Here is a 214,211-nt window from a genome sequence, read left to right on the forward strand (position 1 = left end):
CGCTCATGTGACCTAGTCCTTGCTTTTCGAATTACAAACCTACAAAAACTCAGTCTCATATCATATGATAAAATTATAGACATAACAAACATACCATTATTACAGTACCAGTAGGGTCTAACAATAAAGCTTACAACTTGATGCTTTATGGTACAGTGTACTAAAAGTATCATTTTTGTTATACATGCACAAAACAAAGCACAAAGTATGTAATTATATTATGCACAGAATCATGTTCGTACAAAACGTGTACATCAAACTTGTATAAACTGAACCCTTGATAAAAAAATGTTTATGCTAGGACTACTTCTAAGTTCTAGAAACTAGAAGTATGCTAGGACCTACACCAGAACCTTGTCGTACTTGTCATGTCATGATCTACGGTATAACCATGGAGGTAGAAATAGATTTATATTAATAAATATAAACATAAACCACAATTACTTAGTCACTTTTGGTCACTTTAATTTTGAACCATATCAGTGGTAGACCTAAAAAGTTGATGGTGTGAGAAATAAGGAAAAAGTATCATCTGCCACATAAAGTTTTAAAAATGTACAACTACCATGATTGAAAGCTATTCTATTTACGTCCACGTCATTGCTGATTAGTGGCATACAATTACAGATACAATCGAATCAAGACAATGTCACCATTGATGGGCTTTATCCATAGAGCTATATCTAGACCAGGAATAAGAAATGTTTTTATTTTTTGTAAAACAGTCATGACAGTCCTCGATCATCATGACCTTGGCAATGTTTCTCTGTTTTGTAACAGAAAACAATGTCTTACTTTTGTCATGGAGGTCGTCCATGCTTATGTCGAAGTATTTATCAGCACAAATCGGAGTCACTGGTGGGAAGTTTTGGTTGTTATTTCCGATCCTTCGAGGGTGACTGATGGTTGCGGGAGGGTCACTGATCCGTGTTGCAACTTCTCGCCATTGACCTTGTCAAAATAAATGTCAGTCTTCCGACGCCCTACCTACAGACGTAGACGGGCAAACCTAAAAACAGTAATTTTATCGCGAAAAAATGTCGCCTTTGGAGTTTGTCTTTAACTACTGTGTCTTGGCACATTCACTTTAGCTAAAGATTACCTTAGTTCGTCTATGCCAGAACTATTTATTCTATCAGTCAGCTCTTTCTCGGTCACTCCTGCCACATCCATTTTGCAAACCGATCGATCGTGTACGATCCAAACGTTGAACGTTGTTTACTTTTTTGAGCGAGGTGCCAAATTTTTCCCACAGTCCTTTGCGCGCACATGCGCAGTTGTTCAAAATCGCTATCTGCAATAAGGTCTGTGATTGTGGTCGGACAAACTCGGTCATGCGTGCGCGTATACTGGCACGCGTGGCAGAATCGTGCAGAATGTCATTGGGAGTGCTCGTACGCGTGTCTTGCTCACGTGGGCGGTGGGCGGAGCTTAGTGGAAAGCCGGAACGGTCCATTAGTTACCGATTATTCCTGACCTGTTGACACTTTAAGCTTCCGTAGTTAATTGACAGTATTAAAAGCCGTTGTTTCTTATGAAAACGAGTTCTATTTTGATCGTGTATGTTTAGTCATCCAACTACTCCTTGTGTAGTCTAGGTTCCTAGACCATTGGTGTTGCGTGGTCACACACACAACCAACGTTCCGATTATGCACGGCAAAAACTGTACACGCTTTGTAATGAACGAACGCTAGCGGGCGCTCTGTTTCTCTGATTTCCGGATCTCCCCATGTCCTGTGCTCACACCATGACCAAGGTCTAGGACATTTGCAAATTGAAGGCGTGGCCAGACTATGTAAATTACTTTTAATGTTGCAATATTCATATCACGTGACGAATTGAAGATGACTATTCAAACTAGACCGAGTCAAAGGTCAATTTGATCGGCGCTCTATTTTTAATAATCTTTGCTCAAAGAATAATTCCGTGGTCATCATTAGGCCTATTAAAAGGAAAACAGTGAAATTTTAAGTATAGACTATACCTATTCAGATTATGGATACGTGACGATTTGAAATCGTAAATAATGGTCAAAAATCGAACGTAAGATTAGCATTCAGAGAGTCCGTGTAACGGACGCTTGTATGGCCCCACGGCGTGGAGCACTCGGAACGTGAAATAAGCCTTGTGGAATATCACGTACCGCCCATGCCGTGTCTCGTGGGGGTTGGAAGTGTTAAATCCCGGGCGCTATGAACTGAGCTTGCGGGTGTCGACTCCGTTGTTTCTTATGATCGCAACGTTCCAATATGCTCCATTTTGATTCATGGCCCCCTAATTTCTTTTTGTTATGAGTTATGAGTTTTCAGGTAATTTTGATGATGTCAAAACATAGGAATATCGCATCTACCTCCATGGTTATATTGACAGTGTTATTGTGTGAGTAGCTTAAAAATATTATGAGAATTTTTTTATAAAAGGTTGAAATAAAAATAATGCTAAAACAAATATCCCTCAAAGCATAATTTTGCCAAACAAAGTATTTTTTAATTCTGTGAATGAAGAGTTATTTTTGAGGTAATGATTAAACTGGGCAACTAGTGGAATTTATGACCTGACTATTCGCCTCAATTAACTTGGGAGTTGAATAGCAGTAGTCGCCACCCGACAAGCAATCAAAATTCGCAATTTCTCATGAGTTGTTCCAAAAGATATTGTTACGACTACATTCCAAAAAATATTATATGGTTGCGTTCCAAGCTGCGCAGCTACTCGGCTACGTTTACGTTCAAAGATACGCTTAGGTCTACGTTCCTTCAAGTCACACTATAATATAAAAAGGTGTGTATTCAAGCCCGAGTCAAGCTACGCTTACATTCCAAGATACGCAGCTACGTTTACGTTCCAAGATACGCTTAGGTCTACGTTCCTTCAAGTTACACTATAATATCAAAAGGTACGTTTTCAAGCCCGAGTCAAGCTATGCTTACGTTCAAAGATACGCAGCTACGTTTATGTTCCAAGATGCTACGCTTCAGTCCAAGATATGCTTACGTTCCAAAAGATGTCAACGTTCCAAGCTACACAGCTACTCAGCTGCGCTTACAGATCTGCTTATGTTCCTTCAAGTTACGCTATAATATCAAAAGGTACGCTTTCAATCCCATGTCAAGTTACGCTTACGTTCCAAGATACGCTCCAAAAGATACTGTTCGGTTCCAAGCTATGCAGCTACTCAGCTACGCTTATACACTCCAAGATACGTTTAGGTTACGCTACAATATCAAAAAGTACGCTTTCAATCCCAAGTCAAGCTACGCTTACGTTCCAAGATCTGCAGCTACGGTTACGTTTCAAAATACATTCTCACAAAGACGCTTTTGAATCCCTCAAGATTTCCTTCCCCCAAGATTAAAAAACTTTCACTGTGAATAACACTACAGGGCCCACCAGTTAATATCTGTTTGGCAGAAAATACTGTACAAAATTTCTTTACTATCCAAAAATTTAGGTGGGCACTAGGCATAAGTCTACAACATTTCAAATTTAATTAAAAATTGGCTGGTAACCAGTTTCTGCTAAGCAATACTATTTTGTGCTAACTATATAAGCAAATGGTTTAAACAATACAGGCTTCATCAGTGTGGGCCCTGGCACGTCGGGAGCATAACGCCACGATCTCATTTCAAGCTGCATCATGGCAATGCAGTAGTCTGGATCTGGATATTATACATAGTTCAGGTTTGTGGTGATACCGCAAACCTTTCTTTATCGTATTTCCACCATGTGGCAAAGTTTCAAATCCTACTGATCTGGACATTATTATACTCCGATAAAAACATATACCCACACACACATGCAGAGTATAGCAAAATTCATGCAACGCAATTACTGCATGCATTGTACACTGCATGCACAACACTATGAATTAATCATGAGCCAACCGCAACGCAGCCTCTGATTGGCTCCACCGGAAAGTCGGGGGAGATTTGCCGAAAAACTATAAAAAAGTTAAGACCCGTCGCACAGTGGGCCAGAATGGGATGAAAGTGCGCCAAAAATATAAATCATTAAGTTTTGTGCAGGAAGGTTCACCTACTTAGCTTTTCCGACCCGTAGAATCCAATGGTGATAATAAGATCGGAGTATGACGTCAGCAAAATACCGATTTTTGATTGGTCCTGATGTAATGGACTGTTTATCGCGGTAAAATTGTGACTAACTGCTTGCATCTGTGAATAATTCTAAGCAACCACGACAAGAGTTTTCAATGTTTGATGCATCATCAACAGAACTAACAACTTCAAATAATCGCTTTCTAGGTAAAGACGCCATTGTGCACTGTGGTACAGCTGACAGATGCATTTAAAGACAACTAGCGGCAGTATGAGACACCAAGTACATTGAAATTTCAACTGCGCAATCAGACATAAATAGGGGTATCATATTGCACCTTTCCGGCGAGCGCAGCCATGCTCGGGTGTCGTGTTTCTCAGTGGAGCGCGCCATGTAATAATCAGAAAAGGGGCGAAAACGTACAGTGATCGCTTCAGAAAAACTGCTCTAAAATCGTGTATCGCAGGTTGTCGCAGCTAAATTTGGTACCAAAATGATGCAAACAAGTTGCTCTATTAGAAATGAGTAGACTTTAGGCAGCAATCGACGGAAATCTTTAGTTTCCGTATTGCTGAACACAGAAAACGTAAATTTCATGTCATTGTTGACACAATTGTCAGTATTTATTCATAGAAAACTTCAACAAAAATAAAAACTGATTTAATTTCCTTCAAATATGAACCCTAAACTAGAGCCAAGTGAAAGTTTAGCTCCGTAACTCAATGCAAGGTGTCTAATTTTGCTTTATGAAGATTTCTGCAACTATTTTCATTTTATGGCCAATTTCTTTGGATTTGCATACCTTTAAGAGGTCATGACAAGTCAATATAACATGTATATATTTTTTGCTTAATTTCCCCATGAAATGGTCCCATGGGGTATAAGCAACCTCAAAAGTGTTGAAAAAATTAAAACTAGCAGGGTCACGTTTCACCCTTTTTGGCGCACTTTGGTTTCGGCCTGGCCCACGACGCGTCGTTGCAAATGTCCTAGACCTTGGTGAGCACAGGGGTGCGTTCCACTCGCGCAAACGTTGCCAACAGTTGCGCACGTTCGCCAACAATTTCAAGTGGAACGAGTTGTTCGCCGCCACCGTTGGCAAACGTTGGCAACTTTAGGCGAACATACTTCTGAGGTGTTGGCGAGTGGTTTTTAAAATGGCGGACAAGCATACGGTATTATTTCTTTGTCACAAACATAATTACATTGTATTTTCGGTGGATTATAATGCAGATTTGAAATAACAAAGTTAATAAGTTGATGTAATGATGTCAAAAAGAGGACTATTGCAGCAAAAACGAAGTTTAAAAAAAAACTACGTATGGTGCGCGCCATCTTCATTTCAGGGGGCCGCCATATTGACATCGCGATACGCACCAATCGTTGAAAAGATAAAAACCGTTTGCGCAAACAGTTACAAGTCGTTTGCGCGAGTGGAACGCACCCCTGGACATGGGGAGATCCGGAAATCAGAGAAACAGAGCGCCCGCTAGCGTTCGTTCATTACAACGCGTGTACAGTTTTTGCCGTGCATAATCGGAACGTTGGTTGTGTGTACGTGTGACCACGCAACACCAATGGTCTAGGAACCTAGACTACTCCTTGTGGCAGGGTGGCAGCAGTATGGGCGGCCAAAAGGGCCAAAAGCTAAATAAAATAAAAACTAACTATATTTTTGAAAACTAACATTAAAAAAAAAAAAAAATCAAAGAACAATTACAAATATTAAAGATAAAAAATAAAACAAATAATAAATTACAAAATTTATGTGTTGATCGTAAACACAGAGCATCAAAATTTTAAAATGAATAACATAACAAAAAACAGTATACTGTAAATTTAGACGAAAGGGAAAAGCTAAAGAAATAGTCAAAACCAATATTAATCCATTAGAACAAATTACATTAAATGAAAAAAAAAGTTAATAATACAAAAATGTTTATCCCTTAAAATAATCCATTAGAAAGAAAATTACACTAAATTAAAACAAGGTTATAATAACAAAAATTGTTGTCCCTTAAAAATACATACACGAAATGTTTTTAAATTAACAATAAAAAACCCAATAAAAATAAAATCCAATAAAATAATCCATTAGAAAAAAAATACACTAAATAAAAAAATAAAAATAAAAAGAATGTTTGTCCCTTAAATATAATTAAACGAAATGTTTTTAAATTTAACAATTAAAAAAAAAAACATATCAAATAAAATAATCCATTATAAAAAAAATACACTAAATGAAAAAATAAATAAAATAAAAAGGTTTGTCCCTTAAAAATAATTACACGAAATGTTTTAAAATTAACATTAAAAATAAACTATCCTTAAAAACTTACATTAATTTTTTTAAATTAATTCTACCTGAAAACCAACAACGTCAACTAAAATGCACAAGCTACATTAAAAAATTTAAACAAACATTGAGGGCGTCAAACTAAAGACAAATTTTGTAAAGGACAAATTTTGTAAAGGACAAATTTTGTAAAGGACAAATTGTGTAAAGGACAAAATTTCAGAATCAACGAACAAAAGTTTTTACGAACTGACCATAAATGAACATAGAGGGCGCGTATAATGCCGAGTCGCGAACTGATTTCCCAGTGGTTAGGGCCACTGATCTCTATATACTGACATCATAGTTCAGTGGGTAGGGCCAAGATTTCCCATTGGCTGCAAGACTGTTAGACAGCATCTTCATCGTACATCACTTCTCGCCGGGCCAGTGTTCCCCTATTATTAAAGCTATTATCATATAATAAGAATAGCTGTATGGGTTGAAACATGTGATTTCATGGAGCCATAATAATAAAAAAAAACAATTTTATTTCACAGTTGCAGTTGCAGTGCATTGGTCCATGCATGATGGGTTCATGTACATGTACATGTACAGTCCATGCATGGTGGCGATCATTGATAAAAACCTGTGCTTTCATGGCTGATCATGTGTGTGCTATGGACCTGCAAAAAAAAGAAAAGCTCTTGTAGAAATTCGGGAGTTTCCCATGATATAATGGGGGTTTTCATGTACACATCAGAGCACTGGAGCCCGCCCCCAATTCCATGGCTCTGTTTACTGTGCGTATCGACGCTTGCGGAAGCAGGGAATTCTGCGCTATGTCAAGCGTGTTTCACAAGATACCGGGGAATTTCGGCTCTTGCGCATTCGTAATCTACGTTAGCAGCTCCTCACCGTAAGCAAAGAATTAACACTTTGGAAAGCAGGAAATTCTTTGCTTACGTCAACATTTTCACAGGTTAGCGGGGGATTTTGTTGTGCCCGTGCGCACTTCACGAATTCGATCGCGACTACTTTCATAGTACGTAGTCTTAGTCGCACGACTTACCAAGTGGGTTGAATACCAATAGTTGCGACTCGACTAAGTAATCAAAATCCGCAATTTCCCATGAGTTGTTCCAAAAGATATGGTTAAGACTACTTTCCAAAAGATATTTTGTATTATAGTGTTGTGATAATACTTACGAAGGACTTGTACAAGTCTACACTCATGCTTTTAATCTTATGTTAGTAAGCCGATTGTATGTCACACAACCAGATCTGCAGTTGCTCAATAAACCATTGTGTTTCAACTTATAACAAAGTCTCCAACCTTATAACCATGGTTGTTCCTTGGCTACGCAGCTACTCAGATACGCTTACGTTCCAAGATACGCTTACTTTCCTTCAAGTTACGCTATACTATCAAAACAGTATACATTTTCAAGCCCGAGTCAAGCTACGCTTACGTTCCAATTACGCAGCTACGTTTACGTTCCAAGATACCCAGCTACGCTTACGTTCCAAGATATGCTTACGTTCCAAAAGATATGGTTACGTTCCAAGCTACGCAGCTACGCTTTACATTCCAAGACACATTTAGGTTCCAAGTTACGCTATATTGTATCAAAAGGTATGCTTTCAATCCCTAGTCGATAGGTTCACGTTTCAAGATTTGCAGCATCACTTACGTTTCAAAAACCAAGGACGCTTTCGAATCCCTCAAGATTCCCTTCCCCCAAGATTAAAAAATCTTTCACTGTGACTACTAACAGGGCCCACCAGTTTCATTTGTTTAGCAAATCATACTGCTAACAAAATTTCTTCACTATCAAAAAATTTAGTCGGCACCAGCCAAAAGTCCAAAATTGCAACTGGTTTTCAGAGCAGACTGTATCACTGATTTTATTTTATTTTCATGTTATCCCTGATCGTAAGCCACCAGAGTAGGCCTGTTTTCAGCTGCATATGGCAAAATGCTCCATATGGATCCTACCTCCATGGATACACGTACAATAGTTTTTAACTTTTAAGTCGTCTTGCAATTGCATGGCCAGCCTCTGAGACCATAGAGCAAATAATAGCTTTAATAGGGGAACACTGGCCCAGCGAGAAGTGGTACGATGAAGATGCTGTCTTGCAGCCAATGGGAAATCTTGGCCTTACCACCACTGGGAAATAAATTCGCGACTCGCCATTATACGCGCCCTCTATGTTCATTTATGGTCAGTTCGTAAAAACTTTTGTTCGTTGATTCTGAAATTTGTCCTTTACACAATTTGTCCTTTACAAAATTTTTCCTTTACAAAATTATTTTATTGGATAGTTTTTTTTTATTGTTAATTTAGACACATTTCGTGTATGTATTTTTTGGGACAAACATTTTTTATTATAACCTTGTTTTTTTAAATTAGTGGTGTTTTTTTCTAATGGATTATTTTAAGGGATAAACCTTTTTTTTCAATTGTTAATTTTTTTTAATGGATTAATATTTCCAGTTTTGATTAATTCTTCAGCTTTTCCCTTTAGTCTAAATTTACAGTATACTGTTTTTTTTAAAATGATATTCATTATAACTTTTTGGTGCTCTGTGTTTACGATCAACACATATTTCGTTAATTTATTATTCGTTTTATTTTTTGTATATAATTATTTATGGGGCGCCGTTTGTCCATTAATTGTTTGACACTTTTAAGGCATGTTTTTACCATGGTTTACAGCAATTAGATGTAAACCATAGAAACTGTCGCCAAATCCTGTTATTGTTTACATACCAGTAAAGTATTTGTTGTGTATAAGTTTATGGTTTACAAACCATGAACATACAAAAAACATTTACAAATCGTGGTTCATAAACCAAGAAAATTTACGCATCTTAAAAACATGGTTAATAAACCATAAAAACTGAAGCATCAAATTCATGGTTTACATTACAAATCATGGTTTATAAACCATGAAAATTGAGACATCTAAAAAACATGGTTTATAAACAATGAAAATTGAAGAATAAAAATCGTGGTTTACAAATCATGCTGTGATCAATGCACCGTGTGTGTCATCATGCTGCCATAGCAAGCCTCCGACATTTTCTGTGTATTTTGTGGTGTATTCTGTACACGGTGCATTCATAGAGCTATTATTGCATCAGCATTACACACACGGTGCATTGATCACAGCATTGACACACACGGTGCATTGCATAATTGCTGGCTCGCACGTGGCATGGGGGAAATGGGAACCGATCAGAATTGGGAAGGAGGTTTCATATAGGTTTTCATGGTTTATAAACCATGATTTGTGTATGCACCTTTTTTATGGTTTGTAAACCATGATTTGTGAGTGCACGTTTTTTATGGTTTATAAACCATGATTTGTCAGTGCACACTTGTATGGTTTGTAAACCATGATTTCTGAGTGCACATTTTTTATGGTTTGTAAACCATGATTTCTGACTGCACATTTTTTATGGTTTGTAAACCATGATTTGTGAGTGCACGTTTTTATGGTTTATAAACCATGATTTGTGAGTGCACATTTTTTATGGTTTGTAAACCATGATTTGTGAGTGCACGTTTTCATGGTTTATAAACCATGATTTGTGAGTGCACATTTTTTATGGTTTGTAAACCATGATTTCTGAGTGCACGTTTTCATGGTTTATAAACCATGATTTGTGAGTGCACTTTTTTTATGGTTTGTAAACCATGATTTGTGAGTGCACACTTTTTATGGTTTGTAAACCATGATTTGTGAGTGCACATTGTTTATGGTTTGTTAACCATGATTTGTGAGTGCACATTTTTTATGGTTTGTAAACCATGATTTGTGAGTGCACATTTTTATGGTTTGTAAACCATGATTTGTAAGTGCACATTTTTTTATGGTTTACAAACAACGTTTTTGAGATGTGTAAATTTTCATGGTTTATAAACCATGTTTTTTAAGAAGTCTCGATTTTCATGGTTTATAAACCATGTTTTTTAAGAAGTCTTGATTTTCATGGTTTATAAACCATGGTCACAAACCATGATTTTATGGTTAATTTGTTATGGTTTATAAACCATGATTTGTAAACCACGATTTGTATTCTTCAATTTTCGTGGTTTATAAACCATGTTTTTTAAATGTCTCAATTTTCATGGTTTATAAACCATGATTTGTAAACCATGAATTTGATGCTTCAGTTTTTATGGTTTATTAACCATGTTTTTAAGATGCGTAAATTTTCTTGGTTTATGAACCACGATTTGTAAATGTTTTTTGTAGGTTCATGGTTTGTAAACCATAAACTTATACACAACAAATACTTTACTGGTATGTAAACCATAACAGGATTTGGCAACAGTTTCTATGGTTTACATCTAATTGCTGTAAACCATGGTAAAAACATGCCTTAAAAGTGTCAAACAATTAATGGACAAACGGCGCCCCATAATTATTTGTAATTGTTCTTTGATTTTCGTTTTTTATGTTAGTTTTCAAAAATATAGTTAGTTTTTATTTTATTTAGCTTTTGGCCCTTTTGGCCGCCCATACAGCAGTGGGATCCACGCCACTATAGTATGAGGAGTAGTTGGATATTTAAACATACACGATCAAAAAAATAACTTGTTTTCATGAGAAACTACGGCTTTTAATACTGCCAACAGGTTAGGAATAATCGGTAACTAATACAGAGAAGTCATTTTGTTTTTTTAATACAATTAAAATTAAAATAAATCGCAAAAATTTTGCAAAAATATTTGCAAAGATATACGCGACATCGCAAATATTTACAAAGGTATTTGATATCGCATTTTTTATTTATTTGTTTGCAAAGATATTTGTATCTCGTGCGCACAACATCTCATGCACATGATATATTATCTCGTGTGCACATGACATAATTATCTTGTGTGCACGACATATTATCTCGTGCGCACGACATAATTCGGGATTCCTAGAAGCAGCCATTCTCATCGCAGCATCGCCATTATTATCACACGCCGTGAAATAGACTGTTTAAACTGTTGAGTAAATGCATCGATTATAAAAGGCACTGGACAATATTATTTGTAATTACTCAAAAAAATGTGGCACAAAAACTCCTTATAAGGGAATGATGTGCGCATCGCGTGATGTGGCACAACTGTTCTGGCCGTTGGTCTCAAATGAAGAAACTGTCTTATAATCACAGGTGCAAGCTCAAGTGTCACGACCATGTTTCAACACTTTTTACTGGTCATATACAAAGGTTTATACACACCCACGTGACTCGCTCGACTTCACCAATAGGAATAGCGAATAAATAAATACCGCATTGATGAATTTGTTTTAACGCGCGCTGGTGGAATACAAAAAATTTTTTCACACAAGCGCGAGTGGAATACGAACAAATATAGCACCTAATAGACCCTTCCCATGTAATATGTAAATTGCACAAAGCGCATGCGCACTAACGTTTTGGTTGGCAAAATGAGGGAACATCGCGCCGTTTTGTACACGGCTAATGGGTGCGTGACACAGACGCGATGGCGAGTCTGCTTAGTTCACAACTCTATGGCGTTTGCCAACCAACAGGGTCTGTCACATGCGTGAATGTAATTAGCATATTTCATTTTAAGCCAGTGCGCCCTATAACTTTTGGATTCTAAAGTGCTGCTTGGGCTGTGTGTGTGTGCGCGCAGACGTAGACGTGAATGGGAGTTGCAATACAAAGAAAATACAAAGTAGTAATTACTGACAAACTTACAAGTAGAAGCATTTAGTAAAAGCAAAATTCCGTATGAATAAACTTATTATTGTACTGCAAAGTATTAACTTTATAATGCTTTGGAGTAAATACTTCTGATATCAAGCTGTCGTGCATGCCATCCTTCATTATACACAACCCCCATTCACGTCTACGTACGCGCACACACACACAGCTAAAGCTGCATTTGATGAGATTTTTATTCTGACAACATTTTGAATCCCCAGAGTCAAAATGTTTTTGTCAAGCTCTGAAAGATCATATAGTGACCAAAGCAAAATAATTTCCAAAAGTTAAAGCGGAGCAGGAGAGTGCTATATAGAGAAGATGAGAGCCGAATACGAGCATAGCTATTTAATTACACTTAAAGGTCTAAATAATAATGCGCACACCAATCCGTATTGAAATGCATTTAATTGTTTGAAAAAATTACCTCCTCTGATTTTATGAACAACCTTCATGATCGACGCATACATTTCTGAGGGAAAACAAGTGCTTTGTTATATCTTTAAAAAAAAACAATTGTTTTACCTAAACAAACCCAAACGGTTTTATTTTACCCTCATAAAAAAAAAAAAAAAATCAACATAAATATAAACAAATTCGGGTTATCCTCAGCATAATAAAAACTTTTTTTGGGTAGAAGCCGTGTTGGTTTTTGAGTACTGTTTAGAAACTATAGTTTTTGCTTTTACTCGAAAATTTCAAGTGTTTAACTACCATCCATATGAATAAAATGAAGTAAAAGCTTTTCCTTGAAAGTATTTACTAAAATGCTAAAAGTATCTACTATTATAGACCCAGTAACTGGGGCGCTGTACTCCTTTTTGTCAACATTTTGACATTCTCTGTCGTACTAGCAGAGAATGTCAAAATTTCGGGGAAAAAGGAGTACAGCGCCCCAAATACTGGGTCTACTAAATACTACTTTTAATAAAAAGTAAATTCTTTTCTGTTTAACACTTACTTACTTCAATATGAATAAACATTTAGTTTTGTTCGATTGACAGTACCAAATTATTGTGAGAGTAGCACGCCCCGGGTCACATGTGTAGGGCATTGGCAATCGATTTCACCATAGGCCTACCATGAAGGAAGGAAGAGAAGGAGCTCGAACGTAAGGGACTTCAAAAGTCGAACCTGTGGTACTGCGCTCGTTTAACGACACCTCGTAATCACCCCCACATACCTATAGACCTTTCTTTTGTTGATAAACAAACCGCCTTGGTTGGCATGGTCGGCCGAATGTTAGTAAAACATTCAATCGTATTAACAGATGTTTTAAAAAAATTCAACACTTTCTGCAAACTTTCAATTAAACAAAATATCTCTTATAATTAGTTGATTTATTTTAAACAAAAGCAACCAATTGGGTTACATTGTTACCAAAAATAGCGATCTTTTCTTGATTTGCACTTACGGCTTTCCATAGTTTTCCAATTTGGGTTGGCAAAAACTCGGGCTGTGACGTTGCAAAAGAAAGGTCTATACAAACAATGGGCGACCTGGCGTATGGGAGTTTGCGCGTGCGCACTTGGTTCTTCGCTCAACTATGGTGTCGTATGTCGTGTGGATATAATAAAGACTAGCGGGATGCCGCGCTTTGCGCGGCACCCCGCTAGATGAGGAGGATTCTAGTATACAAATGTTGTAAAAGGTAATGTGGGGGCAAGGGAGGTATTCTTACAGGTAATAATAATTCAGTTACACTTGGCAAAATATACATCCTGAGTCCCGCCCAAACTGCTTTCATTATAGTTACGAACTTTGTGAAACATTTGCCTTGTTATTTTGAGGGTCTGTACGTCCAGTTTGGTTAATTTATATGGATATGGGCCAATCGGACAATGTATAACACGCTGAATTCGGAATCAGCAGTGGTACAGTGTATTTGGTTCCCTTAGCAACAAATACCCTCTTTTAAAACAAACTCATAATCACAGCCACTAATAGCCGCAGAGTTTATCTGACTGAAAGGAAGCTTCGAAGAAGTTCTGGTATACAGCAGATATAAAAAAAACGCGCCAGTTGGTATGGACTTTAACGACAAAGTCAATTTCTGCAAAATTGTATTGAAAATAAGTATATTTAATGATTGGTTGCTATAACTGTTGAATGATTTTTGCTTTGTTTCTAATGACGTGTACACGATTTTAGAATCTAAGGCGTACGTCCAACGACGCATACAAAGTTGTCTGAGCACCAAATAAAGCGAGTTTTCGGAACATGCTGTGCAACATCTAATCTACTGTTTTTACAACCGCTTTTGGGAGTAACAGAGCGTCGGCCTCATTAATTTTTAGTTTATTCTCATATCAATTAATTCTCATGTAAACTTTCTGGTCACGATCCGCCGGGGCGCGCGCCCCGCGTGACGAAGTCCCCTGATAAAACATCCAATTTTATATGTTATCATAATTATCTGTGGAACCCTATACAAACTAAAATTATAGAAACGGTAATTTTATTGGTCTTTAATAACTACTCCTACATTCTCTCACTTAATTCACTTTCAGAAAACATTTGCCTAGTTATTTTGAGGGTTTGTATGCCAGCTACCCCTACATCCTCTCACTTAATTCACTTTCAGAAAACATTTGCCTTGTTGTTTTAATGGTTTGTAGGCCAGTTTGGTTAATTTTGTATGGAGAAATTCGTAAAAAGTACCCGATTCAGCTGCACATGAGGGCTCTTTCGATAACAAAACCTGACGGCCGATTGCTTAATACAAAACGGATTTGGCAAAATCTACATCCTGAGTCCGGACCAAACTGCGTTCTTAACAATTTTGTTGCTTCAGAACTTTGAATGGAATGTTCGTTTACAGCTTCAAAACAGCCGTTGATGTTTCACAACTATGAAAGCATACTATTCTTAAACGGTGATTTCATGTACTCTTTTGTAAGTTTAACTGGCAAAACCTGTACAATGTATATGAAAAGAATCAGTAATGTATTTTTTCTTTTCTTTTTGAAAATGTTTCAACTTTTGCTTGCGTGTATACGTTCTGTGTGTGGGGGGTGACATATGGACTGTACGACTAATGGTGCAGAGTTAAATGGAACAAATAAAGTTTCACAACAATGGGTTGCTGTTTGATGCGTTTAAAAAATGCTGGAAAGTTGGGTAGGCCTACATGAGTGACTTAATTGTAATAACCACATATGTAACAGATGCATGTATTAAAGCCTAATGTTTTTAATTTAACACGCGAAATTAAACCCCCCTGTACAAAGTGGTATATACACAATGCCATTTACCCCTCTGCGAAACATCAATGAGTCACTCTGGAATGTTAATGGGAGTCCGAGGTTGCCACCCACTTCAAACCCAAAGAGGTGGCTCTGTGTGTAGCCTACAGCTCCCCCCCATAGACCAACAGGTGGCCCATATCAAAACCAGACAACCACAGAGGTGACTCTGTGTGCAGCCTACGGCTTCCCCCTTCGACCAACAGGTGGCCCATATCAAAACCAGACAACCACACATGTTAGGAGATATCGCTCGTGACTCCAGCCAATCAGACAACTCGTAAGAGGGAGTTCGGTTCAGGGTTTTGTAGACTTGCAACCCGACGTCTGTAACGACACAACCGTGTTGGATTCCACAAGGATGCCATGCCACTGGACCTTCTAATTTTCAATCCAAGATGGCGCGGGTTACGCTTTTAATAGTATAGAAAATCAATATAAACCACAAGGGAAACTGACTGGGTAAATTTTTAAATGATTTTTGGGGTTGAACAAAGAATTGACTAGAGTTTACCCAGTCAGTTTCCCTTGTGGTTTATATTGATTATTTTTGAGACCTGATAAAATTTGAGGACACTTTCGCCCACCAAATCGAAAAACACAATTGAATACCAACCACCCTCGTGTGCTAATACCCAAATTTTGAACCACCACTCGTAACAGGAAAGTTGCAAAAATGTAAAATTGTGCTATGATATTTCCATGTAAACACCACAAAAAGTAAATGAAAACGTGTGTATTCACAACTCTTGTCTCCAATTATTCAACTTTACACGAAGGCAACGGTGCAGAATGGCGGTTTCACAGGTTCTGTACAAAGAGATCTAATCCCGCTAGTTAATTAGCCGCCCAGCTGGAGGTCTTCTATCTTTTTCCACTGGTCAGACAGGGGCATTGTTGGGGTTTTCTTTTGTTACTCTGTGGTTTTGCGGGTCGTTCGAGCTCCTTCTCTTCCTTCCTCCATGGGGCTACTGAGATCAACCAAACCTTTACATGATTCCAAAACTCATTGTTTGAAGAATATATTTAAAACAAAAACTGCTGAAGCGTATAATATGGTAATGAGCTTAAAAAGCAGCAATATTTGACTGAAGGAGGATATTTGATATTTATATATTTTTCATATTATCTACATTAAGAAGCAATTATCAGATTTATGTTTTAAATCGGTATAGGCCTATCCGTGCAATGAGGAGATGTGGCTATTAAGGACAGTTTACACTATTGGTAATTGTCAAAGAGCAGTCTTCTCACTTGGTGTATCTCAACATATGCATAAAATAACAAACCTGTGGAAATTTTTGCTCCATTTGTGGTCGAAGTTGCGAGATAATGATAGAAAAAACACCCTTGTCACATGAAGTTGTGTGCTTTCAGATGCTTGATTTCGAGACCTCAAGTTTAACTTGAGGTCTCGAAATCAAATTCGTGGAAAATTTACTTCTTTCTCCAAAACTAGGTCACTTCAGAGGGAGCTGTTTCTCACAATGTTTTATACCATCAATCTCTCCCCATTACTCGTTTCCAAGTAACGTTTTATGCCAATAACTATTTTGACAATTACCAATAGTGTCCACTGCCTTTCAAGGTTATCATTGTTTTAGCTCGTTCAACTGGAACAAGTGATACATTCTTTGAGTCTAATTTGTTTATGTGAATTTACAAGTTCGAAGCAATATTTGATTTCAGTTTGAAGTCAGTACATCATTGAAATAAGGAGTTTTTCATTGTTTTAGCCAACTCAACTGAAACCATTGATAATTCTTTGAGTTAAATCTTCATGGAAGAAGCAATATTTGACTTTCAAGTTTCAAGTCAGTAAATCATTGCAATCTGGAGTTATGACCGTTTATGTTTTTCCTTTGTTTGATTTTTGTTTTAAAACAAGTTATTTAAAACTTTGAGATTTTAAATTTAGGCTTTTTTTTCTTTCCAGGTGTCAATGTTTGAGCCAGAAAAACTTTAACATTTTGGTAATTTTCTTTCTAGATGTCGATGTTTGAGCCTGAACAAAATTCCACAAATTTCCAATAACTTCAACATTATTTGAAAACATAGCTGAAAACTCTCCCCAAATTACTGGCAATTATATATTACAATCTCACTCGGGCTTGTCCATACCAAAACAACTCAACTCAAAGACTTGTGTTTGGTTCTGAAAAATCCAGATGTCAATGTTTGAGCCTGAAAAAAAACTTACACCTTTTTTTTATTCCAAAAACTTCAACATTCTTGGAAAACAGCTGAAAATTTCAAAAAATGATTGGCAAGTATATATTACATTCTCACTTGGGCTTGTATTGTACATACATGTCCTAAAAACAACTCAACTCAAAGACTGAAACTTAAACCAACTTAATTTCCACTGAGCGCGGACGGCCATATAAAATCGGTATAACATAGGCTCGCATACTGCAAAGCAGCTAGCCAAAAATGAGTAGACGGTTTTCCACTGATAACAAATGAGGCCTGTGCCATACTTCTTTGTCTTCCAGAAGAGGTCTAATGTCCTCAACTTGCTGGAAAGCGGCAGTTGAAACTAGTGGCTTCTTCAGGTAAGATTTGAGTTACGAAGCTTTAAAATGTTCCGTCTCAGAAATGGACCCTGATATCCAGGACGTCACTGTAGTATAGTACGAAAGTAAGGCCACCAGGATGACATGGAGCTTGACATACCATAGTGTATTGTACATGTACAATATGCAGTATTAAACATATGCATAAGTAAAGGCTCCATCACATCTGCTGAATAGTGAATAGGAAGCAAGTTGTTAGCACAGTCATCATGATCTGAATTTTTAACAAGGGAATCAATGTGTGGTAAAGAGGTTTTTTGGTGTCACGCCCATGTTTTTAACACTTTTTAACTGGTCATAAACAAAGGTTTGTACACACCCACGTGACGCGCTCTCCACCAATTTTTTAGGAATAGCGAAACTGTCTGAGGTATTTATGAATGTAAAATGAAAGTGTCTGTTGTGCACTTGCTCATAGGACAGATAATAATGTCCCACATTGACAACACGAAATCAAATTTGACAAATTTTGAGAATATCTATTCTCTGGAAAGTACATACGACAGAAATATTTGTCTGTGGCTGAACACAACAAAGCTTTTAAACAGCCAAAAAAGGATGATCTCAAATATATAGATATTACAGTTTTCTAATAGCTGCAGTCCATAGGAAATATAAAAAACATAACGAGTCTCTTACCTCACGTTAAAACATGGTAAAATTGTTTTTTTTCTCCAAAACGCTCCAAGCCAAATTTCTGAAAAACGCGGGGTCAAACAAACCCGCCCGACGAAGGAATCGTGACGTCTGTGGCGGCTATTTGACGTGGAAAATAGCGCCCTCAGTTTGCCAATGCTGGAGAACTGTGTTCAAACCCAATTAGGGGAAGATCGTCACTGACATCAAAGGGTCATTATAATAGATAAGCCGTTTTTAAATCTCGGCTGAAAAAGCCGCGCGGCCGGGTGCATTTTTGACTCAAATTGTTTATTACTAAATGCAAATTTTGAGAGTAAAATGGTTATTAACCGGTATCTCACTGTTTATTTGGCCTTAAAAAGGTAATAGTTGAAATATTGAGATAATCTTTTATTGGCTCTTTAAAGATGCTATGTCAGATTTTTGGCCGATTTGATCCAAAAATTTTGATTTAAAATTCAATAGGTATTTTGATGGGGGTCGAGAGAGTTACAAGCTTTCATTTGAGCCATTGCTCGAAAAAGTCCGCCAATTATTAGTAGCAGTGAAATAAAGTGCTCAAAATTAGTTTTTGTCGGGATCCCGACAATATATCACGTGACCAATTCTTATGTGTTTTATAAGAAACGTTTTAAATTTTTGTCATGGTTCCTGACCATTAAAAGTAAAAGTTAAACTTTTGTTTGTTAGAGCGGGTGATACTCTTTGAAATACCATTCACTCAAAAAATCAATTTTTTAATGTTTTGGGCAAAAAATCTGACATAGCATCTTTAAGCATCATTTGTTGAGAAAGCTGTTATTAACGATGCAAATAAAATTCTGTAGTCAAATCTTTTAGTCAAATTTGTAAATGTATGTCTAGAGTTCCTCCAAAAACAACTTCCAAATAAATCAATAAAAGTCTATCAAGAAGAAGTCTGTACTTTAACTTCGTTTTAATATCTGAACTTTTTCACAAGAAAATACTACACCAACTACAAGTAATCCATTTAATACATTGGACCTAAACTTACACAACATATTTCAAAGTAATCGTTTTCTAAAGTTCTCCCCACTGTCAATTATTGTCAACATAAGTCGTACAAACCTTCAACATGAAACAATTTCCCCTGTAAGTCTCTACATTATCTGTGAGTACTCTTGGTGTTCAGCCCAAGAATATCAAGCATTTCTTAATGCTTTTGGGTTTTTTATGGTTTATTATCTTCTGGAAAGCATGAGCGTCTTTTATTCTCATACTGTCAATTTAAAAAAAAAGTGCACAAGAACAAAGCTTATTTGGCATGATTCACCAGTCACTTGTTTCTGCTGAATATCTAGATGAATATTGCTATAAACCTTAACCACGTCAATTGAGGCACCTTGAGAAAAATCCAGAAGTGCCAAACAAGACATAATTAAAAGAATAGTGAGCCCTGTTTGCAACAAACTATGCTTGGTACTGCCTTGAACTTGTTACAATGAAACTGAGAGCAATTTTAAGCAAGTTTCTTGGTTGATACACCAGGGAATCAGCGAACCACATAAAATAGTACCAAACTGAATACTGCTTTGCAGACCTGTTATAATATTTGCTGTAACTGGTCCAGTAGACAAAGCGGAAAATTTACAAAAACAAATAAATAATACAACAAAAGTAAGACACCAACTTTGAATAACACATTCATTCCTGTGCAAACTTGTTATGTTTGTATTATTGAACAGAAAAAAGGAAAAAAAGGTGTGTTGTTAATTTTAGGAAAACTAGCTTGTAAATAAAAATGATAGTACAATTTCAAAATTGCAAGAAATGTACAGGAAATTATATGACAATCAGCATCCCATAGCTGTAACTAACTATCTTATAAAATGAAATCCTTCTTGCTATCAATACATTACAATCCAACCCTGATGTTTAATATTTGAGTACGAGTTGAAATTTGTACCAACTTAAACCAATTAAGTTGAACTCTGTAGGGATTTTGGAAAGTCCTTTAGGCTGGATTTATTAAAAAATAGCTCTAAAACAATTTTTAAGTTGCATAATCCGCCTGGGCAATCAAAAATAAGTTTCAATTCAGTCATACTAAAAAAGTTTTGCTGCAAAGACAACATACACATACAAGAACAATAAAAGAAGATCATATTTACATTTATTTGAGGATGAGCTTGATTGAGTTTTTTACCAATGTTGCTTGTTTAGGCATCGGGGATGACATATCTGGCAATTCACCACTTGGTAGACGCTGGAAAGGTAAAAAGCAAAGAAATACCAAAAAGCAGGTACTTGGTTCGTTTATAAAAATAAATCTCAAACTTACTTAAAAAGGTGGGTGCTTATAAAGAAATATATATAGAAAAAAGAGCAAAGGTACCAATGCTGTTTAAAAGCTTTAGTCTACAGTTACTGCTTTTAGGTAACCTGGAAATGTTATCTTTGACTTATAGTGGCTCAGATTGCATGACAAGAGCCTGGCCACCAAAGTCCTTAAGTGGGCTCTGGCTTTATGTTCCATACTCATCAACTGTGTTAAAAAAAAAACATTAACACACCATTGCAAGAATTTATTAGTGTACATCTATGCTATTGTCACATACTGCCAACAGGTCTTTGTTTGCTCTGTAGCCAAACGCAGACAGAAAACAAACCAACTCAAATTATGTTCAATCTAGAACACACTGATTCATTTATTCTTTGAGAACGACAACTTATTCGATGCTCACTCACTGAACTCAGCATTTGGTCTGTCTGCACACCTCAATCATACACGATACATTGCTAGATAAGGGCGCAAAAAAAAACACATCCGGTCAGCGCACCTGGATAATCTCTTATCATTATGTTATACAATGTTATACATCATCAATTGCCCTGACAGTTCGTCCAGTCACTAAACGGGTCACACCAAGTTCAAGCCAGCTGCCTCGGTAGAGTGGTCCACCAAGATCCGGCAGGGTCCACCAAGATCCAGTGGGGCCACTCCAACGCACCGGTGGTGCATACAGTTTCAGTTTGTTACATTGCCCCCTCATTTGAATTAGCCTATTCTCCCGTATAGCTGTAACAGCTTCATTACGTTTAGCACATTCAAATAAAACCAGAGATAGTGATTGTCAACAATCACAAAGCTGTTTCAGAATGTTTTGTAACTAAAAGTTTTCTATGCTACAATAAAACATACGCATTATGACTTTATGACATGTGATCACCTGGTCTTGAATGTGATACTGAACCGAAAGGAGCTTAAAAACCAGAAATAAAGGTCAACATGGCGCAATGGTCATTATTTTGATTAAATTTAACCCAAGTACAAAAATCGGTTGTGTAGTTCTTGAGATATGGTCCCACTTCCCGTTGACCCAGAAGTAAAGGTCAATACTGGGTCACGGTAACGCAAGCTCGATTTTGAATGCCCAAGGAGTCTTTAACTGAAAAAAGTTTGAAAATTGGTTGTGCAGTTCTTGAGATATGGTCCCACTTCCAGTTGACCCGGAAGTAAAGGTTAACATTTAATGCCTAAGGAGTCTATAACTGAAAAAAGTTTGAAAATCGGTTGTGTAGTTCTTGAGAAATGGTCCTTCTTCCGGTTGACCCGGAAGAAGAGGTCAAAATGAGGTCACAGTTTTTCCCCAACAAATTTTAAGACCTAAGGAGTTTATAACTGAAGAAAAATGTTTAATCGGTTGTATAACTCTTGAGATATGGTCCCACTTCCGGTTGACCCGGAAGTAGAGGTCAAATCGGGGTCACGATTACCCAATGCAAATCTCCTATGCCTAAGGAGCCTATTACTGAAAAAAAATTGAAATCGGCCATATACATTACTTCTTGAGATAAAGTGTTGCAAAGAAAAACTCATTAAGGCTTCTAATTAGCGTAATTTGACACCTGATGACGTCACAGTCTCAAAATTGTGTTTTTCGTACTAATAAATTTCATAAGGAACACGATGGTATGTAACTTACCCCAATCCAATGTCTTCAAAAAAAACCATTAGAATGTACGTTCTTTTTAGCGAAAACCCTGAACCACCGTAGGAATCCAATATAGGCCTATTTGTTGTGTACAAATCCAGTGGAGTATGTACAAAGTAATAGGCCCAGAACGCGGGTAGAAAACCAATTAAGTGTTGTCAGTTTCATGACAACGTTATAGACTCCCCTCAAGATGTCCCCAACCCATGAAGAATAATATGGTATTGCATTCACCATGGAGAGAGGGTGCATCAATGTTAAGAAAGCGACTGCATCCACTTATATGAAGTATCACGTTGTACCCATGATGCCAAGATTTTCAATCAATCGTTAATTAAAAACGTACCTTGATTGCTTTTAATGGACTGAAACCACTCTTATTAGAATCAGTTAATTTTTCAACACAGAATATGATTGTTTGAAAACGAACAGACAAACTATTTTGAAGTTATTGTCAGTTATTGTGTTTTTGACTTGTAAAACGTTTCCACTTTTAGCTCCATATGTTTTGTACACAGAAAACAAAAGGCACAAACGTATGACGTCATGATGGCGTGACTGAAATTGTTAGGCTGGAAGTCTTATCTACACTTCAAGACAAGTCCATAACCGAAAAAATTGGATTGGATGTTTAATTCTTGAGATATGATGGGAACAATATTGCCTAATTAAATATTCACACGGCTGTAACTTGAATAATTAATTAAAATTTTTAATCTAAAAATTAAGCTAGGCCATAAACTTTCATATGATATTATTTATGATTTGTCACTTTCTGATAATTATAATTTGACATTTGACAATTTTAAAAGTCAAGTGTTAAGTCAATACGATTTTGAGGAAAGAAACAATAACAATAACAATAACAATAACAATAACAATAACAATAAAAATAACAATAACAATAACAATAACAATAACAATAACAATAATAATAATAATAATAATAATAATAATAATAATAATAATAATAAAAAAAATAAAATAGCTGTTCCGACTGAAGTTCGGAACAGCTAACAAAACGGGGAATGGTGATCTATGACAATTCTAGTCCACAACTTGGGGACACTGTATCACGCAAGGATCCACAATCGACGGGGCTACTTGCAACAACGCATTATTTACAGGTTTATTTGTTATCTACTTTAAAAGCAAAAGCATCAATCAATAGTTTTGTCTAGAAAGCAATGATGGGTGTCCTCATAGGATGTTGATCAATGTTGATTCTGGTCCCCAAACTGGTCACATAGAAATTAAACAAAGATTCAACAGACCAATGACGACGACCCGACTACACAAAACAACTTAATGTTCCACAACAGCTCAGTGTTCCTCGAAGATGTCCCCAAAACAAATCAATGTCCACCCAAGAGAGGACTTCTCTCCAGTCATTGTTCGTCGTAAACTGTTCTAGCTTCGGTGCCTTCAGCAGCGAACTTGGGTAATACAGTCGAACATCTGACACTTTCTGTTTGGATTCCGTGTGTGTTGCCGGCAGGTCCTTCGTCATTGGTGTCGGCGGATCCTCCCCTGTCCATGCCGGCGGATCCTGTGTCCATGCCGGCGGATCCCCTGTCCATGCCGGTGGATCCCCTGTCCGTGCCAGCGGGTCCTCTGTCTGTGGTGCCGGTGGATCCTGTGTGCCAGCGGATATGTCCAGGGTGCCAACTGGTCCCATGTCTGTGACATTCCCGCCAACAGTAGTTGCTCTGTCTGTGGTGCATCCAGCACCAACGGATCCCCTGTCTTCTGTTGTGCTCCCTGCACCTTCGGATACTCATGTTTTCAGCGGCTTTCTTCAGTGGTCCTCCCTTCAACGGCGGATACCCAGCCATGGATACTCCCCGCACCGACAGGTATCCTGTCTTCGGTCCCTGCACTCTCGTCTTGGCCTTGTCTTCTGCGATGCGTCCTGCATCAGTCCGTATCCTTTCTTCTGTAATCTGGGGTCCATCGGTGCCTTTCCTCATTCCAGCGGGGCTGCTTTTGCTGGTGGAAAGTGCCGCTCCAGCTGAGCTGCCGTCACCTGAAGATGACGGTCCAGCAATTGATTGTCCAAAGTCGTAGTCTGTGTCCTGTCAGCTTGTTTGTCAATGATAAGATCAGTGTGCTCCAGCGAGGCAAGTTGCACTGGCGGAGCCGTCCACAACAGCCGAACAGCATGCGATGATGAAGCCTTCCACACTGGTGGAAGTGTAGACGTGGAGTTTAGGGACAAAGCAGCTGGATCATGGCTGGAAAAGCCATCGCATCCACGAACCACAATCCCACTGGCAAGTGCCATGCAGGGCAATATCGAGGGACTCTGCGGACCACCAACTGTAGTATCCACACAACAAAGCCCAACATGAGCGCCAGCTACGGGACCACATGACGGGTTTGCGTGGTGCTTACTTTTTTTCGCTAGAGGGCGCTGTTTGTTTGTGAATGAGATCGTATGGGCGGATTGATATTAGTTTTAGACAGTGTCACTCGGTTCATTCATAAAAATAACCGGATCTAATTTAAAGATGGGGATTTGCTTTTTCTTTTGATCGTGATAACTCTACGTGAAGGAAAACTTTCGTAATCTTTGAACAAATTACATCAGAAATGTCACTGTTTTAACTCTTCACGGAGGTGAGCATAGTTAAATACTTAATTTATGCTGTTTTATGCTGTCTTAATAGAAGTTTCATAAGGATTCAGACAAAACATTCCTATCAGTTGTCGCCCGACGTCCGCGGATATTCGGATATTAAAAGAATATCCGGTTACTTGGTTGTAATTACAGAACTATCCGGTTTATAAATAGCTATTCGCGCCCTATGCGGATATCCGGTTAAGAAAAAAAGGCATTCGCGGTTACGGATAGGAAAACCTTTTCGCCATTAACCGGATATTTGAATAATTCGCCCAGGCCTTATAATCATATTGACCCAAATGTGAAAAATTTCAATTAAACTCACCTGGAAGTGGTATTTTGTTAAAACAAAGCTTTTGTCGCTTTGATATGTGTTTAGATGCATGGAATTTGAATAAACGGTTAACTAAGGTTCTAAAATATTAGTTTTTTAAAATTATTTACAAATTTAAGAGTAGGCCCCGACCCGAGAGGGCGCTGTTTGTTACATCAATCAAGGCGCAACATTTGAAGAAAAAAAGTCTGGCCCCGTACACTACGTCTGGGTACCTAATCGGTATGATGCCAACGTACAGAACTACGGTCACGGTGCAGACTGCACGGTACACTCGGATTACCCTGCACGGTGAATCGCATGCAGTGGCAACACAAAATCATGACCCATTGCGCAAGCTATAACATGCCCGCAAAGTTCAATCTTACCTAAATCTTACCCGAATAACTTTTCTCTTTATGTCAAATTTTCATGTGTAAATTTCATGAACTTTGGTTGTTTTTCAAATACAAAACATTGACATAAATATAGCTGTCATTAAAATCTTTGCGATTGCATGCATCTTTATGAATAAGGATGAACTGTACTCGACTGTGCATGCGGTATAGTCTTTATGCAATAAATTTCTACTTCATTATTGTTAAATATCTTGCAGCGAAATGACATCAGAAAATAGACACGGCATTCTTCAACGCATGCCTCAAATGAGCCGTAGTTTACCAGTGTAAAATGCGGCGACGTTCCTCGCGCACAAAGGGCCATTGATCTCTGTTGTTAGTGTCCGGAAAGTTCAAACTCCTTTCGTGGTCCTTTCTCTATGTACATATGTTTATTTTCAGTATTCTCAGTGGCCGGTCTTTTTTTTTCTCTCTCGTTTTGAATTTCTCTCTCGTTTTGAATTTCGCATTTCGTATTTTGAGTCATGGTTCTCCTGCAGAATGTCTGGCCATTGGTCCACAAATTGCTTCTACTCTTTGGTTCCAACACCTACGCGCGCTTCTGGAATCAGGCAAGACCCACACCAGCCGTCCCTTTCACTGGGCACAGACCACCATTCTTGTCATGGCGAGCCACCGTGGAACTGCCTTGACAGGGCCATTTAATACCGCCAGTACCTCACAATTGCCTAGGGCACAGTAAAGACAATGTTTGCAACAAGTTTGATGACGTTCTTATGGTACATTGTTTTCTCAAAATGGCACCACTAACAGTCTGATAATTTACCGGTTAAAGGGAGACTAAAACAACGTGTTCAATTCTGGCGTGAAATAGGTTCCCCTAACATGACTTTGTCAAAGTTGAGTATGGTTATGTAATCCCTTTCATAGAGGAACCCACTCCTATGTTTCTCTAGAATAAGTAAGTCAGCCTTATGCAATGCCAATTTATATGACACCATCCCCTGCCTCTCAATGTTATTTGGGATTTTTTCTTGGCCAATTAATTGGGTGGACAGTTATTTTGAATCGAAAATCTTGACCTTCGGGCTCACATCTGCCCCTTACATATTAAAGACACTGGACACTATTGGTAATTGTCAAAGACCAGTCTTCTCACATATGCATAAAATAACAAACCTGTGAAAATTTGAGCTCAATCGGTCAGCAAAGTTGGGAGATAATAATGAAAGAAAAAAACACCCTTTCCACACGGTGTTGTGCGCTTTCAGATGCTTGATTTTGAGACCTTAAATTCTAAATCCGAGGTCTCAAAATCAAATCTAATGAAAAATTACTTCTTTCTCAAAAACTATGTCACTTCAGAGGAAGCCATTTCTCACAAAATGTTTTACTATCAAACTCTCCCCATTACTCGTTACCAAGTAATGTTTTGTGCTAATAATTATTTTGAGTGATTACCAATAGTGTCAACTGCCTTTAACCAAAGCTCTGAAACCATTGGTCACCCATTGGAGGTCATTTGGAGTTTTAATAGCTCTCTACTTGGATGTTGGTTTTATTGTCTTCCCTCGTCCCAAGCAATCATCAAAACACAACCAGATTCAATCTGATCTTCCAGAGGCAGGATTTGTTTACAACATTTCTAAGAGTAATAGACTGTGCAAGTCTCACGCATATTTGAACTTCCAGGACCATTATGGTCCGAATCTTATGGAGTTTTTCGTGGGGAGTTTCTGTTTCGCCCATTGTTTAAGTTTAATGTGTAGTTTATGACTATGAAAATTACATAAGTCATTGGAAATGTTATACTAAATAAAAAAACATATAAAAGTAAAATAAATTCAACAGTATAACAAAGAAAAACCGAGAATTAACCTTGACTTCAGCTTCGGGTTCTTTGCAAAAAAAGATAAATTTGTGCAAACCTTCGATCAAGAAACTATGCAAAAGCTTGCTTAACATCCACATTCCATGACATAGAACACGTTACATTTTTGTGTATTACATCACTGGCTCTAAAGCAATTAAATCGTATTTGTATCTCAATCGATTGGAGTGTTGCGATCTCTGAAAATCTGGTGCCGCTCCGAGATGACAGCACATAAACGTTTCAAGAACATTCGTCCTGCTTTAGCGCTGCAAAGAGAGACCACCATGGTTAGACATCAGGACGTACATGTATACAAAGTATATGCGTTGAGCCACATTAATATTTCGGAAACGGAAAAAAATCACAGTTAACGGCATCAGCCCAAACAAATCTGATTTACCCGTGAGATTGTTAGAAACAATCCTTGGGGAAAATACGCAAAGACGGTTGTAAAATAACATATTTTGGAAAATATCGTCTGTGAAAAAAAAGAAGTTTAGAAATGATATTCAGATAAATTCAAAACTCTTAGAGAGTCCACAAAAAAAAAAACACCCAGTGCTTGACAGAGCGGGAATCACCTCAATGCATACCTTCATCAAGCAGAGACACATGCGTTGACTGGGTCATGTCACCCGTATGGAGGACGGCCGTATCCAAAAAGACCTCCTTTATGAAAAACTGGCATCAGGGAAGAGGCCGTTAAGAAGACCAAAGCTGCACTACAAAGACACTTGCAAGAGTGAACTCAAAGTCACTTGCCATCAATACAACCACCTGGGAAGCAGCCACTGCAGACCAATGCGCCTGGAAGCAGGAGTTGCAGAGAGGTCTTTCCAAATTTGAGGAAGACCTGTCGCAATGGGCAGATGAGAGATGGCTCCTGAGGAAGGCTCTCCTGCATTGGACTTTATAGTCACACTAGATGCTGCTCCCAAACTTACGTCCAATGGCACATCTCCATGGTCCTTCAGGATTGTGTACTACTATATATTCTTAACCAAAGTTTAGTGATGTTCATAGATTTGTTTTTACAAGAAAAAAAATCTATACAAAGAAACACAATTTATACAGACATGCTTGTAATTATACAAGTCTCAAGAAATCCATGTTATAACTGATTCAGTGGAATAAAACTATGCAACCCTTCTTCACAATATCATCCACTAAAAACTGGGTTAGGTAAAGGCCAGTATGTCAAGTCAGTAAATAATTTCAGTCATAAACTTTCATTACCTTAGCCAACAATAATCATGTGTCTTATAAAATAATTAAAATGATGCTGAGAGTATCACTACATTTTTTTCTTAATTTATTAAATCCTTCTTTTTTGTAAAATTTAAATAATCACTATTTGGCTCACCTGTTTCATAGCAAGTGTAAGTGGGTTTGGTCCATCGATCTTTTCACTCATTTCGCCATTTTCCTATGAGTTTTCAATAGTAAAAAAGATATAAGAAAAAAGAACAATAATTATAACAATATTATGAGATAATATGATATATTTATATAGCCAATAATGCAGGAGCCTCTATGCACAATACAAAACAATGAAATTGAATTGGTAAAGCATTTTGTTAAACAAATATAAATTCAAAGAAATGAGTTTGTAAAAGTCCCTTGAAAATCAGAAGAGAGTCAGCTTGGAAAAAAAAAACAGGTAAGTCGTTCCATCATGAAGGTGCAATGAAGTGGAAGGCTCTTTGACCATAGAATTTTGTAGACACAGTAGTTTGCCTCAGTAACGATGGCCAGGAGAATGAATAGGACAAACAGGAATATATATATGCAGAAGATCAGATATACAATCTTAAAAGTAAGCAGCAATTCTTACGGTTCAACTACACTTCCGGGAGGGAAACTTCTTGGGCTGTTCGCACAGGACTTAAAATAGTTATTTTACCCAAAATAATTCCAATGCGAATACAGCTTAAGTCAAGACTTAAGCAGCATACAACAACAGAGTTCAGCCTCGCCTAAAAGTGATCACCGCATACTGGTCTTCTCAGAACTACAAGTCATAAAGAGAGAATATTTATGTGGTGCCTCCACTGACCTCACTTTATTGTATTCCCACCAAGTAAACGTTTAAATCCAACTTAAATTATTAAGTTTGAGAAATCTGTCTAATTCAGAAGTTGTAATAATAAAATAATAAAAATCACTTTTGATTGTGTGTAATTTGCAACAAGATCATGTTCTTGTGGTGTTTTAACTTTAAATGAGAAAATAGATTTACATTTAGCAATAACTATTGCATTTAACTGCTTATTAAACAAAAGGACCTATTGTATTAACTAATGTAAGAGGTTGGAACGAAAAGGACAATGTCAATTTATGTGGTCAATGAACACTGGATTACTCAACAGCATTAAAAAAGACATGCAAAAAAACCTGGTACTATAAACATGCTTGAATAAATGGCACTCTAGAGAGTTTGGAAAAATTTAAAGCACACTGTTGCGTGAGTAACAGAAAAAATACCCAAATCGTACAGAAGCTATGTCAGAGACGTCATTTGGAGCAGTCTAAAAGAAGAGAACACATTATCTTAATAATAATAATAATAATAATAATAATAATAATAATAATAATAATAATAATAATAATAATAATGAACCATTTTTGTAGAGCGCATATCACAATCACAGAGAAGTCTCTATGCGCTTTGAGAAGAAAACAAAAAGAAGTAAAAGTTTAAAATAGAGATGTGAAGTAAATACAAAAGCAAAATGTAGTTGACACAGAAAGAAGTACTGAAGGCTATTGCAAAAATAAATGTGTTTTTAGCTTTGTCTTAAATAAATTCACTGTTTGAGCTTGTTTTATGTTGTCCTAAAGACTATTCCATAATTCTGCTGCTGCTGCTGCAAAAGCTTTGGCCCCATAAAATTGAGTAAAAGTCGAGGGACAAACTAAGACTAAGAGAGACCTGGATTTAGAGTGGAGATTACGAACTGGATGATATTTTTGGATGAGTTTCTGGAAATAAGTTGGGCCTAAACCTTGCAAACATAAGAAAGTTAATGAAAGTATCTTATACTGAATACAGTGTTTTATCGGAAGCCAATGTAAACCCTGCAAAATAGGAGAAATGTGTTCACGCTTTTGAGTACGTGTCACCAATCTAGCAGCAGAGTTTTGGATTCTCTGAAGCTTGTTAATATGTACATCAGGAAGACCATACAAAATGCTGTTACAAAAATCAATGCGAGACATTACATGTCGTCAGCAATTTCACGAAGGACCAATTTCACGAAGGGCCAAAAACATCGACACGATTTTATCAACCGCCCCGATATCAACATCAGTATACCTGTGGTGCTTCGGTTAGCAACTGCCCATCACAATGTAGCTGGTTGCCAGTCTTATAACGCATTGTCTTTGTGTAAATGAAGGAAACCAGCCTATTACTTAATATGCCCAAGGCTAGTTTACCGTGAGTGTGATGTGTAACTGGTTTACATCCAAGTCACAGCGAGTGCTTCCTCATATTTTCTAACATGACAACATTAAATCCCGGTGCTAATTATGAGAACTTTTGTTCAAGTCAGAGTTTCATTATGGCAACAATATTATAAGTGAAAATGATTACCGGATTTTCCTGCAGATAAGACACGTCTTATCTGACTTTTTAGACCCCCAAAACATCGGTGCGTCTTATCTTTCGGCGCGTCTTGTCTGCTGACGATTGAAATTTTGTTGATGATCACTGCGTGAAATAAAAAATACCTTCTTGTCCAGTTCAAATCAACGGTCTTTGTGTGAAGAATCCTTACTCAATAATGCGGTCAAACAAAGCTATTCAGACACTGAGACCGTATTTTCGTTCGAACAATGCCGCAATCCCCCAGACGGCCCTTTATTCCAACAATGCCGCAACGTGTTTATTCCCCATGACCGTGCTTTCATTCCAACAATGCCGCAATGCGTCTAGCTTTCGGTCCAACAGACGTCGGCGATGTACAAATGTATTTCTGTGTGGCCGAGTATTCGTTCCCAAAACGATTGACAGTCAACTGCTTCATACAAACGTCATTCACCCAACCGCTAATGTGTGGTAAACTTTGAGGTTTTTATTGTAGATAATAATGATCTCTGAAGTGTGCTTTAGGCTGAACGTATTAAAAGGATGGGGTAATAATTTATTTTTGTATTTACCTCTTTTTAGAGGGTCATTTTGGGGGGTCATTTTAGGGTCCTGCGCCTTGTCCGCCAAGCGTCTTACCTGCAGGAAAATACGGTACTCAAGAACCTCCAAAAATTCTGAGAAACAAAAACTACGGACAATGGCACAAAATTTTGTTCACTATACTGAATGGAAGTGGTTAAATAGAAGGGATTTATGTTAAAACAATGTAACTTTAACTAGATGAGCTAAAACATTATTCATAAATACCTCAGACAGTTTCGCTATTCCTATTGGTTGAGAGCGCGTCACGTGGGGGTGTTTAAACCTTTGATAATGACCAGTGTTTATAATCGGTTGTGAGCGGATACTCCGTGCTAGTCTCGGTTTAAGACGTTTCTTGTTACAGGCGATGCAGGTGCTGTCGGTGAGTTGGCCGCGCTGTGTGTGAAAGGAAAACAAGAACGTGTTGCACCAAGACTATACGTGCATGCGCACGAACGGAGCCGGAAACTGTCGGAAATAGAGGCGTCTCAGTCATAACAACGGAACACACGGAAACAGTTTTGACAGAGTTTCTTACTTTATTACGCCTTTTAACCAAAAAGGCATTTATGAATGGAAATAAAAGAGTAGTGACTCGTTCTTACACGGCCGTTTAAAACCTTGCAGGGTCGTTGCCATGTGATAAAGGCCCTCGCCTTCGGCTCGGGCCTTTATCACGCGGCAAGACCCTGCCGGTTCTTAACAGCCGTGAAAGAGTGAGTCGCTACCCTTTTATTCCCTTATTATTGTTTAATCTACTTTAACCTCATCATCCTCCAAGTCTGCCTTGGCCCTCTTAGGTGGTGTTTGAACAGGAGAAGGTTCAGGAGATGACGGCCTTTTAATTCCATATCCTTCCTCTGGCGTTCCTCTTCCTGAATCAGTGGTGCTCTCTAGGGAATCTAATATTTCCTGTTAAAGTTTAATTGACAAATGAATAAATCAACAACATAGCCATTACAGATGTAGGTCACGGTGTGGTGTTACACATCTCCCTGCTCCTTTGGTCAAGGGAGCAGCACGTAATCCACAAAAACCAAACCTAGGCTGTGAAACTATGGGAGGAGCCTGTAGGCACTATACGCATGATGTGAAGTCCCTTGAGAGTGTTTCCTGTGCTCACCCTTTATGCTTGGTTGGGTGTTGGGTTTACAAGTTCTCTTGCCGGGTGGTCTGTTCACAGACTTTCATTTCACTTTTCATGGTTGAAAGTCTTTTCATTTGAAAACTAAGCAAGTATCTCTCAAAACACTGACATTATAAAAAGCTTTCAAAAAGAGGTAATAACAGGACGGACAAACTGAAAAACCCAGAGTGTTTTGTGAGTGCCGTTTTGTGTTGGGGCTGGCATCCTGAATGTATTGTATTGCACAAAATAACAGTCAAAAGTGGAATTTTTGTCACGCAGTTAGACAATTTCCTCTCTAAAAGCTCTTTAAAATTTGTCTTTTTGGGTAAGTAATTTAGCTCTTCATTTAAAAACATTTCTGGTTTGTTCTTTCTCTCAAACATGCCTGTGTTAGGAGCAGAACACTCATTTTAATTGAGAGACAGTATGTCTTATCAGCGCCCACGCACTCCTCTAGGTTTGCATGATGAACTGTGTTTACAATTTGCACAAATGTTTACAGGTAAGATTTGAATTATGGAGCTCTAAAAATGTTCCGCCCCGAAAACAATGCCTCATATCTAGGACTCTCTCTACAAATGTGTACAGTACAGAACAGAGTAGAGCTAGCAGATTACTTGCTGGGAAATGTAAATGCTCTCTGGACATTAATCAACTGGTTGTTCAATAATGTTTAAACGCCTCATCTGAAACCTGCGGTTTAAAAAAACCTACCAATAAGAATAATAAAAGAACAGTTCTTTAGTCACAGTTTCTGTCATAAATAACACACTCTGAACTCACCGGACTCTTGCATGGATTTACAATTCTCAATGAGGGAGATATTTCCTGTGACAGAGGCTCCTTGAACAAGACGGAGCCCTCTCCCGATAAAACTGTCCCTCCTTCAATTTGTCCTTTTTCCTCTTCTGTTAAAGTTTCCTGAGAGGTTTAAAGATCGATGAGTACTTTTAGTTTTTAAGCCTGGGGTTCCCACTCAAAATAATAATAATATCGAAGTCTTATATGTAGCGCACGTATCTACCAAACAAGGTACTAAAGGTGCTGAGTATACATGTATACAAACTTTCAGAAACTTTCACCGTATAAGGGTTTACAAGGTGCTACTATTATTATTACTATTAATGTGGAGAGTCCCACTCATAATAATTGTTTTCTGTGTTCTCTTGATACATTTTTTTATTTTTAGTATTCAATAATATTAATGTATCTACCAACAAGGTACACTTTTTTTTAAATAGGTTGATTGAAGTTATGAATTCTGAGACCCCAATCATGTACATGTAGCACTTTATAAGGGTTTACAATGTGCTATGGCGCATTCAGCAGCCACAGCCAGGAACACCTGGGCAAACCCCTTCTCTTTTCAAAAAGTCTTCTTTTTCTGGCGTTACACAACACACAGGGCCACACATAAAGAGATCACATGGCCATGTCTAATCGTGCAATATAAACACATTGACAAGTGTTTCGTTATACATGTACATGTGGTGCATAAGCTTATAATGCATGATGCTAAATTACTTGTAATGTGATCAACTCTCTACAGTCATTTATGTTCCCCGACCCATCCTAGTTAGTTTGTTCTTCTTTTGTCCTAGTCTCATGTAAAGCGCTCTGTTCTCAGTAGAGCGCTATATAAATGCTTCGTATTATTATTATTAATAGATACTGATACTTGATGAAAAACATTTGATTATACAGAACTGGGAGGCGAGGAGTCCCAAACTAATCTAACTTTAATAAACACTAGAGAATATTTGAAAAGTTGCCCAACTATTGAGGGTGGGGGAGTAGGTTGGACTAATAATCACACCAGAGCCTGTATAAGTGATCAAGGTAAAGTGGACTAATAATCACACCAGAGCCTGTATAAGTGATCAAGGTCAAGTCAAATAAGTGAAATAAGTGAGACCAATACATGGCCTCTAATGACATCGACGACCATTTTCAAGGATGTTGCATAAACATCTTTCAGGCAGAATCACCAGAGAAAAAAAGTTAAATTCAAAAGTTCCTTTCCCAACCACCCACTAAATTAGGCAGCGATTAACAATGTCCACCCAATCCCTTAATTTCCTGGTCCGGGACATGGCGCAGCAGACAGTGTGGACTGGTAATTATGCTGTGTACAATGTTTTGAGAATGAGTGAGCAGAAGACGGTGCTTGTCTTGCATGTTATTGAACTTCTGGGACCATTGTGGTCCTAACCTTCTTGAGTTTTATGTGGGAGAGATTCTGTTGTCAATTATTTTAGTTTAACTTAGGTTATGGCCAAAAACAATAAAATATGCTGTTGGGAATGTAATACAAAGTGATAACATGAAAGAAAAAATCAATTCAACAAAATAATGAGGAAAAATCTGATAAAAAGATTTGATCCCAGTATCCGGTTACTTGCAGAAAATTTAAAACTTTTGCCCACTCCGATCACAGAACTTGTTTTGATTACGCGATGATAATCACCAGATGTTTTTGCTAGATGCTGAGCCTTTTCATTGCAGTCATGGTCGTTGAGGGTGTCAGCATCCTCTATAAATTCAGCAGGCAATAATTTTATGATCGTACGACCAATGCATGTGTACGCGTTTAAACCAGCTTTAGTGGTTACATATTATTCAGGCGTAGATTCACAAAAGGGTTTTCTGAAAAGTTAAGATCAAACACACATCCTTGTCCCAGAATCCTAATTTTTTTCTAATAATATTTCACAAATTATTTGAGAATTTGTTATAAAAGCTAAACTCATTTAAAAAACCTGTAATGAGTATTTTCGTCGTTCATTTTTTTTCATAGACCAGTTAAAACAAAGATTTCATTTCAGAAAAAAAATATTGTCCTTCGTTTGATGTGTTTACTTGTTTCAAAGACTTGCACAGTCTATACCAGACACAACTATTGTGGACTGGCAGACGAGCATGGCATCAAAATCAGGCCGCGCCACGGGAAAATAGAATGCGCCGAAGATCACCTCAGGCGCCGTAGTTTTAACCATAGCAATCGAAGCAGTCAATATATGTACATGTATATGACAATATTGAAAGAAGTACTCTCTGTACGACCCGCACAATTATTGCAATCATTGAACTGCACCCACCTTCAAACCATGTGAAAACATTTTGTTTTGAGTTTTTGAATTCAACGAATAAAAGTAACACAAATAAATATAATAAACAAATCTGTTATAAGTTTGTACTTTTTTTCCTGACATCAAATTAAGATCTTACCTGAGCTTTGAAAAATACTTTGGTAGGTACAATGACTGGTCTTGAATTTTTGGATGAATCATTTTCCTGACTACTGTTCACACATGTATCGCTGTTACTTGTGACCTGAACTCCTGATATACAGTCTTCAGAAGCATGTTCCAGTGACACAGCTTGACTACTCATGGTCTTTGTTAGCAGAATTCCTCCTTGGTTTTCTGAGATCCTACCATAGAGGAATTCATCTTCTGTCATATGTTGTGGACTGTCAAGGGTTGCAGCGTCAGTACTTTGGCTTGGTGTTATTAAATCCCTTTCTTTGGGTTGGATATCAACTGACAGAGTACCACAAGGTAAGTCAGTGTTCTGAAGAGATTTCTTTTTGAACTTAAGGATGGTGTTAGGCAGATAGTTGGTTAGCTGCTTCCTGTTAAAAAACATCAAATATAAAAGGGAATTAATAATAAGTTTTATGTTTTCTTCTTTTAATGGTTTTCAACATTGGATTTAGCCAGTGGGTATTGGCAAGTTATGCTTGACGACAAGGCCAAGAAGAAATCGGCTTTTATTACCAGGAGCAGACTTTTATCAATGGAATGTGATACCATTCGGGTTATGTAATGCACCAGCGAAAGACTGATGGAGAGGATATTCGCTGGTCTACAGTGGGACATCCTATTACTATACTTGAAATCAGTAGGGGAACAATTACAAAGACTGGAGGAAGTTTTTCGGCGATTACGCATGGCGAACTTGAAACTGAAGCCAAGGAAATGTTTCTTTTTTAAGGAAAAAGTCGCCTACTTGGGACATATCATTTCACATGAGGGAATTGCAACGGACCCAGACAAAGTGAAAGCCGTCAACGATTGGCCAACCCCTGCCAATGTTCGAGATGTGAGTAGTTTTCTGGGACTTGCGTCTTATTATAGGCGGTACATCAAGGGTTTTGCAAACATTGCTCGTCCCTTGCACCAAATGATGGAAAAAGATCACCCGTTCAACTGGACTGTGGAGTGTGAACAAGCATCTTAACAGCTCAAGAGCATCCTAACCAAGGCCCCGGTGCTAGCATATCCGGAGCTGGACGGTGAATTTCTTCTCGATACGGATGCGAGCAACACCGGCATAGGAGCAGTGCTGTCGCAAATGCAAAATGGATCAGAGAAAGTAATTGGGTATGGAAGTCGAGCTTTGAGTAAGCCAGAGAGGAATTACTGCGTGACAAGAAAGAACTATTGGCCGTAGTCAATCGACACTGACACAGAGGAAATGACAATCACCCCGCTATTGACCCTAGAACAGCTGCAAACAGCCCAAAAACAGGACGATACTATGGGGCCCATAATTCGAGCCATGGACATTGCATCCCCAAGGCCAATGTGGGAGGACCTATCTACGGAATCGGCTGCGTTAAAAACATTGGGCGCAGTGGCAACAGTTAAAACTGCGTCAAGGAGTGTTAACGACAAAATGGGAATCAGCGGATGGGAAGGTAACCCGATGGCAAACCATCCTTCCCACAATTTGTTGACAACAAGTGTTGAGAGAACTTCATGATAGTAAAACAGCTCGACATCAGGAAATGAAGAAAACACTTGGTAAACTTAAACAGCGGTACTATTGGACTGGAATGAAAGCAGATGTGCGTGCCAAAGTACGACAATGCCTAACTTGTGAAAAGCACCTCCTAAAACAATTAGAGGCCCATTACGTCAGTACATGGTAGGCGCCCCGATGGAAAGGATTGCCCTAGATGTCATGGGACCCCTCCCAAAGACTTCACAAGGAAATATCTGTGTTAGTTGTGGGCGACCCCTTTACAAAATGGATTGAGGCATTGATGCATTACTGGACCAGAAAACTGACACCATAGTGAGAACTTTGCTAGAGGAATTTATTTATCGATATGGATGTACCAAGGAAATACACAGTGACCAAGGATCAAATTTTCAGTCGAACATCTTCCGAGAAGTGTGTAAACTATTAGGATTTATTGAGCGTTTCAACAAGAGTCTAGCAGATTTAGTCGGTGTTTTGTTGCAACCCGATCAAAGTGATTGGGATGAGCAATTAGCATATTCGATGATGGCTTATCACAGTGCGGCTCTAGATAACGAATAACCCTGTTTTATGATGATGGGCCATGAAATTAATCTACCTTTGGACGCCATGACTACACTTCCTCAGGGTGAATGTGACCCGCTCAGTACTGACTACGTGCAAGACTTGCATAATAAGATTATCGCCTCCCATGATAGAGCTCGTCGGAACATCAAAGTGAGTCTGCAACGTCAAAAGTGCAACTATGATCGCCATGTAACTAGTTATAAGATACAACAAGGACCATATGTGTGGCTGAGAAATACTCTACGAAAGAAGGGGCTTTCCCCGAAACTACAAATGAGATGGACAGGACCATATCGGGTATTGAACAAGCTTTCCGCTGTTACTTTCAGAATACAACGAACACCACATTCTAAACAGAAGGTGATAAACTACGACAAGTTGAAAGTCTATGAGGGGCCCCCCATCGCCAGGTTGAAATGTAAGCGGCCCCCGGATGATACGGATCATAACTTTAACGACCAGCATACCCGAATTGAGCCGGAGTCAATTCCAGTCAAAAGGGGGGAAAGAGATCGTGGTAGTCAAGATAACGATAATTGTGTACAGTCAAAACAAAATTAGAGGTACCCTGGGCGCTGTAGGAGGGAACCAAAGCATCTAGAAGATTACATCCAAGAGTAACTTTCAAATAAACAATGGAAAATAAGGCATGCAAGAGGAATTGCTATCTTAAATTAACAGTGACCCCGACCATGAGAAATGAAGTTGAAGATTCGGCCATACGATTGGACAAGAAGCTGTTTTCTAGTCAAATGATTGGCCGAAGATTACATTAACAATAGCATTGTTGTCAACCTGAATAAAGACAAAACTACAGGAGACAAGGGAACATCTACTACTTCGAGCTACTTTTTTTTTGGGGGGGAGGGGGAACCGACCAACTTGAGTTAAGAGAATTGAGCTGCCTACCGTTTCGTTTGTGAAAAATAATTGGAGCTTCTCAACTACTGATTTAAAGACAATTTGAGCCACCGATTCAATTGAGCCACCAATTTAATTGAGCCACCGATTCACAGAAGGGATGGCCCAATGGGAGGACAACAGGGATGTTTTCTTGCTTTTATTACTGGATTCGCCGACCTACCAAGACCTGGTAGAAGATTTGGACAATGAAATCAGCGAGGCACCGCTGCCAGAAGAAGATGGTTCACCGCTACCCAAGCCGGCCGGACTATCACCGGAGGAACCAACCACATCCACTGCCCTGAGCAGATACGGGGGCAGGCAAGAATATGAATGCCCTCCGTCAGGTGACGGACAAACGACTGCCATCATGGACCCCGTCCACGACGTCCGAATCATCACCAGAACCAACAGCCCCAGCCCCTTCGAAGGAAGAGTCGTCTTCTCATGACACGGAAAGTCCGGCAGCATCGCCAGAGGAGCCCCGACGTCGGGATGGAATTCAGGTGACCACAACGTTGGACCGCTTCTGGGAAGGACGACAACGTCAATGCAGTTCTTCCCTGACGAGTAAGAGACGTTCTTCCCTGACGAGTAAAAGCCTCTTGATGTCTGTAAATACTATAACACTTAATCATTTTATATTCTTTTTGTATTCACATTATGCATATGCCTTATACTATACATGTACATACTCTTACGTTAACCATCTTATACTATACACGTACATACTCTTACGATAACCATCTTATACTATACATGTACATACTCTTACGATAACCATCTTATACTATACATGTACATACTCTTACGATAACCATCTTATACTATACATGTACATACTCTTACGTTAACCATCTTATACTATACATGTACATACTCTTACGATAACCATCTTAAACTATACATGTACATACTCTTACGTTAACCATCTTATACTATACATGTACATACTCTTACGATAACCATCTTATACTATACATGTACATACTCTTACGATAACCATCTTATACTATACATGTACATACTCTTACGTTAACCATCTTATACTATACATGTACATACTCTTACGATAACCATCTTATACTATACATGTACATACTCTTACGATAACCATCTTTAAAAAAAAAAGGGAAAACAAAATGAAAGGTTAGCCTGTTTTCCGTTGTTGCCATATAATCAAAATTCAGTTCGCTTCCTTTTTAAATTTTTCATGTGCAATTGTGGGCTTTACAATAAGTTGCTTTTATAATGATCAAGTGGAGCTGTACATATTTCTATGGCAAAATAACTAAACCAGTCCAGCGCTCTATATATATATATATTTTTTTTTTGTTTTTTTTTGGGGGGAGGGGGTTGCTATGTTCAAATGTACTACATTTCATACACTTTGGTTATTGTTGAGAAAAACTGAACCATAAGCTTATGAAACATTTAAAAATCATTCCGTTTTGGCATTACTTCTAATTTACAAATCAAAGAAATGTGTATTGAAAATCTTTTTATGCTTTTAGTCGTTTTAGCATGTGTGGTAATTTTCAGAAGTAATCGAGAACAATCTCATGTTGATTATGGTACTGATTATAAATGTTTTTTCTTTTTATACTCAGTGATTTTACCTCAGTATTTTCTGATGTGGAACTAATTTTCACTTGTTGAATTTTGCTATACTGTAGGCCTATTACTTAAGTTTGTTGTTGAGTATTTATTGGACGTACATGTATAACCTTTTTCTTAAATAACTACCTACTTAAGCATTGTTTTCTGCGTGTCACTTGAATCCCCTAAATTGTTATTGTTCAGGGGCTTGCGCCCCTTTAACTATTGTTTGTATTAGATTCACCGAGGTGGTAAGCTACACCCTCAGGTATGTGTTAATTAAGAAGCTTAACTTCACATCCAGGGAAGAGTATCATGTTATTTAATTGCACCACCACTTGTAAACTTGGGACCTAGATTTTATGAGTACAGTGTATGTCATAGTTATTTCGGGTTGTGACATAATGGAAAGATACTAAATTATTACACCACCTTTATGATATACATTTGTACATGGGCAATGGGTATTTTTTTTCTATAAAAGGGTTTACATGTAGCTTTGTAACTGGTTGTGATTTTCCATGTAACCCGTACGGAGTAGTTCAGAGATGCCAAGTCCAGAAGCCAGCTATGCATGAGATTTTTAAAAGCTCACCACCCCCCCCCCCTTGGAAAAAAAATTGCCAGTTTAGAAGGCCTTTCGAAATCGCCGCCCAACTTTTTGTTTCTTTTCTTTTTAATAAAATAAAAAAAATTGCAGAAATTTAATTGTGGACAAAAAAGTGCTCCAAAGTGCATCAAAAACCTCTTCAGAATAATTAAAACTCACATGAGGTACACAGGGGGTTGTTCTAAAACCCCCTCGACCCACGACCCCTCGACGTCCGCCCCGTGTTCGAAGAATGTCCCAATTCCGAATTCATAAAATGTCGCTTTACGGCCGAGTAAGAATTAAGTCCCCGATTTAGAATTCAGTGTGTGATCCGCGACGCAACTTCCTTCCACGACTAGGCTTGACTTCAAGTCTGAGAGTGCGGTTATATTTATCTGCATCAGCCACACAGAATTGGGACTCTCCGCTTCCGTGCACACTTGGGGACCCCATACACGTCCGTGTGGCCATTTGGTCGGTCGGGTCTACAACCTTGAGCTCCGCTTAGATGGTAGTACCATGGAGGAATAGTACACAGGACCGGAGCGATCGGCCGGAAATGGGTCTGCCTGATCATCACGTAATGAGTTGGCCGTAATCGTATTCGGGCAGTACACGCAGGTTTCCAGTTGGGATAATAATCTCGGATCGGCCAAGAGATACACACGTGGAAGTGCCGCGTTTTTTTAAATATGTACAGGCCCGATCTCAGCAGCCAATCACGCGAAGTTTGCTTCGTGCATACTATGTGTGTATGGTCCGTCTCGTACGCTGTGTTGTTGTGATGTGCGAGGCATGGTAGTCGATGTCAGCATACAAAATTGTGTGCATGATTGGCTGAGGCTATGAACTGTGGCAATTTCGGTGTACAGAAAAAAAGATCGCACAAAAGTCGATGGTCGAGGGGGTCGCGGGTCATGGGGGTCGAGGGGGTTTTAGAACAACCCGTACACAGGAGATGTTGATGGTTAATGTGAAAGTACGATTGTGTCAGATTATTTCCTTCAAAAAAATCCACTAAAAATGATGTCCAAAATCCTCCGCTCACTTCTTCTGCCTGTTGTGTCTTCGCTAGTGGAGCTAAATGAATCGGGAAAAACTTGTGCGCAATAAGCGTTTTGCGCTCTGCCAAGTTTTAGCTTAACCTGCTGGGAGAGCAAAAGCGTGCGCAATCTGCAAATTTGCCCCCTGTTTGTACAGCAGCTCAAGTTGATGATTCTGATAAACTGCGTGCAATCTGAAGATTGTGCAAACATTGTAGATTGCGTTTTTTGTACACGAGCGCGATTTGGCAATGCATTGTCGTAAAAAAAATTTTTCCCGGTCTGGCCCCAATGCATGAGAAAATAGTTGCTGTGCGTGTGAGCGTGAGACAGAGCCCAAATGCGTGAGTCTCACGCCTAATGCGTGAGACTTGGTAGGTCTGGTAGTTCTCGGCCTCTGTGGTCACCACTGACGATAATATACCTGTACTTGTAATTATTTAAGACATAATAAATGGGGCCTTGACTCTTTGTGACACCAGAACTTAACGTTTTGACAGTTGTTACTACTTATGACTTGTCTTTTACTTAATACCAGACCCTGAAGTTTAGTCCAGTAAGATCTCTTAGATTGTGGAGTACAACCGCAGTACGCGTCGCCAAGGCAAATTGGGAACACTTGCGCTACCTTTAGGTGTTTCCCAGGTCTAGTACATAGCCTAACGAACGCTCGCGTCGCAATACACCACAACTCAACTCTTGACTATCAGGACTGCCTGTTACGGACGACCTGTCCCTTGTCATATTTGGTCCACCATCAGAAGTCTTGTGATTAATGCCAAATCCCGAGCTGGATCACGCAAGACCAAACGCCGATCAACCCATACGATCAATTTACCCCCACCATCTGCTCCTAGTCAGCTTGAAGTATGCTTTTGGAACGTCCGATCAATCCGCAACAAAACTCTTTCATTCTCGGAGTACACGTATGTCCTCTAACATGAGGTTGACATCATGGCAGTGACTGAAACTTGGCTCAACAATGAAAGCTCTATTGTCATTGGTGAGATAACTCCAGCACCGATTCCAACCGGACCAAAAACTATGGTGGGATTGGATTACTTTATAAATCCCCACTTGATATGTTGATTCATAATTTTGACTACATAAGTAACACCTTTGAACATGCGTATTTCATTGATAGAAAGTGAGATAACAATATTGTAGTCATCTACAGACCACCTACCTCGACGACAAACGGATTCACTATGTTACAGTTTCTCAAGGAATTTTACACTTTTATCGGCATATATACATGAATACATACATGATAGCCCTGAATTCTCACAAGATTCTGATCGTCAGTGACTTTAACTTACACATTGATGTGCCGTCATGGTCTGACGTTTCTCAATTTATGTCGTCCATGCAAGCGTTTGGCTTCAAGCAACTTGTGAACAGTCAAAAGCACAAGAGTGGTCACATTTTGGACCTGGGGCCAATTTAACTAACGCTTTGCGATGAGAACACTCATCGCAAAGTTTTAGTAAGCGAAGAAAATCTTGCGAAGACTCGTTAGTGGTCGCAAAGTAAAAGTTCATCGCAAACTTATGATACATTGCGCCATTCTGTGCTTAGTTATAGCGGTGTACGTCTAGACGTATAATTTGTCCGTGATTAAGAGTAAAATGAGTAGCGCTACATTATTTTAGTCTTGCGGTCTTTTGCCTGGGAGATTCAGATTGCCGATGACAACTATCAGCGATGCAAAGAGAGCTTAGTAAAAAGGAGATACTATCTGGGTTCGATTATTTTAACCATCATTTTTACAAAAAATGTGTAATGTATTGGCAAATTGAGCTTAGTATTATTAGACAGATATGTCAGAATTTTCATCAATCCCACCGTTACAACAGATTCACGAAAACTGTTTGTTAAAATCTTAAAATTATAATAGAGGCCATAGGCCTATAAATGCCTTAACCCTTTCTAAATGAATGCCTAAACATCGTCCACAATAGTTCATATGCACCAACATGACAACGATTTACATATAATACGCTATTTCATTTCGAGCGACGACCGACGATTTTGTTGCAGGATGTCAAAGGTCACTACTTTTAGCTTCAGACAAAAACTTTATTTAATTTTTAACGTCATCGCAATTGCGATGGCTTTAGTAAAACGCAGAATCAGCGACATTACAATTGCGATGGATTTGAGGTTTGCGATCTCATCGCAAGTGTTGTGGCGATGATCGCAAACATAGACGTTAGTGAAATCGGCGCCTGGTCCTTAGTCGTGAGATAACAAACTTGTTCAGTCTTGTGTTGTCGATGAGAACTCTCTATCAGACCATCACGTTGTTTGTAGCAATCTCCGAATGTCAAAGCCAAAATATCCTGATATTGTTCGTTCTTTAAGGAACTTTCAGTCTATTGATCTGCCCTTATTATCCAAGGAGTTTGCCACTGCCTCACAACCATGCTTCGACGTATCCAACCCCAGTGACTTTGTCTCCGAATTCAACACGGTTATCACAAAAGTGCTTGATCGGCACGCCCCCTTTCAGACTAGTCGCCAGAGCGTCAGGTTGCGCCAGCTGTGGTACAATGCTGAAATTCACGCCACCGGGATAATACGATGACGGTATGAGAGGAAGTGGCGGGATAATACGATGACGGTATGAGAGGAAGTGGCGGGATAATACGATGACGGTATGAGAGGAAGTGGCGGGATAATACGATGACGGTATGAGAGGAAGTGGCGGGATAATACGATGACGGTATGAGAGGAAGTGGCGGGATAATACGATGACGGTATGAGAGGAAGTGGCGGGATAATACGATGACGGTATGAGAGGAAGTGGCGGGATAATACGATGACGGTATGAGAGGAAGTGGCGGGATAATACGATGACGGTATGAGAGGAAGTGGCGGGATAATACGATGACGGTATGAGAGGAAGTGGCGGGATAATACGATGACGGTATGAGAGGAAGTGGCGGGATAATACGATGACGGTATGAGAGGAAGTGGCGGGATAATACGATGACGGTATGAGAGGAAGTGGCGGGATAATACGATGACGGTATGAGAGGAAGTGGCGGGATAATACGATGACGGTATGAGAGGAAGTGGCGGGATAATACGATGACGGTATGAGAGGAAGTGGCGGGATAATACGATGACGGTATGAGAGGAAGTGGCGGGATAATACGATGACGGTATGAGAGGAAGTGGCGGGATAATACGATGACGGTATGAGAGGAAGTGGCGGGATAATACGATGACGGTATGAGAGGAAGTGGCGGGATAATACGATGACGGTATGAGAGGAAGTGGCGGGATAATACGATGACGGTATGAGAGGAAGTGGCGGGATAATACGATGACGGTATGAGAGGAAGTGGCGGGATAATACGATGACGGTATGAGAGGAAGTGGCGGGATAATACGATGACGGTATGAGAGGAAGTGGCGGGATAATACGATGACGGTATGAGAGGAAGTGGCGGGATAATACGATGACGGTATGAGAGGAAGTGGCGGGATAATACGATGACGGTATGAGAGGAAGTGGCGGGATAATACGATGACGGTATGAGAGGAAGTGGCGAAAAAGTCCCCTAGAATCGCACTTTGTACTTTTTACTTTTTTACGAATCAGCGGAAGTACGTCAATTGCCTCAATTGAAACAACAACGACCTATTTTGCTAATCAAAAAATGCTGACACAAAAAGCATTTTACAGTAAATTTGCAGCAAATTTGAGCATGTGATTGAGCCAATCTTACGCAGTGCCAATTCTGAGGTGATACAAGTTCTTGACTTCTCGAATCATCAGCTCTTCAGCCAACAAAACGTGCAGTCTTGACCCCATTCCAACATGGTTACTAAAGTCTACTGTCAACTCATTTCTCCCGACTATCACCCACATTGTCAGTACATCTAAACTGCTCACAAAAAGTAAGGAAACTTTTTTCAATCCAGTATATTTGTTATTATTTAATACTGTCTTTGTATATGGTATATATCAATGCAAAGCTGAACTGTTCCTCTTTAAAATGGTACCACATTTGCTACTAGCCCAACTTAATTGGCTTCCCGTCCGGAAAAGAATTCAATTTAAGGTGCACTCCTCATCTTCAAATGTCTCCATCACACAGCTCCACAATACCTTGATTGCTGTGTCCAGCTTCTTGTTTCTGGTCGGTCCGGTCTTGGATCCTGCTGTGATGGTATGCTGCTGTCAGAACACAGGTCCAAAAACACTGACGCGGACAAAGCCTTCACAACTGTCGGCCCGAAACTGTGGAACAGTATACCATCTCGCATCAGATCACTGGACACTGTTTCTTCATTCAAAAACAACTTAAAAACCCACCTGCTTCCAGTTGCCCTTTAATTGCTCTTTAATTGTATTTTTCATTGCCTGTTGTTGCTGAGCGCCATGATCTAGATGGAATGGCGCTATACAAATCTGGTTATTATTATTATTATTATTAAGTAGTTTACATACAAATTGATAACATCTCTCCTATTAGCAAGGGTACACAGCCCAATTTCATTAAGTGATTGTTCATATCCATTGTATTGAGATCCAAGTATAATTCTGCATGCTCTTTTTTCAAGTTGTTTAAAGAGTTTGCACTGTTGATGTGTAATTCAAGGTGTCCAAACTGGGTCTGCTTGCTTTTGTAGGGATGTCCATCAACCATTGGTCCCATTTCAGACTAGATTGGATAGTGAGGCCACAGAGTTTGAAGGAGTTTTGTTCTTGAATTGGCTGGTTGCACAGTATCAGTTCGCTCATTGGTGGCATCCTTTTTTGAAGCATACTCTCATTACTGCACATTTATCTGGTTTTACATACATGTAGGCGGTTGTCAATGGACCATACTTCAATGGAGCTCAGATCTTCTTGAATAATGACTCTGCTCAGGGAGTTTAATTGATTCAATAAGAGTCATATCATCCACGTACTTCCATCGTGCGCTGAAATGTCTGACGCTGCATCATTAATCATTGCAAGAAATGCAACCGGGCCCAAATATGTTCCCTGTGGAAAACCAGCAATGGTTGTTTGCCAATCAGACAATACACCGTTGTAAACATACACACTATCATGACTGTTGGTGCTCACAGAAAAAGTCCCACATCCATGGTATATAACTGATGGGCGTGTTCCTAGGGATAACAACTTGGTGATGAGTATAGTACCGTATTTTCCTGCGGATAAGACGCGTCTTATCTGACTTTTTAGACCCCAAAAACATCGGTACATCTTATCTTTCGGTGCGCCTTGTCCGCTGGCAGTTGACTTTTTTTTGATGATCACTGCGTGGAATAAAAAATACCTTTTTGTCCAGTTCAAATCAACGGTCTTTGTGTGAAGAATCCTTACTCAATAATGCGGTCAAACAAGGTTATTCAGACACTGAGACCGTATTTTCGTTCGAACAATGCCGCAATCCCCCAGACGGTCCAATTATGCCAACAATGCCGCAACGTGTTTATTCCCCATGACCGTGCTTTCATTCCAACAATGCCGCAATGCGTCTAGCTTTCGGTCCAACAGACGTCGGCGTTGTACAAACGTTTTTCTGTGTGGCCGGGTATTCGTTCCGAAAACGATTGACAGTCAATAACTTCATACAAACGTCATTCACCCAACCACTATTGTGTGGTAAACTTTGAGGGTTTTTATTGTAGAGAATAATGATCTTTCAAGTGTGCTTTAGGCTGAACTTATTTTAAAAGGATGGGGTAATAAATTGTTTTTTATTTGCCTCTTTTTAGACCTTTGTGATTGATAAGTGCTTAGGAAACTTAACTGTCATTTTTGGTAGGACAAGAGTTTTATATAAAAAATTAGAGGGTCGTAAGGGACGAAAACACATTTTATTTTATTGAATTATTTTATTGCTTCAAAACTTTGGGTAGGAACACTTGTTAAAATCATGTTTGCCCTTGTTCGACTTAAAATGACACAGAAAATAAGCCCCAAAACGCAACCGTTCCGAGGTCTGTAAATTTCATCACGCAACACAAAAGCAGATATCACACCTATAGTCGTTGTTACTTTGCGTGTGACAATAAATACAAGAAACATTGAACGCTAGAGGGCGTTTTGGAACAATGTAATAGCGTGAGATTAAGCGCCCTCTATTGGTAAAAATTACGCGAACCAACAGTTAACGCATTGAGACAAGACTCGACGTGTTTGGGCATGCTTGGGATCCGCACTGTCACGTGGGAATTTTAGCGCATTTCCAGGCGGCGCAAATGCGAGGGCGCAGCGCAGCCCGGCCCGTCGGCAAACATCGTTTAGAACGGTGCCCACGTCATGTCCCATAGAGTTATATATAACTCTATGTCATGCCCCCGATATCTGTTGTGCAATCTCGAGATTGATCAGCGCAATCAACAGATTGCTAGCTTTACGAACTCGCACGTACGTGTACATGTGCATGGATGCAGCGACCCCTCCCGGCCGGTGGATACGCTACACACACTATGTCCTTCTGTCGTTGCATTGTTATCTGTATCAGCAAGGATCCTCGTTATGGGACGTCGGATGGGCCTAGCCTGGGTTCATGTTGCAAATAAAATTAACTTTGGACAATGCGTGGACCATGGTTTCTGCCCGCTGATCGGCCGGACTTTATGTTATTAACAATAAATAGACAGCATGGCTGATTGGATAAAGGTTGGTAAACGTAGGTTCTACAGGACAACAATATTTACGTCTTTGTGTCAATGTACCAACATCAGGTGGCGCCTGGTGTTCTTTTGTGTGCGGTTAAACATGCGCCTTGTGCCGCGGTGCGCCTTGTCTGCTGAAGTTTGAATTTTTTTGGGTAATTTTAGGGTCCTGCGCCTTGTCCGCCGAGCGTCTAATTCGCAGGAAAATACGGTACACCCTGTCAAATGCTTTACTGTAGTCTGTGCAACTACTGTAGATACAGTGTTGAGAGTATCAGCATTGCGAGACGAATTATTCATGATGGTGGTTAGGTAGTGAGTGGTTGAGAAACCCTTTGTTTCCAAACTGTTGGGGGTCAAGCTGGGGAAGGATGTCTTGCAGAATCCATTTGATCGCAAAGTTCTCTGCTACTCTAGTAAAGTAGTCCGTAAGTGAGATTGGTTGAAGTTTTTCGATGGCTGATGATTTGGTTTGGGGGAATGGAATGACCACGGCTTATTTCCTTTGTAATAAGAGGCTACCAGTGCTAAAAGAGCAATTTAGAATGTCAGTTATGTACAGAACTGTACTGATCTGCCAATATATGTTACCATACATGCCATATTTGCTTCTTTTGTTCTCCTCACCATTTGCAATAGCAGGTTTGTGCGGCAACTGCTAGCTAGCTGGCCGCTATTAGTGCATACAAAAATACTATATGTATTAATGTGGGATAAAGGGGTTATTGGAGAGGGTTATCATTTTGTAGATTTGGCTTTGGTAAAGGCCTGTACAAAAGGGTATGCAATGTGTTTTGTCTTATAATACAAATTGTATCATGCAAAAAGTGTTGAGTCGGTCCCGTCTCCTGCTTGCACCCTTCTCATCCCTTTTACCAATGCCATTTTATTTTTGAAGCATCATTTTGGGGGCGTTTGTATGGCTGGGGTTGAGTTTTAAAGACACTGGACACTATTGGTAATTATCAAGGACCAGCCTTCTCGCTTGGTGTACATGTATCTCAACATATGCATAAAATAACAAACCTGTAAAAAGAAAGGTTTTTATGATAATAATCAAGAAAGGTTTTTATGATAATAATTATTTTGAGTAATTACCAATAGTGTCCACTGCCTTTAACAGAAGAGAGGCCTGATGGGTCTGTAATTTCCTGCTCACTCGAATATTCAACTTGGATGGTGCATGAGAGTCACAATCAATGCTGTTGTCAAAAGCAGGATCGCCAAGAATGGAAAGTCTTGAAATTCATCTAGGAATTAATAGAAATAGCTGCTGTTGAACTGCAAGGGGTCTGCGTGCATGCTGGAGCCTCATTAGAAGGACAAGGTGATCCCAGCGCCTGGTATGGTGCGGGTTCCCTAAAGAGAACAATGGAGGATTATTATTGCACTTTGTTTTGCAGAATTGATCCAATCTCTTGGTAAAACTCTGATGAAACATCCAATCTTGGCGGTCCGGAGCATCGAACTGTGACAGGGTTGACTGTGACTTCCCTGCCTTGAATAGAGTGGGGCCCATGGGGGTCTGTGTGTACCAGGTGCTACAGAGTGACACAGACAATCTCTCAGATCTCTACAAGCACTTTGTGTCTGCGAAACACGATGTTACAAAAGCCTGTCTGAAGCAAGTCAAGAGAAAGAAAAAGAAGGAGAGCTGCAACAACCCAAGAGTTCATGCTGCAAGGCAGAGGATGCCAGAGGCAAATCATGCCTACAATAGAGAGAGAGATTCTCAGCTCCTTTGGGATAAGTACAAGCTGGAGAAGCACGAGCTATACAGCAGCTCTGCCACTATCGAGAGAGAGGAGCTGGAGCAGAAGGGGTCGAGAACGTACATGAAGCCCAGCAGCATGCAAGAAGTTGGAAGCTGATTAAATGAAATCTCTACCAGATGTAGATCCCAAGCTGCCATGCTCAAGGCCCCAAGCGCGGAGGAGAAGGTGCTACTATGGCATGCACACTTTAAGAAGCTGCTAGGGAACTCTCCCGAAATAGTGGATGAGGACACACAAGTAGCCCAAATGTTCAGCAACCTGCCCATACTTGATAGTCCCTTCTCCTTAAAGGAGAACCAGAAGGCCAAGTCAAACATCAAGATGGGGAAAAATGTGGTGAGGACGGTGTAACACTCGAGTTACTCAAGTTCGTCCCACTGGACAACACGGTTCTGGCGCTCATTAACAATTAAGCCTATGATTCGGGAGAGCTACCTGAGGAGTGGGTTACTCTTAACATCATACCAGTACCCAAATCCTGTGACTTCTCTTCACCAGATAACTACTGGGGGATCAGTCTTTCCTCTCTTGTCATCAAGACATACAACCGTATGATTCTGAATCGCATATGCCCTGTGCTTGATCCGCTTCTGAGAAACTCGCAGAATGGTTTCCGTCCAAACAGACCCACAACTGGGTAAATCCTTGCCCTGAGGCGAATACTGGAAGGAGTCTGGGACAAGAACATGTCGTGTGTCATCACCTTCATCGACTTCAAGAAAGACTGTACACCAAGACAAGCTCATTGCGATCGTCCGAGCATATGCTGTCCCAGAGAAGGTAGACATGGCAATCACTGCAAGCTACAAAACGACGTGGGGTAAGATGGTACCACAGACCTCTTTGAAATCATGGCTGGAGTTCTGCAGGGGGACACACTAGCACCATTCTTGTTTGTGCTCGTCCTGGATTATGCTTTGAGGTGTGCTATCAATGGAAGGGAGAAAGAACTAGGAGAGTGCCAGGCACAAAAACAAAGTTTTTTACAATCTACATGTCACCGAATATCCTTACACATTGAACAGAAGTTACATTGACATGATTTCAGTTTAACATAATCTTCTTGTCCCAACCTAAAATGGTACATGTAGTTGTAGTAAATGTTGAAAAGCCTCAGTGTCAGCTCTGCAGTTAATGTGTAAAGGAGTTTGGACAAGACTCAATTGACTAATACAACAATTGACCATTTGCCTCTTCAAATGTAACAATGACAGCAATAAATTTACAGTTTCTTTGAAACGAATTACATTTTCACATGTACAGCTTATTCCCAAACACACGGTTTTGTGATTTGACTGAATGTATAGTTTATTTTGGATCTGTATCTTTTCTGACAAATTTCAAGATGCTTTGTATGCGATGTAACCCCCCCCCCACCTCTACCACCGCAAAGAAACTTATCGAAGACTGAGTTTATGATTGATTAATTATGCACACAAGTTCTTTGACAAACATCTGTTGGTTCTCTTTCTAGGAGTGGATTAACATTAATGGTACAGTTCTACAGATTATGCTATGGCCCTAAAATAACTTACCGTTTGACATGCTTGGCTTCTATTTTCATCCCATCTTTCAACATGCCAATACTAATGGCTTGCCTGTGTACAGTGTCCACAAAACTTTGAATGTCGAAGGTCAAATCAACATTGGTGGAAGAATCAATAGGTTTGAACTCCAGGCCAATAAACCAAAGAGATGCAAAGAAGTCATTCCTGCAATCCAATCATACCATTAATACATGTCACAACAGATTTATGTCATACTGTACATGTAGATATAATAAACAAACTAAATATGATTGTCTACTTTAACACACTAAAGTAAACCAATGCCTGTTTTGCCCTTGGGCAAAAGGAAAGTTAGCATCCTTTTGGTTGAAAAGGTCAAATGTCAAGGCCATGGTGCCGAGGTGCAGGAACATGGTTTGTGGATGAGTTTGCATCGCTAGATGTGACATACATGTAGGCTGAAGGGTTTCAACATCATTGTTGTTATTTCATACCAGTGTTTTTGGCAAAATGAAATGTCAACAACATTATGGTGTTTTTGTAGTGTACCAGTACTTTTTAAAATAAGTTACCTTTGTCTGTATTTTTCAATAAGTGGATTTGTGTTGTTTTTTAATAGTTAAGCAACCAGGAGCATTTAGCACGGATGGAAGCTATAAAAATGCTTACTACTATAACTATTGTGAAAGTAACAGTTTCACAACTTTGTGAAATAAAATGTTATTATGACCAGTAGGCATTCTGTAGCTACATGTACATGTACATGAACATGTAAGTGGTGCAAAACTTGGATAGATGCATCCTCAATAAGGGCCAATTTCATAGTGTTACATGTACTTCATGTAAAGCAAACTTTTTGTGATCAATAAATGTTGCTTAAACATAAGCATTTTTCACAGGAAAGCAAGAAAATTAGGCAGCCAGCTTGCACGTCCACCATGACTTTGCATTCATTTTCCTACAGTAGCACCTAAAGGTTAAATGTAGCATGCCTTTTTATATGCTTACAGTTAGCAGCACTATGTCATGGAAATAGGGCAGTAAGCACAACATCGGCCATTCAGCAGCTCTATGAAATTGGGCCCTGATAAATTTGATTGCCCATTCATGGAGCTAATTAGGCATAAAAAGTATCTCAGCAGAATCTGCTCTGCTTACCAATAAATGTATCCAGCAAAAATAATGTTTTATATGTACCGTCTTTCCTTGGTTTCCTGCTTAGTTTTGTCAAGTGTAAATTTGTATGTAAATTGATTTGCTTGAGCAGAAATTGGACCTTTAGTGCACTGCAAGCCGTTTGCTCTGAAAGCTGAACAAATGTTCCCCCTGAGAGAAAGTTGCAATTGTTCATACCATGGAGAAAATTTAGTTTGAACTTACTTTTCCTCGATTTCTTGTGGGTTGAAAGATTTGGGGTTTGCATGCGCCAGCTTGATGTATGCATTCCTTTCAAGATTACCCACCAAAATTCTTATCTTAGATTCCACTAAACCGACCCTGAAATGAAATCATATGGTTATCATTAAAAATGAAAACAAGAGCTTATGGCCATGAAGAACCTATTTTTACTTTTTCCTTAGTTTAGATACTCTAATAAAAAAGGTGTGTGTAACTTCATCATTCTAAATATATGAATAAGGAATAGATGCTTTTTTTTCTATTTACATATAATATTTAATTTATTAATACTGAAAACAAATTCGAAGGGACAAGTTGCCTTTGATCGGGCGAGTTGGTCCATGAAAAGTGATTGGGACCATTTGTTATAAAATGTTAATTTTGGTTTTTACCCATACACCGATGTGTGTTAGCACTGTATACTCAGTACTTTCCCCAGAGTCCTGTGAAAAAATATCACAGGCATGTTACTCGAACCCACGACCCATGCAATTCTAGAGCAGTGTCTTACCAACTAGACTACAGAGGTTGCCCGGTAGCTAGAGGCAGTTCGAATCCTATGTTTTGGCAGCGGGTACCGCAACGATATAAGAGATGTTAAATTTGCATCGGGGATAAAGAATGCATGTTATAAAATGCATGGTTTGAAAGATTTTTATAAAAGTACAATGAATTGACAAATATGAAGTAATGACCTTTTAAGGTTTTGGAACCAGTGATCTTTGAGTTTTATCTTTTCATATTTTAGACATGTAAGCAGCAATATTTGATTAAAGTTTTAAATTGGTTCATCATTGCAATAGGGAGTTATGATCATTTATGGTTTTAAATGTTTTAGCTCATTCAACTGGAACCAGTGATAAACTCTTTGAATTTTATCTTTTCATATTATATACATAATTAACAGCAATATTTTATTTAAGTTGCAAATCGGTACATGGTCGAAATGAGAAGTTATGACCATTTAAGGTTATCATTGCTTTAGTTCATTCAACTTGAACCAGTTATAAAATAAACTCTTTAGAGTTTTATCTTTTCATATTATCCACATGTACGCAGCAATATTTGATTTAAATTTCAAGTCAGAACATCGTTGCAATAAGAAGTTATGACCATTAAAGGTTAACATTGTTTTAACTCATTCAACTGAAACCAGTGATTAAGTCTTTGAGTTTTATCTTTTCATATGAATCTACATGTAAGAAGCAATATTTGAATTAAGCTTCAAGTACATCATTGCAATCAGGAGTTATGACCATTTAAGTTTTTCTTAATTTTGGGTAAAAACCAAAATTAATCTTCTTTATCCCCGATGCAAATTTAACATCTCTTATATCGTTGTGGTACCCGCTGCCAAAACATAGGATTCAACTGCCTCTAGCTACCGGCAACCTCGGTAGTCTAGTTGGTAAGACACTGCTCTAAAATTTCTTTTTTTAGAGTATGGTTAGACTACGTAAATTACTGAGGTTTGAGCGAGCTCACGCGCCGTAGATTTTGCATTGTGGCGTGAGGTCGGGCTGTGCCAAGTGAGACCGCGAAGTTGTCCGACTCTAGCCGCCAGCTAGAAGGTAAAAGTAAAGGGACTTGTAGCTTCTTCAGGAGATTTATTGAACATATTGGCAGCAAAATCATTACTACCAGGGCAAAGTAAAACCACACTTTCCATGCACAAACACATAACATCGTGTGAACATTCTTGTGGATGTCGCTGGAATATTCTTCAGTGATTTTGAGAGTTGAGGCTTTATTGAACAAAAAATTGCAACAGTAATCATGTCTTTTTAACGCACGTTGATATGCAGTACGCCACGTTTGTTGATGTTAAATAGCCACTGCAGGTCACGTGACGTTGTGTTGCGCAATCGCTCTATTGAAAGAACATGCAGTTGGATACTGTTTGATCCCCAAAATCAGAAAGCAAAACCCCAAATTAGTCTTGCGTTTTCCAGAAAGAGTGCCCTCTATTTTTTCAGGTGGATGGCTGGCGTGTTTAAGAAGTTTTCTAAAAAGGACATCTATAGATAGTCATGTGATGTAAGTTATGCTCCCATTGTAATACTTTTCAGAGTTGTTTATATTATATTTCGATGTATTTTTGTATTAATGGTAAATTTTTAGTGTAATTTTTATATATAACATATTTTTGGACACGCAAAACCAAAACGAATTTCACTGTACTAATATTTGTTTTTTACAAGTGACAATAGAACATTATTCTATTCTATTTGTAGAATGCTTGAGCCTGTCTGCAGTGAATTCAGCTTGTAAAAAAAAATGTAGGTACCCCGATGTAAAACATGTAAAAGAAGCAAGGACTTTTCCAGCAGATTCCTTTGAACCAATCTCATTGGAAGCAAGCTCTTTGGAAAGTTTGGTGCGCTTCTACCTAAGCTTGAGAAAATGCTCTAAATTCATGTTATTTATTCTTGAACCCAAATTGCATACATATGTAAATGATCTCCCATGGCTGCTTTTTGTACAGATATACACTTGTAGGGCCTTGTGCAGGTGGTCAATCCATCTGTGTTTCTTGTACTGGGAGCCTGAGAAACTGCCTTCAGTTCATGTTGCTGATGTTGAACAGAAGTTACATAATGTATCTCACATAACTATTACATAAAGTATTTCTTGACAGGAAGTATCTCTTTAACAGGAAGCTGTTTTGCTAATGATGACATATTTGTCAGTTGCATTTGATACGGTTTATCACCTCATTCGCCTATAGCGTCTCACCAATGACTTTGGTCTTTATAGTGCTATCCACCTATTTAGGTCATACTTACATGGAAGATCAAGCCAAGTTAGTGTCAAAAAATCTGTTTCATCTGAAACCCCACTTTAAGATAGTGGCCCACAAGGATCAGTATTTTGACCACAAGTTTCCACATATTGTTGTGTAAATGCATGTCAAAGTGTTTCCATTCTGTGTAACTTAGTAACTTGTTTAGTTTTTGTCGCGGCAAAATTACTTTGTCTTTTCAGTTCGCAAATTTTTGGTCAAGCAGCCCAGTCCTTTAGAAGTTGTAAATACAACTTAAAACAATATTGTGTCACGCGTAGTAAAAAACTGTTTATTGTTCTGAGGTCGAGGTTCATGATATTTGGTTCGGATATTGTGAATGGGCAAATTGTGAACATGGTACATGTATGTTGGAATGTAGGTGTGGCAATCGTGGGAAGGTTTTGTGGGTAGAGATATTGTGAATATGGAGTAGTATCGACGATGACTCCGACCGAGCAGGGTCACATTTAACGGGAGAGAGAAAGAGAGTAAGTGAGAGTGTTTTGACTATAACCACCCGCATGTGGGTTCAGCCCTCGCAGGTTACAGGGCAGACTCGAACGTTCTTAGAGATTCCGTGGGACAGAAAAGTCATCAGTGACCGATTTCCACCGGCGCCAACAGCCTGAAACCGTTCCTCCCTACAATGAAAATATCGTAAGTAAAATTTTGAATGTGTAAGTTTGATCAAAATTAAAACTAAGTGAAGAATGCTCCATTTCTGAATTTGATTTTTATGAAGAGTGACGCTATCGAGCAAACAAAGTTTTTTGATTAAGATGTTTAAAAAGTTTCAATTCTTGTATCTCCTCAAAAAGCACTTACATATGTACGCCCAAGTTTTACATTTAAAAAAAGTTGCATCCCCCTTACAATAGCCTAGACGTACAATCAAACCAAATATGCACCAAGAAACAACTTTTTTTTTTCAAGGACATTTTTGTGCGAGATTCAATGTTTTTGCACAGATTTACGATATTAAGCTCATTGGTCATAGTGTCCAGCAGCTGGCTATCTAGTACCACATTTTTCCTGACGATGTGCAGTTATTTTGTATGTTTTGATCTACACATGTAACTATCTTGGAGGCACAGCTTATTCTGTTCAGAGTTGTTCAGAGTTGTCAAGGGACTGCAGGCATGAATTGATCAGCAATAAACTAGTGATAAACACAACAAAATCAGACTTCTTCACCTCTTCACTTAATTTTAATAGAAGTGCATACAGGGGTTTCCGTTAACTTTTTTTTTCAAACGCCCGCCGTGTGAGTCACGCAGAATTCTCGATCACCCGCAGGCTTTTTCACTAGCCTGCATGTTATATTGATACACAAAATTTTGATACGTAAAAAGAAATTATAACAAAATTACGGCAGTGAGGTCCTTAGAATTGCGTTTTTTGGACTGCTTTATCTCAATATTTATGCCCTAAATTATCCCTTTTCCATCAAAAACCATTTTAAAGAATTTGTGGTTTCAGGATTAGTTGTTTTGAACACGTTTTCAACTCCGTTTGCCACAAAATCTTCGCCCCGCAACGCCCTTTGCCCCGTAACGCCCTCTGTTGGCAAAAATTGTCCATGTTATTAGAGTTCCTCCAAGGCTGTGCATTGTGCACAATCTGCAGGCGTATTAATGCAAAATGTGCGGCAATTCTTTACTCCGTTCGTGAACATGTACTGCGTTGAAGTCTAGCCAAGAAGATCATGAATATCCCGATCGCGCCCAAATTAAATCTAGCAAATATCTAGTCTTGTCAAACTTACTATTTTAAAAGCTTTAGTAAAAGTTTTCTTTGGGATTTTGCCACTGTACCCTCATTTATATGTGAAAAGGATTAAAGGAACATTTTATTGACTCGCCCGGCGGGCTAGTGAGAAAGGGTTTTGACTCGCCCGATGCTATTTTCACTCGCATTTGGCGACCGGGTGACCGCTAATTTCGAACCCTGGCCTACAACACCTTAAAATCTCCTGCTGTCTCTGCCCCTCGGCTTTGAAATTGATTGATTGATTGATTGATTGACTTATTGTCCGCGTTAAAAAACATAGAAACTTGACATCCACTGGCCAAAATCAACTTCCAACTTCTGTTGGAAATTCAACTGATCTTAAAAAGGCCCTCAAGACCCATCTTTTCTCTGTTAACACGTGATCTGGGTTTTCTCCTGTCTACCTCCCCCTCTCTGTTTTTCAGTGTTTAGTCGATAGGGAATGGAGTGTTGAACATTAAAATCGGTGTAAGTTATTTTGAAGTACACAAAAGTATATCTTAAAATATACATACTTATATAAGGATCTGCAATGCAAAAACATCCACTTGTGAGCAAACTCCAACAGTTGAGCCCTAACTGGGCCCAATTTCACAAAGCTGTTTACCGGTAAGGAAATTTGTATGCTTACTGTAGCAGAAAAATGTGCTTAAGCATAAACTATTTCACCATGATTTCTCAAAGTAGCAGAAAATCTCTCGATGCGCATGCACGTTCACCATGTATTTGCGAGTAGTAGAACTTTCACACAGCAACATGATCGTTAAAAGGGGCCATTCATTCCACATGGTAATACATGTACATCTACACGAAACCAGTCTTCGACCAATTACAGTGCATTAATTCTCTGAGGTATGTGTTAATTTTTGTTTTTTTTAAAGCAAAGTATACCTTTGGTGTTGGGACCTTTTGATTGTTTTAATCCAACATGCATGTAATTATAGATGTATGCAAAAAAACAAACATGGGACAATTTTACTTCCAGAGGTGGTTACATTCACGCAGGAAGAACAATCCCTTATACAGTAAAATGCTTCTCAGATTCAAATATTGGGACAAAAAACTGATATCGTTTGGCATAGCCACATTACTTTAAAGTGAAATATTCCTCAAAATGCTTAACATTATCAAAAGCTGCTGAAGGCTTCGAACAAAAGGTTTTTTATTGCTATTAATTTTAAGAGTAATTACCAAAGATAGACCTTCCCTTTTAAAGGAAAGATAAAGTAATAAACCACAAGGGAAACTGAATTGGTAAATTTTAATCAATTTGGGTTGACCAAGAAAAAATTACTTAAAGCCATTGGACACTAATGGTAACTGTCAAAGACCAGTCTTTTTACTTGGTGTATCTCAGCATATGCACAAAATAACAAACCTGTGCAAATTTGAGCTCGATTGGTCATCGAACTTGCGAGATAACAATGAAAGAAAAAACAGCCTTGTCACCTGATGTTGTGTGCGTTTAGATGGTTGATTTCAAGACCTCAAGTTCTAAATCTGAGGTCTCGAAATCAAATTCGTCGAAAATTACTTCTTTCTCGAAAACTATGGCACTTCAGGGGAGCTGTTTCTCACAAAGTTTTATACCATCAACCTCTCCCCATTAGTCTTCACCAAGAAAGGTTTTATGCGAATAATTATTTTGAGTAATTACCAATAGTGTCCACTGCCTTTAAATGGAACTTAATCTGTAACATCAGGCATAATTGCCTGGAGGTTACTGGTTCACATTCCACTTAAGTAAAGTTGTCTTTGTTCAACCTAAACAAGAGTGTAATATATAGGATTTGAGGCATTGCATGGTGAGGTATCAATATATATTTGGTTTGCGGTAACACTATGTGTGTGTTTACTTGCCAGATAGAGTTTGTTCTGAGAGAACTGTCTTGCTTTATTCTACTAGTAGAGTGTAATAGTAATATGACATCATTACTTACCATTCAAGGTGATGATCCACCGAACCTGCACTTGCTGTTAGAACGATGTAATGCCTAAAGTAACAAATTTGAAATCACAAAGAAAGGTTAGTCAAATCTGACCGCAACATCCCACTACATGTAGCTTGAAAAATTGTTGGGTTTGCGTCATGTTTAAGAATAACTTTTCTCTTCTTGTCAATGTGTGGCGTATTCCAGATTCGAAGCACGACTGCTCAAAGTGCTCGCTGCACAGGGCTGTGAAATAGACGTCGGAACGGACCACTTTCACGGCCAACAACCGCCTATACTTGGGATCTGCAGAAAACAGATGCAAACTGACCCCATCTTTTGTTGTTTTGCTGCATCCAGCAGTTTAAATACTCGCATCCAGGCTGAAAGTACAGCCTTTGTATTACCCGGTATAAAAATCATTAATGTAATCAACCCACTAAGATCAGTCTGTATTTTTAGATGTGATATTTTAGACATTCCATTTAGCAAACGGCGGGATACCAAGCATCAAGCTTGATAATTTGTAGGCAAAATTTGAAGCTGATGTTGCCAGATACTTGAAAATGCAGTAGCAAACATTTTATGACGTAGCTGCTCTCTATTGCAGTCTAAGGCCATTTAAGAGGCATTTCTGTTACCCGAAAAGAATTCATCTAAAAAGATTTAAAAGTAATACAAATATTGCAGAACAACTTGTCCCAAAAATATTGTTGGGCCCTTTGCTGTGATACTCCTCAAACAGATTCTGTTTTAAAGACTAAACAAAAAATTAAATGAAGAGGTAGTTTTATAGAAGTAAAGACTGCATTTAACAATGTTTATTTCCAATCCATCATTCATTCGATTTCAGAAATCATCGGTCATGAAGCTGATACTTTGTGTTTTTATGTTTAAACCACAAGGGAAACTGACTGGGTAAATTTGTAAATGATTTTTGGGGTTGAACAAAGAATTGACTAGAGTGGGATTCGAACCAACGACCTCCGAATTAAAGTGCCGGCGCTCTACCAACTGAGCTATCTAGCCCTATATTGGCGGTGTCCCTATTTTGTCAATATCTTTGTTCAGGGGTGCCAGTCAGAAGCCATACAACCGTTAACTGCCGTGTAGCCAGGGATCACACCCAAATTACGATACAACCTGGGAAGCGGCAGCTAGGGGATCACCTCAAGGGGATGCGACTTTTTGTTTCAGATATCATATCAATATAAACCACATGGGAAACTGACTGGGTAAATTTGTAAATGATTTTTGGGGTTGAACAAAGAATTGACTAGAGCGGGATTCGAACGTGCATGGCCGAGGGACGCTCTGGCTGTCCAGTGGGATGGGCTTCTAGCGTATACTTTCCCCCGATCTCGCTTCTCGCCCGGGTCATCACCAAACTGGAGCAGGAGGAGTGCATTATAGCCCCTTTTATTGTTTGCGTAATCCCAAGGACAGGGGATTCACTTTTATTAAACATCGGAGTAGACGGGAAATAAGGTTGAAATGGGTCTTTCAATAATGGAATTAAAGAAAAGTGGTTGGCCGGTGTTTCTCCCTCCCTTTTATTATTGTAGTCCCACAACGAGGATCCACAACAGATATTGCAACGACGGGCGGACGGACGTAGCGTGTGAGGAGTAATGTATCCTGCAGCGTGCACATTAAGCACATGTACACACATGCGAGTTCGTAAAGCTAGCAATCTGTTAATTGCGCTGTTCAATCTCGAGATTGCACAACAGATGTTGGTGGCACTGTATTGAGCGATGTTCGCCGACGGGTTGCGCTACGCCCTCGCATTTGCGCCGCCTGGAAATAAAATTCCCATTGTTACTGGACTCAACAATCAGGGCAGGTTGAACACGTTTTGCGTACGTCCATTCACCATTCTGCTGTTGCGTTGTGCGTGGTTGAGCTGAAGAAACCGCTGGCTGACACGAGTGTAGCGTGGATGTCTGATGTCAGTATATAAAGATCGTGGGATAAATAGACAGGGGACGAGTCTATTTCGCTGAGACACGAGTATAGCTTGAATGTCTGACGCCAGCATGTAGAGATCGCTAGGATAAATAGACGGGCACCAGTCTAGTCTAACCCGAGTTGCGCTGAGAGGGGGAGCTGAGGGCGGTTGATAAACGTTTTACAAAGGAAACATGGAATACAATTGTGGTGGGATTTTCAACAGGATTTTGTCATCACACAGGCAGGTTTTTGTTCTTGTTTAAGAAAAAAAAACATTAATTAGAATATTCTACAAACGATCTTTCTTTTAAAAAATTCTGTTTTTCTCTTAAATATTTATACGTCGACTTACAAGCCGCCCGGAGAATAAACCGCAGGAGTTAAAAAAAATGTCAAAATCAACATATAAACCGCGGTTTATAATCCGAAAATTACGGTACATGTAGTCTTTTAAGTTGTTTATACCACAGAAGGTGGGACTGTTCTAGTGACTCTCAAGTAATGATTCACCAGTTCATCCAGGTACACAAAATCTGAAGCTGTCTCTGTCGCACCATGCATTGCCTGACAAGTCAAATGAATGCATAGGAAAAGCCAAAGGCAGGGTTCTCCACACACGTTTTTGTCCAGGGGCCGCATCCACCCCAAACCCCCCACCACAGAAGTGTGGGCGGGCTCTACGAGGGAATACTTACCTGTAGAGCACAATATTTAATTCTTAGCGATATTACCTGCCGGTATAGGGAAATATGCAAAAATAGTATTGTGCTCTACAGGTAAGTACTCCCTCGTAGACCCTGCCCACACTTCTGTGGGGGGGGGGGGGGGAGTCTACTTCACTCACACTTACCTGTAGAGCACAATACTATTTTTGCATAGACTCGCACCGAGTACTGGTGGTGGGTATGCGAGATGTCAGGGTAACATATTGCGCCCCTGGATGCCTGACTGCGAAATCAAACCCGGCGGCGCGTACGTGCCAACGACGGGAGTGAAAACTGTTACATTATAGTAAGCCATGTTATATAATGGTATTCACATTAAAAAACACATAATCAATGATCAGAGAACAATGAGCAAAATGGGAACTCACCTATTGGTGGGAAGTTCCTGGCTGGGTCGACGCTCTGCTAGCAGCCGCTAGAACTGTCCTCTCCGCTCTGCCCTCTGTCTGGAGTACATCCCTCAAATAACAGTCTGTGAATCTATTTGGGGTCTTCCAGCAGGCTGCCTGTGTAATATCACTCAAAGATACACCTTTAAAAAATGCCCATGATGTGGAGGCCGCCCGAATTTCGTGGGCGTTAACCCTCTTCGACGTTGGCACGTTCGCGTCTGAGCGTATCGCTGCGACGAGCCATCGAGTAATCGTGTCCCGGGACGCCGGGCCATGCTGCGGCGTCGACGTAACGAACAACTGTGGGTGGTTACAAAGTGGTTCCGTTCGGCTGCCATACCACTTAAGTGCGCTGACTGGGCACCATAGCTTGTCCTTCCGGACCGACGAGTGGGACTTAATGTCCGGCACAAAGATATCTGGAGGTAAAAACGTGTCAGACAGGTTCTTGGTCAGAAAACCCGTCGCGGGTATCAGACGAACCCCACCCGGTTCCCACCGGATGTGGCCTGGCTCGGTCGTCAGGGAGTGAAGCTCACTGCGAAGCCTTGACGTAGCCACGGCTAACAAGAAAGTCAATTTAATGGATAGTTGCAACAGCGTTGCGCTAGCCATTAGTTCATAAAAAAGGTTCCATGCGGGTACCAGCCTCCGTACGGGAGGCCGGGACACAAACATCCCTTTAAGCAGCTGGCTAAGAGCATCCATCCAGGAACCCATTGTGAACGGCCGCAATTGCTGACCGGTAGTTCTGAATCGTACCTGTCTTGAGATTGTCCTCAAAAAGGTAGACCAAGAAATCTGCTACCTCCCCTACATTAGTATCAGGGGGATGTAGAGACCGCTGCCAGCACCAGCGGTAAAAATGTGGTAGCCTGCTGTCATACACCTTTCTTGTGGATGCCCGCCGGCTACATGCTGCAATTTTCCGCAGCTCGTCCTGAAAGGCCTGCTGCGCAGAGTGACTGCGTGACAGCACCTAGCATGTCAGGTGGAGATGTTGGGGGGCTGGGTGCAGGAGGCCCGAGCTGGGTTGGAACAAGATGTCTGCCCTCTGGGGAAGAACCACCGGACGGTGCACCAGTAGCCTGGTAAGGCGGGTGAACCACAGGTGGCTAGGCCAAAATGGGGCTATAATGCACTCCTCCTGCTCCAGTTTGGTGATGACCCGGGTCGAGAAGCGAGATCGGGGGAAAGTATACGCTAGAAGCCCATCCCACTGGACAGCCAGAGCGTCCCTCGGCCATGCACTCGGGTCGGGACCCCTCGAGCAGTACGTCGGGAGTTGGTGGTTGTTCCTTGAAGCAAACATATCGACGTGTGGGCGGTCGATCAGTTGGAACAACAGCTGCGCAACCTGAGGACGCAGCGTCCACTCTGTGGGGTGGATCCACCCCCTTGGATAGAGCATCCGCCGTGACGTTCTCCTCGCCCGGGAGATGAATCGCCGTAAGGGAGACCTTGTTGTGCATGCACCAGTGGAGCAGCTCTCAGGTGTGTGCGCACAACTGGGGGGACCGAGTCCCCCCCTGGTGGTTGATGTATGACACGACGGTGGTGTTGTCGGATTGAACCAACACCGCCTGGCCAACTACCACCTTCCGGAAACACTCGAGAGCGTAGGTCACTGCTAGCAGCTCGAGAACAATGATGTGGGCCGAGCCGTGCTCGGGGCCCCAACACCCGGCCACCTGGCGTTGGCCCAGGGTAGCCCCCCAGCCCGACAGAGACGCATCCGTTGTGACAGTCAATGACGGTCAGGGCTTGCAGAAAACTCGACCCCCCAAGAGGTTTGCGTCGTCGAGCCACCTCCGGAGGTGTGGGTCCAGCCACGCCGAAGTCGGCACCAAATGACTGACGGTGTTGCGACTGGGTCGGTAAAAGGAAAGCAGGTGGAGTTGTATTGGCCTCATATGAAGGCTGCAAAACTTTATGACGTCCACCATGTTGGCCGGGAGCCCCAACAGCCGGAGCCAGGCCCGAGACGGGGCCCCTGACGTTGCCAAAAAGAGGGAAACGCATTGTTTGAGGTTCCTCAAGCGTTCCCTCGAAGGGCGGGCCAGCCCGGCCCGAAGGTTGAGTGACGCCCCTAGAAAAGTCGGGCACTGGGACGGGGTCCGCTGGGATTTCTCGGTGTTTATGAGAAATCCCAGCTCGGCTACCAGACGCCACGTTAGCACGAGAGCCACTTCAGTGGAGGCCCAGGATTGACCCACGATCAACCAGTCGTCGAGGTAGGTGGGGAGTGTCCCTCATAGACCACCTTCACTAATTGGGTGAAGACCCGAGGGGAGGCGGAGAGGCCGAGCGGGAGCACTGAAAATTCGCATCGGACAGTTTGGTATTGAAACTGAAGGAATTTCCAGTGCTCTCGGCAGACGGTAAGCATCCTTCAAATCCAGACTTGCCGCCCACACCGGCGTCCAGATGGACTCTAATGTAATTTTGAGAGTAATGTAATTTTGTAAGTTTCCATCCGAAACCGCATGGGGCGAATAAACCTGTTAAGAGGGGACCAAGAAGAAAGTCGACATAAACGCCTACCATATTTCGCCCGATGGAAGAACATGAACCGCCCTTTTCTTGATGAGGGATGTTATCTCCCCTTCGAGAGAAAGGCGTTGTTTTGGGTCGGTCGGGATCGCGTCGGCCAAACCAACATTTACGACGAAGGGGTGCCAGTGAACTCGATCACATAGCCGCGATCGACTGTACTGAGCACCCATTGGTCGAGGTCACCTGAGCCCAGGACCCTGCAAAGTTGCACAGGCGGCCCCCCACAGGTCCGACAATGGGAGGCCGTGGCGAGCCTGACACGTCACTTCCGCCAGCACCCGGGGTAGCGGGGGGCTGGTGCTAGGAAGCCACGACCGGCAGCTGGGCGTTGTTGACCGGCAAACGGCTGGGGGCGTGGTACGCATCCCCGCCGAGCTGGCTGCCCGGTTCCGAAAAGCACCGCGTGCGGGCTTGAATGGTTTACGCTGAGGGATAACGAATGAAGGCTTACCCCTAGCCTGAGGTGGCTTGGCGGAGGGGCCCGCCGGCTTCTTGAGGTTAATTTTCTCAGTAGCTTTAAGCCGCTTGGCCTCCGCCTGCATTAGTTTCTCGAATTTCCCTGCAAATAAATCTCCGCCCGCCAAGGGGAGGGCCTCAAAACTCTTGCGAGCGCCCGCAGACGGGAGAAAGAAAAAGGGCGTCGAGTGCGTTGCACCGATGAGCACGCGTCGCCAATGTCGTCACTCGTGTAAACTGGTCTAGCACTATCCTCAGCCCATGGTCAAGGCAGTGAAAGGCTGCCCGCAACATGTTCGCGGGAACATCACTGTCCTCTTCGCACCCCATGGCCAAGTATTCGGTCAAGAGCAGCAAAAATGATGTTGACCGCATACCAAATCTAGAAGCGACATCGACTTTCTTCAAAGTCTCTTCAAACTTATCTCGTACTTTGGGAAAGCCCTTTTGGATGCTGTGGCCCCGGCATCGGCGACTAATTTATCTTTCACAGAGTCATGTAGCACTGGCGTGGCAAAGAAATCCTTGAAGTCCGCCTGAGGAAGCTGGTAGTACTCACTCTCACGAGATGAATACGGACGTCATTTGGAATCCCGGCCCGGGGTGCCCCAACACCCATCGGGTTGCCAGGGGGCCCGAGAGGCCAGAACCCATTGAGCCATGACGGGTAGCCACAATGGGCTGCCCGGTACTCTGGGTTTGGTTGGTGGCAAGCATTAGACCCGGTACAACGTCTTGCTTACCAACTCGACCATTCTTAGGCTTAAGTTCCGTCTTGGGGGCTCGGGGAACCCGCCCCTTGGACACAGCCTTGCGTTTGCCAGCCCCACTATCTTTGGGCGATGCCGGGGACCGAGTACTTGGCCCCCCGACATCACCAGTGGGACTGCCAGCACCCCCAGCCGACAGTGGCTGTGGGTGCTGGGCGGTAGACTAGGACGGCAATGTAGTGTCGCCGACACAGCCTACCGAGGACTCGGATTGTCCCTTGGGGGTGTAATTTCCCTCAGTTACGACAGACTTTGTCCTCCCAAACAACACTAACTACGACAGTTCCACGAACCTTACTGGTCGTAGGATATTATAAGAAAGCTTCTCAAAGCAAAAATGGGGGCGTTTTTAAATCTTGCTAGTTTTTAAAAACCACGTCTCACCCTCCTGCCGCTAAGAGAAAAGAGGAAGATCACGTGGTACCCCGCCTGCACTTTGGGGTGGCCAATAGAGGGCCATTTAATTCTTAGCGATATTACCTGCCGGTATAGGGAAATATGCAAAAATAGTATTGTGCTCTACAGGTAATTATGTGTGAAGCAGACTATCAAAATAGCAAATGCGCCCGTTCAAAAATGTAGCGCCGGGGCAAAAAAACTCAACAACAAACACAAACCACCATTTCCATGCGCCTTAAACACGCGAGTAGATCGATCTTTTTGTATAAATAGTATGCAGCGACTGGTACCCAGAAGTCAGCTATTTCAAAACGGCATTTCATGTGCATTATCTCTGTGTTGCAGGGCATCCTGACTACATGTTTAGCCGATGAACCTTGTAGCCAAGACTTAATAATTGAGGTATATGTGTAAATGCGCGTCGCCTAAAATGTGCACTTCACTGAATACGCATAGAGACATTGAACACCAAAATGGCGCATCCAAGATTAGTCTGATGATGACGTCAGGCGAATTGGGTCAATTAGGAGACCGATCAGAGATTGAACAATACCTGGACACAAATCTGAAACTCGCATTCCAGGGTAGAGTATCAGGCAGTCGTGCACAAAGTGGATTTTTAGTTCGGGATCAGTGGTTTTGTTCGTGCTGAAATGGTTTGCACAAAAGTGTTTGCACAATCAGTCGATCTTGCAGGAATAATTTGCGCAATATGCCGGTCGTGCATGAATTATTTGCGCAATTTGACAACAGTGCAGGAATTGTTTGCTCTATTTGACAACAGTGTAGGAATAAATTGCGCAATTTGAAGATCAAGCAGAATTGGTTTATCGCCTGGAATTTATTTTAACCCTGTGGAGAACCCTGAAAGGGGTGAGAAAGAATTTGTCTTAACTAACAGAATGAAATGGAAACAACTGACACAGAGATGCAACCAGGTGTTGAAAAAGAAATCTGAAAAAGTTTGTGGTGACGTTTTTTAAACCACCCCAACCTCGCAGCCAGAAATACATGTAGGGACAAACCTGGACTGATTTGTTACGGTCGCTGGAGGTGAACATACGGAATCTGTATATTTTACTAGTTTGGGGGTCAAACAAACTTTGGGTCGCACAACAAAAAGTTTCACTAGCCCATTTGTAACATTAATGCAAAAAAAATTTTTTTTTTACGATCTTACCCGCTATTTTTTCCCCTAATAACACTTTTTTTTCGTCAACAGCCATTTTCATGGGTTTATGATTTGAAGATCGGTTGTATAAAAAACTTATTTTTCAATAAAAAATGTTCGGTCAGCAATGACACTTGTAAATAGCGCGGAGGTAGAAATACATGTACAGATATTATGTAGGCTGGTAGGGTCCTACCTAAATACTTCCTTGCCGTTAGCTCGTCAACTCGCTTGGTGCCGTCAACTCGCTGTCAACTCCTATAATTTGTTTTTAAAATCCACAAAAGAGGCATAGAACTGTAATGTATTAGCTTAAGGCGAAGTTTCATAAGTTTTAGGTAACATTTCGGTGTAAAAATTTAGGTTTTTTTTTTTTCATGAAAAAAATTATCTCTCAGCAGAGCAGTCGGCCGCCATCTTGCATTTTCACAGGCTTGTACAACACGACAACTGAGGGCGCCTTTCTGCATTTGGAATAGTCTTGACCTAAGTCGTCAATGATCGGTACTGCATGGTGTATTATGTACTGTGCTACGCTTAAATTGATCGTTGCCGTCTTGGGTCAAGACTAAAACTTATCCATGCCTGCCATATCTGCGTGGTTGAGAGTTGGCGGCGAATTGACTGACACATACAAGTTGATGGCGAGTTGACGGCAATTAGTAAGACCGGGTGCATGCGTTGTGATTCGCGCGCGATCGCTGACGATACCAGACGGGATTGTGTTAGTTTCTCCATGGTTTTAACGTTGATTTTTCGAGTTTTTTAAATTTAAAAATAACGAATTTGGAAGGTAAAAATAAGAAAAGTCGGTTTTCTGATTTAAATCGGAAAAGTTGCATCTCTGCTGACAGCAGGCCACCTGCATGAGTGAAGTCAAAGGGGAAGGTGACAAAGCTTCCAAGACCAAGTGTCATGGGCCAAGCAGCGGGAGCTGCAGGTGGAAGATGCTGAAGATGCCTGATGTGTGAAACAGGGTTTTGAGCTAAATGAAACAACGCTTATGTTAGGGTAAGGGAGTTTGTTCAAATGGAAAAATTGGAGGTCTACAAACAGGTCTTCTTCCTATGAACACTAGAGAAAAATAAGACAATACGACTAACTGGGGTGGCATGGGCAGGCTCTGGACGGAGCTTTTTGTTGTTTTTTTGGAGTGGAAGCTTAGGGCTTAGAGAAATATATGCATACATGTAAGTAGGTTTATCAGGTAAGGGAGTCAGAAAGGTTTAGAACTAATCAATGTCAATTAATTAAGATCCCACTGTACTAACTAGTCTTTTCGGGTTGGTATATGCATTTTCCTACAAGATTCAGATCCCTCATGAACAAGCCCCCGTCCAAGCTAGAGTTTGAGCAGGACAAGTGCTTGCTGATACTAGGGTCAAAGGCAAGCCCTGGCTGACCATCTGAATCAGGCACAATTTGGTTAACCATCTTAGGCAAATTGCAGATTCGCCTAGACAGTTAACCCAAATTAAAAATAAAACATTTGTTTACCTAAAAGTGTCACACTTACTGGGAGAAAATGAATTTTGAATTATCACGCAATAGTACATGTACTATTTTAAAAGATGTACAATGAAAACTACATAACAGAGGGAGAGACAGATTAACAAATTTGAAATGTTCAATATTCAAATCGCATAAATACAAGTTTCATTTATACATGTATGTCCATCTTACTTGTACTTTTGGAAGAAGTTTGTAGCCTCGAAAAGCTTGTCCCATGTTGCTTTGCCATGTATAATCTGTTGGGTCACTGAAAGACCTAGACAAAAAGAAATTACAAGGATTTAAAGTTTATCAGGAAATAAAAAATACAGTAAATTCAAAACTAATGTATCACTTCAATATCTTGTTGTCCTTTGATGTGGAGGGTGGTCAAGGCCATAGCGAGATATATCCAAGTAACCTTGAAGAAATGTCACAATTCAGCACAAACAAGTAAAACATTTAGTTTGTGTAGTCAATCAGTCCATTTAAAGAAGAAAAATAATTTCAGTTAGACTTAAGTTTAAAGCTTGCCAAAAAGAATCACAGGAACCAAATGAATGTTTATGAACACATTAATAAAATAAACTTTTGATTGCCCTTTTCCGACCGACCGAAAAAGTCAGAAATCCACGGCCGTTTTTTTTTCTTCTCTTTTTTCTTCCCTTTTTTCTTTTTTCAAAATGGTGTTACAACAAAAATAAAGTATTTATACTTTGAATGCCAAATACATTGTAAACGACAATAAACCCTTTATTGGAAGCTGAAATATTATATTTTGCTATGAGAGTGCTGTCAGAAATCACGATGAGGTGTCTGATACTGTTCTTCACACACACGTATTGGGAGGGCGGGCTGCCCTCCTAAATTTGGGCAGCCCTGCCTAACAATAGACAAACAGACTATTTTTAGACTGCATTAAAAACAGTAATAAACGAGTACCTGACAAGCCAAAAACCAACTTCAAAACTACAGAATCGGAAATGCGATTGTAAACAAAAATGTTAAAACACGACGATGCACTCGGCCACATGGTTCGATCTGTCGCCCACACCATGGAAATACCCACTGCATGCAAAGTGCATAAACTGTCCGCACGCTGTGATTGGCCGTTGATAGACTCAAACTAAATACGCACATACACGAACTGAGAAAGAATTGCCACGCAGTGTGCGCACGCCTGTAGAATGGAGCAATGAAGCCTTGAAGCATATTCAAACATGTATAACTTTTGCCGATTGAGGGCAAGCGCGATTTGGGGCAAAGTTCATTGATAAATCGATACTGTTAAAAGCGTAACCCGCGCCATCTTGGATTGAAATTAGAAGGTCCAGTGGCATGGCATCCTTGTGGAGATCAACACTGTTGTGTGTGTGGAATTCAACACGTTTGTGTCTTTTCAGACGTCGGGTTGCAAGTCTACAAAACCCTGACCCAAACTCCCACTTACTTACCTAGAAACCAAATTAATGTTTATGAACACATTAATAAAATAAACTTTTGATTGCCCTTTTCCGACCGACCGAAAAAGTCAGAAATCCACGGTCGTTTTTTTTTCTTCTCTTTTTTCTTCCCTTTTTTCTTTTTTCAAAATGGTGATCAACACGGTTGTGTGTGTGGAATTCAACACGTTCGTGTCTTTTCAGACGTCGAGTTGCAAGTCTACAAAACCCTGACCCAAACTCCCACTTACGAGTCATCTGATTGGAGGAAGTTTGGGCGGCGACCGTGTGTCAACCATTGGTCGATGCTGTTACCAGACTTCCTAGTCTTTCTGACAGGTGACTCATTGGACAGTGTTTCGCAGATGGTTCTCCGGATTGGTTCACTCATTGCCCCCTTCCCGCCCACCTGCCATTCGATCCGCCCTTTTTGGTCGGGTTACTTTCGCGTTGTACTTAGCATGGTTCTCCGGATTGGTTCATTCATTGCCGTGCAGGGTTGAAGAGGCTGGGTGCCAGAACAAAACCGAAACAAATCTCACGAATTTGCATTGAATGAATGAAGTAACTCACAGATTGATGTTTCGCAGGCGACCATGTGTCAACCACTGGTTGATGTTGTTTCCAGACTTCCAAGAAATCCTTCTGACAGGTGACTCATTTGTTGAAAAGATTAAATTTAAATTGAGAATAATTATAAAAAAAGCAGTCACTTCCAAACGGCATGAGAATTATGGACAAGGCGGATGGGATCTAACGGAAGCTTTATAATTTGGAAACATTGGGTAGGGCTATAGGTTGGAAGGAGCCTGAAAGGTGTCTTTTAATAACATTTTGGGGTTGGGGGCGGGGGCTTACACAAATAAAGTAAGCATTTGAAATCGAGCCCAACCTCTCCTTACATTCTGGTCAGTGTAATGTGAGTGGTGTGTTGTCTGGTTTTGAGACAGGCCACCTGTTGCTTGGTGAAGGAGGTCGCCGTGGGACCACTTTAGGTTGAAAGTGGGTGGCGACCTCGGACTTACAATAAATCTCCATTCAGAAATTGCACTATTGATGCAAAACGTATCTTGCATTTTAAACTATGGACACTATCTTTATAGAACAAATTATTTACAAGAAGGGAGTGTATACATTCTGATTCTTTTTGCCAGTTAACTCAAATGAGTACATGAATACCGTTTTAGAATACGGTTTGTTGATGGAGGTATAGTGTTGCAGTTTCAGAGTTTACCCCATCACGGAAGTTTGTGAAACTTATACACGTACGTCAAAGGCTGTTTTGAAGCTGTAAAAAAAGAACTTTGCATCTGGTCAAAGTTGTGGAGCAAAACGACATTAAGTTTCCTTTTGAATAAGTCCATTCACAAAATTGGTTAGAGCAGTGTGTCGGTCAGGTCTCAGAATGTACATTTTGCCAAATCCATTTTGTAGCCTACTTTAGCAATTGGTCCGTCGGGTTGGTTACTGGAGATAATGTTAACAAAAGAGCCCTCATGCAGCTGAATGGGTACATTTTTAGGAGTTTGCCTATTACAAAATTGACCCAAACTGGACGTAACAAACCCTAATAATAACTTGACATGCTTTCTGAAAGTGAAATAAGTTAGAGAAAATTAAGGAGTGAGGACGAATTTACCGTTTTTATTTAGTTTGTACGATATAGGGTTCCAGAGATATGGGATGTATGGAGGTTTGTTCCTAGAGCAGCATGAACATTAACAGTCAGAAATTGTGTTGTTAAAATTTCGCGAGATGCAATAAGCCCAAAGTGACAATAAACAATACACTTATTGACGTTCACGTTCACGTTTAGTGCTCCCGTAACATGCAGCCTATTGACCAGAAAGTTAACAGGACAAATTCAGATGAGAATAAACTAAAAAGAGGCCTACGCTCTTACCGCGAAGCGCGGCATCCCACTAGTAATTATTCTGTGCGTTGTTACTGATCGTTGAATCTCAATGATTTTATTGCAAACGAAGATCTTTAATGCCAGAACTGCTAATCACTAATTCATGAAAATGGTTTTATTTGAAAAAGTATTATTTAGGGCCAACATCTGGGGATAAGATCATCCAAAAATGTGTGGATTTTTTTTGTTCTCCTCTGACGTAGCCCCTATTGAAAACAGAAGGGAAAAAAAGAAGACAAAAACGTACCGACCGACCCTTCTCATTTTTTAGCCAAAAGGACAATAAAAAAGTGTTTTTTTAAAATGCCTATAGGACAGGCTGCCATCATTGTTCATCATTACATTTGGCTCAATGTAAGGTAAGTTATAGCATACCAAGATTCCAGCATACCATTGCAGATTTGTGGCTTTGGCTCATGGTCCAGGCAGTGAATCACGGCGAGTGCTTCCTCATATTTTCTCACTAGCCCCACTTGTGTGGCCAAGGATAGCTGAATCCTTAGCCACACGTCCACCCCATTTCCTCATGCAGCTAAGGAATACAAAAAATTCTCACGCGCTATCTTTGAGCCACCCGGCATTATAAACCGGCTGAATGTGTTCACATAACTCTTAGCTTGCTTTGTGTGTATTGAAAAGTGAAACAAATAAAATTTGAAAAAGAATTTTTTAACGATAACTTTGCTACCTTTCGCCGACTCTAATTTCATCGAATCGTGCACGGCGCAGCCATCTTGAAATATGCGAATCAGCATGACGTCATCGGCCTGCCGAGCTGTGGACCCGTGAGGGCGCGAATACAAATCAACGGCTGTTTTATGTGAATTAAGCTTGTGTACTTTTTACGCGCACGTAGTTCACGAATACTCGAGCAGCTCCAAATACTCGAGCAGCTCCAAAATATTTTATAAAAATTTACAGCGGGTGGGCACAAAAATATACCAACGTGAAATTCAATGCATTAGCCTCTTGTGTGCAATAGCCACTTACAGTTCATTGCTACATTGTACATCTGTCTACCACACACAACAACAGAATTGTGTTGTATCTCTGGAATGCAAGTCAGATATTAAAGAAGGAGATCAGTGGGGAGTGTGTAGTTCATCAAACACAAGTTTTTTACTTTTAGGTACACGTTTGTGGTTAAATAAAGTGTCAAATTAGGAAACATACAGTATTTTTAAACTTATTAATAAAACAAAAAAACAAAAAATTTGCAGAGAACATTTAACAGTTAAGCTGCTATAAAATAAAACCGAAGAATGGTTGGGGGGGGGGTAAAAAAAAGACAAATTTACAAAAAATTAGATTTGAGTCTGCGCAAGTACTGCAAGTACTTTTTTGACCCAAAAAACATTGTGTCTTATCTTCCTAGGTGTCTTGTCTGAAAACGATTGAGTTCATTTTGATGATCACCAATTGAAGTCTTAGTTTATACTATGGGAATTAAAGGGTAGCGATAAGTTCTTAAATGGTTGTTAAAACCGCAGGGTCATGGCCATATCGCAATAGCAAATTACAGTTCACCACTGTAAAAAGCACACTTCCCAAACCTGATGAACTTGAGAACTTCACACATAGTTAGATATGCACTAGGAGAGGAAAAATGTGTAAATTACGTCATGATGATGTCATCCATTCTTAAACTATGAAAATTCAAAGTTCATTATTTGAAAAAATCATAACTTTTGATCCACATGATGGATTCTTACAATCGATACATCAGCGAAAAGTTCATTAAAAACTCTGTTAACGCCTCACAGACATGACCCCATTTTGACTTCAAATTGGAAGTTGAAGATTTAAACATTCATGTCTAAAGAACTACGTAATTCCCCCATTGGTCGTGCATAAAGATTTTACACGTACAACACGTGTATTGTATGCGGTGCATGTCTAGAGTCATGCGGTGCATGTGCAGAGTCACGCTCAAGTGCTCATTCCTAAAAGATGGGTATCGGTAGTCGATTGTTTGCAAATTTTGTAAGCAACGTTTGCGGGAAAAGAAAACAAACTCAGAAACATCTCAATTGAATGTGGGGTCAAACAAAACAGAGTTACAATGTAATAAAAACCTTGGGTGTGGAGTTACCTTGGTAGAGCATTACACCAATATCGCTCGAACTAGCCATAGAGGCCGCAGAATGGCAATAACAGACAGAGACAGCGCGCCACCGTAAAGTAAACATACAGTAACTACAAGAGAACTAATCAGTATGGAGATGACACGCACATACAAGCCCTTGTAAGACACACGAGTTAACAAAACTGGGGAACATTGTGTGTCCACCCCCCCCCCCCAGATTGATGGCAATGACGGGACACAGGGTTTACGGCACAGGGTTGGTCTTACACAGTGCAAAACATGAGGTTCATGACAAAGGTGGTTAAAAGACACCAGGGAACATTTGATATTGTGTCCCCCACCCTTCGAAAGTGGTGTGGGGTGCAGGCCCGATTAAAGGGTCTATGTACTTATGTACTATGTACTTTGTAGGACAAATAACACAATGTCCACAGATTTACATTAAAATCACCTGGAAGTAGTATTTTTTCAAAATAAAGCTTTTGACACTAAGATATGTGTTTTGATGAGTGGAATGTGAATAAACAGTTAACTAAGGTTCTAAAAAAATAGTTCTCATGTTATTTACAAATTTAAGAGTAAACCCCGACCCGAGAGGGTGCTGTTCGTGACGTCAATCGAGGCGCGATATTTGAAGGGAAAATGTGTAGTCTGGCCCCGTCCACTACGTCTGGGTACCTGATCGGTATGATGCTTAGTACATAACTACGGTCACGGAGCAGACTGCACGCACTACGGCTGCTGTGCATGCGGACGGTCCACTCGTATTACCCGGCACGGTGAATCTCAAGTTAAAAACATGCCCTCAAAGTTCAAACTTACCGGAATTGTTCACGTTTGGCATACGCTCCTCTAGGTTCGTCACGTCCGACAGGTACCTTCTTTGGGGTCCGCCCAATAGTCCCAAGGTCCGTTAGTCCGAAGGTTCAATAGTCCCAAGGTTCGATAGTCCGAACGCGCAAATTTTCCATCAGAGGGGGTTCATTAGTCAAAAAATGTAATAGGGTTCGTTAATCCGAACATTTGATGCGATAGTACGAAGGTTCATTAGTCCGAGGGTTCATCGATCCGAAGGTTTACTGGTCCGAAGGTTCGGTAGTCCGAATTCAAAAAAAGGATTGTTGGTCCGAAGGTTCCAAACAAAAACAAGGTTCAACAGTCCGAAGGTTCATTATTCCGAATCAACGATAAGGTTCGATAGTCCGAATCGACGATAAGGTTCGATAGTCCGAATTGACAATAAGGTTCGATAGTTCGAATTGACAATAAGGTTTGATAGTCCAAATTGACAATAAGGTTCGATAGTACGAATTGACAATAAGGTTCGATAGTCCGAATTGATAATAAGGTTCGATAGTCCGAATTGACAAAACAAGTTGTTTAAATAGTCTGACTCCATCGTATTGGAAGGTGGAGCAGAATGACATAATGACACTTGACGCCCCCTCCCCATTATATCACGTGATGGGACGGCAACAGGAGTGTCCCCCCCCCCCCCCCCCACTCAAATCAAACTAATAATAATAATTATTATTATTATAACCGGCAATGGGTTATTAGGGAGAAAACCGGCAATAGGTAATTAGGGATTATAATAAAACAATAATAATAATCTCACGCCTACACCCCGCCTTTCCACAGGACCCTCATACCTATTTTTAAAATCATCACACCTTTGGTCTTGCTATTCTTTATTAATTGACCATTGTCAGTTGCATCATGATGCAACTTGCTCTCTAATCCTACCCTTTCATGTTTCCCTGCATTGTTAACGAACAATGCATTCACCACTTTTATGGTCCAGCAATCTATCCTTTCATACTAAACATCCTTTGTCCTCGCCACTTCACTCCTATTGGTTCATAGCCACCAATTGTCTCTGGAAATAGAAACTTTGATTGGTTGTTATTTTCCCGCTTCTTTCTGGATCCTTCCCTTAAACCCTTTCCCCTCTCTTTTCCTATAAATGGATATGTATTTGTTTGTACTTGTTTTATGCCTCTGAAGAAGGTCCGCTTTGGATCGAAAGCTAAGGCCATTTCAATCAATCAATCAATCAATCAGTTTATTTCCACAGTTTCAAAATCACAATCAGTATCAAATCATAGGCAATGTATTAGTTGGAAATAAAGAAATAAATAGTTGTTTGTCAATAACAAAAGTGCTCGTCTATACCATGGGCTGAATGAGGTAGTCAATAACAAAAGCACCCGTCTATACCATGGGCTGTCAGAAAACATGCTGCATATCCCTGTAGATAAATAACAATGGGGATTAGTGTACTGCAGGTAGACTGTTAAGGTACATGTTTAATGCTGGTGCTCTACTGCCTGAGCTGTCTAACCCCATGTTAGGGATCTCTCTATTCTCTCACTAACTAGCGTTGTCAATAATCTGTATCGATTCATGTCTCACTTCTCTGAAAGTAATATTGAAATATTTTGAGGGAGTTACATGTACCTTCTTTCATTTCCTGTTCCATGATAAACTTGGTAGACTGGGTGACATTGTATGTGGAATTCTGCTGCGGAAATGCTGGGGTGATTATGGGCATCAAATGAAACCTGTCAGACACATTAACCTATAATCAAAAATATAATCAGAACTATGTATTATCATCTTTTTGACTTCTAACTTATACTTATACTTATACAGGATTCAAGAGCAAAACTTTTGTTACAATAAATAAGAGAAGTCATACATGTACATGTACATTGTAAATGTAGGTTCATTTACAGAGTTGTTAAATTGTATTCGTCCACAGACAATATTATGAATATTCATAAGACCATTTTGTACTTTCATGAGAAACTTACAGTTTAACATAAGAGCTTAAAATTACCAATTACATTTTTTCTTCTTTCAACTGTATACATAATTAAAAAGAAAATGTTTGTATAAACACCAATTAAACTGATGTATTATTTACAACTAGAGCTGCATCACAACTCTTCTGCATTTTCTGTTTACAGAATTCCTATGTTGTTGAATTTAAAAAGTGATGAATTTCAACAAGCCATAAAAGGCAATGAATAGGGTTTTCTTCCTAAATGTCTCTTTCCTTGTGCCTTAGTGACAAATTCAACAACTTGTATTCAAGCAACCTAAGGTAGTCTACACACTGTCAATACCAAATGCATTTACAAGCGGCGTGTGAATTCCAGTACACTTTGTACTATTTCGATCTTAAATTCTTTGGTGATGCAGAGATAAATCGGAGTAGGAATAATATAATCATAGGGTGGACTTACAGTTAATTTGTGGACTCAGCTATATGTTGGCATAATTAATTTTTGCCACCTTAATTTGTTGTTTTATTGGTTTTTTTTCCATACTATTAACAATTTTGCGACGCAAAAACAGAAACGAAAAAGACTGTAACTTTTAAATTATTGTCGACAGCGTTGAACGAAGACTTTAGAGTTTAAATTTTATCAAGCCTGACATTTTGATATTAATCTACTTTTTGCTTTTTCAAACAACACCAATATTTAGCTATGTTATGAGATGATATCTTCAATTGACGTCTAATAATTTCAACAACCTAAGTGAAATCAAATCTACAATTTGAGGAAAAGACAGTGTTGTGAGAAAACAGAGAAGCGTCAACTTATGAGGCAGACCGGCTGCTAGTCCAAAACGGCAACTTTGGTTAGAGCTAGAGCTAGTAGATCAACCTGATGCCTGTCCTGGGGGATGTAAGTCCCTCCAGTTCCAATAGGCCCTGTCCTCTCCAACTTCTTAAAATTACAAAACACCTTTTAGGGCAAGACCACTTTGGCCTTGGAGCAAGCTCCGGGGCGTCTTGTCTGCTTACAATTGAGTTCTTTTTAATGGTCAATGCATGAAGTCTTACGCTTACACTGTAAAATAATATCTTTATTTCGTCCAGGGTAATTCTACTTGTTATTAGTTTTCTTCAAATAAATAATGCATCGTACCTGCTGCGTAGTTTTAACAACCATGAACGAACATATCAACCAAAGACCTATCACTGCCATGCTGCTGCCCAATATTAAAAATAAATAATGGGTGCAATCTTTGAAAAGGCACAAACTTTGTATCAAATTCCAAAATGCTTGCGCGATCTTTAAAAAAAAGGGCCATCTTCAAAGATTGCGCGAAGTGCCCTCCAGCATTTGCTGCTTCTTGTAGCTTACAAATCATTTATTGGGCAACATTTGAAAAACATATATTCGCGCTCGTTGTGTAACTATAAAAAACAATGTTTTTAGACAAAATCTTTAGAATGAAAGTGAAAAAAACTATATATAAAAAATAGGAGCGATGTTTCATTATCATCGTGATAACAAAATTACAATCCGTTTACGTTATGGTACATATACGTGTTGTCTTGCCCCGAGAACTTAATAGGCCTCTCGCTTTTGTAGATAGCGCCCTCAAGTGTTCATTATTTTTACTCGCATCTATCATTTTCCCGTTTTAAAGCCTTCGTCTAATTCTGCAGTTTTGAGCCCCAATATCCTTGTTTTTTCCCTTGGATCAAGCACAATCTGTAAGTTTTTCATTCTGTCTTATTATAAATCATTCCTTGTCTAGCTCGCTCGATTTATTAGTGTTTTCAGGCTAGTTTACTTTCCTTAAAACTGTTGTTGCCAAAATCGGCTATAGTAGACCAGCCAAACTTTAAAAAGTGCTCTAGAAAAAAAAACCACGGCATAGTTTGTTAATGGCTAGCATCCATGGTAGATGTATGGATCATGGGCTCGGGAAGACGATTAGGGTGGATGCCCAGCTTGATTTTGAATTGTAAGGTCATTTTGGGGTAAAAAGGTCAAAAAAGGTCAAAAATCAATATTTTCATAATTTATGTCAAATTTATTCACATTTGATAGATCTATCCATGAAATGTGTTTTTAACTTTATGTTGATACTAGAAACCTATGTAATTAACGTATAAACTTTGACCTTGTGCACAAATGTATAGCAAAACGAAGTGTAAAAGTGTGATTATCTTGAAAAGGGTACATTTTGAGTACACCAATTGTTTTTGCACTCCCCATCCTCATTGGTGCATTTATTGGTTTCAAATAACTTTTTTTGAAAGGTGAATATACCCAGGCAGTTTTTGAGAAAAAAAAATAATTCAAATACCACCTTCATGTGGGGTCTTACCGACTTATTTTAAGGTCAAAGTTTCAAATAAAGCAAAAAATTAGCATTTTTGAAATTTTCACAAAATTTGATTCCAAGTGATAGACCTATCCATAAAATGTATTTTTACATTAATGTTGATATGCCAAACGTATGTAATTAACGAATAAACTTTGACCTTGTACACAAACGTATAGCAAAGCAAAACGTGAAAGTGTGATTATCTTGAAAGTGTAAATTTCTAGTATACCAGCTTTTTTTGCACTCAATGGTGCAGTTATGTGTTTCAAACAACTTTTTTTTTGAAAGGTTAATGTACCCAGGCAGTTTTTGAAAAAAGAAATTACTCAAATACCACCTTCGTGTAAGGTCATATTGAGGTCAAAAAGTGCCAAAAATGTCAAAATTTAATTTTTTAAAATTTTTTCGCCAAATTTTACCCCAGGCGGCAGATCTATCCATAAAAAATAATTTCATCATCAAAATGACATGCCAAGTCTGTGAAATTATGAGTTAATCCTTTGTCTTGTACACAACGTATAGGAAAATTAAATCTTCAATTGCAATTTTCTCAAAAAGTGCGTATCTTGAGCAGTGTTTTTGCACTTTCTATCCCAGCAATGCATATAAATGTTTGAAAACAACTTTTTTTGTGAAAGGTCAATATACCAAGGCAGTTTTAGTTTAAACTAAATTCATATTACACCTTCCTCATTGGTAAATTGAAACAAGAAATGCGTATGCTGATTCATGCAATTAGTTTGATATAGTAGTTGTATAGTTTGACGTGCTCAAAAAATGCATGTTTGTATCAAAGTTATTTCAACACTCCCAATCTTTCCAAGTACATGTATGCAGTTAAATACACAACTTTTATTAGTGAATTAACAAAGTTGAACATTCTTTTTGCAGTAAAATTTTGTTTTTTCCTAGGTAGGCCTATACATTGTAGCTACGATGGGGGGTATGGGGTATCGTGCAGTGGAACATTGTATACTTTCTTATCTGGAGTGCCATTAGTCAAAGCTAACTGCAGAGCTACATGTAACCAGGCACACCAAAACCAATACAGCCTGACATACTTTTATGCCAAGTTTCTTTGATGAAAGAATTCTCACTACTCTTCAGGCACTAGCAGACAGCAATGACAATCTCATCACTTTGATCAATCAGTTTGTGGACATAACACAGGTCAGAAACATTCCATCATCACAGTTGCCCGGCCACTATACACTTCAGGAAGAAATGAACTTAAACGGGCAAGTCAAAAGTTTGAGATTTAAATCTTTTTCAAGGGAGGACTACGTCTGCTTAAACAAATTCAACAAGCACTCTAGAAATCCAAACTCCCGACTGTGGTCTCATTACATTGTGATGGTGGAGATTGAGATCCAGGACTCGGAAAGACAGATACTTGATCACCAATCTGGAAGCTTTTTCCGTAATGCTGCCGTCCCCATCATCTATGACCACAGTAACTTTGATCGATATGGATGTGTTCATCTGGCAGATATGAAACTCCTCAAGAAGACAGAGATGTTGATGATGTTTAGAAGCTTTCATAACAAACAGTAAGATTTGATGTGTTCCGACTAAACCCAACCTTGGCGAAGAAGATGACACAGACTCTGATATTGTTAGAGAGATACCACTGGTATCTTTGACAACAAAAGACATTGCACCAGTTGCTGTGGTAAAGTGATCTTCTAACAACTCCAAATCATGAAACGCAGTATATAATAACCATCTGGAAGCACCGTCTGCTTCAAGAAACTGATGGTTTTAGTGACGCCCTGAAGAAAACATTGCGCAAAAACTTTCTCTGATCTGTACAATGCAAATGTTTCAAACAAACGAATTATGTACGGTACAAAGCCTATCAAAACGGACAGAAAGTTACTGCAACAATTGCTCAATGCTGCCACTGGAACCTACAACCTGGTCTTGATCGCTAGATTGGAGAGGGCTCCACCAAGGCAGTGACACAGTCGAAGAGAATGGGAAAGAAAAAGCCAATTCGAAAGTTCATCGATAGACCGGGGTTCCACACCTATACACGTCAGGTATGGGCTATTGAACAAACCTGATCTCAAGTTCTTGTCAGACGTTTTTGTAGAAAGGGCAAGGGTCTACTGGAAAGATGAGGAATAGTACAGGCGGGGGTTCCTTTATGTTACAGAAGCCATGGTCCTTTAGGAGAGATGACGTTTTGAGGACACCTTAGCAGGCTCACACCCGGTTGATGCTCCATGCATAGAGGCAGTCAATGAAGGATAAGAGTGATTTGCAGGTGGAGAAATGTCACATTTGTGTGTTCAAAAGCGTCAGAAACTTGGAAATAAATGCACATTAGTTACCCGATAGGTGCAGTAACTGAGAGACTTGCCAAGCTTACATGCTCTTAATGATGCAACACAGCCTCTCCTACATGACCATTGGGAAAAGCAAGTCTCCGAAAAGCAAAGTTAATATGTGTCAAGGGAATCGGCAGTTAAGGAGAACTTGCTCTCATTGAGCAGTTTGGTAACACTTGTGCACCTTGGTATAAAATCATCAACCTTGTCAGGCTCCAACTCTTTGATAAATAAGGCGAAGAAGTGTCTGGAGATGTTACCGCCAACAAGAGATGCACTGAAACTTCACACAGCATAAACTAGGAATACATGGACGTCTCATCTCTCACACTGACACAGACACACATGAGCTTAAAAGAAAGAGTGGGGTTACCTGGAAGACTACCCCTATCTCAGATGCTTGATTTGAGCTAGTTTTATTAAGGTGCAAATCAAAGGGCACCAAGTCAAACTGTAAAACTATGTCAAACTTTTCTGCGTGAATAGCATACAAGTACCTTTTTGTTTCATTTTACCACGTAAGAAAGTATGATATGATTTTTGTTAATGCCTTGGTATATTGACCTTTCAAAAAAAAGTTGTTTTTAAACAATTATATGCATTGCTGGGATAGGAAGTGCAAAACACCGTATTGTGCTCAAGATACGCACTTTTTGAGAAAATTGCAATTTAAGATTAAATTTTCCTACACGTTGTGTACAAGACAAAAGATTAACTCATAATTTCACAGACTTGGCATGAAACTATATTAAATGGATAGATCTGCCGCCTGGGGTAAAATTAGGCGCAGAAAGTCAAAAAAATTAAATTTTGACATTTTTGGCACTTTTTGACCTCAAAATGACCTTACACGAAGGTGGTATTTGATTTTTTTTTTTTTTTTTAAACTGCCTGGGTACATTAACCTTTCCCAAAAAATTTGTTTGAAACATATATATGCACCAATGAGCTGGGGAGTGCCAAAAAATGCTGGTATACTAAAAATGTACACTTTTCAAGATAATCACACTTTTACGTTTTGCTTTTGTATACGTTTGTGTACAAGGTCAAAGTTTATCCGTTAATTACATACGTTTGTCATATAAACATGAAAGTAAAAATACATGTTATTGATAGATCTATCACTTGGGGTCAAATTTTGTGAAAATTTAAAAAATGCAAAATTTTTGCCTTATTTGAAATTTTGACCTTAAAATGAGTCGGTAAGACCCCCACATGAAGGTGGTATTTGAATTATTTTTTTTTTCTCAAAAACTGCCTGGGTATATTTACCTTTCAAAAAAAGTTGTTTGAAACCAATATATGCACCAATGAGGATGGGGAGTGCAAAAACAATTGGTGTACTCAAAATGTACCCTTTTCAAGATAATCACACTTTTACACTTCGTTTTGCTTTACATTTGTGCACAAGGTCAAAGTTTATACGTTAATTACATAGGTTTGTAGTATCAACATAAAGTTTAAAATACATTTTATGGATAGATCTATCAAATGTGAATAAATTTGACACAAATTTTGAAAATATTGATTTTTGACCTTTTTTTACCTTTTTACCCCAAAATGACCTTAAAATTCAAAATCAAGCTGGGCATCCACCCTAATCGTCTTCCCGAGCCCATGATCCATACATCTAGCATGGATGCCAGCCATTAACAAACTATGCCGTCCAAAGTGTAATTTCACACTTTGGCTGGCCTACTACTACATGTGCACCTTACATGTACTTTTTTACCATGTGTGCATTGTCCGGAAACTGGGCAAATCTCATGTTTGGTATTTCAGCATGGATATAGGGTCTTTTTTGTGACTTTACCCATTCTATGTCAGCTTTTTTATATTTTAAGGCTTCGCTCACGTTATGCTTTATAACTAAATGTATGTTTTATTCTTGTTTATTACAGTTTCACACTGGTTCCAATAAAGAAACAAATGACAGTCTGACAGTGGAATAGTGTTTAGCCTCTGACTAATTTAGTCACGTACTCGACTTAGTGAGGTCAGAAGACGTGTTCTTATATCATCACAGTGCCCCTCCGTTTGTGTTGCAAGCAGTGAATGCGATCCTACTACAGAAATACAACATTGAGATACGGCAGGCATACGCTAGCTGGAATGTTGCCTCTTGTCCCGCGTGGCGCCTTGTACGTTAGATATTAAGTATTTTTCCTTAAATTTGGGATACAAAGAAAAATACTGTAAGGTCTACTACAGCTGTATTGTATAGGTACATGTATTTATATCAACTTGAACATTAAAATGAAGGCCAACTAATCCTAAAGGTTGTTACTTACCCTTGGGTCCCAAACAGGAAAGGTCAAGTCAGTACCTGTCTTTGGTTGTTTCAGTAATACAGGTTGAGGCCAGACCCTGTTGACATACAGAACGTGTTATTGTTTTAAATCATTATTTACATTTGAAAACAGCTACTGCATTACACTCTGAAGATGAAGTACTGCAATGGATCACTTTATCAGAACCTAACATGAAAACAAGATAAATCAATTATTTTTATCAGACTGTGTTTGAAGCAATTATTCAATCCAAATTGCACGCCTCATTTATAATGGACTGAGATTACTTTAGAATTGGCTGAATTGAAGCAAATTTATAGGTCTTTACTCAAAGGTAATAATATGTAATGAAACAACACCACTCAAAGTGCATTCAAGTGATTAACCACCATTTTCATTCTCACCAAAACAGCAGCATATTGTTTACCAAGTTTTTGTCAAGGTTTTGAAATTGATTGATTATGTCTTTAAATATAGTCTTTTTAACTTGTCCAGAGACCAAACGTTGAATGAATTGTTTGAAACATGGGTGTCGGTGTAAGCTTTCTAGTGTCCATGGAGGTTTTCTAGTGTCGGGTGTAGGTTTTCTAGTGTCGGGTGTAGGTTTTCTAGTGTCCGTGGAGGTTTTCTAGTGTCGGGTGTAGGTTTTCTAGTGTCGGGTGTAGGTTTTCTAGTGTCGGGTGTAGGTTTTCTAGTGTCGGGTGTAGGTTTTCTAGTGTCGGGTGTAGGTTTTCTAGTGTCGGGTGTAGGTTTTCTAGTGTCGGGTGTAGGTTTTCTAGTGTCCGTGGAGGTTTTCTAGTTTCGGGTGTAGGTTTTCTAGTTTCGGGTGTAGGTTTTCTAGTGTTGGATGTAGGTTTTCTAGTCTCGGGTGTAGGTTTTCTAGTCTCGGGTGTAGGTTTTCTAGTGTCGGGTGTAGGTTTTCTAGTGTCGGGTGGAGGTTTTCTAGTGTCGGGTGTAGGTTTTCTAGTGTCGGGTGTAGGTTTTCTAGTGTCGGGTGTAGGTTTTCTAGTGTCGGGTGTAGGTTTTCTAGTCTCGGGTGTAGGTTTTCTAGTGTCGGGTGGGGGTTTTCTAGTGTCGGGTGTAGGTTTTCTAGTGTCGGGTGGAGGTTTTCTAGTGTCGGGTGTAGGTTTTCTAGTGTCGGGTGTAGGTTTTCTAGTGTCAGGTGGAGGTTTTCTAGTGTCGGGTGGAGGTTTCTAGTGTTGGGTGGAGGTTTTCTAGTGTCGGGTGTAGGCTTTCTAGTGTCGGGTGTAGGTAATCTAGTGGCGGGTGTAGGTTTTCTAGTGTCGGGTGTAGGTTTTCTAGTGTCCGTGGAGGTTTTCTAGTGGCTGGTGGGGGTTTTCTAGTGTCCATGGAGGTTTTCTAGTGTCGGGTGTAGGTTTTCTAGTGTCGGGTGTAGGTTTTCTAGTGTCGGGTGTAGGTTTTCTAGTGTCAGGTGTAGGTTTTCTAGTGTCCGTGGAGGTTTTCTAGTGTCTGGTGGGGGTTTTCTAGTGTCCATGGCGGTTTTCTAGTGTCCATGGAGGTTTTCTAGTGTCGGGTGTAGGCTTTCTAGTGTCGGGTGTAGGTTTTCTAGTGTCGGGTGTAGGTTTTCTAGTGTCGGGTGTAGGTTTTTTAGTGTCGGGTGTAGGTTTTCTAGTGTCCGTGGAGGTTTTCTAGTGTCGGGTGTAGGTTTTCTAGTGTCGGGTGGGGGTTTTCTAGTGTCGGGTGTAGGTTTTCTAGTGTCGGGTGTAGGTTTTCTAGTGTCGGGTGTAGGTTTTCTAGTGTCGGGTGTAGGCTTTCTAGTGTCGGGTGTAGGTTTTCTAGTGTCCATGGAGGTTTTCTAGTGTCGGGTTTAGGTTTTCTAGTGTCCGTGGAGGTTTTCTAGTGTCGGGTGAAGGTTTTTCTAGTGTCCGTGGAGGTTTTCTAGTTTCGGGTGTAGGTTTTCTAGTGTTGGATGTAGGTTTTCTAGTCTCGGGTGTAGGTTTTCTAGTGTCGGGTGTAGGTTTTCTAGTGTCCATGGAGGTTTTCTAGTGTCGGGTGTAGGTTTTCTAGTGTCGGGTGTAGGTTTTCTAGTGTCGGGTGTAGGTTTTCTAGTGTCAGGTGTAGGTTTTCTAGTGTCCGTGGAGGTTTTCTAGTGTCTGGTGGGGGTTTTCTAGTGTCCATGGCGGTTTTCTAGTGTCCATGGAGGTTTTCTAGTGTCGGGTGTAGGCTTTCTAGTGTCGGGTGTAGGTTTTCTAGTGTCGGGTGTAGGTTTTCTAGTGTCGGGTGTAGGTTTTTTAGTGTCGGGTGTAGGTTTTCTAGTGTCCGTGGAGGTTTTCTAGTGTCGGGTGTAGGTTTTCTAGTGTCGGGTGGGGGTTTTCTAGTGTCGGGTGTAGGTTTTCTAGTGTCGGGTGTAGGTTTTCTAGTGTCGGGTGTAGGTTTTCTAGTGTCGGGTGTAGGCTTTCTAGTGTCGGGTGTAGGTTTTCTAGTGTCCATGGAGGTTTTCTAGTGTCGGGTTTAGGTTTTCTAGTGTCCGTGGAGGTTTTCTAGTGTCGGGTGAAGGTTTTTCTAGTGTCCGTGGAGGTTTTCTAGTTTCGGGTGTAGGTTTTCTAGTGTTGGATGTAGGTTTTCTAGTCTCGGGTGTAGGTTTTCTAGTGTCGGGTGTAGGTTTTCTAGTGTCCATGGAGGTTTTCTAGTGTCGGGTGGAGGTTTTCTAGTGTCGGGTGGGGGTTTTCTAGTGTCGGGTGTAGGTTTTCTAGTGTCGGGTGGAGGTTTTCTAGTGTCGGGTGGAGGTTTTCTAGTGTCGGGTGTAGGTTTTCTAGTGTCGGGTGGAGGTTTTCTAGTGTCGGGTGGAGGTTTCTAGTGTTGGGTGGAGGTTTTCTAGTGTCGGGTGTAGGCTTTCTAGTGTCGGGTGTAGGTAATCTAGTGGCGGGTGTAGGTTTTCTAGTGTCGGGTGTAGGTTTTCTAGTGTCCGTGGAGGTTTTCTAGTGGCTGATGGGGGTTTTCTAGTGTCCATGGAGGTTTTCTAGTGTCGGGTGTAGGTTTTCTAGTGTCGGGTGTAGGTTTTCTAGTGTCAGGTGTAGGTTTCTAGTGTCCGTGGAGGTTTTCTAGTGTCGGGTGGGGGTTTTCTAGTGTCCATGGCGGTTTTCTAGTGTCGGGTGGAGGTTTTCTAGTGTCGGGTGGAGGTTTTCTAGTGTTGGGTGTAGGTTTTCTAGTGTCGGGTGGAGGTTTTCTAGTGTCGGGTGGAGGTTTCTAGTGTTGGGTGGAGGTTTTCTAGTGTCGGGTGTAGGCTTTCTAGTGTCGGGTGTACATGTAGGTAATCTAGTGGCGGGTGTAGGTTTTCTAGTGTCGGGTGTAGGTTTTCTAGTGTCCGTGGAGGTTTTCTAGTGGCTGGTGGGGGTTTTCTAGTGTCCATGGAGGTTTTCTAGTGTCGGGTGTAGGTTTTCTAGTGACGGGTGCAGGTTTTCTAGTGTCAGGTGTAGGTTTCTAGTGTCCGTGGAGGTTTTCTAGTGTCTGGTGGGGGTTTTCTAGTGTCCATGGCGGTTTTCTAGTGTCCATGGAGGTTTTCTAGTGTCGGGTGTAGGTTTTCTAGTGTCGGGTGTAGGCTTTCTAGTGTCGGGTGTAGGTTTTCTAGTGTCGGGTGTAGGTTTTCTAGTGTCGGGTGTAGGTTTTTTAGTGTCGGGTGTAGGTTTTCTAGTGTTGGGTGTAGGCTTTCTAGTGTCCGTGGAGGTTTTTTAGTGTCGGGTGTAGGTTTTCTAGTGTCGGGTGTAGGTTTTCTAGTGTCGGGTGTAGGTTTTCTAGTGTCGGGTGTAGGTTTTCTAGTGTCGGGTGTAGGCTTTCTAGTGTCGGGTGTAGGTTTTCTAGTGTCCATGGAGGTTTTCTAGTGTCGGGTTTAGGTTTTCTAGTGTCCGTGGAGGTTTTCTAGTGTCGGGTGAAGGTTTTTCTAGTGTCCGTGGAGGTTTACTAGTATCTGGTGGGGGTTTTCTAGTGTCCATGGCGGTTTTCTAGTGTCGGGTGTAGGCTTTCTAGTGTCGGGTGGGGGTTTTCTAGTGTCGAGTGTAGGTTTTCTAGTGTCGGGTGTAGGTTTTTTAGTGTCGGGTGTAGGTTTTTTAGTGTCGGGTGTAGGTTTTTTAGTGTCGGGTGTAGGTTTTCTAGTGTTGGGTAAAGGCTTTCTAGTGTCCGTGGAGGTTTTCCAGTGTCGGGTGTAGGTTTTCTAGTGTCGGGTGGGGGTTTTCTAGTGTCGGGTGTAGGTTTTCTAGTGTCGGGTGTAGGTTTTCTAGTGTCGGGTGTAGGTTTTCTAGTGTCGGGTGGATACATATGACACTAATCTTCAGATTAAAAATGAGAAGAAATAGCTCGACTCATTCCATAAAGCAGCTATGAATGAACATTCAGAGCATTTGTAGGCAATGTTATGTGAGTAGCCAAATTATGATCCTTTTCCCCCAATGTATGGTTTTCGTAGCATCATTTTCACATTTTTAGCTCAGTTTTGAGTGAGTTTCATTATATTGATTGCTTTAATATTGCTCATACATTTATTGCACTTACTTTGTAACTTTTTTGTTAAGAGTTACAGTAGTTACATATTTTTGTAAGCGCTGTGATTTAGTTTTTAAGTAGAGCGTATTTTAAAGGCAGTGGACACTATTGGTAATTACTCAAAATAATTATTAGCATAAAACCTTTCTTGGTGACGAGTAATGGGGAGAGGTTGACGGTATAAAACATTGTTAGAAACGGCTCCCTCTGAAGTGCCATAGTTTTCGAGAAAGAAGTAATTTTCCACGAATTTGATTTCGAGACCTCAAGTTTAGAACTTGAGGTCTCGAAATCAACCATCTAAACGCACACAACTTCGTGTGACAAGGGTGTTTTTTTCTTCATTATTATCTTGCAAGTTTGATGACCGATTAACCTCAAATTTTCACAGGTTTGTTATTTTATGCATATGTTGAGATATACCAACTATAATATCTTTAAAATACATCGACATCTGAAAAGAGTTACTGAAAATTTTCCGGAATCCCTGCGATCCGCACATGACTGCCCTGTGAAACTTGTCCACAAGACTCACATATCAAACTTCCAAATGTCGACCATGGTTTTCAAAATCGCTTTTTAGATGAAAACTTAAAAAAAAAAACATTTGTCAGTAAACAAATAATGAACTTTGGGACTGGTAGTAATACAAAACTATATTTTATGTTGCAACTTGTCCAGCTTTCATAATTAAAACACATTTTGATTGGTAATTTGACATAACGTACTGTCCAGGGACTTATAGCAAGTTTAATTTATAAACAGTCCGCGCAGAACACATTGGGTTAAAGGACTGCATTGGACCATTACCATTGACCGTGGGCATTATTTATTTGCATGAGGCAACTCACAGATATTAAACAGATGACTTTGTAAGTTAGGCCCTAATCAACTAATAAAGCAGTTAAATCAAAATAAAAAAGATTCACAGATGCCCTCCGGTTCAAGCTTTACAGTATTAGAAACTATTACTACCCTCTTATAAAAATGGACTCGTCTGCACGATTGTCTCCGCGGCAACCGTAATGTAAACTGCGTTCATACTTGAATTCATGAATACGTACCGCTGTCAGCTTGTACAAGTCGTTAATGAGGGGTCGAAATCGGGGAGCCATCAGTTCGTGCGAGAGCAGTGATTCGCGAGAGCACTATCTCAGCGCGTGGGGCCCATTTAACGACTTGTCCACAAGTCTATATCCCGTCCCATATCTAACCTACACCTCCGTACCTCCCATCCCCGCGATCCCGTGCATTGGCATTGTTCTTTGCTTGCCACTGTTTGCCCATAACTCATATTTTCCAGTTTCGCGTGGGTCCCGTTTGTGGTTCTTTTCCGTTTCATGGGCTTGATTTCCCACTCCCCCCATTCAGTTTAATATTTTCATGTCCCATGTCCCATATCATGATGTCCCTTTTAATTTTGTTCAATCCCTACCCCAGCCCTGTTCATTTTCCCCATCATTTCTATTTTTGCCATTCCCCCGTCCCACAGACGTATCACTTTGTGCCCCTACCTCCTATCCCCATCCCAAATCTAACCCATGCCTCCTTCCCGTTATCCCGCCCGTGAATTGTTCGTTGCACTTTTTGCCGTCCCATAACTTTCCCCGTTCCGCGCCGGTCCCGCAAGTCGGGTAGTTCTCTGTTTCGTGTATTTTTCTCTTTCCAGTTTATTTTTTCCCTGTCCAATGTTAGTCCCTTTTTCTTTTTTCCCGTTCCTTATTATTTTCCCAGCCATTTTTGCCGTTACCCGCCCCCTACCAACAGACGTACCACACTGCATGCCCCTTCCTTCTCCCTGTCCCACAACATGCTCTAATAACCCCCACCAGCCTTCATCCTGTCGTCGAGCCTCGATCCCATGCATTGTTCTTTATACTGTATGTGTACGCACGAAGTTACTGGACGCTCGCGCTGTGACATCACACAAAGGACGCCTGCCCTTAATCCCAAAGTTACTACACGCTCCCTCTTTGACTGTGCATCACAAACAACACATGCCCCCAACCCATGGGGAACCCGAAATTTACCCCAGGATGCATCATTTTAGCAGGGTGCGGGCACCACTTGACGTGAAAACAACATGGCGGCGCCCAAACAACGATGGCGGCGCCCATGCGATTTAAGCACTACCGTAATTTTCGGATTATAAACCGCGCGGCGTATAAACCGCACTTCCTCAAAATATACAAAAAAATATTTAGATGTCGGCGTATATGCCGCGCGGCATATAAACCGCGATCAAAATTTTAAAAAACATGAAAAAACTAACCTCAAAACACGGAAGTGAAGTACGCAAACCTGCCGCGTTTACGGGTGATTTTTTATCTTACACTATCAGTCCTGAGTTATATTTGTTTTCCATCCACAACCCTTTTCAAGAATTTGAGATTTGATGATCGGTTGTGTTGGCCTTGTTTTGTGAACTTCTTTGGCAATAAACTCTCCGTGAATCAAAGATCGGTCGACAACGCACACCGAGAAATAGTTGAACTTTGCCCTGCATCGCATCGCCCTCTGTTGACAAAAGTTGTTCACGTTTGATTAGACTGGGCCCCGAGCCTCAAAGCGTGGGTCAGACGTTCAAGCTCCCCGTTGTACAATGGGCAGCCGCTCTACTCGATCCGTCCGAAGTCTAGCCAAGATTTTATGAATGGAACTATCACCGGCCAATCAACAACGGCCAATCATCAAACGGCCAATCACCGCATGCGTGAACACTTAGGGGCCGTGCTTGTTTGCGGTCCTCTTTGTGGCGATGTGCAGTGACAGGCGGGCGGCACATCAGTCAGTCTTGTATAGTTGCCGCAACGTGGGAGTTGCGTCGTAATTAAAGTGGAAATGTATTGAAGTTTACACTATTGATCGTAATTGAAATGATCTATTATAGGATAGCATTCTTTTTGTAAGCTGGCAGCACCCCCTTAGTGGGACCACATAATTGTTTGTGTTGGATAATTATTGATGCAAGTTACAACTGAAAATACGTTTATTATTGTGATACTAAAAAAAATCCAATAACAATTTTAAAAATTTACAAAGTTTAATCCTATTTTATTTGTAGGTAAGTGAGTTCGTGTTGCTTGCAATAAAAATTAACTTCAGACAGTGCGTGGCCGTACCATCGTTTTAACATAGGATTCGTCTGCAGAAGCAGTGAGTGATAAAGAAACAGTGCGAAGATTTATATCCAAGGAATCCTTTGCCTTCCGTAAAATAGACAAAACCAAAACCAAACGGTCCTTTTCAGGGCTATACCACAACACAAACGAGAGTATTGTATATGACTGTTGCTTCTGTTTACAATGTATATAGGAACATTTTTTAAACATGCAAAATTCCTTTATAAAATATAAAAGAAATAACAATGGGGACGGCTAAAGTGTTTCCCTCACTTTTATTGTATAATGAAACAAAATGCGCTACCTTATTGTTTGCGTAATCACAAGGACTGGGGATTCACTTTTATTAACCATCGGAGTAGACGGGAAATAAGGTTGGAATTGGGTCTTTCAATAAGGGAATTAAAGTAGGGTGGTTGGCCGGTGTTTCTCCCTCCCTTTTATTGTAGTCCCACAACGAGGATCCACACAACAGATTATTGCAACGCGTACGGTCGGACGTACGTAGCGTGTGTGTATGTAGTAATGTATCGTGCAGCGTGCACATTAAGCACATGTACACACATGCGAGTTCGTAAAGCTAGCAATCTGTTAATTGCGCTGCTCAATCTCGAGATTGCACAACAGATGTTGGTGGCACCGTATTGAGCGGTGTTCACCAACGGGTTGCGCTACGCCCTCGCATTTGCGCCGCCTGGAAATAAAATTCCCAATGTTACTGGACTCAACAAGTAACAATCAGGGCAGGTTGAACACGTTTTGTTTGATCCCCCCGGAGCGGCATAGTTCTTTGCGTACGTCCATTCACCATTCTGCTGTTGCGATGTGCGTGGTTGAGCTGAAGAAACCGCTGGCTGACACGAGTGTAGCCTGGATGTCTGACGTCAGTATATAAAGATCGTGGGAAAAATAGACAGGGGACGAGTCTATTTCGCTGAGACACGAGTATAGCTTGAATGTCTGACGTCAGCATATAGAGATCGCTAGGATAAATAGACGGGCACCAGTCTAGTCTAACCCGAGTTGCGCTGAGAGGGGGAGCTAGCTAGCTGAGGGCGGTTGATAAACGTTTTACAAAGGAAACATGGAATACAATTGTGGTGGGATTTTCAACAGGTTTTTGTCATCACACAGGCAGGTTTTTGTTTTCGTTTAAGAAAAAAACAAACATTAATTAGAATAATTTACAAACGATCTTTCTTTTAAAAAATGCTGTTTTTTCTCTTAAATATTTATACGTCGGCTTACAAGCCGCCCGGAGAATAAACCGCAGGAGTTCAAAAAAATGTCAAAATCAACATATAAACCGCGGTTTATAATCCGAAAATTACGGTATTATAGTATACATGTAGATACTCATGATACAGATTTTCTTTATTGTTGCAACATACTAAATTAAGATTTTTCATACAAAATTATTATTTCGTTTGTGAGAGTTATTGGATTTAATATTGCTCAGACATTTCTTGTCCAGAATACTAAAGTTAAAAACATCTTGACCTTAATAACCTTTTTATATGAGATTTATAGGAAATGTCATACTTTTTTCAGTGGTTTGGAAGATTTAAGTTAATACTTTAGAGAGTTATTATTGATAACTGCAATAGTAAAAGTTTCTTGGAATATGTTAATGACATCCTGTGGTCAGTGGTAGAATCTGTCCTAAGTGCATGTAATGATAGTGTCTTCGAAGTTGTTTTTACTACGGATGTCGAGGACATTTATAATAAGCTCTTTGAGAGCATACAACTTTATTGTTCTTTTGTTTATCCTTATTAAGGAAATAAAGAGTGGTACGAAAGTGAGGTCTTTAAAGACCTGCTTGAACGAAAATGTCAAGTCGTGAACTTTGCTGAATTCCACTTAAAATGTTTTCGATGAATAAGGAAATTGAGTCATATGATTATAAATAGGTTTCAATTGTGTAAAAAAACAATAATTTTGTATGCCCTTATCCACAGCTTTTCTGCGAGATTTGCGAAAAGCCCTGTTACGTAATCACCCTCAAAGCGTCTGAAGTAGATAAAGCCGCTTTGTTGCAGCGTGGATGTATAACAAAGCAAACTCCAACAAATGACGTCAGCGGCATTGTCCTTTGACGCCCGCTCTCAACGGCAGAAGTGTTTTTAGTTTTTCAAAAAGGTAGGGGCCTGATTTTTTAATCGATAATTACGAAAAGTTCAGAAGTGTACACATATCAAAATTACATTAAAATGGTGAACAAGTGCATTATAAACAAGTAAAAATACCATTTCTGTTGAAAACATTCCGCTCAGGTAGCTGTTTGACCACACTGCCACAACACTGCAAGGTTTTAAATGAAGGTTCAAGACCGAGTGCTGTAGCTTTTGAGAAATCAGTAAGACAGTGTCACAAAATCATTTTCAACTTAGTGAGACAAAATAATTTTAGCATGTTAGCCGCTTCACGTGACTCTCTTTTTTCTCTCAAAAACTTGACGACTGTTGAAGCTGAAAAAGGTAATTTATATTACATACTGTACATCTTCATTCCGGTAAGTAGGGATTCATGTCATGGCCAAAAACTTGACTGATCTACAAAAGGTATTTAACCCTTCAAGTAGGTCTAGGTTTACTCTATCTAACATAGAGATAACAGTTATTTAAAGGCAGTGGATACTAATAGTAATTATTCAAAATAGTTAATAGCATAAAACCTTACTTGGTAACGAGCAATGGGGAGCTGGGGTGCGTTTTGGCAGCTGTAACCAATAATTGTTTCTGACGTCATAAACCAAAACGGTAACCGAGCTCACAGCTCGGTTATTGTTCAGTCTGAACAGCAGAACCAACGACCAACAACCGAAACAGTTTTTGGTTACGACCGCCAAATCGCACCCCTGTTGATAGTATAAAACAATGTGAGAAACGGCTCCCTCTGTAGTAACGTAGTTTCCGCGAAAGATGTAATTTTCCACGAATTTGAAAGATGTAATTTTCCACCCATCTGATATTATTCTCACTGGAGACTTCAATATTCATGTACACAACCCCTCGGACGGCATTTCAAAACGGTTCAAGTCTCTACTGTCATCCTACAGGTTCACTCAACATGTTAATGAACCAACTCATCACAGTGGTCACTGTTTGGACTTGCTCATCACCCAAGAGGATACTTCACTCATCTCTGATTTGGGCATTCATCCTGGACTCTCTGGTCATTTTGCTGTCATGGCGACTCTTCAGCTCCAAAAGCCACCTTCGCCAACTATGCCTGTGTCCTCCCGCCACTTCAAAAACATTAACATCAACAAATTCCGCAATGATGTGGTTTCAACACTTTCCACAATGAACTTACAGAACACTGACCTACCCTGCTGTGTTGAAAATATCAATCCACTCTCAGTGATCTGCTTGACAAGCATGCCCCCTTGCGAACGCGGACTGTCAACATACCACCAAATAGCCCATGGTTCAACGAGGAAATTCGTTCTGCTTGACAAAAAAGACGGCAACTTGAGAGGAAATGGCGCTCTACAAAACTAACTGTTCACAGACAAGAGTACTGCGTCCATCGACGCATTGTAACTGACTGTATTGTTAGAGCTAAAAAAGTGTATTATTCCTCTAAGGTTATTGGTTGTTCTGGTAATCACAAACAGTTGTTTAGTATTGTTAGTCGTTTACTTAATAAGAGCAAAGTTCCTGTTTTGCCTGTGTCTGTTACTGACAGTGCCCAAGCTACCCAATTTTCCGAATTTTTTTTTCAACAAAATTGTCACCATTCAGAATGATTTTTCTCAAGCTTGTAGCAAAGTTAATATCTCTTCTCAAATTGAGCTTAATCATGCCTATCTTATAGAATTTCATCCTGCCAGTGAGACAGAAATCAAGAAATTGCTTGCCAAAATCTCCATCCAAATCCTGTGAGCTTGACCCAGTTCCCACCTTTCTTATTAAGGATTGCTGTGATGTTCTAGTTCCTTAAATTACTCATATTGTCAACAAATCTCTCAATACCAATGTTTTCCCCACTTACATTCCTCTTACATGTACCTCTTACATTCGCCCTCTCTTAAAGAAAAGTGGCTTGGATAAGGAAGTGCTCAGCAATTACAGACCCATTTCTAATTTGAGTTTTCTATGTAAAACTATTGAACGAATAGTGTCATCTAGATTACAGGTGTTTATGCGGGGCAACAATCTCACTGATTCATTTCAATCTGCCTACAGACCAAATCACAGTTACCGAAACTGCCTTAATACGAGTTCACAATGACATTCTTTCTGGTCTTGATCAACAACAAATTACGGCTCTTATTTTCCTTGATTTGAGCGCAGCTTTTGACACCGTTGACCACTCTATCCTTTGCTCTTGTCTGCATGACGTCATCGGTCTGCGGGATCGTGCTCTGCAATGGTGTCAATCCTACCTGGAATGTAGGCCGCAGTACGTCCGTGTCGGGGATGCTGCCTCAGAACCTGTCCAACTTGATTTCTCTGTTCCTCAGGGTTCTGTTCGCGGCCCGCAGTTGTTCTCTACATTCCCTCTTCAAGAAATCATATATGTGTCTTTTAATCCCTCACAACAACATGCCCAGTCCTGCATCAATCGCATTGAGGCTTGTGCTCGTGAAATTCAACAGTGGATGAACGTCAACTTCCTGAAAATTAATGACAGTAAGACCGAGTTCATGTTGATTGGTTCTCCACAGCAACTTTCGAAGATCTCTATTCCCTTTATTACTGTTGGGGATTCTCACATCAAACCAGTCAGCCAAGTTCTCAATCTGGGTGTCATTTTTGATTCATCGATGGCGTTCAAGAGCCACATTTCTAACACAGTTCGTTCTGCTTCATTTTACATCCGCAACATAGGAAGGATCCAAAAATATCTTCTGCTTCCACAGAACAGATTGTCCACTCCTTTGTTACATCTCGTCTTGATATGGGAAATTCTCTTTTGTTTGGACTTCCAGATGTTCAGCTATCCCGCCTTCAACGCATACAAAACACTGCTGCTCGTGTGGTCACCTTAACAACAAAATACTCTCATATCAAACATGTTCTTTTAGATCTTCACTGGCTCCCAGTATCTTCTAGAATCATCTTTAAACTCTTGCTCATTGTTTTCAAATCTTACAATGGGCAAGCACCTGCTTACATCCAAGACATGCTCAACATCTACAAACCATCTCGCAACCTTTGTTCTGCTAACAGATATCTTCTTCAAGAAATCAAGTCTTATCGCACCTGGGGGGACAGATATTTTTCTATTGCGGCACCACATCTCTGGAATCAACTACCTCTTCACATCAAAACATCCACTTCCACTCAAAACATCTCTCAAAACACACCTCATGTCTATAGATCCATTCTTTAGTATTTAATCTGTTCTTTGTTATTTTTGTTTGAATTTTCTGTGTAATAGCGCCCTGAGCACTTTTGTGGATTTGTGCGCTCTATAAGACCTGGTATTATTATTATTATTATTATTATTATTATTATTATTATTATTATTATTATTATTATTATTATTATTATTATTATTATTATTATTATTATTATTATTATTATTATTATTATTATTATTATTATTATTATTATTATTATTATTATTATTATTCTGTTTGGAAAAAAACCCCACATGACCCCAGAAGGACAAAACAACAGTTCTTAAGTGCCTTGCTCAAGTGTCTCGACAAAAACTAAAAACCACACTCTGCTGATCAGAACATTGGGGGCCCAATTTCATGGATCTGCTTACCGCCGTATTCTATGCTTAAGATGCTTAAGATAAGGGGGGAGGGATAAAACAACAGCAGGAAAGCTAATCCATGCTTTGGTAATTTGTCATCTGGATTACTGCAATAGTATACACATAATAAATGTTTATGAGTGCAATGGTGCAAATATGTTCATGAGCTGGAAGATGGAGTGTTCCATTCAACGAGGCAGAGCCGAGTTGAATAAAACATTCCAGCTTTCAACGAATGAACATACATGTATTCGCACCATTGCACGAATGAAAAACATTCACTATTTGTTTTTATATAACATCCAATTAGATAATAATAATCATAGATAATAGATTCATCACAATATCAACCTCTACCCTCGCAGGTACCCATTTATACCCCTGGGTGAAGAGAAGCAATTATAGTTAAGTATCTTGCTCAAGGACACAAGTGTCACGACCGGGATTCGAACCCACACAGGTGAATTCGCACCAGAACTTGAATTCGATGCTCTTAACCACTCGGCCATGACACTGACAGATCTTTGTAATTTTGATTGGAAGATACAACTTTCAAAACAAACAAAGCGTAGGCTTACAATTTTTAATTGTGAAATTACACCTGTTTCTGTTTGGGTCGGGGGCCTGTTGGATTCAACAGTCACAATGTGCGTTCTGTACAGCTATTTTGAGACACGCAGAAGCCAAATGCTAGTCATAATTTTTTTAACTAATATGCCTTGCAGTAACACTGCTGCGTTACCAAAGACACGCACACGAGTGATGTTTTTACTCAGCTTTTTCGTTCCATCTGAAAAGTACTATTGACTTTTCGGATGGAACGAAAAAGCACGGTGAGTGACTCAGCGTGCAATGTATTTTATTTGCTATCAAGTGACGGACAATCCTCCAATCAAATGGCAAGGATCTGCGTGGGTGTTATATAATATACAAATATTGACTGCTTCGAGTGCTATGGTTAAAACTATGACTCCCGAGGTGATCCCCGGAGCGTTCCCCTGAGCGTTCCATTTTCCCGAGGGGATCACTGAGGGAGTCATATTTTTAACCATTGCAAGAGTAAAAGCAGTCAATATTTGTTTTATAACGCCCCAAACATTTCTAAACACCGTACTTAAGTTACAGACCTGAATGCTACAATCCACGGACGACGCGAATACAGATTGCAAAAACTTTGACTGTGCTGCATGTAGTGTCATGTAATCCGAAATGGTTACAGACTATTAATTTATCATCCTCGTACACACAACGCACGTCTGGGTACTGCACACCGTGTGATAGTCTTCGGACTAGCACACTGCAAACCGACGCACTATCACACGGCAAACCGATGCACTATCACACGGCCGTCGTCTAGTAAAACTAAGACATATCATGTGACGTGCTCTTAACAAATGAAAAGGCAGAATATTGGTAAGGGGTGTTATTATCTCATCTACGGACTGCCCAACTCACAGCTCCGTAAACTCCAAATAGTTTAAAATTCAGCGGCTCGTCTCATTACCGGGTAAAGGAAACGTGATTAAATTACTCTAACTTTGCAAGCTCTCCATTTGCTCCCTATTCATGCCCGCATTATCTTCAAAATTCTCCTCCAAACAGTTCAATGTCAACAATAAGAAACAAATCTTTACAAATTTTAAAACATTCAATAAGTTTGAAAAAAATACAATGAGAACGCGTTCAAGTAAGGATTGTTTTGTAATAATGACTGTTGCAATAGCTGGTCAACAATAACAGTAATCTGTGTTTCAACTTTTCAGAGACGTATTTTTTTATTGTCCGTCAATGTTTTTACGTGACGTCCAAGAATTTTTCGATCGACATGTACGTTAACCTTTGACACGAGCAGACCCCCTCTGTCGTCCTCTTCCAGTTTGTCCTCCTCCATATTTTCATGGAATGCGCGATTCCCACATGTTTTCTTCGCGATGTTGTACTCGTGCAAAATAAGTCCGCCAAGCAAATCACGTCAGCCATTTACTGACGTTCAGCTCCAGATGAAAAACCAAAATGTCTTTTCACACGCTCCCTTCCGAGCACTAGTTTTTGGAAACCAAATCATTTTATGTTCAAGTAAGTTTGATAGGGATTGCGCGATGGTAATAAAGTACAGAGCGTCATTTGCAATAAACTCCGTAAATTTTCTTGAACGTCATGCAAATTCCGTCATTTTTTCTCGACGACACTTAAAATCAGTCCAAAATTATGTTCGAAACTGGGTGTTGATAACCTTTAAAAAAAAAATATGGAAGCTGAAATTTTTTTTTATTTTATAGATTTTAGGTATGAAAGGCTTCAAATATATCAGATAAATTATAGTAGTGTTAAGCCAGAAATGAATTCATGGCGGACAATACTTGCTTTGTTTTTCCGTCAATGTTATGATCTCTTCAGTAAGGCTTAAATTTTCTTTGTGTGGTGTTTTGTTGAGTTTTTTAAATTTGTATTTGAAAGTACATCAGTTGGGCCTCACCATAGAAAAGAATGAATGTTCCTTGTGATTTACTTGTGCTACATATGTATTTGAATTAAATATAAATAACCACAGGTTTCGATGCTGGGAGACTCTACCTTTTTAAATGACCAATGCAAGATGAATACTAACTAGACTATCCTTAAATGAACATTATGGTTTACATATGTCAACAAGATTTTTTCGAAAAATTACATTTGAGGTTGTAAAATGGTCCATATTTCCAAGAAGATGCCTTATTCTTTTGTTCCTCTGAGCGCTTGGAGACTTTCCTTTGGAGGTGTTAGGCGTTATAGAAATTCAGTTGTTATTATTATTTTTAAGATCACCATGTTCTCTGCTTACTTTGCAAGAAACTGTATAAGCGAAGAATGCTTTGTAACGTGGAGTACGCATGCACACAAGCAAACGTTTCTGCTAACCCATGAAATACGCTCGGCGTGCATGAAAACGCCAAATTCCCTGCTTCCATAACCAGAGCCATGACATTGGGCCAGAGCTTGAGTCTGACTTGCTAAAACCTAGGCAATGGGAAGCTAATGAATATGGGTAAAAGCTGTGGACAATAACAAATTTATTAAACATTCAAATTTTAAAAGACATTGTCTACATCCTGTGATTTGTGAACATTTCAAAGTGAATGAGGAAAAACGTACCATTGGGTAAACACAAGAAAGAATTTGTGTACAAGGGTCGAAGGTGCAACATTAGGATAAAGTTGACATGTCCTGGCAACCAACATTGCCCAAGATACACCACCAAGGAATCCTAGAGCATTTGAGTAAACACCTCGCTCTGCAAACAAAACAAAAACAATTATAAAGAAAAATAACATATTTTAAAAACAAACAAAGTAAAAAAAAAAAAAAATAAATAAAAACTAAAAAACCTATAAAAAATTAAAAATAAATAAAATAAAAACCAAAACCAAAACCAAACCAAACCAAACCAAACCAAACCAAACCAAACAAACAAACAAACAAACAAACAAACAAACAAACAAACAATCAATCAAAGTGCATCATATACACACACATAAAAAAGTTTTAAAATCTTGTTTTTTTAATGATATTCATTGACCATGTTGAACAGTAATTTTACTTTGAAGTAGTCAAAGACGCATTGCTTGATTTTAGACCAATTTTAAGTTTAAGGAGGAGAAACAATTATAAGTTTTTGTTTGATACCATGTACCTTGAACAAAAACATCTAACAGATCAATGATGATAAACTAAATACAAAAACTACTAAATGTCTGGGTCAGCCTTTCACAAAGTGTAACTCCAATGTTGCAGCAGTCTGAGGAATATGCATTAGATCAGTATCAGAACAAAATCAAAACAAACCTATTCAATACGAGAACGCTTGTATCTCCAGTTCGTGAGCATTAATTTGTTAAATGTCTATTCATAAAACCCCCAGACAGTTTTGCTATTTCTATTGGTGTGTTTAAATATTACGCTTGGTGCTAATTAACGCATAATGCAAAAAATACACCGGTAATCAATGCACATCTATTAGTGCACGCATGCAAATAACAAGGGGTTTAGGGTCACAGGCATTTTGACGTGACAAGAACTGAAATTTTACAACAAGTTTTGTATATCATCTGTTTTGTCATACCATCTGTAGACAGCCTTGTCACTGTCATGATCATACAAGAATATAAACCCTGGGCGACTAGTGCGACTAGTGTTTAAAGTCACCTGGAAATATAATTTGTTTTTTCAAACATAAGAGTATATGTTCGTGAACAATAAAATAATTGTTTGAGTAATTGTTTTTAACGATTTATGTGTTTACAAAATTAAATAAAGTTGTGTGGGGGTGACTCCGCCTACCCCTTTTCTGACGTCAATCGAGGAAGACTTTGCCTCGATCGAACATTGAACACACATACATGTACGTGCAAGTACATTTAAGTCCTAGTCGTGAGTTTGTTTGTAATGAAAAAGTGTATTTCTTGCATTTTTCCGGCAATGTCGACCAGGTGTATACTGCTGGATGCAGCAAAACAACTAAATGGTGTCAGTTTGCAAAGTGGTCCGGTGTGCAGCAAACACTTAGAGCCGTTGTGCTTCGAGAATCCGGAATACACTACACATTTTAAAGGAACACATTGCCTTGGATCTGTCGAGTTGGTCTTTGAAAATCGTTCTGTAACCGTTTGTTGTAAAATGTATATGGTTAGAAAGATATTGTAAAAGTAGAATACAATGATCTACACAAATATGCCTCGAAATTGCATGGTTTTCTTTTTACCCTGTCGACTAACACAGTCGGCCATTTATGGGAGTCAAAATTTTTCTAAATGGCCGACCGTGATAGTTCGCGACGTAAAAGGAAAACCGTGCAATTTCGAGTGATACTTGTGTGGATCATTATATTCTACTTTTAAAACATCTTTCTAACCATATGCAATTCATAACAAACGGTTTCAAACGCTTTTAATAGACCAACTCGTCCGGTCCAAGGCAACGTGTTCCTTTAACATAAAGAGAAAAGTTCTTTTCTAAAACATGACGCCATCCCAATAATATTTCCAGCTAGGGGAAGTCGAAGAAGGTACCTGAAAGACGTAGCGAACCTAAAGGAGCATTTGCCCAACGTGAAAAAATCAGGTATTGTTTCAACTTTGAGGGCATGTGGCTGCTGCTGCTGCAGCAGCGGCAGCGGCGGCAGCGGCAGCAACAGCAACAGCAACAGCAACAGCAACAGCAACAGCAACAGCAACAACAACAACAACAACAATAACAATAACAATAACAATAACAATAACAATAACAATAATAATAATAATAATAATAATAATAATAATAATAATAATAATAATAATAATAATAATAACAAATTCTTATATAGCGCCTTTCGCAATAACCGTATCAATGCTCTTTACATAAGTGCCCTAGTCATGGGGCCAATAACATCCCTGTAGTGTTTCTCCCTGAGTATACAACCCTGAGCTGCCTGTAATGCTAGGAGTCCACTGGGCCAGCGCCAGTTGGTGCCAGTTCGCATCCAAGATTATGTGATTGGCGCGTAGTGGCTCGCTGTGGCGCCGAATTAATGTCCGCTCAGCATGTGTCACCAAGTGGAATAAACTGGGTGCCATATGGTGTGCGCCAAATGCCACCCGGCTTGCTCCAAAATGTTGCGCCAGTTTGCGCCAGTTCGCGACATTACACGGCCATTTGATTCCAAAATTCATCCTGCGGGCGCCAATAGACGGCTACTTTGCGCCACTTGGTGATTAGTTTGTGCCAAAGGTCGCCAAATTGGTTTGAACTTGCCGCCGCTTGGCGCGAATTGCCGACTATATAAATAATACCCGCCATCGGCTACCTGGTTCAGACCCTCCTCAGCTGCATCTTTGTTGAAAATTGTGTGAAATCTTGTAGAAATTGTGAAGGAAAACTGCATGGAGGTGTTGTCGAGTCGAATCTTGAAAGATGTGTGAGAAAATCCTGCGATGCGGCCTTGCTTTTATAGGCGGCAAGTTGCGCCGAATGGCGGGCAACCAGGTGGCATTTGGCGCGAAGTAGTAACCAATCGGGTGCCATTTGGTGCGCTTTGGCGGGCTATCCGCCTCTGTTGGAATTATTTGGCGCGTAGTGGCGCAAACAAGGTGCCACTTGGCGCCCAGTGGCGCAACATTCCAGTGGATTCAAATAGGCGGATTGTTTGCGCCAAAGGGCGATATGTTCGCGCCATTTGGCGCAACTTGGCGGACACTTGGCGCTGATTGCTCGATGCAAGTGGCGCGACGAAAATTTCAAACATTTTGAAATTTTCTTGCCGCTACATTCAAACTTGGTGCTGTTACCTTATTGGCGACACTAGGCGCCACAGTAAATTGCATTGGCGCAAACTGGCACCAACTGGCGCTGGCCCAGTGGACTCCTAGCATAAGGCACTTGTGGCTTTTTCATACACAATATCAACCTCTTCCATTGCAGGTACCCATTTATACCCCTGGGTGAAGAGAAGCAATTATAGTAAAGTATCTTGCTCAAGGACACAAGTAACACGACCAGGATTCGAACCCACACTCCAGTGAATCAGCACCAGAACTTGAATTCAATGCTATTAAACCACTCGGCCATGACACTCAAGCGTCACTCTGTTGTGTTGGCACTGCATGCGATTCATCGCGCCTCGATTGACGTCACGAATAGCGCCCTAATTTTTTTAAACCTTAGTTAATTGTTTATTCATATTCCACTAATCAAAACACTTATTTTAGTTACAAAAGCTTTATTATGACAAAAAACCACTTCCAGGTGACTTTAAGTCCCGACTATTGATTGACTAGTTGAGTCGTGACCGCCGCTTTTCAACTTTCCAAATAATCGCGCCGCACTGACTTTTCGGAGTATTTTACTCAATGACGATGTACTTGGGAAACAATCAGTGACATTCCTTCAAGACAAGTCCTGTTTAATGCAGGGATGAGATTCTGAAAAAATGAAAAAGACGGAAATTTGTTATCACTGGAGGTGAATTCCCTTAACTTTTTTTTTCAATCGCCCGCCGTTCAACCAAAATTCTCGATCGCGCGCAGGTTTTTTCACTAGCCCTCATATATTGACACCAAAAAATTCGGGGAAAAAAAAAAAAGGAAGTGAAGGCCTTAAAATCCCCCCACAAAAGTAAAGGGGTCTACAAACGAATACTTACCGGTAGAGTCGAATTACGAATTTGCATATTCCCTATGCCGCGAGGCAATAATGCTAAGACTTTCACACACACACAATAGCGCCCTCCACCGTCCTAAACACATCGCCCCGCGACATGCCTGCCACGGCGTCGTCCTCTTTTCGATGAACCCTACCAAATGTAAGCACCCAAGGACCGAGTATGTGGGGAAGGAGGGAGGGATACTCTACTCGGTAAGTATTCGTTCGTAGACCCTATCCACACTTCTGTGGGGGGGTGTACTTCACTCTACATACCGGTAGAGTCGAATTACTAATTTGCATAGACTCGCACCGAGGAAAGGCGGTGGGTATACGCGGTGCTACTGCATGTCTTAAGGGGGCGTAGGACCCCGGCGCGCTCAAAAGTTCAGAGAATGCTTCGCAGCCACTAGGCCCGATAGTGGTCCATGCCCAAACGGACAGGGGGTGTCGTCCCCATGGTTGAACAAAACATTAAGTATTGTTAGCACTGTAACACCGTGGAAAACTCACCTAACCACGTGACTGACGAGGTGGAGCTTGTTCTGGCTTCGCAGCTTGGCTGGCCGCCTGTAACACCGCTCTACCCGCTCTCCCATCCACCTGCAGGTAGCAGTCTGAGAACGTGGACGGGCTCTTTCAGGAGGTCACTCTTGTTATGTCATTCATGGAGACACCTTCAAAAAAAGCCCATGAGGCCGACAATCCCCGTACTTCGTGGGCATGAACCGGACCATCGGTAGCTGGCCATCCGCCCGGCACCGAGCGGATGGCTGTAACTATTCAATGCACGATCGTATCGCGGGATGCTGGTCGAAATGGCGGAACCGTGGACATGAAAAGCTGTTCGTGGCCAGTTTGGATTGACTTTGTGCGGTCAAGGTACCACTTTAATGCCCGTACCTGGAGGGGGTCGAGGGTCGCCCCCAACTGTACAGAGACGCGGCAGGCGGAACACTCGACCACATGTGAGGTTGGCGTCCTCCACCAACCATTGGAGGTGGGGGGTCAGCCAAGGCGTGGGGGGGGGGGGACGGGTCCTTGTGAACTCGCGTGCATAGCCGCACTCGATCGTCTCGAGGACCCACCTTTCGGACGTGATCTGAGCCCAGGACCCCAAAAATTCCTGAAGGTGGCTTCCCACGGGTCCATCGGTGGGAGGTCGTCTGGAGACTGGGAAGTCACTTCCGCCACACCCCGGGATACCGGGGGGCGGATGCTGCTGGCCCTGGGTGGGCGTGCGTGTATTTGCTGTTCCTTGGTTTCCACGAAAACCACCACGGGCGGGTCTCTGTGGACGTCGGCAGGGAAAAACAAACGAGGCTTGTTTGTGTTTCTTCGCCGCTGGTGCGGAGGACTGCGGTTTCTTGAGGTTGACCTTGTCAGTGGCCTTAAGGCGTCTGGCCTCGGCCTCCATAGATTCTTGGAACTGCCCGTGAAAAAAGGTCCCGTCCCGTTAGGGGGAGCGCATCAAGCTGCTTGCGTGCCCCTACGGACGGAAGGAACCATGCATCTAGGACGCTCGCCCTACGGGCCGAAGTCAGCCGGGATCGCCGAGTCCTAATCGCCGGCCAGCGTGAGGTATGCGAAGCAAGAAGGACGATTTGGCATGCCAAGCGAGACGCCGAGTCCATTTTCCTGATTACCGCCTCCATTTTCCCCCCGCGCTTTGTCGGCAAAGGGAAGTTTGGAGGAGGTTGACCCCCTGTCCGCGGCCAGTTTGTCTGACGCGGGAGTCCGGCAGGACCAGGGTCGAAAAATATTTATCAAAATCCCCGGCGGGGAACCGATAATATGAATCAGCCCGCTTGGGGTAAGCAATCCAAGAAGAAGCTGACATAATGCCCTCGATGCGATCAGTGCATACGCGGTCGAGTGGCATAGCCGGGAATTCGTCCCGGGATAGCGGTTTGCTACCCTGAAGACGTTTCCTATGGGCGTCAGGCGAAGACTCGTCAGATGACCGCAAATGACGGTCCTTTCTGGGTATTCTGCCTCTTGTTAGGTACCCGGTCACAGGACGAATCCAAGGCCCTCTCAGAGGAAGCCTGAGTTACAGGAATACCCAAGCAACGGGTGAAGCCCGAAGACGAGGGCGGGCCCTGTGAGTGGGGTATTAAGGGGGAATCCCAGGTACCCGACTCTGCACCATTAATCCTCTTCCCCATGGCTAGTGCCCCACAGCCTATGGCGTGGGCGGGTGCCGTTCGAGTTGGATTACCTCGTAAAAGACCGTCACCGACCGTCTTGGGGAAATCCACGTGGTCGGTGCGGGCTGGGTACTCTGAGCCGTGTGGAGGGGGGATGCCCTCCGGCTTCAGAGACCAAGTATCTAGCAAGTATCTCGAATTGTTAAACTTACTATTTAAAAAGCTTTAGTTAAAGTTTTATTTGGGATTTTGCCACTAAACCCTTATTTCAAAGTGAAAAGGAACAAATATTTGACTCGCTCAGCGGGCTATGTGAGACTTGCCATTTGGCATTGGGTTTTGACTCGCCCGACCATGCCGACGCTGTTTTCACTCAACTTTGGCGACCGGTGACCGCTATTTTCAAACCCTGTAACACACTTAAAGCTTAGAATAGTAATCAAAACTGTTATAGTTCATTTAAAAATCTTCAAAACTTATATTTTTTATTGTCAATTTAAATGTTGGAAAGTGAAAGGTTCAGAACTCAATTTGCCAAAGTCAGAGATTTTTAAAAAGTCGGAACTGAAAAAAAAAGATGTTTTTTCAAAGTCGGAAAGTCGGAATTCCGCCAAAAGAATCTCATCCCCGTTAATGCCTAGAGAACGAATCAACGTTGCACGTCTGGAATTCCAGTCACACACAGTCCACAGCCAGACCCACACAGACCTTCACTATGCACTATACAGGCTCATCCATGTTCATAAAGAAATACGTTGTGGGATTGTGTGGCTTGTGATTGGTCTTGATGGTTATGGGGATGGAAGTTTTACACATTAATGTATGTATAGCGCAGCTATGCTGATAACCGCCCGCCTTATGCCAATGGCATAGTGATGAATTTGTATTTATGTTTGTTCATCATTCAATCAATGATCATCACAATTACAGTGCAATGATCATCACAATTACAGTGCTTTCTATGCTTTTTATTTGCTGGAAATAAAATAAAGAAATCAAAGTCAAAGCTGACCATTTTTTTGAATTGTTATCAATTTATTACCCCAGTGAACTGTAGTCCAATGTTTGCCCTGAACTCAAAATTTCAACTCATACACTGTGTCGCCAAGCACACTTTTTCCCCAGAATAAATCAAAATATTATTCATTGACCTCAGACATCATTCGGCAAAGACTTGCGTCCGTGGCCACCCCATCCTCAAATTGTAATGGGGGGCACAGTCCTGGAGTCTCCGCCATCACCCTTTCTCTTTCAATCTGTGCTCTTCTCAGCTCTCCTACACTTCTACTACCCCACTGTGTCCCATTGTCTATCCAGTGCAGCTTAGGGCGACCTCTGCCTCGAATTGTACCTGTAGGCTGACCATCTATAACTGCACTGGGTATGCCTCCCTGTCTCATCACATGAGCGCACCACTTTGCCTTCCGCTCTATCACAATGTCACTTGTGAGACACCACCATCAACAGATCAGCTTAGCCAGCCTTTTATTTGTGATGAAGTCTACCAACTTTAGGCCCAGCAGGTTTGGCAAAATCGTTCTACCAAAAGCATCGAAGCGCTTCAGGTCACCAGCCTTGAAGTAATACGAAAAAAATAAATAATAGTGGCCTCTTATAGAGCGCTTTCTTGAGAGAGCCATCAGGACCAGATCGTCAGCATATCTCAGCTCTTTGATGTTGAGACCACTCATGTCGGGGGGCTCTGAGATGTGCTGTACGGAAGTACCACTCCCCCATCAAGCATTCTGTGTAGAGGCTGAAAAGCGTTGGAGAGATTGGGCAGCCTTGCCTCACACCAGCTGGGGTTTCAAAAATCTGTGCCAGTTGACCTTTCCATCGGAGTTGACCATTTGCATTCTGGTACAGGTCTTCAATGAGTTGCAGTACATCAACCTCTACACCGAGCTCGCTAAGTTTTGCAAACATAAGCTCGTGGTTAACTGAGTCAAAGGCTTTTTTGTAATCAAGGAAGACCAGATGGAGTGGAGTCTTGGCCGTGTAGTAGGCTTCTGATCATGATACTGATTTGAGAAGAAATGCGGCATCTGTTGTAGCCTTCCCTTCATAGAAACCACTCTGCTTCGCTGACTTGAATTTGTACGATTTTCATGAACCTTGCCTGTATGAAGTTAAGTACAACTCCCGTGACTGATGAGTGCTGGGGAAAGTGTTATGTTATCGCTGCAATCCTGTCTATCTTACGTAGATTGAATTTGTCATGGTCATGGGCCCTTCTCCCTTCCTTCCATATGATACATACTGCTTCAAGAGACCAAAGATCTGTGGCTCTTGTGTGACGATCTTCAAGGCAATGGACACTTTTGGTAATTGTCGAAGACCAGTATTCTCACTTGGTGTATCTCAACATATGCACAAATCAACAAATCTGTGAAAATTTGAACTCGGTTGGTCGTTGAAGTTGCGAGATAATAATGAAGAGGAAAAAACCTTGTCACACGAAGTTGTGTGCTTTTAGATGCTTGATTTCAGGACCTCAAAATCTAATGCTGAGGTCTCAAAATCAAATTCATGGAAAATTACTTCTTTTTCGAAAACTACGTTACTTCAGAGTGAGCCGTTTCTCACAATGTTTTATACTATCAACAGCTCTACATTGCTTGACAGCATTAAGTTGTATATTTGGTTGACAACTTAATGCTGTCAGTTATACGACGATTTCTGGATACGGCTGAAAATCGATTGAATTTTCATGGAGCACTGAGGAGCGTATGGCGTAATGTTTTAAGCATTAAGCTGTTTTATGTGGTTGACAGCATTAAGTTGTATGTTTAGTTGACAGCATTAAGTTGTATGTTTGGTTGACAGCATTAAGTTGTATGTTAGGCTGACAGCATTAAGTTGTATGTTTGGTTGACAGCATTAAGTTGTATGTTTGGTTGACAGCATTAAGTTGTATGTTTGGTTGACAGCATCAAGTTGTATGTTTGGTTGACAGCATCAAGTTGTATGTTTGGTTGACAGCATTAAGTTGTATATTTGGTTGACAGCATTAAGTTGTATGTTTGGTTGACAGCATTAAGTTGTATGTTTGGTTGACAGCATTAAGTTGTATGTTTGGTTGACAGCATTAAGTTGTATGTTTGGTTGACAGCATTAAGTTGCATGTTTGGTTGACAGCATTAAGTTGTATGTTTGGTTGACGGCATTAAGTTGTATGTTTGGTTGACAGCATTAAGTTGTATGTTTGGTTGACAGCATTAAGTTGCATGTTTGGTTGACAGCATTAAGTTGTATGTTTGGTTGACGGCATTAAGTTGTATGTTTGGTTGACATCATTGTAAATACAACAAAACAAAATAAAATCAAGAAGACAAAATCTTACATATACAGTAAAACAAAATATGTTTATCCTAAATTGGTTACTACACGACCTGTAGTTTTTTACGTAAACAGGCAAAAGTTTCCATGGATCAGTGCTCCATTTACCATGCTGTTGACAGAATGAAGGACCAGTGACGACAATGCTGTATAATGGTATATTTAACTAGCTCGCACAACAACAAGGGTTATTATTGCAATTTCGAGGGGAATAACCACTTTTCCTGAGCAGGCGCAGACACGTCATTCCTTCTGTCTCAAGGCATTTGTAATAGGTTTGCATAATTTCACAAATATAGGACGCCTACTCGCGAGCTATCGCATCTTTCCGAAACGCTCTCTTAGTGTTCAATGATTCTAAAGGGCCTGTCAACCCATGGTGTACCACCTGATTGTATGCAAAATATAGAAGGGGCAAGTTGGGGACACGTCGTTTACGTTAAGAGCATGCTGTGATACACTGTTAAAATATGGAACACGTTGAGCCTGCGAAAAACTTTTGAGCATGTTCAAAATTTCTGGGCGTACTGAATGTGCTTCATACATTCTGGATAAGTTGCCCGTAAGTTTGTGGTACATTCGACATACGTTGTCATACTCTGACATACGTTAGGCTGACATACTGTACGTTAGAGGTACGCTACTTGTAGGTTGGTATTAGTTGATGTACGTCGGCTGTCGTGATGATTACGTATATGTGCCGCATGTCTAACCTATGCCTGACGTATCTCCAACGAGTGTCGACGTATTCTAACGTTTCCACTTTATGTACTAATATTAGTATGTATAATTTAATTATTATGTACAACTTATGCCTGGCAATCGTGTAACATACATACCTTGTTATAAGTTAGTGATACACTATCAATACATTTGTCGTACGCTATGTATATATTCATTGCGCTATGGATACGCTATGGATACATTGACTTTTCCGATGCAATTGCTTGGAAGGTGGACGTTCTTGGACTTTGACAATTTTCTAAATTTTTGTGTGTATACATGTACGTTGATATGTTGGCATACGTTCAGGCTAAATGCCACGGTGTGACATGCCCATTACATTTGTTGTCACCAACCATTACCAAAGACTACAAGCCTGTAAATTAAAAATGATATGCCTGTGTGTGTCGCATGTTTTTCAGTTGTGTCCTTAGTTCAGTTGTGATCGCGCTGTGGTCGGTGTTTCGCGACACTATCAAGCGAATTTGTTTCTGCTTATCCTAACCCTAAAATTTGTTCAACTTGTAATCGGATGATCGGGTGGTTAACCACGTACATGTAACTGTCACAGTATTACTTACATGAAATCCCATCTAAACGTTTTCTATATTGTTATACTTTTTATAAAAAATATCTATACTTACTTTTGGCCCACAGTTTGATGGCTCTTAAAGCCAACCTGAAGTTTTCCTTATTTGGGACTAAATTGAGAATCTCATCAGTCACTCTACAACCTGCAGTTAAACAACAGAAGATGTAAAATAATTAAAATAATGTCAAATTACAAGGAGTGAAATTCAAGGAGAGTTCAAAGGCTCCTACAGGCACCTACCGATACAATTTTCAACAGACCCCTTGTATAAAAATGTCACAAGCCCAAACTGGGCCTACATTGAGGCTTCCACTGTTCGACCTCAGTTTGACTTCAGTCATGGCGATCAAAGCAATGGGTCTTTACAATATTTATCTGTAATTTTGGCTATTTCTTGTGCACAAACAAGTTATTAATTTTACAATTTATAGCGAATTATATCATGTCTAAATATGTTGTTTTAGATGTACACATGTAGTAATAGAGTACATAGTACACCAACAGAATTTAGAAGATACCGTAGTCACAATTAAACCAAGGCTAAATCAAGTATTGACAATGTATGATCTGTAACAAATTATGACCTCCAAAAGTTTTTTAATATTTGTTTATTATTGTGAATCGGCATTACACTCAATTGTAAGTCACAGCCAATAATTAGCCATGGCATGTTGAAATCTTGGAATTATTCCCCGTGACAAATACGTACAACAGAAAACAATCCTAGCATTCTATCATTCTCTCATAAACTCGGTTGGTATTTTTCAAAAGAAAGGGTGAAACTCAGGAATTAAGGATTGCCCATAATCCCAGTAAAAGGGAGGTTTGAGGCAAGAATTCAAGTACATTTCATTCCTCTTTGGATGGGAAATATCAAGCATACATGTACATGTGGCACTGGAGGTGCAAGCACAATGCATGCTGTTAATATCTGGATGTGCTTAACGTTTAGCTTAACATTTATAAGATGCAGTGGATTATAGTACACAATGTATACAAATATAACATGGTTTGAGAGTGACTAGTCGATATTAGCTCTCCGAGGTATTAGAAGTTGACAAACTAGTGCCTGAGGCGAAGCCGAGGGAACTAGTTTGTGAGAAGGCTGGTCTTTATTCATGTCTAGTCTGTTTGTCAACTTTCAATACCGAGGGGAGCTCATCGACTAGTCACCCGAAATAAACCATGTTATATTTGTTTTACTATACTTCATACATAATATTCAGTTATCGGAACATGAGCTTTGAGCAAGAGAAAATGATTACTGTGAAACAAAATGCACATGATAAGTTTATGTGTAGGACGTCGCTTAGAGAGCGCTGTTCGTGCGTGTATACAAAACGGTGCCACGATCAATAGCGCCCGGGGATGACGTTGCGCAATGGTAGTGCGCATGACAAGTAGAATACACAAAATGTAGCTCACGGGGAACTATTACTTGTCATGTGCATTTACCACTAGCGTGAATACTCAAGTGCGCGCTTGGTAGTTAGTAAAATTAACACCTGGCACACGATGATAAATGGACCAATGAGAACTCGACTCTCTGTCATGATTATGTATGAGGTATAGTAATAGTAAATAGCCAAAACTTGTCAGCTCCAAACACCTTTAAATCAAATTACAGTCAGGTCACCAGTTCCAGATTGCATTCCTTCCTTTCTTTGTTTTGCAGTATCGCTTTACTTTTGACACGTCAAAATTGTCACTACTGCATACTTGTAGGTCTAACCACAAGACGGCATACAAATTGTTCATTTCCAGATTCATAACACCAAAAATGAACTCAGTTTCTACATGTATACAGGTACAGTATGTCTTAGTTTGTAATTCTGCACTGAACAGCTATGCAAACCAAATAATCTTAAAGAAAAAGACAAACAAAATTCAGCAACATGTAAAATTCAGGTACATGTAAAATAAATGTGCAACTTGGAGCTAAATGTAGGAAGAATAGTTATTATTTTTTTCCCGGAGAATGGAAGAGTATTATTTATCAACCATTCAGAAAATCGATAACTCCACACTTTTAAACTACTTTAAGTGGTTTAAAAGTGTGGAGTTATCGATTTTCTGAATGGTTGATAAATAAATACCAACCAAGCTAAGCATCCATCATTGCCAAGTACATATCCTTTCCCAATATTAAAGCTCAACTCCAGCAAAACACAAACAATTACGTTGGTAGTTGGAGTAGGAAAGCAGGCAGCGTTTTGGCCCCAACTCAACATATTTTGCACGCTCAAAAATATATCGAAAGACAAAACTGGATTTCCAAGCCAGTTCTACAAAAAAATAATTATAACCACTGTCCTCCAAATACCACCCTCACCCCATATTACATTAGGTAACATTTTCTACACAATCGGGATAGTTATTAGTATATGCCTACCGTTAAGACTCCTGACACACTTCTGATCAAGGTTTTTAAGAAGACTGTCATCGGTGAGATCAAGATTCTCTGGAATAATCTGAAGTGCTAATCTTGCAAACAGAACATCCATCTAAAGACAATGAAAATATAAAACATTTAAACTTAAACAAAAAACTATAAGAATTTGTATTCCTATGATATGAATGATAAAAGCTTCCATTACAAAAACTTGGATTGATCATTGAACAACCCATAAACACTGTGTGTTGGCACTGTGTACTCAGTACTTTCCCAAGTTCAGTGAACAAAATCACAGGCATATTACTCGGCTGGGATTTGAACCCACACACTTTGCAATTCTAGAGCAGTGTTATACGAAATGACCACCGAGATTGCCTGATAGCTAAAGGCAGGTTGAATTCCGGATGGTGTCTACCAATACTTACCGGTAGAGTCGAATTACTAATTTGCATATATTCCCTATGCCACCAGGCAATATTGCTATCTCCACCGTTCTACCCACAATGCCCCATTGACATGCTTGCCACTAAGTCGTCCTCTTTTCTATGAGCCCTACCCAAAGTAAGCGAGTACTTCACTCTACTTACCAGTAGAGTTTAATTACTAATTTGCATAGACGCGCAAGGAGGAAAGGTGATGGGTATACGCGGTGCTACTGCATGTCTTCAGGGGGCGTGGGCCCAGGCACGCTCCAAAGTTCAGAGAACGCTTCCCGAACCCTACGCTTGATTATGGTCCATGCCCAAATGAGTTGGAGGTGTCGCCTCCATGGGTGAACAAAACTTAAGTATTGAATTACGGATTTATTTTAAACACATGTCATGACACGGCGAAACGTGCGGAAAAAACATTTTCTCACGACTCCGATGACCGATTGAGCCTAAATTTTCACATGTTTGTTATTTTATATAAAAGTTGTTATACACAAAGACTGGGACTTGGATAATACTGTTTACCAAAAGTTTATAATGGCTTTAACAATTCTGAACTTCGTGGCTGTTTTAAATCACATCTTAAAAATTTTCTTTTTAATGCTGAATATAACTAGACTTTTTCAATTGTTTGTGTACATGTACATTGATTCACGCAGTTGTACCTTCTGTACTTTTCTAAAGTTTTGCTTGGTTTGATTTGTTAAAATTTCTTATCTTTTTAGCATTATATGTACAGCGCCTTTGAGCAATTTATTGGGTATAGGCCTTCATATGGTGCTTTATAAATGCTGTACATGTAGTTAGTATCAGTACAGTGTACTACAAATGGATTTCAAATAGAAACCAAATTCTGCTTCTAATCGACTGTTTCTATTACACCAATATGCTTATGTTGTATGTTGTTGTCATTTAAGCCTTTGTGAAAGAATTTATATTCGGGGCAAGTAAACATTTCTTACATTTATACCATAGGTCATTTTGGCTGGTAAGAAGATGCACAATAGTTGTACTATCTCAGAATTATACAGTTATTAGTATTGTTTGGTTTTACTAAAAAGTTAATTTGCAATATTATACGGTAATTTGACAATAAATAGCTCAAGTGCTACACACAATCTATAAACAAACTCACCTCAATTTCATCGAAAACCATTTTGATTACAGGAACAAAAGCTTCTTCTACAGCCTAAAAAAAACAAAAAAAAATAATCAAATTAAAACAATTACTAAACAAGTTTAAAAGGAAATGTACAAATACACTATTGCATTTTGAATGTAAAAATAGTATTTTTTTGTACTTCATTATTTTATGATGTCATCCCCCTGTGCGTGTACCATCTTGATACTAAGGTTCAACTGTCTGATGAGTTTCAACGATCCATTCAGTTTCATGTTTGATTTATGCCGCAAAGAAAAGTGTGCAGCACTGCAGAAGTTCAACTTAACAGGGACAACATTTGAGAATTTTTGGATGGTTAATACGGAATGTAACACTGACAGTGACAGCGATAAAGAATGCATTTGTAAGCGGTACATGCGCACTTAACTTACTAGAATGTGTTATTACACTTGCTTTATATCAACATGGGTTAGTGTACATATGAGCTTTCACGGGAAAAAAACGAGCACCCTCAAAGGTCTCCAACCTACATGTAATGAAATTCTTACCGAAGCCTTAAAAACTCTACTTGTAAGGTGACTTCATGTGAAATGATCTAAGTTTTTTAATGTAACATCTCCCAAATTGAATAAATGCAAGGTTTTTAGCTTATGACATCATTATGAAGTGACTACAGTAAACACCACTGTCTACCAACATACAAATTAAAACTTGATCAAACAGGTAGTACGGAGAACAACTTTAAAAAAAGTGCACCTTTAATTGTAATACCACAAGACACGTGATCACGCCATCAAACTACACTTGACTCTGGTTAATACAAATTCCGCCGATCTCGCACAATTTCTTGCGGGTACAACCATGAGTAAAATCTCTTTTAAAGGAGTGGTGGCTCTTCAGAGCCGGTTTGTGCTCGAACAGTATATTCTGCTCGTCTTCAGGAGAATGCTGGACTACTGGTGATGGTGGAGCTTATGTACATGTATGGCTGGAGGGATGCACTTTTGGGCTGGAAGGATCAAAGCTGTTCTTGTCCAGTGAAGCTTGTGAGTTGGTTGCTGGCTGGATGTGTGTGCGTTGGAGTGTGTCAGTGTTGTGGTGAGCTGCTGCTGGAAGTATGGGCTTGAGAAGTGGTGACCAGATGACATCGATGGAGAATCCAATGTCTTGTGGAACTGTGTATGGCAAAGTGGCAAGACGGCTTTGCACATAGACTGTTTCTACTGTTTTCATTGGTCAATGTGACCTATATACTTGGCAAAGTATTTTGCCATACACGAGTAAAAACGGCGTATGCACGTCTATAAAAATGGTCTCATAATGAAATCGCATGCACAATGACACGCTCAGTGTCTCCAGGTTCTATTACTATGATTTGGTGGCGTCATCAGTATTATTATTTTTAACCAGACCTTTGCCAGACTTTTGCCAACTTGTATTCTGTGATGGATAGAGCATCTAAAGGTGTACCGTAATTTTCGGATTATAAACCGCGCGGAGTATAAACCGCACTTCCTCAAAATATACAAAAAAATATTTAATGTCGGCGTATATGCCGCGCGGAGTATAAACCGCGACCAAAAAAAACAACAACATGAAAACAAACTAACCTCAAAACACGGAAGTGAAGTACGCAAACCTGCCGCGTTACGGGTGATTTTTTTATTTCACACTATCAGTCCTGAATTATCCTATAATGTTTCCATCAACAACCCTTTTCCAGAATTTGAATTTATATTTTGATGATCGGTTGTGTTGACCATGTTTTGTGAACTTCTTTGGCAACAAATCTCCGTGAATCAAAGATCGGTCGACAACGCACACCTAGAAATAGTTGAACTTTGCCCTGCATCGCATCGCCCTCTGTTGACAAAAGTTGTTCACGTTTGATTAGACTTGGCCACAATCCGCGAAGTGTGGGTCAGACGTTCAGGCTATGTGTTGTACAATAGGGAGCCGATCCGTCCGAAGTCTAGCCAAGATTTTATGAATGGAACTACCAACGGCCAATCATCAAACGGCCAATCACAGCATGCGCACAAAGGGGCCGTGCTTGTTTGCGGTCCTCTTTGTGGCGATGTGCAGTGACGGACGGGCGGCACATCAGTCAGTCTTGTATAGTTGCCACAATGCGCGAGTTGCGTCGTAATTAAAGTTGAAATGTATTTAAGTTTACACTATTGATCGTAATTGAAAAGATCTATTATAGGATAGCAATCTTTTTGTCAACTCCGTCTGTTTTATGAAAGTGAATCCCCTGTCCGTGTGATTACGCAAACAATAAGGTAGCGCATTTTGTTTAAGGTAGCGCATTTTGTTTCTTTACTACCTCTATACAATAAGAGTGAGAGAAAAACCCCAGCCGTCCCCATTATTATAATATCTGTTTTATTATATAAAGGAATTTGTGTACATGTTTAAAAAATGTTACTAAACATTGTTAAACAGAAACAACAGTCATAGGCAATACTCTCTTTTGTGTTGTGGTAGCCCTGAAAAGGACTGTTTGGTTTTGGTTTTGTCTATTTTATATTTAAACAAAACTTAAGGCAAAGGATCCCTTAGATAGGAATCTTCGCACTGTTTCTTTATCACTGCTTCTGCAGACGAATCCTATATTGCAGCGTTGTGCCAGACCGAAGCGGGGGGAGTGAAAGAAAGATTTTCTCTTTGGCTTGATGAGAAAACCAATGTCCATGTTGACTGATAGGTCAGTACTCTCCATTAACTTGGACATTAATCTGGCCGCATCTCGTTTTAGACTTGCTTTCTTTCTCCCATCGTTATCTGTTATTGCCACCGCGTTGAAGTCATGGCTGTTGTTGAAATCACGCCGTAGGGTGTATCTTGCACCAATAATTAGGTCATCATTGGCATAGTGGCGCAGACCAACAGCTAAGACACCTTCAATTAAAACCTTCATCTTCAAGAAACTTCAAGAGAACTGCCTGCTCTTCTTGTTAAAATTGCATTTTATACCCAAGCATAGTATCCAAGTAAGGATCACACAGTGTCCAATCAGGGTCTTGTACGTTCCCGCCACTATCAAAGAACCAATCCCGACATCGCAATCTTTATTGATCTGCTTGATTGGGCAGTACAAAACAACCCGCATCTTGAGCTATTCGTCATCGTTACTGATATCATCGTCACGACTACTTTCTAGAAATGGCATCCAAGCGAAGAGCTAGCTACACCGTGGAGTTGAAACGGAAAGCTATAGAGTTTGCTGAAAGTCACGGGAACCCCTCGGCAGGACGAGAGTTTAACGTGGACGAGTCGATGGTTCGTCGGTGGAGAGGACAGAAGGCGACTTTGGAGAAGCTTCCAGCCAAGATGAAGGCCATGAGAGGGGGAAAACCAAGTTGGCCTGAGCTAGAGAAAGATGTAAAGGAGTTTGTGCTCGGCAAGTTAGGGCGTGGATTGAGCACGGTCGTCATCAGGGCTAGAGCAAGGCAGATTGCAGAAGACCGCGGACTCACCAATTTTATTGGTGGTCCTGCTTGGTGCCATCGTTTCATGAAGAGGAATGACTTGTCCGTGCGTGCAAGAACAACCGTTGGTCAGCGGCTCCCTCCAGACTGGCAGGTATTGATGAACAACTTTGTCGATTTTGCGGAACGGAACATCACCAGGTTGGCGCTCTCGAAAGACAAGATCCTGAACATGGATGAGGTGCCTATGACGTTCGACGCTCCCATGAACAGAACTGTCACCGTGCTGAAGCCGATGGTTATTTTCAAACGCATCACGCAACCTAAAGAGAAGCTGCCCTCTGGTGTGGTGGTCATGTGTAACAAGAAAGGTACGTTTAAAACCAATCATTCAAGCTATTGCCCCCTCCCACTTTTCTTAAATTCCCTTAATTATTTTGCGAAAGTTTAATAGAAGAGAAGCTGCCCTCTGGTGATGTTTATAAACAATCATTCAAACTATTCCATTGCCGCCTCCCACTTTTCTTAAAATCCCTAGTTTATTATGTGACTTAATAAAACAATTTTTTTTTTTTCATGTTTGCAGGATGGATGAACAGAGATGTGATGGAGGAGTGGGCAGAGAAGTGCTACCGTGGCCGCCCAGACGCCTTCTTCAAGAAGACCGCCATGCTAGTTCTGGACTCCATGACGGCTCATAAGGATGAGCACATCCGGAAGGTGTTCAAGACTGACCACGACACCATCCTTGGTGTGATTCCTGGCGGGCTGACCAAGAAACTCCAGCCATTGGACATCACCGTCAATAGAGTGTTTAAACTGCACATCCGTCAGGCGTGGGAGGACTGGATGTCGGAGGGTCTTCACACTTACACAGCGACAGGGAGGATGAGGCGAGCTACCCACGCTGAGGTCTGCGAATGGGTGCTTTCTGCATGGAAGGCGGTTAAGCCCTCCACAACCGTCAACGGCTTCATCAAGGCAAAAATTATCAGAGGAGCGGAGGAAGAAGAGCAGGAAGATCAAGATCAAGACGCCGGTGATGCAGAAGGTCTGCGTGAGGAGCTAGCCGCTCTGTTTTGCAGCGACAGCGAAGACAGCGACTTCGAGGGTTTCAATTTGTAAGAAACCAGATAGATCACGACATCCAACAAAACCAACAGTTCTTTTCAGAGCTACCACTACTTCCAAAAAGAGATAACCGTGCAAAGTGAAATAATAAAATATTATAAAAAAGTGGATTACCTGGCCCCTGATATAGAATAAAGAAAAAATCCCCTTATTTAATAAACCCAACCCCTGTTGAATCCCGATAAATTATAAAGTTACAAAAAAAATACCTTTGATTAATAAACCAAATCCGTTCGAAGCCATTTATTAAAAAAACAAAAAGAGAGAACCTAAAAATATTAATAGTAATAGTAAAAGCGGTATAGCATGCCCGATTATTCTGGCATCCATTTAAATCCCCAAATCATTACAATTAATAAAAACCCTTTATTTAAAACCCAACAAGATTTAGCATTAAAAGAACCCTTTATTTAAAATCACGCCCAATATTGTGAGACCAGTAATAAATAAGAAACTCTGCCCTTCAGAGAGTTTACACAAGTGCCGCTACATGTTCAAGGTTTAATGGACTCAACAATGAGGGCGGTTTGAACACGTTTTGTTTGATCCCAGGCGCGGCATAGTTCTTTGTGTACGTTCATTCACCATTCTGATGTTGTGGTTGAGCTGAAGAAACCGCTGGCTGTCACGAGTGTAGCCTGGAAGTCTGACGTCAGTATGTAGAGATCGTAAGATAAATAGACAGGGGACCAGTCTATTTCGCTCTCACACGAGTGCAGCCTGAATGTCTGACGTCAGTATGTAGAGATCGTAAGATAAATAGACAGGGGACCAGTCTATTTCGCTCTCACACGAGTGCAGCCTGAATGTCTGACGTCAGCATATATATATTGCTAGGATAAATAGACGGGGACCAGTCTAGTCTGAGTTTCGCTGAGCGAGGGCGCTGACGGCGGTTGATTACCGGTAACGTTTTACAAAGGAAACACGGAATACAAATTGGGTGGGATTTTCAACAGGACTTTGTCATCACACAGGCATGTTTTGCAGGTTTTTGTTCTCGTTTCTTAAAAAAAATAATATTTAGAATGTTTTACATACGATCTTTTTTTTTTAAATGCCGTTTTTTCTCTTAAATATTTATACGTCGGCCTACAAGCCGCCCGGAGAATAAACCGCAGGGGTGAAAAAAATGTCAAAATCAACATATAAACCGCGGTTTATAATCCGAAAATTACGGTACATATCAACCTAAAATCCATTAAACAACGCCTTTTCAAAGAATTTTACTTTCGGTTTAGACAGGTCAGATAGAACAAGAGAAGGTCACCAATATATTCATTTTTGTGAAGTATGTAAAGCCCTTTCATTTGATGTGGTTGAGGAATGGCTGATGTGGTTGAGGAATATAAACTTATGAATAACGGAGACTGTAGAAGAGACTAACTAACCGAAAGGGAAATTAGTTGGTTAAACCTTGAAAACACACTATAAACGAAGCTACATTAGTGCGCTCCAGAATAGGGATGAGTACAGGAGCATGACTCTGCACCGCATATACTTCACATATAAACAATTTATGCACAACCAATGTGTAAGTACGTGGTTCTTTAGACATGAATTTCTAAACTTTCAACTTCCGATTTGAACCGGAAGAGAAGGTCAAAATAAGCCTTTTTGAGGTATGGCGAACATGATAGGAGTGTACTGTTTGGTTTGGGTGTATAAACACAAATTTACCCAAACCTTTTAGTGTTGTAACATTGTGTCCGCCATATCTCAAAAAGGCTTATGGGATTATGTGTGTGAAGCGTTCACACAGATTTTAATGACCTTTCTGATGATGTAAGAATCCCTTATGTACGGATAGATAAAAAGTTATGATTTTTGAAATAATAAACCTTGAATTTTCATAACTCAAGAAGGGATGACACCATCATGACGTAACTTTAACGGTTTCCTCTCCTAATGAACATTTTACTAGAAGAAGTATGAGGGAAGAAGAAGAAATAAAAAACGGGGGAAAAAAGAGGTGTTCAGGCTGAATACTCGAACACCTTAAAAGTACGAACAAAAATAAGAGAGTAGCATCAGGAAGTAAGAGCTTCCGAGCTCAATATAGACAACCAACTCGCATGGAAGCACACTTTGCAATGCCTGAGATATTCCTCTCCCATATGGCATTGGTGGAGATACAAAGTCCCAGAAGGCAAAATCTGCTACCTCAGGCAAATACAAAGTCAATGCACCCATATGAATAGACGGAAATGTATCATCTCTAGAACGAGAAAGAGACAGAAGTTTAGTTTTCTTTGCATTGAAGGTTACTAGCGTATCATTCCCCCACTTAAGCATGTTCACTAAGTCGTTATTTAGTGCAGGCCTATAAGTGGACCCTTAAAAAAAAAGAGCTGAAACACTACATGATGTAAGAATGATCATGTAGAGTCAAGTGATCGGCGTCACGCATTTACATTGGTCGGATTAAGAAACCCCATTAATCTAGTAACTAAGACTTATCACACATTATTGTAGTTGTCAATATTGTTGCCAAGCTTATATAAGGCTTGCTAAGCCTTTTTTCAGGCATTGCAAGCTTATAATGTAACAAATATTAAAATATAAAAAAAAATTACAAAATGAAAAAAACGGATATAAAAAAATCGCCCTGGTCAATAAAATAAAAGCGGATATCCGCTTTTAAAGGCAGTGGACACTATTGGTAATTACTCAAAATAATTATTAGCATAAAACCTTTGTTGGTTACGAGTAATGGGGAGAGGTTGAGGGTATAAAACATTGTGAGAAACGGCTCCCTCTGAAGTGCCATAGTTTTCGAGAAAGACGTAATTTTCCACAAATTTTATTTCAAGACCTCAGATTTCGAACTTGAGGTCACGAAATCAACCATCTGAACGTACACAACTTCATGTGACAAGGGTGGGTTTTTTCTTTCATTATTATCTTGAAGTTCGATGTACGATTGAGCTCAAATTTTCACAGGTTTGTTATTTTATGCATATGTTGAGATGCACCAACTATGAAAATGGTTTTCAATGGAAAAAGTATTATTTACACATTGGGGATTTAAGATCCAAAAAGGTCAAAAAATGTGGGGGTTTGGTTTTTTCTTTTCCGTTTTGAAAATTGCACGTGAAGGCCGTCCGATGGTCATATCACCCGCTTTCTAAATTCCAAAATTCCTACACTCTGTGTGCGGCATGCGGATCATCCCTTTGAGGTTATTGGCGCAGCGCACAAAGTAAAATGTATAACAAATTGTCTGTTTTGATTTAGTTTTTAAAATAAGGTTGTTTCGACATTATTATTAAAAAAAGGTCTTTCTCAAGCATTTGTTGCTTTCACGTCTGATGACGTCACATAAAAATGGGCGCCATACTGATTACGCCATATTGACCGGCGCCATTTTGATTACGTCAAGCCGGCAAACGGCCCTCCTAAAAAAAAAAGTCTGTGGAGAACACGGGTATCGGAGGTGAGGTATTTTTTGTGATAGAATGCACCGTCCTTCCTGCTTGTTTCTGGTTTTACAACGCTAAAAAATAAGACATGTTGCTGCTTCCGCTTGCTAAGCAAAGAGAATAGGCCCTTCCCATGAAATATGTAAATTGCACATAGCGCGTGCGCACTAACGTTTTGGTTGGCAAAATGAGGGAGTATCGCGCTGTTTTGTACACGGCTAATAGGTGCGTGACGCAGACGCAATTGCGCCTCTGCTTAGTGCACAACCATATGGCGTTTGCCAACCAACAGGGTCTGTACGCATGCGTGAATGTTATTAGCATAGCTTTCTAAAGAACATTTGGCGCATAGGGAAAGAAATTCCTGATAAGGGACAATGTTTCCTAATCACGATGGTTCCCGATTTAGAAGTTGACACTATGTTGACAAATGTTTCCTGATCAGGAAACATCTGTAGTGTTTACTGATTTTGGAGACAATGTGAATTTTATATTGGCTACTTGACTATAGCTTTGTCCACTTCTCACTCCTTTATTTCCTCCCCTAATAGTTAAAGACACTGGACACTGTTGGTAATTGTCAAAGACCAGTCTTTTCACTTGGCGTATCTCGAAATATGCATTTAAATAACAAACCTGTAAAAATTTGCGCTCAATTGGTCATCAAAGTTGCGAGATAATAATGAAAGAAAAAACACCTTTGACACACAAAGTTGTGTGCTTTCAGATGCTTGATTTCAAGACCTCAAATTCTAATTTTGAGGTCTCAAAATCAAATTCGTGGAAAATTACTTCTTTCTTGAAAACTACGTTACTTCAGAGGGAGCCGTTTTTCACAATGTTTTACACAATCAACAGCTCCCCATTACTCGTTTCCAAGTAAGGTTTTATGCTAATAATTATTTTGAGTAATTACCAATAGTGTCCACTGCCTTTAAACCATGGATCAGATGAGTTTATGCACCACTTAAATGAAAATAAATTGGAAAATACTATATCATTAACAACCACAACTTACTCTAAGATCCTTGACTTCGGGCATGCCTCTTAAGATTTCTTGGAACGATGTGAAAAAGTCTGTGCGCTCTACATGCCTTGGTGCTACACATAACGTATCTATATCAGCCCCTATGAAACAAAAGGAAAACACAAAGTTCAGTAATCAAAGCTGCTTGACATTGTGTTTTTTCGGAATATGAAGAAAATTTATTGAAAACGGATTTATTCTTGTTACATGTACAAAAATGTTTTAGGCAAATCTCATTTTAAGTATTATATAATGCTGCTTGTCTTAAACATATTGAATAATAACTTCTGAGTGTGGTCGAACATTCCAATACTTCAAAACAGTTGTACTGAAGGAAAGGGTTAAAATGCATCCTCGTTCCCGGTGGTGTACAATCTCGCCGCGCCATTTTCTTTCTTTAACAGAATGCTTTGCTTGATAGTGCCCCTGGAAGTGCGGATGATCCATTCTGTGCTACAGACCACGCAGAATTTGCTGTCAAAAGATGCATGAGTCATATATATACAATGTAGAGCAAATGGCCCCCTTTTATTCTGTTGCAATCTTGTGATAAACTTTGTTTGTAGTTTAGGGTGACCACATAAAAACATGATTCATTTGAAATGTATTCAACATTTTTACATGTGCATACTAAGCGCAGAACAAGCACCTCACTAGCTTTGAAAAGTCTTTTGCAGGCCCTGTATTGTTAAAACAACAGGGCCTGCAAAGCAGTCACTGAACAGTGATTTTGAGTGTTTCCCTCAATTTGCTCAAATTTAGTTTATGGGGTAATCGCTGCTCAACAAGCTAACATTTCAAATTTCGGCTCCATCCGATAAACGGTTTTCGTGCTACAGCATGCTCTTTCTGGTTGATTTTGGTTAAAATGTGCCCGACTGCCGATATTTAAACGACCATAAATCGTTAACCTTTGGGTCAAATTGGTTGAAATTGGTGTCTTTGGAAAGGTAATTGCATAGCTTTCCAAATCTGCCTTTACTTTTTTTGTAGGAACATGTTTAGGTTTAATAACCTTTTGACCTATACTTTGACCTTGGATTTGACCTTGTGGATCACGTGATCTGAAGATGAACTTCAGTGAAAATTTACCCCCATATGTTTTTTTTCCACAATACCAACAATTTTGAAATATAATATTTTCGGCCTGCTTTCAAGCTCCACTCAAAGCTGCCATACTTGCCTATTCCTATGCAAAGTACATGTACATTACATACATGTTCATACGTATGTATCTCATGATTTTGCTTGGGGACCATAGCCTTGCTTGATATACATACATTACATGTACGATATGTATGGACATGTAATGTACATGAAAGAGCATGCTGTAGCGTGAAAACCGTTAATTGGATGGAGCTGAAATTTGAAATTTCAGCTTGTTGAGCCAGGATTACCCCATAAACCAAATTTGAAATGGTTAAGGTTTAACCCATTGGGTGATTTGACACGGAATGACCCTTGGGTGTCATTTTTTATTCCAACATGAATATGTCAGCTCAAGGCACCTCTTTATGCAGGTCCTTAAATTTCACCCTTTGGACTACATGTATTTCTAAAATTGGTTGTTTAATAGAATAGTTGCAATCATGCCATGCAAACTCTTATATTCTATGCCAACTCAATTTTGTCTGAATGCAGCATGAGCAACACCAAAATAGGTCTGCTCACATCATTTTTCAGGTTGCGAAACATCGTTCTTTTGCAACATTGCTTATGGCTTCCCAGGCCTGTGAGTGGGTCATGACAAAAAAAAACCCGGAAAATTGTTGTCCGGGGCCATCGGGAAACTCGTCCGGATTTTGGGCCAGAACTACGAACGTTAAAAGGCTTTAATTAAAAACTGCAGCGTAGACAAAGCATTCACAGAAACATAGGGCACAATTCTTAAATGTAACAATGTGTTGTGCATCCTCATTTTCAAGATATTTTTCAATTCAATTCAATTCAATTCATTTGTTGCTCATTTGATTTATCTTTCGTTATTATGTCTTGCTGAACATGATATGACTGGTTTTGTGCATAATCTTATATTTTTGCATAGGATATTATGAATCTGCTGATCGAGCAAAAGCCTACAGTTTGTAAATTGAGCTCTGTTTATGGCAGCTCAAGTTACATAATAGAGATATTGCTTGGACAACATTTCCTTTGGGTTTTTGTCCCAAATCTAAACGACACACAAAATTTGTGCCAAGAATATCTTGACTTACAGTGTATCACAAAAAAAAATTTGCATATCAATTTTTTGTGTGAAATAGTTATCCAAAATCTGTCGCTAAGTTGCGATGGATTGTAAAAATTAGCGATCAGTTTCAGCGTCTGCGATGATCAAACACGTTTGGTTTTTATTTCCAAATATCACAATACATAATCATAAAACATACAAGAAAAAAACCCAAAGGGTGATAAGAGGAGGGCACCAGGAAAAAGCCTAGGCTTGTACAGAGCCTGGACCCTTTATAATATAAATTAATTGGTTTTGCTTTATAACAATAACAATGTTGATTGATGGAATAAAAGTACAGTGAAAGGTATAATGCATACAGCAAAAAATAGCACAAAACAATGTTTGTTTGTAATTAAACCGTTTTTAACAATTTGTTTGTTATGCGGCCGCAAATACATATTGAGAGATAACAAAAAAGAAAATTAACAGAACATAATTACTTAAGAAATGACAAAACTAAATAAACTGGAATGGATAATCATGGAACGCGTGTAGTTACAGGTGGTGTACATGGCGTTAGTGTACAACAATCATCCCCTGATCTAGGGATGGTAGAAAATCAAAAGCATAGCTGCCAACATTGGAAAATTGCCGTTTGACATGCACACATTTTGTATGAAACTTTTAATGTTATTCTTAAAGAGTGCTCCCCCTGCAAGGAGATGGGTCAGATCCAAAAGACTCACAAATTTGCTAACCAAGTGTGCTGATTGTATTTAATGAGAATTGGGGAGACGCCGCAGTGCGTGCCTCGGCCGGGAATTACAAGAAGTTGTATTTCTCCATAGATTTGTACAGCGCTGCACAGGCAACACGTGACAAACAGTGTGTGTGTGTATGTTTTTGATAATGGAAGTGGCTGTGTGAGTGAAAGCCTAATTAAAGCGGTACTCGAGTAGTACTTGAGCACATGTAGCAAGCAGAAGTACTAGGCCTACAACACTGGAAGACCAGTCATATAAATAAAACAAAAGTAATTTGTAAATATAACAATACCTTTTGTATGCACTCCTAGTCTGTAGGACCCAAATGTGTAAATCTTGCCTCCAACTGTCTCTGCTATATTAGGTGGAATGTTCTTCTTGAGTGATGTTTCTTGAACCCAATCCTTGACAATTTCATCTAATTTTGCAAGCACAACCATTCTGTTTTAAAGAAATCCATACATGTACATGAATTTTAAACAGAAATACAAAAAATCTCAGAGGATAATAGGAAAAGAAGTATAACATTTCTTTTAAAAAAATATATAAAAAAAACAAGAGGGTAATCTAAGCATTAAAATAAATAAACTAGAACAGCGAAGCTGCCATGGCGAGCTGCAGATCACCAGATAGAACCAATGACTGACAGAAAAACCAATCATTTGATCAACTGAAGGTCAAAGGCTTTGGGACGTTGACAAGTATGAAGTTATAACATTTAAGGTTTTCATTGATTTAGCCCATTCAACTGGAACCAGTGATAATGAGTTTCATCTTTTCATATTATCTACATGTAAGCAGCAATATTTAATTAAAACTTTACACTCTTCAGCGATGCACTCTTTGAGTTTTAGCGTTTCATATGCATCTTTATTTAAAAAGTAATATTTGATTTAGGTTTCAAGTACATCATGGAAATCAAGAGTTATGCCTTTTCAATTTGTTCATTGTTTAAGCCCATTCAACTGAAACATGTCATTAATTCTTTAAGTTTTATCTCTTTATATAAATCTACATGTAAGAAGCAATATTTGACTTAAGTTTTAAGTCAATACATCGTTGCAATCAGGAGTTATGACAAATTAAGGTTTTCATTGTTTCAGCTCATTCAACTGAAACCAGTGATGCACAAAGAGAGGTTTATCTTTATCTGTGTTTAAAAGCAGTAGTTTGAAGTCAGTTCATCATTGAAATAAGGAGTTATGTCTATGAAAACGTTTCATTGTTTAAGATCATTCAACTGAAACCAGCGATTAAGTCTTTGAGTTTTATCTTTTCATATGAATCTACATGTAAGAAGCAATGTTTGACTTAAGTTTCAAGTCAGTACATCATTGCAATCAGGAGTTATGACCATTTAATGTTTTTCATTGTTTTAGCTCATTCAACTGAAACCTGTGATCAATTCTTTGAGTTTTATCTTTTCGTATGAATCTACATGTAAGAAGCAATGTTTGACATAAGTTTCAAGTCAGTACATCATTGCAATCAGGAGTTATGACCATTTAATGTTTTTCATTGTTTTAGCTCATTCAACAGAAACATGTGATTAGGGTAAACTGGGGTAAAAACGCCCGTTTTTCTAGTTTATGAGAAATGTCTCCGAATTTCTTGGAGACAGAGGGAAATTAATGTGTGGTTTTATCCATTACATATCTCCTCTATTGTGTGCAAATATAAAATTAAACTCACTATGTTGATAAAGGGAAATTTTCCTTGCTTTTTGAAAGGAAGTTTGGCGGGCGTTTTTACCCGGGTGTTGGGGTAAAAACGCCCAAGACCCGGGTAAAAACGCCCGCGCATATGTAAACCCCCAAAAGCGATTGCTATTATATACAGGTTTTTGTAGTGGAATCATATTTATTCAATTGATTCAATATTGAGGAACCTACACTAACTACAAACAATTTTTTAAACACAGTTAGTTCATTATATAACTATAAACTCAATCATTTGAAACCGTAATTTTATGTGGAAGGTTGAAACATTAGCGCACATAATTAACGCACAACAAACTTTAACACTTATTTTATGTACCAACTTTGAAAGGTCTAAGGTTACAAAGCCCATAACTGAAGCACACTGTTCCCAGGAAATCGTCCCAGAAGCTCCTGATTTCACAAAGCACTAAGACTCATGTTAAAATGACTTGTCAGTTAAGATTGCAAAGATTTGCAAATAAGGCCATTCTTAGCTCTTTGTAAAATCAAGCTTGGATCACTGATATTTCTTTTAAGACCTAAGATTAGAAGACGCATTTCATACTAAAACTGTTTTTTTCTTTCTTTATTTCTTTTTTTTCAGTATTACTTAGAAAGCTTTGACTCTATATCTTACATCATGCTTTTACAAGCAACTTTAAAACATATTCGGTCAATTCAGTTTGAAACATGCCTTACTAAAGTCAATCATGTTTTTACCCCAAGCAAAATCAATGTTATTAGTCATAAATTTACATATATGTTTCTAGCCTGCTTTGTGATAGTAGCTATTTCAATGCATATTTATCTGCCATTTATTGAATTTGACCATAGTTTTAGCCAAGTCTTCTTGATTTAATCCCCAGTGGCGTGCAGTAGTTGGAATGATGGTCTGTAATTTGCAGAGGATATCACAGCGTCGAGTCTGGAGAATGTCATCATTTTTTTCTGGCCAAATGAATCTGTTGGTGCCACGAGGCAGCATGTATTTGACGGTCACATGAGTCGGAGTGATTGGTAGCATCACTACTCCAATGTATAAATCCTCCTCATATATAGCTGCCACATATTCTCCCACTTGATAATTTGCAGAAATCACGTTTTCAGAAGATCCTGCCGAGTGTACTGTCCCTGATGAAGCTGCTGCCTGTGACGCTACTAGTGTTTCTTGTTTGTTGTCATTCGATGTCGCTTGCATTTTCTTTTGTTCCATTTTCCTCTTCTGTGCTAGGTCTTTTTTCTCTTTTGCTACTTCTCGATTCTTTTGCAGCTGCTCTTTCTTACTTTTAGCCAGTTGTTTTTTCGCTTTGATTTCTGCTTTCTTTTTCTGTTTTTCTTGTTCTTCTGTTTGAAGCCTTACAACCACTTCATCGTCTGTTAGGCATTCCCCAAATGATCTCTTCACAGCTTTCCCCCTTTTCTTTTCATTAACTGGTGCCTGTCGTTTCTGAAGTGAGTTAAGCACAGCGACCTTCATTGCTCGCTTTGGCGTGAGAGGATCAGTGAGGGAGTCATCTTCACTAGAAGGAGAAACCAATGGACTTGGTGGAGAGCTAACGTGGGCTGGACTCTGTGTGTCCCAAGAAAGATCAGGTGCTGGACTAAGTGTTGGCTGTGTGGTCTCACCTTCATCTACACTGGAACATGAAGCTGCAACTTGGTCTGGACTCATCTGTGTGTCCTGATTAACTTGTACCGTGCTACATGTAGGCCTACGTGTATCTGTATCTGGACGGAAGAACACCTTGGCTGGAAGAAGCTTCTCTGTGGGAATGGCATGTCTGTCCACTGGATATATTCCGCTTTTCATGAAGCCAGAGATAACATGCTCTTTACGGAAAGCCTTAGCATACAGCTGCTTCAGCAGGCCAGGAAAAGTTGACTTGTCAACACTTTTCAGTCGACTACCCTTGTAGTGCCGCTTCAGGATTTTGCTCCAGTCTTTTTTGGAAGGGCCAAACACACCAACATCTAATGGTTGTAGAACGTGCGAACAGTGCGGTGGCATACAGAGAAGGTGCACATCGTGTGCTTTGGCTGTGGTTATTAGATCTACAGTGATGTGACTACTGTGCCCATCGAACAAAACCAGAATGGGTTTCTTGATGTGTCTGACGTGGTATAAGAAGCGCTTCTCGAACCATGAGGCCAGTGTTGTCCCTTCCATCCATCCTGAATCAGTTGTCGAGTACCCTGCACCATAAGGACCACCAACACACCAAGAATCATACAAGTTCTTGGCCTTGTAGAGGATATATGGGGGGAACACTTTACCATTTGCAGCAACACATCCCAAGACAGTGTACATTTCTTTCCCACTACCTGGAATGACAACACTGGGGTTGCGTTTCCCTTTCTTTACAAATACTCTCTTGCATTTTGGATCGGTGACAAAGCCTGTCTCATCCAGATTGATGATTTGAGCAGGAGAATCACGGATTCCTAGCTCATCAACTTTCTGTTCTAAAATGTCAAAGAACTTTGATATGACAAACTCATTGCAGAATGTAGCCCTAGAGATGGTTAACACCTCTGGTTTTCTAGGAGCAAGTTCAGTCATCCAGCGTCTTGTGAAGCCGTAGAACCAATCGTCGCCTGGACGGTTATTCTTGAACCGGGTCTTCTTTGCCAGAGATGCGACATACTCTTCTGTGATGTCTAGTATATCTGATTTCTCCATTGGACATGCATACTCCCCAGCTGCAATAATGGCTGTTACCAAGAGTTCCTCCTCTGCATGCGAAAGGTCTGTAGCTCTTCCTGATCCGTATTTAAGATTGGGATCTGCGATGTGCTCTCTGAGTGTTCGTCTTGGAATCTTGTATTGCCTTTCTGCTTCACGTTGACTTATTTCACCTCTCTGCACTCGGCAGAGGGCAGTTTTTAGAGTGATTGTGCTATACTTTTGTCGCAAACCAGTTTTCTGATACTGTCGAGGCATCTTGCTCTGAAAAAAAAGATGTAAGAAAGGCTAAAGGCTAGGCAACAGAATAGTGTTTGGAATGCGAAAGGTTGGGGAAGAAAAATCACTCAATTAAATAAAGCCAATGCCACCTTGCACCTTGAAAAATGCCCTAGGGCATGTAGGGTTACTGTTTACCCTTGAAATACGGGCAGCACTAATTATGTAGTGGGCTGCTGTGGATGCAGGCACCAAGGCCTATGGTAGGATAGCAAGACCAACTCATAGGCATATGCCTGGTACACGCAATACCAGTAGGTCTATGTAATCTTAACAACTTGACCCTAATATTTCAGACCTACATGCACTTGTATGCAAGCCTTAATGAAGAAATATTGACTACATAACACTGGCCTAATAGATTGTTTAAAAGTTTGTAGGAATATTGAAATTGAAATATTTACCTTCAGTAAAAGAGTCCTTCCTGTGAGCCCCAAGTGTGACTGGCTTCTGAAAGATACAGTACTTGTACAACATGTCATGTATGCATGTGTGTCCATAGGCTGTGCATGTGTTTTCACATGTGCTCTCGCATGTGCTCTCACATGTTTTGCGCATGTGACAGAATCTACCTCCCAGATTTTAATGAGGACACAACACACTCGAACAGTAATAGGTAAGGCCTACTGTTGTAACAGAGACAGTCAAGTGGTGGAAATAGATCAGAGCACACAGGACAACAAGAGATGAACGGAGAAGAGGTTGACGGAGGGGGGGGGGGGCAGAGGGAGGGGCTGGTATGACCAAAAGAGGTTGGACAACACAAAAGACAACAAGTGGGAAGGGTGGTTAGTTAATGAGGCAGATACAAATTTGGCTGTCAAATTATTTATAATGAGGTTTTTGATGACTAATGGGGCTTTAATAGAGTTCAATGTTAAAGGATGCTACTGGGCGTTTTTACCCCGAGGTACTTGATTTATCCTGGGGTAAAAACGCCCACTTGCAAAACAATAGTAAGCAAAATATTAAAATTCATTTGAATATTGTGATCATTTATTACTTTGTAGTTAACCCTTCTGAATATATATCAACTATGGAATAATAAAAAAAATACACAATGTGCTGGTTTTTTTTCTTTTTTAGGTTTAGTAGGTTAAACCTTCGACAGGCATTTTTCAAAACTTTTTAATTTTTTTTTTTTTTTACAGCAACTATGCATCCTTAAAACATGTTAATGAGTTTAATTCTTCTTTTTATTATATTTCCCATGCATTGTCCTTAATAGAAATATATTTCATTTAGTAATTCTATTTGTCTTTTTTTTACTAGCGGAAGAAACAAGTCAAGTGGGCGTTTTTACCCCATGGGCGCTTTTACCCCAGTTTACCCTAATTCTTTGAGTTATCTCTTTTCATATGAATCTACATACGTAAGCAATATTTGACTTGAAGATCTAGTAGAACGGTACTCCTACATTAAAATCACTATCGGAACTTGTTAATGTTGTGTTCAGCTATCAATTTATTGTTGTGGTCAATGTTTTTCTCCAATTAATTTTGCTACATATTGACCGAAAAAATTTGACCTTGATTCGTCGATTTTGAAATTTCCCGCCCTGTACTAGTTCCCGGATATTAAACCAACACTGAAATCCAAGCGGATTTGTAAATCAGCGAACGTCATGAACATGGTAAAAAAGTGATGACATCATACCCATGAAGCCACGAGAGTAAACAAAGATTACGTGTTTTCATCCATACTGCATGCATGACGTGTGTTACAAAGCTTTTTGTTTCTAGTGTATTCAGCTTTAATACTGCCGACAAATGTGTTGTTTGTGGATGCACTAGAAGTTTCAAAATTTGTGTAAGAAGCAACGGCGCACCCAAGGGGGGGGGAGCCCCCCCCCAAGAGGGTTCCCCTAAAAGAAAAAAGAAAAGAAAAAAACGGGGGAGAAAGAAGAAAGGAAAGAAGAAAGGAAAAAATAATGGGGGAGGGGAGGAAGGGGAAAGGAAAAAAGAGCCGAGGGAGAAAAGTCGCAAATGCGTGTGTAGTTTTTTGGGGGGTTTTCCGGTGGAAGCATTTTCTTTTCTTCTTTTGCTATTGGCATTTTTTTCCCCTGCCAAAATAACTCTTTTATCTGGGATATTCGATAATGCCAGGTGCGAGGTGAAAGATTTTGAACACATTATGCAATGATCTTATGACAACTCCCTTGTAATTATGTAATAAAACAATAACATATTAAGCATTTGAAACTCGTTGTCCATGATAAAATATATCTCACGTCGTTCTGGGTCGCTCCGGCATTCAATGGTTTTCTAGTACTACACTTAAATTTGAGAAACGCCGGATAGTAATGTTTTTTTACACGCGATGTTTTTACTGAATATGCATGAAACCAGATACCGACCGACCCGATCGAATGTTGATCACCACGCGAATGTTGCTTCTTTTCCACATTTTTCATTTCAGCCGGCTATGTTCAGGGATTAAAATGTCTGCAATCCTACCCTTAACAAATTACACATCACATTTATGCCCTGGTTAAAGTTATAATTTTTATTTTTGAACAGTAATCTGATAAAAATTATTATTATGCGACACCACTTTCGCAAAACAAAGGTTTATCTGTAAGTCTGGGTTTGTCGCCTCCTTATTCATGGAATTTGCCACCAAGTGATGAAAAGTAGGTAGCACCGCCTATAATGTTCTCTTTTCACAATGCCTATATAAAGTATTGTCGTTTGGTTACGAATCACAATTATTGACTGATTTTTGCAGTTTTTAATTATAGACGATACATTTATATGAATCAGAAGTGCTTAAAAAGTATGTTTTTCTTCTAAATTTATGCATAAAGAGGCTTGATTTTTCACCCCCAAAACGCCAGAAAGCTCAGAGCTCGAGGTTCGAGCCCCCCCCCCCAAAAAACATAATCCTGGGTGCGCCATTGGTAAGAAGCCTGGATCGATCCCGAAATTTAAAGCTCCTAACATGGAGAGAATTCAGGGGGATCTACTACCACCAGGCCTCCCCTAGCCAGTGCTGCTTGTGCATGCTACAACGTCGGCTTCCTCTGCCAGGTCTGCCGTGGCCCTGGTTGCAAAAGAATCAGATGGCATTCCAGAATAGAGAGGGTGAGGAGCCGGGTATGTACTTGTTAATAAAAACATATCTATAACTACTGAGAAGTCTATCTCCATTATTAATTCAGACCCAATACATGTCACAAGAAAAATAGTAAACAATCTCTACTCTTTTCATGCAAGGAACAATCATCTTGTTGTCAAATGACATGATGTGCATGCTCTGAATCTGACCTGACTATCGTTAGCTACATAGTGTAATGACTCTGTTGAGTGATGTAATGTACATGTAGCCAACCTACCCACCGTGATAGATGGCCGTGCTTTTGGCATGTTCATGCCCTGGTTTACACTTTCTGGCATGTTCATGCTGTCAGCACCCCGCTGAATTCACCAAGGAACCCTAAAATCACGACACCGAAATCAAACACTTTCGACTCCTTTAGTTATTATTATTTACATTATATTTACAATCAAGCATCAACTTTACATAGAAATAATATGCAACTCCAATTCCACTTAAATTCACTTAGCATCAATATGCAACTCCACCTTCTACTTAGCAATAATATGCAACTCCAAATTCCACTTAAATTCACAATAGCATCAATATGCAATCTCAACTTCTACTTAGCAATAATATGCAACTCCAATTCCACTTACATTGTAAATTCACTTAGCATCAATATGCAACCTCAACTTATACTTAGCAATAATATGCAACTCCAATTCCACTTAAATTCACTTAGCATCAATATGCAACTCCACCTTCTACTTAGCAATAATATGCAACTCCAAATTCCACTTAAATTCACAATAGCATCAATATGCAATCTCAACTTCTACTTAGCAATAATATGCAACTCCAATTCCACTTAAATTCACTTAGCATCAATATGCAACCTCAACTTCTACTTACCAATAATATGCAACTCTAATTCCACTTAAATTCACTTAGCATCAATATGCAACCTCAACTTCTACTTAGCAATAATATGCATCTCCAAATTCCACTTAAATTCACAATAGCATCAATATGCAACTCCACCTTCTACTTAGCAATAATATGCAACTCCAAATTCCACTTAAATTCACAATAGCATCAATATGCAATCTCAACTTCTACTTAGCAATAATATGCAACTCCAAATTCCACTTAAATTCACAATAGCATCAATATGCAATCTCAACTTCTACTTAGCAATAATATGCATCTCCAAATATTGTTTTCTAGGCATAAAGCCAGTCTTCCCTTTCTCCAACAAATACCTCCTCGATGCAACCTCCCTGATACATCAGTCCAGCCCTGACGCGACTTCCCTGTCCGGCCCGGCGTTTCGTCTACTGATGAACGCCAGTAACTGGGGCAACCTCGCCCATTCCCTGGCCATCTTGGCCCATACTCTCGGCACATACTCTTGGCCATCTAAACAATAGAGTTTGTAATAACAAATAACACATAATAATGTGATTGACTATGGCCCTTCTGAACAAACTTTGAACTAAAAAAACATTTTGGATAGCAGCGCTTTTCTGTCACAACTTTCTCAAATGTCTCAAGCAAATACAATACTATTTCTTGTAACTAAAGCCAGATTACTCAATTCTAAATTAATATTGATTTATCAACACAGTTTTTGTTTCTTCACACAAAATGCACTGAAAATATAGACTTCGTTTTGGTTGAACTTCTTCAAACAAAATGCACTGAAAATATAGCAGTTATAAACAATAAATAAATAGTTGGTTTAACTTACAGTCAATCCTGGGCGTTTCCGCCTGCCAAATATCTGGATTCAGTGTTAACTATGGTGATAAATTTCACCCTGCTCTGGTTAACTTTTTGAAGCTCACGGTTTGAGCCAAGTATAGAGTGCCGACACACTCTATCCACGATGTTGCTGGCTCATCACAATGTCAGGTGAAAGAGCAGAGTGGCTGGGCAGTGTGTCCTTCTTACTGCTCTTACTGGAACTCTCTGGCCAACACCCTAAACTTGGAATGTCCCCCTGACTAAAACTACTTGGCCTAATCACCTTGAATAAATCATATACTTCACTGACCCAGTGTTACATAACCTGAAACCTCTATACCTGAAACTCCATGCTAAAAAGAACCAGGGAATGTCTAAACCTCTACACTCCAGTGAACCTAATCAACTCCAGTGAACCTAATCAATGACAACCTGAACTTAAAGGTACATTACTATACAAAAAAATACAAGAAAAAGTCAGAAATTTTGTGACACATGCTCATCCATGTGTGAATACTATATTAATCCATTTAAAAGTTTGGCCGTTCCAGTTAACAGTTTATTGGGCTTGCTGACACGTACTTTTGTAAAAGCTGCCTAAGAATTGTTCACTCTTTTTTTTTTAAGGCACAGGTCAAAAATATGTTCAAACTCCAATCCATATTATTGCCCATCCGTGTCATTCAGATTTTTTTTTCCTTATTCAGGAATTACCAGATTCTCAGTCGTCCACCCTCCATCAAAACAATACAGAACCACTTGTCAATAGCACTTTTCGGTAAGTAGTATGCATGCAGATTTTCAGTGGGTCAGATAATTTCCTAATTTTTAGTTTTCCAGCTGCTCCTTTGAAACTGTTCACGGTGGAGGGGGGGGGGGGGGGTTGTTGAACCGGGTTGTTGCACCTGAACAGTTTTGCACTAACTTTTTGACAAATTGTTCAGGTGTAGATCTGGGGGAGGGGGGGTTGGAGGTCAGGTTTTCTATCAGACATAAAGAAAACCTTTCCCCTTGCTGTTGTTGCATGTGGACTCCTTTTGTTCTGGTTTTGCGTTAACTCCTGTAAGGTTCTTTTCAAAACTACGCAACTCACAGAGAGATTGTCATTACATGGTGTTACCTCAAACCTTACGAGATTGTATTTCTGCCATGTAAATTTTCAAATCCTACATAATGATTTTTTTTTTTTCCATATAACAGATACGCAAAGAACGCATGCACAAGGCACTGGTTCTTTGTCAGCAGGGTGACAAGACATGAAAACAACTCCATCCGCAGCTGATGTGTACCCCGTGTCATTGACGATCAACCTTCATCAGCTGGTAGAATCAACTTTGTTTGAAGACATTTATTACCTGTGCCCAGATTCATGGCTCTGTTCACCACCGAATTCTGCGCTTACGATCACCGTTCTCTGCTTTCGTCCAAACGCCAAATTTCTGCGCTAGCTGTATAAGCGTAGAATGCCTGGTAAAAACCGAGTACGCACACATGACCCGCAAAAGCCCAAATTTGCTGGTAACCTGTGAAACACGCTTGACGTAAGCACAGAATTCCCTGCTACCGCAAGTGCCAAATTATTTGTTTACTATTGGGCGCTGTCTGAGCTGCTGCCGCTTTTAAAGATTGCTCCGGAAAAGTCGAGAAAAGTCAATAGTTTTTGCCTTTTTAAGTCCTCCATTTGAAATGATCTTCATGTAAGAGGATTTATTGTACAACAGACCACCACCTTACTTCAGGTTGTTGACTGATGTTATCACCTGAAAGCTGGATTTTGCTGAGAAAATGTTGGGTATAACATCGCTAACTGTAAGTCTCCTACATGTATGTTTGATCAATACCCTTGAGACCCTATACCCCCTCTGCATTGTTCGTCAAATTAACATAACAATGGATGTAACAAAGACAGACGTCAACTTGAATGGGTGTGTTGTGGGGGAATGCATTATTTCACCGTCGTGTGAACCCCTGCAGTATACTAGATCTGAACTGATTAAACTTCGGAAATCTCAGAAGTATCCATTTACGTGTACACCGAAAACGCTCTCAAATCAACAGTGGGCATACTGCGACACCAATCAAACCAACCACCTCTAGCAATTTACAGGTGGCACATTGGAATACCCATTCCGTCTCTAATAAAGCATTGCTCATAAACGACGATATAATGATGCTGACTGAAACTTGGCTTGGACATGAAGATCAAGTCATAATAAACGAGATCACACCACCTCATTATACATTCTTCAATGTCCCCCGTCCTGCCGACAGACACGGTGGCATAGCAATAGTATGCAAAGAACAACTGAACTTGAGACTTGCTCCAATAACATTCGATGTTAGTACATTTGAATACTCAGTCATCTCTGACCTAAAACAATGTATTCATTATGTGACCATCTACAGACCACCTCCGTCCACCTCCGTCATTTAATCAACAAGTTTGATGAATCGGTAATTCATGTTCTCGACAAACACGCACCTTTAACAGTCACAACAAAACCTAATCGCTCAAAGCCCAAATGGTACTCCACATCTGTAGTTGAAGCAAAACGTGTACGTCGGCGAGCAGAACGCAAATGGCACTTCTACTGATCGTCTTGCTTACTACTCCACCAAGCAGGCCATGCAAGACGTCCTAGTGGAAGCCAAGTCCAACTACTTCAGAAACTCGCTTGTCAACGCTAACCCGAAGGATGCTTTTCGGATTGTCAATGAGCTGACAACTACTCCTCGTCAAATTCCTGCAATATTAGACACGCCACAGACCCTCGCCAATGAATTCAGCAAATTCTTCACAGATAAAGTCAAAAACATTCGCAGCAGCATTGATGACCACAATGTGAGTTCCGATGTTTTAGAGAAACCAGCCCTGCACCCAGACTGTATTTTGTCAGATTTCTGTACTGTTAGCCCAGAGGATCTGCTCTCAAGATCATTAACCAGTCTACTACGAAATCCTGCCAGCTAGATCCTGTTCCGACCTGGCTACTCAAACAGCACATTGCCAGTTTTCTCCCAACTCTAACTGAAATTGTCAATGCCTCACTCTCATCTGGAGTTTTTCCCAAAGCACTTCGCAACGCTGTGATCACACCGATCCTAAAGAAACCTTCCCTCGACAAAGATGAACTCTGTAACTATCACCCAGTGTCTAATCTTCGTTACCTTTCCAAGCTCATCGAAAGGGTTGTTAGCACTCAACTAAAACATCACATCAATAAGTACTCTCTAGCAGACCCCCTACAATCAGCTTACAAAGCCGACCACAGCACTGAAACGGCTTTATTATGTATTCAAAATGACATTCTGAAGGTACTGGACAGTAACAAAGCCATGTTTTTAGTTATGCTTGATTTGTCTGCTGCGTTTGACACCCTTGATCATAGCACAATGCTGCGTCGTCTCCAAAATCAGTTTGGCATCCATAATACTGCCCTGAAGTGGTTCACATCCTACTTCCACGACAGGACGAGTCATGTCACAGTTTCTGGGGCTGACTCTGATGTGAGCCACATTCACTTGGGCGTCCCACAGGGATCTGTTATTGGTCCTCTTACCTTTACCATGTACTTAAGCCCTGTGGGCGATATTATTCGCCAACACAGCATCAAATACCATACCTAAATTTATATGGATTTTGACCCATCCATTCCCAACGACGCAGAATGTGCTCTTTTCAGATTGTCAAACTGCATCACCGATGTTCAAAACTGGTTAATCGCAAACAAACTTCTTCTGAACAAAGACAAAACTGAATTTTTCATTGCTGCACCTCCTCATCACCAGAAAGTTCTCAGCCACTTCACTGTGAACGTGAACAACACAACATTTAAGCCATCTCAAACAGTGCGAAATTTAGGCGTCTTTTTCGACAGCTCCATGACAATGAGCACACACGTCACACGTACATGCAAGTCCATCAACTATCACATCAGAAACATCTCCAAAATACGCAAATATGTTGACACAAACACATGCCACGCTGCTGCCAGAGCCCTTGTGTTGTCTAGACTGGATTATTGTAATTCTCTCCTCAATGGTATTAAGCAAGCTGACATTGACCGTCTACAAAGGCTCCAAAACAATGCTGCACGTATCATTTTCTTGCAACCCAAATACACACACGCATCCACTCTTCTCAAACAATTACACTGGTTACCAGTTAAACAACGCATCACCTTCAAAACATCAGTGAACATGTACAAAGCACTCTCTAACGTACTTCCACAATACCTTACAGAGTCGCTAAATTTCAACAAACCTGGCCGGAGTGGGCTTCGCTCCGACCAGAATCTAACAATCCCTCGCACACACAAAATGGCAGGGGACCGGTCCTTTTCAGTCGCTGGTCCCCGGTGCTGGAACGCCCTACCAAGTCATATTCGGAACACCAACACACTCCAGACATTCAAGAGTAAATTAAAAACACATCTATTCTCATAATTGTCTTTTCCGTAGCACTCTTCCAGCGCATTGAATTTTGTAAAATGCACTTTATAAGTCTCGTTTATTATTATTATTATTTACAGTAAGCAGATCCATGAAATTGGGCCCTAGCCTGTACACATTGATGTTTTTTGGAGTTTGTTTTTTTAGGGGGGTGGGGTCCAAGGTAGTCAGTAGTAGAATCAACTTTGTTCAAAGACAGAATTACCTGTGCCCAGTTTCATGGCTCTGTTCACCACCAAATTCTGTGCTTATGATCACCGTTTTCTGCTTACTTCCAAATGCCAAATTTCTGCGCTAGCTGTGTAAGCGTTGAATGCCTAGTGAAAACCGAGTATGCACCAAATTCGCTGGTAACCTGTGAAACACGCTTGACGTAAACACAGAATTCCCTGCTTCTGCAAGTGCCATATTCTTTGTTTACAGTAAGCAGATCCATGAAATTGGGCCCTAGCCTGTACACATTAATGTTTTTTTGTGGGGGGGGGGGGGGGGGTGCCAGGGTATTAGAATCAACTTTGCTTGAAGACAGAATGACATGGTCTGTACACATTGATTTTATTATATTCTTACATTTTACAATTTACAATTTACAAAGAGAACCACAGCTAACTTGGTACATGGCTTAGGTTTTTTCATGAGTGCTATAGACCCGAAAGCTCGGGCCTTCACCACACGGCCACAACCCTGCAAGGTTTTAAATGGCAGTTTAAGAACGAGTCACTACACTTTTATTCCCATTCATAAATACTTTTTTGGTTTATGCGTAATAAAGTAAGAAACTCTGTAAAACTTATCCGTTTTCCGACAGTTTTGGGAATATGCTTTGTGCATGTAGTCTTGGTGCAAGACGTTTCTCGGTTTCCTTTCACACAAATAATAAACAATAATAATAATAAACCGTATTTATATAGCGCATATCACTAAAATAAAGTCCCTATGCGCAGTGCGGCCAACTAACCAACAGCGCCCGCATCGCCCGTAACGAGTTGTCTTGCACCAAGACTAGCGCCCAGTATCCGAAAACAACGGGTTATAAACAGAGCTCCAGCTGGTCATTATCAACCGTTTAAATATCCCAATGTGACGCGCTCTCCACCAATAGGAATAGCGAAACTGTCTGAGGTATTTATGAATGGGGTTTTTAAGTACAAAGCACAGCAGCCCCCAATTTCAAAGCTCTGTTTACTGTTAGCATATCGAAAATTCTGCCCTTATGTCAAGCGTATTCCATAAGATAGTGGGGACAAAACTCTGTAAGTCTGAAACTTGGATACAAATTCAAAGGTATGTTGAAATGATGGCATTTCTACCGTTTTGTAACTCCTGGGTCTATAGATTCCAAGGAGCTTTTGCAAAAAGCATCCAAAGCACCAGAGAAGTAGACAAATGAGCAGGATTTCTTTCTTTGTGGAAAGAAATATTGCCTGATTTTCTTCACCAGGCCGACATAAAAAGTCTCAATTCTGCCAAAAGTCTGAACAATCTCATCCCTGGGGGAATTTTGGCTTGTGCGCATGCGTATTCCACGTTAGCAGCTGCTCACCGTAAGCAAAGAATCAATGCTTGGGAACTTAGCAGGAAATTCTTTGCTTACGTCAAGCATTTTCACAGGTTAGCAGGGGATTTTGGTTTGTGCCCGTGCATACTCCACGTTAGCATCTAGGGTTCTACGCTTAGGCCATTTTTGTATTACTTGGATTTTGAAATTGCCGCCCGAAATAATCAGGGGAAAAAAAAAAAAAAAAAAAAACGCCCAATACTCAATTTTGTGTTTAAAAAAAAAAAAAAAAAAATGAAAAGCCACCGATCATGTTCAAAACAACCCTTTTCAGCTGCCATCTGCCGATTAAAAAAAATAGAACAAAATTCTTGCATTTCTCAGCTCCTTTGTCGAAAAAAGCAACCGTTTAAATGATTATATATACCTTGCAGATGTTCTCAACATAAATAAACAACTGTTTGTTCTTACTTTCCAAGTAGAAAACATCAGTTTAGTTATAAAATCCCAAGTCACTGTCGCTAAGAATAGACAAATCCACTTACGTGTGACTAAACAAACCATGTACATGTACACGTACATGTACGTAGTCTGGTTCGTCCAATGCCTGAGGGGGAGAAAGCCTAGTGGCTCCGAGACACCTGTTTCTATTGGCTATTGAATTTCCATAGCGCGTAACGAATGTTTTCATTGGTCGATTTTGCCCTACTGCCAGAGCACTGTGTATCCCGGAAGCTTCAAGCGTTAGTCGTCGGCGGTGATTTCTTATTAATTTAGCACCGTTTTTCTTGCTGGAAAATAGATTAAATATGAATACAGTCATTTGACCAGTTTGGGATCATTGACCGGTTCAGGATCACTTCAACTTTGCAATAACCAAATAATTATATCACTTCTCATTATTACCAATTTCTGTTGATAAATGTGAAGATTAACACCCATTAAACCAACAAACCCAAAATAAGGTGCCAAACATCATCAGCAAATAAATAATGGTCGTTTTCCTGAAGGTTGTCTGTGAAATTGATCATTTTTTTGTTTAAAAATGTTGGTTGAAAAACACTGTTAAAACTTCTTACCTTTAGAATTGGAGTGCCGGGGCAAAAAATATTTATGTAAAATGATAAGAATGTGTAAAAATTAATTCCTGTAAATACTGTGCAGTCATCTTGTTTTTTTGAGGAGACGAAGTGACCAAAATCTTCTTTGGAGGGCCAACTTACCCTTGACCAGTTCGGGATCACTCAACATCTCATTGCGTCAAATGGTGCCGCATTAACTTACTAAGTTAGGTAAAATTATACTACTGCAGTAGAAAGTTTATTTAGTTGATTTTGAGAAACATTACTTCAACATATTCTTATAGATTTTTTTTTTTTTTTTAATGGGAAAATGGGTTTGCAATAAAGGGCACTCTACTGATTCAGAATAGATTCAACTGATCCTGAACTGGTCAAACAGGTGACGATAATTTTCTCAAAGCCTCTTCAAAAGAACTAATCTTTTTTTGTCAGAGAATACTTGGTGAGTTTTATGTCATGTTTAGGTAAACTGATAAAGTTTTTGTTTAAGATATCAAAGAGATTGCAACAAAAAACAATGTGAGTTCAAAAAGTGATCCAGAACTGGTCAAACGACATGAACGACTGTAGTTTAGATTTTTCTTCAAAATATTTTCTCAATGGTGTTAGGAAAGGATGCATTAGACATTGAGGATTAAGTTTGTGTTCCTAGAATTTGTGTCATGTTTTTCGAAAGTGGTAAAACTGGAGCAAATCTGTTGACTAGCTGTCGAAATTGTATGTGTTGGACCCGATTGCCGTGCTCATTTGCCATTTGAGCATGAGTCGTAACGCTCCGGCTTCGCTGTCGGCAGGAGGGTTACGTTATCTTAATTAATAAAACAGTTGGTGCTCTGTGTTTACGATCAACACATTAATTTTGTTAATTTATTATTCTTTTTATTTTTTATCTTTAATTCTTTGTAATTGTTCTTTGATTTTCGTTTTTTATGTTAGTTTTAAAAAATATAGTTAGTTTCTATTTTATTTAGGTTTTGGCCCTTTTGCCCGCAGATAAATGTGGTTGAGGAAATATGAAACTTGACGACTGTAGAAAAGACTAACTCGCCGTAAAGAAAATTACCTTGGTGCCCATTTTTTTTTATGATGAATGGACCAATGAGAACCCGACTCTCGGTCATGAATATGCATGAGGTATAGTAACATCTAACACCACGATGTTTTGACGATACATCTTGGATTAAAAAAAGCAATATCCCCAGGCTTAGTCACAGATGGGTATTCGAACCCACACTCTGCTGATCAGAAACATCAGAGTTTGAAATCGGTGCTCTTAACTGCTCGGCCACGACACTTCCACAAAATTATACACGTTCATCCAAATTATGCCATGCTATAATTTTAGAGGAAAAAACAATGTCCCAAGATTTTTAGCAGAAAACACACATTCAAACAGAAAATAAAAACTATAAATCTAAAATTGTTGCTAATGTGAATTTTTAAAAATTTGACATGAAATGCGAGGCCGCAAATCCAATTTGTCGTCTTATAGTGCATGTAAATTCACAGAGACAAACTAGCTGAATGTGGGTAATTTGACCATTTCAATATTTTGTTCAACTTGCCTGTGATTGAGTTCATCTTCATTCTCAAAGACTCCATGTGGTTTGAGAGCCTCTATGAGTTTCTCAGAGTGTATAAGGTCTTCTGGCTTTGGTTCTTGCAGACTAATAGGCGATGTTATGCCAAAAATCTTTGGAGGTACGTCCAACCTGAAATGCACAAAAATGGATTCTTTAAATATAGCTTTTGAAATAACTTGATAATTTCCGCATAAAACTTTGTACTTTTAAAAATAAGAAGTATGTTATTACTAACATTATTTATAAGTATTATTAATAAGGGAATCAATGTGTGGTGAAGAGGTTTTCAACTAGTGGTTTAAACCCGCCGAGGCCTGGTTCTTGATAATTTTACCGAGAAGAAGTAAATTATCAACAACCAGGCCTCGGCGGGTTTAAACCACTAGTTGAAAACTGATTCAACACACTTTGATTCCCATTCATAAATACCTTTTCGGTCAAAAAAACATCAACACTTTTTGGTCAAAAAGTAAAATAAATGCAAAAATTTGTCTTTCAACACAACACCCCTCCAGCTACGAAATGGTAAGGCCCTCGGGTAAACAACTCCTCATAAGCTGTGCGTGTTGCGCGTGATGTGGCACAACTGTTCCAGCCGTTGCTCTCGACCAATAGGAATGAAGAAACTGTTTTATAAGTACAGGTGCAAGCTCGCGTGTCACGCCCATGTTTCAACACTTTTTACTGGTGTTATATCATCCGTTCAAACAGGCCCTTGTGATGCCCTCTCGACTGAATAAGAAGTAACCAGCTACAAACAAATTTCATAAAGTCTAAAAAAGCACATTTACTGGCAGTATAATAATTGTACTTCAGTAGAAGTGAACTTCATGTACATAGTAGTAGTACTCTACTAATGCAGGAAGACTTTGCCTCGATCGAACATCGAACACACGTACGGGCAAGTACATTCAAGTCCTAGTCGTTAGTTTGTACGTTTTGAAAAAAGTTTTTTTCTTGCATTTTTCCGGCAATGTCGACCAGGTGTATTGCTGCTGGATGCAGCAAAACAACTAAAGATGGTGTCAGTTTGCCAAGTTGTCCGGTCCGACGTCTTTTCCAGCGCTGTGCAGCAAACACTTCATTCGAGCCGTCGTGCTTCGAGAATCCGGAATACACTACACATTTTGACATGAACAGAAAAGTTCTTTTCTAAAACATGGCACCACCCCAATAATTTGTCCAGCTAGTGGGGAAGTCGAAGAAGGTACCTGAAAGACGTAACGAACAGAGCATTTGCCTAACGTGAAAAAAAAATCAGGTATTGTTTCAACTTTGAGGGCATGTTTTTAGCTTGCGCCAAGCATCACTACATGTATGTTGTTTTGGCACTGCATGCGATTCATCGCGCCTCGATTTACGTCACGAACAGCGCCCTCTCGGGTCGGGCTTTTTTTTTCAAATTTGTAAATAACATGGAAACTTATTTTTTTAAACCTTAGTTAATTGTTTATTCATATATTCAACTCATCAAAACACATATTTTAGTGACAAAATACCACTTCCAGGTGACTTTAAGGTCATGAAAGTCAAGGATAAACCAGTCAGGATAAACCAGTCAGTATGTCTTGTTTCAAAATAAAAGGAGCATCTCTTCAGATGATCCCTCTCCTGCCACTTTCCAGGTTATATCAGGCCTGTAAGAAGCTCAAAAAGCGCAAAGCCATCACAGCATGGGATAAGGGGCCTGCTGAAAGGCAGCGGACACTATTGGTAATTACTCAAAATAATAATTTGTATAAAATCTTACTTGGTAGCGAGTAATGGTGCTACAACCCTGCACGCAGCAATCAGAACTTGGAACAACCTCCCATAATTTGGAGGGGGATGGTACTGTATGTATTGATGCATGTGACACTACCCCTGGACATAATTGGGTAATGCAGGCCTTTTTTTTAATAATAATAATATGAGTGCAACGCTCACCTTAAATCAAGAAAGTGAACTAAGGAGAGTGATTTGCTCTCGCAAACAAAACCCAAGAACACATTGAAAGTTGAACACAAAGCAAAAGTCACCAAGTGTGCAACTTGTTCTTACTCAATTCAATGAGTTAACATTATTTATCATGACAATTTGTTTTTGCAATCACACTTCATACCATTCCACGAAATAAATCCACGAATGAATGATTCTAAATTGATATCGTTCCCCACCACCCTTCAAAATAAATTCTGGTAACTCCGCTTTTAATGTTGTCATCTTTTGGGAAAAATAGAGTAAGTAAAAACATGCTGCAGAGATTGAGATTGTTTGCACTTTTATAGTAATTATCTTTTGTCAATTTTAGTTATGCAAAGATAACAGAAAAACTAAACTTTTTTAATGCTACTTTTGTTTTAGCTCATTCAACTGGAACCAGGGATAAGGTCTTTAAGTTTTATCTTTTCATGAGGTTACCTTACTTTTTAAGTCAGTACTTTGTTGCATTTAAGGAGGTATGACAAGGTATTCCTTACAAAGATCGGTCAATTTATGCTGCTCTCACACGTTGAATATGCTAGCGAATATGCTATCAGAAGGAAATATTTGACAATCGCTCAAACTTTGCAACATTCCCAGTGTCTTCGTAAGCGTTGGTAACAAATTCGGAACATTCACAAATTATTCCACATCTCCTTACGAAGATTGCTCAATTTACAAACCGGTTTCTAAATTTCAGCGAATGTTGCGAAGACGGTCATTCGGCGTGATTTTCATAAGCATTGGTAACGTTGGTAAAGCGTGCGTAAGCGTTGTAATGTTTGTAAAGGCATTGGCAAGCGTTGGTTAGCATTCGTAATATATGTAAGATATTGGTAAGTAGAGGGCCGACTGAGGACGATCAAGGGGTGAGACCGAGATGAAAATATTCACTATCCAACCGCCATTTTGGACGAACTCAACGCGAAATTCAAATATTCATGTTTGCAAGAACATTCGCCACTCTGTGAGAGCAGCAATACGAAGCACTTCCGTACATTCAGCGAATGTTGTGAAGACGGTAATTCGCCATTGATTTGAGTAAGCATTTGGTAAGCCATTGGAACTGTTGGCAAAGCGTGCGTATTATGCGCAAGATATTGGTAAGGAGAGGTTTAAGGACAACCAAGAACTTTTGGGCAAATTTCAAACGAATTTCAAACATTCATATTCGAAAGATATTTGCCCAAGTGTGAGAGTAGCATTAAACCGTCTCACCTCCCTGGGGAATATACAGCCTGTGACGCCAAATATGTAGCGCACTAAGCTAATCAATCACAAGAACCAACTCTGGTGGAGAGAAGCATGATTAAGTGTCTTGCTCAAGGACACAAGTGTCACGACCAGGATTCGAACCCATTGGACACTTTCGGTAAACAGTGTTGTCCAAGGCCCACACTTCGTGTCACAACTTATATATATCTAATAGGATTTGAGGCATTGCATGGTGAGGTATCAATGTATTTGGTTTGCAGTAACACCATGTGTGTATCTACTTGCCAGGTAGAGTTGTTCTTTGAGAACTGTCTTACTTTATTCTAATGCTGCGGAGTAATGCCACTGTTGTAATGGACCGCACTGAATATGATCAAAAGGTTCAAGGTATCCTTGACACAGATACCTATGCCCGCCTAAAGAAGAACCCGATCCCATCAGTTGAAAGGAAGCTCGCTGCCAAGCTCCTCTCCCTAAACCGTAGCACTGCCATACCCACTCCATTGTACAGACATCTCAGGCCTAAAGAAGAACCCGATCCCATCAGTTGAAAGGAAGCTCGCTGCCATGCTCCTCTCACTAAACCGTAGCACTGCCATACCCACTCCATTGTACAGACATCTCAGGCCTAAAGAAGAACCCGATCCCATCAGTTGAAAGGAAGCTCGCTGCCAAGCTCCTCTCACTAAACCGTAGCACTGCCATACCCACTCCATTGTACAGACATCTCAGGCCTAAAGAAGAACCCGATCCCATCAGTTGAAAGGAAGCTCGCTGCCAAGCTCCTCTCACTAAACCGTAGCACTGCCATACCCACTCCATTGTACAGACATCTCAGGCCTAAAGAAGAACCCGATCCCATCAGTTGAAAGGAAGCTCGCTGCCAAGCTCCTCTCCCTAAACCGTAGCACTGCCATACCCACTCCATTGTACAGACATCTCAGGCCTAAAGAAGAACCCGATCCCATCAGTTGAAAGGAAGCTCACTGCCAAGCTCCTCTCACTAAACCGTAGCACTGCCATACCCACTCCATTGTACAGACATCTCAGGCCTAAAGAAGAACCCGATCCCATCAGTTGAAAGGAAGCTCACTGCCAAGCTCCTCTCACTAAACCGTAGCACTGCCATACCCACTCCATTGTACAGACATCTCAGGCCTTCGGCCTCGAAGTGCCCGAGATTCTTTGGTCAGCCAAAGATTCACAAACCAGATAAACCGCTCCGCCCTATTGTCTCCTCTCGAGGTTCCCCTACCTACAACCTCGCCCAACACTTGACTAAGCTTTTAAACCCACTTGTGGGCAAAACACCTCACCATGTTTCCAACTCAGCAGGGTTTATTGATATTATCAAGGGAATTGAATTACAGACCGATATATTAGTGAGTTTTGATGTCAAATCTCTTTTCACCAACGTAACCAGCGATGAAGGTTGCCAAATAACCAAAGCGGTACTAGAACAAGATGAAACTCTAACTGATCGAACCAGCCTAACGCCAGACCAGATTCATGATCTATTAATGACATGCGTGAAGTCCACATACTTCCAATGGAGAGATGGATATTACAGACAGGCTTTGGGAACTCCCATGGGGTCTCCTATTTCCCCAGTCTTGGCGAACATTTTCATGGAAGATTTTGAACTGAAAGCCCTGGGTACCGCTCGACTCAAACCCAAGCTTTGGCTCCGAGATGTGGATGACACGTTCATCATTTGGTCACATGGATTGGAAAACCTTGATGACTTCCTTAGTCACATTAACCGCCAGCATCCGAACATTTAGTTCACCATGGAAATTGAGACATCTGATTCATTACCATTCCTTGATGTACTCATTTCCAAGAGGACCGATGGTTCCCTTGCACACTCCATGTACAGAAAACCCACTCATACAGACCGCTACCTCAACGCTCGGTCATTCCATCCTCCTTCAGTGAAAGCCTCAGTGAACCGGACCCTACTTCAAAGGGACACACATTATTTGTGACAAGGAACATTTACCTAATGAGCTGGAGCACCTTAACACAGTGCTAAAAGAGAATGGGTAGGCCTACAAATGTATAGACCAAACAAACGAGAGTCCCTTTCAAAACACAACTCTCAGTCTGCACAATCCAAAGATATATGCCCATTGCGGTCCTTCCGTACATTGGTCATACCTCACACAAAATTCAACGGATCCTCCGTGAGGCAGAAATCAAGGTCTACTACCAAACTCGCAACAAGTTGGAAACGAAGTTACACACTCACACAGACAAGCATGACTCTAGCAGTCAGGCAGGGGTCTATCGAATACCTTGTACATGTATTAATTCCAAGACTGCCAAAACGTTACAATCAAAAACAACTTGTAGGCCTATGGGATAAGCTTGCATGAACTTTGGCCTATAGTGAGGTGCACCCCTCTGGCCTTTCTCAATTATTATTTTCATGTTTTGAGACAATTTTATAACACTGGGGGCTGTGTTATTGTTATAATAGTGTTTATAAAATAATAGGTTGTTTTTCCGTTCTTAAATCTGGATTGTTTTATTTATTTGTTTGTACTAAAGTTTTGTTAATCCGCAGTTTATTTTAGCAAGACCACTCCTAATTGCTTGGGCCTTATACTTTAACCATTCTGTTTTCTTTGAATGTTTTGTATTGCAACATCCATGTCCGTGCATGGAGGTAGAAATAGATTAGTTTACGTAACGCCCTTTCCTACTAGAGAAAGTTCAAAAGGGCTTATGTTATTCCAGAGATTTTTTTTCTTCAAAATATTTAACTCAGAATAACTTGGATGGTTGTTTTAACAAATAATCAAAACATGATGATTATGCTAAGTTCAAGAAGTAATAGATATTGTAATCCTGTCATGAATTCCGTGGGTCCAAAACGCCCTTCACCCGGAGGGAGTGGTTGATCGATGTAACGTCTCTGCTTCTCGTTGTTTAACCAAAACATGACCAATGTTCGTCATTTTATACTAATGTTTTCTCACATAATTAAAAGTCCCATGAATCACTGAAGTAGGTGGCCATCTCAGCGAAACTTCATCTTCAATTCCACATTGACCACTAAGCCATCAGAAGGGTAACGTTTGAACAATTTGACGCCAAAGATTGAGAGGAAATCGTTTTCGCAGCGTTCTGCATAAATAGAGCTATATATCACGCTATGGCACAGAGTACAATAAACTTGGCCGCATGCCACCAAATATGCCTTGAATACACTACATGTGTACGCCACACGTGTTACGCACAACCAATGGGGAAATTTCGTAGTTCTTTATACATGAATTTATGAATTTTCAAACTCGATTTTTAACCAGAAGACGAGATCAAAATGGGGTCATGTCTGCGAGGCATTTACGGAGTTTTTAACGAACTTTCCGATGATGTGTCGATTGTAACAACACATCATGTAGATCAAAAGTTATGATTTTTTGAAATAATAAACTTTGAAAATTCATAACTCAGGAATTGATGACGTCATCGTGACGTAACTCAAACGGTTTCTTCTCCCTAATAAATATCTAACTATGTGTGAAGTTTGGGAAGTGTGCTTTTGTTAGAGGACAAGGGACGGAGAGAAACTGAAGAAGTAAAAAAAAAAAAACAAAAACAAACAAACAATAACAAAAGGTGTTCGGAGCTGTGCTCTGCTCCATACACCTAATAACGAGGTCTTACAGAGCGCACAAATCCACAAAAGTGCTCAGGGCGCTATTACAGAGAAAATTCAAACTAAAATCAAATTAAAAAAAATTAAATACAAAAGAATGGATCTATTTACTTCTAGAAACTATAAGGCTCCCCTGTGAGCCTTATAGGGGTCTAATATTTGAATGCCAGTCAACTCGCCCCCTGGCAAAGTCGCCCCCTACAAAGTCGCCCCCCCCCCCCCCCCCCCCAGCAAGCTCGCCCCCCTCCGGGTACAAACTCGCCCCCTTACAATGTCCCCCCCTGCAAAGTCGCCCCCCCCCGACACAGTCGCCCCTGACAAAGTCGCCCCCTAACAAAGTCGCCCCCCAACACAGTCGCCCCCTACGCATTTTTGCCTATTGTTTCTATGATTTTCTAAAGGGAACTTTTTATTGTTTTTAACTTGATTCAAGAAAGGGAATCCTTAAAGACTTTATCTATTTTTGCTGAGGATAACTTATTGAAAAACCACAATTTTTGACAAAAGTTATTCTGTTGTTGAAAAGGTTTTTTTTTGCGGATCCTTTGGGTACAATTCGGAAACTTAGTACATGATAGGTCGATTCGTACATTGTTTATGCTATTGTTTCCATGACATCTAAGGGGAAAGACAGGGGATCCTAGGCCTTACTTATTGAAAACGAAAAATTTCAAATAAAAATCCTCCCGTTGTAACAAAGTATTTTATTTAAAAATATAGTTCTAGAAATAATTTTGTATGTACTTACTTAAATATAAAAAGATATTTCTAAAAAATATTTACTTATTATCTCTCAAGTATTTTGGGCATGTGAACAAAATGGGCAATGGCCGATACCCCAAAATACTTCTAGAAGGCCACAATGCAGGAAACAGACCCAGAGGAAGACCAGGGAAACGATGGCTGGAAGATATCAAGCACTTCTGTGAAGAGGCTGACATACCATCTGTGGCAGCAGCAGGACACCTAGCAAGGAACAGAGACCTATGGAGACTCTTAGTTGGGAAGCCATCTCCAGGATCTACCTCGGGAGGACGGCTATGATGATGATGATGATCTCACAGAAATATCATTAAATAATTAAACTTAAAACATGTCATTAGAAAAACATATCATTAGAAAAACTATTGTTTCTTCAAACAAAAAACTAATTGTTTCTTCAAACAAAAAACTAATTGTTTCTTCAAACAAAAAATTCATCATGATCATCCATCATGATCCATCAACCTAAATAAACATAATGTCCATAAAAAAGAATGATGTCCAATAAAATAAATAAACAGAATGTCCATAAATAATTAAACTTAAAAACATGTAATGAGCATAGGGCCTAAAAGATTTCTCACAAAAATTTACTGGATAAAGATATCAAGAATAAAAAAGCACTGACTAAAGATTTTTAAAAAACTAGCCGTTGCCGAAGTCGCCGTTTTGGACACAGCCAAAAATGCGTAGGGGGCGACTGTGTTGGGGGCGACTTTGTTGGTGGGCGACTTTGTCGGGGGCGACTGTGTCTGGGGGCGACTTTGTAGGGGGTGACATTGTGAGGGGGCGAGTTTGTACACGGAGGAGACGAGCTTGCTAGGGGGCGACTTTGCAGGGGGCGACTTTGTAGGGGGGCGACTTTGTAGGGGGGCGACTTTGCGGGGGGGCGAGATGACTGGTTTCCGTACTTTGGGCCTCCTTAACGCTATACGTTTTTCAAATCAGCGTTGATAGGTGAAAGTTTTACGACCGTTAGCCAGCAATAACTGAATTTTCTTTTGTACTACACTACCAAAACATTCCCCACATACTATGTGAGTACCGAGCAGAAAATTGCATTTTTTGACAATGTTTTTAAATTTCACTCAACAAAAAGGAAATACAAGCATTATGAATGTATATTGAGTATGTGGGGAAAGTTTTGGTAGTGTAGCATATTACGAGGTTCCGGTTATTACGAGTTTTTTTGCCGGTCCCGACCTGCCCCATGCGTGTTTCAATGCATTAAAATACTGATTATACGAGCACGGTAGTAGCGAGAACACGGTTATAACGAGGTACTTTGGGCGACCCATTACGAGATAACATTGTTAAAAACCCTTTTATAACGAGAACAATACAAAAACCAACAAAGGAAATACCTGTACAGCCTGTCAAGTCGTTATTTGTGGGTTTTATTAAGACATACAAAAGAGGTGTTTTGTTAAGTGGACGCTACTGCTAATCCGAAATCAGGAGTCACAAGTCAGCAATTGTTAATTCCAAACTCTGGACAATGGAGGGATTATGAGGTTTCCATGATTCAAACAATCCAGAAATCTTTAGAAAAGATACTGTTCCACTGAGTTTATAAGCGCATTATGCATTTTTAGAAGAAAGAAACCACCCTCAACTTACAAGCCAAACTAGTTGCGTGATCAATATTATTGAATGCAAAGCAAGATTTTACCTGGCATCCCACACTGGCAATGAACCATCTAACAAGACACAGGTGTTTACCAATGAAAATGAAGATTCTGTTTTTGTTAACTGCTAGCTGCGACTAGGTGTATTGCACGTGCGTGCACACACATGCATAAGGAATATAACACGGGACAGCAAGATCTTCCCTGGTATCTCGCGTTAGCAATGAACCATCTATTATTACACTAGTGGTTACCAATGAAAATTCAGCTTTAATTTTTTTGACTGCTACTGGCGAAGTTTTTCACAGGGTGTGCTGCGTTTTGCAGCAGCAACATTTTCCCTGGTATATCGCAGTAGCAATGAACCATCCAGCATTAAACAGGTGGTTACCAATGAAAACCAAGACTCTATTTATTGCATTGGCAATAAACTGCCGACGACCAAAGTTTTGCACACATTTTTTCAATCTTGTAAAATGTTAATTGATTTTAAAATTGAATTTAAAACTAAACTAAATTAGTTAAAACAGTTTTATTAGCCCAATTTTGTGCTTGTTTGTGCAGTAGCCTACATCGCACACACTACTCTATGCACACAGTAGTCAATTGCAGCTCTGCCATAAATGTACACACGTGGGGCCGTTATGTCATGTACATGTACATGTACGTGTTCATGCAAGTACACGTGTCGTGTGCATGCACAGTGATGACGTATGTATCTATATTTAGCGCGCTGCGTTTAAGACGAGATTCGGATAATACGAGGAAAATGGGCCAGTCCGGCGGACCTCGTATTAACGGGAGTCGACTGTACATAAGAAAATTCAGTTATTGCTGGCTAACGGTCGTAAAACTTTCACCTATCAACGCTGATTTGAAAAACATATAGCGTTAAGGAGGCCCAAAATATTAGACCCCTATAAGGCTCACAGGGGAGCTCACAGGGGATCTATTGACATGAGGTGTGTTTTGAGAGATGTTTTGAAAGTTTTTTGAAACATTTAATATCATGTGTATGAGGTTGCTCCAATGTCGTGCATGCACTAGCACTGTTAATGGCGGACTATCTCTCGCAACGTAAAACCAAAACTTAAAAAATTTCAACACTTGATGTTGATCATTGTTGATGTTGGTCGCACTAAATACCGACAACTCACGACAACTCAAGACAACAATTTTTAAATGCACTTTAACAGAATATTTGAACATAATTTAAAGACAACATGGCGGATATTACCGATGTTCGTTACTAAATTTGGGGTAAAAAACACCTTTTTTACAGTTAAAAATAATTTTTTTTTTACAGTTTAAAAGTGATTTGGGTGCATATGACTCTTGTGCATATATTTAACGGTTGACTTATAAATGTTCAAATGTTCTGTTAAAGTGCATTTAAAAATTGTTGTCGTGAGGGGTCGTGAGTTGTCGGTATTTAGTGCGACCCTCATCACATGATGAAGTGCAAGTGTTAATTATGTTATTGTTAATTAAAGGTTGGATAGATGATTTAAAAAAAAAACATTTAGTTTTTGACTGTGAACAATTTTCCTAAAGGGAAAAGTTTCCGTATGGTGCCACCACTTTTTCATTAGATATGAAATAATATAGTATCTAATTTACCTCAATGAGATATTATACACATAATGAATGTTTATGAGTGCAATGGTGCGAATATGTTCATGAGTTGAAAGATGGAATGTTCTATTCAACGAGGCGGAGCCGAGTTGAATGGAACATTCCAGCTTTCAACGAATGAACATATTCGCACCATTGCACGAATGAAAAACATTCATTATTTGTTTTATATAACATCCAAGTAGATCTTTGTCATTTTGATTGAAAGATACAACTTTCAAAACAAACAATTTCAACTGTAGAAGCCGAATGCTAGTAATTTTACTATGCCTTCTTACAGTAACACCTGCTGCGTTACCAAAGACACGCGCACGCAGTGATGTTTTTACTCAGCTTTTTCGTTCCATCCGAAAAGTACCATTGCACGCTGCCAGCGTGCAATGGTACTTTTCGGATGGAACGAAAAAGCACGGTGAGTGACTCAGCGTGCAATGGTACTTTTATTTGCTATCACGTGACGGACAATCCTCCAATCAAATGGCAAGGATCTGCTTGGGTGTTATATAATATAAGTTATCACACAAGCGCGAGTGGAATACAAAAAAATATAGCGCTTCTGAGCCCAATATCCAACGAGGCCGGATATTTTTTTCGGATTTCACGAGCGTGCGTGTGATAACGAATTTATCTTCCAGTCTCACTTGCAACATGCAAAATTATAAACTTCAGAGTATTATTTCACGACGAACAGCATTCAAGTGCACAAAGTTTAGAATGTAATTTTTGCACTGTCTGTATACGGAGCGTGACAAAATGACATTTCACAATACGCACTGTGTAGTAAAAACAGAGGAAGTATGATATAAAACAGAGGTCGTAGCATATATGTTTTTATCCCCCTAGTAGTAGTTCGATCATCTGATTGGTGGATTAGCGCGTACTGGAGTGGAAGATAACCCTTTTTGTAACAATGAGTGAAAAGGTGGTGGCGCCATACGGAAAGTTATCCGTACAGGGGTGGATTTCACAACAAAGGTAGTCCTAACTTAGGACTAGGGAAAAGTTTCCGTATGGCGCCACCACTTTTTCATTCGATATGAAATAATACAGTATCTATTCTAAATTACCTCAATGAGATATCCCTTTTTGTAAAAATGAGTGAAAAAGTGGTGGCGCCATACGGAAAGTAATCCAGGACTAGTCCTAGGCAATGCTAAGAGATGGACCAGTCCTAAGTTAGGATGAGTTACTGGTCCTAACTTAGGACCAGTCCTATCTCTTAGCATTGCTTAGGACCAGTCCTAAGTTAGGACTACCTTTGTGAAATCCACCCCAGGGCTAAGTAAAAGTGAGAAGACTGGTCTTTGATTTGATTCTTGAATGAGTTGACAATTACCAAACGTGTACCTCCCTTTAAAAAAGGAAAATTTGAAAAGTTGTTAGATCTTTATGATATAGCCCTACTGTACCTGTTCATTTTTCAGCCTGTGTTCATTCTTTAGGACGAACCAACGACAGCTCATGCATGAGTTAAAACAAAAAGCTACGTTGAATTCATAGGCCCAGCTCGTAGCTCGTATCGTAGTTGTTGAACCGAAGTCGTCAGTGTGTGATGTGCTGGCTGCTGTGTTTGTGATGATGAATTGAATTGAAAATGAAGAAGAGGGACGCGCGTGCGTACCATAAAGACCACCGTCCCCCGTCCGTACCCATAAAATACCAACAATATAGCAGAGCATGGGCTTCGCTCGTCCCCAGCGTCTTGCCTCCATGGGGGCCGAGCGAAACCATAGGCCAGGAAGCATTCAACCTCGTTCTCTATGTGTATCGATCTCATTTCGCTCGTCCACAGAGCTTGGAATCAACACGGCTGTGTCGTTTCAGCAAGCGGGTGATACGGTGCGCTAGCTGCCCATGGTAGCGAGGTTGATGATGACCATTAATATACAAATAGACCTTTCTTTTGTTTACAAACGATTTTGACGTTAATGAGGAGTCAAAATCGGAGAGCCATCAGTTCGCGCGAGAGCAGTGAGTTCGCGCGAGAGCAGTGTTGTCGGGGGAGCACTATCTCAGCGCGTGGGGCCGATTTAACGACTTGTACACAAGTCTACGCGCTACCTAACACTGTTGCATGCACTGTGCCTGTTGCATATTGCCAATAGAGGGCGCATGATAAAAAAAGCTCGCCTCCCCCCCGGCCCCCGCACGTGGTTGTCCATAGCTCTAGCTAGCTAGTCTATAGTATCTTTGGTCTAGTCCGTCCCTGGTCAAGTCGTACTATATAAATAACGGCGCTCTATAATCTTTGCTGGCAGCAGCTAGCAGGCAGTGTACAACAACTTACCGAAATGGAAAGTCAGTTTTTGAACTGGTGTGGAAAGCTGACCGAGGCGGTTAACGTAGCAATGAATGCTGAAGTAGCGCAACAAGAACGTATCAAGGCTTACCAGGTTTGTATTTAAGGGAATAAAAGGGTAGCGACGAGTTGTTACACGGCCGTTTAAAGCCGGCAGGGTCGAAGTCGAACTGCATGTGATAAAAAGGCTTAAACCGAAGGGCCTTTAGTGCACGGCATCTACTTCAAAAATAAGGCTCTCACAGGGGAAGCCTTATACTAGTTTCTAGAAGTACACGGCATCGACCCTCTGCAAGGTTTTAAACGGACGTTTAATAAGAACGAGTCACTACTCTTTAATTCCCATTCATAAAATAAATGCCCTTTTGTTAAAAAAAACTGGGAAAAATACAATTATTAGGCCTACACTCTACAGACACTTTGAGTTTTGACAGTTGAATTTCAACTGTCAAAACTCATAGTGTCTGTAGAGTGTAGGCCTAATTGAAAATTTGAGGTTTGAAATATTTTTCAAAAACTTTGTGAAGGGTCTGATGCGTGTGGGTTGTGTGTACGCGCGTGCTTAGAAACAGATTAGATTTATTGAGGGCGCCCTGGTTGGCTGCCAACGCATTTTCATTTCTCTTTGTTAATTTTGCTCATTTTGTGTGGATTTGTTACGTCTTTTTAACAATTTTTGGGCTTTGCTCGATCATAACCCCTTTGGGGCACGCAACATCATGGACATAAGTCATAAATACCGGTGAGTCAGTGCAGTTTGTAATGTTAGTTTGAAAAACTTCAGCAGTCAATGATTTGAGTGAAATTTTTAGACTGGAGGAATCGTTTTTTACCAGCTTCGAGAAAATAGTCTGGTTCCCTGGTATTTTGCTGTGTTTATCGCCATGGGACTCCTCTGCTACACGACAGCTGTGCTACTGAATATGGGTAGAGCCAGTGGCACCCGTATCGATTCATCAACATGGAAAACACTAAATGAACTCGGTATTTGTGCATCTAAAACAATTAGAGGATGTAGAGCAGGAAAGCATAAGCAACGGAAAATTAGTGTCAGACTATCTGAAAGGAAGTACTATAATGGTGTGGACAAAATCAGATTAATCGATACATCAAACTTGCGTGCTGTCCCTCAAGACAAAGAAAATGTTTTTTCTGCACCCATTAATGTGAGAAAGAGCCTACCAAGCTTGCTCGTATGCAACCCCTGCTCACTTAACAATAAGATGGAAGAATTTAGAAAAAGTGTCCATGATCAAAAGGTTGACATTGCCTTCATCTCGGAATCCTGGTTCAGACCAAATATGCCTGAGGAACATGTACAAATTGATGGATTTTGGGTGAAAGTCACCTTAGGTACCAATTTACAGCTTTGTACCTTATTTTAAAGGCGTTCTAAAATGTATTACAAAACGAAACAATATTCAATGGCGCAAATCACGCGTACTTGGGGGGAGGTGCCACGCCCATTGTGAGGGAGGTTAATTCCGAAACGACTTTGAATTTGATTTTTTTTTGCCATTCAGCCAATCCACTAGAAAAACTTCCGCACCTTTTGATTCACCGAAACGGAGGTTGACCGTTCAACCTTCGACTAAGTCTTGGACATGCGTCAAGTTGTGTCAAGTCAAGTTGTCTGAACCATCGAATTGCTGAACGGTCGTGCTGTCTCAACTGTCGAGTTGTCTGATGTGTGGTGTGTTCTGGATTCTGGCGGTGTATTCATATTCGAAGCACGACGGCTTGAAGTGTTCGCTGCACAGCGCTGAAAAAGACGTTGAACCGGACATGTGAGTCTGACTTTCGCGGCCCACAACCGCCTATACTTGGGAACTGCAGCAGGTCTCGACCTTTACAGCGGCCACCAGCGGCCATTGCCAAGATGCCCTAGCGAATTGCCGTGAAGCCCTTTTAAAAATCACGTACCTTTTAGCCACTTGGCCGTCGTGCCCTTTTCAGTGGCAACCTTTGCCAAAATTTAAGCCGCACAATGAAATAAAGACTGCCCATGTACATGTATGACCAATTCCAGATTCAGCTTTACTTGAGTTCGGACAATGGATTGCGCAACATGACTGGATGGAGGTTCGGAATGAACAGGATGTTCAATCTAAATGTAACTCCATGTACGCAACACTAAACGAGAAGATTGATCATCATTTTCCTTCTCGATGCGTAAAACTACATTGCAGAGGTAAACCATGGATGAAGTCACATATTAAATCCCTGATAAAGAAGCGACAAGAACTGTTTAAAAAAGGTAAATTTGCAGTGGAAGTCCTTTAGGAATAAAATCATCCAGTTAATCTCCAAGGCAAAGGTTAACCATTATCATCACAGAGTTCAGAATGTAAAGTCTTCGAACCCAGCCGGCTGGTACCGTGAAATTCGTGTTATGACAAAGGGGTCCAAGTCCACTCCCTCAATTATCCCACCATCGGGTATTGATCCAGCGAACACGCAGCAAGTGGCTGATAGTATAAACCATCACTTCACATCGATAGTGAAGGACATTCCTGTCTTGGATATGAACAACTTACCAGCATACTTACCTGCACCAGAACCCTGTCCCTCCCTACAAGAATGGGATGTCTTCAACCAATCAAGGCATATCAACAGTAGGAAAGCAGGAGGAGCTGATGGTGTTCCAGCGAGGATAATTCGAGAATTCGCTTTTGAACTCAGCAAGCCTATGATGACATCCTCAATTCTTCTTATCAACAAAGGACCGACCCCAGTCAATGGAAGCAAGCTATTGTTGTTCCTCTCCCTAAGACTAAGAAGCCGATTTGGAATCAACTGCGCCCTGTGTCACTTACTAATCATTTTGCTAAGGTAGCTGAAACATTTGTATCAAACTGGATCCTGTCAGGCATTGGAGATCAATTGGACCCCAACCAGTTTGGAAACCGCAAAGGAACTTCTACATCTCACTATCTAATCAAGTTAATGGATACCCTGTTTGTACATATATATGCAGATTCTCGGAACAGTACCAGCAATGTAGTAGTAACTGATTTTAGTAAAGCTTTTGACTTAATTGATCACAACATAGTCATTAATAAATTACTTCAACTACATGTAGGTGTGAGACCTTCAGTGATGCCCTGGGTATGTAGTTTCCTGGATAAAAGATCCCATTGTGTCCGCTACAAAAACATACTCTCAGATTCCAGAGATTTACAGGGAGGAGTTCCTCAAGGAACTAAACTTGGGCCACTTTGTTTCCTTGCACAAATTAATGATGCACTCCAAGAGTCCAAGTGCAGTATAGACTTGTATTTACAAATGGTGTAAATTTAAAGATGATGGGTAACTGTTGCGAAGGTCAAAGGTCACAGAGAGTTTCGGTGTTTTTTCAATATTTTGGACCTGGAACCAACTTTGGGGCCTTGCCAAAATTGTATTAAATGAGTAAGAGCTCTTTCATTGCTTGGGGGTAACCACTATAGGTCTAATTAATGTACTACATAACAAACAATGCAAAATCAAGCTTTTCTGATTTTCAATTATGTGTACGATCGAGGGGGTCTGAAAATGGAAATAAAATTTTTCGGCAGTTTAATTTAGTGTTCTCAGCAGATTAATTTAGTGTTTTCAGCAGCCTGCAGAAAGAAAGGGGAATGAGGCAAAATTTGGGTTATTTGGGTGAAAGTCACCTTAGGTACCAATTTACAGCTTAGAATAGTACCTTGTTTTAAAGGCGTTCTAAAATGTATTACAAAATGAAACAATATTCAATGGCGCAAATCACGCGCACTTGGGGGGAGGTGCCACGCCCATTGTGAGGGAGGTTAATTCAGAAACGACTTGGAATTTGATTCATGCGTACAGCTGTAAGCAGGTCACACTGCTTGTGCCACACCAAATTCTCTCATACGATCCACGCGTTCCCCGCTCGTTGTACTCGTGGACGCCGCCATGACTACAGCTACCGGAGAGTAACACGGATGACTCAATACAGCACTAAAAATTGACTACTTTTGTTTGCTGTGCGCAGGCATCGCATGACGTAATGTTACCATATTTGGTCATTCGGAAAACTGAACACGGCTGAAAGTTGAAACCGCCACGCCGGAACCCCATTGGTTGATTTCACACGGAATGACCCAATAGGGCTATCCCCAGGTCAAGCTATAATTTATTATTTTTTTTACTAGAAAAACTTCCGCACCTTTTGATTCACCGAAACGGAGGTTGACCGTTCAACTTTCGACCAAGTCTTGGACATCCTTCAAGTTGTGTCAAGTCAAGTTGTCTGAACCATCGAATTGTTCGAACTGTCGAGTTGTCTGATGTGTGGTGTATTCTGGATTCTGGTGGTGTATTCATATTCGAAGCACGACGGCTTGAAGTGTTCGCTGCACAGCGCTAAAAAAGACGTTGAACCGGACATGTGAGTCTGACTTTCGCGGCCCACAACCGCCTATACTTGGGAACTGCAGCAGGTCTCGACCTCTACAGCGGCCACCAGCGGCCATTGCCGAGATGCCCCAGCGAATTGCCGTGAAGCCCTTTTAAAAATCACGTACCTTTTAGCCACTTGGCCGTCGTGCCCTTTTCAGTGGCAACCTTTGCCAAAAATACTATTTTATGTTAAAGGCAGTGGACACTATTGGTAATTGTCAAAGACTAGCCTTCTCATTTGGTGTATCTCAATATATGCATAAAATAACAAACCTGTGAAAATTTGAGCTCAATCGGTCATCGAACTTGCGAGATAATAATGAAAGAAAAAAACACCCTTGTCACACGAAGTTGTGTGCATTTAGATGGTTGATTTCGAGACCTCAAGTTCTAAATCTGAGGTCTCGAAATCAAATTGGTGGAAAATTATTTCTTTCTCGAAAACTATGGCACTTCAGAGGGAGCTGTTTCTCACAATGTTTTTTACCATCAACCTCTCCCCATTACTCATCACCAAGAAAGGTTTTACGCTAATAATTATTTGGACTAATTACCAATAGTGTCCACTGCCTTAAACATTGTGATCCATTTAATTATGGAGGTAAATTCGGAACGTACGATCCCGCACACTAGTTTTCACAATGTGCTGCTTCTGTGCAATAAAAAACGTTGCATGGTAACCATATCAAACGTAGTTGAGCTGTTTACTACTTAAAACGCAGCACCAGACTACTCCAATGTATAAACTCGCTACAAGTCCTACACTAAATTACGCATTTTCGCACTGATTTTGTCTATTGAGATCTGTATTTGTAGGTGATGGGGCCGGGAGGCGCGAGGCCGAGGGCAGGATACAGTCTATGTTTTTCCCCTGGCTATTTCCCTGGTGTCCAAGGCTTGTACTGGATTAATGTTTGTGACCCACCACTACCAGTGATCTGCCTGCCTTGCGCCTTTCTTTTTCATTGCCAAACACATGTTTGTGTACACACAACATAAAACAAGCGTGGAATTGTAAAACTTCAAAATCGGATTATATGGAGGTAAAGGCAGAGCCCTAATTTTGGAGATCATCATACTCCATCAAGTTCATTATTGACTAATCAGCATGCCCTCCCACAAAAGATGCAAAAATAAGCAGGAAGGCGAAAGGGCTGGAGTGGCAGCAAAGTGCCAACTTTAGAAGCCTTTTTTAATTAGGTGCGTTTGTTTACATTTTTATAGTATTTATTTATACGCAGTCTAGCGTGGCATAAACGCTGGCATGCACAATACAATTATTTTGTGCTAAAGGGGTGGGGGTTCGTTTTTAATTTTCATAATCATATTTATTTATATTTTTTTTTTTAAACAACAACAACAAGAGCAACCACAACAACCATATTAAATTTTAAGGTTTATTTTTCCAAATCATCGGATTTTGTTGAGCCTCCGGGTTGTTGGTGGGTTGTTGGCGTGGGGTGGGTGGGGCTAGTTTGTCTCGCAGAGTTGGGGTGGTGGTGAGCCAGAGACTAATTGATCTTTTTTCTTCCGATTAGCACGCAGGGAATTACTTTTCTTAATATTTTTTCTGTATGATTTTTTCAACAATTCTTTGTTCTGGAGCAATGATTTGTTTTCAGATGAGCAGAAGGGGGGGGGGTCAAATGGGGTAAGTTAATTACTGGGGTAATAGTTTGCAATGTGAGCCCTGCAAAAACAAAATGTAAATAATTCAGCAACAAATATTTTAAAACTTTTACTCAATTTCAGTTGCACAGCATGTAAACAGCGACAATGAAATAAATATGGGTTGGAAAGTTGACCACCATCTTGAAATCAGTGGAAAGTATAATAACATAATCATCAACAAATAAAGGTTTGAAAAAAGCCTTGGTGCCCTTTCAGTTGGCCTTTCTTTTTCTGAGCTTTTGAGGCCAAGTGGCCTTGCCCCTCTGAAGCTAAAGGTTGAGGCCTGCTTATACCATAGAGAAATGATCAAAGTATTTGTTTGAAGTTGGGTAACGTTGGGGAACATGGCATACATTGTACATCTTGGAAAAGCTCATTTTATGACTAAGAAATGCAGTATTTCTTTAGCATGCGAGGTCCTGCAATTCCCTAAAATATCATATTTTAATAATTGATACATTTTGTTATGATTTTGGTACAAATTTCATGAATTTCGGTTGTTTTTCAAAAACAACCCATTGACATACTATAGCTGACATTAAAATCTTTGATTGCATTCGTCTTTATGAATTAGGGTGAACTGTACTCGACTGCGCATGTGATGAAGTCTTATTTTACGATCAATTTCTACTCCATTATTGTGGAATATCTTGCAGTGAAATAATGTCAGGAAATAGACACGGCATTCTTCAACGCATGCCTCAAGTGAGCTGTAGTTTACCAAGTGTAAAATGCATCGACGTTCCTCGCGCACAAAGGGCCATTGATTTCTATTGTTACTACCCGGGAAGTTCGAACTCCTTCCGTGGTCCTTTCTCGATGCCCCAAGCAGAGATACCAACATACATGATTTGGGCGAAGCAAATACGATTTCGAGCCGTGACTAAGACGCTGCGATAATACTCAATAAAACACGCTAAACAAGCCGCCCAATATAATTTTATTAAATCGTACAATACATGCAAACAAGGAATGAACTATTAAGTGGAAATAAAAATTAAGAAAAATATCCAAGTAATTGTAAGAGAAAAGAAAAAAACACTTTTAATTTTAGAACGCAGTGTTGAATAATAGCGGCGAATTCACACGAATAATGTACGTGTCGCAAACGCTTGTGTATAGTGGACGTAATGTTTGTTGCATGCCCTCCTTCTGGCTGGCCGGCTGAATGTGCATTTTCTACGCAAGATCATACCCATTGATCTCTATTACACGATGGGGAATAGTGGACATACATGTACACGTGCGTAGGGAATGAGGTTGTCTGTGAGAGCTTGTCTCACAGTAACCTCATTCCTCACATATCCACTATTATTGTGCCCACTGTAGTGTTCATGCATCGTATTACTTTATCACAGGCGCTCCATACTTTATGTTAAGGTCGGAGGTCAAGTAAATAATAAACAAACAGTTCTATCATGCAATCAAAGTACTGGTGTCTGTCACTGCATTGATACTTAAGTTCATCGATCATCATCCATTCTTAAACATTACAATTGGCGACGAGGATGGGATCATTGTAAAGTTAAAACATCAAACTTTATTTCCATCGTCATCAGGACAAGTTTTCGTGGGAAATTTGTGTCAAAACTGAGTAAGTTTTTGAGTACGTTTTCCTTGACTCTGTGCATTTCTTACCACACACGTTGGATGCGTAATCCACGTAACGTAACAAGAATACACCAACATTCTCATTGGCCATCGTCACATATAACATTGAACTCTCGCCAATTATGTCTGTTACAAATCTGCCTCAGTTCCCAAGTTTTCAGCCTCATACTGAGCCATCTACCGTTGGTCTACGGTGGCAGAAATATGTGAAGAGATTGGATAATCTTTTCGTAGCGTTTAACATTACCGATGATAAACAACAGAGGGCGCTCCTCCTCCATTACTCGGGTCCAGAAGTCATGGATATTTTCGAGACCTTGGGGGATACAGGATCAGATTATTCGTCTGCCAAGGAACATTTAACTGAACATTTCTCGCCTCAAAGGAACATTGAGTATGAGATATTCACATTCAGATCTATGAAGCAGTCTGCTACTGAACCAGTGAGTGACTTTCACACTCATGTTTGAGGTAAAGTGAACGTCGTTAACCAGGACAATGACTCCAGCTCTGACGACAATGAATATGTGTTTGGTATCAAAGGATCTCCTAAGCCCAAACAGCCTGTAGTTACTGTCATGATAAACCGAATGCCAGTACACGCAATAATTGATACCGGTGCTTCCATCAACATCATGTGTAATGATGTGTACACCGCATTGCCTTCCCGTCCAGCACTGCAAACGCATGAACATTCCAAGGTTTTTGCATATGGAAGTACTACTCCCCTCGAGATCATAGGAACATTCAACGCATCAATCTCATACAAGTCGACGCGCATCACATTTACGTTCTTCGTAACAAAGCCACCAGGGGATACGCTAATCAGTTTTGCGTCGGCCTCAAAACTCGGCATCGTCAAAGTTGTCTACACAGTCAACGACAACCCCTCATCCCCATCTCACGTACCAAGCTGTTGAGGAGTACTCGGACCGCTTTGAGGGGATCGGCAAGCTGAAAGATTTTCAGTGCAAGCTCCATGAAGACCCAACAGTTCAGCCGATTGCGCAGCCCCATCGGCGAATTCCCTTCCACGTTAGGAAGAATGTTGACGCGGAACTAGAGAAGTTATTATCACTCGATATCATAGAACCGGTCCATGATGAACCAACCCCATGGGTGTCACCGATCCATGTTGTGGAAAAACCACATAGACCTGGGGAAATTCGTATGTGTGTGGACATGCGATCAGTCAACAAGGCCATCCAGCGCGAAAGGCATGTCACCCCTACGATTGATGATGTCATAGCACATGTCAATGGATCCACAGTCTTCAGTAAGCTTGATCTAAACCCAGGCTATTACCAGATAGAGTTGTCTCCTGAATCACGTCACCTTACAGTCTTTTCGACACACGCAGGCCTGTACCGCTACAAGCGTTTAAATTTTGGTGTCTGTTCAGCCGCTGAGTGTTTCAAAATCTCATTAACACTGCTCTTCAAGGGCTCCAGGGAGTCCTCAACATCAGCGACGATATTTTGGTGTTCGGGAAAACACAACAGGAGCACGACTCGCGACTCAAAGCATGTCTTCAACGCATCCGCGAGCAAAACCTAACACTGAACAAGGACAAGTGTAAGTTCAGTAAAAGCCGTGTTGAATACTTCGGACACGTCTTCAGTAGTGATGGTGTTTCACCAGACCCAAAGAAGGTCCAAGCAATCCAAAACGTTCCAGAGCCCCAAAACGCTGGCGAGGTTCGCAGTTTTCTGGGATTAGTCACGTACTGCGGTCACTTTATCCCTGATCTAGCAACGATCTCTGCGCCCTTACGCGAACTAACTAAAGATGCAGCACCCTGGTCATGGGGAACTGAACAACAACAAGCTCTCGTGCAGATTCGTAAACGTGTTGCACAATGCTGTACCATGGCCTACTTTGATCCAGCTAAGAAAACAGAGATCTTAGTTGACGCCAGTCCAGTCGGTCTCACTGGAATCCTCGCCCAACACAACGCCAGTGGTGAACTTTCGATCGTAGCACTCGCAAGTAGATCACTCACGCCAGTGGAACAACGCTACTCGCAGACTGAGCGTGAAGCATTGGCAATTACATGGGCCATACTCCACTTCCATCTGTACGTTTATGGTGGATTGTTTACGGTTATGACGGATCACAAACCGCTGGCAACATTGTTCAACAACCCAAACAATCAAGCACCAGCAAGGATTGAGCGTTGGGTGCTCAAGCTTCAAGAGTACCAATACACTGTTGAGTATCAGCCTGGAAAGTTTAACCCAGCTGACTACATGTGGCGTCATCCACTACCGTCCTCGCAAGGTCCCAGTCAAGAAGAAAAACTCGCGGAACAGCACATCAACTTCATCTCACAACACGCGGTACCCAAGACTGTCAAGATCGACGATATTCGCACCGCAACGCAACAAGACGACATACTCCAGCACTGCATCAACGCACTGGTCACTGGAAATTGGGACATAGCCCTTTTAAAAAACGACCCAACGCACAGCAAAATAGTGACCCGCTTCTGAGTCTGTACAAGATACGCACTGAGGTAACAACGACGACTAATCGCGATATCTTGCTCTGTGGCACACGCATCGTCATTCCTCATGCTTTGACTCAACCTATCATTGACATCGCGCACGAAGGACACCAGGGAATCACCCAAATCAAACAACTCCTACGCGAAAAAGTATGGTTCCCTGGAATCGATCGTCTCGTTGAAAAAACATCCGTGATTGCCTCATGTGCCAGGCCACAGCTATGGATAACACCAGAGCTCCACTTCAAATGTCACCACTCCCCAAAGGATCCTGGCTGGAGGTTAGTGTTGATTTCTGTGACCTCCCCACTGGAGAACATATCTTAGTTGTTACCGACGACTACAGTCGTTATCCTGCAATTGAAATTGTCACATCAACTTCCGCTCGAGCCGCCATTCCGAAGCTCGACCGCATATTCGCTACCTTCGGCGTGCCTCAAGTCGTACGTACTGACAACGGCCCACCTTTCAATAGCAGCGAATTCGAAAACTTCAGTGACTACCTAGGATTTCGACATCGCAAAGTTAAACCGCGTTGGCCATGCGCGAACGGAGAAGTTGAACGCTTCATGAGAACTCTGAAGAAAACTTATTGCACATCCATCGCTGACTGCAAACCATGGAAACAGTCCATGTACCAATTCTTATGCAACTACCGCGCCACACCTCATGCTACGACTGGTATCCCACCGGCTACTCTTCTCTTCGGTCGACCAATCCGGACACGCCTTCCTCAGACTACACAATCTGCTAACAATGCCAAATTGCACCGCAAAGACAAAACACGGAAAGCTGCAATGAAAGCGTACGCTGACAAACGCGAACATGCCAAGCAGCCAAACATAAAGGAGGGTGATTGTGTGCTCGCCCGCCGCGATGGTATGATCACCAACGGCCAGACCCCATACCACATGAAACCCTACACAGTGATCAAAACTAAAGGATCAATGATCACAGCACAACGCAAACAACACCGGATCACTCGCAACGTCTCGCGCTTCAAACGTTGAATCACATGAGTCAGATGAGTCTGACCTTGAGGAATTGCCAGACACACCTACACAGCCGCACGCACCACCAGCGCCATGTAGAAACCCACCCAGAGAACGCAACCCACCCAGAGAACGCAACCCACCAACCCGCTTCAAGGACTATGCATGTACAGTGAAATAACTCAAAAGGACATGACTCTAACCAATCAACTGTCGTTGAACACTCTTTTTCATCAGTTGTGTTTTTGCATTTAAAAGTTAAAAGTTTAAAGTTGTCGTTGAACACTCTTTTTCATCAGTTGTGTTTTTGCATTTAAAAGTTAAAAGTTAAAAGTTGTAAGTTAAAATTGTTTCAAAGTGTTTAAACAAAATGCATGTTTGGAGTGACCTCAAGCAAAATGTATCTTCTCATGTGACTGTGCAAGCTTATACATTTTTGGAAGTTCAAAAGAAATGTTTAAGAAAAAAACTCACTTGTCAAATCACAAGACACATACCATGTAAATTTCCTTCATTTATTGTTTAATGTCATGGGCTCAATTCAAGGTGAAGAGGGATGTAGTGTTCATGCATCGTATTACTTTATCACAGGCGCTCCATACTTTATGTTAAGGTCAGAGGTCAAGTAAATAAACAAACAGTTCTATCATGCAATCAAAGTACTGGTGTCTGTCACTGCATTGATACTTAAGTTCATCGATCATCATCCATTCTTAAACATTACACCCACGCTGTCTGTACTATGTACTTCATTGAAGCTTGGCAAACAAGATGGCTGTTAGGCTACAAGCTTTTTGCTTGGCTCTCAACTTTTTCACAAATATTGCTGTCTATGATCCTCAAAGTAGTGTAAATTCCTCAACACATGATAGATTAGTGGTTGCTGATCATACTGGATACTTTTCTCAAAGATTGACTGCTGAGAAAAGTAATATCTGGAGTGTTTTTCCAACAAAAATCCTGCATCTTCAAGTAGTCTTGCACCCCTGACCGACCCCATTGTCCTGCCAGCCATTGCCAACATCCTGCCAGCCTGAACCACTGCCAGTATCCTGCCAGCCATTGTCAGCATTCTGCCAGCCATTGTCAAAATCCTGCCAGCCATTGTTCATCTCAACTCCCTGTGCACTACACCAAGCTCTCTGTTGGTGTGCATCAAATATGGCTGAACATTAATCCAATATATGGATCCCACAGACGCAGTAAGTTTGGCAAAGCTCAAGTCAACTACTATCCTAACTCCACAGCTACATTTAACATCAATCTTAATGTCTGTGGAGATATAGAAGTAAATCCTGGACCTGTTAAAGATCCCTGTGGTAAATGCAGTCGTCCCGTTAAGTGTAATCAAAGATCTCTTCTTTGTGAGGACTGCAATTTATACTGGCATCAGAAATGTATTCCTGACATGACTGTTACTCAGTACACATTACTCATTACAAGCACCATTGACTGGATTTGCCCTGGATGTACTTTAGCTGCATCTGTACTATTTGCTTCTTGTGGTGATGCTTCATTCCTTAGTGTCTTTGAAAATCACACCACTGACCAACTTGAATCTTCTGACACTGCATATTCCAACCAACATGAACACAAAGATGTTTCTCCTAAGACAATTTCTGGATTGCTGTTTAACGCCCGCAGTTTAAGCAGTAAACAACAAGATTTTCGATCGTTCTTGGCACTCAACCCCATGGACATTGTGTTTGTCACTTAGACATGGATGTCACCCAGTCACACTGACACAATTTCTTCTTGCATATCCGGTTACACAAGTATTCGGCGTGATCGAGACAGTCAAGGCGGTGGCATTATGATAACAGTCAATGATCAATTACAACCAGTCCACCTTGATCAGTTTGACTCTATGGACATTGAACTTACTTGGGTGTCCTTGACTTTTAAGAAGTCCAAATGGCTGGTTGGTCTTCTCTACAGACCTCCTAACTCAGACATCGCATTTTTTGACAAGCTGCAGAATGCATGTGATTCAGTTCAACCTCATCTTCATAACTACGAAGGTGTTATTCTACTTGGAGATTTCAATATAAATTGGCAGAATGATTCTGCATCTACTGCGCATCTTCAAGAAATCGCTAACTCTCTAGAACTCACACAGATAGTTAATGATGTAACGCGACCTTCAAACAACTCGTCCTCATCAGGGTCCACAATTGACCTCATATTTACAAATCGACCAGAAAAGTTTGCCCAAGTGGAGTCCTTTGCAAATCCAGTCAGCAGTGACCACCATGCTGTACACTTTACATTCAGTGCACACAAAGCCCCTCCACCACCAGCAGTCATCCGATCATATCTTCAATACAGGAAAGCTGACATGACTCATTTGGAAACTCTTCTACACCTTGCACCATGGTCGGCCTTCCTGGATGATGCTGATCCCAATGCATCGTAGGAAGGCTTTCTGGATATCCTGCATGCTGCCATTCGTGACAGCATACCAACTAAACAGCGCTGTCGTAATAAAGCCTCTCCATGGATAACCCATGAACTGAAAAAGCTGATTCACCTCAAGCACAAACTGTTCTCAAAAGCCAAACACTCCGGCTCCAGTTTGGCATGGCTCCATTACAAACAAATACGCAATAAAGTGAAATATTCAACAAAATCAGCCTACTGGAAGTATGTCAACAGTCTTTTTGCAAAAAAAGACAACAAGCGCAGCTTTTGGTGTTTTGTCAGAGACCAGCGAAAATCTAAATGTCCACCAACCTTTCAACATGCTGACCAACTTCTTCACAAGCCTAGTGCCATCGCTCAGGCATTCAACGATTTTTTTACTTCAGTTCATTCTCCTCCAGGATCTTGCCCATCAATGCCTCCATCCTGTACCTTACCGATTCCTGAACTACCGCCAATTCAAATTGAACTCGGATGGCTGACAAAGTCGCTGCAAAATCTCAACCCTCTCAAGGCACCTGGGCCTGATGGGATTTCACCAACAGTTTTGCGTTCAACTGTCTCCTCCATCGCCCCACCGCTATTACGTGTGATGAATTTGTCGCTCTTACACGGCTCCCTACCCTTGGACTGGAAATTATCTAATATCACCCCTGTGTTTAAATCTGCCAACTGAACCGACATCAAAAACTATCGTCCAATTGCTTTAACCTCCATTGTCTGCAAAATCCTTGAAAGAGCAGTCGCTAACAATATCAATGAACATATTTCCTCAAACTGTCTTGGTAATGATGAACAACATGGATTTACAGCCCATAAATCCTGCGTCACCCAGCTCACAAATGCTATTTATGACTGGGTTACAATCATGGACAAACCCCGTCCACCTCGCATAGACATTGCCTTTCTGGACTTTAGCAAGGCATTTGATGTTATGCCTCATCACACAATCCTTAATAAACTGGCAGAGAACTTTAACATCCGTGGTCAAACTTGGTATTGGCTGAAAGCATTTTTGACTGGCCGGTTCCAGCGGGTTATGTACCAGGGAGCTTTATCGTCCATGTCTCCGGTTACATCTGGAGTCCCTCAGGGAAGTGTCCTCAGTCCCCTCCTGTTTAACTTATTCATCAGTGACATCTCCCATTCCCTCAATTCCAAGTGTTTGCTCTTTGCTGATGACACCCTCATCTATAGACCTATCCAATCAATCCCCTGCAGATGAACTTTCCTTGCAAGCTGACCTTGATGCCATCGACTTGTGGAGTGTGGCCAATGGGATGAAAATAAACACCAATAAGTCTATGATTATGCATATGACCAGATCTACAAAAACACTAGCCCTTCCAGAGAACCCTATTCATGGATCCTCCCTCAAAATAACTGCCACCTACAAATACCTTGGAGTCGTGATCAATCATAACCTCACTTGGTCTGACCATGTCAACAGTGTTGTCTCCAAGGCAAATAGGACTCTAGGTTTCATCTGGCATATGGCAGGTGGAACATCCCCAACTGCATTAATGTCCCTTTACAGATTCCTTGTATTACCTATTCTTGAGTATGGGCTGCCTGCATGGTGCCCATATACTACAACACTTTCAGCAAAACTTGAACGTGTCCAAAGGAGAGCTACGAGGATGTTCCTTAGGCAACAACGAGGTGCAATGTCGTACGAGGACAGACTCAAAATTCTAAACTGGCAAACGCTTGAATCCAGACGACAAAGACTCATTGTGCAATTCACCACTAGTTGTTTATTTGGTTTAATTAATTGTCCCATCATTAACTTGAATACCTCTGTCAATACCCGGCACACCGATACACTTGTATTCAACCATTTGTATGCTAGAACCCTCAGCCTAAAAAACACTTCAGTTCATTCTTTCCCTCGTGTTTGGAGCGGTCTGCCAACAAATATCTGCAACTCCCTCACCCTCGATTCATACAATTGTTTTAAAAAATACCTGTGTCAGCACTTCCAGAACCTGTAGAGTTTTTCCAAATTGTTTTTAATTTATCTGTTGATAAATATTAGCCCTTTTCTTAATTTCTATATTTTTATTTCCTCATTTGTTCATTGTTTTTAGGTCAGCTTTTTTAAACTCAAATGTGCACTTCCAAATAATCTTGCTACATATAAATAGGTTTTTCTTAACATATACATATTTATTTTGTTCTTAATATTTATTATATTTTCCAAAGTTTATCTTTTCTGTTTTAAAATGTTTGTTAAAGATTCTATTCCTATTTTAAGATTGGATTGATAGGCTTTCGAGTCACAGTGGTTAGGTTCACTTTTATTAATCCTGGCCATCTTAGAATGGGCTTGTCCTGTCTGTTTTTATAATTGTCTTGCTTGATTGCCAGTGCTCTGTCTCATTCAATCATTGGTTTACAATTGTTTTAGGTGTCATAAGTTTACATTCGTTGTTTCTTATACTGTTATATTTCTTTAGTACGGTAATATTGTATCTTGTACTGTTTGTTGAAATCTTGGCCAAATAAATAATAATAATAATAATAATAAAAAAAGTACAAAATAATGCATCTTTTACCAAAAAAAAAGTAGACCTTCTGAACAAAAATACCTTCAACTGAGTGGCCTGTTATTGTGAGATCTAAGTGAGACAGTTTCCAGGCTTTCTTACTAATAATTGTAGCGCCGATGTCCAGAAAATGCCCAAAATCCGGACACGTATTTTTTGCCCAAAATCCGGACATGTTTTTTTTCTTCTCTCCCAATAGCTTGTTGTTGCATTTCTGATAACTAAAGCAAAAACAATTAAATAAGGCCACCCTTTTTTATGTTACCATTTATTTTTGAAACAAAGTCAGAAGATGAGGGAAGTCAGTTTTTTTTCTGTTTTATTTTTCACTGGCCATTATAAACATTTGTAGCTGTTCTGTTGATGCATACAGGTAAGTTATTTCACAACAATGCCTGAAAATGAGCTAATTAGCATTATATACCTCACATATAGAATCCTCTAATCTGATTGGTTAAAAAGGGAGTCATGGAAATGGCTATGCCCGCTTTTTCTTTCAAGATGACGTCATATTGACTATGCCCGGGGCATAGTCAATCAACTATGCCCGCCCTGGAAAATAATGGATCCGTCTCAACACACTGTATTCCTACATGTAGGTCGCGCAAGGGTTTGATGCGATGTATACGTTCGTCGTGTCATGAACTATAGCTGTGACCTTTATTCGCAGACGACCTTTCAACGTAGTTGTTTGTGTGGGAAATTTAATTGTTTGTGTTCATGCCAAACTCGCAATGTAAAATGGCTGAAGCAAGATTTCATCTACGTCAACAGAAACATCAGGTTGATTCATGTGGTTGTTAATGAGCTTTGGATAGTCTTTAAAGATTTTTACGGCGTATTTTTATCAGCTGCTTTGTGCTTTTGCTGTCGGCGGCATCTATTCTCTCGTACTAGGATTGTTATCCAGTGGTGTTGGATTGGTATATTTTACCCGTGAATGCGAAATGAAAAACACGAAGCAATATTTATGTAAGTTATTACACTTTATACATTTCAAAATCTAGGCCCAGTTCATGAAATCTTTTAACCAATCAGATTAGAAGAATCTATATTATTTGGTATATAAAAGTAATATTGACTGCTTAATATTCGGGGAACAGTTGAAATTATAGGCCCTCGGTGATGTCAAAACCATGACTATGCCCTCAGCTTCGCTTCGGGTATGGTTTTGACATCACCTTGGGCCTATAATTTCAACTGTGCCCCTCATAGCAGTCAATATTTCCATATTGTAGAGAGTAATAGAATGATCGGTTTAGGGAGCCCAAGCTGCGCTCGCCCTTAACTTTTGGGAGATGCTACTCTTTTTTAAAATTCAATGTTGGCATCTCTGCTAAGCAAGGATAGAGCGATTATTCTTTTGGTAAAATGTTGGCAAAGCTGCAAAATTGGTTCTTGACATAAAATATCAAAAAATAACACCCAAATTCTTGGTGACCTTTGTGTGTTTGACCTTGGGTATAGAAGACCATTTGGTCGGATGGGGTGGGGTGGGGGGGCTTGCTTGTCTTGACTTGCTTAGTCGGATCCGTTCCGCTGTAGAGAAGTGGTGATGTGTTGTAACTCGTGCTGGAGGCTGTCCGGGTTGCAGATGGTGTACATTTATATGTAAGGGGCACGCTGAACCAGCACACTGTTGACCGATGGAGAGACTGCTGGATTATTGCTATTATTCCGGTATATTAAACCTTTCTATAAAAGCATAGTGTACTTGATGAAAACAGAAACCAATTCGTTGTAGACTGGTTATTTTTGGGACAAAGTTGAGATACAGTTTGTTATTTTTAAAATTAGTCTTGCAGCCAGAGAATGGAGAATAATGCAGGACACCCTAATGTTACGCGTATTGCTGCGGAATCGCCCCTATCAAGTATTCGTGTGAAATTACTCTTAAAGGTGTTTTGGGTGAAAATAGGCTCAATTTCAAGGAGTGTGCGAGCTTAATCTAAGGTCGGTAATCTAACACACATTTCAAACACCAAAATACTGTCAGCTCTTTTGGCCAACATTTTAAATTTATGTACTAGATTTGGCGTTGTTCCCACCAGCTTTCATGAAGGTACTCTTGTACCTCTCAAGAAACCGAAAGTGGATCCTTCTCAACCGAAGAATTGTCGTCCAATTATTGATTTTAATAATTTTTGTTAACATTTTTTAGTTGGGTTTTGACCCTCTGCAATTTGGTTCTGTAAATGGGAGGGGGACAGCCATGGCCTCAGCCATAGTCAACGACGTCGTGAATTACTGTGTCACATAAAGGCTCTACTGTATTATGTTGCTCTCGGTGCAGAGGGTGATTTGATGTAATCCCCAAAGATGTACATTCAAAAGATTATGTGACAACATTGGTGATGATTGGTGGAGATGCTTTTTAACATAAAAAATATTCATATAATACCTGGGACAGTTTTTCCATTTTGATTGGTTGAGAGGACATCACGTGGGGTGTTTAAACGGATGAATAACCACAGCCAGAAGTTTTTAAACATGGATGTGACACGCGAGCTTGCACCTGCACTTATAGGACAGTTTATTCATGTCTATTGGTCGAGAGCAACTGCTGGAACACCTGTGCCACATCACGCGATACGCGCGAAGTGCACGCCAATCTCCTTATATGCAGCTTTTTTACCAGAGGGCCTTACCATTTCATAGCTGGAGGGGTGTTTTATTGAAAGAAATCATTGAACAATTATAATTTTTGCATTTTTTTACTTTTGGACCAAAAAGTTTTGATGTTTTTTGACCGAAAAGGTATTTATGAATCGGAATAAAATGTGCTTGGCCGCCATTAAACACTCTGTTTAAAACCGGCCAAGCACATAATATTTATTCCCCTATACGAACTTGACAGTGGAAGTTAAATGCAGCAGCAACATTGGCATGAAGGATTACAATTTATAAAGGCACCAGACAAGGAGGGTTATCATCTCCTTTCATTTTTAATCTATTTTATAGAGATCTTGTTTCTTGTCTTAGTGCCCTTAATTGTGGTATTGTTACTTGGTAACGAGTAATGGGGAGAGGTTGATAGTATAAAACATTGTGAGAAACGGCTTCCTCTGAAATAATGTATTTTTCAAGAAAGAAGTAATTTTCCACGAATTTAATTTTGAGACCTCAGATTTAGAATTTGAGGTCCCAAAATCTAGCATCTGAAAGCACACAATTTCTTGTTTTTTTTCTTTCATTATTATCTTAGTTACCTTATCTTTCCAAAATCTTCAAAATACACAAGGTAAACTTGTTAAATCTGCCATCTTGCATGGTCTGAATTTATGCAAGATCAATGATATTTTGTCCACATTCTAACTTAATTTGTCAGATTTCCAAGGCTAGGTCTTTTTATGCTCACCTCTTGAGTTTGCGAGGCCAGCGATGATTTTGCACTTGATAGAGTTAAAAAACAGTTTTAGCTTGCAAATTTTTTTTCGCCCCGCTGAATTCAGCTATTTGGGCTACAAAATAGACTAAGATATGACTTAAATGGTCTTCCAGGAATGAAGAACAGTCATTAAAAAAATCTTCAAATTTAGCTGTTTTTGAGCATTTTAAAACAAAAACCAAGGTCACATGATGGTTCTAACCAAAAAGTGGTACAAACAATCACTTGACCTTCCGGGCTTGTTTTACTTCCAGCCGTCTTATAGTAATTTACCAAACCAAATTTAAATCTTTTTTTACCAAATTATTATCGAGTAATTGACAAAAAAGATCACGTATTCAAATTATCGCTACAAAATGTAAATAATGGTGAAAAATCCAACGTTAGATTCGCATTCAAAGAGGCCGTGTAACTAAAGCTTGTTATATGGCCCCATGGCGTGGAGCAATTGCAACGTAAGCCTAGGGGCATATCACGTACCGCACATGCCGTGTCTCGTGGGGGCTGGAGGTGTAATCCCGGGCGCTATGATCTCCCAGCTAGCGGGTCTCGCCGTGAGCTTGGGAGGGGTTGGGAGCCAGACATCAAAGTGTTGTCATTGTGGGTTTGTCAGTCGGTACACCTCGTGTCGATTTCGTTATTTCTTATGATCGCAACGTTCCAATATAATGCTCTGTTTTGTTTCATTGCTCCTAATTTCTTTTTGTTAGGAGTTTTCAGGTAATTAAAAAAGATTGACGATGTCAAATTGTAGGAATACTGCATTTTGTTATATTGACAGTGTTATTGTGTGAGTAGCTTAAAAAATGTTTTACGAAGAAAAGAAGAAAAAAAAAGGATAAACAAAAAAACGGAGCCCTCGATCGTAAAAAGAACAGGTGAATAAGAATTTTGTATAAAAGGTTGAAACAAAAATAATGATAAAACAAAATTCCCTCGAAGCATAATTGATATATTATTTTTTAATTCTGTGAATGTAGTGTTATTTTTGAGATTGTTACTCTTACGTTTCTTCAAGTAACGCTATAATAACAAAAGGTACGATTTCAATCCTGAGTCAAGTTACGTTAACGTTCCATACGCAGCTACGTTTATGTTTCAAGATACCAAGCTATGCTTACGTTCCAAGATATGCTTACATTCCAAAAGATATGCTTACATTCCAAAAGATATGGTTACATTCCAAGCTATGCAGCTTCTCAGCTACTCTTAAAGACAGTGGACACTATTGGTAATTGTCAAAGACCAGTCTTCTCACTTGGTGGATCTCAACATATGCATAAAATAACAAACCTGTGAAAATTTGAGCTCAATCGGTCGTCGAGTTTGCGAGATGATAATGAAAGAAAAAACACCCTTGTCACTTGGCCTGGGCGAATTATTTGAATATCCGGTTAATGGCGAATAGGTTTTCCTATCCGTAACCGCGAATGCCTTATTTTTCTTAACCGGATATCCGCATAGGGCGCGAATAGCTATTTATAAACCGGATAGTTCTGTAATTACAACCAAGTAACTGGATATTCTTTAATATTTGAATATCCGCGGACGTCGGGCGACAACTGATGTGAATGTTTTGTCAGAATCCTTATGAAACTTCTATTAAGACAGCATAAAACATCATAAATTAAGTTTTTAACTATGCTCACCTCCGTGAAGAGTTAAAACAATGACATTTCTGACGTAATTTGTTCAAAGATTACAAAAGTTTTCCTTCACTGAGAGTCAATCACGATCAAAAGAATTAGCAAATCGCCATCTTTAAATTAGATTCGGTCATTTTTATGAATGAACCGAGTGTTTTTTTTAGTTTTTTTAATAGCGCCCTCTAGCGGCGAAAAAACTATTCGAATATCCGGTTAATTTCGGATAGTTGGCCAGCGGTATCCGTATAACAAAATTTCACTATTCGCCCAGCACTACTTGTCACACGAAGTTGTGTGCTTTCTGATGCTTGATTTCGAGACCTCAAATTCTAAACTTGAGTTCTCAAAATCAAATTCGTGAAAATCACTTCTTTCTCGAAAACTACGTCACTTCAGAGGGAGCTGTTTCTCACAATGTTTAAATGCCATCAACCTCTCCCCATTACTTGTAATCAAGAAAGGTTTTATGATGATAATTATTTTGAGTAACTACCAATAGTGTCCACTGCTTTTAAATACAATCCAAGATACGTTTAGGTTCCGAAGGTAATAATAATAATAATTAAAATTTATATTGCGCCCCTTACATACAAAATGATCAGAGGCGCAGAACACTTGTTAAAAAGCACAGAGTGGAAGAAAAAGACAAAGAAAAAAGACTGGTCACCAGGCCAGTGCCCAAACAAAAGTATGGGGATACGTCTGTCCCGCCAACAGAGAACTAATTAATTACTTATTACATAGGCCTAGCTCTGCTGGCATCGGTAATGTTTTGACCTTTTCAGGAGACAGACACCTCTAACCTTTACTATGCTAAAATTCTAAACTAACTGGCAAGGTGACCATAGAAGAAGACATAAAAAGCGGTATTAAAAAGATAGGTTTTTATATTACATTTAAAAGAGATGAGTTTCTGTTCGCTACGTATGTGAAGCGGTAGCGCATTCCACAGCTTAGGGGCTGCCACAGAAAAAGCCCTATCACCAAAAGTAGTCAACATTTTACCAGAAGGATAATCCAAGAAAATACCATTATTCCCTGACCTAAGTTTATAAAAAGATACTTTCCGGATGGAAACAAGATCCTGTATATACTTTGGAGAAAGACCATGAATAGCTTTAAATGGCAACAACAGGATTTTAAAATGACTCTTGTGCGAAACAGGCAGCCAATGTAATTGACGAAGTACAGGTGTGATGTGATCAAATCGATGTGTGTTCGAAACAATTCTGGCAGCTGCGTTTTGAACCGTTTGTAGTTTAGCTATCTGTGACTTTGGCAGACCATACAAAAGGCTATTACAATAATCAAGACCACTGGTCACAAATGCATGAATGAGTTTTAACAGAGAGTCTTGTGTAAGGAACTGACTAATGTGTTTGATGTTGTGAAGATGAAAAAAGGCAGCAAACAAAGATTTATTGATGTGGGTGTTCATTGTAAGTTCAGAATCGAACCAAGACCCCAAGTTACGAACACATGTTGTAGGAAAAACAGTAGCTTCACCTATCATTATATTGGAAATATTAATTTTCTTCAATTGCTGCTTTGATCCGATGATAAAAAATTCACTTTTAGCATCATTAATTAAAAGGAGGTCATGTATCATCCATTGCCTGATGTCCCTAATGCAATCTTCGATTATAGTCACAGCAGCTTGACAAGATTTGTCGTCGTCGGGTCTAAAAGATAGATACAGCTGAGTGTCATCGGCATAGCAATGGACATCAGGCAGATGATGCTCAACGATGTCAAACAATTTAGAGGCATAGACAATAAAAACAAAAATGGTCCTAAGCAGGATCCCTGAGGAACACCACAGTTGATGTTAAACTTCTCTGATAAGGTACCTTGAATGGATACACGTTGACTTTTATCTGACAAATAGGACGAAAACCAATCAAGGGCCTTGCCAGTGACTCCACATTTAGACTGAAGACGTTTCAGCAAAATTACATGATCAACAGTATCGAACGCTGCACTAAGGTCTAAAAGGACAAGCAGAATAACATGTTGGGAATTCATCCTCATCAGTAAATCATTTTTAACCTTAATAAGACCCGTTTCTGTACTATGATGCTTCCGGTAAGATGATTGGAGAACCGGAAACATGGAGTGTTTTGACATGTGACTATAAAGTTGTTCACAAACAGCTCTCTCAGTTAATTTAGAAATAAATTGCAAGTTACTGATTGGACGGTAGTTTTCTAATTTCATGTCAAGATTGGGTTTCTTTAATAAAGGTCATATTAAAGCTTCTTTCCAGTCAGTAGTAAATGTTCCAGAAACTAATGATGAGTTTATAATGTTGGTAATTACTGGAAGCAAAACATCAAGGCACTCACCCACAAGGTTAGTAGGCATGGGATCCAGAGCGCATGATCCCTTAGAAGAATTGACAACAAGCTGTTTTACCTGTGACTCGGTTAACGGTATGAAACTATCAAACAGGATATTACTGGACATTGCTTCAGGTGTAAAAGATAACGGCCTGTCCACAGAGGTTGAAACTTCCAAGTCATCAAGTTTAGCATGAATATTAGATATTTTCTTTACAAAAAAGCTACCCATATCATTTGCAAGAGACAGTTTATCTTTAAAAGGTGGGTAGAGGACGTCAACACTATGCCCAAGCAGCTTTTTAGATGCTTTAAATAATTTCCTCTGGTCGGAACTATTACTTTCGATAAAGTCTTTGTAAAAACTGCAGCGAGCTTTATTAAGAAGAAAGGTAACCGTATTTATTATAAGCTTATATTCTGAAAGATCAGAGACCATGTTTGTTCGTCGCCACTTCTTTTCTGCACGTGTCTTGACTAAACCAAGGAAGACGGGCTTAGCGGTGACCAACTTGGACTTTAATGGGGCATGTGTATTAAAGGCATCAGCAAGCGTAGTATTATAACACTTGGTAAGCTCCTCAAGACCTTGAGGAGTGTCCCTGCACAGCCTAGAAGAGACTAAGTCACCTTTCAAGCAATTAATGTCAATGGATTTAATATCCCTATAAAGAATCTATTTAGCTGGAAAAGCAGACTTGTTTTGTTGCAAATTGCAAATAACAGAAAAATTATCAGAAAAAAGGTGGTGAGGTGTCGGGGGGCTGTTAAGAACCATGTCTGATTTCCTGGTAATAACAAGATCAAGTGTGTGACCCATCTCATGAGTAGGTTTGTTAACATGTTGCTGGAGACCCATGGATTCAAGAAGTGACAAAAAACGTATAGTGTTTGGATCATCAGAGATGTCAACATGAATGTTAAAATCCCCGGGGATGATCAAGCAATCTAAAACCAGGTGGGGTTGCTTCAACCTTGTGGGCAACATCCATATCTATAAACCAAGTCTCGGTAAGGGCAAACAAATCAGCCTTACTATTAATAGCATAAGAAACAAAACTAGCTGCTTTATTTTTAAGAGATCTGGTATTAAGCAACAGAGTTTAAATAGATCATCAGAGGGATCAGCAGGATTTACAACAATGTGTTTAAGGACAGGAGTGCGGTTTTCCAAAGCTCTCTCATTTATGAACATAATCAAGCCGGTGACCAATTTGAACAGGAATTTTACACTTATAGTTACAGTGACCCGCTCTATTACCCCTGAACCGAAGAACTCCATTTGCTTTTAGAATAGAAAGCAATCCAGGCTGAATGGAGTGACAAGAAGTCTTACGGATATTAAAAAGCTGACCACGGGAATACATTATAGTAGAATTACTAGACATGATAGAATGAGAACTATCTGAATGTATAAAATGCAACTCGTCATTACTAGTAGATCCAATACGAGGGCCTGGGTTAACAGCAATATCCATAAATATTGTTATGTCATGTGGAGGGTCATGACCAGGATTAACAAGAGTAGTTTGGCCATGTTTGGACCATTTTACTAATGGAACTTTAGAGAAATTAAACCCAGTACGGCACAGCTGTAATGTTACCCCATAACAGAGAGAAAATGACAAAACAAAATTAGTCAGACACATGTATTGGTCTGGAGAAACAAAATACTCATTTCTGACAGTCTCGGCATCAGAAAAGGTTTGAACCCGTGACTAATGTATGATAAAAATCAGATGTAAAAACACCAAGAGACGAGAATGGGCACTAAAGGCAACATCCATGATGAGCACACGTTAAATAGTGAACTTGACCGGAGATAAAAACCACATCAAAAAACATCAAAATAACAAGCAATACAAATCGGAAAAAGCACCAAAATATATCATACAAAAGCACATAAAGCTTACCAAACACGTCAACAATAAATATAAAGACAATGCCAAAAACTCAGCAAAGATAAAACGGATAAAAATAAGCAAACACTGGAGAGACAAAATAAACAGTGGCGGCTACAGAACAGCGCCCTCTTCTGAAGGTCTACGCTATAATCAAAAGGTACGCTTCCAATCCCGATAGATCAGTTTCATCTGTTTAGCAGAAAATACTGCTTTCAAAATTTCTGTACTATTTAAAAATTTAGTCGGGCACCAGCCACAAGTTCACAACATTTCAAATTTAATTAAAATTTGGCTGGTAATCAGTTTCTGCTATGCAGTACTATTTTGTGCTAAGCAAATTTTTGTGCCACTATACAGGTTTTATGAAATTGGGTCCTGGCACGTCCATGACGTCGGGAGCATATTACGCCACGATCGCATTCCAAACTGCATCATGGCTATGCAGTAGTAGGCCTGGTTTATTGGTGCCAGGAATGCTTTATTTACTTGTCACTGTCCCATCATATTCTGGGTTGTTCTTCGTGACGATCTTTGGATGTATGTCGAAGCACGAAGGTCTACCTCCATCGTCGGAGGATTTGCCTGATCCGTATATTTATGCTGGTTGGTTATAATACCTGGATAGACTGGATCCTTATCATGCTTATGCTGCGTCATAGTAAAACGTTGCTATAAACAAAGCACCACAATGTCACGAAGATTTGACAGTTGCAACGGCTGGAAACACATAATAGACAAATCCAGGCGTGCCAGTCATGAGCGCCGCGCGCCACTGCTGCGGTGTACTTGTGCCTAATTTTGTGCACAAAGACACGAGAAAATCGTTTCACATTTTATGGAAATTGAATGTCTTCCTCGACACTCTATGCAATTTCTCTGACATGGCTGCATGATATGACGATTTACTACATTCTTGATAAATTTATTTTAATTAAGCACAGAGTAAAGTACTGACATTCTGACAAAATACTCATTTTAGTGACTAATTTATGCAGTTTCCGCGTCTTTTTCCCCAACTCACCTAAGACAACCACCATTTTCAAGATGATTCAGTTTCTGTTAAGTTGCAAATATTTGTGGTCAGTGATCTACATTAATATCATGATGTCCTGGCAAAGAAATTGTTTAAGTCGTTGAGGAAAACATATAATTTCCATAAAGAATGAAATGGTTCAACACTCGGCGCACCCGGTCCGCATCGGATTGGTCTATATGCTTGCCTTATATCGCTTTTGGTTTAAAAAATTTTTTCCCCGCTAATTACGTGCCTTTTTGATGATTTATTTTTTATACCAACCATCTATAAAAACATTATTTATGATTCTACACCCCTAAATTGCGTAAACGGTGAGCCGGTGTGCCCCTTTAATTGCAATATTAGTCTTTCTCTGAGACTGAAATTTAACTCTGACATGCATGTAGACTGTGTCAATCATGGTATTTGTGATAGTATCAAAACAGTTTTGTTTCATAACCAGTTTCTTGAATGTAATGATCTTGGTACTCTCGGTCAGCTACTCGGATTGTTCTGACAATCCTTTTTTTAAATACTTTGTCCGGATAGTCTGGAAGTTGTCATGAGTGTCAGGTTTTCCTTTTTTCTTGAATTTGTGTTTAGTACCTTTTATTGTAAATATAATGTGTTTTTATTGTCCCCTTTGTTTGAGGTTTTGTTGAAATAAATAAATAAATAAATAAATAAATAAATAAATTATTTGTAAAATGTTAACACACAACTAATACAATTTCCCTGATTTTTTTTTTTAAAGATTCAAAATCAATTTGAAAAGCTTTCAAGCAGAAATATATGTCATTCTTTGGGGCGAATGCTTGTACTAGCCTAAATTCAAGGGGATTTGAAATTTGTCTCAATATTATAATTTCAGCTTTGTGAAGAGTTCAAGGAGTTGGCCCCCTTTTCGGAATGCGTAGCATCTGGTCTAAAATTTGCTGACATCAGAAACACAACAGTTATCAGACATTTTGGTCTGCAACTTCTGGAGCATAGTGTTAAGTAAGTACAGCTTTCAGTTAAGGTTTATTTTAACTCCGTGGCATTTTTGACAACAGCTCTCCACTGTTGTCTTCGCTCCATGATTGCTGGTAGGTCACAGCGGTTAATGTAAGAGTCCTGAACCAGGGTGTCAGGAAAAGTCGTTTCAGGATGCCCTCTTGATCTATTGCCATGTTGAGGCTCCCAGAGCAAAATTCAGTTTCTATATCCTTTGATGCATTCCCAACTTAAGATCCTAGGTACTGAAAATCATGGACATATTTACAGCTTGTTTTCTCGCAGTTGAAACTTCTCGCCAATGTTACTCCGTTTTGTTTATTTAAAATTAGTTCAGTTTTTTTAAAGAATGTTGCAATAATACAAAATGTTGTTTTTTTAGACCATGTGAACAGCCTTGCCAGTAACCACTCGTTGCAATTGTTTGATTTTACTAGTAGCTTTGCTGAATAACTGTTTTTGTTTACTGTTCTGATAGTTTAGTCAGAACAGCTATTGTAATCGTCCGTATTTTTAATATTAGCTGTTGCGACCTATTGTTGTTTTTACACACACGGCTTTCACTAAGAGTTATTCCAGACCATTACTAATCAGGGTACAATTTATTTCAAAGAAAATTAATGATGAAGTGACTCCATGGCTAGCTGGCAAATTGTGCCGAGATTGTGCAATCATTGCAATGCTTTAAATGAATCCTCACCAAGAGAAGATACGTACGTTCTCCTCACCAAGAGAGGATACGTACGTTCTCCTCACCAAGAGAGGATACGTACGTTCTCCTCACCAAGAGAGGATACGTACGTTCTTCTCACAAAGAGAGGATACGTACGTTCTCCTCACCAAGAGAGGATACGTACGTTCTCCTCACCAAGAGAGGATACGTACGTTCTCCTCACCAAGAGAGGATACGTACGTTCTCCTCACCAAGAGAGGATACGTACGTTCTCCTCACCAAGAGAGGATACGTACGTTCTCACCAAGAGAGGATACGTACGTTCTCCTCACCAAGAGAGGATACGTACGTTCTCCTCACCAAGAGAGGATACGTACAGTACCGATTGAAAATAACTAGACGCGTGCGATAAATTTAGCGCGCAAACGAGCGTGGAGGTTGGCGCGATAACATGTCTCGAAAAAAAGGCAAATAGCTGTCGGTATATTAACGCGTGACTCACGCGTGGAGTGCCACGCGCTAAACTTGCAAAACCCACGCGACATTTTGCGTGATTACTAGAGAATGAATAGTGCTCTGATGTCGCTCAATTCCCATGATTATCCCCATAACGAAGGTTGCTTTGATGTTGTGTAATTCACCGTTATTACTCAGATTGAAGGATGCTTTGATGTTGCGTGATTCACCGGCACCATACATGTGTAGTTGATTATTTTGTGTGTTTAAATAATGGTCTTTTAAAATGAATTTGGCGGTCTGATTATGAAAAAAAATAGACTCAATGTGTATGTTCATGTCTGTAGTATTATTTGTTGTGAAATTAAATGCCAGTCGCTGTCGGCATCTTGTGTCTGTAACTAGGTGTCGGCATCTTGTGTCTGTAATTAGGTGTCGACAACTTGTGTCTGTGATTGGAAGTTGGCATTGCTTGAGTTGTGATTGGTTATTAGCCAAGACAATGTTCAACTTTGTTCAACCTTTGAGAAGTCTGCGTCGCCATATTTTCTTTGGTCCAATACCATCATCCTGCGCGACGCCAACGCGTGGAGCGCGACGCCAACGCGTGGAGCGCCACGCGCTAAACTGGCAGTATTCACGCGACATTTTGCATGATTTCCAGAGAATGTACGGTGCTTTGATGATGCCTGATTCACCGGCGCCATGACTATCTCCCCATAATGAAGGTTACTTTGATGTTGTTTCATTCACCGTTATTACTGAGATTGAAGGATGCTTTGATGTTGCGTGATTCACCGGCGCCATACATGTGTACTTGATTACTTTGTGTGTTCAAATGATGTTCTTTTAAATGGTTTGGGGTCTCATTATAAAAAAAAATTGACTCAATGTGTATGTTCATGTCTTTATTACCATTTGTTGTGAAACTAAATGCCAGTCATACTGTCGGCATCTTGTGTCTGTGATTAGGTGTGGCATCTTGTTTCCGTGATTAGGTGTCGGCAACTTGTGTCTGTGATTGGAAATTTGCATTATTTTGCTTGAGTTGTGATTGGTTAAATTCCAGACAATGTTCTTCAACCAATGTTCTTCGACTTCTAGAAGTCTGTTTCCCCATATTTTTCTATGACCCATAGACCTTATCGCAAATACCAATGCGCAAGCGCAGACTGTTGAATGAGGTGCATTGTGGGATAGATATGGATCAAATTTTGATACCAGCAAGACCACAATGCACCTAATTCCAAGCTTTACGCGCGCGCCCCGGTATTTGCGATAAGGTCTATGTACCGCCAACGCGTGGCCCACGCGTGGAGCGCCAGGCGCTAAACTTGCACTACCCACGCGACATTTTGCGTGATTACCCGAGAATTTATGGTGCTTTGATGATGTGTGATTCACCGGTGCTTTGATGATGCTGATTCACCGGCGTCAGAATTTATTATTTTGTTTGCTTATATTGGGAGTCTCATTATAAAAAAAACTTATTCTCCAGGTGTATCCTGTCTGTAGTATTATTTGTTGTAAAATGAAATGACGGTGTCGGCAACTTGTGTATGTGATCGGAATTCATTTGATTAAGGTGTGATTACGCCTGGGCAATTTCAGCCACGGTTCAACCGTTAAGAAGTTTGCTTCCGTATTTTATTTGGTCCAAAACCATCTACTTTATTGTACTCTCACTCAAAACACCGTCAGAGACGCCCGAAAGATTAACACTTTGAAATGAAACTTGAAATGTTTTACCAACCTGCTGCACGCCCACTCTGGTTGGTCAGTCAGTTTTAACTGCAAACGATTACAAGAATGCCTATTGGTATGCATTAAAATGGAACGCCAAGCTACCTTACGACACAAAATGCAGCACAAGTTATATTAAAACAAATAGTACCTCTTACGCGGTCGGTTGCATGTTCAGTTTGAACCGGAATTTGTTTCCCTTGTTTTAAACATACTAAAACACCGGTTTTATCAAAGCGAAGCCAATAGCCCCAAACAACTGTGGACCTTTTTTAATTTTGTATTTATTTAATGTGAGCCCGCGGGACACTTTTCAGGCCTGTCCTTTGAGTATGATTGGCACTCTTATCGAGATCCAATCATGTATTATCTTAACCCCCCCCCCCCCCCAGTTTGTTATACATTTTGTTTCCCTCACAAGACAAGCCGCTGGGTTGTTGCCCTGTGTCTCTGTGGTTTTCTTTGGGCTCGGCGGTACCCTGGCCAAATGCCAGAATTGAAATGACATTGGGAATTTAACAGCCAATTGGAAAATTGTGTTTTACAATATGACCAGTCTTAATTTGTGTATCGCATCCGGTAATGACTCAGGCTACGTTTGTTGATGATAAAATTAATCTAGTGATTATTTCCTTCAAAAAAACAAAAACAAAATCGACTAAAAATGATGTCCAAAATCCTCCGCTCACTTCCTCTGCCTGTTGTGTCTTCGCTAGTGGAGCGCATTACGAATTTGCTAAACGAATCGGGAAAAACTTAAGCGTTTTGCGCTCTGCCGAATGTTAGCTGAACCTGCTGGGAGAGCAAAAGCGTGCGCAATCTGCAAATTTGCGCTGTGGTTTTACGGCAGCTCACGTTGATGATTCTGATAAACTGCGTGCAATCTGAAGATTGTGCAAACATTGTAGATTGCGTTTTTTTGTACACACGAGCGCGATTTGGCAATGCATTGTCGTCAATATTTTTATTTTTTTCCCTGTCTGGCCCCAATGCGTGAGAAAATGGTTGCTGTGCGTGTGAGCGTAAGGCAGAGTGTAGGGATACTTATTTTTTAATTAACCATCGATGTTTATTTTGATCATAAAAATGCACTTATCAAAATGGATATATTTGACGCTCGAGTTTTGTCTTTGGTTACTGAAGGACTCAATCAAAAGATCGTTGCAAACTTGCTTTAAAAATTACCCAGGCTAACGACAGTACACCGTAACTCTCTCCCTCTTCGGTTCCGTGGATTAAAGCTTGACCGTAAATATTAACAAGTAAAAGAACAATCAAATTCGTTCTTTAAAGTTCCTTTATTTATAATTAGTCTCCGGCAGTTATTTTAATCAAAGGTACCTGCTACCATTACAACGTAAGTTTAGTATTGCCATTTTTTAAAGTCGTATTATCAAGCATAACAACACTATGCGGATATGCACACTGCTTGTAAAATTAGTTTGCTCTCTACACAAAAAGGAGAGCAAAATAATCGATAATGAAAGCTGACTGTACTGTGTGGATAATATAATACGCGCATGTTTAAAAGACTGTCAAGTTTAAAACAGAATCTGCCACTGAAGTAATACTTTGTAACAAACCACAGCCAGCGTATCATACGCAAACGCTCTGTATAAAGTTAAATCCTCAGTGTGTGTGTGTGTGTTTGGGGTACACTGTCCTGTGTGTATTTTAATTTCCATGGCCGCCCGATTTATAAACCTACACACATTTCGCATACAATACGACACAGAAAACGCAAAGCGCAACACACCCAAAATAGATTTGACTCGGCTGATGCCTTTTTTTCTGGGGTGGGGGGGGGGGTGGGGGGGGGGGGACACACTAGCTTCCATTATTGGATTATAGTTGCACATATAAAACAGTGTATAAAAACACCGAGCCATTGGCCACAAATCGCTGAAATTGAATGAACGTCATGAAAGCGCGAGGGATTGGCAAAAGGAACATAAAATACCTCTTAGTTTTGAACGTGAAATGGTAATACAAACATCCAATTTTGTATATAAAATGTTGAACATGATTAAGGACGATTTTATTTTCTTCCTCGGATGGGACGTAAATTAAAAAGCGAGGGTCCCTCACCTATACATCTCAAACAAACCCCTTAATATATTACTTTTGAAGAGTTTGCTTCCTTTTCCAGAGTGTAACAAGTTGAAATTTGTGTGTGCAATTCATGAGCCGTTGCTGTTCATTGTTAATAATTTAGATGAGAATACAGTTACATGTACTTCAGATTTCAATGCAATATTTGAAAATGTATAGAATTGTATAGCAGTTGTCCATTGATGTCCGTTCCTCACGCATGAGAATGACCCAGCTCTCAAAGTCTGATTTCCACTCGTACGAGACGAGATAGTGTTTTCAGAATCTACGTCTAGATTGTACAACACTGCAGTGTGCACGTAGCGCCTATGTACATGTGCTGTAGTGAAAAAGTGCTACTGATCTAACGTAACAAAATGGATGTTTTCCATATTAGATATAATACGCACACAACGTATAGGGTTATTTTCATCTCAAAATAATCGATAATGAAATCTAGTTGTGTGTGGATAATACATACGTGCACATTGTACGTATGCGGTCTGTGCAGTAATTACAGCGTATTCGAATCTGCCAGGTGTGCAGTAAAAACATTGAATAAAAACGACAGCTAATACATTTTTTATCAAAAAACTAATGCTTGACACATTCTTTGCTGAGCAAAAGTTTAGTGGCCACCAGTCCTAACAATGTCAACTTTATAATGTAAAATTTCGTCTGGTTACCTGGTTCCTTATAGTAATACTTTTATATGCTTAGCAGGCGACATGATAGACGTGCAATAACAATAACATGCTTTAATTATGGGCCCAATTTCATGTTGTTAAACAGAAAAATATTGCTTAGCAAATTTCTGTAATAAGCTTAGAAGGCAACCAGTTGCAAAAATACAACTTTTACGGAACTTTGGCTGATTACACGTTTCTTTTAAGCCAGATTTGTCTGTGCTTGGCGGTCAGTTTTTATGCTTACAGGCCTGATGAGTTTATTTCATAGCAGATTCAAGTTCATCAGCTTTATGAAATATGTCCTGTCTGAGTGAAATCCTCAATGCAGAGTCCATGTGACAATTTAGTGGCTCTACTTTTCCCCCTACCAGCCACTTGCACACAATATTGTCCACCTCTTTGTGCAAGCGCCGCATTTCTGCTTCTGCGCTATGTTAAAGGGGGACCAAAAGTTGACAACCTGCACTCCCTAAAATCTGGTAGATAAAAAAAAAGAAAGAACATAATTTATGATCAAATTTTTAATTTTCTGCTATCAGAAATTCGGATTTCCCCCCAGTTTTTCAGCAAGGGTTGTCCACTTTAACGTGGATTACGCAACAAGTAAAACACGCTAGACGTAAGCACCGTAAGCGCTTTTTTTTTAACAGAGACATGAAACTATGAAACTGGGCCGGGTCATGTATCGTCAGCATGCACTGTGTGTCGTTGTGTTTATTATACCTATTATGAATGGACAGAATGCAATATAAGGGTATCGGAACATAGGGGTGTCGGAACATAGGGGTGTCGGAATATAGGGGTGTCGGAACATAGGGGTGTCGGAATATAGGGGTATCGGAACATAGGGGTGTCGGAATATAGGTTGAGCTGTCGGAATAAAGGGGTGTCGGAGCATAGGGGTGTCGGAACATAGGGGCGTCGGAACATAGAGCAGTCACCGAAAGATCCTCGCGCTTCCTAGCAACAGTGTTGATATGGAGTGTTGCCGCTAACATTATGATAATGTGATGTCTGTGGTCGATTCTACATTGTATTTGATCAACTACTTTTTTTTTTTACAAGAATAGTGCAGTTGAAAAATTTAACGCGAATTTGTTTCGTCTAGCAGCTTTTAACTGTTTAACTGAAACAAAACCATAAAACTTATTTCGTGAAGAATAAATTATTCCGACAATCACTATTTGAGAATTACCCCAAATTATCCATGCCTAAAAGCTGACTTTGTGATGTATTTTTTTTTTTTTTTTTTTTTGGTTCCTCCGAGCTTTTGTATCCGTAAGCTTCTAGGAGAACTGACAGCTTCACGTGATGTTTGTTTGGTCCGAGTTGCTGTGCTAAGCAAAGTCCAACCAGCTTTACATGAGAAATAGTTGTGTTCTTTTGTCGCCAAACAGTGGATATTCCTCATGAAACTACATTGGTTGTGTATATAGTATATAGGCCTTTATTGATAAACTAATCTTAAATGATACTCGATCTAAAAATATTAATTTTAAAGGTTAAAATAATATAGTCTCCAAGTAGGGCCATTGAAAAACAGAAACAATAATTTACAGTCCACAAAGAGTTGAGAGATAAATAGTCTGGGCGTTTCGAACAACATAATAATTTTTCTTTTTAAATGCTGCCTGAGATTATTGTTAATATTTGATAGGGCCTTTAAGGAAATCATTGTCTGTTTACCCGGCTGTTTTCCCCGAAGTATATTTTAACCTCTTAAAAAATGTCGCCGCCAATAAAAGTCCCCGATAAGTTTCCCTAGAGTGATTGACACTTTTAATGTTTGACCGCACTCAAACGGGGGGGGGGGGGGGGGGGGAGTTGTGAAGAAACACGATTCCTCTGTGATGCCGCTGTGGTTTGGAGTTTATTTTTATAGCCTTCAAATAAAACAGCAAATTCCGTCAAAATAAAGACTTCATTGGTTGATTCTGTGGTTCGGGGCTTCTGTCATTTTTTGGTTACACCGCTTGCGTGTGGAAATAATTGCTGGGACAAGGCAACTGGGGGGGGGGGGTGGGTTCGTCTCATCAAAGAAACACGATTCCTTTGTTATGCCGCTCTAGTTTGGAGTTTCTTTATTGTAAAGCCTTGAAATAAATCTGCGATGCCGTCAAAATAAAGACGTAATTTGTTGATGCTGTGTTGATGCTGTGTTGATGCTGTGGATCGGACTACTATCATTTTGGGGCCTACACCGCTTTCTCTATGAAATAATTGAAGAAGCTTTGTAAAGGTTCTTGCCTCCTATAGCAACAGTGTTGCCATGGTCATAGGAAGGCTACAAGAGCACGGCCGTTCTGCAAGAATCTCTGACCGACTGTTTTTTTTCAATGCATTACTATTTTGTTCAAAAAAAATTTGCAGCTAACGGATTATATTGTATTCACCGATTCCAGGAACAGTGCTGCTACGGAGCGTTTCCGCTAAGATTTTGCTGTGACGCATGCGATAGTGTTGTTTCAAACCTTTGTATTGTAACTGATCAATTTTCCTCAGGTCTTGTGCACTTCCTTTTGGGGAAAATACAAATTTGTATTGTAACTTTGCAGCACTGCAACTTTAACGCCTGCAGCTACTTTCCTTAACAAGATTGTAATTAAGAATGATATGAAAATAGCAACATTCAGAATGATGTTTACATTTCAACTTGTTCCCTCTTCATTAACACAGGACTAAACAAAATTAATTTCAAATCAATTTGGCTTAGAAGTTTTTTTCAAGTACTTTACGTTTCGAGGAAAGCATTTTCTGCAATTATATTTTGTAAATCCTTGCTACAAAATACTGGGGGTGATTGACAGCTCCATTGTTCAACGGTTCATTTGTGATGCCGCTGGTTGTATTGTTGTGGCCTTTGATTGCGAGACATTCTGTTGATGGTAATTTAATCCAACTGGGGAAAGATCGTGTGCATTTCCAAAGTTTCTAGTGCTTCTTAGCAACAGTGTTGCCATGGAGCACCAAACCGGGTTTATAATCCTCCCCGCGGTTTGTAATTGTCATTCAAATACAAATGTGCTGGTTTTTAAAAAAAGGTTTCCTTGAAGGCGATACAAATTGATGAAAGTTTAGTCAAGCACTCCAAATCGCTGAAATTAAATGCACGTCATATGCATGAGGGATTGGCAAAAGGAACATAAAATACCTCTAAGTTATGGCAACTACAATTATCAAATTATGTATATGAAAAGTTGAACATGATTAAGGACGATTTTATTTTCTTCCTCGAATGGGACGTAAAGCGAGGGTCCCTCACCTATACATCTCAAACAACCCCTTACCACATTACTTTTGAAGAGTTGCTCCCTTTTCCTTCGAGTGTAACAAGTTGAAATGTGTGTAAATTCTTGAACCATTGCTGTTCATTTAATTGTTAATAATTTCTATGAGAACAGTCACTACAAATTTCAATAAAAACATTTAAAAATGTATAGGATGGCAGTGGTTGTCTATTGATGTCCGCCCCTTACACATAAGAATGACCCCGCTCAAAGTCTGATTTTCACTCAGTAAATGAGATTGTGTTATAAGAATCTACGCCTAGAAATGGTACGTGGAAGAAAACCTCCATGGTACAACCTTACTCTATGGTACAACAGTGTGCACGTACGTAGCGCCTATGCTGCTGTAGTGAAAAAGTGCTACTGAACTAACGTAACAAATTGGACGTTTTACCTGTTACTATACTACTACGCATACAATGTATATAAGGTTATTTTCATCTCAAAATAATCAATAATGAAATCTAGTTGTGTATGTTGATAATACGTGCACATTGTACGTATGCGGTCTGTGCAGTAATAACAGCGTATTCGAATCTGCCAGGTGTGAACTATAAATACATTGAACCAAAACGCCAGCGAGTGCATTTTATCAAGAAACTAATGCTTGACACATTTCTTTGCTGGTAGGACGAACTGTCATGAAATGTACGAACATATTCTGATTTCCCCCTCTTAATATTCCCGTTCATCCCCACGTTGATTTCCCATGAGTGAGGGGCCAAATCCCCGGCTGACAGAAATCCCTGTGACACCGGCGGCGGCAGCAGAAGGAGGATGATGTCAAAAACATGAAACTGTGCAATACAACCATTCACCTAAATATAAATCGCGTCACCGTAACAACAAAATCATAAGCTCCAGCAGCCTAGCCGTCTACCTACATTTTAAAACAATTATTCCCGTACCCGGCCGGCCCCTGCTCTGCGCGTTGAGAGCTAGCTAGCTAGAGCTAGGCCTAGCTAGCCGTCAATTGGATCATATTTCTGGACACACAGTGATTTCTGCCCGGAGATAACACAGGCTGGTCCCCTGCCTAATCTAAAGTTGTGACCAATTATAATGATATGAAGTTAACTGTGTACCAATGACAATTGACTTCCTATTGGCTCATCTCAATGACCTTGATGATGAGGCGTCGCATTCTAATGTGATCTTTGTTTTAGTTACGCCGTAGCTATGATAGATGATGATGCGGGCAAGTTTAATATCGCATTGGGTAAACACAATGAGACAGGGAGAAACTTATAAATAAACTAAGGACATCGTATATCCGAAACCGGTGGATGTGCCACCTATTTTTATTTAATTGTCAATCTTGAAAATTGCATAACAACTTTTAATGAGATTAATGTTCTATACTTGGAATACTTTTATTAACGTAGTACCCCCCCCCCCCCCCCCCCCGCTACAAATGAAGTGATGAGAACATCCCATAATGATCATAAAGAAATTTCACAGGCCGCCGCGACGACAAGCAATTGCGCGGGCTTTTTGTTTTAAGCTCAGGTCAGTGTAAAGAAAATTCCAGAGGAAGAGTAAGACGATGATCAGATCCAGGAGAAATGGTAAATACCTTATTCTTGTTGTTATATATCTATCTACCACAAGCCAATCTACCAGCATAAATTATTCATTTAAATTTATATTATTTAATTGTATACATCAATACATGAATTTCTTTGGGGTCGGGCAGGAAAGATTAATAATAATATGTTTCGAGTTCTAAAGTTATATTTCAATCAGTACATTTTTATTTGTTTTAATTATTTACAAATTCCTTTTATGCTAGTCTTACTTATAGGAATACAAAACTGTTGGTAATTACCCACAATATTGTTAGCATAATATTTTTAATAAAACTTAACTAATTTTTAAGCCAATGATCAATGGAGAGCTGTTGGAAAAAAAAGGGAGAAACGGCTCCCTCTAAAGTAGTTTTTGAAAAAGAATTGATTTCTCACTAGTCTAGGCCTAAAATCCTAAATAATAAAAAATAAAAATTAAAATGATTGAACTCGAGACCTCAGCTGGGGTCTCGAATTAAACATGTTAAAGACATCTGGAAGCACAAAACCTGTTGAACATCCTACTCCAACTTAAATTCATTTCAAATTTTCACAGATTTATTATTTTAATTATAAATAAAATGCGTAGGCCTCTATGTAAGATGATTGGTCTTTGACAAGTACTAAAGTTTCCCATGCATGTCCTTTAATTTAAATAAAATGTATAGGGGGCCTATGTAGGCCAAACGTTAATTTTCATGACTTCCAAAATCCACTGTTCATTGACTAGATATTTAAATTTTAATTAAAAAGGCTTAGGCCATAGGCTTTCATTAATTCCTCACAATGTGAGTCACATTTATTTTTCCTTCGTGTGATTTGGACTAACCATGCTAACTATAGCCCAAATAATTTTATGAATCTAAAATTTTGTGACTTTTAAAATAAATTATGTACTTTTTATTATACAGGGGTTCCAAAGGAGTCGTTAATTGTGTTCGACGTTGATCAAAAGACGACAATTGTTAAGACAAGGTGTCTAAATGGAGGCGAAGCGGGCCACACACTTGCTGTGGGCAGCAGAGTCCTAGTTAAGTGGGGGTCACAGATCTTGTCAGCGAAGGTCATCTGCATGTCAGGTAAACAAAAATGAAGATATAACTAAAAATAAAATAGTGGGCCTAGTACTGATTAAAACACTGACTCAAAAGGGTAGACATAGTCACTAGCTGCCAATTTAATTTCTTCAGTTCGTTTTTTAATTAGGCCTACTCCGCTTATTAATTTTTCTCAAAACTAATTTTCATGACATCTTTCATAATCTGTTTGAGAAACAAACTGAAAAGTTTGAGTGGCCTTGATTTATTGGTTCACCCAGGCCAAGCAAAAACAACCAAGCAAGTCAGTGATTCACAGGTTTTTTTTTTCCATTGCCTTGTTGCCTTGCCTTGTTTGTGGCTATATCCTTAGCATAGGGGCAGGTTTGGATATAAGAAGCTGTCATGCAAGCTTTTATCAGTGAATTGTGTGAATTGTTAAACAATATATTATGTCTATGGACTGTCTGAAAGAATTTGGGACTGCTTGGGGTCCATTTGTTGACTGACACGATTAGTGGATACTGTATAAGCGTTGGTCACGCCCACTGCAGGGATTGGTAATTTTTTTTTCGTCTCACAGGCATTTTTCAATGGTAAATTTTATAATTAGTAATCCGATTTGTTGGTGTTTACAATACTATTATTCTAATTATCATTAATATTGTTATTTTAATTTTTTTCCGGGGGGGGGGGGGGTATTTATTTTGTTGCGGGATCGCAAATACAGAATTTTGGGTGGGCAAACTAGCATTTTATTTTTTGTCTGTACAAAACTTATTTCTCGTTTAAATAATTAAACTCGCCTTATTAACTGTTCCAAACATCAACTTGGGGTGTCACAATTAAGGTTCTTCCACTGACTGATGTCCTTGCCCCATTACTCCATGTGGGTCCAAGTGCTGCCCACTTGGGGTTAGCGGATCTTTGGGACAAAATACATAAAATGTTACATTACACTCAATGCTTCAAGTCGTTTTATAAACTGGCAAATGGTTATTAGTAATAGGGAATAAGTGTTTAAGTGTTTGCCAAAGACATGTCTTTAAACAACACCCACGAGACACGCCTTTTGAAGAGTGCATAAATTCTCCGTAGTATTTACTATTCTAATTATGTTCATTCCATAAACTGTATAAAATTGGACCTTAAAATGTGGACTTTAATTATGAATTAATTTAATTTTTTGTTATTTGCACTTCAGATGACCGAACGATATTAAATGAGGCTGACAGGCAGTATGGGCAGACACTCACAACAGAGGCCAACCCCCCCAAAACCAAAATGGTAGGTGTCCAACAAACATTTTTGCTAAGCCACTGGGTATTAAGTCTGAGAATTTTGGTCATGGAGCAGAATTTTGTACCTTGACTGAGATACAATGACTGAGGTTGATTTGACTAAACTTAACTGATTTTTTTTCACAGGTGTTTTCCCAACCCATTCAAATTTTTACCATGAAAGTCATCCTTCCCCTTTGTTTTTCTTCCTCAACAAAACACTTTTCAAAACATGTCCCAAAATTTAATTTTTGTGTTTTCTTCCCTTGCAAAGACCTTTTTTTAAAGTATTTGTTAAAACTATGTTCCAATACTTATGGCAGCCAAAAGATAACTTTGTTAGCTTGAGGCATGAGAGGATGGGACAACAAATTAGTTTTGCTCTTGTGTGATAACTTGTACTGCTCTTTGTTAGAAATCAAAGCTGGACGAATCAACATGTATTCTTAAGATTTATCTTATTTGTTCTTGCAGGTGGAGATGGAAAAAAAGAAGAAAAAAAAGGTAAGAGTTTTGAAATATCATTCAAGACCGAGTCCCCACTCTTTTATTCTTTAAAAACAATATTTGTAAAGACCCAACATGGTTTCGCTATTCCTATGGATGTCAGGTTTTAGTCTTCTTGTGCATTGGAAATAAGCCTTAGGTAACCCTGACCTTTACTTCCGGTTAAACTATATGACCGACTTTCAAATTGTTTTCAGCTATAGCTGTAGATATGAACATTGGGTAACCATGACCTCATGTTGACCTTTACTTCCGGGTCAAACTGAAGTGGGACCATATCTATCTAAAGAACAATAGACCTGGGGTGTGTTCCACCCGTGCAAACGCACGTTGCCAATGTTGGCGCATGTTCGGGAACGTATCTATATTCATCCATATTCAATGACACGCTATATTTTTAACTTTAATATTAGATTTAAGATCAGGTTTAGTTTTTTTGGCACAGTTTAGTGAAAAAAGAGCCTGCTAAAGATCAAGAGTCTTTTAACAGTCGTTTCAGCACGAGTTGCCACTGTCTTTTTCTCTTATTATTTTCAAAAATGTTAAATTTATGCGATATTGTTCCGAATTGGACATCGATTGAAGACCAATCTACATGTATGCTAAGTATTTTACCTTGTTGTTACTGTAGGAGGTAGTGAAGAAAAAGGAGAAGGAGAGAAAAGAGAAGGAGAAAAGAAAGAAGAAGGAGAAAAAGGAGAAGGAGAAGAAGGAGAAGGAGAGAAAGGAGAAGGAGAAGAAGAAGTTGGAGGTACTCCAGAAGGCAGCCACAACAATTTCGTTTACGCCTGCTGCAGACGAGGGGTATATGGATTTTTTATTTGCAGAGGACATGAGGGTGGGGAGGGTTGGCGAGGTCAATAGGGCAGGGGAGGAGTTTCGTTTGGACGGGGAGGGGGGAATTGGTTTGGATGGGGGAATTGGTTTAGATGGGGAGGGGGAGTTGGTTTGGATGGAGAGGCACAGGTTGGTTTAGATGGGGAGGTTGGTTTAGATGGGGAGGGGGGAGTTGGTTTGGATGGGGAGGGGGGAGTTGATTTGGATGTGGAGGGGGGAGTTGGTTTGGATGGGGAGGGGGAGTTGGTTTGGATGGAGAGGCAGATGTTGGTTTGGATGGGGAGGCAGATGTTGGTTTGGATGGGGAGGGGCGAGTTGATTTGGATGGGGAGGGGGGAGTTGGTTTGGATGGGGAGGGGGAAGTTGGTTTGGATAGGGAGGGGGGAGTTGGTTTGGATGGGGAGGGGGGAGTTGGTTTGGATAGGGAGGGGGGAGTTGATTTGGATGGGGAGGGGGAGTTGGTTTGGATGGGGAGGGGGGAGTTGGTTTGGATGGAGAGGCAGATGTTGGTTTGGATGGGGAGGCAGATGTTGGTTTGGATTGGGAGGGGGGAGTTGGTTTGGAATTGGAGGGGGGAGTTGGTTTGGATGGGGAGGGGGGAGTTGGTTTGGATGGGAGGGGGGATGTTGGTTTGGATGGGGAGGGGGGGTTTGACAGAGATGGAGAGGGGGAGGTAGTGCAGGTGGTTGGTTTTAACGATGATTGGGGATTTCATGATGCGTTAAGGGAAAACGAGGAAGATAGAGTTGAGAGGGAAGCAGTGAGGGCTGAGGAGGAGGCGAGAGTTGGGGGGGGAAGGGCCGCAAGAAGTTGATGTTCTTCATCAACTTCTTGTCGGCCAACAACTTATATTGGGACGATTACAGGGCCTGGAGAGGGTCCTTGGACAGCTACAGAATGCTCGTCCGGACGTCCAAGACCACCCTCGTCCCCCTCTCCAGGCAGCTGTCCACGACAACAACATGGTGGAATTGGCTAGGGTGCACCGGGCCAGTAGCTCCAACAGGAACTTTGCGGTACAGCTGGCCCGGAGGGTTTTCACGGAGGCTGAAATGAGGGAGGAGAGAACTTGGTTTGGGGCAGGGGAAAATAATAGACGGGGTGGGCAACAGGGGCAGGTTCGTGGCCAGCTCGACCTCGTCAGGCTTGAGCAGATCCGGTTGGACTATTTTAAGATAGTCCAAACACCGGATCTGCTCAAGAATGATGAGTGGAAAGTTTGCTGCAAACGCATTGACGCTGCTGGCCGCGAACTTGTTCATAAACAACTTAACGCAAATTAAATTCAAATTATCAGGGTTTTTTTTTTTTGTGGGTACAAGGGCACTAGCCAATTCCACCATGTCGATTGTTTATTAGTGAACTGTTTTATAGTTTTATTGTTTTTTTATTCTTTCTTAAAAACTATGTTACTTCAAAGGTAACCGTTTCTGACAATGTGTTATACTTCATTACCAAGTAAAAATTTGCCCTAAAGATTATTTTCAGTAATTGCCAATTGTGTCGAGAACCTTTAAAATAACATGGTTTTGGATGATGATAGTACTTAAATAATTTCCTGAAAATAATTTCAGTCTCAGTTGTATGAAAATTATTTTAGCAAGTACAAAGAAATTACCAGTTCTGGTATAACTTTGTACATGCTGAATAATTATTAAATATATAAGTTAACTTCCTTACCTCTTGACAATATCACTCTTGTGTACCACATCCTTTTGCATTTTACTAGACAAAGAAAAAAAATCAAACAAATTGGGTCAAAAAAAAATCTACTTGGTTCTTGGTAATCTTTAAAGGGACACAATGCCTTGGATTGTGACTCCACAAATTGGCAATGTGTCCCTTTGAATTTAACAAATAAGCCTGAATGCTTGATATTTAGAACCTAAATCTATTCGTATTTATCTTTCAGTACGCGTTAATCCACCAATGCGTCACGCTCCGTATACGGACAGTGCAAAAATTGTATTCTAAACTTCATGCACATGCATGCTGTTCGTCAAAAAAAAAAAAGTTCTGAAATTTTAAACTTTGCGCATTGAACGTGAGACTGGAAGATAAATTCTTTTTAACACACACACTCATGTAATACAAACAAAAATGGTGCGTCTGCATCCCATATCCTTCCGCCTCGTTGGATATGGGATGCAGAAGCGCTATATTTTTCCATATTTCACTCGCACTTGTGTGCATGCGATAAGTTATAATACATAATTTATTTAATAGATGTTAAAATTGGCATCAGGGATAAAGAATAAACATAATTTATTGTTAAATTTATTTGTCTCCTCCATTGGATTTACTTTCATAAATTGTCCTTTGTAATGTTTAGTAATTGTCAAGTTTTAATAAATAAGATGCTTCAAGAAGAATTTGACTGATTTTTGTTATTTTTTTAAATGAATCCACAAATTAATGTAACAGCATGTAACCAACCCCCTTGGACTCTACATTCCCCTTGAAAGAGTTTTGGTGTATTCTTATTCAGTCAATATTCTTATTTAATTGGATTGCCCAATATTCTTATTTAATTGGATTGCCATTCACACACAAACAATAGACCCTTTCCATGACATACATATTATGTTAAGTGCACAAAGCGCGTCCACACTAACATTTTGGTTTTATAGCGGCGGTTGAAAAAAGTAAAATCAGACCTCTCTGGCAAACTTGAATGAATGAGTGTTCGATTCACTAGGCATATCCCTCCCCCCCCCAACTTGTTAAATAGCCAATAAAGGATGATCTTAAATATATAGATATTATAGCTGGAGTCCAAAGGAAACAGAAGGAAAAAAATATAACGAGTCTCTAACCTCAAGTTTAATATTAATAATACTAGAATCAGACCGATATCACTAAACATTGTTTACATGTGATTCTATGACCTGCTGAGGGTATAGAAAAACATAGCTACACAGTAAACACATGAGAAGACTCAGACCGATGGACCATAATCGGCTGTATTTTCAATAAACTCAAAACAAAGCCCTTTTAATAAAGTTGAATGTTGTGACATTGATTTAAATCACATTTTCTGCCTGATACATGTACACCAATTAGTCTACAACAAAGGAGGTTTCTTTTTAGGGTATGCAGACCTACCAAGTCTCACCCATTAGACGTGCGACTCCGGGGCAGACAAGGGTAAAAAGAAAATAATGCACAATCTTCAGATTGCACACAGTTTTTCAGAATTATGAACTTGAGCTGGCATGCAAACAGAGCACAAATTTGCTCTATCAGAAGATTCAACCGACAATACAGCAGATGTGAATTGCGCACAAGTTTGTCCCGATTTCTTAGCAATTTTGTTGAATGCGCTCTACAAGCAGAGAAGTGATGAGTGGAGGATTTTGAACAACATTTTAGCCAGACATTTATCTTTTTGGGGGAAAATAATATGACACAATCGTACCTCCATGTTAACCAGCAACATCTCCTTTGCACCTCGTGTGAGTTTTAAGTATACTAAAGAGGTTTTTGAAACACATTTTTCTCCACTAATAATTTTATGCAAAATAAAAAAATATTTTATATAATAAATTTATTTGTCCTGGGCGGTGATTCTGTAAAAACTTTTTTTTTGTGGTGGGAGGGGTGTTGAAAAATGTCATGCATCTAGTTGGCCTCTGCACTTGGCATCTCTGGGGTATGGTCAGACTTTATGAACAGAGGTTTGAGCAAGCACCTGGACCATGGTTCTTGAGTCGTGTGCGGCTGAAGTTGGGTTGAGACCGTGAAGTTGAGACCGTGAAGTTGTCCGATTCTAGCTAGCTGGAATATTTTAGAGTGAAATTAAATGAATTTGCAGCTTCTCCATAACATTTTTTTTTATTTATTTATTTTTTTTTTTTTTTGCAGCAAAATCATCACAATGATGAGGGCAAAGTAAAACCACACTTTTATGCACTAAACACATGACATGGCAGTAAACATTCGACTTAATATTACATATATTAATTTCTGATCGTTTTGTGTGTACCACCTTATTAGTGCCTGTGTACAGACGTGTACTACATGTACATGTACTTCTGTACGCAAATGCCATGTGCAAAACATTGGGCCTGTTTTTGTTAAGTCGGCCAATTCCGTCGTACGACCATGACACGGGTCTGTATTGTACATACATGTACATACACATGTTATGTTAAAACTTATTATTATGGTGTAAATCGTTCGCCTCATGGTAATACTATGGATAGAGCTCTATGGTACATGTACATGTAATACTGACTTGGGGACTAGTTGGAGGACACGTTTTCAACAAATAATGTCGGTAGAATAAAGCTGCAAAAATTAGGAAAACAATATGTAGCTGAGCAGCAGTACGTGTTTAATCGTGCCCCAACAACTAATGACATTAAATTGTCGGTGTTGAAAGTAAAGAAATATGCGACAGACATGTGGATCTTTGTGCAAAAATAAAGGTCTCGTGTGTATTACGACGCGTGCAACAATACTTTTTCCCGTTGTGTTTGTTTGTTTATAGAGAGAAGAATGATAATAATTTAATGTTCTAATTTCGCTGGATTTTTTATTCATTATAGGTGTCACTGAAAATGGGATTTATGTCTTGACTTTTGGCAAAGGGATTTATGTCTGGACTTGGCTCAATTCCAATGAAAATGTTGTGTTGTATCTGTTTTTATTTACATTACATAACCTAGTTATTCCCACGCGATAAGACACTATTGAGCTAAATGACAAACATGCACGATAAATTAATGGATTCCACGCGATAAATTAATTATTCCACATGAAGAGGGAAAAGGGTATAAAAGAGCAAGGGAGCGGCGGGGATTTTCATCTTAACTCACCGTGGCTCTCCCAACAACAACATCCATCCGATCCAAGCATGACACGCTACAGCACGTACGTCCGTCACCGCATCATCACCATGAATTCTCGTGGCATGCGTCGGGGCCTCATACGTTCAACTCTTCTGACGGAAGACGGTGTAACAGTTTCTTTGAGTGGCCTTTCCAATTTTTTGAAGAAGGTCCGAGATGATTCATGTTTGGTAGACAAGCCTAGAGCCGGACGCAGCAGCAAAATTACACTGCAAGTAAAAAACATCATCGATGGCGCGTTAGAGCAAAATGGCGAGCTTAATGCAACCGACTTGCAGAATCGCATCACTCGTGCAACGGGTAATGTTATTCCACTGTCAACAATCAGGCGCGCTAGGAAGAAACTTCGATGGGTTCAGGAAGGAGCTCGGTACTGCCAGCTTATTAAAATTGCTAACAGGCCCAAGCGATTAGAGTTCGCACAGCGGTGTCTGGCAAATGCTGACACATTCGATGATGTCGTCTGGACAGATGAAAGTACAATCCAAATTGAGCGGCACGCTAAAAAGGCATTCCGGAAAGTGGGTACGCCACCTGTCCTCAAGGGAAAACCCAAGCATCCATTAAAAGTCCATGTATGGGCTGGGATTTCTCTTCGAGGTGCAACTGGCATAGGCACTTTCGATGGAATAATGCGCGCAGATTATTATGCAAACACAATTTTGCGCAATTGGGTTAAACCTTTTTTGTCCAGACGTTTTGGCGCAGCACATCGCTTTCAGCAGGACAACGATCCTAAACACACAAGCCTACTTGCCCGAGCGGTTATGAACGAGCTCAACATAAACTGGTGGATCACGCCCCCCGAGTCTCCAGACATGAATCCCATCGAAAACCTTTGGGCGGAATTGAAAGGCTACTTGAGGAAACATGTGAAGCCGTCTACGAAGGATGAGCTTGTTCGAGGCATCCAGGACTACTGGTCTCAGAGACTGACACAGCAGAAATGCCAAAAATACATCAGGCACCTGCGAAAGGTACTCCCAGCAGTCGTGGAGAGAGAAAGGCGTGCGTCTGGCTACTAGTAGTACAAACAGTTATGTGATGCACGCATCGCATATCGGTCACACACGTGTACTTATCATGCTCAGAGATCACGGGGAGAGTCACACGTGGCCATAAAACCAACGGCTCTTTTCAGAGCCACACTTTTCAAAAAAGAGAGCTAGCCTACTGAAGTCTACCTTTTATTTTAAGACGTTTAATAAAATTGTATCTATATTATTGTGTGTTTAGTAGTAGGGCATAGTTAAGCCGGGTTAAACAAAAAACTTGCTTAGCGTCCGGGGTTGTGAAAAGGGGGAATTTAGGAAGGGCTTTTTATTTTCAAGTGGCCACCACTCTTAAAAAAAAATAAGTATCCTGTTTGTCTATTGTTCAAACACACAATACATGAATGCAACATGTTGAACAAGACATTGGGAAAACAAAATGAAGGAAAATGCCCCCCTCCCATTATTTTAAATGACTGCTCGGCGTTTTTTTTTTTTTTAAGAAGACTGGGCTATTTTTCAAAATTTATACTCGTATTTTTTGCTGAGACCGTCTAAGTGTATCACTTTTCCGTTAATAATAATTATTTAAAGACAGAACAGAATATAATGGTGTCTCTGATCTACTGCAGGAATGCACGCCCCGCCCACTCCGGCGATGCACTAAGCTTCGCCGGTAATGTTTTACAATTTCTTTGTAGTAAAAATATTATGTCACGTGTACAATTTGATGCATATAGCAAGTATTACAAACACAATATTATACATTCATTCATGCAACAGTCGTAGGTAGCGCACGGTACTGTTGGCCGGCTGAGACCAGGAAATAACAATTTCGTTGTAGTTGCTAGTACATGTAGTTCATATAAACACGAAAAATAGGCTAACCCAAACATTGCTACATTACTATAGAGAACGGTCAGTGATAGGCCTACTCCTAATTTAATCACTCGAAAATCTAAGGCTAGAAATAGACCAAATAACGAATATAAAGGACTTACCTTTCCATATACCAAGATATCCAAAGCAGATCAAAAACCATAAATGTGAAGTTTTGAATGCGAGGAGAGTAGAGGTCATCATCTTGCTCTAAACCGATTTGTTGCTATAAAAGTCGCCATAATTATTGTAGGGCAAACCGTACATCAATGAAGCACGCAGCATTCCCGGTTTGATCATAGTTTTAGTGGCCATTACTCAATGTTTTACATAACTGTAAATCATAATGGTTTTAGTTCCATGCCTCAGTTATTTCTTTCTTGGGAGGGGGGGGGGGCTCAGTTTAGTATTAAAAGTCCCCAAAATATTTTCCTCAAGTGATTGACACTTTTTTGGATGTTTAACGATGTTCAAACCTGGGGGCGGGGGGGGGGGGTAAATACATGTATATGATTACAGGCTTCTTGAGTTAATTTCATACCCAGCATTTTCCGTTTTGTTATTGGAAACTGGTCTTGTCTGGGCGAACTCCTCAATGCAGGGTCCATGCCAGCAAAACTCTGCGCTTGCATCACTCCGCCTTTATGCAAGCGCCGCATTTCTGTTAACTCTACAGATTTCGGGTAAGGCTCATTATATAATGTAGGCAAATAATACCTAGTAAAAAATAGTAACGTGGTGGACGCAAGCAAACAAGCAAAAACATCGTTGCTACTAAAAAAATAATCCGTGAAAATACGCTATATAGATGCTAGGCGAAGCACCCCTCAAGCGCAGTTTTTGTTTTGCTGGGCCGGGTCATGTATCATCGTTGCGTTTATTAGCTGGTCCGACGTAGTCAAAGGTCTGATTTAACCTATTCATATGTATCATGAATGGCACAGAATACATTACACATCAAAAGTTGCTTACATACAATAAATGATACGTTTTCTTTAGAAACTGTTGGCATTCGGACTTTCTATAAATTATTAATTGGGGCCTTTTATATGAAACTAATCTTGGTCTGGTTTCCCTGAAGTAGATCCACATAAACACTTTTACCCCTGAAACATTTATTTGTCTATTAATGTCCCGGAGCTAGATTTTCCTGAAGTGATTGACACTTTCAACCGCATTCAAAGGGGGTGGGGGGGGGAGGGTAACGAGGTTCATCAACAGAGAAACCCAACTTCTTCAGTGATGCCGCTGGAGTTCGGAATTTCTTTATTGTTAAAGCCTCCAAATAAATCTGCCGATTCCGTCAAGATAAAGACGTAGTTTGCTGACGCTGTGGATCGGACTTCTATCATTTTGGGGCCTACACCGCTTTCTCTATGAAATAATTGCTGTGGCAAGGTCAATAAGCTTTGTAAAGGAGATAAAACGTATCAAGGAGGCAATATCCTTCTCTCAGGCTGTCGACTTTGTAATCATAAATTATTTCTGTAAGACATCCTACTTTTGAAGAACTATGTTAAAGCAAGTTTATAAATTTATCCCACCAAATAAATGCACACCCTTCAATAAGATGAGTGACAGCTCCATTGTTCAACGGCTCCTTTGAGATGCCACTGGTAAAACATTTACAATAAGAAGCTTTGCTTAACAAGTGTGGTCTTTTGGGGATCCGACTTTCCCTTTGATGGGAATTTAATTCACTGGGGACAGTGGCAAAAGAGGATAACCTACACTTCCAATGTGATGCCGCTAGCTTTTTATACTTGTTTCTGAAACTAGCTCGTCCAGTAAAACCGGCTGTCTCCTTCCAAATAAAGACGTAGTCGTTGCCTATTGGGTTAGTTTTAGGCGGTAGGTTTATAGAACCGGTAGTTTTAGGCGGTAGGTTTACAGAAGTGACTGTATAGAACTTTCGTGCATTGGTTAATTTGGAATGGGCTGTCTATAAGCAAAAATTCCTTTGTGATGCCGCTAGAGTTTCAAACTTCTTTTCAGTAAATAGTTCTTTAAATCAAACCGGCTTTTTCCTTCCAAATAAAGATGTAATAGGCTGTAAACTGTGGTTGGTTTCAGCTGGGAACAACAATGAATCACATCTCAAGCATTCACGCAACCATGCAAAGAGAATGGCCCAGCATTTTTCGCGTGGAGATTGTCGCGTGGAGGTTGTCGCGAAAGAGTACCGCCTACGCGCGACTAATTGCCGACGGCTGTTTACGCATTTTGTTGTCTGGCGCGATAAAACCCACGCGTTAGGCGGCGCAACAGTCTATCGCGCCAAGGCATTTCTATCGCGCTAAACTTATCGCACGAGTCTAGTTATTTTCAATCGGTACTGTACGTTCTCCTCACCAAGAGAGGATACGTACGTTCTCCTCACCAAGAGAGGATACGTACGTTCTCCTCACCAAGAGAGGATACGTACGTTCTCCTCACCAAGAGAGGATACGTACGTTCTCCTCACCAAGAGAGGATATGTACGTTCTCCTCACCAAGAGAGGATACGTACGTTCTCCTCACCAAGAGAGGATACGTACGTTCTAATAGGGTTTTCGTAAAAGGCATTGAATTGGGCCAAGTTACATACCATCATGTTCATGTACATGTACCTTATCAAACTTATTTTTTTGATACTTTGACGTCATCAGGTGTCAAATTACGGTAATTAAAAACTATAGTGATCGAGTTACTATTTGAAGTACACGGCCGATTTTCAAAATTATTGCTGTTATAGACTCCGTGGGTAACCCTGACTCCATGATGACCTTAACTTCCGGGTCAAGCGGAAGTGGGACCATCTCAAGAACTACACAACCGATTTTCAATAAAGCTTTGAAGCACTCCCTGGAAGCAAAAAAACGTGGAGCAGCTTTGTGTTTGTGCACAAACACCTTACAAACAACTATTGTTATTGTTATGTTTTTTAGGCGTTCGGCTAACAGCTGAACAACAACTATTGTTATCAACTATTGTTATTGTTATGTGTTGTTTTTGTTTTTTAGTTTTTTAGGTGTTAGGCTAATAGCCGAGCAACTATTGTTATTAGGTGTTTGGCTAGACTTGATTCAAGTCTTAGATCACGGTTATTTTTCTGCATCTCTGCAACGCACCCACATTATTAGCTATGACGCGCCTTAACTCGCAATCAAGACTTGACCCCCTTGCGTATTATGTATATTCATGTATTCAAAGATCAATTTAAATAATAAAGCATGCGCTATGGAAGCTGGCCAATCAGGAGAAGGCAAAAACCTCACTGGCAGCTTCTAAACTGCTCACAAAAAGTAAGGAAACTTTTTTCAATCCAGTATATTTGTTATTATTTATTACTCTCTTTGTATATGGTATATATCAATGCAAAGCTGAACTGTTCCTCTTTAAAATGATACCACATTTGAAAGATTACATGTTGCTGAACTTGGCTACATGAATAACAATGAGGCAAAGTCACAAATCAAATGTGCCAAAATTACCGTTGTCTGTGCTAAATGGTCAATAGGTAATGCTCCATTATCAAACCGATCAAGCTTTTCAGAACCATTAATGGTTTACACAAATAATTTATTTAGTTAATTTAATTTAACCTTACTTATTCCTTTATTTAATTCTGTATTTATTTTCCTTACTTCTTGCTTTTTTATAATTGTTTTTTTTTTCCCCGTTAATGTTCTGTCTTGTGCTATTGTAACTTGTTTGTTGTACCTTGTATTGGTCGAATAAATAATAATAATAATAATAATAATCAGAAACAATTAACCCTCATCTCTTGAAAAACACCTTGTTTGATGGGTATTTGCAAGACGATATTCTACAGCCGATTGCAGTCCCATACTTGCAGACTCTTGGACCAAAATGCCATCTTTCAAGATGACAACGAGCCCGACTGGTGACTGACTCCTGAACAATGTTGGGGTGCACTGGATGGATTGGCCCGCTAACAGTCCCGACCTGAATCCCATGGAACATCTGTGAGACCAGCTTGGTCTCGCTGTCCGTGCCAGAACCACCAACGCATCAACTGTGGCTGACCTAACCAGGTTCCTTAATGAAGAATGGAATGCAATCCCTCATCATCATCACATCACAAGACTTTTGTGCAGCATGAGAAGAACGTACCATGGCTGTCATCAACGCCTTCGGATCATCCACTCGTTACTGAACTTCTTGTATCAATAAAGTGTATTAAGATAAGTAAGTTGTCTTGCTCTATACCAAACTTCTTGTCTCAATAAAGTGGATAAAGATCAGTAAGTTGTCTTGCTTGTTTGAATTACAGTGTCAATTTGATTGTTCACACGGTAACACAAAATTGCTAATTTTGGCACATTTGATTTGTGACTTTGTCTCATTCTCATTAACGTGGTCAAGTCCAGCAACATGTAATCATTGCAATTGTGGTATCATTTTGAAGAGGAACAGTTCAGCTTTGCAATGATATATACCATATACAAAGAGAGTATTAAATAATAACAAATATACTGGATTGAAAAAAGTTTCCTTACTTTTTGTGAGCAGTTTATTACTAATAGGGTAAACTCGCTTGAAATGAATGCTTTACGTTGTTCGATATTAAATTTGTATAGTCTACTTCACTCTACTTACCGGAAGAGTCGAATCACTAATTTGCATATTCCCTATGTCGCGAGGCAATTATGCTAAGACTTTCACACAAAATAACGCCCTCCACTGTCCTACCCACAACGCCCCCGACATGCTGCCACGGAGTCGTCCCTTGAAATATTTCTGTCTGAAATGTTCTATTTGATGATAAATAAATAATCTAGTTTCGCATTTGGAGTTTATCGCTCAGTGAGCGTTTTACTCATTTTTGTTTTGGCATCTGATGCAATGCAAAAGTTGTAATCGTTTTTGTTACTTCTCGTGACCCAGATGGCCGATCGATCTCATTTTTCTACAGGTTTGTCAGTTTATGTGTATGGTGGATTACATAAAGTGTTTACACTTGACAACAACTTTTTGCTAGCAAAACCAATTTGTAATGTTCCTTTAAATATTAATAACTTATTTTTTAGACATCCTCAACATCATCACAACTTGAACTGTCAGTGCTGCCGACGTGTTCCGAAAATACCAGGCCTCATTTATGATCTGACTGTGCTGAACAACAGTTGTCACAGCAGAGGTGCTGAACAGTACTACAACGTGCAGCACCATAATTATTCATAGTAATTCAGAAGAATGCTCCTTCACCAATCCGAACTGTTCATACATAGTCTTTCATGGACTGTTCAACCTGACATCCTGAGAGGCATCCTGGGTATTTGAGAAGGCCAGTTCATCCTGTCCGATGCGTCCTTTCAGTGTCTCTTGGAAATAGTATCCTATTTGCACCACTGCTCACTCGCGGGCTCAAGACTCTACATTTAAGTTTAGATATGGGTGTAAACAATTGTTCGCTTCTAACCCTGTAGCCTGCTTTCTCACGCCGACAAAGCAAGGGAAACCCAAAACCTCCCATTTCTTACCAAAACTCTCCATTTCTCACCCAAACCTAAATGACAGCCCAAGGGTTGGAACGCCCGATGCCATTTGGTAAAAACTGCTACGTCAACCGTCAACACAGCTAATGTAGATAGCCAACTTGTTAAGGCCATTTACATTTACACGCATTACATGATGTTCTGCCCATCTGATATACTCGTTTAGAAACATTCTAAAGCCCGAAATCGACGGAAAGCCTTGTCTAGACGGAGTAAAATACAATACATGTAGTGTATACTGGAAAGTCCAACCGGAGACGAACCAGTTCACGTCCAGCTGCGGGCACGCCAAAACGGGAATGATTTGAATCATGCGCCCTCTTTGTTCACAGTGGTGCAAATAGTAGTTAAATGTCCTTGATAGGCCATACACTGTGCAGATTTTTAACATGCATTCCCAGCAGAATGCTATGGTTGCAATGAGCAGTATGAGCACACAATGCTGTAAGGCTATAAGCTAACTGTCTTCCGTATCGCTTTTCCTGATAGCAGTGAATTTGCCCTCCCAGGACATCCTAAAATCCTGAATGCTTCAAGCTTTCCCAAGTTAAATCCCCTGTAACAAAACACATTTTCAACACAAACTTAAAAA

General features: G+C 40.1%; 2 protein-coding genes across 2 annotated transcripts; one reads left to right on the forward strand and one right to left on the reverse strand.

The window, feature by feature from the left end:
- Positions 1-19,452: 19,452 nt before the first annotated feature.
- On the reverse strand, positions 19,453-159,130 carry LOC117289097 (poly(A) polymerase beta-like). Its single transcript, XM_033770060.1, has 19 exons — positions 158,895-159,130; positions 146,599-146,745; positions 128,847-128,995; positions 125,612-125,721; positions 116,619-116,672; positions 115,050-115,161; positions 112,710-112,799; positions 101,834-101,972; positions 85,365-85,440; positions 78,065-78,185; positions 70,354-70,438; positions 60,258-60,311; positions 53,745-53,861; positions 52,392-52,568; positions 36,188-36,593; positions 33,743-33,880; positions 32,596-32,742; positions 29,020-29,082; positions 19,453-20,759 (listed from the first exon to the last, which is right to left on the reverse strand). The coding sequence occupies exons 1-19, from the start codon at positions 158,900-158,902 to the stop codon at positions 20,667-20,669; spliced, it is 2,286 nt and encodes a 761-aa protein (XP_033625951.1). The 5' UTR covers positions 158,903-159,130; the 3' UTR covers positions 19,453-20,666.
- An 11,049-nt stretch (positions 159,131-170,179) lies between these two features.
- LOC117291688 (insertion element IS476 uncharacterized 39.2 kDa protein-like) lies at positions 170,180-170,986 on the forward strand. The gene has a single exon (XM_033773576.1). The coding sequence runs from the start codon at positions 170,180-170,182 to the stop codon at positions 170,984-170,986; it is 807 nt and encodes a 268-aa protein (XP_033629467.1).
- Positions 170,987-214,211: the final 43,225 nt, after the last annotated feature.

The sequence above is a fragment of the Asterias rubens genome, chromosome 1, assembly GCF_902459465.1.
Source record: "Asterias rubens chromosome 1, eAstRub1.3, whole genome shotgun sequence".
Lineage (NCBI taxonomy): Eukaryota > Metazoa > Echinodermata > Asteroidea > Forcipulatida > Asteriidae > Asterias > Asterias rubens.

Excerpts from the sequence above, each read along its gene's own strand:
- LOC117289097 (XM_033770060.1), bottom strand. Across the intron at positions 101,973-112,709 it reads CATCAAACTGTGGGCCAAAA|AGCGAGGTGTTTACTCAAAT; the intron begins GTAAGTATAGAT and ends TTTTGTTTGCAG. Across the intron at positions 20,760-29,019 it reads TTACACTTGCTATGAAACAG|CGTCTACCAAGTGGTGAATT; the intron begins GTGAGCCAAATA and ends TTACCTTTCCAG.
- LOC117291688 (XM_033773576.1), top strand. The coding sequence starts at position 170,180 with ATGTGCCAGGCCACAGCTATGGATAACACCAGAGCTCCACTTCAAATG.